Genomic DNA, 261518 nt, shown 5'->3' with positions numbered 1-261518 from the left:
CAGCAGCTTTACTTCATAGAAACCCCAGAACGTTGTGGGATTCCTCATGCCTCGCTCTTCCCATCTCCCCTCCCTCACGGCCTGTCTGAACCAGTGTGTGTGTTCCCGTCTGTTGAAACTGCAGCCATTTTCTCCAGCTGCAGCCTAACCATGCCGCTGCCCCTCCTCGTCCCTTTACAGCTGAGGTGATTCACTGACTCTAAGACAGTAAGTTCAAGGAGCCAACCCCTCCTTGAGACAAACTTTTCGTAAGTTTGAGGAGGGGCACAACAGAGAGTTGGAAATTGTTCCATAATCTGTTCTGGGGTTCACCTAGAAAAAAGATCCGTGCTTTCATGTTTCCATTATTAATCTGGATCTATGCTTATGTCTATGTAGGCACAATATGTCTCCATAGGCATCAAAGTACTCTGATGTAAAATCTAAGGTAACTATTTAAGCAATGTAGGTTAGAAACCCACATTCAGGAATGCCACGTATCCTAACTGATTATGTTCACAAAGTTAAAGAACTTTTCATGATACTGAACAATATTCTCACTGATTTAATGACAATAAATAAATGTCTATTCTTCTCTTTAAATAATATTAAACATCAAAGTATATATACATATATATTCTATAAATTTTAAAAGCATATATGCATCTTGGAAAGAGCAAGTATAGGGAGAAGAGAGAAGAAGAGGAGGAAGGAGAGGAAGGGCAAAAACATTTGTCCTTTTACACAATCAAAAAAACAAAACAAAAAAATATTCGGAATTAACTTCAGTAAAATGTCAATGAAACACAAGAATGGACCGGAATCTGGAATCCAAGGGTCTTGATTTTCATGCTATTGTTTACAGCATCACACAAATCTTGTGGAAAGTGCTATCTTAAAAGGACTGATGTTGCTGCATAATTCATTGTTTGACATAATGACAGCCTTCACTCAATCCAGCACTTTGCAGAACACATTGTTCTAAAATGTTCACACACATTGTCATCATTCCTATTTTAGGTAAGGGAAAAGCACAAAAATGAGAAATTGGTAGAACCAGAAATCAAGTCCATATCTATGAAAAAGCAAATGCTTGGGGCTGGAGAGATGGCTCAGCGGTTAAGAGCACTGACTGTTCTTCCAAAGGTCCTCAGTTCAATTCCCAGCAACCACATGGTGGCTCACACCCATCTGTAATGAGGTGTGAGGCCAGCGCCCTCTTCTGGCCTTCAGGCATACACACAGACAAAATATTGTATACATAATAAATAAATATTAAAAAAAGCAAATGCTTTTGCTCCTTGTCTCAAGTCCATAGCAGTACTTTACATAAACATAAAATTTAAGGTAAAACTAATATACAGACTGGTTATACTTCAGTTAGTGGTTATTAAAATACATCTCCATGTCTGCATAGTGAATGTTCTTAACATTAGTATTTCCCAAAGACTGTTGTACCTGTCCAAACAGTCCTGTGGAGAGAGGTCTTCAGAAGCATGGCTTTTATCTCTAGACAGGTAGAAGGGGCAAAGCAGGCAATAGCTCTCCGATTGATGGTATGGACTGATAAATGGGAGAGTCAGAAGGGCTCCACAGTGTTGAACTAGGCTGAAGAATCCCTAGGCCCCATCCTATGCCCTCTGCTATTCTAGGACACAAAGAGTCCCTGAGATCCAAGCTTCAAGTGACCACAGACGTGAAAGCATCGCCACAAATGTCTGCTTCAGCGTGTTGTTGCACAGAATGAGAATAAATGAGTCCCCAACAAGGTATGACATTGTAATTACTACACCAATTATTCTGGCAATCTTAGTTTCTGGTAGGAAACGACTGAATGACAAAATTAGAAAGCAAAGAAAGTAGCCTAGGAAGAGTAAGAGGAAGGAGAAGATAATTCTGATGGCTCTTTGGTGAGCCTCAGTACTCTGATCTCTGGAACCAATACTGGATTGCTGCATCTGCTGTGTGTGCTTCCCCAGAGAAAAGAGGAGCAGAAAGTAAGCAGCCAGGGAAACAATTAAAGGAGGAAGCTTCCACAGATTTACAAGAACATGCATCAGATCATATTCATTTGCTTTCAGTCTGTAGTATTCAGTCATATTTGATGTGCCTCTGCTTCCACTGAGGACGGAATAGATTGTAAATTCATTCATCAGAGAAATGGTACAGATACAGGATAGGAGCAATGCACCCCACAACATCCCAACAACCACCCTGGAAGCTCTCCATTTGAGCCAGAGGAATGTGGGGTGGGAGAAATTGGCTATTTTCAAGCAGTAGAAAACACCAAGACAGGAGAAGAGCCAAAGACTGAAGTGGTTTGTAAATGTCCACAAAACGTCAATAAGTTGCATCACTATCCCAGAGTCATGGGTATGGTAAGAGAACACTATGATAAGGCCATCAGTAAAGATGATCCACAGTAGAATGATTCTGAAGAGGGCCAAGCTGGTGATGATGAAGTCAGACAAAGAAATTTTCTTGCTCTTAAACCAGTGGCTGCCATTGACCAACCCAATGAAACCATTCACCAGATTTCCAAGAATAAACTCAGTGACAATCAGAACCAGGAACACCCCTTCAGTGAGTCCCAACATATCAGAACTTAGGTTTTGTTCATGTATCTCATCTCCTTGTCAATTTTAAGGTTTTTTCTGAGATCTACCTCCTCCTGTTACTTCACTGCAAGCTTTAGTCTGTCTTAGAGCTTTGTGGATCTGCTCTGGTCCTCTTCACAGATGGCACAGAATGTCATTTCTATGATCTTAACAAACCAGTTCCTTGTTAAAATGCAAATAGTGGCTGGTGTCACATGGACAAGGAAAACATCTTAGTCACAAAGAATATGGAGGACTGAGGCTCAATTTCAGAGGGAGTGTGCACTGTGATGCAAAACATCTCTGATCAGCTCTGGGTTTGAAAACAAGGCCCCCAGCTGGTGGCATTGTTTAGGAAGGTTATGGAAACTTTAGGAGGTGGAACCTAGCAAGAGGAAGTGCATTGCTGTCACTAGAGGTGATTGGGATTTGATCCTGGCACCATTTTGTGTTCTCTGATTCCCATACAATATGATGGGTTGGCCTGCTGCTCCCTCTGGAACTATAAGGCCAAATAAAGCCTTTCTCCCATAAGATATTTTTATCAGGGAATTTTATCACATTAACGAAAAAGGAACAACAGGAAAGTGGTGCTGGGAACCACCCAGAAAAGAAAGATGAATAGCAAAGGGAAGCATAGAACTACCCAAAATGTAAGAGGTCTTGTTTCACCACAAGTACTGACAGGAACAGGGAAATGCCAGGATTCTAGCACACTGGAAGGAGGTTTAAGAGCATAAAGTTCAGTGTTACTGGTCTTAAAATCAGCTCATTTATTACAAATTCCTTAACCTCAACTCGTGAAAACATTGTCGTTTTGAATTTTGCAAATAAGTCTCAATAGTCAAAAATTAATTTTGCATAAAGATTCAATTTTTCTCTCTACCCCCCAAATGAGTAACAAATTTCCTGGCATCATGTGTTGAATACCCCATGCTACACACTACTTTTATTGGATATTATCTCCACATAAGCATGATCAATTTCTGGACTCTATTATGTGTCATTATTTTGTTTTGTATCCACATCAACTCCACTTCCTCACAGTGCACACACACACACACACACACACACACACACACACACACACACACACACACACACCTTAACTAGCAGAGAGCACGGCCTCAAGCTCATTCTCCAAGATGTCATTCTTGGGCACTTGCTTGTCAAAGCATCTTCAAAATCAGCTTGTGTGTCCCCAAAGGATTTCTAAAAATTGATTTAAATTTCTTTCCAACTATACTGATAGCAATGTTTCCAATAAACATGTTCTACCAGTGTCTGTTAATGTGTTTCAATACAGCTTTATAAGGCTCCTCAGAGATCATTCTTTGAAGACTTTATATTCTGATATTCTTACACAGCATCTTTTCAAAATTAACTTTCTTTGATGTTTAGAACTTGACAGTTGGGTATTCCTTAATTTCTTGTAATTCTTATCTACATTTTTTTATTTTTATTTTCAACGTAATCACAGCATTTGTGGATTACTTTCTCTCCACGATCTTAACAGTACTTGCTAGTCTTAGTTCAAGTATGCTGGTAGAGTGCTCCTCTTTTCATCTGAAAGGAACTTTTAATGTTTAAAGACACCTTTGGTACATGGTATTTATTTATAAGCCATAACGCCGAGACTGGTGCACCATTAAAGAACCCTTTGTTCTGTGGCTGCCCATATTCTAGTTCATATTTTTAAGATGTTAGACTGAGTGGTTTTCTTTCTGCAAGCCCAGTGCTAAGGACTGAATGAGGTTCCTGTTCCCCAAATCCATGTAGTCCTTAGACTCCTTCTAACATACCACGCAGAAAAGTACTTGGAGATGATGTTTTTAAGGACACTAAGGTCACGTGAGATCAGAAAGGCAGGGCTCTGCTACTGCAAGCACACAAAATAAAGGGCAAGAGAACATGGCAAGACAGTCACCATCAAGTTAGGAAGTCTTCTCCAGAATGATCATGCTGGTCCCTGAGCGCAGCCTTCCAGCTTCCAAGGCTAAAAGGAAATGTCTGCTCCTCTCACTACCAATCTGTATTTCTTCCTGGCTGCCTGCGCAGACCAATAGATCTACCAACGTAAACCAAACTATTCTGCACTTAGGAAATCCTCCCAACTCAATTCTCTAATCTGCCATCTGCAAGGGAAATATAAAGACAATGCTTTTGTTTTTTAGAGGCAGGGTTTCTCTGTGTAGCCTTGACTGTCCTGGAACTTGTTTTGTAGACCAAGCTGGCCTCAAACCCAGAGATCCACCTGCCTCTGTCTCTCGAGGGCTGGGATTAAAGGTGTGTGCCACCTTATTCTTAACCTACCTGCTCCCTTAGGAGGGCTACAAAGGTTCCTCACTAGGGACTATAAGAAAAACTTAGCTTGACAAAAACAAGAACAACAACAAAAGCCTTGCTTAGTCTGACTGCTAAGGTTTTATGTATTTTTCATGTACCAACTCCCTCCCCAAATTTATAATGAGCTGAGTTTAAATGGGAAAGACGAGGGATCACTGAGGTCTTTCTTACTTCAACTTGTAGTGTAAGAATATATATGTATATATAGCAAAGATGTGACCATTTATGTGAATATAAGGGTAGATGTTTGTGAATTTGCAAGGGATATATTCAACTGCACACAAACACAAGAGGTTTATTTGCATCTCCCGAAGAATTAGAGGTAGGCTGTCCAGGTATGCTCTGGTGGTTGTCTATCATCATAGTCTTGGCTTCTTCCAGCTTCTACCCTGAAGACTGCTTCATGCTCTGGATGGCACCTGGAGATTCAGCCAGCATGTTCCCATTACAGAAAAGAAAGAAAAGGTCAAGCAATCAGAGTTTAGAGAAAAACAAAGGACACACTTCCAACAGTTCAACTAAGAACTCTCCTAAAAGCTTTTAGGAGACTAAATGACTTTTGCACATAGCCTTTAGGCAATCCATAACCACAAAACCAAGTATGTAGTATTTGAGTTGTGAATATTGTCATTCCAAACAAATACCAGTTCTGTGAATACAGAAATAATGGATAATGAGTAGTGTACTAATGACATTCATAGCCTTGAATTATCAGAGCCCGGAAAGGGAGCTGTCCTTCTAGGGTTACTTTCTATGTCCCTTGCCTTGCGTAACTGTAGACCTTCCAGAATACATTAACCTTCTCAAGTTGTTCCAATGCAGAAACAGTGTTACTGTCTGCTACACACCTGACAGGAGGAAGCTCATAGCATGGCTGCTTTTTCTCTTTATTGTGTCAGTACTAGATGCCAGACAGGAACTGTTCATTTTTGACTTTTTCACGTGTGCACTGTGTGGTGTACCCATGCTAGGGTACACATGCCCATGTGTACATATGGGGAAGGTCCACATTGGCTTCTTCCTCTATTGTTCCCCACCTTATCTTTTAAGATAACCTGAAGTTCATCAATTGGCCAGCAAAGTCTGAGGAGCCTCTTGTCTCTGCCTCCTGACCCTGGAATTACATGCATGTAGAACTGTACTGGGTTTTTGACATGGGTTCTGGGTATCTTAACAGCAAATATTTCACCCACGGAGCCATCTCCCCCAACCTTTTCTTGAATATTTCTAAGCTACAGCAAGCACAGGACTGGACTGAAACTAAAACATAAAATGTGTTGAATCTAGCTGAAGTACAATTGTTCCTCAAGCCCAAAGAGGGATGCATGGATTTCCCTGGGAAGGGAAAACAGAAGACACCTCCCGGGTCAACTGGGTGTGGGGGTAGGGAAGGGGACATGAGGGATTGGGTTGAGCAGGGTGGGGGGTGGGAGAGAGTAATGAAAGAGATGTCTTGATAGTGGGGGCCAAGATGCTCTGGACATTGTTTTCATGTATGATTATGTCACAAATATTATAATATATATTGTGCTCTTCGCAGCAGGCCTATGAGGTAGGTACAATCACCCATTTTACTCAATAAAAAGAAAACAACGGAAGGCAGAGGAAATCAAGTAACTCACACTCAGCTGGCAGGTGGCTCTGAACTGCTGGTCTGTAGAGCCTTGCCTCTGACAATTACTACTAAAGACCACCTTCCTTCTTTCTTTCTTCCTTTCTTTCTTTCTTTCTTTCTTTCTTTTTTTTTTCTTCTTTTTAAACAACTCATAAGACAGAGAAAGTCGACATGGACACTTGTACAGCAAAATAAGACCCGGAGGTCCAAAACAAGCAAATGACTGGAAAACTTTTAGAAATCAAAAAAAAAAAAAAGAAAGAAAATGCTTCCACAGTGTGGCCGCATGCCACTGCCAGCCACAGAAGTCACCCACTACCACAGAAAGCGGAGCTAAGAGGAGACAAAGAGAAAAACTGAGACATGAGACCCAGTTTCGATTCTATTGGTGCCACCATTTTCTAAAAAAGCGAGCCTGAAAAACTCCTGAGCATTCCTGACAATTTCAATGCCAGGTGAGTCAAGAGTGGAACCAGCGGACACCCTGAAGGTGCTCGACCTGTGAGGAGACGCCTGCCCGACACAAGGAAAGTGAGACTGTCCAGGAGAAGCCGGCGGCGGAGCTGTGACTTGTTTTCCTATCGGATCACCAAGAGAGTAAGAGCACAGATATTTCCTTCACTCCTAGGTCTCTCCCTAGCTGAAAGCTACTAATTATCCCTAGTATATGGGGAAGTACACCATACGGGGCACTGCAGTTTAGCAGCGGGAGACTGAAGCGACCTAAGGCCAGTGGAAGGTGAGCACTGAGCAGAGAGCTAGATGCACCGCTCGCATACCTAAGTTCAAGCTCCCACTGTGTGCCTTTGATTTTCACCTTTCTGTGTTTCTGAGCTCCGTCTGTAAAATGAGACTGCCGCTTTCTTCTCGGAGAGCAGTTACTCACACAGTACAGACCCATCCAGTGGGCTAGGACGTGTCCGCCATTACTGTGACTGCTGCCACTGTCTCAGAGGTTTCCCTGCGACTTACTAACCTGAGGGGCCACTGCTCCTTTGCTATGATTTGTCTCGTCACTCCCACCAGTCTTCACAGCATTTAATGCAAATCCTGAAAGAAAGGAAGTAAAATGACCCGGCTCTCATTTCCATGCTGATGAACAACCAGCGCAGCACAATGTGCTGGCCCGAGCCAGATGGGGACGAAGGGATAACTGAGCAGGGAGGAACTAGTTCTAACAACTAAATGACCTCTTTTGGGAACAAGGGGAAACTTCTTGATAACTTTCTTACTGAATTATTAAACTTAGCCTATAACCTGGTTGGCAACAATAACCAATCTCTCTAAATAGCCTCGCAAACAAATGTTTGGGGTTTGAGGTTGAATGAGTTATCCTCCATTCTGAGAACTGTAACGGAGGTAAACAGGGGTCTGACGCTGGCCAGTCTTTAAAGAGAGGTCTTCAGAGCCATGTGCATGCTGTTACAGGTGAATGAAGACAAAGGACACAGCATAAAAAGACGCTGAAGAGCAGGTGGCTGCGGGTATGGCAGCACTGGCTACAGAGTGAGCAGGGCTACCTCTCCATGGTTTGGAAGCATGCATGGAAAGTATGAAGTAAGGAACTACACACGATACCCTAGAGACAATCAGCATTTGCTGCTTATCTTTCCAGACTTTTAAAGCACAGGTATTCTCCTTACTTTTGAAAAATAACTATTTTTCAAAAATTGGATACTCCCACACATGCTATTAGACATTTTTCATCCTTTCATCTTTCCATTTAACATGGAATAAAATCCCAAATCAAACTCACTAGTAAGCTTTCTGTAAATTTATGCCCTGATACATAATCACATTAAAAAGGGAACTTACAAGACCCCAAACTTAAATTACAAGTCTCTACAGTCTTAGGACTTTTAGATTCTACAGGTTTACTCTGTGCCTGGTCCAGCCTGGGAGCAGTGGAGTTTTTCAGCAGATGGGGCTATGTGGGATTAGGTTCCAGCAAATCTGACTGGTTTGGGATTGGCCAAAATCACTAGGAAGGCAGAAGAGTCAGCCTGAGTGAGAGAGCTGCCCCACCTTACAGCCTGTCAGACTGGACAGCAGGCAGTCTCCAGCTCATGGAGCTGACCTGCAGGGTGCACTGCACTACGTCAGCATCTGAGACTCAGGAACAGCCTGGCTTTGGGTTAGCTCTTATACAAGATCAAGTTTTTTCCACTTTCACCTTGGCTGTTGTTGTTGTTTTGTTTTTTGCGACAGGGTTTCTCAGTAGCTATGGAGCCTGTCCTGGGACTGTCTGTAGACCAGGCTTGCCTCGAACTCAGAGATCCACCTGCCACTGCCTCCCAAGTGCTGAGATTAAAGGCGTGAGCCACCAACACCCAGCTGCTTTCACCTTGTTTAAATTTCCCTCAGAAATACACATAACCCCTCACCATGTTTAGAATTATAAAAACTGCTTTGCTGAGAAAGGCATGGCAGTTGCTTAAAAAAGACAACTGTGCCACCAGATTCAACGTGTGAACACAGAAAGATCTAATATGTTGACCAATGATCCCAGTAGCAGAAAAAGCAGGCAGATGGAAAGGACAGCAATCTTCTACTGTCCCTGGGTAAGGAGAGAGTAAAGCTAAGGAACAACTCCTTCCTTCAAACAAACTGCACTGTCAGTACAGAAAGGCTGTTCATGTATGCAGGAAACACTTCAGTAAGCCAAGAGTCCATAACACAGTACGTGAATTCTGAACTTTTTACTGTCTAACATAATCTAAGCTACAGTTGGCACCAACTCTCAAGGCAAGGAACAAATACACAGGCTGGGCTGGGGACCACACTGCTGGGAGCAGTGTGGAATAGAAAGAGGAATTTCCAACGCTTAAACAAAGCAACAGATTGAGCAGTAGACAATCCTGGAAAGCTGCAGGCTGACTATTGCATAAATTTTAAAAGAAAAAAAATATAAAAATTCAGTTTTCATAATCTTTATTGGCAAATTCCTAGTAAACTTAAAATAAAATTAGCTGTACATACTCTGTAGGGAGGCAAAACCAAAGGTATTAAAGAGATCCCCGAAGTAGGTGTAGCTCAGTGGGAGGGGCCTGCCTAACTTGAAACTGTAGGTTTGATTCCCAGTACCACAAAAAAGACCCAAATCTTCACCCTCAAGAAAGAGACTAAAGGAACTAGAGTGATTAGAGAGGAACTGTGTCAACTCTACTTAGACTTCACTCTGGTCCTCAGGGCTGGTAAGAGATCTGATAAACACTACAGAGAAATGCAGATGGGGGACTCCTGAAGCAGTTCAGATGCCGTATTAACTGTGGTTCCACTGAGTGGCTCTGCCAACACGATGCCAGAATGAGTACGGGTGCAGGCACAAAGAGCTAAGTCAGTACTTACCATCAAGTCTACAAAGTCAAGAACAACGGCATTTACAACTATGGGACAGACGCCTGACACACGAGGCTAAAAAGTAACCAGTGGCTGAAATACCACAGTGCAAGCGTGAGGCAGAAAAGAAGGCCTTCCAAACAAATGTGTGCCTTGGCCACAGCACACATGGTGGAGCCTGAGAGGTCACTAATTTGTACACTTGTATAAAGCAATCACTCCTAAAAAAAAAAAAAAAAAAAAAAAGCAACTAGTAAATGCCATAACTGACCAGAAATACAGAGGGTTATTTCACACACACAAAGGAAGACATGTCAGTCAGGAAAAATATTATGACTCATTTTATATAAAACTTTTTAATCTTTATGTTTAAACTATAGACTATACATGATTTGGAAAGGAGACTGTACCAAACAATGATCAAAGAAGAATCATCCGCTCTATGCCTTTTCTTTCATCTGGTCACTCAGAAATATAATGTTATCTGGAAAGAAACCAAAGCGTAAGAGTTAGTTTCACAATGCTTTCTTCACTTCATTTGATAATCCCCCTCCCATACATCCTTTAGGGGTATTATAAAATTTCAAAATATTAAGTAACTTTGGTTGTGTTCATGAGAGGGACAGAAAAGGGGCATAAAATCAATAAATAACTATAACAGGCTGAAGCTGTTTGTTCAACAATTCAGACTTCATTATAGGATGAGACCATGAAGGTCTCCCCAACACACTTTCTACAAATGAGGTGAACATCCACAGATGCAACCGAGACTAGTACGCACACCCATACACAAGAGGACCAAGAAGACATTCCACACGCTACATGCTACAAACATGCAGCAAAGAGTATGCCCATGGCCCCCTAGCAACTGCAAGTTTACTTGTTTTTAAGAAGATAAATTTATTTTAAATTCTAAAAATGAATTTCATATACTGATTTTTTTTTAGGAAAGGCTTTAAGTATTCCAAGATAAAGCATTTTTATCCAAAACCAAACTAACAAAATTAGACAATGTGCTGATTATTCCAAAGAAAATTAGCTAAAAACAAGCAAAGATAAAGAGGTTACGGTGCATTTCTTGGATAACTGCAAACATTTAGACCCTCGGTAACTGTAAAATCATGTAAGGACAGTTATTGCAACCATCACTTCATGACTGCACAGGACGGTGACTTGAAGGAATAAAATGGAAGTCACTACCAAAAGCCAAGAGTGCCATCTACTGGTGTGCTTCTGTTTTTGTTTTAAATTCAAGTATGGTTCCTAGGTGAAAAGGGGTGGTGGTGCACGCCTTTAATCCCAGTACTTGGGAGGCAGAGGCAGGTGAATCTCTGTGAGTTCGAGGCCAGCCTGGTGTATAAAGCTAGTTCCAGGACAGGCTCTAAAGCTACACAGAGAAATCCTGTCTTGAAAAACCAATAAGAAAAAAAAAAAAAAAGAATGGAAGGAGTTGATAAAACTCAAAAAATAAACAACAACAACAACAAAAACCAGCTAAAGGATAAATGAGGGTGGTTATGTCACACTTTTGAAATTTTTAGATTAACCTCTATACTTGCTAGTGTTTACAACATGAAAAACAGGACTTGTTTTTGAGATTATATTAATATACAATAAACAAAAAAGTTAAATATAATCAGAAAAAAAATCAAATAAGTACTTTCTTCCAGTATCAATGAGAGTCATCAACAGAGTCACCTGAGCAGACCAGTAACCACCATGACAAGACAGTGAAACTGAACAATGTGAGCTGTCTCCACGGCTTAGTCTGTGACAACTCAGTCACTCAAATAATACAGAGTTTATCTGTAACTCTGGCTTACAGTGGAACACAAACGGAGTTTAAAAAAATAGCTACATTGGTTTTCAAAGTCAAATATTTTCCAAAAAAGATTACAATTAGAAAAATATATTATTATTGCTTAAAAAAACTTATAATTTACCAATATGAACAGTGGTTAAGACATAAACAAGGAAAAGAGAAAGTTTTAAAAAAGAAAAGCGTTTAGATCATGAGGAAGCTGGAATAAACCAACAAAAGTTGAATATAGTGACAACTAGTCTTTAAAAAAATGCTACAAGAGGCCCAGTGGTGGTGGCTCTTTATCCCAGCACTTGAGAGGCAGAGGCAGGAGGATCTCTGTGAGTTCGAGGCCAGCCTGAACTACAGAGCAAGTTCCAGGACAGGCTCCAAAGCAGTACAGAGAAACCCCGTCTTGAAAAACCAAAAAAGAAAAAGTGGTTTCTTGGTGTTTATATCAATAAAAACAGAATAACTAAACTGAAGTTTAACTCATAATTTTAGCCACTTATTCAAGAATAAAAATATCTCATTAAAAGATTATTTTAATAACATGTTAATTTGCATTTTAACATTAAAATTTGTCAAAACAAATACTAATGAAAAACTTACATTTTTACTTAAATGGTCAGAGTCAACTGGTAAGTTATCTAGACTTCATTAATCTACATATAATTTTATACAAAAACATTTTTTCACATTAACTTACAGATATATAAACAGCTATATTGTTTCCAAAGTCCTTCTAAAACTTTCAGAAGTTTGAACTCTCCATACTGCACTTCAGTCTCAAGCTTTATCTCTATACAGTCCATGTTGTTTTATATTTTGTTTAAAGGCAACAAATGTTTTTAAATTTCAAATGAAGTTGCTGCACTTTAAGTTTCAAAGTTTTATATAAATAACAAGTTCCTAACATCACATTTCTGCAACTGCCTTGGCACATGCCTATTCTTATATAAGCCATGTGTCTTCAAAGGACACTAAGACTAAATTCTTCCAAGGCTTAGCAGCATGTACTGGAATGAGTACCTCAATTTTATACTCAAAGTTCCTCCTGAATTAAACATGTGAGTATAGAGAGAGATTCTGAGAATACATAAATGTAGACAGCCTGAGCAAACGTAAAGTGAAAATCACAAGGTCCTCTGGTGAGACCCCTGCAGCACTGACAGCGCGGGCACTCACAGCCCCAGCGAATGCAGCTGAGAGCACGCCAGCTCGCCATCCACCCCTGCTTACCAGCTATGATCGTCGTTGCCTGCCGCCTCACGTTATTTTTATCCATGTATTCACCATAGTCCACTTTCCCTTCCACAAATATGCGAGCCCTGGTACAAAAACAAACAGTCATTAGTCTAAGAGTCTAATCCAGCCTTGCAGCGGGTCAAGGACACAGGTGACAAGTACGTGATGAAGATGGCACAGTGGCTTTTCTAACACATCTCCAGTGTCACGAGTACTAACACACTTAGTACAGCGGGTCAGGGACACAGGTGACAAGTACGTGATGAAGATGGCACAGCGGCTTTTCTAACACATCTCCAGTGTCACGAGTACTAACACACACAATGCATAATGTAGTTAAGGACAATGTTGCCAGGCAGTGGTGTTGCACGCCTTTAGTCCCAGCAGAGGCAGAGGCAGGAGGATCTCAGTGAGTTCAAGGTCAGCCTGGTCTACAAGGGCTAGTTCCATTTCCAGGACAGCCAGGACTGTTAGAGAAACCCTGTCTCAAAAAAACAAAACAAAACAAACAAAAAGGATAACACTACCCAGGTATGGTAGGTAGTATTTACCTATAATCTGATATACAGGAATCTAAAACCAGAGGCCTGGGCAACTCAGTGAGATCCTGTCTCAAATTTAAAACTTTATATATGAAGTACAGAAAATACATAGCATATGCAAGGCCCTGAGTTCAATTCCTTGTAATATTCATTCTCTCTCTCTCTCTCTCTCTCTCTCTCTCTCTCTCTCTCTCTCACACACACACACACACACACACACACACACACACACACACACCATAAATGAAACTGCTGACATTTTCCTTCAAATTTCCTGTGTGTTTATGTGTATCTTCACATGTTCATGCACACATGAAGAAAAGGTGTGCAATTACTGAAAGAAATTAAAATTCTAGTCACTACTGAAATTATTTCACATGAACTATTTTAGATCCACAAGTAAGCACATTTCTAAACATAAGAAGTACATCCATACAAACATCCTTTTATCATTCTATGCTTTCAGAAATACTTCTAATACATAATCAACCCAGGCATTCCAAATGGAAATTACTAAGTCTAAAGGAAATTATCAAATATAACTACTGTGAATACCACCATAATAACTCAGTAATCAAACAGCAAATACTCCAGGTTCTCTAAAGACTTCCTGTGCTTGCTGAGAGGTCAGATGTGACCGCCATGATCCCTGGTCACAGTGGCACAGTATCCCCTAGAGCTGTGCTGTAGGTGTTTTGCAAAAGGGCATGCTGCGGTAGCATCAACTGCATTGCCATATCCAGCCTCATCTACTTCTATTTATTACAGACGCTGTTTGCCCTAACATGTCTGCAGGCTAAAAACCACAAAGACTTTCCACGAACATGATATTAAGGAATAAATACATGTTAATGTCAGTACTTAGGAACAGTCAGACAAGAGAACATTTGCTCTCAACTCTTCCGGCCATTCAATCCAAAAGGTCCTTCCTTTAACTTACCCCTTTTTCACATACTGATATGCCACATCTCTGAGGCCTGGTCGAAACACTGATATTCTATGCCACGTTGTCTTCTGACTGACGTCACCTAAACCACCAGGTATAGGAAATGGGGTTACAGATGCCAGCAGATACCACAAATGCCTCAACACAGAACATGGCTTGAGAAGACAAGCTCATAACTTTTAAAAGAAAGAACTAATAAAGACTGACTTTACCTAAAAGTAACATTTCTAGTGTTAGATAAGCAATAATAATGTCTATTTACTGTTGATAAAATAAACGACAGTCTTTTACACTCACCCATTTGGTATGCTTCACTCTCCCCTGACCGCCACATCTCATTTGTTGCCATAGAAAATATGGTGACTGGGTTTTTTCCTTCCACCTGTCTCATGACAGGGTCCTGCCCGACTCGCCCAAGTAACTGGACACGGTTCAGAGCTGAAATACGAAGCGGAGAGGAAATGAGGCCGAGACCCCGCTGGTCAGCGCACTCCCTCCCAGTGAGACAGCATCTGGAGTCGAGCCTTGTGTGGGTAATAGAGTGAGATGAAGGTATGAAGGTGAAGCCTCTATGATGGAATTAGTGTCCCTATAAGGGAAGAGAGAAACCATAGCAGCCACCACCCCATCACCGCCACATAAAAACAAGAGAGGACAACTATCCTCAAACCAGCAGGTGGGGCCTGACTGGCAACCTAACCAGGCTGAAGTCTAGTCTTGGCCTTCTAGCCTGCAGAGTTCTAAGAAATAACTCTCTACTGCTTACGTCATCTGGTCTAGTCATTAGAGTGGCCAGGATAGTCACACAGGACAAACCCGCGCCTGAAACTGACAGAAATGCCCAGAGAATGAACAACTACACTACTGCTTCAGCTTCAACCTCTGCATTAGGAGAAACGCAAACTATCGAAGATCAACAAGTTTAAGAAGAAAATACAGGAAGACGGGAGGGGGAGGAAGGGTTGACGAGATAGAAAACAGAAAGCAGCCACACAAAACAAGTCTTAAGCTCTTATCTTGAGCTAAAAGAACAAATCTGGGATTTAAGAAAATCTCTATTATAAAAGGAAGTATTTCTGCGAAAGTATCCTCCGCACCCCATGTAACAGAGCCGTGAAGGGCCGAGCAGGCAGTGGCAGCAGGAGGTCCTCACAGACAGAGGCGCAGGGGAAAATGGAGCACAGATATTACGGGGGGCACAGTGACACACACAGTCCCACAGAACCGCGAGAGCACTAGCAGTGCGGTATAAATAACGCGGTAAACTCAGAAATCTGTTACTTACATCGTTCAAGAACCAAACTGCTGGCCACTTCAGACTCGTGCCTTACAAACTGACGAAACACCTAAAGGAGAACAACAAGTAATGCGGCTTTAAAATTTTTAGTAAAGAAAAATATCAACCGAAGACCTACTCGTATTAATTCACCATTTAATCAGTAGTTCCTACAAGTTCCAGGAAAAGACAGCACAGGAGAGTGGAGGATAAAGGAGAATAGAAAGGAACCAGTGCTTTCTAATGAATGTAGTCATAAATCAATCAAGTAAACATAGAAGAAAGTATCAAACAAGTATCAGAACATTTAGAATACAATCAGTGTAGTACGTCTCACTCTCAATTGTAGACAATGAGAAATTGGTTAAATGACAATAAAACAGAACATCCCTTGCATTTTTCGTACGTCTTTCCGACACTGCAATAGGCGCTGTGGATAAAACTTAGAAGGTCTATAATAAAATTGTTTTTCCTGATTGGCTGATCAAAATTCCTAAGGATAGGACATCTCAGATGACTGGCCTAGAGTGTTTCATGAGCAAGAATGGGAACACTGATTTCTCGAGGCTGCTGCCAAAGGTCAACAGCTTCTATAGGGAGCCTGGTCCAGTGCAATACTTCATCCTTTCAGCACAGCAAAGAAAAACAAAACAAAACAAAATTTTTTTTAAAAAAAAGGAAGAAAAAGAATCAGTAAAAAAGTTCAAAGGTATGGCTGTGAAGTCAGTTACTGAAAAAGGATATTCACAATCAAAAAATAGCATCACTTAATATGCTAAGAGAATTACCTATTAGCAGTTAATCCTAAACTATCAAGTCAATGTCAAATTATCCTGCCTTAGAACCAAGGGAAATGAAGCTCAGAGAGTACACCCTGTCCAGGACACTAGGGATTCCGTGGTAATCTATGACTTAGAACTCAGGGCTGTCTGACACCACGGCTGTTTTTCCACCTTGCCCTCTGCTGCTATCTAAAACAGAGTCTAAAACAGAGTCTGCTCTACCATGAAGGTAAGGAGAGTACACATCAGCACACTCAAGAGTTCAGAGAGCTAGACGCGTTGGAAGACAGAAACATTCCCCTCGTGGATCTGCCACACAGGAGAGAAAGGGGCTGGCAGGCCAAAGAATTCTCTTCTTAGAACAAACAACAGGAAGAAAATAAACTTATTCAGAACACTGGCTAGCTAGACAGTTAACAGGACTCCCAGGCACTTCAGGCAGTGGGCAGAGAGTGATGCCGCCCGTTTTGAAGTTCTCCCCCTGTGAGGGAGCCACTCTGAAGGCAATTCTCTGGCGTATCACTGCTACCACTTAAGAAGGGTCCTCTCAACTGGTGTGCTCAGGCCTGTGAGGGCTGTTGTGTACATAATTTCGTTATGCAATCTTTCCATGCGAATAAGGGCAGAGGCCAGGCTGCAGCTCTGAGGTGTTGGGTTACCACACTATGATTTCTAGACCTAGCTTTTAAAGTATTCCCTGTTGGGGACCTGTTTCCTTCCCTGGTCTTTCAATAATGACCGTCTCGCTTCATAGCACTCAACCTCCACATCCATTCCTGGAATGATCTTGACTATGTAACACTATCAACTACTCAAGGTAGATACAAGAATAAGATGTTTCTCCAAATACAGGATCAAACTGCTAATCAGTTCCAACGTCATCATCACAGAAAATACTAATCTGAGAGATCAGCAAAGCCAGGGCTCATTGTGTGTTACAGAATAACAACATGCCTCATTTTAGGCACACACAGGAATCACAACTCAGTAGAAAAGCAGAAGTAGGAAAAGGTGCAAACTTTTACTTCATATTTGGTTTCAAGATAATAACATACGATAACTTCTTCATTTAAAAAGACTAAAAGCATGTATAGATTAAAGCAGGGACCTAAGGCTGGGTCAAGTAGAGAGTAAGATGGAGATGACAACAGGTTTTTAAAAGAATTTGACTTATTAGCCTTCATGTAGATTTTACATTAGAATTTACAACTTGGCACCCAAATGCCACAATGAGGAAGACTGGCCAGAGCAGAGGACACCCAATTAGATTGCAGAATGGTATTTGTGGCTGTTAACAGGTGGGAGTGGGAAGGAGAAGGGACAGAAGGTCAGAAAAGAGACCAGAGCCATATGGAAAAATGACAACAACAACAACAAAGCCAGTTATGGTGGTGCATGCCTGAATTACCAGCACTAGGAAAGTAGAGGCAGAGGTATATGAGATGCTATCTCAAAAAGATAAATAAATAAAAACTTTAACTAAATGCATATACTGACATAAGCACAAGTAACAAACATTTATTAAACTAATGATTCATATTACATTATGTAAATACATTTTTAAATCCTTTTTGAGTCAGTAAACATTATGAGCAATACACACACACACACACACACACACACACACACACACACACTATCCTGAACCTTTCCCACCAAATAAACACATATAAGATGATGGGTAGGCTTAAGGCTCTTTTGCTTATGTATCCGAAAGCAAAAGGAAAATCAGAGGCTACAGACGATGAAAACACAGCCAGCCAAGTACTAACTAATGTAGAATAATGTAGAAAAATGACTACCTGTAATACAGGTCTTCGAAACATGGCTTCAGTTTTTCTTACAATCTAACCTTTAGCCTTTTCCTGAAAAAAAAAAAAAAAAGAGAGAGACGATAAATCTAACGCTACAGTACTCATCAAGAACACATGTTCGCTAGTCCTAGATTCTAAGTGCATTCGATTGCATGTGCACCTAATTTGCAATCACATCTTTGCAATTTGGTTATTTCCTTTCCTTCTAAAAACAAAAACAGAACGAGACAAAAGAAACTGTGTGGTTTGGGGTCTCAACTAACTGCTCTGTCCAATAACCAGCAGGGGGAAAAAAAAGAAAATCTGTTAATCCCACTTCCAAGCCATTGTCTGTTAAATTTTCTTTAAAATATAAGTTCTCTTAGAGACGTTTTTAAAAATTCGTTCAGTTATTCTAGGTCCCTAAACCTATCTCTAGCAAACAGTAAGGGCTCAATAAACACTGCTATTAAAGGACTCAAATACAAAAGTCTTTACAGTAAAAACTCAAGCGTCTCTGCTCCCGGTAGTGCAGAGTACGCCCGCCCCCCGCTCCCATCCTCGCCACGGGGAGAAGCTGGTGCCTTTTCCCTCAATTGGCGCTCGCGGACAACACGAGCAGCAGAGGGGACACTCGGCCTCCTGCAAGGAACCGCACACCTCCTCCCGACTGCCGAAAGAGCGCGTGCTCTCTGCACACACAACTCTGCCTCTAGCTGCTCCCTGCCCTCACCTGAAACGCAACACCAGACCGCAACCATGCCCCGGGCCCACTTCCGGCGCACAGAGCCCGCAGAGCTCCGGACAAGCAAGGGAGAACAGGAAAACGATGGCGTGCGCCATTAAAATGCTGCCGGCTGATATGGAGGGAAACACGACCCCTCAACTTAGAAGTTCCTGGCAGACGGAAGTGGGTGGGTCAACAACGCTTCTGGCGCAGTTTTTTTCCCCCCTGAATGATTTCCACCCTCAGGGGTTTAGAATACTGAACGAATTAAAAGAAACTTGTGTTTTAAAGAAATTTTAGCAGGCAATGGATTGGAAGTGCGAATAACAGGTTTTCTTTCTTTTTCTGCCGTTTATTGTAACGAGCAGTGCCCTCACACCGGCTAACCAAACTCTCTGCCCCTGAACTGTATTCCCAGCCCCGAAGTGAAATTATTTGATGATGTTCCCAGCCTGAGACAGGAAGCAAGGTAGGTGAAATAAAACGTAGTTCAACCCCTGGAGGAGCTAAAACCGACCCAAGTTTCCTGATGCAGTTAGAAAGACTGGAGAATTAGGACAAGGGCGCTAAAATCGTACAATTGAAGGGCTGTTAAATACTAGGTGGTCTGGATACGTTAATATGTTAAGTCAAATTAATTCAAGAAATACGTGAGGAGCAAAATATTTAACATTTTTATTAAATGCAGGTTCCGAGGCACAAGGAAAGTGGACCTTTGAATTGCATAGTTTTATGTACTTTTCTTTTTTTTCTAAAACATTAAAAGTTGATGAAATTTCAAAACATTTTAAAGTAGTATTAAAATTCACAACATTGCTTTACTTTAAAGCAAAGTGTAATTAAGACTTTACTTTTAAGCCTTAATGGAAAGAAACTGATTGGTATTTTTGGAATGTACTTTTTGTATTTTGTGTTTCAATTCCAATTCCACAACTCTGGCAGTTATTCTAGATGGAGTGACTTTAAAAAAAAAAAACAAAAACAAAAAAAAAACAAAACCGGGACTCACCATGTAGCCCTGGCTGTCCTGAAACTCACTATGTAGCCAGTCCAAGCTGTCCTCTAACTCAGAGATCCTCCTGCCTCTGCCTCCCTAGTGCTGCCCTTAAAAGCATGTGCCACTACACCCAGCACTGAGTGACAGTCTTAAATAGTTTCAGTTAACTTAAACTTATTAATCTTGTCTTTGGAATTGTATTCACAGTAAAATTTTTACTTTTAACATTTCCAAAATAACACATAGAGACATTATTTTGATTACTGAATTTCTTCCACTCCTTTAAATCCTGCATTGTTTACCTTAATCCTGGCCTTGTAAGGTAACACACATATTGAGTCTTACAGGTTAAAGAACCCAAGGCAGCTAGATGTGGGGCTCCATAATCTATGCCTAGTTTTTGTTTTTGTTTTTGTTTTTGTTTTTTTTAATCATTGTCCAATATGAGATGGAAGAGCTCGCCAGATCATTCAAACACACACATTGCCTCCCTAGGTCCATTCTTGCTGTGGTGGTTTGAAAGAAAATGCCCCCCAAAGGGAGTGGTGTCCCGCGCTACCGTCTCGCCTGCAAGAACCACGCGGGACACATAGGATACTTCTGCAGAAATAGCTTTAATATCTCTTGGGAGCTAGAGCATAAGCCACATGGCGGAGACCCAGATAAGATGGAACCCATCCCTTATATAGGAAACAGACCCTGCTTCGGACGTGTCACTCTTGGATTGGTCAATTGCTCCCAGTCCCAGGTGATACCTTGGGAGTAGTGGAAAGTTACCAACACGTGTGAGCTTTCTAGCTCACCTGGCGGTGCAGCGCCATCTATGGTGGAGAGTGTGGTTGCGGCCTTCTACAGAGTGGTGCTATTAGGAAGTGTGACCTTGTTGAAGGAAGCACTGTGAGGGTGGGCCTTGAAGTCTCCTATGCTCAGGCTACACCCAGTGTCTCAGACCACTTCCTGTTGCCCATTGATCAAGATGTTCAGTTCAGGACACTTGGCTACTTCTCCAACACCACGTCTGCCTGCACCCTGCCATGGCACACCATGGTAATGATGGACAAAGCCTCTGACAATATAAGTCACTGCAATTACAGGATTGTCTTCTTTAAGAGTTGTTGTGGTTATGATATCTCTTCCTAGCAATAGAGACCCCAGCTAAAACAGTTGCCTTTTTTGAGACCTAAGGAAAAAAAATCTGAACTATTTAACATGATTTTCGATTTAATTTTAACCTGTTCTGAAGTCTGGCTCACTAGTGGTATGTTTATAGATGTGTCCGCCCCTGTATTTACTCCGTTGCAAAGTTAATTTCCTGACATAACAAGTTACAGTATTGGAGCCTTGAACTGCTATTTGATAACACATCCCACCTACGACATTACTTTCATGCCTTCCTTCCAATGGCTTCCTCCTTAAAATCCTGTCTCTGCTTTGTGGGCAAGGCAAAGGAAAAACTAGATTTACCTGCGCTTCCAGAGTGCAATTCCCTGCCCCTTTGCAAGCTTTGTTTTAATGGTGCCTGACTTGAATTTTGGGGTATTTGTAATTCTTTTCCCAGGTTACACACCCTTTCTTGTATGTGAAGAAAGTAGTGAACATTGTTTAAAGAAAAATGTAGGCATTTCCCTGCAAATTGAGGGCACCCCTGGGCAAACACGTAAAACTGTATAAATAGCGCCTGAATGGGCTGCCTTGGCTGAGCACCGTTTCCACACAGAAAGGAGTTGCCACATTCTCTTTGATGCTTGGCTGGAAAGGGTTGCAAGTGCTCCTTCTTCATTTATTCTTTTTTTTTTCTTTTTTGACAAAAATTGTATTAAATGTGTAGTTGTACAGTTCCTGGGAGGAACTGTAAGTGAAGCATTTCTCCTGTTAGTGGATCCTTCCCAATGCAGCATCCTTCAGCCTTGCTCAGCTGTCAGTATCCTCGGCATCTGAAATGCACCCACACACGCTTTAAAGATTGTCTCCTCAACTAGTCTCCCTCTAGTTTTGCATATTGTAATATAAATGATCATGAAGGAGCCTCGCCCCATTGATAAGTTCCTAGAATGGGAAGAACCTGCTAAGAATGTACAGCTTATGGGTTACCTTGAACAAACACAAGCTTCACAAAGGCTCAAGTCTCAGGACAGAAAAAAAAAAAAACATGAATGGAAATATTTCAGGCAAATTCAAATATACTGAAATGTTGAGGAATCTTAAAAAAAATTAACTAAACTGAAAAAAATGGCTCAAATGTTTTGTTAGAGATACAAAAATTTACACTTTGCTCCAATGTCATTATAGCGGAACCTGGAACCCTTTCCAGAGAGAGAGAGAGAGAGAGAGAGAGAGAGAGAGATAGGGAGTGTGGTGGTTTGAATGAGAATGACCTCTGTAGACTCATATGGGAGTATTTAGTTATCAGTGAGTGGAACTGTTTGGGAAGGACTAGAAGGATTGGAGGTGTGGTTTCATTGGAATAGGTGTCGTCTTGGAAGAAGTGAAAAACATGCTACTACTGACCTACATTTTCTCTTAATTATAAGAAATTCTAAAATAAAGTTCACATTCTTTGGTCCTTTCACATTACAAAGAAGAATGCTTTACCCATGTTTGTCTTTGGACGAGATAAAAGTCTTTATTTAAAAATGTTCTGTTTCTATAAATGTACAGAGGAAAAGATTTGGATTAAAATACGTTAAAAACACATAAAACAAAGAAGTTCTGGTGATGCTATTCAAAAACTCAAAAGTAATAGGAGTCAGCCACGGGAGACCAGGACATGGGGAACAGCCACAGGCGAGCTAGAACACATGGCGAGCAAGTACATCCAACTTTCCTAGACCTCTGCTGATTTTGTTTCAGAAGTCAGTAAGCAGCTCAGAAATGTCCACCTTATAGCCTTACTTCTAATTGTTTCATATAATGATAGCATTTTATTGACTGATACAAAATCAGATAAGAGACTGCTTCCATCCAGAAAATACATTAGGCAAACTCCCTGATCAAAGGGTCCGGCAGTTGGAGAAGTAGATACAACCTGGGAAGCACTCCTGAAGTCTAGGCAGCCTTCTCGTGTGAACTGGTACTCAAAGCCGTGTTTTACTTCTTTCTATGTACACGAAAGTTCCCTGGGTCTGCAGCAAAGAATAAGTTATGGCAGCTTCTTGACTGATAGGCTAAAATCATGTGTTTCTGTTCCTCTTTCAGTTATGGGACATGTTCTCATTCTTCACCGGAAGTCCTAAGGAAATGGCACTCAAGATAGAACAGTAGGGAAGATGTGATGTGGGGCCATTGCTAAGACACCCTAGAAGTTTGTGGCCTTGCCTATGAATGCTCCACCAGATGGCTTTTGAAGTCTTTGTGCATTCAAGCTGGCTCATTCTTGCATCTGATATGTTTTCTGCAGGCTTGTGGCCAAAGGCTGGCTGGTGAGAAGTGGCTGGTTATAATTCCCCACAGGTGAATCCCGAGGACTCCTCACTCACTCTCATCAGATGTCGTGTGCTTTTCGAGTCTTCGTGGACCCAGAGATCACAGGGTCCCCATGCTGGCTGTGTCTCTGAGCAGTCTGGGATTGCTGAATTTTTCTCAGTTCCCTGCAATCAAAGGAGACAGGCTGGGTAAATTCTTCCCTAGTTTGAGGCAGTGTTTATAATCACAGCTAATCTCCTTTTATTTCAGTTTTTCAAAATCAAGTCCAAGATATGTGAAGAATAGAAGAATCAGTTTTAATGATTCTTAGTATCATTAAAAAGATTGATACATGCACAGTTCCTAAATCACCTTTAAAATTAAAATTATAAGTGAACAACTTTTTAGGCAAAATATAAGAACTGTGAGGGCAACAAACCACAGATCTTATTGAAACACAGTTAATCATTTTTTATCTGATATACATATATCAGATGTATACATATATTATATATACTATAAATATATAATATATTCAGTGGCTGTTTTCACTCAACGATGACAAGATTGAATCATTACAGGAGAAATCATATGTACTAGAAACCGTGAACAATTTAATATCTAGTCCTTTATAGAACAAGTTTACCACCCTTTGGTCTAGACCAGCAGTTCTAAGCCCATGGGTCACGATGCCTTTGGGGGTCGAATGACCCTTTAATAGGGGTCGCTTAAGACTGTAGGAAAACACACATATTTAATTACAATTCATAAAGGTAGCAAAATTACAGTTATGAAGTAGCAATGAAAATAATTCTCTGGATGGGAGTCAACACCACATGAGGAATTGTATTGAAGGATCGCAAGCATTAGGAAGGTTGAGACTCATTGGTCTAGACAGTTTCAAGGTACCATCTGCCCCATCTCTGTGGTTTCTATGATCATTTATACTGAAGAATGGCAGTCACTTGTACCTCCAACTGAGCCTCAGAGAGCATTACAGACACCTTCAAGAAATTGTCATGCTTCTGGGCATCATATATGGATATTTTGTAGTTTATTATCTAAAACAATGAAACTCAAAAAGAGCAACAAGTATGAAGTGGTTTAGGAGAGGCTGTTCAAGTTTTCAAGCTAATCTTCTAAGAGGGATTTTGTAGCTAAAGAAAGTTGGACTTCTAAACAAATTTCAAGCAGGGACCATATTTCATTTTCCTCTTTTTTTTTTCAATAGTACACATATGATGCAAAAATCAACTAAGAATTCCTTCAAAATTCTACTTAAACGCCATTACATGACCTCTTCCAGCCAAACCCAAATTAATTCCCATTTGTTTGATGAGGGAATAAGTTAATAAATGGTAACAGGCCTACGTCAACCAAAGGTCAGATTGTCTTCTTTGCACAGAAAAACATATAATTCTCTAAATATGTTATCACGATTCGATGTCTGCCTTCTGTCCCTGCTGCTTGGTACTTTCTAAAGAGGTCTCTACTCACCTAACATCCTCAAACAAGCCTCTACTTAACTAAGATTTTCTTGGGTGTTCACCTAACAGTTCCTTTGATAACTGCTGTTCCTCGGAGTCCAAGAACTCCCTTATAACTGGTCTTTCCTTGCAATTCTTTTTCTTGCTTCCTTTGCATTACCTGGGATTCTCTCAAGTTGCCTAGTCACAGAGCCCCCGCCATAAAACATAGACACTGCCAGGTTTCTTGTGGGCAGAGCGTAAGTCTGATGATGTAGAATGTGCATAGACTTGGGCCCATAGACACACCTGGTCCAGTCAGATCACTGTTCCACAGACCCTTTCTTGGTTCCAACAACCAGCGTACCTTTCCAGTCTGGCTACCTTGGACTTCTCCAAGTTGAGTTGCCTCTGGAGTTCATCTGTACTTTCCGGGAAGGGCCAAAGAATTTGACTTCTGGCCAGAGCTGCTGCGGAAGGTCTCTGCTCTGGATCAGGGTGGATCATGCTCTGAAGATAGATTCAGGAGGATGGAAAGAAACAGAAGTTTCGATAGTGGCAGCCTCGCCCCATTCAAGTCAACTTCAGTTCAACACCTTACTGCTGGGTCTTGTGAAACTGCTTTTCCTCAGTGAAAACTTGTTCTGCCTTCAGCAGAACGATCACCCATGTCTAGTAACATCGTTTGTCTGTACCTAGGACTTGGATTTAATGGTTGTGTTTGAGAGCTAGCTGGTTTGCTGCTTTGATAGTCTAATATTTAATTATAAAGGGGAAAACTGCAGCTATATCCAAGTTATAGGAAAGGCCAAGACCAAGACCCAGTTCTCCCAACTCAGTTCAGTTTCCTTTCCACTACACTACTCCTTTGTCTCTTAGTGACTCTGAAAGATCACTTACCTCAAGGCAGACAGCATCTGTAGCCTAAGATGAATTGAATATTATGGCATTACCATGTGATTAATAGATCAGCATCTCTGGGTGTCACTGATAGCGTCAAAGGATGACAAACACACTGAACTTTCCATTACATTCCACTTGGGATCCAAGCTCAGAGCAAACACTGTCATTCACTCTACAACTGTCCTACAATTCATTTTTATCTGAAATCAGAATAATGCTATCCTCTTCCTGGGGATGTTGGGAGGGTTAAGTCAATTAGCATAAATTATACAGTACGTAGCACAAGGCTAACATTTTGATACCCACTAGATATGAACTAGATATAAAATTCATTTACATGCATAAGATATAAGTATATATATATATATACATACATACATACATATATAAGTGAATGATTAGAGCAAGGGAAAGGTTTTCCTCTTTCCAGGACAGAAAAATGAGAGTAGAAGGAAGAATCAGTAACTACATTTGAAATTTGCAGGTTAAAAAAAAATGTAGCTCTAATGTTTAAGGAAGCAGGTATTTCTAGAGCAATGTTGGGGACCCTAAGCAACCTTGTTTTATAACCCATGATTTTTTGAGGGGGTGACTCTAAATCTTCCTGGTAGTATAAGGTTGTTGGGGGTGTGTTTTGGGTAGTGCTTTGTTTTGTTTTTATAGCTGTCTTTGTTTCAATATAATATTCCCCTTTATTATCTTTATGCATACTTATGTAGAAAAACAAATGTCACAGGTTTTTAAACTGACATCATGCCTTTCCCCTAGTAGCTCAAGTAAGTGGTATTGTCAGTTACCAAAACAGTGCTTATAGTTTTAACGATACTCATGAAGTGATTCTTTTAGAAACTTCTGTCATAACTGATCATCGACAACAGTGCAAACCTGATGTGGGAGAGGAAAGATGAGGATTGAATTGAGAATGACCAATTATCAACTGAATGCGAGAGCCCCTCTAAGCTTGAGATTCCTCCGCTGCAGAAAGATGTGCCACCTGCCATTTTATGAGGTTACTAGAAAGAACAAATAAAAAGTAGCCACATGAGGGTATTGTAGAAGTTAAGTTTCCTTAAGAAGTGTCAATCTGTCCCGTCTTCTCTGAACCTCCTACCTCCTTCCTCCAGTTCACACATGACCCTAACTAAATTCATATTGCCCTAACCCCCTCCACACCACCACCACACTTGTCATCTCGCTTAAAATAAATGTCTCATCTTCAGTTCATCTCATGTGGTTCACCTTGAGTAGACCATAAAAGTCATCCGAGAGCTCCTGGGCAACGTCTGGAAAGTTCCCCTTGCGGATATGATGCCACTTGTCACCGTTGATGGGTAATGACTCTGCTCCTGCAGCCATTGCAATTGTTAACCCCAAGGCAAATATGTCTGCTTTGGGAAGGTGTTGATAATTCTACAAAAACAGAAGTCAGGGAGACCAGTTAGTCTGTTAAGTAGGTTGAGTCTAAAATGTGATTGGCAGAGGTCTAATTACACGTAAGCTCACAATACTATGGCACAGTGATATGTACTGAAGTTGCTAGTTTATACCTAAGAAGCTAAAGGGAACATAAACAAACCTCAGTAATATTGCTGTGCCCTGAAAGCCTAGGGTAGAATCTCAGCATCCTTTTGTTCTGTCAGATTCACTGAGGCTTAATTGGTTGATGATATTAATGATGATAACTGATCACAAGAAAATGTTTTTTCCCCGGAGTATTACACTGAAGGAAGTTATAGTCTTGCTGGGTCAGACTTCCCAGGAATTCTAGAAGATGGATAATGACTAACAGCCATTTTAGTGATCACAGCTGATGGGTTATCAAGACAGTAGCAACATGATAAAGAAAAAATGACCATGAAGGTAGGGTTTTCTTTCTCCTAGGCAACCCACTAGACTAAGAATTCTAGAAATACTAGAAATAGTGAGGGACCTTTAGAAGGAACTGTGTAACTATTGACGCATTGTTGATGAGGTAGCATTCCTGTGCTTTGGGGGAAGCTCTTTATGGTATTTGGTCTCTATTCTGGATGGAAAAGAGACTATTAAGTTTGAATTACAGAAATATACTCTTCATTCGGGACATCATGAGCCTTCAACTGAGAATCAAAAAATTGAAATGAATTATAAGATTTATTGCACATCTGTAGTCCCAGCTATCAGGGAAGCTAAGGCCAGATGGCCACAAGTTTGCAGCAGCCATATTGACAATATAGCAAGATTCCATGTCAAAAAATTAAAAAGTGGAAAAGAAAATGATTTCCACTCCCATTTTCCTAATGTGTACCTCTTGCAAGATCTCCTTAGCAAGGAAGCGAATATCTCCTTCTTCCACTTTCGGGTTGCTGATTGATGTCGCGTGGCCCAGGTCCCCTTTTAAAAAGAGAAAGAGGGTGTTTTTAAGAACATGTATTTCTTGGAGATGGAGTAAATGTAGTCATCAGCTTATGTATAAAGTACCATGCTACCAGGATAGAAGCAGACTCACCAATTTTATACATCACACTGGCAGAGAGAAACCAGTCCGTCTCACTTTCAGTCTCTTCTGGACCTACAGGAGAGTCGCTCTGCGACTTGTTACAAATGAAGATGTTACCTGAAAAAAACATAAGTAATGATTTCTGAGCTCCCACCCGACAGAGCCTTTCAAGGCCATGACCTTGCAGCTTCCCTCCTCTGGTGTGGTTGTAGAGTGATTATTCATCTTTGAACATTAAATGTAATGTGTGTGTGTGTGTGTGTGTGTGTGTGTGTGTGTGTGCGCGTGTGTGAGATATTTTCTGTCTTCCTATCTCTGTCTCATTGTATAGCTCTGGCTAGCCTGGAACTCATTATGTAGATCAGGCTGGACTTGGACACAGAGATCAGCTTACATCTACCTCCTGCGTACACATGTAATCTCTTTCATCACATCAGAACAGCCAGTGACGGATAACACCTCTCTAAGCTGAACTGACTCGTATAGTCCCCATCCTCATGGTTACATGCCATTTCAAAATAAACAAAACCTACAAAACAATAACTTCTACTTAGGTGTCACGCTGAAAAGTGACAAACACTTTCATTCTGTTCGCTCTGATCAGGGCTGACTTAGAGACAATACATACAGTACTAGTTACAAACACAATCAGAATGTAGCTGACACACTCTCAGTTTTCTAGGTGGTCAATTAAACATCTAGTTTTAAATTTTGATCTATATGAGAAAGTGTCTTTTCCCCTTGGGTCCCCTGTCTCAAGGAGAAGATGGCTGAAGATATTTGACTGAGTTTGTTATGGGAAGCGAATGGAAGAAAGTAATTCTCCTAGACAACACTGTCTTTGAGGTTGAAGGTACACAGGTGCACATTTTCACGATAGTGCATAAAAGACAAAATACAGAAGGAATACCGACAGAAAATTTAAAAAAAAAGATACTAACTGGGTTTGATGTCCAGGTGCACCATGCCAAAACTGTGGATGTACTTTAGGCCCAAGGAAACCTGTAGAAGGAGGTCTTTGAGTTTGGCCTCGTGGAAGTGGCTACCAGACTTGGCGTTCTCAGATATCACAGCTTGTAAGCTCCCACCTGGGCAGGAATTGTGGCGAACAACCGGGCAGATGGAGAAAACAGACGTGAGTCTCACAGGTGGAAATGACATAGAAAATGATCATGAGAGAGCTGAACAATCTCAGTTCCTAGTCAGTGTAAAGCTCCCTACAGCGGAGCCAGAGATGTTAGGATTTCAGTACTTTGAAAGAAGAAAATGAGATTCTAGTTTCTCAGTATGTGGTCAGACATATAATATGCAGCTCCCTGTGTCAGGTATGCGACAACTAGCATTCTAAGAGATGTACCTAAGTATTAACCATAGGACGATCAAGCCAATTTGGGTAGTTACTATTAGTGTTTATAATCAGCCCCAAGTCAATGTCAGATTAGTCATTATAGAGCATTAGTAATTTTACTGTGACCCCTATTCCATGAATAGATCATAAAATTAGAAGTTTAATGGTTATGACTCAAAATTTAAAAACTCCATGTATGCCCGAATCCTGTTCGAGCCCCAATGTTTGTACGTTGGCTGTAGACTATCTTGACTTATCTTTGTCTTCAATAAAATGTCTTCAATAAAATGTAAGTCCTGAGCTCTTGTCACCGCTGGACTTGGACACTCACCCTAAGGTGTTAGGATGTCTCTGAACACTTTGTTCAATGAATTAGAGTTCATGGACAACGTCTTCAAATTCAAGTCCTGGCTCCTACCAGCAGGTACAAAGCCTAGAGTCCTACCCAAAGGTAGGGTCTAAAAGAACAGCATTAAGGACGTCTGTACTTAAAAGAATTCCATGTAAACACTAAAGGCCAATTTGTCGTGCTAAAATAAGTACATTTAATAAGAAAAATCCACCCTTTCCAACACATACAAAGAGATGATAAAAGGTTATTTCCCTAGGAATCTTAGAAGGATTTACATAAGGAGACAAATATTTTCAATTTTGCTAAAAGTGAAGTTACTGTGAAACTTTGTAGGTGAGGTTAGTACATGTCAGCAAGGAGGGGCTGCATACAGGAGACTTGTACTAAGTGGCAAGAACCATATCTCACTCACACTCCTCTTCCTGATACGGATTCACATTTTTCTGAATTAGATGTTTACCCTGGCAATAGAGAAAGCAAGTAAGTTAAGGACCTCTGTCAGAACACAGTCCAAGAATGGAGTCCCATGAGAACTCTGAGCAATTGGGAGAGAACTTCAAGAAAGCAAGAGTCTTGGGACCTAAGTTTCTCCAAAACACAGAATTGTCCTAGCATTGTGTTTCCATGCTCCTCCCAGGTGTAGCAGATAGGAGTGAGTTCACTTCAGCTGCTGTTATTCATGTGCCTTGTGGAAAAACGTGTTTCTGCCATGTGCAGCTTGCCTTTGTGATTGTAAATCAAAAGCACTTTACCCCTTAGCAGAAGGAACATCTTTAAAAGGTACGTGTTTTTCTCTCTGCTAGCAGGGCCCATAAACATATCACAACAAATAAAGAGCACATAACTTCTAACAATAAAATGTAAAAAGCCGGTTAACAATGCAATGGAATATTTCATTCAGACGTACATATCCTCACAGTACCTTTTTATAGTGCTGTTGATAATACTGATAATGTTCTACTAACAAGGTAGTTCCTTGTTTGTTCAGTGGGAAAATACAACCATTTATGACATTCTAAGGTGAATGCTGACCCTGATGTGTCATCGTCGTGTTCTAACAAATAGGACCAACGGTTGGCTTTATGGAATTTCAATGGCAGAAGATGTCACATACACAAATACTGTCATTACAGAGAGATAAATATTCTATCCCAAAATTAGTTGAAATTCTGGGTGCTGTTGAATCCATTGGAGAACTTTTAGTTGTCTGGGCTGATCCAGGGGTGACTTTCAAGGCATCTTGACAAGGGTCAAGAAGAAGGAGAGGCCATCTGATTGGTTCAGACTTAAGAAGGAAAACTGTGCGACAGTGGGTCTCTAATAATAGTCATCTAATCTATATTTGTAAGACTAAATCACTTACGGTATCATCTAAATTAAAATCACAACCATACAGCCGGGTGGTGGTGTGGGCAGTGGTGGCTCAGGCCTTTAATCCCAGCACTCGGGAGGCAGAGGCAAGTGGATCTCTGTGAGTTTGAGGCCTGCCTGGTGTACAGAGTGAGTTCCAAAACAGGCTCCAAAGCTACACAAAGAAACCCTGTCTCAGAAACAAAACAAAACCAAAAAAAAAAAATCACAACTGTACATGCCCGAGTCTGACTCCTTTTTACAGGTTAGGAGAGGAGCAATGGGAAGGCATGGGATGAGAAGAAGAAAAAGTAGGGAGTGGAGCCTTGGAGGAGGAGGAATGAGGTCTTGGAAAGATTCCACCTATAGAATTACAAATTGCAAAACAGTTAAACATCACTGACTGAGCACTCTGTGAAGGTAGTGGGGTCAGTGTGGTGAACCCATTCCCTGCAGCCTGTAACCTACCACTTCTAACCTGAAAGCCCCCGACCAGTTTTTAAAGTCCTGGATAGGACTGCTACCTTTTGTCTTGCTGATATTATTTCCGACCACAGGAATCTCTAGATCTCTGATCTAACAGACAGGTTTCCACTGTCTGTTAGGTCAGACCCACTCTCAGTTCTTTGCCTTTAGCCTGCCTGATGTTCCAACAACTGGAACCTTCCCTCTGATTTCTGAAACTCGTTCTTCTGAAAGGTCTAACTCAAGCCTTGCCTCCTTTATGAAATTGGGAGCTGCTCTATTTTTATTATGCATCAGGTATTGACTCTCTGCTAATATTTCACATGTGCTATTGTCAATTCTCAAATTACTTCTGTAATCAATATTACCATCCATTTATGCACATTTTGAATGGCATCCCAGTATTAATTATACAGGCAGTGTCAGAGTTGGGCTGTAAACCAAGGTCTTCTCAGCTTTACTATATAGGCCCCTTCCAGTATCCTGTCGTATTTCTCTGACTGCTTCTTTACCCATGACTGTGCCAGATGGCTTTGTTCCGGATTCTCTGTTATTCTTCTAACAGAATGAGTGGAGCAAAACACCTGGAAGGATTTATCCATCCATCTCAATCTCGAGTATTTCTCTATCTAGAGTTTAGTAGAGTGTCAGACTTAGGGAAGGCATTCAAATGCCAAAATAAAGTAAAAGATGATTGTAGTAGAAGCAACCTCCCCATCTCAAGATTTCTGGAACTTTTTCATTGATTCTACGGCATATTAACATTTTGCTTTGTTAGTTCATCTTTCTTATTTCACACTCTGTGCTAATAGCAAAAAAGTTATGGAAATCAAACCAGTTTTCCCTTCTAGAAAAAGGGGAGAAGAAAAAAGCAGGGAGCTTGAGATTTTAATATGAGGGAGTTGGGAAGAAAAAGTGATTAAGAAAAGTTTTAGTCATAAGCATAAAGAAAGGTTACTCCTCTCTAAGGACTATTAGAGCCAAAAGACGGGGTGTGGTGAATTTAAAAGTGTGGGGGAGGGGGAGACCTGCAAAGACCATGGCTTAAGGCTGGAGCATCTTTTCTATAAAGGAAATGATTAAAGAAATGCCAGGTCTTTGTTTTGCAAGATGTGTGTGCCATTCCTTGGCCTTTCACAACAGGATTTGCTCACTCACTTAGTTCTCTGATAGAGAAGCTTTGTTACCCGTCACCATGCTCCAAGGCCAGGCTGGATGACTATACCTGGGGCCTTCAGGTGTGCTCTGAAAGTACCGGAAGACAGACATAGAAACACTCAAGAGTGGCTGTGGGAAGGAAGATTCTCAAATATTCTGTGGTCATAGTATGTATTGTTACCCCTAAAATTAGAATGGATTTTACTCAGCTTATGAAAAATACACCTGAAAGCACCAAATTGGGTCACAGCACCCATGCCATTGCCTGTATTGTGATGAAAACAAGTAAGCTCAAAGGTTTGGAGCAGCAACAACATGAAAGACCCCTAGACTCAGAAATCCCTAGAAAACTAGGTGAGACAGTGAAAACCTTTACCAAACCAATTATAACTAGGACCTTTATTCTAACCTTCCCCCAAATGGTATGGTTCATACCTTTCCAGTACCTGACAGATGGTAACAGAATTGTTTAAGCTAGTATGGTAACATTTTTTTCTTCCAGTATAAGATAAACTGTGAAGGGATTAATAGCATTTTTATATCAGCTATACTGGCTTTGCAGGACACAAGGCTCTCTCTCTCGCTCTCTCGCTCTCTCTCTCTCTCCAACTTTCTTATTCTGCTTTCAAGCACAAGCATCTTTGGTGTGACTACAGTATGTAACGGCTTACACTGTGAGGAGGCAGATTTATTTCCAGAATTTTAAAAAGTGCATCCCTTCCTGTGTATTAGTCCACATACTTACCATTACAGTATTCATTCTGAATGACCATGTAATCGTCCTCTGTCCACGAAGAATAGTAGCGTACCACGTGGGGGTGGTGGCCAAGCACTGCATGAGCATACACTTCATGCAAATCAAAACTCCCAAGGGAAAGAGAAGCATTTGGAAAAATTAATATCGATTCAAAGATTTTTACAATAATCTGTTTTCATTTTATATGTATTGGTATTTTGCCTACATGTATGTCTGTGTGAGGTCCCCTAGAACTGAAGCTACAGACAATTGTAAGCTGCCATGGGGGTGATGGGAATTGAACCCAGGTCCTCTGGAAGAGCAGCCAGTTCCCTTAACCATTGAGCCAACTCTCCAACCCAGATTAAAAGATTTTTTAAGGGACACATAGGAGACATTAAAAATAACAAAATATTTTTGCGGGCCTGCTGCATGCTTAGTATTTTATCTATTCAGTCTTTGTAGATTCTTGGTAAGATACACTGGAAACCATGATGAGAGTCAGTGACTGTCCATTGTGAAACTGGTAATAGTAGACCTCAGAGCAGAACTTTGGTCAACCTGTGCCAAAGTCCATGCTTTATTCATTGGACATGGCACATACAGAGGTGCCGTCTGTGCTTACTGTCCCAAGAGCAGATATGCTTTGGGTCTTAATTCCACTGTATCACAGTGCACATTGTAGCTTGTTATGCTTGTTAATAGGCACTACAAGCAGGCCATCACACACTTTGTGGACGTTCTGTTGGCTCTCTCTTCTCCATGAAGGCTAGGTAGTCTTTAGAGTCATGACCAAACCCAGCCAATCTGATGAGCTACCGGGGAAAGCTTTGGGAGAAATATGCATTGTACAAAAAAGAAAAGCAAATTCTGTCCTTGACTGAGATCAATACTAAAACAAAAGCCTGTAATATCTAGCTCAGCATGGTGAATATGGATGAAAGAAGCTCACAAAAGCATCAACTCAATCTGAAAGTAGTTTTTTCCTTATGATCATAGGAAAAATGAACAGTTCTGAGAGTTAAATGTAAGCATTGCTAATAATTTTCCTTTGCATCCAGTATTAAACTTCACTACTGAATTTATTGTTAGTATGTGTACTGGTTAGCTTATTGTCAATTGTACAAATTGGAGCCACCAAGGAAAAGGGAATGTCAATTGAGGAATTATATAAATCATATGGGCCTATAGTCATGTCTATGAGAGATTGTTTTGCTTGATATTTGGTGTAAGGGCCCAGCCCACTGTAGGAGGTACCAACTTTAGGCAAGTATAAAAAAAAGCAGGCTGAGCTAGGCCGTAGAGGCACATGCCTTTAATCCCAGCACTTGGAAGGCAGAGGAAGGTGGATCTCTATGAGTTCAAGGCCAGCCTGGTCTACAAAGTGAGTTCCAGGACATTCAAGACTATTTCACAGAGAAACCCTGTCTCTGAAATATATCTATATCTATGTATATGTATATATATATATATATATGTACACACATACACACACACACACACACACATATATATATATATATATATATATATATATAGAGAGAGAGAGAGAGAGAGAGAGAGAGAGAAACAGTGTGCCTCCATAGTTTTCATCTCTACTCTGCTCAGACAGTTTCTGCCTTCCTTCTATGGTGGATTGTGACCCAGAAGCATAAACTGAAATAAACCTTTTCCTCCTCCACAAGTTGCTTATAGTCATAGTGTTTATCAAAGCTGCAAAAGTTAAAATAGAAGAGTACAAAGTAGAGATAAATCACTGATAACACTTCCTATCTGACTGTATTTCAGAGGAACATAAGTAGGTACCAGGAAACCGTTCCAAAACTCAATTCATTAGAATGACAGTAAGACTGGTAGACAGAAAATCTAACAAATTGAAACAACAGTGGCATGCATGGGCTAGTTCATGCATTTCATCCCAGTAGAGGCAGGTAGATCTCTAAGTTCAAGGTCAGCCTGCTCTACCTAGTGGGTTCTAGGCTAGCAAGAGTGGTAAGATCTATAATTACAAACAATAATATGATCTGAAGTTATCAAGTTCTGTTTTAGGAAATGCCACTGGTGTTCTGGTCGATTCAGTAAAGCTATAAATGTAAAATGACATCCAATGGTAGGGAAAAATTTAAAATCAAGCAAATGGGGTATTTTCATTGATATTGGTGCTATTTTTGAAACTACAGAGAATCAATATAGTACGACATCCAAGTTTGTTCATCTAATACTTTTCAAAGGTACTCACTCATTTGATGATCCTGAGAATGGTTTTGAAGAACGCTTTATTGCATAAAGACATCCATCCAGCCTCTTAATGCACTTGTAGACTGTACCAAATTCCCCAACCCCAATTTTTTCTACCTCCAAAAATTCCTTTTCATAGCGGGAAGCCATATCAGTTTCTCGTAGAATACTCTACAATATTTAAAAAGAGAGAGGGGATAAGTCTTCGTATATACCGTGAGCAATGAGACAGAGCTGTGTTACATTTCCAAAACTGCTTTTTAAAACGTGAGGCAAATGCAATGGGTCTCTTTGCGCTGGTAATCATGGTAGCAAAGAGTTTTGCCAATGGCTGGTGTCCTTTGTCACCTTACATACAAGTCAGTACTTTGAGCCTAGACACATTGTTTTAAATGCCCTTTCCTCCATCCGATCAGACCATTCTGTTCAGAGACCCACAGTTTCTGAAGCCTAGAACCACTGTCCTCAGCTAAAGGACTAACAGGAAGCATGTTCAGAGCAAGCACAAACAATACCCAAAACTCCTCTTGATTGCTCTACCTTTCTCAAGGCCTCGGTACTGAATTTCCACCTCAAGTTGAATAAATTTTCTTGTTTCAATTTGTTTTCACAGAAGTCTTAGTCTGGGAAACAAAATTATCGAATGTATTAATCCATCACATGTGCCCAGCATTACCTCCCCCTAGTGGCCAGCTGGTAACATCACTCCTTTTCCAGCTAGTAAATCAGCCAGAGAAATCAGTTTTCTGTCTGGAATGTGAAGGTCATAGCAATGACTCCTCGGGGTACTTTAATATTATGTGATACTATATATACACTGTTTTATCACATGTTACTGCACATAAGTTTATATATTGTATATAATATATATTGATACAATACATATATATCAACATCAGTTATCTTAGCATAATGTCAACACATGGAAATTTTACAGTCTAGTATTATGATCAACAGCTCTACAACTACACGTGAGTCTAATTTAAGATAATTTCTCCAACATCATCTTTTTCTTAATGTCCCAATTAGCAAGAATGTTTCTCATCTAACTTTAGCAAATTAAAAAAAAAAAAAAAGAATCTCGACTTTACCCGATCATTTTTGCATCCAATTCCCATCAGTTCTTATCAGCAAGACCTGTAGTTTCCTTTGCCCTTAAGCAGCCCTAAACTCTGGTTCCTCCATGTCTGGATTTGCCTCCGTCATCAGCTCTTTCCAAATCCTCTAGTAATAGCAATTTTGCAGAAGGATTCTGCATAATTAAAAGCCTAGTTGTTTCCCAAGAGAAAGTTAAACTCTGATAATAGACCCAGAGCTCTCCTTCCAACTGACACCGAGTACTTTGGCCACTCCGCAGCTACCAAACAGGCCAGCTTGCTGTCCACCCCACTGCCAGCCACTCAACCGCCCAAGCCACCCTCTTACACAGGAGTCATTCCCTTCCTTTCAGAGAATTATGTTACTTCTTTTCTTTTCCTAGAATTATCTTTATACATATGTGTTCTACCATTTTGCTTTCCACAGAGATTTTTTTTTTACTGCTCTTGCAGACTTCAAATATATGCATGCATTCACACACCACACATAGGTTCATATATAGGCTCGTGCAGATCCAGGTATCTTTTTGCTTTATATTTATGTGTACATCATTTTGATATTTCAAACATGTTGGCTTCTCCTGGACAGGGACTTTTGTATAGATATATTTTCCCCATTTATTGAATGTATTTGGCATTCTATCAGAAGCTACTTAAAGACTTATAAAACAAATGAGGAATAAAGTTCAAAGGAAAAAGCAGTGAAGGTGTGGGTAGGAAATGCTCACATGTGAAACTGGAAGCCTAAACCCAGAGCCATCTCTGTGGCAGTTACAATAGCCAAGTGCTGACGTTTAAAAATACTACATCTGGGGCTGGAGCGATGGCTCAGAGGTTAAGAGTGCCGCCCCCTCTTCCAAAGGTCCTGAGTTCAATTCCCAGAAACCACGTGGTGGTTCCCAACCATCTGTAGTGAGATCTGGATCTGGTGCCCTCTTCTGTATACATAATAAGTAAATAAATCTTAAAAATAAAATACTACGTCTGTCAGAGTGTGGTGTCCCAAACTTGCAATCCTAGCACTGAGGAGGCAGGAGGATCATAAATTCTAGGCCAGCTTGAGCTATGAGAAACCCCATGCCAAGGAAGAGAGGTAGTCAGAGAAAGAGAGAAAGGGAAAGATGGGGAGAATATTGACTTATATGAGTAAGATTTGCTCAAGGAAAGTCTAGTAACTAGCAGTGAGGACAGCTGTGTGGTCTCTGCCATTCGGCGGCACCAAAATAACAGCTGTCACTGCAACACCCGACTGTGATTAACACGGGATGTGTGCAGCCGTCATATACATTTTTAAGTTTTGTACACTGAGTACCTGCTAAGAAGTATGTTTCCAAATGCTGCAAACACTTAAGAGCAATTTCATATCCTACTGACTTTATATTTAACCTCGCCACTCTCCTATTACTGGGCGTCCAGCGCCTTCCCCAGTTTCCAGTAACTATAATTCAGATGGGAGGAACATGTCAGAGTCAAATGGTTATAATATTAATTTGATAGGTTAGATTACCTTATGTATGCAATCACAAAAATGAACAAATAAGGATACATTTAACGCTGAAATTTTACATATAAATTTCTGGACCATATAAATGTCACTTTCTCCATTTCGATTTTTTAGTTTGACAAATAAAAGTAGCTTAATTTCTCATTCCTTCTCTACCCCAGTATGAAAAGTTCCCCCAGATTAAAAGCAGAAATAGAAACTTTTGACCCTGCTAGCTTCCCGCCAGCCATCCCAGCTTCCATCCAGAGGGCCTTCCGAGTGATCCTGCATCTGACGAAGGACGGCGATACAGTCGGTGACCCATATTGCAGCACCGGACTGAGCCCCCCGAGGTCCAAATGAGGAGCAGAAGGAGGAAGAACATGAAAAACGAAATCAGTACTGCGAGGGATGCTATCACCCACTGATACAAGGGAACGGATCTGATGAGAGTTTACCAAGGCCAGTTGGACTGGGACTGAAAGAGGACGTGATCTAACCAGACTCTCCGAATTTGGCCGGATTCTCTGACTGTGGCTGACCCGAAGTCTTTCTGAAAAGCCATTGACTATGACACTGGGACCTGTTTCCTCTACATATAATGGATTTTGGGGATCCAGTCTGTTTGGACACTCACCTTCCTGGACCTGGAGGGAGGGGGAAGGAACTGGAACTTCCCACAGGGCAGGAAACCCTGACTGCCCTGGGGGACGAAGAGGGAGGAGGAGGGGGAGTAGGGGGAGTGGGAGGGTGTTGGGAGGGGGGGTGGAAATGGAAACTTTTATAATTTAATAAAATTTACTAAAAAAAAACAAATAAAAAAAAAGAAACTTTTTAAAGAATTATCTAATAACGTAGCAATGTACATATTAGCTACTGCTTGCAAACATAACAACTGATTATCTAGAGGTAAATTATCCTGCGACATAAACTACTAAAGTCATAAAACCTGTATGTGTGACAGAGAGAGGAAGGGGAAAACAGGGAAGGGTGTAAAGAATGATGGAAGATGAAAGGAAGACTAGGAGAAAGGGAGAGAAAGAAGGTATCAGGAGAGAAAGGACAGGGTAGAGAAGACTGGGATTAAAGGGGTGGAGGGAAGAGGGAGGGGTAAGGAAAACCTTGAGGAGGAGGAAGAGTGAGGGAAACTGATGAAAAGGGAGGAAGGAGAAGAATGAGGGGAGGAAAGGGGAAAGAGAGAACGGAAGAAAAAGAGAAAACAAAAAGGATAGGCAGTGGAGGGGTAGAGACAGACCAAATAGGATGTTGTGACTGCTGGACCGAAAGGCCACACTCACCTTAGTCGGCAGCACCTGTTCTGATGTGCTTTCCCCTTCTTCAGTTTCCTCACTATAAGGAAAAGGTTAGAGCAAGAGTGATTACTCACTGAGGCTGGAGTTGGGATAAGTTCTGTGGCTGCAAGTTAATAAATTCCTTCCCTCTTCGCTTCATGTTTGGGAGTAGAGATGACCCAGAAATTTAATACTGGCGCCTAGGACAGGATAAGGACAGCACTGGGAGAGACCATGTACGGCACCAGTTACGTGAAGCTCTCCAGAAGGAAAAGGCCTTTCCCAGAAGATATGTGTAAGCTAAGCTAAGATTCCAAGAAGGAATGGGAACTGACGGAGGCAGGGAGTGGACGTTTCAGGGCTACCACATGCTAAGACAGTGGCTTTCCACCTTCCTAAGCTGCGACCCTTTAGTGCAGTTCCTCATGCCGTGGTGACCCCAACGAGAAAATTATTTTCATTGCTACTTCATAATTGTACTTTTCTACTCTTGTGAATCATAATGTAAATATCTGATATGCAGGATATCTGATATGTGACCCCTGTGAAAGAGTCATTCAACCCAAAGGGTTGAGCCCCACGGGTTGAGAATCCCAGTGCTAAGACCTGCAAGCAAGGGAGAAAACCAAACAAAGGGTAGGAACTGTTTCCCCAAAGAAGCCAGACAAACCTGAGACATTAAGCTGCTCTGTGTTCCACAATTAACAAGTGGAAGAGCTTGGATTTTAAACCAAGTCTAACCCCAAGGCGTTTTCCTTCACAGCCACACTATGCTCTCCTTCCAATACTGCCCCTCCGACCCAGCTTTCTAATTCAGTACACAGATATACATTGAGTACAGCATAAATACGATTTTGCCTAAGAGATCTTCAATTTACAACAAGTCATTTGTGAGCATCCTTCTTTGTGTGAGCTATTTTCTGGGTCTATAGTAAGATGTCAATGGACACTCCAGACAGCTTCTTTTAGAGAAATACAGGGGAGAGATTGCAAACAAATGGCACCATGTTCGTGAATCAGCTGATGAACATGTGTGATTTAAACTTAATACTACACCCTGGCAACACAGTGGATGCGGGAGAAAGCTATTCTCTCATGAACATTAAGAGATGTCACTAAAACAAACAAACAAACAAAAAAGTAAAGAGATGTTGGGCAGTGGTGGCGCACGCCTTTAATCCCAGCACTCGGGAGGCAGAGGCAGGCAGATCTCTGAGTTTGAGGCCAGCCTGGTCTACAAGAGCTAGTTTCAGGACAGGCACCAAAAACTACAGAGAAACTCTGTCTCGAAAATCAAGAGAGAGGACTGATTCCCTAAGTTGTCCTCTGACCTCCAGTCATGTGCTGGGGCATGTACATTTTCTCCAAAACATACACACACACACACACACACACACACACACACACACACACACGAACACAATGAAGAAGGATAGGGAAGGAGAGAGAAATAATTTAACAAAAATAATTATGCCCCCAAGTAACACACATGCTTCTTACTTAGGTGACTTCTATTCTGAGGCATTTGGGGGAATAGGGTGCTTTGGCTGCCATTCATTAGCATCTCTGAAAGCAGCACTATCCTTTACTCTCTTCATTCAGTTTTCTACCACCCACAGAGAAGTTCAAACAATTGCCCTGTAGCTCTCATCACCAATATCACCAGGTATCACAAGCCAAATCCAATGCTGCAATATACAGTTTGAAATATGAATGCCCTCCCAGTCATTAGCCTCATATAAACCAAAGGAAGTCCATCGAATTCAGTCCCTACCAACTCAGCTGTCTACTGTAAGTCAGATCTATTGCTTGCTCTGCCAGATTTCTGTCAAAAAGCTCCTTTCAGTACATGTCAGAATGGAAAGATGCCCGGGTTTCTGTGACCAACACTGACCTATAGGGATGCGGGACACATACACAATACTTCAGTTTCATTCAAATAGAGAGCTCTTGTTCCTAACCTTATTCTAGCACTGGCCCAAAGGAGTTCTCAGAAATTAAGAGAACTGTATACTTACTGGTAGCCTCTGGTTTTCCTCTTCTCACTTGATCGAAAGACTGATTTTCTATACGACTCTGGAGTGAATGGGTTGATATTAACCAGAGACAAAGAGGTCTTCTCATCCATGAAGGGAGAAAGTGTGAGTCTTGGACGTTTAGCGCTTTGGGCAGAGAGTTTTCCTTTTGAAGTCATCTCATGTAGATTCTGAGAATGACAAAAGGCAAACCAGAATCGGGATTTAAAAAGCAAAAGAAAATTAGTGGTAGATGCTGGATTAGATACTGATGGGTACAGAGATAAATTGTAGCTCTGGATGAATACACGGTTTGTTAATCAGTTCATCGGTGTCTTTTTAAGAGACATATTTCATAGACTTTCTAAGTAAAAAGGAGAGTTCTTAAATTCACTTAAAAACACCAAATAAAATTATAAGAACCCCATGAAATGAAATAAAGAGATTAAAAAATAATCCACATGTATACATTCCTAAATATATAAATACAACCTTCTCAGTCCTATAATGTTACTAGTATGTATATGATTTCAGGGTTGCTCACTTGGTATTTCCTAGAGAACACCACTTTTTCTATTCTCAGAATCTTTTAATTGCCTGTAGGTCTTTGTCTAGGGTAAGGAAAAAGAAGCCATATGCCATGAATTTGAGAAAGACAGAGAACATGCAAGGGGAGAGTGGTATGGGGATATGGGGAGGACAGGGAAAGGGGGAAATAATGTAACTATAATATTTTTAAAATGAAAGAAAAAAGACTATAAAAATAAAGGAAGGAAAAGGTCTTTATCTATTAAAAGAGTGGTAGCAGAAAGAATGACAACATTAACACTGTGCATTGCCCAAGCTTAGAAGGAGAAATGAAAGAACAGAAGAGTTATAAAGATTTTAAACTAAATGCTCCCTAACCAGCAGCATTTTACAGAGGTATAATTTAATATAAACGACCATGTATGTGTGTGCACTCATGAGTGGCAGACATGGTTGTAGATGTTTAAAAACATAAGGTGGTCTCTCTTCCTTTAGAGTAAATATTCTAGAGAAGTTTAGTGGTGATAGTTCAAGGTATTAGTTCTAATAATGAGTAAATATACCAGGAAATAGAAGATAACCACTCCAAATACTTAAGCAGATGATAAAGCCCTCTAGACAATGTTTTACACTTATGCTGAGCGGATTGCTATTAAACAACAGCAGCTCTAAAAATTATATATAATCTAAAATAATCTCTCAAGATTTTAGGGCTTTCCTGACACTGTTGGAGCCCCAAGACCCAGGATAGACCAGAGACCTAGGATTGAACCAAACATGACTACCAAAAAAAAAAATAAGGAGAGACAAAGAGAGAGAGAGAGAGAGAGAGAGAGAGAGAGAGAAGAGAAGAGAAGAGAAGAGAAGAGAAGAGAAGAGAAAGAAAGAAAGAAAGAAAGAAAGAAAGAAAGAAAGAAAGAAAGAAAGAAAGAAAGGATATTCTGCTATATTCATAGATTGGTGTCTAGCCCAGTTTTCATCAGAGAGGCTTCATCCAGCAACTGATAAGAAACAGATGCAGAGACCCACAGTCAAACATTCAGTGGAACTCAGGGAATCCTGCGGCAGAGTAGGAGGAATGATTTTAGGAGCCAGAGGAGTCAAAACCCATAGAATCAACTACCTGGGCTCATAGGGGCTCAGAGAGACTGAAATGACAACCAAGGAGCCTGCATGGGACTGACCTAGACCCTCTACGTATATGTTATAGTGTATAGTATGGTCTTCTTGTGAGATTCCTAACAGTGGGAACAGGACCTGTCTTTAACTCTTTTACCATCTTTTGGGACCCTATTTCTCATACTGGGTTGCCTTGTCCAGCCTTAATATGAGGGGGAGCGCCTAGGGTCATCGCAACTTGATTATGTTCTGTATGGTTGATATTCAGGAGGTGCCTGCTCTTTTCTGAATAGAAATGGGGGAGGAGAGGAGGGGGGGTCAGAGTCGGGGAAGGGACTGGGAGGAGAGGAGGGAGGAAAACATTGGAATGTAAAAGTAATAACAACAACAAAAATCACTAAAAAGATTTCAGGTCTTTGATATGGCTATAAACAGCTATCAATAAATAGAAGAATGAAGACTTGCCAATACAGCTGAACCTAGGCTTATCCTGAATTTGACCAATTTGCCAAGTTCAAAGACAAAGGATCTTGAAAGAACAGGATGTTATTAGATCTACTCGTCAGGATCTAGATAACTACCCATGCTGTAATTCTGCAAGCACACAATAGTATACATGTGATCAAGATAGAACTCTACAGTATGCTTGTTGCACTTGGGAGCTGCTATCAAAGAATCCTATTATTTTGATTCTTTGACTTTTCAGTGAAACATCAGAAGCTAAACCACCTCTGATTTGTTAAATACGAGCTTTCAACGATGGTTAGACTTAATAGATACTCAATAAAAATTGACATAGGCAGAAATGAAAGATGTTATGGAACATAATTTATATGTTCCATATAAGTATAGCATAATTTTGTAGGTGAAAATAGACCATTGGCATAGTCAAGGATTATTTTATAAGTGTCTTAATATATCTTAGAGTTCACAGAGTGAATAATCTTATGATTGTGTTCAAAACCCACACTGAAAATGTCATTGTTTTCTAGTGAGTTTATCATAAAAAGGGACTATAGTTTCAAAACTATAGTACAAAATGCTATGTCCCCATTATCAGTGTAATCTTGGAAATAACTCAGAATTATACTAGACCATTCCCCCAACAAATGTTAGTTTTATAATGCCAAGTAAAATGCATCTTTCACATGTGAAATGCAACGTGTCCAAATCTACAATGCTACCCATAATTCTTCTGCCATATTTTAAGGAAAATAAAAAGAGTCTATGAAATTTTCAGATAAAAACAAGGAAAAAAATCCTACCATGGCAGATGACACTAGGATTTCTAGTTTGGAAATATGAAGGCCAATAGAATTTGTGGTCTCCGATAAAGGGAAAGATATTAATATCCATTATTAAATAAAGCTTTGCCTGGAAGTAGAGCAGATTGCAAAGCAGAGAGAGAGGGTGTGTGCACTGCAAAGATGTGGATAGATGTCTAATGGCAACACTGGCCGACTAAGGGAGCTGCGAGGGACGGCTACTTGGCTTCTGAAGATCACGGTGAGAAGGCAGCCTCCTGGCAAGACAGCATTGGGATGTTAGAAAACGGCTAATTCAGAGGCCGAGCAAGCCTCCGAGTCTTGAATCGACGATGTTACAATGTAGTCACCATCAGCTAATGTCTAACGTCATCAGCCGCACCAGCCTTACTAATACACTTTCTTCAGTGGTTCTGCTAAGAATCCCTAAGGAGGAGGAAAGCCCACCATCTCCACCCGCACCTCTCAGGAAAAGCAGAAATATGCCTACCCTGCTTTCCTGTGCTTCAGCAGCAGTGTCTCCGGAAAGCACCACAAGTTGGTACCCTGCTCTGTCCTCATCCTGATTTAAATGTACTACAGTGAAGTGGGTATTTTCCCCATTGTATTTCCACCCACCTTTCCAGGCTCTATTCTGTACCTATTCTTCATCTTGCCATGGTCCAAGATTGGTAGCACCCGTCTTCTCATGGCAGCACTCAGGCATGTGACCTGATCCCAGCCATGGCTTCACTGGTTTCCTAAATGCCACATGTAGCCAAATAGGAATCTCTGGCTTCAGCTGTTTTCCATGTTCCACTTAGCAAATTATTGATTCCACATCTCTGTTTTATCCCTCCCCCAAACATGTATATCCTCCGTGTCTCCCATCTTGATCCCAGGCTCTACCTATTTAATCAAGCAAGAGGCCTCACCATTGTCTTCCATTCCTCTTTTCCATGCAACACCCCATCCATTTATCACTAGTTCCTGAACTTCTCTCAACTTAAGCCCTGTTCACTCCTGTACTAATTCTGGTCTTTTTCTGCTCTCAACGGAATCCATTGTGAATTGTTCCCTGTGTCAAGACTTTCTCTGGTCTAGTCTACTTTGTGGACTAGAATACCCCTACTCAAAGCCATTGCACGGTTAATTCAACCCTTTTTTAGGATAGACTGTTCATCTCTCTTACACAGAGGCTAATGTCCCACTGAATAGCAAATGATTTTCCTTCCCCTCGGATACTCATTGGATGCTTGAGGGTCTCCTTTCCCATCTTTCCTTGGCTAACTCAAGTTCATTTTCCAAGTCTGTTCTCAGACAGTACTTCCTTTAGAAAACTGCCCTCACTGTTTTGAACCTTAATTCCAAATTTCTGTTCCTCAGACTCTGCCATACTTCTACATCACATTTTCTGCATGTTTATTACTTCTTCAGTTGCTTATTAACTGGGGGAGGGGCACTTGTTAAAGAAAGTAAATGGTGTCTCTAGCAGAGGGTCTGCTAATAGAGAGCACATCGTGGGTGATGTAATGAATGAAACATGTATGCTTATCCCATTGTCCTGCCTGCGTATTCCCATAGCCCATTCCCCATCATCCGTCGAAACACCACCAACTGTCAGTGCTATTCCCTTGCTCCCTTCACCTTTTTTCTTTCCTAATCATCCTACTGAGAGTCATTCTTCACAGAGAACTCTCAAAATACCACTCTGCTCATCTCCTGATGTACTATAAGCTGGTTGAAAATAGAGATTGTGTCCTGTGTTTATTACCCACAGTGGGTTCTCAAGAAGAAGAAAACAGATCATCAGCTGGTCAGGACTGGAACATTGAAACCCCTTCGGATGGACCGCAGAACAGATTTGATTGTCTAAAGTTCAACAGGAAGCCTAGTATTTCCTGGTAGACACACTCTGGCCCTCAGCAGGCACCACAGAGGCCCGCTGGCAGTGGCTGTGCTGTGAGCAGGATCACACAGGTTATAATGATCTTAAGTACCTCCAGCTGAGCTGACAGGGAGCCGAGCTAATACTCAGCCTCAGCAATCACACCATGTCATCAGAATCTCCTAGATGTAACCATCCCCAAGCCCTGGCTTCAATAAATGAGCGATGTAATGTAGTGGAAATATGTGATCTACAAGCAACCATTACTTACTTACTGCCACTTTCAATTCTCAAACAAGTTCTGCTTTCCCCAAGTATAACAGAGGTGCCAGCACTGCACTAGGCCCAAACCAGAGGGGACGCCGTGCTGGGAAGAGCAACAGCAGCAGCAGACATGAGTATGTGTAGATGGTTAACCTGACCATTCCTGTACTAGAAAATATTGGTAAGTAATTAGCCAGAAATACAGCTAGCTGGCATAATGGGGAGGAAACTAGGCCAAACTGAAAAATGAAGTATCCAGCCTTATTTCTGACAGCAGCTAAGACAGCGCATCTCTTAGAAATTGGGCTTCTTATGTGCAAAGTACACAGGATGACTGTGGACCTCCACATCTCTTCCAGTTCCACTATTCATTAACCAAGATCTTTTCAGCTAAGATGTTTGCGTGGCCAATACCAAACAGTTACTAGTTGAGGGAAACAAGCAGCTAGACATTTCATTCTGTTTCCTAGTCACTTTAAACTTGCCTCCACTTCCACTAAGAAACAGGCAACCGAAGATACATCAGTCTGTAAGGCAGGCACTGCACACATGCAAACGGCCAAACCCTCTTCTCCCATCCATTGACCCATAGAACAGATCTCAGAGACCTGGTCCCCCCCCCCCACGGCTTACTCACTTTGGGCGTGGAGAAGTTGTCAGTGACTGGCGGCTTGCTCTTCCTGGGTGCTCTTGGCGTATCTGGACATTTGGGAAGGGCTGAAGCTGGAACCCACCGAGAGGGACCTGGTCTTTCCATGTCTGTGTTCTGAGAAGGATAACGTTCATCTCTGGGGGGAGACTTGGGATCCTCCATCTCCTCATCCTCATCCCTCTCAGACGCTGGGCTGTGGGCCTCTCCTGTGCCTTGTGCTGCCATCTGACCTCCACTCTCAAAATCTTCTTCACAGACAGAGAAGTGTAGTTCCTTATTCTGGTCAACCCCTCCGTCAGCCACCTCAACGAAGAGCCTTGCAGTGCAGGCAAGGAGGTCTCTGGGAAGAGAACATAGCTTTAGGCTGCCGTTCCCTCTACCCACCAACAGCTGAGAGACACACTGCACATGTTCTCCCTTAAGTACCACACTCCGAAGGCCTCAGCATATCCTGATTTCCATTCTGATTAAAGAACTCTCCAGCAACTCCCCAATCAACGGCATCCAACCCCTGTAAGAACTCTCCCAGTGGCCAATAGCTATGAAATACGAATAAGATGGTTTGGCATCCTTTAATTTATGAAAAACGTCTATTGTCAATTGGGGAGCAAGTTCATTATCAGAAGGAAATTATTTTCTACTCTTCACATCTGCCATGCATCAGGACCAATCTCTACTGCTTTCACGCCGCACCCATCTCCCAGCGAGCAGCAGCAGGCCATTAGGATTCAGCATCACTTACATATCTTGATGGTCCTTGCACAACCTTTAGCATGTCTTGCCTGATATTCACCTCCTCAGTGGGGTCACCCCTTATGCCTTTGCCAGACACATCTCTCCTGGTTCAAATGTCATCCCTCCCTACTGACTATGAGCAATTAAAGCTATCAGGAAATTGAACAAATTTTTGAGTTGGCAAGGTTTAGAAAGAACAGCAGTGCCTGGAAGTGAATGGTAGTAATAATTTTAAAATATAATTACTTTGAGCCAAAACTTGCCATATTTTATAGAATGCCTTTTAAAGATATTTTCAATTATTTATTTTCTTTCTCAGAAGCCTCTTTGGTGGAAAAAAATGATCCCCCAATATTCTTCAGTGAAATTACCCACTAAAGGAAATGAAAACAGCATCTCAAGGAGATTTCCACATCCCTATGTTCACTGCAGCACCAGCCACAACTAGGATGTGAAACAGTGCGTGCCCTCTGCAAATGGCTGGATTTTCCAAACTGTGGCACATATATCTAATGGAGTACTATTTGGCTACAAACAAAAGCAGTCCTGCCCTTCTGGCAATATGGGTAAACCCAGAGGACACTGTGCCACTAAATTAGTACAGCACAATGCTGTGTGAGCTCAGGGATACGTGGAGTCTAGAAAACATGGACTCCTGGAGGCAGAAAGTGGAGCGAATGTTTTCCAGAGATTGGGGACAACCAGTTTAGCTACTAGGTAAACAAGTTCTGGGGGTCTAATTCCAGAGAGGAGGGACATGTTAATTTGATTATAATAATCATTACACAGTGTGTACACAAAATTATAAAATGAAAGAAATGGGGGAAAGGAAGCCTCACTGATACTACAGGTGAAATCTATGTGAAAGGCAGTCAGTTAAAAATGGGAAACGATGGAATCTTTGAAGTGGCTCTGAAGGGGCCTAACGTGAAGAGAGCAATAGGAAGGACAAAGAGATTGAGGGACCAAGGTAGCTTAAAGAGTTGGAAACCAACTGTACTCCCCCTCACCTGACTCTTCAATTGACAGCTGCTTCCCATTCCTCTCTCCGCTGGTCCCTTCCTCTCCCACTCCTTCCCCAAGGAAGTTCTAACAAGAACTCGCAGAGAGGGCAGCCTAAGTACTAACTGGGGAATGAGATCGCATCCTCAGCTGAAGGCTTCCTCATGAGCCAGGGCTTTGGCAGGTGACCCACTGATGAGTTTTTCTTGGTCTTCCCCACCTCCTCCCACCCCCACACACTGTTTCAGGTTCTTGAACAGGCAGCGAAATAATCCTCTTAACATGTGGAAACTCAGTGCCCACCTTTGTCAGAGGTTCAGCATCCCATAGTGGCAATAAAAAGCCAACCAAGGGAAAGGAGGGTACAGGTTACCAGCAAAAAATTTATCATCAACAGAAACTCTGAGCCCGGAAGTAAGGCTCTTGGTTACAAGCCAGTGAGTGGGGCGATAAGATTCCTCTCCTCTGTGTTGGTCCGTTCTCCCTTCTTCATGTCACATAACTTGCCACTTCTTCTCCAGGCCAGCTAGTTGTTGACTTTGCTCCCAATAGAGCCTGACATAAAATACTGAGTGTGTCTTGGACCTGGAGGTGGGGCACAGCAGCTGGTCGGGTGGGCGTTTCCCAGGTTTACCACTGTGCCCCGCCTTTCCTCTCTCCCTATTAGACTTCTCAACTACAAATATAATAAATCATTTGTGACTATATTGTTTATCTGGGGAGGAACTGTGTTTAGCTCTTGTGTTGCCAAGGGCTATTCTCTAAGAATCTAGCGCCAGCCACACTCTTTTCCACCAATTGTCTGTTAGATGATATTCTGGGGTGGGAAATCAATGAGAATTGAGCAGCTGCTGGTTCTGATGACCCGGTCTTGCCTCTGGCCTAGAACCTCACCTCTTTTGCTGTCTTGTTATACTCAATTCTCCATTCCTAGCCTCTTCACACTATGGAAAATTCCGGCTCTGCTTCAGCGCATCCGTCCCAGACATCCCATAGTAACCAGGGTGATCTGGTAACCGAGGCCCCACATTATCTGTGTCAGTGGGAGCGAAAGGAGTTCCCTCCCTTAATTCCGGGCTCACAGTAGGTGCTCCATCAATTACTTCTGGATGGATTTGGGGAAATAATAGTTCTTCGTTTTGCTTAAAATAGTCCAATATTTCACTTTTTAAAAAATACTCTAACAGAAATCGCTGCCTAGACAAAACTAAAGATCACGAAAGTGAGATTGTATGAAGGAATCTAACCTTGTGTGCCCAGGGGCATTCAGATCCCCAAGCCTCCTATCTGGGGGGACTTTGTCTTTTGTAAACACACTACCAGATGATAAGGAGAATCCACTCTGGGTCTGGGGCCTTAGCAAAAGCAGAAGCTAGATCTGCCTGCTGAAACTGATCCCACAAGGCATGGAACCTGTGTTCACCTAGACCGCGGACTCTTCTAGCGGAACGATGAAGGTAGAGCCTCTGAGGTGACACATTAGAGCGGGTCTCACCCTCTGGAATGCTGCGACTCTTCAGCAGTTCCTTGTGTCATGGTGACCCTCAGCCAGAAAATTATTTTTGTTGCTACTTCACATCTGTAATTTCGCTACTATGTTGAACTGTAATGGAAATATATGCTATGCAGGATGGTCTTAGGCAACCCCTGCGAAAGGGTCTTTAGCCCCCAGAGAGGTCTCGAACCACAGGCTGAGAACCGCTGCATTAGAAGATGAGACTCTGTCACTCCAAGGAAGGTCATAGAGGCTGATGACCCCTCAGTCTGGAGAGAGAATTGTAAAAACAAACCTCAACAGGCCACTGTGAAATTCTGTCACATCATTTCAAAGTGAAGTAAGCCTGTCACTAAGATAACCCCAGTTGTGATGTTAGGTGGTTCTATATTTGGTGGGACTGACCCCACCGGAAAGCACAGGAACATTGACTTCCCAGTAATACTTTTGTTTACATTTTTCTTCTTTTAGATTCATTTTTATTTTGTATGTATGAATGTTTTGCCTGAATGCATACACACACACACACACACACACACACACACACAGTCCACATTCAAATGTATTGTGCCCAGAAAAGGGTGTGAGATCCCATGGAACTGGAGTTACAGATGGTTGTCAGCCACCATGTGAGAGCTGGGAAACAAACCTGGGTCCCCTGGAAGAGCAACAAGTGTGATCACCAGTTCTCTACCCCGTTTGGATTTTTCTTAGGAAAATGGTAAACATCGCCATATCAGGGAAGACAATATTATATTTTTATAACTGTTTGATAACCTGGCTCCAAGCTTTAAAACAGCTTTCTAACTCAGCCCCTCCACCCCCCGCCCTTGTAGCATCAAGTCTTCTGAGGGTGTGGGCTAGGGTATTTAAAAACAAATCCATGATCTCACGTCATTTCACCCATTAATGCTTTGGCGCCCATAATAAAAATCTCCAGGCTAATCCACCATTTTGCAATCTACAGAACTAATGAACGCATCAAGCAGACACTAATGCATGGCTACTCTTGTCCTAGTTTCCCCCTTAGCTAGAATGAGAAGCTATTCATTAAAATAACTGTTGGGACAGAGGCAGAGTGAGTATTCCTGAGCAGGAGCAGATTTCTAAAGTGGCGTACAATCATTGAGATATCCATGGGATGCTGCCCATACTCGGAGGAGCAGATACATAAAAGTCATTCCTTGGCGTCACTTGGTCATTTCTGTTAGCTGTGAGAATTTCCAACTTCCCTAAAATTATAGCAAGTCTTGCTACCTATACCTCAGCTGTCACTGCAGCCAGAGATGGGAGCCCTTCGCCTCCTTGTTCGCTTTATATATGGGCGTATACATCTTTGCAGATACCTGTACACACCAACACACAGGCATCCAGGTAGACTTTTTTTTTTCTAACGTGGAATAAGTTAGGAAGTATGGGAAAGTTTTGTTGTTATTTGACTTACATTTCATTTATGACCCAAGGACAGGCTGTAGAAGAAGTCTTGATCAAATACTCGAGGCCACTTCTTTGTGCTTCCGAGTCTGGTTCTTGGTGCTATTACAAAGTCACTACATGGATGTTTTATTTTTGTAAGATCTCCTACCCCCACTTTAGTTTGGACGGGTTTGCTTCTCTCTCTCTCTCTCTCTCTCTCTCTCTCTCTCTCTCTCTCTCTCTGATTTATTTATTTATTTTGCAATACAGTATTCTGCCTATATGTCTGCCTGCAGAACAGAAGAGGACACCAGATTTCATTATGGGTCCATGTAGGTACTGGGAATTGAAATCAGGACCTCTGAAAGAGCAGTCAATGCTTTTAACCACTGAACCATCTCTCCAGCCCCTGGGTTTGTTTTTCAAAAAATTATCTCATATAGAGCAGTCAGCCTGGTCTTCATCCTCTAGGTAGCTGAGGCTGGCCCTGAGCTCTTGACCTTCCTGCCCCTTTCCTAAGTGCTGAGATTGCAGGCATACACCATCACACTTAGAAAACATTTTATGACCAGTTGGAGATGGTGATAAAGAAGAATTAACACCCCTCCAACAGGGGTGCTCACCAGAAACTCTGAAAACTCCGAAATGGTCCAAAGTGGTATTCTCTAGGACAGAGTGGAAGTGGGGAGCTAGAAACGGCAATCTCTGCTCTTTGCATCTCTTGTACAGCGTGATTGTTTTGTTCATGTGTGTGTGTGTGTATGTTCTTGTGTGTGCAGGTACATGTGGGGGGGCTGTAGATGACAGAGGACACGAGTGTCATTTACCAACTATTATCTGACTTCTTTTCCTTTTCTTTTTCTTTTTCCTTTTCTTTTTCTTTTTGTTTTGGAGACAGAGTCTCTCGCTGGTTTGGGGGCGGGGGCAGAATCCACTTGTCTCTCTCCGCCTGTTCAGTGCCAGGATAACAACGGTGTGCCTCCATGCCTGGGTTTTTTAATGTGCATTCTAGGAAGCAACTCAGGTCCTCATGCTTAAAAAGCAAGCACTTTACTGTCTGAGCTGTTTCCCAGACTGATTAATTTTTTACTATGAATATCTACTTATTAAAATGTTTGAAATAATATTAGACCACCTGCAACCAAATAAATAATTACATGTGTATCTTAAAATCTGATCTATAAAGTGTTGGAATGACCTCTCTCCAGTTCTGGCTCCTGGATATGGAGTTCAGTGGGCTCAGTCCTCTAAAACTGGTCTGAACCTGTTTCCACAGAGTGTCGTTACTAGAGATGTTATCTCTCCACAGCCAACTGGCCTTGGTATTTATAGCTACATCACAGTCCTCTGTCTAGAACTTCAGATTCTCATTGATCTTATCACAGACTGTTCTGCCTGTTGAGTAGGCTCCTCTTGCTAGGTACCAAGCCTCCCTCTCAACCCCCTCCTTCTGCACTGTTTTCATGTGAGAACGACTCACTTTCTCTGAAATCCTATCTCTATTTCCCCCACCCCCATGCCCCGTGTATCATCGCTGAAGACTTCAGGCTCATAACAGTGATCCAGTGCCTGCTTCACCTACTCTATTCTGATCCAGCGGCTAATGGGCTCTCGCTAAAGAGTAAATAGAATCATAATGTTCTTATACTAAGACCTTCCAGGGCCTCCCATGGGTGTAGTTGGAGTGTAAAAATAGACAATGGCTAGAAATTCATAATCAGCAAATACAGTAATTTAGCATTGTGCTATAAAGGAATTACAACTCACAGGAATTAAAGAAATAATTCCCTAAGTATACACAAATATTAGCTATTCAGTGGGAAAAGTAAGTTTTACTTACTGCTTGATAGCCGCTTTCCCTGATGGGGTATGAGTCTGAGAAACATCTGTCTTTCTCACATCTGTCCCAGTATGTGCGCAGGGCTGAAGGTTACAGAGCTTTACCATAAGTGTGAAATTCAGTCAAAACTTGAGACACAGCAGAAGGGGGAAGAGCTTTACTCTCCAACAATGACAGATGGTAATATAAATTATCCGGCTCTCACATAACACTAGCCACCAAAATAATGCATGTAGTTTTCCTTTATAGGTTACCAAAATGTTCATGATCTGATGAAAAGGGAAAAAGAAAACAAACTCAACACATACCGTCAACAAGCAATCACAGAAAGGAAATCTCTGATAAATATCTATTTAAGGCAAGCCCTTACACTTCCATGCCCGTATGGCTGTGGAAAACAGTAAAGCAGCTTCCTACAAAGAGGGCTAGATAAAGAAACTTCTTGTTTCCCCTTCGTCCCTAGGGAGAGGAATGAAAAATCTCAACTAAGGATTTGGATTACGAGCCAATATTTGAGCTAGCCTTCACTTGGAAGTCGCCCTGCCGGCCCTATCCAAGAAACTTCAAGCAGGGCTTTGACTCAGCTTAGTCTCAGGTGGGCGGCTCCTCCCCATGGCTGGCAAAGCAACCAGAGATCTCAGTGACAACCAGACCTCAGTGACAATTGTCAAGGCACCACAGCGTGGTTAAACACAGATGCACCCTGCGTTCTAGAATTGATGAGATAGGACAATTAAAGTCCTTACGATTCCCATCTCCATTGAGGCTGTAGCTGTAAAACATTCTGTACTTTATGTAATGCAGGTATAGTTAGTTTTTGAGAAAGTAAATGATTCATTTTAAAATTTAGACATGATGTTCTAGGTGAACCCATTTTGAACTGTCATTACCTCAGGCAAGTATCTCTGGTATCATGGCCTTTCTCCCATGGTTTCTCAAATACTTGTTCCCAAGCAGAACGGCTCTAACAGCTAAACTCAATGTCTGTACATCATTATGTGACAGCTCAGTAGATACAGAGATTAATCTGGTGGTCAGGTTCAAAAACACCTTTCAGACTGTGAATGTGTACGCTAAAACAGAGTACAGGACCATCACTAACATCCTGGTGCACCTACCACTTGCAAGATACTAAATAAATTCTGGCAAGAGGGCCTGCAGCGTGGGAGCCTAAGTCTCTCTTTTCACTTCCTGAGTTGACCAATATCTGTTGAGCAATGTTATGCAAAGCACTAGGAACACACTGTTGGGTTCCATGGCCAGCAGACTAGACTATGATGAAGACAGAACATGGCTGTCAGTCTGGAAACTTCGCTCTTCCACGTCTACAGAGTGCTGGTTGTGCTGGAAGTTACATTTATGGGTGTATATATGGTCCTAGGACATTAAATTAGGGGATGCTGGGAGAGGCACACATTGCCATAAAAGACCAAGAAAGGATCTTTTTCAAGTAAGAAAGAAAAAAAAATCCATTTCCCCTAAAACTGGTGACTTTGGAAAGGTTAAGGATTATTTGCCAACCCCCATTTTGTATTTAAAAATAAAATATTGTATGTCTCAACCTCAGGAACTTTGGCTGTGGCTCAGTTTTCTCAAGTATGTATGGCTTTGAGGGTTTGTGAATAACCCAGCCTGGTGTGCCCTCAATTAAAACTGGGTTGTGCCCTGGCTCTGGCTGGGATTGTACGTCTCCGAACTCCCATTTCAGTAATGACTCCATTAATTGAGTGTGATAACCACTCAATATGTCTTTAGGGGATGGGAGTCAGGCTGAACTAACTAATGATGATGACAGCAATCCCTACTCTTTTTTGGTAAAATGTTTTCTTGTTAAATTGCAAGTCGCATATTTGGAACTAGCAGCAGCTGTGGACAGTCATTGATGACTCTCTTGAGACCAGGAGTAAGCATATTATTATTGCATCCCTGGCAGGAAGACCATGAGTTTCACAAAGGTCCCTGGAGTAACAGGTAACACAGAAACCCACCAAGTCCTTGTCCGAAACTGGGCCTTCTTGAAACATGGGGTGACTTGTGTATCTATGTAATTGTCTCTTGCCATCTTATTTTTTCTCATGATTTTAATGGCTTCTTATGCATACTTCTGAGCTAGCCACCAGGTTGACACCCCACCCCCAAGTTGGGACATTCAAAATCTTATGTGTTAATATACAAAGGGAGTTCCTAGGCAGTCCTTACTTTCCAAAGCCACAGGCTTAAGGACTGACCTTCCCCACTCCCCTGACTTCTTTTTTCTGCTCTTTTTAATATAGAACAACACCCATAACCCTCCAACTTAATATCTTCAAATTGCACATACACAAGGAAATAAATTCCCATTGCCATCCCAATCAGCCACCCTACAGTCCTTTCAGCCCTGATTTATGTGTAGATTTGAAACATCTGGGAAGTCAGCAGTCCTCTGCTTTACTTCCTGACTTGGAGGCAGCTTTCACCAAGCTCTTAGGATTATATAATATATGTGCCCCGGTCCTTAAAAATAATGGTGACGTACACAAATTCACTGTGGAATCCTAGGTGGCAAGGCGCTTCAACCCACGCGCAGGTGGACAGACTAAGGGATGTGCACCCTGCACCCCACACTCTGGGTCAAGAACACCCACATACAGAGATGCAGAACTGAAGCCCAGACCAGGCCCTGGGGCACCGATCCCGAGCGGGCCACTTTCGCGAGCTTCCGGGCTAAGCCCATCGGCTGGGACAGGGGCAGGGGCAGGTGTGACCAAGCCCGGCGGGCACCAAGAGAGTGGCCACACGGCGCAGAGCGGCGGGGCGGGCAGGCCAGGAGGGGAGTGCCCGCAGCCCGCCCCGCCCCTCGCGCCTCGGCTCCGCCTCGCCTCGCCATGGTGGAGCAGGGAGACGCGGCGCCGCTACTGCGCTGGGCCGAGGGCCCCGCGGTCTCTGTGCCGCAGGACCCCGCGCTGCAGGCGGGAGGATGGGCTCGAGGAGGCGGTGGGAGCGGCCGAGCGGCCGCGGAAGCGCCCCGAAGGCGGGAACCCGACGAGCCAGCACCCCCCGAAGTGCTGCTGCAGCCCGGGCGTCTGGAGCTGGGCGACGTGGAGGAGGACCAGGTGGTGGCTGTGTTCGTGGTCACCTTCGATCCCCGCTCGGGTGAGAGACGCTTAGGGATGGAGAGATGGTTGGGGGTGGGGAGGGCAGCCTCCCTCCGGGTTGCGGGGGAAGGACCCGTTGGGTGCGCACTCCCTGCACACACCTGCATTCCTCCGCGCCCGGGGGTCCCGGGGCACGGGGGCGCTGTGCCCCAGACGGGAGCCCAGGGATCTTGGGGGCTTTGTTCCGCCCGCTTCCCCGTCCCGCCGCTTCTCTCAGCTCCGCTCCGGTGCCTCTTCGCGGTTCTCCGGCTTGCTCCGCTTCAGTGCGGGAGGATTGGTTTGTGGCCGCGGGCACGTTGGCTTTTGTTTTCTCTCTTTTTCCTGCTCGGCTGGAAGGTTCTTTAGACGCCGAGAGGAGGGAACCCACCCCCACTCTCCACCCCCGCGTAAGTCGCCTCCCACGCGGGTCCTGAAAGACCCTGCTCTGTGCCCGCCCTTGCTCCCGGTTGCTTCCAGCGAGGTAACTTTCCTAGGCGCCAAGTTCACTTTCTCCGAAGGCTTTATTTTGAGGAATTAACGTGGGAGCATTTGGAGATGGAGCTGGAGAAGCCTTCTCTGGCAGGCTGTCTTTCTAGGAGAACTAACTGGTTATGTCACACCATCTTTACCCTAACCACCCACTGCGGGGGGTGTGCGTTGCAACAGTGGGCGGTTCCGAATTGGGGGGGGGGAGTGAAAGTGAATGCAAGGGCTGTGGGCATCGCAATCCCTAAGCCGCTGTACGTATTTGAAGGAGGAGGAACGCCCAGATGCGTCCTCCCAGCTTTACCCTTGGAGTTGCTAGAGTGAGGAGTTGGTGTTTGTGAAGGAAGGAAGTGTTTTCTTCTTTCTGGGAGTTCCTACTTCCAGAAACCAGCCTTCCTACCCTGAAGGTATGCATGGTGGAAAGATTTGGATTCTGTGAAAGGGATCCAGATGTGATGGAAACTGGTGGCTTCTAGGCAGAGCGGCTTGACTGTGCTCAAAGATTCTGAGCTCGCAAACAGGCATATATGGTCCTTAACTAAGGCGAAAGCTCCATTCCTATTGGCAGGGTTTGTGGGAAGAACTTGAGCCCCTTTGGTTCCCGTCTGCCTCGTGTTATCTCATTCCATTGACTTTCAAACTTTTTTTTTTGACTCCGACCTGCCATGTGGAATTAAACTTACATTACAACCGGCACATTCGAACCAAATGAAGCCAATTTTCCGAAGTAGCATTGATCGCCCCCCCTCGTACTTTTTTCTTACTGCTCATTACACATACTGCTTCACTCTTACAACTAGGACTCTTGTATACACATGGTTTTAAAAAATACTGAGATTTTTTTAAAAAAAAACCCAAACCCTTAATGTTAGACAAAACAATTTTTTTTTTTTTAGCTATCTGTATTACCTTCATGCGGAGGTAAATAGAGGCAAGCTTAAAAGTCACTTGAAGTGTAGGAACTGGAAAGGGGACATTGATGGTCCCTGACTGCATAATGGTAGCTGTCTGGTGATACAGTCTAGGGAAAGGAGGGGAAAAGAAAACCTCATAGTAATCACAGGCAGAGCTGAAAAGATAGATTATTGATCACTTACTATCACTGATCAGTTATTGGTAGCCATCAGTTGGTAATATTGATCAATTCATAAAACTTTGCATGGGTTTCTAGTCACAGCTGCTGACTATGGTTTTCTGGTTTATGCGCCCCGCCATGTGTGTATATGTGTATGTGTATGTACGTATGTGTGTGAGAGAGAGGGTTTTCAGACTAAGGTTAATGTGAAAAGCCAGAACTGTCACTAACTGTGCCATTTGTGCCAGCCTTTTACTATAATCCTGTTTGGTTTAATTCTGACTACTCTGTAATTTGCTGATTATTTATAATTAGTTTATTCATGAGGAAAGGCACCAAGGATGGCTCCAGATTTTGGGATGAACTAGCCAGGATCTACTTGACTCTCAACCCGATACCTTTCTAGCACACACCACTGCCTGAACCTCTGCCCCCTCACTTTGCCTCCTTACGACCCTAGGGATCTGGGGAGAGGAAGATGTGTGCACCTGGGTGAGCCTCATTAACTTGGTTTAGTGGTGGGGAGAAAACAGCTATTTCCTTTCCATCGCTTTTCCTCTAATCCGTCCCCCCCCCCCCCCCCGTAAATGACTCCTCTCATCCTGTGAAATAGGCTGGTAGTTCTTGTGTAAAATAAACTGGCGTCGCACATCCTTTAGAAGTAGCAGAGGAGTGAATGAAGGCTGCTGAGATGTCCTGGGTCACTAACCTCAGACCAGGACGACGGAAAGAGCACACTGGGCCCGCGTGTGTGGTGGTGGAGGAAGGCCAGTGTAAAGAGACGAGTGAAATCCACTCTGTCCTGCAAGCTGGAGCCATGACTGCGGTTAGAATTGTGTCTCTTGGTTTTCATCCAGGATCTTGTCCGCTCTCCGGAGCCCCATCTGCCATATGTTCCTAATTAATATTGGGCCACCCCAGGCAAGTTCCTCAGCCTGCGTTACCAGAAGTAGTCAAGTAGATTCTTCTGCTGTACCCAGCTCAGAGCGGGTCTCACTAAGTTCACAGGTGTGAAGGCTCTGTCTCAGTGTCTTGCTCTGATCTTATCACTTCCCCATGTCTCTTCCTGTCTCCGTCTTCAGGTTTCATTTTTAGGACCTAACCCACCCCAACCACTGTCCAGACAGTGGGCAGTTCATGTATCCTCTCATCCATTATGGGTTACTTTTGGCATATGTACAAGTCAGTGTGTAAAGGCAGACAGACAGACAGACAGACAGACACACACACACACACGTTGGGGTGTGCAGAGAAGGCATGGGAGGAGGAGAGACTCCGTAGCTGTGGTTTGTCTGTCTGGCGGTGGCTGTAAGGGGGGAACTGGTTACTTTTGTAGTTTCTATGACAAAATACCTAACGAGCAACTTAAGGAAGCAAGGGCTTGGCTCCACCATGATAGGAAAGACACGGAGGCACAAGTGTGCGGTGGTTTGGCGAGGAGATACAGTCCACCATGAGAGGAAAGCTGCGCAAGTCTGCGGTGGTGGGGGATAGCACATGAACAGGAAGCAGTGAAAGATGAATGCTGGCCGCTGCTTGCTTTCTCCCCTTCTTCCTTTTCCATTCAGCCCAGATCTCCCGCTCATGGGACGATGCTGCCCACATTCGGAGAGGCTCCTCTGCTCGGTCAGCACCCTGTCAGACACACCAGGGTGTGTGTCTAAGGTGATTGGGGATCTGGTGAGGTTGACAGTTAGGACTGACCATCCCGGAAAGCCTATGAGGGAGGAGTGGATCCCAGCTGGAATGGGGTGCTTGTGCCAGGACGGGGATGAGCGGTCCTCCGGTCCTCCGAGGAATGGAAGGAGGAGAGGAGAGTAAATCGTTTGTACTTTTAAACAGAAGCTTGGGAGAGCTTCTTTGGGCGTGTGTCAGAAAAATCAGAGGAAAGTGGTTTCTTTCTGGGTTCCTGGCTCATCGCTTGAAACTTAGGGTGGTTTGACCTGCAAACGGCACGAAGATCCAGGGCTTCAGGTTCAAGGTACGCCTTGCACAGAGACACACAGAGGCTTTATCTGAGGCTGAGAACTAGCTGTCGGGCGGCAGTGCTGGCCATCTGGGCCACAAAGCTGCTATTGAAACCAGTCCCAGATGATAACTTGGCATGCTGGGTAGAAGAGGTTGGCCGCCAGAATAGTGCTTTCTTCCTTGTGTCCAGTTCTGTGACTTAGGCCCTGATTTTATGTTGGTTTCTAGGGTTTCTAGTAAAATTTCCTTTTTTTCTGCTTGGTTCAGGAAAAAGCAACCCCACCCTGGGATGCCCCCTGCTGGTGGCAGGAACTGCTACCCCGGGGTAATAGCAGCCAATGCAGTTTTAACCTCTTGGCTCCTGGCTGGTATCCTATGAATCTGGCACTTTAGACCATTTCTTTACAAGATTCACTGTGCACCGCTCTTATTTTGGGGGCATTTCCAGGGCTGCGTGTGTTCGCCTTGGGGTGGTTCAGAAGGGCAGAGAGATGGTTGCAGGGCGTATCACCTGGCGAGCTTTCCCTTCCTGGTTACAGGTGAATCACCTGTTCTCTCTTAGCCTCCAGTCGCTGCCCACATTACACAAACACCTCTTCCTCTATCCAAATGGTGCAGCGCATCTGTCAAATGGCAACATTTGCAGTCAGTCACATGGACAGCCAGGTATGGTGGTGCATGACCCAAATTCACAGTTCAAGGCTACTCGGGGCTACATAACAACCTATTTTCTTTTTTTTTTAAAGAAAAGAAATCTACGTACCCTTGTTCTCATCGTAAACTTTGTCCAGCCATGGAACTACAAGCAGAGCAGGTGGAAAGGTACTATGATATTAGAGCTAGGTCTGGTGCCCAAGTCAGTCGTGACTTGGAGTGCTGCCCAGCTCACCTGACTCCTTGCAGATGTGGGAGGGGCCGGTGGAAAGCAAACTCTGGGGGTGGACAGTAGTCCTAAGAGACTCACAGGGTGGGAAGGGGAAAGTCGACTCTGATAGGCAACAGGCAAGTCGCAGAGGAGGGCTAACTCTGTCACCGTCCTTCCTCGGTGTTTCCCACCACCTGTCCGTGGTTGATTGCACTACAGTTGTGGTTATTGATTAATGCCACGTTGGCAGACTTTTTCCTCAGCTGTTGGTGATTCACCTGCTTTGTGGTTTCCAGCCTGAAAGTTGTAACCGTCTGTTGTGAATTTAGTTTCTTCTCTTGAGGATGCACAGCGAGAAAAGGAAGGAAGGTGGTTGCAATGCCCACCACTTACTGTATGCCTACTGGGGTCTCCGGGGCTGTACTGTGGGATTCAAGGAGCACGCCTTTGATCCTCCCCAAGAATCCACACAAGAGAAAAATAGACACCCGAGTGAGTGTGAGTGGCCTGTCACGAGCTTTTTTCCCCTGTGTAAAATTAGTGCATTGGAATTCAGCTGTAGGCTGACATATGGCTGCCTCGAGATTGCCAGGATTAACTTCTCCCTGATTCAGAACTCTCCATTCTGTCCCTGCCTCTTGTTTTGGTTGTGTTCTTGTCTAAGGCAGTGTAAGATTACAGCAAAAGACATAAGACCCAAAGGCAACTGATACGGACTAGACAGGAACTGGGCCAAGCACTCTTTGCAGTTTTTTCTGTCTCTAGGATTCAGTGGCTTGTTAAAAAGTGATTATAAACAAGTAATCTGTTGTTGGGACCAACAGTGTTCCTGCTTCTTGCCTTTATTATTGTCTTTTTGTTACTTTGAGGCAAGATCTGTCAGTCTAACCCGGGATGACCTTAAATTCACCATATAGTCCAGACTGGCCTCGGACTCCTAACCTGGCCTCTTGAGTGCTGGGATTACAGATATGAGCCACTCTATCTGGCTCCGTCCTGAATTTCTGAGACAGAATTCCTTTTTTACCTCCTAGCTGAAGCCAGCGCACAGAAGTAAGTCCTGATGGGAAATAGCTGAGGGAAGAGACCAAAACCAGTGTACAAGTCTCAGGGGATGTTCTATAGTACCCCTGCCCTTAGGCGTAAAGGAGATAAAAGAGGGTGCTGCTGACTGTTCAGTCCAGGGGACCTCAACAAGAAGTACTTGGCTGGAGCCCCCCAATTAGGAAGAGCCTAATTTCTAACTTATGAGAGATTGAAGTCCAGATTGTTGTTTTCCCCCCTTTAAATATTTTGAGGTGAGCTTTTCAGCTTGCCAGCCAGTTTTTAGGAGGATGTGGACTGTTCTGCGTGGACTGTGATGTCTAGTACGTAGGGGGTAAGGTTATTTCGCGTTTAAGCAGACTATTTGGGAGACAGAGGCAGCCCTATAGAGATGGGACAAGCTGTATCATGAGCTTCCTTTGTTCTGTTGTTCCTGGAATTGAACCCAGGATTTCACAAAGACTAAGTCAGTGCTCTGTCCCTAGCCTGGGGCAGCTTATGTCTTGTCTACCTCAAGAGTTTCTGAAGCCTCACACAGAACCCCTAGGCTGACCTTAGGAGCAATGGGATGGCAGAGTTCATGCCAATGTGTACATCCACAGCCCTATTAGCTTCCCGTAGGTACACAAGCTGCTAGCCCAATTGTTTGTTCGTCCTGGTTCCCTGGAATAGGAGTATGTTTGCCTTTGCGTGAGCTCAGCACCGGGCACCGTACTGCCAAGTTGGGCCCCACCAGTATTTATTGAACAGCCAGACTGGCCGAATGTCCACAATTCAGACCACCCCATTTGCTCCTTTGGTGACTGTGTGAAATCCTCCCCGTAAGCTGTCTTTGTGGGAAAGGCTAGGGAGGACCTATGGGTCCCTGTGATTTAGGCCCACAGCTGAGAGGATACAGAGCTGGAAGGAAACCAAGTTGGAAGCGAAAGGCCTGTGTCAGTGCTGACGCTCCTTTCTAAGGTCACTCTTGTTGAATTCTTCCACGCCGCCAGACTATGTTTTTGTTGATAGAGTGAGGATGTTTGGGGAAATCGAGAGCACAATATAAAATCTGAGCCTGGAATAGGTAGGGAGGACTCTGGGTAAAGCTTTTCCGGCATTAAATATTTTTCCTTAAGGATTTTCATTTTTGTAAACTCATTTTTCTTTATACTTCTACAAATTCCAGGTAGAAGTTGGTCTCTAATTCAGAATATTTTTTTTAAAGAAAAATGACCTCAAATCATAATAGTTCTCTGTTCCACATTAGGAATGATCCCTTCTCTTAATTGTGGTTTTGCAAAGTCCTTTATATATGTATAGGTAAGTAGGTAGATAGATAGATAAATGATAGATAGATAGATGATAGATCTTTTTTGTATAGATAGTCAGATATTATATGTGAATTTCTATAATGTTTCCCTGATTTGGAGTCAGATTAGTTAAGCCTCAGGAAAAAATAAGAAAGAACGTGTGCATCCTTCACATTGAGTCTCCATCTGGCGACATTTTTGTCATATTGGCTTCATCCTTATACAGTCAGTTCCACTATAACATGAACTAATGTGTTCCAGAAACCTCTGCTAGGAAATCTCATGCAGTGCAAATCAATTTCATGAGAAAAGTGAGAGGTGGGCACAGCCCCCAGAAACATCAGACACGCGGAGAAGGAGGGGAGGGAGGAGGAAGAACCTAGAGGGGACCGTCGGGGAGGGTCCAGTCTAGGAGGTGGGCAGGAAATACGGAACTACTGCATATGGGTGTGCTGCTCTCGGAGAAACCTGCGGTTTCCCTAAGGAGGCGCGTGTTGGAGGGCTGAGCAGGGGACTGTGAGACAGGACAAGGGCTCCCTGAGCTCGGGTGGAAAGTTGTAATACTAGTGGCAGTGGTGGTGGCTCCCAGCATACACCAGACGGAGGTGGGAGAAGGAAAAGCCTTGCTCATTTCTTCGTGGCTTGAGTCTTCCGCATCGCCTGGTGTTTCTCATGGCTGAAATCATGTGAAAAATAATCTGAAGATCTCGGTCAGCAAGCCCCCGAGGTAGTAGTTAACTTCTCATCACTGTTGTAAGATACCCGACAGAAACAGATAAGGAAGCTTAGCTTGCGTTCCTGGTTTCAGAGGTTCCGGTCATGCACCTTTACCCACTGGGCCATCTCACCTGCCCAGAACTTTAGAATTAATTTCTCATTGTTTATTAAATGACCAGCTGAGCCCTTTTTTTTTTTAAAAAAAAAAAAGAAATTGGGATTTCATTGACTCTGTAATAGAAAATAAGGAATTCTTTGTGTTCAAATTGTTCCCTAATCAGCACTGACCCAAATTTAGCAGGGATTGTAAATGGCATTGATTTCATATGGATTTAAACATTGCCCCCCTCCCCAGCCTGAACTATTTGAAAATAAGTTGCAGTGGTGTTTAAATCTCACTTCTAAATAATTAAGAATACGCTTCCTAAGAGTCAGGCGGTTTTCCTGTATAACCACAATGTCATTACCATTCCTAGGATAATTACCACTGTCATCAATTAGCTGTTTAAAATCCATGCTTGTTCCTAATAAAGCTCTATTGTTCCATTTGTTTTGGTTTTATTGCCCTTTCTCCCTTGTCCTAGACACTGAGCTGTGTTGGGATGTGAAAAAAAAAATCAAGCAAAAGTCCCTCCTCTTCAGCCTTTCAGAGTCTGCAGGTTACCAGGGAGACAGGCATCTAAGGCATAGTAGTCTAGAAGGGCAATAAGAGTTGTATCTTGTTTTTCTTTCCTTCAAGGAGCATGTCAGCAGAAATGAGCTCTGCCCAGAGCGGTGTCCTGAACCTCTGCTATGTCCAAGATCCACTTACCTGCTTCTGATGTACCTTGCTCCTAACCCAGAAGGGCTTGCCTTCCTCTAAAAGTAAAGGATGATGCAGGCAGGACGTCCTTCTCCCCTCCTTGGTTTGGCCAGGCACAGGGCTGCAGGGAAGAGGACCTTGGATACCAGGCTGAAGAATGGCAACATTATTCTTTAGGGCAGCTGTATTAAGTCGAACGTGGCCTTGCTCATGAATACCAGGCATCCGATAGCTATGGTCTAATCAAGATAGGATCCGTTCCTTTTTCATGTATGTCTTAGCTTGCCAAAGATTAAAGTATCGGCTCGGATCTATGGGGCCACCCAGGGACCTGGGTTCATGTCGGTTTATAGCTTTGTTGTTCCTCATCTCATGACATCACCCGCATCCTATGCTAGGCCGTGTGATAGAGGAAAGGGCAGCATGTTCCTTCCTTTCAGGCACATTTTGGAAGCTATGCGTCTCACTTCTGTCTGTATCCCACACCTACGTGCAGGGAGGGCTGAGAAACAGTCTTCATTGGGAGTCCTTGTGCTGAGCTAAAAATAGCAGGGTTTGAGAATGGATATCGAGGAGCAGCTTGCAGGACCTGCTATATCAGCATGTCTAAAAGCACTGAAGGGGCTTTCAATAAAATTAGTCCCTGAAAATGGTCCATAAGAATACAATTATTGCGAGGCATATTGATTCATGCCTGTAATTCTAGTCCTTGGACTGAGGAAGAGAATTGGGCTGCATAGTGAGTTTCTGGTCAGTTTTAGCTAAAGTGTGAGGCCCTGTATAAAAATCCCACCAAACAGACAACAGCAGTGAAGCCCAGATGTATTGTCAGCGATTTTGGAAAACATTAAACACTATCGATCTTTTTGAGATTCCTATTACAAAGCAGCATGCTAAAGGCTCAGTGAAGATCTGTTATAATAAAAAAAAAAATACATGGTGGTCTTTGTTCAACCTAAAAAATCTGGCCATAAAAGTGTTTCACACCATCCTTTATTTTTCTTTGGGAAACCGTGTTCACATTAGCTTTGGGATTCCCAAAGGTTCCTCAGTGAAACAACAGGAACGTGTGGGAATTGTGTCAGTCGAGATTCAGACAGAAAAAGAGCAGCTACATTGTGTACAGAAGGACTGCCACAAGGACTAGATCTTATGTAATGTGGGGGCTAACTTGCCATTCTGTGTAAGGCTACTGTCTTATGGAAGGCACGGAATTTAGTGTCTAATGGGTAGATGGATGTGAAGGAGGACAGTGGTCCTGGGAAGAAGGAGGCAGATGGGACTCATGGGAGAGGATGGAGACCTGGTCAGCCTGTCACTGGTCTCACTACGTAGCCCTGACTGGCCTGGAATTTAACCTCATACTCAGAGATCTGCCTGCCTCTGCCTGCCAAGTGCTGAGATGAAAGGCATGGGCCACCATGCTTGGCCAGTTGCCCCCAGTGTTGGTGATGTGGGAATCTTATAAGAGAAGTTGATGTTCAGGACTGGAGAGATGGCTCAGAGGTTAAGAGCACTGACTGCTCTTCCAAAGGACCTGGGTTCCATTCCCAGCAACCATATGGTGGTTCACAACCATCTGTAATGAAATCTGATGGTGGATTCTGGCACAAAGCATCTAATGCAGATAGACCACTCATATACAACAGATAGATAAATCTTAAAGAAATAGAAGTTGATGCTGCTTGTGGAATAGAAAACATGCCTACCTTACAAGCTCAGGTATCTGTAGCATCGGCAGGCCTGGCTGCTGTTCCCTCCTTAGGAGGTGAGGATGAGCAGCCCTGCAGGTAAATTGCCCGATGCCCCAGCACCAACCTTCCAGTGCGTCCTTCACATCCACCTTCAGCTGTCAACTGGAAACAGGTTGAATGGAAGTCTGAGCCTCGTGGTTCAGCCTGCTCAGGTAAGTGCCTTCAGAAACCAGCACAGGCACTTTCCAGATGGCAGCTATAGAACTGTTTCAGTCGTGCTAGCTGTCCTAGCTTTTAATGAGCACTAACCTACCTGGGCATCAATAGTTTAGCAGGTAAAGTGCCATGCCCAGATGATAGAAGTGATATATGGACACATCATTCTTCCATAGAGCAAAAGACATACTGGTTGCTTTTATAAAATCTATGAAGGGCCAGCCAAGCTGTAAGAGGATGGATGGGGATGGGGTGCTCTGATGTGGATGTAATGTTCTTAATGCCGCTTGACCTTCCTTTGCTGCCTGTGCAGGAATGCTCTCTTTGGGAAAACTTAATGTGTTGTGTAATTTATACTTAATACTAGGCTTCAGTACAAAGTTTAAGTAAGTTAAATTTTCTCAAATTATAAGTAGTTATGGGTTGAGGAAAGGAAACGTTTTATTAGGTGAACCCCGTAAAGACTGGGGTAGAGCCTAGGGATGTAGCTCAGCTGTGTCTGATATGCACAAGACCCTAGGTTAGGTCACTTGGATTTCAGATGGATATTCATGCATAATAAGGGAGAGACTACAGGGATGTGGGGAAGCTTGATGCTTAGGAGACTTACCTTTACTCTCAAACTTAACACTCCCTATGAACGTGTTTTCTTGTCTTTAACCCAATTAACAGAATGTCACTTTAACCTTTTTCTGTTTTATGGAATTTTAATTCCCTTCTTTTCATGCTTTTTTGTTTTCAGTGAATTCATTAGTTGGATATAATTGTGATTCTTTTCTCCAAAATAGCTTATTTGAAAGTGCCTTGGGTATTGAGTGTGGAGCTGGGTGATCCCCTGTGCTTTCTGCAGTGACTCGCAACTAATGTGTTCTCTGATGACCCAAACAATTATCTGAAAGTGGTGGTGGCTAAGATAGTTGATGGTGTTTTTAAAACCTAGAAACTTGGACTTGGAGTACTAATCAGTTTGCTCAAAAAATGAAATCTTACAAGTTACTTATTCTTTGACTTTAGGAAGTTTTGAATATGCACAAAACAGGACAGATTATTCTACAATGTTCTTTCTGCTGTAGCTTACATGGCTGACTGTGCAGTGCTCGTATTCCCTCTTTTGGACGATGCTTGTTGCTGGATTCTACCTTTCCTGCCTTCTGTCATAGCAATTGTCCAATGGAGTTGTAACTGCTGGTCCTTTTCTCTGTCACCTTTTAACCATTAGACTCTCATCTCTCTGTGGTCAGGGTTTATTCCTCCTCCTCCTCCTCCTCCTCCTCCTCCTCCTCCTCCTCCTCCCCCTCCTCCCCCTCCTCCTCCTCCTCCTCCCCTTCCTCCTTCTTCTCCTCCTCCTCCTCCTCTTCTTCTCCTCTTCCTCCCTCTCCTCCTCTTCCTCCTCCTCCTCCTTCTTCTTTTCGTCTTCTTGTTTCTAACACCTAGCTTAGTAGAAACCCAGAAATTAGTTATGAGTGACAGAGTCCCAAAATTCTTGAAGTGAAGAACTGATAGTTGATCCTTGAAGATCACATCTGGGAAGAGATGGGGAGGAGGTGGCATATGCTACACTGCTCAGAGAAGTAGGAAAAGACCCAGAATTGTATCTTATCAGGGAAATCAGGAGAAAGAGGCATTTTGAGGAATTAGCAAACATCACAAGGTGGTCAGTGAGAATTGAGGGTTTTTTTTTTCAGGTTGGGGTTCAGATATTAGTGGCTTTAGTTTGTAAGATTAAAAACAATATCTCAAGAGATCAAGGTAAGACTATAGGATGGGGAAATGGGAGCATAAAGTTAGATAAATAAAATCTCCCTATACTTAGAGAAGTGAAGCCATAAGAGGAAGGTTTGGGAGTGACCTGTATAGAGAGGCACAGCCACAGGGTGTCACTCAAAGGATACTGACTTTGAAGCAGGAGATGGGGTCCCTCCGTTGTCCCCTCCTGGCCCCCTGCTGTAATTCACTAGGAGATGGATGAGATGAGCCCCCTGGTTCTGGACCCGTCTGGTCAAACAGCGCATTTCCAAGAAGCAGTGTGTGCTCTGCTCTGCTCTGCTCTGCTCTTTCTCAGAGTGATTTTTGTTTGCTCTAACCCCCTGTTTCTGCAGGAAACATGGTAGAATGGTGCTTACCACAAGACATTGACCTTGAAGGTGTCGAGTTCAAGTCTATGGCCAGTGGGTCCCATAAAGTTCAGTCTGACTTCATGTGAGTACTTCTGAACCCATCTTGCTCGGTTTGACCCCTCCTCTCCCACGCTCTCCAGAGCATGTTATCACGCGGTGTCTTCAGGCAATGTATGTGTGTATTCTGTGTTTATCCGCTTTCCCAGCAAGTGGGGTTCCAGCTCTCAAGCTAGCAACGGGTCCTGACACTCCCAAGCCGACAGCAGCTACAGTAGAGGTTCTGCGATCACTGCACCATTATGTGGCCCTCGTGGAGGATTTTGGTTTCAGTGTAAGAGAGGAGTTTCAGGGTAGTGTGGGTTAACCTACGACATCTGTGTGATAAACTTGGAGCACTAGCTTTAAGCGGGCCAGTTTTTAGTGCTGTGCAAATGGCACATTGTGAGTTTTGCGAGAAGCCAATGGATAAGCTTTCAGGATAATTTGTATCTTTAATCTCTGCATTGGACTGGAACCACGGCTGATCCAAGTGTATAAAGGGAAGGAAGTAAAGCGTCGGCCTCATTGGCGCTGTCAAAAGCCAAGGAACTGAGAGCATCAGGGTTTGTTCTGAGGAAACAGACTGAGTTCCAAAGGAGCCTGGAGGTCAACCTTGGTCCCGGTTCTCCCATTGAAGCCGTTAGTTGTGCTAGAGAGGATACCAGTGTCTGTGACTGTGAGCATTTGAGCGGCACACCTGTAGAGACCACATGCTCTCTCTAACTCTTGACTCTGGGATAACAAGTTCCGAGTCTTAGAGCCTTGACTGCTCCCCGGGAGACTGAATGACTTCTTTTATGGCCAAACTTTGTTATTTGGAGCTCTGAACGTAGCTATTTGCGCCAAGATCGCATTACAAAGGAAGAAAAGCAAAAAGTTTGTCCTTTTCCTAAGCTGGAGCCACAGTACATATTTGGTCTATTTCAGCTATTTTCGAAAGGGGCCCTTCTTTGGCCTGGCCTGCTTTGCCAACATGCCCGTGGAGAGCGAGCTGGAGCGTGGCGCACGGATGAAGTCTGTGGGTATCCTTTCTCCATCCTACACCCTGCTGTACCGCTATATGCACTTCCTGGAGAACCAGGTTCGGTAAGTGGCTTCTATACGTGGCTTTTATATGTTGTGGGAAACAGCAGGATCAGCAAGCTGGTGCCTGTGCAGTGAGTCCCTGGACACGGAGCCTGGGGCCCAGGACCACAGGTGGCTTTCCTATGGCATCTGTGGCCCTGGGTCAAACCTCAGTTGATGCTCCTTTCTTTCTTACAGCAAATTATTATACAATAGTTCTTTATCCTATAATGAAAGCTGGGGAAGATACTTGCTTTCAGTTTTATTGATACTCTCATCAATTTTAATGACATTTATTTTAATCAGACATGAACATGATCTTTAACTCAGCTGCTATGCTTACCGTTTTCCCAGGTAGGCAGGTAGAACATAAAGTGTTTTATGTCAAATCACTTATTATTTGGGGTAGTAGGAGAATATGTAGCAGCAGAAGAAAAGTTATTAATTACTATCTATCGCATATGCAGATAACCTAATTGAACATCAAACAATGCTGGAGAATGTTATCTCTAGTCTAGTCCTGGAAGCACCATTAAGATTTTAGTCTCTTTTCTTATATGTGTATTTGTGCTTTGATAAAATATGCTTGACAAGTGGGCATAGTGGCCCAGGAAATAAAGGCTTTTGGTTTACATTAGTAGCAATATAGCAAGACCTTATGTGTCACACATACAACTGTGTGTGTGTAGTGTGTGAGTGCACTTAGTATAGATACTATATATAAACTATTTCATCCTATGCATTATTCATTCATTCATTCATTTGCTCACTTTGAGTTAGAATCTTCATTCGTAGCCCAGACTGGCCGTTTAATTTGCAATCGTGTAGGATCCAGGCTTTTTATATGGTTAACGGCTTATAAACTGCAGTCCTCATGACTGCGCAACGGTTGCTCTTATCCACTAAGCCACCTCTACAGCTCCCTGGCATGGTTTCAGTCGATGGACTCTAAGCTAGTCCATCCTTCTTTCATTTTCATGGTAACTCCCTGTATCTCACATTTTATCCTTAGAGTCTGACTCTTCCCCCGCCCCTCCCGCATCTGCCCGAGTACTTTGCAGTGAGCAAGACACTGAAGTGCTTTTCGGTACAAAGAAGTTGGTTTTCCCAGCCTCACGAGATCTAAACGGGTGGATTTTTAACAGAGCTGATCAGCTTTCCTGAACAGCAATTAAAACAAACAAACAAACAAACAAACCCCCACTCGCTTCTTCAGCTTTTAAGCCAATGTTTTTTGATTATATAGCAACTCATTTTCTGGGTACCAACTTCTGCTTTAGCTAATATAGAAGCTAAGTTACGGTAACAAAGAAGAGACCCCAATGTACATCTGTTTACACAAGTCAGAACCCCATCTTTCTAGCACAGCTGTCTCAGACCAGATGGAGAGAAGGGTTTCAGCGTGGTGATGCCTGGAGCGCGGTCCTTCCGTCTTACCTATCTTCTAGCGTGATGGTGGAAAGTGACTCATTGCTATCCCGTGACATTTCAGCCAGGAAGGAGAGAGTTTGACGCAAAAACACCACTTCTGTGCATATTCCGTAGGCTAGTTGTTGGTTGCTGGCCAAACCCAGGCGTAGGAAGTCTGGGGACATGTCATTGCGGAAAGGGTGAAGTCATCTAAAATGTGGAGGTTCTGTTTGCTTAAGGAAGAAGTCTCTACCAGTGTGATAAGCTGTAGACTTTCCTCTGTTGCCATATCCACCCAACGACCCTATTACCCCTATTCATTCTGCATGTCTTCTAAAATCGATCTGTTCGCATGTTTACAGATATAGATCCTCATTCTCCCTCTCACACAAGAGAAAGCATGTACCGTGTTTGTATTTTCCCTTCTCATTCAGCTCTCACATGGGCACACTGGCAGCTTCCCCATCGTTTTCCCTTGCTGAGTCAGGAAGACTAGAACAGAGACGAGACTTTGATAACAGGGCACAAGGAAAGAGGAGTCAGGTCTAGGTGGGACATAACCTCTGTGTAAGTTAACTGGACTTCATTTCTGCACTGCCTCATCTGCACTTACATTGACTCTGACTTCCGATGTCCCAGGCTTACTTACTAATATTTTATCTACAGTTATTACCTATCTGAGCTCAATCATCACAATCCATGGAAGAGAAAAGCCAGATATGGTACGGCATGCTTGTAATCCCAGCACTGGGGAGGTGGAGAGGTGAATCCCTAGGGCTCACTGGCCAGCTATCCTAGCCTACTAGGCAAATTCTGGGCTAGTGAGAGACCTTGGCTGAAAAAATAAATAGATAAAATAAAGATGCCTCAGAAACCATACCAAAGGTTGACCTCTGACCTCTACTCATACTATTGAACACACTGTCTGGGTAGCTTCATGGCATAGCAGAACAAGTAACTCATGATTTATTTAACCATTCCATTGCCATTGAGCTTTAAGATTGTTTATTTTTTTACACCTACAGACAGGAGCATCTTTTGGATAAATTCACATTCATGAATTTCCTAGAAATGAAGTCATTGGGTCAGAGGATAGATACAGTGTGCCGTTTGACACACGTTTGACACACCTTCAGAACGGTGGTGGTACTTTCCCCCTGAACCAGCAGTAAATGGGAATGCCTGATGGTTCTGTATCTATAGAGCCCAGTGACAGACGGGTTCAGATGGCAAAGGGAGGTCGCTGGCAGAGCATCTCTGATTCTCACAGTGGATGAATTAGTGCAGAGTATGGTAGGGGACAGCAAGGGTCCCTGTCCTGAGCATCCGCATAGCATGTGCCCCATCAGTGCAGGGGGCTGTGGGCCTAAAGAGAACCCAGCCTGGCTGCTCCTGCAGGGGAATCCTTAATCTGGTTCGCACAGTTGGCGCTCTGTATCAGCAGCATACGCCGAGTCATTTGTCCCCACCATTGACAGCAGGGCTGTCACACAGTTTCCATGGGTGGCATGGTATGTGCTTCGGTGTGGTAGGTTTTAAATTTACCTGTCCTTATTGAACATCAACGTCTCCATCTTTGAAAAACCACCTTGTCTTCTGGCACTCTGTGGCTCTAGTACCTTTGGTGCTGTGTTGATGATCTGTTACAAAACCTACAGCAGTGTTTAAACTCTGAGGCTTCCACACAACGGTTGAATAACATTCCTCTCTGGATTTCCGTTTATGCCTGGGCCTCTGTGTTCTATCCTATATTGTCTGTTACTGCCATGTTAAGGCAATGATACCTTAGGCAGTCTAGGGCAGAGTCCTGATTAGCTGTTTTCTTTTCACATCTAACATTTATCTTTGTGTGGGGGAGTGAGGTCAGGCATGATGAAAAATACTTCACCCGCCGAGCCGTCTTGATGGCCTCGCCCTTAGCTTCCTGTCTAGAAGCCTCACAGCGCTGACTTTTTCTGGAGGACCTTGGTCCAGCTACAGCGTTGACTGCGGTCAATGAGTAAAGACCAGCAACTGAGTAGCAAATCAGCAAACAAAATGAAGGTGCCTTATTTAAATTACTGTGGACAAGTTACCTCTTTTAAGACTGAATATTTAGATTTTTCGTGGGCTTTTAAGGGAAAGTGGATCTTAACTCAAACACGTTTGAACTTCACATATTTGAACACATTCGGACTGGCACCCCCGCTGCCTTCTCAGAACAGCTAGCCAGACATTAGCCACCAAGCATTTCCCGTCCAGCCCCGGAGTGTGCCTGTGGGTTACAGCAGTTGCTATGAGCGCCCTCATGTTGGTTCATCGCTGCTAGCACATGACCGCCTCCTGAAGCAAAGCTGTCCAGACCCCTAAAGTTAGAGCGAGGCACTTATTTTTAGTAATTATTTTCTAAGCTTTTCTTTGGGAGGAGGCAAGGGCCCATTGTTTAATTTAGGCTAACCTTAAAGTTATGATTCTCCTGCTCAGCCTGTTCTTGAATTATAGGTACACACTCTCACAAACAGCTCATATCACACACACACACACACACACACACACACACACACACACACACACACACACATTTTGTTTGTTTGTTTGAGACAGGGTTTCTTTGTGTAACAGCCTTGGCTGTCTGGAAATTCCCTCTGTAGACCAGGCTGGCCTGGAACTCACAGAGATCCTCCTGCCTCTGCCTCCTGAGTGCTGGAATCAGAGGCGGGCGCCACCATGCCCAGCAGCAACTTCTTTTTAAGCCCAATGATGACGCGATGTTACTGCTCTCAATACAAATTTGTGCACAAAGTCTCTGCCCTTATCTTGCCGTTGAGTGCTGGAAGTCGCTCTGGGCGGCGACGAAGGCATCTGCTACTACGTTTTCCATTGGACATCTTCCTCTGAGCAGCTTGAGATACAACATGTCACAGGGGATGGCAGGTTGGTGGGTGGGAGGAGCCGGGACTGCCTGTTTGTAATCAGTGTCCATGATGCTCCCTTTCCTTCCCGAAGCTCCTTTTTAATCGCTCGGTGGTCACTGGAAAATAAACCAGGGTTGAGAGGACTTTTTTATTCACCCTTCTGTTGATTTGCTGGGGCAGTCTAACAGCATCTGTAATGGGGCGCCTTAGAAGAAAGAGACCTCCTATCACATAGCTCTGGAGACGCAGATTAAAAACATGACATCATCAGTGTTACCACTGTTGGTTCCGCGTCTCCCCCAGCTATGTGCTCTGCTGGCGGTCTCTGGGTAGCTTGGCATCTGCACCCCCAGTGTCCGCCTTCATCTTCACATAGCTACCCCAGGCCTGGGAGTGTACGTGAATTTCCCCCTCTTAAGTCACACTGGATTGGGGTTTCCCTGAAAATGCCTTGGTTTAACCTAATTGCCTCTGCAGATCCTCCCAATAGAGCTGGTACAGGTATTGAGATAAAGGTACCAGGTGAAGGCCGAGATGCCAGCATATCTCTGCGGAGGGAACAAGAATCAGCTTCTAATATTTCCATTAAACATAATGCCTTGGTTTGGAGGCAGGATTCTGCGTTGTCCAGATGATCTAGGACCTCAATGATATTTTCTTGATCTAAGGGTCAGTTAACAAGACTTTTGGCCTGAGCACAGGATGTGTCAGAGGGGAGTGCAGGGCTCGAGTGTGTGTGTGTGTGTGTGTGTGTGTGTTTCTGATTCATTTACATTATTACTTGATGTGAAAATGTGAGCCCCCAGCGGCCTTCAGTCCTAGCGTTTCCTTTTTTTGAGACACTAAGGGCTCAGCTTCTCCCTGTTCCTTTCTACCAGCACCAAACACAAGCATACTCACATTCTACACAAAGCAGAGCAGCTGTAGGCAGGACGTGTGTGGCCTCCCAGGTTCTTTCTTCCCACAATAAACAGCGCTCAGAGAAGCACATGTGATCAGCAGCATAGCTTGCTCAAGAAAATGGACACTAGACCCTTCCTGTTCGTTCTGAACATTTTGCATGGTGCTGTCGGGGAGTTTCAGGCCCCGTGTGTGCATTTTGCACAAAGACGACTTGAAGGGAGCGTCCAGGTGCGGACCTCCAGAGTGCGTCTCTGGGTGGAGATTCGCAGTTGTTCTGGGTAGAGCTGCTCACTGTGCGTGTGTGCTCCGCAGACACCAGCTGGAGATGCCGGGACACTACTCTCATCTGGCCGCATTCTATGAAGACAAGAAAGGGGTGCTCCATGCCGGCCCCGGAAGGGGCGGCAGCTTGCCACCCGTCTACTGGCTGCCTTCCATCCACCGCTACATGTACCCCGAGATGAAGGTGAGGCTGGCCATTCTCTCACATATCTGGGAATAGTCGTGGTAGATTAGTTTTTAAATGATAAGGAAATTATGCCTCAGCCTCGTGCCGAATAGTGCTTTTGGTAGAACTGGGTTAAATATAAGCATTTGGGTTCATTTAAAACACAAGGCAAATTGCCTTAAGCAATATGCCGTCTGGAGCCTTCTATAATCATAACACAAATTCACATATGCTGGGTTACATGTGGTGAACTCCTGGGATGCAGGATGCTTTTGATTCTGTCGGTTGCTTCTGCTATATAAAGCCAAACATTCACACTAAAGATGAAGAGTTTGATGAACAGACAAGGTATTTCTTAGCTATGTTATTTTGACATTACTTTATTTGGAAATTCTGTAGCATTTGTACTAGCATGGTTGTTTAGTGTTAACAAGAAAGCCAACCGTGCAGCAGGTGTTCAGAAGATAAAAAAGGGTCTCTTCCTTCTCCTTCTCCTGTGACTGGGCACAGGATATTTCAGTAAAACTTAGGAGTCCCCTTGCAAAGAAATTAATTTATCAGTGCCTATTGCAACATTCCTTTCAAGTAAGGTTTAAAGAAAAGTGTTTTGTTTTTTGTTGTTTGTTTTGCTTTTTATCCTTGTTGTCTATTTAAAGCAATTGAATGGTTCACTGACTTGCTTTAGGCCTTTATAGCTAGGAGACTGACAAAACTGAAACACAGGACTATGTCAAAGCCCATGTTCACTCCCTATCCTCCTTCACTGCTTTTCCAGAGATGTGGACCAGAAAGCACAGACATGGTTCGTGGGCCAGGACCAAATTACTTAAATGAGATTGACTTTTTATGTCATTTGGCCATAAGGAAAAAAATGAAATAAGTAAGATTTTATCAGCAAACCAAGAAGAGTATGCTAGCTATTTAAAACTAATTCAAGACAGGAACTCAGTAGCGGAGGAGTCAGAAGACTGAAGGAGCAAACAGAGGACACAGTAGCCCCTTATATTTGTAAACTCACCACAGTGTCTGCCTAACAAATCACCCAAGATTAAAAGCTTAAAGTAGTGCATGTATATGATCCCTCAGTTTCCGTGAATAAGGACTCCAGTCCTGGCTTAGCTGAATCCCCAACTTAGAATCTGCTATGAGAGACTTCAGTTAAGGTTTCAGCCAGGGTTGGAGTCTCAGCACAAGGCCCAACTGGGCAAATACCCATTTTTCTAAGTTCATATGGGAGTTGACAGAATCAGGTTTCTTTTCTTTTTTTCTTTTAACTTCTCCATTGAATCTTTGGGGGTTTCACATCATTTACCCCAATTCTGTTCACCTCTCACCCCACCCCCATATTCCCTCCTCATCTCTGCTGTACCTTCCCCACACACATACAAGAGAAAATAAAACAAGGTAAGCAAGCAAACAAAGGAATGTTGTGAGGGGCTGCGGGCAGGCCTGCTTTTCATCCTGCCTGGCTCCCGCACAGCTAGCTTAGCCCCAGAAATAATAACACACAAGTTATATTCATTTAAACACTGCCTGGCCCATTATCTCTAGAGAGTTAGTTACTGGCTAACTCTCACATCTTGATATTAACCCATTTGTAATAATCTGTGTTGCACCACGAGGTGGTGGCTTACTGGAAAAGATTCAGCTGTCCGACCTGGTGGCTGGCTCCATGGCGTCTGCCCCATTGCCCTCTTCCCAGCATTCTGTTCTGTTTACTCCACCTACCTAATTTTCTGTCCTATCAAAGGGCCAAGGCAGTCTCTTTATTGACCAATGAAAATAACACAATAGACAGATAACCTTCCTCCATCATTTCCCCTTTTTCTGTTTAAACAAAAAAGAAAGGCTTTCATTTTAACATAGTAAAATTACATATAACAAAACAGTTATCAAGCAAGAATTACAGTCACAATATTTATAACTATATCTTTATCATAATAATGGAAAACTATAAATATGACTATCCATTCTTCAACTCCATCAAAGACTCCAGAAGGATATAATATTACCTAAGTAAACAAGAAGTAAGCAACTTCCAAAACTCTAGAAATGACAGAGACATCTCGCTGCCTGGACAGTCACCCAAAGTTCCTCTGTATCGTTGGGGCACCCATCTTCGGCCTTCAGGCCCATAATATCCAGAGACCTTTCCATGAAGCAGGAAATTTCAAAGGCAGTTCAGTCACTATCTGCTGTGTCCTGCAGGATGTCTCGCAGACTCTTTCATGAATCAGGAACCCCGAAAGATCATCTCACCTTTAGGCAAGTACAGCAGTCCTCTCTCTGCGGGTTCTCTGTGTCCAGTTTATACAACAGTCCAGGCAAGAGCAGTTTCTTGCCCCAAATGGCTATCAAACTCCATAAGGAGCCTCTTCGATGCCCATCTTCCTCTTGAAGTAGATTGGTGCTGCCAGGAGCAGACGTGTCTCATTGTCATGAAAAGTCCTAAGTTATTAAAACATTAAATGCCATGTTCTGTAGTCTTTGAAAGATATGAAGAATGCATATCTGAAATATATCTATGCACATCTAGAAAATCAAACTAACATTACTACAAGCTTGACTATTATCAATGATTATCCATTAACAACCTATATTTTTAATTATACATTACATTTTTAAATGAACTACACAATCGCATACCTCAATCAAGATCAGAAATATATATACATATAACAAAATTGACCTTAAAATCCATACCAATGAAATTATTCATATCTATATCATATCCCCCTTTAAATGTAAAAGAACATTTGTAAGCTATATTTGGGAATATGGACGTAGTTATTTCTCTCCAAACTTCTTCCTGCTGTATAGGGGCGCAGTTAATCAGGTCTTTCATGGTATAACCTGTCTGCCAGGTTCATCTCAGTCGGCAGTTGAGTGAAGAAATTTTTTGAGGGTGTTCACAGCAACCTTTCAGGAGTACGTGGTCTATCATACCATATTGGGATAGTAGCAATCCACAGGGTCTCATCCTCTGTGAAAACAAAAGAAGGACCTCCTTTCCAAAGCATCATATTCTTAGACCCAAATTCTGAAGTCAAGGTATTTTCAAAATATCTATCTTGGATTAGTTCAGCAGCATTTATAAACAAATATCTTTTAGCAGCTGTTGCTCCTTCCGGAGCATTCAAAAAATTCAAAGAGAGCATAATAGCATACAGTATCCAGATTCTGTATGTATTTTCCATCTTTATATGGCTTTACTTTAACCTCTATTTCTTTTATTTTTACTTTCACTTTTTGAGACAGGTTCTCTGTATATCTTTGTCCTGGAATAACTCTATAGACTATGCTGTGCTTGAACTCACAAAGTTCTGTCTGTCTCTGCCTCCCCAGTGCTGGGATTAAAGGCGTGTGCTACCACACCTTGAACTCAGAGATCCTTCTGTCTCTGCCTCCCAGGCATTGGGATTAAAGGTGTGTGCTACCACACCTTGAAGTCACAGAGGTCAATCTACCTCTGCCTCCCTTGTGTTGGGATTAAAGGTATATACCACCACACCCAACTACTCTCTTTCTTCCTTTTTTACCCTAAGAACTTTAACCTTTAGCCTACATATATTTTTAACTCATAGTAAACCATTTAGAGGTTTTCTTCCTCTTTGACTCTCTTTTTACTGTATATCTCTCTTTTTCTGACCACATGAGTCTAAAACCGTGGCTTTGACGGCTAGATCCAGTCCATTCCTTAGCTTTCCAGACTCATGGTAGAGGTACCAGCCAGAGCTGTGTTCACTGCCACAACTCTATGGCGTTTCAAGGTCCTTGTCAGCAAGCAAGCTGCAGCATTCTGCTCACAGACCACACTCAGTCGGACTGCCTGCCTGAAAGAGTCAGAGTTTGCCCTGGCAGGACAGCCCAGAAAACCAGCACTTTAAAACAGCGCAGCTTTTTTCCTGCTATGACTGAAAACCGAAAAGCATGCGTTCAGCTTTTCATCAATACTAGCTAAGTGTTTCGTGGCAGGACCTTTTAAAAGAGCTGCAAAGTTTTACAGCTAAAGCTGAGTCAGGAAGCCTCTCTTAGATGAGAGCACTTGCTTGCCTCTAGCAAGCAGAGCAGACCCGAGAAATTGCTGCTACCAAGGAAACATGCTTTACTCTATTTTTTCCCAAGCTTTCTCAAGCTTTCTGTGGATTCAGTTATCCATGTGGGCGCCATATGTAACATGAAGGCCGGCTTGTTGGGGTTTCTGTCAGAGGACACAGTAGCCCCTTATATTTGTAAACTCACCACAGTATCTGCCTAACAAATCACCCAAGATTAAAAGCTTAAAGTAGTGCATGTATATGATCCCTCAGTTTCCGTGAATAAGGACTCCAGTCCTGGCTTAGCTGAATCCCCAACTTAGAATCTGCTATGAGAGACTTCAGTTAAGGTTTCAGCCAGGGTTGGAGTCTCAGCACAAGGCCCAACTGGGCAAATACCCATTTTTCTAAGCTCATATGGGAGTTGACAGGATCAGGTTTCTTTTCTTTTTTTCTTTTAACTTCTCTATTGAATCTTTGGGGGTTTCACATCATTTACCCCAATTCTGTTCACCTCCCACCCCACCCCCATATTCCCTCCTCATCTCTGCTGTACCTTCCCCACACACATACAAGAGAAAATAAAACAAGGTAAGCAAGCAAACAGAGGAAGAACAAAAACCCCAATAAACCAAAACAGAACAAAACCCACACCAGGAACAGAAAAATCTCTGCTTTTTCTCTCCTGCCTCTCCATCACCTCTTCATCTGTCCTGATGGTATTGGAGGAGTCATTGTGTCATATAGTATGCCCCTTTGTCCCCTCAGCTTGACTGGCAAATGTTCGTTGTAGTAAGTCACTGGTCGGGTTTAAGGCCTCTTGTTTCTGGAGCACCATCCTCCTTGGTTCCTCACCAGAGCTCCTCTGGGGTATCCTGTAGCCATCCCGAGTCTTGGTGATCTTGTGGGTATTGTTCCACAAGGACCAGTCCCTTCATGAGCTCCAGCAGGTCCCAGGTAGGGTAGATGCTAGGGTGAGTCAACCCAAGGTCTAGTTGTAGGTGTGGGTGTTAGCCAGGCAGGTCAAATCGAGCCATGGAGGGGCCACCCACCTCGGGTGTGGGGTTGGAGTCAGCTCCCCTACATGCATGTCCTCAGGGTAGGTTCATCCTTGCTTGTGTTTGGGGGTGGGGGCCCTCCTGAGTCCAGGGGCCAGCTCTTTTGCTGTAGTGACCAGCAAGAGGCCAGCTTTCCCCGGGCAGTGAAGGGTGGGGCCAGCTCAGTATAGCACTCTGGTTTCATCTTGCATAGTTCCTAAGGCCTCCTGAGGCAACACTGGCCACAGACATCAACATAGATCCCAGCTGCTGCTGGACCACAGACCCAGACATGGTCCATGGCAGCGGCCTGGGCCCAGACAACATCCTGGTTCTGGGGTCCCACTCAAGTGGGAATGGTTCTGGCAGTCACGTAGCCACCAGACACCACCAAGGCCTCAGGTTGCAGCCCCAACTCCGGGCCACTATGTGACTGCTGGACTGTGTCCTTTAGATATGAAAACACCAGAATTTTATATATGCATGTACTTATATATACATATGACTGTGTAATTCACCACTGTTCAAGTAGTAGGCAGCTAGAATGTCCGTGTAGCAGACAGCCATATGAAGAATGAATCAGAACGCAGCTGATGGCAGGGAAGGTCTGCCAGGCCTGTTTTCTATGAAGGTAGCAAGGGCAGAGAACTGTACTACCGTGATCACACTTTGTTGAAAACTCAGTCTCGGGCAAAACCAAAATATACATATTCTGTGTATTTTCCGTGAAGACAGAAAAACCTGAATGAACATTTAATAGTGATGCCCGTGTGGCACAGAGAGTCAGGGAGGGCAGTGCTTCTGTTCATAATGCAGAAAGGGCTTGGGCAAAAGGATGGGACCGGAAGTGGTACAACCTAGCCCTGTGCCTGTGGTTCTGTCTCCAGAGCCAAGCAACACATCTGTACTGAACAGACACAGGCTTTTTTCCCTTATGATTCTGCGGATGGTGCTGCACAATAATTCCATGGTGGCTTAGTCAGGGTTGCTGCTGCTGTGAAGGGACACCGTGACCATGGCAACTCTTATAAAGGAAACCGTTTAGTGGAGGTGACTCACTTACAATGTCAGAGGTTCAGTCCATCATCATCATGGTGGGACATGGGTGGCGTGCAGGCAGACTTGATGCTGGAGAAGCTGAGAGTTCTACATCTTGTATGCAACAGTCTGTAACACTGGTGGCGGGGTATCTTGAGCATATATGAGACCTCAAAGCCCACCTCCACAGTGACACGTTTCCTCCAACAAGGCCATACCTACTTCAACAAAGCCACACCTCCTAATAGTGCCACTCCCTTTGAGGGCCATTTTCTTTCAAACCACCACATCTAGCATTTATAGGGTATTAGGGATGTCCATAATTTAGAGGTAATTTAAAGTATATGGGAAGAACTGTGTATGCTACATACTAGTATTATTTCATTTAAGAGATCAAGGATCCACAGGTTTTGATATCTGGGAGTGGGTCCTGGGAAGCAGCTCTCCGTGGATACTGACCACATATATTATAACTACATTTGCTTCTTATGGAAGATCATGTGCATGTTCAAAAGGAAACGTTTTATGTTCTGCAAAAGCCCCTGAGAAACAAGCTGAGAAATCCTAGACATTTAAATCCAAGTAAGAGAAGCACCTGTGTCATTGTGCACCTGAGCAGGGCGCAGCGAAGAAGGGACGGGATCTGCGGCTGACCTCAGAAGAGGGAGGACACCTGGGGGGGCCTGCGTATGGGACCCGAAGCACCAACATTCCCTTGGCCCCAGACCTCTATATACACTCATCCATGTGCCAGAACAGTGTCCTGCAGATTCATTTGCTGTGTTAAAGCTTAGACTCCACTTACTTCAGGAAGCCTTCTCCTTCTCCATCTCCCAGGGTGCAATCAAGCCCCTGCCCGTTTGTCCCCAACAGCCGCTGCCCTTCCCCACTGTGCTGTGACCTCAGGCTATGTTCTGGTTGCTTTTTGACTTGCTCTGCCCCATCAGGTAACTGTCAAAGTCAGGGCCTGGGTGTCTTTATTCATTGTTGAAAATTAGTGATTTGGCACAAAGTAATCACTTAGGAGATCATTCTCGAGTTAGTGGATGTGTGTATCTATGAATGATCAAATAAATGAGATGAGAATTTAGAATCATTTATTCTAGGACATACTTGCACAGTCCCCGTCAGGTCTCTGTACAGCGCAAGCTCATACATGTCAGGGGCCTAAAGATGGCAGAAGGAAGGCAGGGGAAGAAGGGTTGTGCCCTAGCTCCCTTTTGACTGGATAGAAGGCAGTGACTGGAGACGTCTGACCAGCCTTGGCCCTCTAGGGCCCCTCTCCCTGGTGTTTGAATAAAGTGCACAGGAAATAAGAGTCACAGCAGGCTTGCACAGTGGACGGTGGCCTTGCTCGCAACAAGGGGCTGGTGAATGATAGAGGTTGTAGGTTGCTTTGGAAAGGAAAATTCCCCTCCCAGGTAGCCTCATCGAAGCTCTGGAGATTGAGGACAGCCAGTGGAGGTGTAGTGCAGGGGCTGCAACAGGGCTGGCTTAGGGCTTGGGTTCCCCCCACCACCACATTCTAGCAGCTCTCAAGACTTTCAGCTCAGTTTGTACCTTGGGGAAGCTGCCCGGCCTGCCTTTCTTATGGCAGATGAGCGCGCTATGTCTACAAGGAAGCATCAGAGTGGCCTTCTGAGCTATCACGAGTCGCCGGTTTGATGCCTCTGTTCTGCTAGTGACACTGGTGTTCTCGGTGCTTTGGTGTTCCTAGCTGTAAGTCATTCATGTTTTGCCTCTGGTGGTCCTTAAGCTGGCTGAGATAACCCATGGTCTGGTCTCCCTGTTTTACGGACTAGGAAAGCAGACTAGAAACATTGGCTCCCTCTCCCAGGCTTCCCTGTTAGTAAGCAGCAAAGGCAGGAGCGCAGTTCTCAAGCTGACACTGAGCCCCTAGCGGTCCTTCCAGAAGGTAGCTCCGTGGTAGGGTGGCTCCCTGCAGTTAGCGTTCCAAGGAAGCTGGTTAGAGTTGAAGTATGCCAGAGGCAGCCATGAGACTGCTGGCCCCTCCCTGCCTGTAACTGCTGCAGGAGAGTGCTACAGGCCGTGCACAGGAGAGTTCTCGGGTCTCTGCTGTTGCAGTCTGTTTGCTTGTCACTGTATTACAGTGCTCAGTGTTTTGTGTTGAATGTTCTCATTGAGGCAGACGTATCTTCAAGGGTAGTCTCCAACAGTACATCCTTTAAAAACGCCTGCATTCGAAACCCATGTGCACATACAGGCACATGCATGCTCAGGCCAGAGGAGAGCTCGGATCCCTTGGATCTGGAGTTGCAGGTATTTGTGCGATGTCTGTTATGTGGTGCTGTGATCTGAACTCCTGTCATGACTGTATGTTAAGCGTGCTGAGCCATTGAGGGGTCTCTCCGTCTTCCAAACTGCTGAGTTTTAAATCCAGCTGTTTCCTCTGCACTTCTCTCCAGAGTAAAGTGTTTCTAGTTCTTAAATTCAGACTTTATTCTGTCGGGAGAGCTGACACATCAGAGGAATCAGGCACCAGGTAGCATTTAGTGTGGAAGCAGCTATCTCTGAACGCTTCACGGGGATTTCACGGAAGGCTGCTTCACAGTGACCACCTCTAACAAGTTCTCCACCCGCCCTTGTGTGTTTCCAGATCACACACCCTGCTGGCTGCATGTCTCAGTTTATTAAGTTCTTTGGAGAACAGATCCTCATTCTTTGGAAGTTTGCCTTACTCCGAAAGCGCATTCTGATATTTTCTCCCCCACCGGTGGGCGTCGTGTGCTACAGAGGTAACGAGAAGCCCAAGTGAGGGGGCTCTTCCTAAATGCCCAGTACATACATACGCCCTAATCCTTCAGTTACTCAGCAGGTTAGGAAGAGTTTGGGCCATATCAGTGGGGTCAAGGCTTCTGGTTAGATTTGTATTTTAGAATGTGGAGTCTAGAGGCAGTGAGGACAGATGAGGTTTTACCTTCATATCTGGGGGAGAGGTGAGGGTCTGGGCTGAAGCAGAGGTGAGGCAAACTGGATAGGGTTGACTGAAGTATGCAGGGATGTAATTGAGAAAGAGTCTAGGACCACAAGGATGATAGGGCCACCAAAATGGGGAACCAAAGTGCAGTGAGGAGTAAATTTGGGTGTGTACTTCTTGAGACATTTCCGGGGAGATGTATATCAAGCACTTGTGTGATTGGGTCAGGACCAGTGGGGAATAGCTGGCCTTGAGAAGAAGGTTTGAGAGGGACACAAGGCCTGTATCTTCAGAATGGACAGGGTGTGAGAGGCTGGCAGGTCGTAATGCAAGGACAGGTGAGAGCGGAGGACCAGAGAATGGGAGGTTCCAGAAGGCCAGGGTATTGAGGAGGGGGAAGGTCAGCAGAACCAGAGTCTAAGTCAGGTCAGTGAGAGAAATTCAGAAAGCATCCGTCTGACGATGCATTGCTGATGAGACCTTCAGGATATCCAGTTCTGCAGTGGGGCCCTCAAAGATTTTCCAAGACCGCCTGGTTACAGGATAGGTAGCTCAAACCAGGCCCTTCCCAGCTTCTGAGGCGACTTCCCATTGCCCTAGCAAAACGCAAGAGGCTGTGAATCCCTAAGAGGCTTGTTTGAGCTTTTAGTTCTGAAAGTCCAAGAGAGCAATGCTGGCAGCTAGTCATCTTTTGAGGATTCCCTGGCGGAAGAGATGGTGTAGGAAAGAGTAGCGTGGGGAAAGAAGCAGAGTGAGTCTATAACATGCTTTAGAGATAACCGACTCAGTGTCTTCAGACAGCACCAAAACTTGTATGAGCGTGGCACCGCTCTGACGTAATTCCATCTTAAAGATCCCGCATCTCTCAGTAATACTACATTGGGGGCCAAGCCTCAGTGTTGTGGGGTTTGACAAGAACAAACCACAGGATGTAGCAGTTCCCATGTAGGTCAGCTGTTTGGAGGTATTGACCTGCGCTCGGTCTTGCGTGGGGGCGATGGAGCAGAGGGGAAGATTCCTCACTTCTGTTGTCCCCACCCTTCCAGTGTACTGCTGCTGTTGTCTGGCCAATGTCTCACTGCCTGGCATTGGAGGCACCATCCCCGAGTCGAAGCCTTTCTTCTATGTGAATGTGGCTGACATTGAGAGCCTGGAAGTAGAGGTGTCCTATGTAGCCTGTGAGTATGGGGCCCTGCCCACCTCTCCCTGTGTCCAGACCCTTTCTTCTCAGAAATAGGCTCTTGGACTCCTGGCTCTGTCGTAGGATTGGGGCGGCTTTCTCTGTGCCCGCTTGGGGTTGGTTACCGCATTAACTCTGGGCTCCGCAGGCACCACGGAGAAGATATTTGAGGAAAAGCGAGAGCTGTACGACGTCTACGTGGATAACCAGAACGTAAAGACGCACCACGGCCACCTGCAGCCCCTGCTGAAGATCAGCAGCGCAGACAGGGAGAAGTACCGGCGGCTCAATGAGCAGAGGTGAGACAGCGGTCCGCCATATCCATGCCGCGAGTGCTAGTCAGTGCGGCCCAGGCCAGCGCGGTGCTAAAAGGACCAGAGGTTTGCAGGGCAGCCAGGAGCACCATCCTGTTCAGGATGGCCCTGTGAAGTCTGCGCAACGCCTACTCCGCCACCCCTTTCCTTGAGCATTTCCTAAAGGCGGGGGATGGGGAGCACAGGGTAGAAATCAAGGGGAGTTCTGTGCGTTAGGAAGCCGACCTGCTGCCCTCGCTGCAGGGCAGCAGACACTCATGGGTGGTTTCGGGTGGGCTTGAGACTCTGAAATCCCATGAAGGAACAGTTACAACACCAGCTTTCAGAAACACCCCAAAAGACCTTGTTTAGGTGTGCCCGTGTGTGTTTGGAATAGCCGTTCATGTGCATGGTATGGATGCATTAGAAAACTTGTGTGAGCACACTGTCCCACGTAACTCAATTCTGGTTATCCTAGGAGAGAAAGGGTTAACTTATATTAGCCCCATTCAGCAGACAATCAGGCAAGACAGTCACCCGACTAAGGGGGTACCAGTGGCAAAACGGGCCACAGATCCTGGGTTTGAGTCCAAGCTTTGCTCATTTTTTTTTTTCCTAGTCTTTGGCCTGGCACTAATTCTTCCTGGTGCCTTTTCTTGGGCGATACGGACAGTGTTGATGTTGGGTTGCTGCCAATCATGTGATTGGATGCAGCAGCCACTAGAGTCTGATAGTGTTCTCCCCTCTAACAGGCAGATGCTGCTGTACTCCCAGGAAGTTGAAGGCGACTACAACCCTTGTGAAGAAGACCTCTTTGTGCTGTGAGTTGGCCTTGCAGCAGCAGTGGGTCTCTGGGAATCCTTTCAGTACTAACTTCTATGGACAGACATCTTGGTTCACACTACAGTTTCGGATGCCCTTTATTCTCAGGGCTTTCAGGGCTCGGTCCTCAGTGGTAGCCCAAGTCCTGCACACCTATCAGGGTGAACCCAGAGGTGCCGAAGAGACGGGGCAGGTCCTAGAGAAAACGGGGACCCTGAACATGCATCTTATTAACCATTTGCATTCAGGATGTCACCACATAGCTGTCATCTCTCCACCCTCATTTGTTGACCCTCTGGAAAGACCATTTCCTTGTGCTGAGTGTTATGAGGTCCGCTGGAAATTCAGCCTCTCCTCTCCAGATCTGGTCGACATGGGAAGGGCTGGCTTTCAAGGAGCTGCAGGAAGTCCTGTTTCAGAATCAGAGTAGAATATGATTGAAGTAGAAATAAATGCTCTGGAGAGCCCTTAGCTTTGATGAGGGCATCTCCACTGAGCTGTGTCTTGTTTCCGAGTCTATTTCCTAATGCACACGCACGGTGTCTGGGCAGACACAGTCTTGTCAAGGTTTGACACTCAAGCCATTTTCTTATGTCTGTGGAAAGCCCCTGACTCCAAAGCAACATGGCTGAATGAACGCCTTTCTAAACACAGCTCATTTACTCATTCAGCGTGAGTGTACAGCTGTGACCCTGAAATCCTTTTTCTTACTGTATAATGCTCCCACAGACACCCTCCCAAAGGGAGCACAAACCTGAGCGCTATGAGCCTTGTCCTCAGTGAGTTCAGTGTGCCTCCTTTCCACTGCTGGCTTCAGAACCGCCCTGTGCCTGCTCCAGCCCCTCTGAGCTCTCCCTGTGTGCGTGTAGCAACCATGACCTAGGGCTGCTAGGCTAGCGCAGTGCCCTGTGCTCTCGAGTGAGACTTGTTGGCTACCAGCTACAGCGGTCCAGTCAGGGCTTTGAACGATGTGCATTTGAGTCTCTCGCTTGAAGTCTTGTCTCGGAACTGCGTTCCCAGGTTCTGTGTTTTCACTCTTCCCTGAGGGTTACGCACTGGGAGGGAAGCTGTTTATGGAGCCTCTCTGGAAGGCTATGCTTAAAACAGGAAAGTCGCAGTCAAGCCACCATCCCTAAAGATTGCTCTATCATATGGTGATTCTTGCTGACATCATCCACAGTCTAATAACCATTTCACATTTACCTCTAAAAATTGTTTAGACTTAATTTGGAAGTTTTGCACAGTTCGGGCCCTATATGTTTGAGTTATCTGGTTGACACTTTGCTGCAATTTCTCTCCCTTTCCTGTCTTGGAAATGCAGGTTTTTCCTAGAGCAAAACAACCGGATTTTTCAGACTCTGTTGGAGGTGTCCGCCAGTCAAGACAAAACTCTAACAGCAGAACATGCTCGAGGCATGGGACTGGACCCCCAGGGAGACAGGAGCTTCCTGATGGACCTGCTGGAGGCCTACGGCATCGATGTCATGCTGGTCATTGATAACCCCTGTTGTCCATAGGAGGAGAACGAGGACTTGGTGGCGAGCCGCTCGTGTGGGGTGACAGGAGCCTGGAGCGCACCCCAGGCCCTCGGCAGCTTCAGTTTAACACAGAGGACTGTTTAGACTCTCCAACCCATGTAACGTGTGCCATTTCCTTTCTCCCCTCCGCCCCGGGGCTGAGGTGAGGCCATCGGGTTTTGTAGCCTTTGGTTGGACATTGGAATCTACTGTCTTCCACTGCTGCTGCTTTGGGTTTAGGCTTAGGAGTTGCGTCAGTCAGAGGGAGTCAGACTCTGGGATGAACTGTTCAGAAGATGTGTACGTCTTCGTCCTTCGTTGCATACGAGGATATGAGACCCATGAGTGCTAGTGCGGCCTTAGATGTGCATCTGCCTGAAACCAGGAACTAATCAGATGACCTTTTAGGGTCACCAAGTTCGAGGGGTCGGGTTGGGATGACCTACTTGTCACAGGACAAGTCTGTGTCCTCTACGCTGACTAGAGTGGGGACCACAGAGAAGGAAAGCAGTGTTCGTGACAGAATGTCAGGGAAAGGTGGAAAACTAGAATGGATCTTTGAAACCCTTTCTAAAGTAAGGTAATGGTAGCTACAGTGTAACATACCCCTAGCCCCTCCTGCATCTGAATCCCCTCCGGATGGGTTGGTGAATTCTGAAGGTTGGAGCTGGCCCCGGAGCTTATATAAGCAAGTTCATTTGACATTTGAGTCTCTTTTGAGGGCTGACTTCTTGGTGTAACAGGTTCAACAGGCAAGGGAAGCCATCTCAAGGTTCTCTGAGAGCTCTCTGGAGGGATTGTTTGCAGTCCTGAAACAGATGTTTCTAGTGAATTCGGAAATGTACCCAGGGTCTGAGCTGGTTGACTCAGTTTGGGATGTGGGAACAGGTGTCTTAACTGGTTTAAAACTCCCACAAACTTATCTTTAGCAGAGAAAACATTCCTTAGCCTAAGCAATTGGATCCACAGATCCAGCAGATTTGACAGGGAAAATAAAAAGTGCCTCCCCCGCCAGGAGAACAGCTGGAAACCGCAGACGAACAACCATGCCCTCTTTCTTTGGCCTGGGATGGAACTTACAGTCACCTTGTTCTTAGCGGCAAGGTCACTCACGACTGCCAGGTTCCTAGATGAGACATTAGGTGAGAGGCAGGTGTTAACCATACTCAGAAAGCCAGTTCCACTGCTAGTCTCCTTAAAGATTTTGACTGAGAGTTTGCATTTTCAGTAATGATTTCTTCTCCTGTGCTCTTCCTGCCTGCCTCTGTTACATGTGAACGGCTAGCTAGCCATCCAACATCCATGTCTGTAGCCAAAGAGCAGTCAGGCTGATGCCCGCAGCAGAGTGAACTTCCGACCGTGGGGCTCAGCCTCTTAACTCAAGTAGGTTCTCACTTAACTCAAGTATTTTCTCTGTAGTTCCCTGATTAAAAATTCAAGGAGGAAGAGATTTGCGTGTGTGGAAATGCAAATGCACACTGCTGAGCCCTGGTGACATCTTTTCTGTAAATATATAAATAAGTTTAGGTATTGACATAACTGTTCAGCTAATAGGTTTTTCTCCTCTGCAGTGTGGGCTTAGCCGTCATCCCAGCAACATGTTTACAAAAAACAGCTGTGCTCAGTGGCTGAAGTTCCACCTGCTCCTTCCTGTGGCTGACTTCTCTTGCCCCAGGGCCGACTGAACAGGGACCATCAGATGCTGATGAAACAACACTTCCAGTAATCTCTCTAAGAGCCTCGAAGTTGGGCATAGATGCTAGTCAAAGATAGGAAGAGCCCTTTCTGAGAACCTCCCTAGAGCCTTCTGCTTGCCACTGCCGTTCCCTGTGCTGTTGCAAGCTGATCTAAAGATAGCAAGGGTGAGAAAGGCTGTCCTTTGTGAAGTTGGGCCCTGTGGACCCTTTTTAACAAAGCAGCTGTTTTCCTGGTCTCTTTGTACCCCACCCACCCTTGCAGAGGACCAGTGTATGGGTGGCCCAGAGGGATACAACCCCCAGATGATGCCATGTCTTAGGTCATAGGTTCTGGGCTCAGCTGACCCCAGAGCAGAACTTCTTGTTCAACATCTCTTTCAACCCTTTCCTACTCTGCCAGCTTCCTCCTGCAGCCAGAACCTGGCACAGACCTCTGTGTGGCCCAACAGATGTATGTTAGCACCTCTGCAGCCTTTGCCTCTATTATTAGCTTCAGAGTATGTCTTAGAAGTGAATTCCTGTCTGTGTCCCCGTGAGGTCTCACTTCGTACCAGACTGATCCCCCCCCCCCCCCCAGTGGCAGTGAGCGATGCAGGTCTGCCTCATGTGCTGCAGGTTCCCCATATAGTGAAGAAGTCTGGATAGACATACAGGACTCTCTCTATGGTGATGACACAGAACCTAGCAGCCATAGGATTTGCTTTTTTGTTACTTCTGAAATGCTTTCTGAAGACCCATCTGGTTTTATTAGGAAGAAAGAAGTGGGTTCACATCCTCCACAACTTTCTAGGTCTGATGGTCAGCAGAGTCAGGCTTTTTTTTTTTTTTTTTTTTAATTACTACTGGCCTCAGGGTTAAAAATTCTCCTGGTGGCCCCCACCAGATCCCTGCCTAAGCTAACAGGGCCCTTCTGGAGACCCCACCTGTACCATGCTGTGAACCATGTGCCAACCCGGAAGCACTTCCTGATTTGAATTGCTGGCTACTCAGTCAACTTAATTTCTTAAGTTAGAAGAAATTCCAAGTGGTCACAATCCTCAGAGGGATTGGGGTTTTAGATCTGTGGACATCCATATTAAATAGAACAAAGGCCTCTTAAAGTGGATGATGTCAATTTCATTAGCAGATGGTAGGAAACACTTGGCTAGCTGGTGCCTGGCTCAGGACTTTTTCTCCAGAAGGAGTAAAAAAAATAGCAGAGCTTATCTCCCCACACTCTTCAGAGGAAGGCCAGGTTATTGCTTGGTATTAGCTTCGGCTTTAAACATGGAGCCTTCCCTATGCTGGGCGTGGATCCAGGCCAGTGTTGGTGTCCTACCTGGGGCCCATATGGTCCTGCCAGTTAGGAGTACAGCGTGACAGGAGGTGTTGGCTTCCTACACTCCCACCCTCCCTGGCTGTGGGAGAGAAGCTGTTCCCATGGCTGTGACAGAATAGGATAGGAACTCGAGACTGTCACTTACCTTGCTGGAAACCACGGGAAAGGTGAGCGTGACACTCAGGAGACAAGAGTGCTAAATGCTTCGTCGCTGCGTGGGAAGGTTCACTTACGTACTTACCTGATGTTAGCTAGGAGATAAAGGTAAATTAAGTCTTAGCTTGTGGCTGTCTTCCTTCTGGTGGTGGTGGGTGGCGAACCTGCTCTGTCTTGAGGCACTGAAAGCGTATGAATGCAGTGAGGGGGAAGTGGGACTTTCAGGTAGACTTGCACGGGGTGGTACCCAGTTAGCCTTCTGGTGGCAAACGCTAGCCTCTAGAGACACAGGTACTCAGGAACTGTCCTTTCCCTTAAACTCACAGCGGAGAGTGCACTGAGGTGCTCTCTCCAGGTCCCATGTAGTGGACCTTGCAGTGGTAAAGAAGGGATACAGGGTGTGGATGAACAGAATTACAGGATAATGCCGAGTTTCACAGTGAACTTGCCTTACCTTGAGAAGAGTTTGAAAACTGACGAGAATCTCTGTAGGAAGACCAACAGGCCCTCCAGGGCTGCCATCTCCCCACCAGACTTGCAGGCGAGTAGGCTATGATTCGGAGAGCTGTGAGCCCTCCTCTCTCTCGCCCATAGCTCACAGTTCTACCCCATGGTGAGGATCCTGGGGGTCTGTGGGCTTACCTCAGCAGACCTAGTCTCATCCCTTCTCATCTCATGAAAATCCTTTTCTGATTTGGGTGGGGGAAGGGGAGAGGCTGAGGGCTCCTTGACACCCAGCACATGGGTTCTGACTCTCCCACTTTATTGCCAGCATTACCTCTGCTCCCAGAAGCAGCTGGAGTACTGAGTATTGTAGGAAAAAGACTGTGAATTAAGGTAATGTTTTCACTATGAGAAACGCAAGTTTATTTTTATATCAGTGTTACTGAGTACTAAATTGTTGCCATGGAAAGGAATTGCAAAGTCATAATCTAAGGAGGAATGGGCACCTTTGTAACGGGACAGCCGCCGAGGCCCTTGAGTGCCACTGTCGTGACGGTGTATTGAAGCGTGAGCACAGACTGTGACGTACTTTTCCAGTGGCACTAGTTGGCCTGGGAAGGATGAGATGGCCACCAACTTTGGCTGAAGCTCTAGGACAGAAGGGATAAATGCAGTCCTTCAGTGCCTGTTCCCTCCTGGTCAAGGGAGAGGGTGGGAATGGGAGGTGGTTTTCTAGCTGGCACTTTAATTCACTGTAGCGGCTGCAGGTTGGGTGATGATGCTGTAAATTTAGAAAAGGAATAGGAAGTTTCTGGTGCTATATAGAGAAATGATGATGGGATAAAGAAAGCTCTGCTTTCATCTTTTTAGAACTTACTCTAGAATTTCAACATGCCCCCGGCACTTAGAACCATGTTGACTTTAGGTCTGAAAGGTTTACAGCAGAGGATTTATTTACTTTTGCAGCAGGTGCCTGCTCAGTCTCACGGTGAGTTTATTTTGCTTCCTGATGATACGGGGACTTATGGGGGCAAAATAGGGTTTTATAAATTGTGTATAGATGGAACTTCAAAGTGAAATACCCAGGCAGAGCAAATATATATAATTGACATTGTATCTGGGTAAATGAAGCAAGGATATATAAAAGTGAGGAAAACTAACAATGGGGGACTCTGGCTGGGCTCCTGAACTGCCAGCATGGGTGACGTCTAGGATTTGGGGTGGAGGGAATCAAAAACAAGTTCTTTATTTGTTCAGAACTTGCTGGCTAAATTTTTATATAAGTCTGGAATATAATCCTTTCCTGAAGAAATAGTTGTCACCAAGGAAATCTGTTTTCCAATTTTTTTTTTAAACATTAAGTGTCCCTGTTGCCTTAAATGTAAAAACCTACTTTGAGTAATAACCCCAGCCTAAGAGTTATAGCAATAAGAGAACCCAAATCTATTTTTGTTTCAAGTCTTTACCTCTATAACAAAGTCAGAAAGAGAAGTGGTAAGTTTTGCTCTGGGTACTACTGCAGACCGATGTATCCTTTCTCTGTGTCTTCAACTGTGTGTTATTTACAGACCTGAAGAGAGCTGGGCTTAACCCTGAGGCTAAGTGAAAATGTTTCTTGAATTGATTCTTTGTGTGGTACAAGTAACACCTGTGTATATCGTATCTGTATATATCTGAACCAAGTTATGTGCAGAGGTTGATAATAACTATATTTACAAAAAACCCCAAATTTTTACAATTAAAGTTCCCATTTTAACATGAGCCTGTGTGCTGTGATCGCTGGCAAGGTGTCTTTGGTAGGAAGGAATGATGGCCCCGCCTGTGAGCAGAGCCCAAAGGCTGAATGCTGCTTTACCTACAGAGATGAGGACAGACACTGGGGAGCTGCAGCAGTCCTTTGAGAGACTGGGTGGATAAACATCTCCAGGTAATGGAAACTAAAGTCAGAGAACCAGGACTGTGTATCTTTAATCCCCACAGGAAACTTCTAGACTCCAGAGAAGCTATTTGTGTCAGAAACATCGTCTCAGTTTATGTGGCATTATATAGATATATGTGCACGTGTTTATCTGTACTCTAAAACTTTTATTTCAGCTTTGCCTTTGGGGAGTTATTTTAAACCAGTCTAGAGTGAATGGAAACACTGATGGCAAGGCTAGGTGTCTATTTCCTAAGTGGGATGGCCAGATCTAATAGTGTGCCTTATAAGAACCAGCATTCTTACAGTTGTTCTTATAATGTCAGTTGCTGTATAAAGGCCAGAGGTGACCCCCATGATCCCTTTGCAGAGCTGAACATCTCTATACTTGTTAAATGTGGGTATTTTATGGATGTCCAAAGAACAAAGCAGTAGACAATGAAACCCAAGTCCTTAAAGGAAACTAGGAAGTAGCCACCCCCCCCCCCCCCACTTCCCGCCAGACAGGGTTTCTCTGTGTTCCTGGCTGTCCTGGAACTCACTCTGTAGACCAGGCTGGCCTTGAACTCAAGAGATCTGCCTACCTCTGCCTCCTGAGTGCTGGGATTGAAGGTGTTTTAAGAACGAACACTGGATTCTATACTGGTCCTTCATGCTGTTACAGAAGCACAGATTCTTTTATCTCCTTACAACATCGCAGCTCCTTTCCCTCCACAGCTGGCACAGGTAAGAAGATCATGCTCATCTTCAGACTCGCCTGTTTGTTGCTGATAAAGCAGAACATTTGCCTCCACCATAAACAAACAGAAATAAACAGAGAGGGCTTTCTTGTAGGTGCTGTCTGTCTGATCCATTCATGCATTGATTTTACTGGAATGGGACATATGGGTGGGTATATCATTGTCTTTAAATTTTATCTTCCTCAAGTTCCTGTTGCTATGGCTGTCACTTTCTCTTTCATGACAACAAGGGCTCAAGCCAAGTTCATACAGTGTAGGCCTTCTAGAGTTCAAGGTCTTCTGGGCATGAGCAAAGAAATGCCCATGCTAGAATTAAAAGTAAATGGTACTAGGGCTGGAGAGATGGCTCAGTGATTAGGACCCAGGTTCAATTCCCAGCACCGACATGACAGCTAACATTTGTAACTTCAAGATCCGACATCCTCACACAAATATACATGCTGACAAAAGACCAATGCACATAAAAAAATTTAAATATTTTTTAAAAAAGTGGATGGCACTAATGATCTGGCAGGAATTCATTATAGAAAGTCAAGTGCTTTTAGTTCTCAGCTTGCAACAAGACTAGAGGAAGATCTAATCAGATTGTTAGTTAAAAAAAGATCATTATTGATATTCATGCCGTTTGCTTTTTCCTACTAATTTCAAAGCAATTAAAAATGATGTTATAATTCTAACAACTACTTTGTGGGCTCATGAATAATAAAAAATGAAAAAGGAATATAACTGATACTGGATATCCTTGTCTCACCAGAAATAATACTTAATCTATCGTATAAATGAACTAGTTAGGAACAACAGCATTCTAATAATATAATTTTTAATTACCAAAAAATTCATTACTGCTTCAAGTAACTATTTCTAATAATATATAATAATAATTGTTAAAAGTTTTTCTGTAATGAATTAGCACTTAAGTTATTTTTGCTGAGAAAAAGCAATTGATAGACAGTGGTATAGAGATGTACCTAAGGGAGAGAAAAAATAATGTAAAAATTTCATAGAGGAAGAGTTAGTTCACTAGTTTATTTATATAAATAAATGAGGGGTGCATTTAACTTACACTGGATATGTTTAAAAGAATGATGCAACACTTTATTTGTAAACAATGGTATTTACACAACACTAGAAAGTACACTGACAAGTGTTTAGCTTCCCAAGAAAAATGATAGATGTCAACATGAATACGTGATTTTTAAAAAATACATATAATACATTGGGAAAATCAGGAGTTTTGAAGTAGTTTTAAAATACATTCTCCAGGTCTGGTTGATTCAGCTGTGAAGCAGCCTTTTAAAATGAAGATTCCTGCCAGATTGAGCTACACAGTTTGGGGGTGGGTCCCAGGTCAGTCAGTTTCAACATGCGCTTCCGTTGTACACGTGCAAACTTAACAATGAAGAAGCGCAAAATAGCATTTTATAATATGTTAGCCATGGCTGAAAAGGGAACAACCTCACGTCTCCTTTCCAGATCGAGACCAACCAAAGTGGAGATCGCGGAGGAACAGCACCCGTGAGAGAGGCACCCGGAGAGGGCAGCTGATGCCCTAGGATGGCCAAAAAACTGGAACAGTAGCTTAGTCTCCATGTTCCACTCTCCACTGTGGGGCAATCACAAAATTTCAGCCCTTTCCAACTCACTGAGCGCAAGAACTTCCTTGAACTGGCCTGAGGAAAGCACTATGTAGGAAGGATCGACTACCGCAGGACTTCAGGGATGCTGGTCACCAAGTGGGTGACAGGGTATGCGCACTAGGAAGCACTACAGAGGAGGGGTCAGGACTACTTGCCATGAAAATTCCCTTGGGATCCTGTGACAACACTCTGGGGAAGATGAAGCGCACCCATTCCCTTGTGGTCCCACTGGTGGCGTGAAGCATGCTGCAGCCGGATCACTGGGATGCGCTCTGCAGCATCCGCTCCCTCTTCCGTGGGTCACAGAAGAACTGCAGTTTCCTGGGCAACAGTGTCACCTCCACAGGCATGGCTTCATACTCCTCGCTGTCAATGCTGAAGGAGCCCTCAGTTCCCTGGAGAGAGGAGGGGTTCTGAGTGCACCGCTGTGACCTCATGGATAAGGAAGCATCTCTGCTGAGGTCAGTCTAACAAAATCTCTCAGTGCTCACTGGTCCTGGAAATACCTAATTTTCTCTTCCATGAAAATGTATTTTTCTTTTTTAAAACTTCTATATCAAAAAAAAACAATTTTGTAGCTTGAATAAGGTTAAAATTTTAAAATATTTGCCAAAAGACAAGAGCCCTTTGATATTATAGATGTATGAAATTATCAAAGAACTAACATGATAAGTAAGCAAGGATATCCATTAGGAAAAAAAAAATGGTGAACCTGTAACTGAGGGCCAGGGACCATAATTCCTCTAAGCTGAAAGCAAAAAAGTCAGGCAATTTTCATGTAAGAGATGTTGTGTCCCCTGACTCGTTTTCATTATTCCCCGAGACTTGCTGGGCTCTGGACGTGGATGTATCAACACTAATATCATTAGAGACTCTTTGGGGCCGGCCCAGCCATAACTCAGTTAATTCACATTTGCTCCATGAAGTTACGGTGGCAGCACATGGGGACACCTCCCATTGGCCTAGAGCTTCAATGCAATACAGCAGCACCAGGGCCACAGCTCTTCAGAGACCTAGAGTAGAGCTTCTGTGGGGTAGCAGCAACCAAATTACCTTCAATTCATGCATCTCCACGTTTTATTCCTACTTCAACAGGTTATTACTCTAAGCATAGCACACAACAGCATACTTTAAAGGAAAAAAACTCACTGCTTACCAGCTAGAAAATTCCTAGACAATAATATGATTATAAATGTCTTTAGTATTATTGGCATGAAGAAACAAAGGGCAGGGGACATAAGGATCACTTTGAGGGAGGAGCCTGGCTTAGAGACTCAAAGTCCTCAGAGGCCTGATCCAAATCAGTAACTTAGAAGCCATTCTCCTTTACCTCAGAACTGATAATGAGTTTGCCAAACAGAAGGTGCCTAAAAGGCAGTCAGGTAATATGGAAGAAGGAGGAAGAAATGGAGGGACAGACAGACTTACCTCAGGAAGGAGGAGAGTACAGTGGCTGGCCTGGAGACACTCAGTACCAGCTGCACGCAGGTCGGGGTCTCTCACCTTCTTACTTCTGTTAGTGTAAGAAAAAGCGAGGTCAGAATCCTTGATGGCAGCTGCATTGGGCTGTAGAAAGCCCAGTTCTCCCTTATGATAGCAAGTAAGCCACTGAAGACCAGGGCTCAGTGACTAATTCCCTAGGCTTCTGGCCCAGTGTTGTCATGGCTTCCAGGGCCAGTAGACTGACTACTGACATTCTTGCTGCCCGGAGCGGCATAAAGCTGAGGCCAAATTTCTCTCAATTGTTCTACATCTATCTAGTTCTTAAACTGTTAACCTCAAGTTTCAAAATTAGGATATAACTAAATCCTTTGAGAACAGCACCACACTTCTGTGACCCTTTATTAAAGACAAAGTAGCTTTATTCTAGCTTGCGGCAGATACCTCTTTAATCTCTATAAAGTCTCAGATAGTTTCTGATAAATCTCCATATGTAACAGCCTGCTGAGCACATTTACCTTTATTAACTGGCCTTGGATTAAAGCAATCAGGCACAAATATACTTGACCCCAGTGCATATGTACCCCATTTCCATAGTTATGATAAGTACAAAAAGAGGGGAAAGAAAAGAGGCAGGTGTTTACAGCCAGTCTGAGCTACTTGGGGGAGTTAAAGGCAAGCATGGGTTTAAGAGACCCTGTCTCAAAAAAATAAATAAAAATAAAAAGTCTATTATCTATCTTTATTTGGAAACAATTCTTTCCTGTGGGTTTGTTATCAGCATTTCCCCATGTTCCATTAAGATATTCAGGACACAGGATTGAACACATTTACTTCCCTTAGAAACCAAGAGGAAACTTGCTGACAAGAATGCTGACTACAATGCCATCTAACTGAGGAGATACAGGGGAGTTTTTGTTTGGCTGTCAGTGTTATAAAGGAGATCTGAATATGGCTGCCACCACTAGCCAGAACCACTTCAGATAGAGTGTGATCTGTGCACACTGTAGAGGGACAGCCTTTTCCTTCTTCCTTTACTCCGAGAATAATCAAAGGCTGCAAGGAGCCATTCAGTATCTGAAGAATTTGTATCAAAGGCAAGAACAACACAGATTAATGAAAGCCATTCTCTGCCCACGCTGGAACAGATAATGACGCAGCCATGGAGACGCAGCTGCAATAGCAGCAATGTCCAATCCCAAAATGGGCACGAGAGGGAGCACCAGGACAATGCAAAGGCAGCTGAGCAGATTTCTGGTTGGCATGGGAACACACAGCTCCACAGATACTTGGGACATGTCTGGAGGGGTTACAGAATTCTCAGCCAATGAAGTTCCAGCTGAGGCAGGACTTAACAAATCAGGCAGAATTCTAAAGAGTCTACTGGATTACTAAAGGGAAACCTGGGAAATGTCCAGGGACGCAGTGTCCTTTCAAGTTTGTCCTTGATGTTCTGGGAACAGGGAGACGGGAATGGCATGCACAGTAAGAGATACTGGGGAGTCCTGCTCACTGTCGAAAGCCTCCTGAGACTGACAAGCAGTCCTGAGACAGTAGACATGATTTCCTCCTGTTTTACAGATGGCGAAGGATTCAGACAAGCAGATGACCCTAGAGTTCCCAGGCCAGTGAGGAGACACTCGAGCTCTTGCACTGAACCTTGACTATGCCAGAAACACGGAATTCTTTCATTTCAATTGAAAGGCAGACTGTTCCATTCTGATTTCCCAAAATGAGCAGAGGAGGCTAAAGTACACAGGCACCAGAAATGCCAGCTCCATTCTAAAAAAGAAGAGTTACAGACAGACAGACAGACAGACAGACAGACAAGGGCCTTGCCAGGTCTCCATCTTAAGTAGGCAGCCCACTCTGAACAGAAAGGTTTGACAACACAAGTTATTTCATGAAGCTCCATTTCCCACAGGCCAGGCCCTTACCCTATGGTTATGAAATCTCCTTTGCTGACAGTATCAGGCTCGATGCAAATGTTCATAAAGTCTTCTTTGCTCTACAAAGATCAAGAATATGAATGTAATGGAAATTAGGCTAATACAGCTGTCACCCACAGGTGTCTGTATTTAAAATGCTCTAAATGTAAACATGATAAGCAACCTGTTGATAGGTTTCTGTCCTGCCTGGTTCAGGTTTCTGTCCTGCCTGGTTCTGCAGCTGTTCAGTCCCAATAAAACACACAGAGGCCTACATCAATTATAAACTGGTTGGCCTATTAGCTCAGGCTTTTTATTAACTAATTCTTACATCTTACAGTAAGTAACCCATAATTCATGTCTGTGTTAGCCAAATGGCTTGGTACCTTTAACAGTGAGGCCTTCTCATCTTGCTTGCTCTGTGTCTGGGTGATGACTGCAGACTGAGATTTCCTCTTCACAGAATTCTCCTGTTCTCACCGCCCAACCTCTACTTCCTGCCTGGCTACTGGCCAATCAGTGTTTCATTAAAAATAATGCAAGTGGCAAGATAAAAGACCATTGTCCCACAGCAAGCAACCCTTCCTATTCCCCAACAATCATTGTAAAACTTTGTGGTTCTATCCATACAAAACACTAAAAGATTAATCTGTAAGGAAGCACTGTGGCGAGAATCATGATTCCATGCCCCTCCTCACTTTGCTCCTAGCTATTAGCTAAGAACATAAGCCCAGCTTTGTGAAACAACCCCAGAACTTCTGTGTGGCATCTTGGAGTTCAAAACATGTAGGCCCAGGAGAACATACACAAGCTTCTGAGAGCCCTGCCAGAGTTTCAAAGGTACCACCAAAGCACAGCTGAATCTACTAGGAATCACACACACAATATTCTGACCTAATGACTGCTCAGAGTTCACATTTCATTTTGCTACCTGTCGAATGCCAGGTGAATTTTAGCAATCCCCAAAATGTTTGGGTTACATCACTGAACAAAACAAGGAGTTTCGCCCACAAAGAACTTACCTTTCACTGTAGAGAGTGCAGGAAGTAGAACAATAAGACAGTATATTTCGGAATACAGTAGAAAATAGGTATACTAGAAGTTCATCAGAATATATTACAAAATGTCATAAATAGATGAGTCTCAGATGACACTGGTGGCAATAACTTTTAAAATATTTTTTACTTTATGTATGTTTTGCTTGCATGTATTCTCATACACTACATGTGTTCAAGATGTCCATGGAGGTCAGAAAAAGGTGTTGGATCCGGGGAACTAGAATTAACTTGTTGTGAGCTACTGTGTGGGTGCTGGGAATTGAACCCAAGTCCTCTGAAAACCTGCGTCTTCTGGAGGAGTAGAAATGTCTGTCTTCTACTGCGGAGCCATCTCTCCAGCCCCGTCTCCATTCAGTGGCCTCTGTCAAGCAGGGGGCTGGCACAGACACGAGGCACTGCTCAGCTAAGTGCCTCCTTTCCGGGACCCCTGCCCTATGCTGTTTGTTTCTTGTCAGTTCTGCCAAAAGCCATTTCATAGATTTCTCTTCAGTGTTTACGGTACAAAGGTAACGCTATTGCTTGTTCTATATCTTGGCCATCTCCATCTCTCATATCCGTTCAAAAATCAACTCATATTGGCAGGTTCAATAAGAATCTTATTGTCTTAAGGGAAGAGGAAAGGATATTTGATAGAATTTAATGTCTAAGATATTTAAAGTTAATAAAACTCTTGGCAAACCTAGCAAGTTTTCTTTATTAGAAACTTCTTCCTTACCTAATAAAAGATATCCAAAAAATTATAATGAATTCAAGAACAAAGCAATGGCTCCCATAGGGCAATGCTCCCATAAGCATTACTACTGTCCAGCATGGAAGTTAGGAAGTAAGGAAAGACAAAGGGTGGTAAAGATGAAGTGTTTAAAAGGAAGAAACAAAACTGGCACTGTTTGTTGTTTATATAGCAAATCTAAAAGAACCCATAGGCTACATAATTAATAAGAACTTAATTAGGATGCTGATTCAGCATCAACACAATCAGACAAAAATCAATTACATGTCTGTTTCTTTAGTCAGAGAATGAAGTTTTAAGAGCTATATTGATAATCGCATCAAAGGTAAGATAACCAGGAATGTATCTAGCAACAGGAAACTATAGAGAAAACCATCAAACTTGATTGAGAGAATCTGAAGACTTCAGTAAGTGAAGAGATAAATCACAATGATATCCCAGAAGGGTCAATGCTATAGAAATGCCATTTCTCCTCAAATTGATCTATAAGTACAAGGTAAACTTATGGAAACTTTTATGAGGAACCTAGTAAACACTCTAAAATATTTACAGAAATCATGGGGCTGAAGAGATGGCTCAGGAGATAAGAGTGCTCGCTGCTCTTCCAGAGGAGCTGAGTTCAGTTCCCAGCACCCGCACTGGGTGGCTCACAACCACCTGCTCAGCTCTAGGGGAAAAGATGGGCAGCCCCTCAATAAACTGCCCGAACAACTCGCTACGGAAATGAGTAAATAAAATTGGAGCCTTGCCTTCATCAATTACCTCGACAGTTCATCAGTTACCTCCACAAGATCAGTTTCAGGTGGCAGCTTTTCTCTTTTGAATAAAAATGGAACCAACCATCTCATGAAAATCATTTTAAGTTAGTTTTTCACTCAGCCATATATGGTAAGCATTTTGCCGCATTAGTAAATACAAAGATCACATATTACTTTAAATTAAAAAAAATATTCCTTTAATCAATCTAATGTGCTGCTGTTAAAGAATAAACATGCTTTTTTAAGAGACAAATTTCTGACATTTTGTACTCTTAAAGCTATTTTCATACTTGGAGATACTATTTTAATGATAAATAAACATTTCAAGCTATGACATGACAGCTACAGTATCTGAGTATTTCCTGTATTTGCTTTGCAAAGTGGTGAGGAAGAAAGAATGTGCTCCACTACTGACGAGCAGCACAGTGTCACATAGCTTTGTAATTAGCAAAAGGATGAAAGCATTCAGCATCCTGAATGTGGCTCACCTGGAGCTGCAATCACATCCTCACTAAGTTCAATGCATTATAGAGATTCACTCATCAGAGAACAATGGCAAAGGAGCACAAGCAATATCCTGGGAATACATTGTTACCAAAGACTAAGAATAAAGAAAATGTGTAATAGAGATCTTATCTTCTTTTCAAAAATCCCTCTGAACAAAGGACTTTCCAACCTCATTGATTCACGGTGGTTTCAGAATTCTGTGTCAGTACACTAAGAATTTAACTGTTCACGTCCACAAGCTAAACAACTATACCTGCCAGGACAAGGGGTATGCATGGGTTCTAGACACTTTATAGACACTACCAAAAATACAGCTACAACTTACAGTATCCTGAAGGCTAGGAGAGCTCTGTCCCCATGCACATCACCCTAGAGCTACTGTGCTGTGTAACACATGGAGATCCAGAAGTTACTATTTCAGGTGGTGTGTCTTTGGAATTGATTTTTTTTTTTAACTTTAGTATAAAATGCAGTTAACTGTTCTCACATAGACACATGTGGTATAGTCTGAGGGTAACATAACTAATTTATGTAAGATTCTGTGGACAATGATTCACTCCCATGTAATAATATCAGCAAATATGAATTCTCTTTCCTCAAAGTTTCCCTTTGTGCATTTTCTATTTTTAGCCGTTGGACCATTGTTTAATATTGTCTCTGTTCACTTCTTATTGATTTATTTGAGGAGTTTGTGATAAGGAGATCTAATAAATGCTGATCTGCCATACTCAAATATTCTCCCTAATTGTCACTCAGAAATTATTCTTTTTAAATAAGTAGATGAATGCGTCAATATAAAATTTGCCCTAGGTGTCATGCTTAGAAAAACGTTTGTACTTTCCAAGTTTATGCTGATAATCATTTAAACTTAACTAAATACTTAAGTAGTTTTATTACTTTGGATTTAGTTCTTTAGTTCAACTGGAATTATTTCAGAAGATAAAGGGAGCCGTGTTTGCAAATATTTTATAGGAGATGCAAATAATTTGTAAGAATCGTAAACAAAGCAATACTCCAAACACAAACACTGGGATTAAGCTTCCCAGTACACTGTGCTCCATCTTCCGTTTCTGATTGGCCAGGATAGCGGTGAGTACACTACTCTGCTTTTCATAAAAGCCGACTATATTTCAATCATTGGCCAACAGTTGAGAACGACTTAACTGGCAAAGTTTTCTCCATTCTAGGGTCAGTATGGTTTCCCCCAAATGGTCAAAGAGCAAACACCTAAGGACTGGGGGCTACACAGCCTCTGTCCCAGCTGCTCCTTCCCCCGCTGCACTGCACGGTTTCTATGAGGAATACATGCAAAGGAACACATCTGGGCTACTGTATTGCTTCACACTGGATTCTGAAATATGATTTTCACAAGTCTCATGTACACAAAATAGCATTCTTCTGACTTTCCATCATTTAAAAATAGAAAATCAATTCTCTGCTTGTAGGCAACATAAGATCAGCTGACATCCAGTTCACTTTATTTCACTTCTTGTGTGTTCCTGTTTCAGTGCACTGTCTATAACACCAGCCAACACAATTTTCTACAGCAATGGAAGTGTTCATGTCTGTACATTTAGTATGGCTATAAGCTACATAAGGCTATTGAACACATGAAATATGTCTACCATGACTAAGGAACTGCATGTTAAACTTTATTTTAATCCCATATACTTTACTGCCACATAAGGCTAATAACTACTGCTTTGTACAGTGCATGTCTACAGACTGCATCCAAATTAAATCATGTATGACAGCCTACACATGGCACACTGGCCTGCAATTTTACCATTTAGGAGGCTGAAGCAGGAAGATCACAATTTGAGGCTAGCCTATACTACAGGGCAAGACTCTGTCTCACCAAAACCAAAGAAAACCCCCATATGTGTATAGCTAGAGATTTGTGTGTTTCTCCTGGGGAATCTGAGTCTATTCATTTAATATATTCACAAAAATAACGCATGTTTACTCAAGTGAAAGTTCAACTTTTTCTAGCTTTTCACTTTTAAATCTTCTGTCCCGAGTCTTCCAAGGTCACCCAACCAAGAGTAAAATCCTTGTCCAGAGACCCTGGAGCTCCGGTGCCCCAGTGCACTCAGCACTCAGCTACCTCTTCCCAGTGCTATTGTCTCTAAAGACACACGGCAGCCTCCTTTACTTCATCCTTTCATCTCTGTTCCCACAGAGTAAAACATAAAAATACTGAATTAGTGCAAGGAAAGCACCTGTCCTTTTCCCCCAGACGAAATGTCTTTATAAAAAATGAGTGCACTTGCCGTCAGGTCAAGCTGGCTGTTTCGGGTTGTGATGGACAGCTCAATCGTGGACAGTTGTACATCTTTCCAGACCTGTGGGCTCACCTCTCGGGAGAAGGCTGTGGGAATGCATCAGACACCTGTCAGTGCTTCTCTTGACATTTTCTCTCTCTCTCTCTCTCTCTCTCTCTCTCTCTCTCTCTCTCTCTCTCTCTCTCTGCCTCTGTCTCTCACACACAATGTCACATACCATCAGACATGGGTCAGTGATTCTATTGACATTTCACACACAGATACAGACAGACAGACAGACACACATACACACACACACTCCAAGACTGTGCTTGGCTTCCTCAGCCCTCTGTCCAGCTCTGTATTTACTGTATCTTTCCTACACGCAGGGATAAACATTGGCTCACTAGCCTAAAGCACACTCACTGAAAGCAGGCACAATAGCACAATGTCAGTGACAAAGAGTGCACAGAACCTGCTGTGTCCATTCACAAGACTTTGATGCCTGCCCTGGAAACACCCAGAAGTCTGGATTCAACCAGAATGGCTGGAATGGCTCCTGCTCCACTTAGGTATCTAGAACCATTCTTGCTGTTTGAAGCAGAGCAGGGCTTGTAACCCACAGTCGCCATGTTGCTTACCATCCTGTGGCTGTGCCCAGAATGAGGCAAGCCTGCGTAATATTCTCCTGTACAGAGAAGGTCGGGGAGGGGTCTCTTCAGGCTCACTGGGAGGTCGCTCTGTAGGTCCCGTGTAAGAGATGGAGGCCTGATGAGTCTGAGGCCACTCCTGGTAATGAAGAAGAATTCAGTTTCATCATATCCATAAAATTCCTACCTCTGGGGGCTTTGCTTTGCAAAGGTCAGAACTCTAACAAGGTAACCATCTCTTCAATGGGTAGAGTTCTCTATGCTTTGAAATGAGAAACCTTCAAGCTTCCTTTTCCTCTTAAAACCTTGCCTTAAAAACCACGAACGCAATGACCCACGGTCTCTATTACTTCCCTACCATGCAGCAGAGAGACAGCCCAGTCGAGCTGACGACTACTGCCCATACTCACCTGTCCAAACAATAGAGATCAGTACGGATCAGCAGTGCCCCATAATAAACTTACCTTCAGTTTATCCATGGCCCACAAACACCTAAGGAAATCACGTGCATCAAACACCCACTTCACTCCTGTATCTGCATGTGGAGGACAGAGGCTGTGGCTCAGGCTCAATCAGAGGCAGCGAGTGCCTCATCACTGCCTCACAGCCTATCATTCTCACACGAGACATTTTATACATTTTATCTAATATTGTTATTATTAGTGTCAACAGGGAGGGAAGGAGAGAGGGAACCTTAAATCATGGCTCAACATTTATTTGGGTGGAGGAAGGGGGAAAACATACTCCTGCTGAGTATTGACAGACAACACAGAGGAGCCTGTTGGGGACTTCACCAACTCTCACATTCTGGGGTTATGCGACAGTACAAATTCTCTTAACTTTTATATTTAAATATTCTGTGCCACCTTTACCATCCATCACCTGCGTCATTTTCAGAAGACCAATTGTTCCAAAGAATATCACGTCCATCATGGAGGAAAGTCCTAAATCCGTCCAATGTCCCTTTCATCTGGACCTAACTGATACTTCCATCTCAGTAAAAAGGGAAGCCCTTCCCCCGTTTAAGGATAACCCTGGACTCCATCCTTCTGTCTGTGTATGAGTTTGAGCAACTCAGTCATCTCTTCTGTCTCCCTTCTTTTCCATTTCTGCTTTGGGATATATAAAGACAGATATTTGTTAATCTAAAAACCAAGGCTCTCTTGCTCTCTCGTTTCTTGTCATCTCCTCTTCAAAGTCAAGTTTCTTGAAGAAGAAACTACCCTTGCCGTCTTCATTTTCCTCCCTCCCTACGGTCCCTTCCCCCACTTTTTGAGACAGCATTTCTCTGTGTAGTCTTGGCTGTCTTGGAACTCACTTTGTAGACCAGACTGGCCTCAAACTCAGAGAAATCTGTCTGCCTCTGCCTCCCCAGAGCTAGGATTAAAGGTGTGCGTCACCACTACTGGCTGTCTCCATTTCCTTTCCTCTCACTCATTTCTTAGCTTTCTTTGTTATAATCCAACACTATCACTTTGGAGCCTGACAAAACTTTGGCAGCTAACAAGTTCAGAGAACAGTCCCCTGTTCTTATTTAAACTCCTGCTGCTGCTTCCTAGAAACTGCACTTCTTTCTCGCTCTTGAAATACCTCTTCTATTGGCTGCTGGATCAATTCCTGTCTCGGCTTTTCTCTTAGTACAGTCATTTTCCCCTTAGTTTTCTAAACATTTACAGTCCTTTGTGCCATTCCTGGCCATCTGTTCTTAATGGCACTTTTACCAAACCCATACTTTCAATGGCAGTCACATCCTTAGGGCATGGAAACAGATTTCTTTATCCTAGAATCTCTCTGCGGTTCAGACAGATTACAACTGTGTCTATAGTCCTTTGTTCCACAGATATGCTGCCCTCACTACATACAAAATAAAATTTCATCTTCCTCCATGAGCTAGCTGGGTCTTACCCTAATATCACCAACATTAATGAAAAACTAAGTTTCAGAACTCTAGCTCCTCAGACTAGAAATCTGGATCTAATATTCTTCAGCTTCTCAGCAACCTCAGTCTGCACCGCAGCACTTACTCTCTCCCTATCACTGGAGGACCTGACCAGTCTTCTATCTGCTGTCTTGGTCTATAGCTACTCATGCCCAACTCCTGGTGCATGCTGACGCCAGACAGTTTTTCCACAATGCAGATCTGTGTGCGATACCCGCCCAAGTCAACCCTATCCTTCCAGCTCCATTTGAAGACAATCTACTGCACCAACCTGAATTAATGACCATGGTTTATCACATGGACTTCACACAGCCCAGTTCCCTATCCCAAATGTCCTTTATCCAGTTCAATACAGTTCCAAATTGAGCATAAATGCCACCTCCCTCAAGAAGGCTTTGTGACCCTCGGTGAAGTTAGGAGGCCTCCTCTGTTCCTGTCTTGCCATCTACACTTCTCTCCTGCCGTCTGTCAGTCTGCTGGTCCACTGCACTTCTCTCTGGCACATGACTACGTCCTGAGGTCAGAAAGCCTGTGCAGCGTGTGCTCTGTGCACCAACCACACAGCAACAAGCACCTGCTGAGTACTGAGCAGGGAGTGTTCACAGGGTCTAGAACGCCACCATCTGAACAGATGGCACTGCGTCTTCCTAGGTGTTACCGCTTCACCAGGGAAGTTACTCTCTCTCCTTAACGACAGTACTTTTTACCAACCAGTTCGCTTTAGGAGTAGAAAGGCCTTGGCTTTTCTGTTTGATTTTTTAAAGTATGTGTATTTACTCCAAGTATTTTACTGATTTTCATTTTCGTTTTGTTCATTTAATTTTTTTTATCCCAAGTAGAATTTCTTAGAAGGTTAAGAGAACTACATTTTTCAGTGTGTGTGTGTGTGTGTGTGTGTGTGTGTGTGTGTGTGTGTATACAAATACCAGTAACTCTAAATATTAACACTGGAGCCTAGTTTCTTACACCAATTTTCAGATTAGTGAATCAAATTTGGTCTGCATGAAGAATGAAGACAGTATATAGTTCATCTATTGAGTGACTTTCCTATTTACTTTTTCATTTACATGGCATAGTTGAGTCTTTTTTCTATGCCCCCTACTCTCTCATTGGCAATCAAACCTAAGGTGTTACACATGCTAGGCAAGAGCTGTCTGCCACTGTACTGTGCTATAACATCAGACCTTATTACTTTTTACTATATTCTATATAGAGCACAGCCCAGCAGAACTTTGTGATGAGGGAAATGTTCTGTATCAGTACTGTCCAGTACAGTTCGTACCACACTTATTTAACCAACACAGTTTAAAACCTACTGATAATATATAGACTCCCATATTTATCCATAATTGACTATAAATCTTCAGGTTATTATCAAGTACTAATATAGATACACATATTAATGATCTACATATTCTATTCACTCTGTTCAAGGTTTGTCTGGCAAGGGTGTATGAATGAGTAGCAAAGGCAAGTATCCAAGACAAATAAATAGTTTTTTTTCATGAACAGAATGAGCATGGATAGATGGATGAATGGATGGACAGACGGACAGATGGATGGACGGATGTAAGGACAGACAGACATACATAAGGGGTGCTTGTCTATCGAAACAAGAATATTTTCTGTAAGTATATAAATCAAATGCCCCCATGTTAGTGTTGGAACAGGTCATATACTTAATGAATTAATACCTCAAATACACACATCACAAAGAAACATTGAATTAACATAGGTCAGGTTCTAAATTGTAAATCACCTTTACCTGTAGAGTGCTGAAAAAGTGGGCTGCTTTGGTTTTCAGTGGACCAAGATACCAGTACCTTAGGAAACCAAGATGAAAAGATGAGAACGGTTACCAATGTGTTAGATATCATCTAGGACAATCAATGCATCAGGACTGTACTTCTGCTATGATTGGCTGCTCGTGAGGATTGGCTTAAGGATGTAGCATAATATAGTCATAATTTAATATAAATTTTAATACCACACAGAACAGTATGCAATTAGATAGAAATATTCTTATAGTTAATAAGAGATGTATAGCCTAAGTCTCTTTGACCCCTAAATTTAGAAATCATTATAATACAGACTTTCACTGATATAATAGATTAGTATACAGGCAAAGGAGCCACAAGAAGAGAGCAATAAAGCCACATACAGATAATGTATTATTGATGTCGCTTGACCTAATATGTTACAGGATACAGGATAAAGTCCTGTATTCCATGGCCCCTCCCATATAAAATGTACGCATTTATATACACTAGTATAGCTCACATTACTCACATTATACAGCTTTAATATTCCAAGTGTAAAGTCTCAGAGTAAAAATTCATTGCATACTGCTAAGTGCATAAAAGCTACTCGAGAGAGGAAGATGCTGGTTGCAATCAGAAAGTGATATAAATGCTGCTCTTTACATGTAGCTGGTACCTACATGCTACTTGACTGCTCCTGACTGATTCATGTCAGAAGGCCTTTAATTAGCTCCTATTACATATATGGAGAAACATACAGAAGAACGCTGTAAAATTCCTACCTTTGGACCAATGATTTGAGAAGTTAATGACTCCCAAAAAATACTAATAAGTGACTACATATATTGTTGTATAAACTGATCACTATTTACTGGTAAGAAAAGTAAAGAAAAAAGAAAACAGAGTGAGCCAAGCTGTGGTGGCGCATACCTTTAATCCCGCCAGCACTCAGGAGGCTGAGGCAGGCGGATCTCTGTGAGTTCAAGGCCAGCCTGGTCTATAAGAGCTAGTTCCAGGACAGGCTCCAAAGCTACAAAGAAACCCTGTCTCGAAAAATCATAAAAAAGAAAAAAAAGACAAAAAAGAACACAGGGTGGTCATGCTGTGCAATAAAAGACACAGGATAAAGCACAGGTACGGAGCAGAAAGTGACTGAAGTGACCCGAATCTAGAGACCAAAGAGGGGGGAAAATAACTTCAGGTAGGAAGTGGGATTGCAGCCAGAGAAAGAGCAAGGCTTAAAAATAAAACAGAGAACTGGCCATTAGGGATGATGGCACAGTACATTGGGCCCAAATCCCAGAACAAGGAATCAGATAAAGCCAAAGTGCAGCCGTTCTAAATCATCATTCAGGTTAACACTGTGAGGGTGTCAATGAGGGCCTTGGATATTTGGTATCTTATGGTGTTTTTGAAGCTCTCTATACTCCGTTTCCCAATTAGCCAATTAGAAAGACACCCCGATTCAGGAGGTCTATTTCTAAAGTATCAGCAGTCCCTTGCACCTTTTCCAGTAGTGAACTTGACACTGTGGTTGTAGTCTTCCAGTGGCCAGCATGAATGGTTCTTATTTTACACCAGAAATGACTAAGCAGTCAGTCCTAGCTGAGGTATTATGTGACCACCTGCAGACCTTAAAACTCATTGTTCAGAAGCCCAAATATGAGCAGGGAGCTGAGCTGTTCCTGAGACAGCTGACCTGCGCTAGTGCTGAACTGTGGACCACAACACTGGGCAGCCATTTGTCCTGAGCAGACTTTCTCAGAGAAAGCTAAGCAGTTCTCTCAGTGAGCTGTGGGAATCTGAGAAGACAGATCAAACCCCAGGTAACCTGTGGCATCAGCATAACCATGGCACACTGGCAATCAGAAAGACGGGAAGCATTTAAAACTGTGGTGCAATGAGATACAGCAGTCTCTTCTCCTGACACTCCGCTCTCAGGAATGCATCACCAGGGACAACAGAGTGAAACGCATGAGAAATCTCTGTGAAGAACGTTTAGCAGTCTGGTTCAATCTTAACTCAGTGCCTCTCCTACAACTACAAGCCCTGGGCTCTAGGCTAAGGAAGGAGGAAGGACACCTCCACTAGAAATGAAATGAACCTTGGATGTTGTCTCCTTCGGTCTTGCCTCAGGAAGCTGGCCCACACTTGATGGAGGAGGGTTAACTGTCTATGTGTTACTTTCATTGGTTAATAAAGAAACTGCCTTGGCTTTTGATAGGACAGCAGCTTAGATAGGTGGAGGAAACAGAACAGAATGCTGGGAAGAAGAAGGCAATGAGGCAGTCGCCATGACTCTCCTCTCTGAGACAGCCACAGGTTAGAATCCTCCCGGTAAGCCACCACCTCGTGGTGCTATACAGATTATTAGAAATGGGTTAATCAAGATGTGAAAGTTAGCCAATAAGAGGCTGAAACTAATGGGCCAAGCAGTGTTAAAATGAATACAGTTTTCATGTAATTATTTCGGGTAAAGCTAGCCCGGCCGGCGGTGGGAAGTGGCCCACCGCTCCTTCAACACACACTTCTTTCCTAGGTGGAAGCTTCATTCCACATGAGTCTCCAAAACTCAGTCTATTCCCATGAGAGCCAGCAGTGGCCTGCCAATCGCTCCTCCTGAGCCTGTTCTTCCAGTCAGCAAAGCCAGACCTCACCTTTCTCCCTTCAGAGGAGCAGCCCATGGTGTCTCCACCCATACACGGTCTGCTGGCCAACTAGGACCTTAAGTGCTCCCTGAGGCCAAGGTGCAGGCAGCACCTTGGAGTTCATCTAGGTATGTTGCTGTGTGATAAGCAATGCCAGTTCTTTTTTCTATGTAGCCTGAACCTAAGCTACATGTGTGAAAATAGACGCCCTTCTCATTATGGCTATTCCCAGTCCTTTCAGCTTATAGGCTCCAAACTCTTACCTGGGTGCTCCTATTTCAGTATCCAAACCAAATTCAGCTACCTGGCCAAAAAGATTTACCCACAGACCATTGTTTTAAAACCTCAAAAGCAAGATTGGCATAAAACTTTTAAAGAACCATCACGTATGAACACAGGAATCCTTTACTTGCTAACTTTGACGCCAGCATCTCTGAAGGATCCCCATCGGAGGCCAGTCATTGCAAACACAGGTTGTTCCTTTTCGCCCTGGAAGTTAAACACAATTGATTTAGCTTTGTGAATATAGCAAATTCATAGTATTCAGAAAATGTTCTAGGCCTACTTCACACCAAGCCAAACATTTTATATGTAAGCTCAAAACCTTATGCCATGGTAAGAGTGCTTGAATGAGCCACAGTTGTATTAGTTCTCAGGAATCTACTGGCAAGGGAACGTATTAGTTGTAATTCTGGTAGTTAAATTCCAGTGGCTGAAAACTGATAGATACAAGGCCCCACATTCTAATAGAAGTATAACACTACACACAACTCCATAGTTTGCTGGAAGATAGAAGGACCAACTCAGATTCTCTCATACCATCAATTCTCTGCCATGGACAATATAAGCTGAGATTAAGACCTGGGCAGGGGGATTGAGGGGGGAGGATCTTTGGCACAAGAAGTTGCTGTCCCGGAGAAAGCACATTGCATCTTGTGCTCATGGGATCAAGGGCTCCTTCAATCCCAGCACCAGCATCATTTCACTGTGTCAAAGCCAAGCAAGGGAATATGTTAGAGAAACACATAGTAGAACTGTACAAGGAGACACTGACCCTCACCCCTTTGGTGTGTACCTGCTCATGCAGTAGAATGGCTTTGCCACTCTCTGTACTAAGACAAGCAATGGGAAGAATAATGGGGGGGGAAGGGGGAGAGAGAGAGAGAGAGAGAGAGGGAGGGAAGGAGGGAGAAAGAGGGAGAGCAGAGAAAACAGAGAGGTGCTGCTGAGGCATCAGCTGACAGGCACAGTAAGGGCATGTTTGTCTCTGGGTGCCAAGTAGAGTACTTCCTCTGAGAGTTGTGGGCCAGGGGCTAAGGCACTCGGGCATGAAGAAGCTATGAAGAACACTCAACCTGAGAATTAAAGGAGTCCAAATAAATGGAACTAAAACAGATTTCCAAACTCAAAATATAGTGTCATGGGGAGCTATACAAAAATTCACATACGACCCCATTAGAGACCCCGCAGCAAGGCACTGGCAGGTAAAAGAAGAGACAGCACTACCAGGTAAGCAAAAGAGTTTCTGCTAATCCTGCTCCCAGGTGTCCACAGGAGAGAAACTACAAACAGTCTGATGAGAGGACAGTGGAGCCACAATAAATACTTCAGAGATACTGCTAGGAGGATAAATGACTGGTTAATATAGGGATGAGAGAAGATGCAGTTCAAAGCATCATTTGAACAGAGACCAGAATCAGTACCATCCAGATGAGGTCAAGGGGAACCAGAGTAAAGACCTTAAAGGCTGTTATTCAGGGAGGAGACACTACCGAGGCCTCAGAGCAGAGAAGTGATGTGCCCTAACTTGTAACTGGTTATTACAACAGTACATGGGGAGGGAAAGTCATATTCAGAGAGTTCTAAAGTAAGATAAATGTCACCAGAGTGGGAATAAGAGACTGAAGAAAAGATGCCTCTAGATAGGTTTTGAAGATGGAGCCAACATGGTTTCTTGCCTCTCTCCTACCTGTGGGCTTATATAATACATCATAAGAAGAAACACATCTTGACTTCCTTATCAAATTGAAATGTTCAATGAGATGTGAGCAGACCCTAAACAGTGAACAAGCTAAATACAATTTCATTTTAGTTCGTGATTTCATGAAATTTGGAGTCTTCAGTTCGTATTAACAGGGTATGGTGCTTGTGAGAGGAAGGACTGGCATCTAGCATTGCCTAAAACGCTTATGGCATTAAGCTTTGTCTACAGGGCTTTTTCTTCACATTCTGAATGCAATTTTCAGAAAGGAGGAGAATAGGAAAAAAATTAAACTAAACTGGTTCCTCAGAAACTAGGGTAAAAGCCACTGTTCCACATTTTCTAAGAATTGATTTGATTAAAATTTTTCTGCTTCCTGGGCTGTGTCATTAATACACAGAGATTATAAAAAAAATCTGATAACAATTTGCAAAATCAGAAGGGGATTGAGATGAGACATTTAAGTACAAAAACAGCAAGAATTTCCATTTAAATTCCATTTACTTTGTAATATATCACTTCTAATACATATACAACAAATACTAAACATCTGAGTTATTTTATTAAAATAAAATTTCCTGACTCACCTTCTTTGTTAATAATCATATTTTACAACAATGTCTTTACATCCAACAATCTCTCCTAGTTATGCTTTAATCACAGTCCCTTTGCTTTGTGAAAACAACTTAGCTGTATTAAACGCTAAAGATCAATTGCAATTTAGAGTATGAATAATGAGATCACGACGGGAAGTCTAGACATGGCTGCCTCTAGAAAAATTAAAGTAGGCTTGGCTGTACACTTGTAAGTTCACTGTGGTTGAGTTGTTGTTTTGTTTTGTTTTGTTTTCTGAGACAGGGTTTCTCTGTAGCTTTGGAGTCTGTCCTGGAACTAGCTCTTATAGACCAGGCTGGCCTCGAACTCACAGAGATCTGCCTGCCTCAGCCTCCCGAGTGCTGGCGGGATTAAAGGTGTATGATACCACTGCCCAGCTGTTGTTGATTTTTTTTTTAAACTCTTTTTGGTTCAGTCACCTAGCTCGCAAACACTTACATGGAGACTTATTCGTATGAATGACAACCTTATCTTGGTTTATTTCTAGCCAGCTTTTCTAACTTAAATTATCCCATTTCTCTTTAACTATGTTTGCCTCTGAGCTTTTTACCTTTCTTTATTCTATATATCTTTCTTTCCTTCTTCCTCTGTGGCTGGCTGTGTGGCTGTGTGGCTGTCCTCTGACATCCTCCTCTCCACTTTTTCGTGTTCCTCTCCCTCCTCTCTCAAGCCTAGATTTTGCCTCCTATTTATTTTCTCTGCCTGCCAACCCCGCCTATTCCTCTCTTGCCTAGCTCTTGGCTGCCAGCTCTTTATTAGACCAATCAGGTGTTTTAGGCAGGCAAAATAACACAGCTCTACACAGTCAAACAAATGCAATATCAAAGAATGTAACACATATTTGAATTATTACATAAATATTCTACAGTATAAATTCAAGACCAGAGTTTGAGTGCCCAGCATGCTGTGAAGTGTATTGTTTCTATGCCTTTTCACATATTTCTAAATCAATTGATCCTCTACACATCTACAAATAAAAAAATGTTTCACAGCTCAATAGAAAACTGTAGTGTTCTAAGATGCAGGAAGCTACAGAAAACCTTATTCACACCCTAAGAACGAGAAAGGTTGGTCAGATAATCAACAAAATCCTAAATTTTTTGTTTTTGTTTTTTCTAGACATGGTTTCTCAGTAACTATGGAGCCTGTCCTGGAACTCGCTATGTAGACCAGACTGGCCTGGAACTCACAGAGATCTGCCTGCCTCTGCCTCCAGAGTGCTGGGATTAAAGGTGTGCAGCCACCACCGCCAAAATAAAAATCCTAAATATTCTTAAACTAAGACTTGGAGCTAAGACTCCAAAACAACCAAGTGAACTGAAAGATAGAGACTGGCTGTTCAGCAGGAGGTGAGAAAAAGTTTACCTGTCGCAGAGCATGAAAGATGCACCCAGCAGTTAAACGGGTACAGAAATCAGTCATTGTTTTAAATACTTTCTGAGTTTTTTTTTTCCTTTTAGAAGACAGGGTTTCATGTGGTACAGGTTAATCTCAACTAGCTGTGCAGGTGAATGACCATGAACCCTTCATCCTTGTGTTATCCCCAGAGAGTATACAACACAATGTCTGGCCTTGAGGGCTCTTCTAATACTCAAAACAACCATAGATGGATTTCTTGTAGTAGGTGGAGGAATTAAAAACTAGATATAATTATACTAGGAAGTTACACAGAGAGTAACAAAGAGGCAAAGAGGCAAGTTCAAAGCTAAGGTATCAAAAGGTAACTTTATACACTTAACACTACTGAAGAGCAGACTTAAAATGACTACAGTTGTCAATTTTATATCACATGATTTTTATCACAGTTACTTTTGGCGAGGTCTTAGGGATTAAACCCCATACATATAAACACATGCTAACATTTATCTATACCTTCAGCCCCATATAATGGCATTTAAAGACGAAAAATAAACACATTAACTAGTGATAACAGAATCATGAACACTGCTTTTCTCTGGAGACTAATAGTGGGGATAGAAAGAGAAAGGGACTGCCATATTCACCACAATCTCATGTGAACTGTTAAAACTTCATCTTCTTTAACATGTCCTTATTACTTTCATAGGTTTTTCAAACTCTGAAGCAAAGATTTTTACCTTGATCTGCAAGACATCAAGTGGAACCGTCTCTCCTTTCACAATGGCGAGTGTGGCGTCTGTAATGTGTCTAAACAGGGAAAAATGGAGAGGGTCCAGTTGTAAAAGGTAGACACTACCTGCTCGAGAGCACAGCACACGCATACACGCATACACACACACACACACACACACACACACACACACACACACACACGTGCATACACATCCACCCGCACACACTCAGAAGTCTAGGATGGATGTCAGGAAAAGCTAGACTTCTCAAATATTATTATTTTTTAAAATATTTTAAGAAAGCAGAAGGAAAGCATGAGGAAAGAATTAGCAATTCAGAATAGTACAATGTTCTTAGAGATTCATAGAGAAAGATTTGGAGCTTATATATGATACTGACCATTTGTTTATGTAACATTGAATCACTCCACTGTGCCTATTACTGGGAAATGTGGTACTTAAATACACAATGATAACACAGCACCTTTTAACCAGTGTAGGAAATTTAGTCATTTCCCCCTAAGAAAACAAAACAAACAAACAAAAACAAACAAACAAAAAAAATCTTTCTTCTCAAACAGTCAGATGGTAACTAAAGGGCAGGACTTAAAGTTATCTTAGCAAACTACAGTCCAGGACCCAAGATATATTTCCTTATTTTCTAGGACTACAAGGATGTTCTTCATGTTTTTACTGTTGATTTTTTTTCATTAAAAATACAAGACTATCCTTACATACATTCTGACAATCTCCTGAAAGACACACACACACACACACACACACACACACACACACACACCTCATCAAAAGTAAATACTATGTATTACACATACAGGTAACATAAAATTATGCCAGATCTGCAAACAAGTCTAGAGTTTGTACTGGAAATTCAAAGTCAGACATATATAAATACACAACAAGAGAAACATTAAGTGGCTAGACAAGAAGACATCTGCTCTCACATGAGAGGATGAGTAGAGGAATCAGAGACCTGCTCAGAATGGCCGTCAAACCTTCCCTTCCCTAGGTGCAGCCATTACAAGTCCATTCCTCCATCCCTCAAGTCTGGTAGATGATACCACCCAGAGGGCGCACTCCTTCCAGCCTAGCAGGTCGTTCACTGTGACCAGCACTGAACTGTTGCTGTCCTTTCGTAACCACAGTCTGAACCGTGTATTTATTAACATTATCATTTGCCTCCTCCTGGAGAAGGAAAGTCCCACAAAGCTAGTGACAGTTAGTGTGCTGACCATGAAAACTCTCCATCAGCACAATGCAGGTCAGCTAACAGGCAGTCAGTATTTGCTGAGTACAATACTTTATTCTCTAGAATTTCCAGCACATAAACTGTAAATAACGCCTGTATATTCCTCACTCGTATTCAACAATCATCACCTCATGACAAATCTTACTTCACAACCCTGTAAGGCTTAATCAATGAAAGAAAATCTGATACCTTAAGAGTTTATTATGTATCTGCAAAAGAGAGTTTTATGAAATATTATTATACTTAAAATGCTGGCTCACTGTGTAACAATGTATTTAGTCAGTTCTCAAATTTTAACAATTAATATATAAATATATATGTTACCTCCTTTGTTCAAATCAAGATTCAAACAAGACACATAAATGGTGATTGGCTTATGTTTTAATCTCTTTCACTCTATTAACTGTTCTTTTTTGTCTCCCTACTTAAGAATTAGGCCATTTGTCTGCTGAGTTTCTGTGGACTTGAACCTTAGCGATTATATGTGTAAGGTCCTGGTGTATGTATGTATTATTATTATTACATTATATTTATTATTATTATATCAATATATTATTAATTACATTATTATCACATTAATATATCACATTATATTAAAATTTATGTGTATATATATATAAATTTTATGTATTTTCTGAGCTAGAATACAAAATTTATATTAATTCAGCCTTGAGAAGTTGGCAACAATAATCCCAATGTGGTAGTATACACTTTTATCAGAAAATAAAGAACACCTGGTTGTCTTTTGGTGATGATGGGAACTAATGAAAATAATTACCTAGATTTACCTAGATCTGTTCCAAACTAATAAAAAACACTTGAATTTTCTCTGCAGTTTGAATTCTACCATTCTTTCTATCTACCAAAGAACCTTCCCCCATTAGCAATCTGGATACACTATAATACAGGTCATATAAGAAAGCCAAGATTAGCCAGATGTAGTGGCACACGCCTTTAATCCCAACACTCAGGAGGCAGAGGCGGATGTATCTCTGTGAGTTCAAGCCTGTTACATAGAGAAACCACGGCTTGAAAAACCAAAACGAAAACCAACCAACCAAACAAAAACAGCCAAGAAGAACATTTAACTGTTTTAAAACCATGAGACAGGGTCTCATGTATCCTAGGCTGGCACTTTGTAGCCAAAGATGGCTCAGCTTTGATATCCCTACCTCTCTCTCCCCAGTGCTGCAATTACAGATGTGCACCATCATGGCTAGTTTATTCCATGCTAGGATGGAAGACAGGGCTTCATACGTGCTTGCATTTTGCCTACTAACATTCCTTCTCCCTTTTTCCTATTTATTTCGGTGAGGTCTGACTTTGTCCCCCAGTTGACCTTGAACTGGCTACTAGATCAGGCTGACCTTGAACTCACAGTGGCCTACCTGCCTCTGCCTTTTGATTGTTTTGACTCCTGTAATAAAGGCAGTGCACCACATCCGTCCTCCCCCAACCCTGCCTGATTAAAAACAACAACTCTAAAAACCAGTTTTCTAAATAATAACCTGGTTTCCCATAACACACAGATGTGTTCAGTTTTTCAGTTTTACATGTTTTCTGATTATCACTATGAAAATGATCTGGCATGTTTCAATACACTGTAGATATTCACCTTACTGACACAAACAATAATGATGGGATACAGGATCACTATATAATTAATGGTGAGCGATAGTAGCCATAGAGGTATATGCTGATGCCAACAAAACTCAGAAAAACTAGAACGCATCTCTAATGCTTGCTTAATCAAGTTACTGAAGTTTGAAAGGATTATGCTTCTTTTTAGTCTGAAACTCGTGTGTGTGTGTGTGTGTGTGTGTGTGTGTGTGTGTGTGTGTGTTGCTAGGGATCAAATCCAGTACATTTACATAAACTTTTTTAGAGCCATCTTAGGGGCCAGGTTGGTAGGAACATTTAAAGGCAAGCACAGAACTTTCCCTAGATAACCCTTCCCTCACAAACAGCTGTTCTGTTTTCACACCCTCACCCTCCCTTCCCCAAAACTGGTCTGCTCTTTTGTCACAACTCAAGAATTTCTACTGACTTATTATTGTCATTCATAATTCAGTTTTGATCATAGCTGCAGCCTAACTGGGTTGAGACAAGGTTAATGGCATGTACCCACTACCTAGTACACACAAAGGAATTCAGTCATCACACAAATCTCTTTGCGCCACTCCAAGCCCTAAGAACCCTCCCCTTCTGACTGCCGTAATTTTCCTAGTCCAGATATCCAACAGCGGGAGTCATACAGCATAGCCTTTTCCACAGTTCTCCTTTACTTGATCATATGCATCCAAGTTTCTGTTTTTCTGTGGTTCATAGCTAATGTCTTTCTAGCACTGAATGAGATTCCACTGCTTGCATGTACCAGTTTATTAATCCACTTGCCAACTATTTCTTCTTTCATGAGTTGTGGCCAAACCGCCTTTGAAGGAGTTGGTTTGTTCCAAGGTCATCAAACTTCTGGGCCTACAGCTGTCATCCTTTTCTTTATAATCTTTTTCATGTTCGCAGGCTCAGCAGCAACATCGTCTCTTTCATCACTAAAGTTAAGCATCTGTGTCCTTTCTAGTTTTTATTTTTCCAGGCTAGAGATTTGTTGAGCTATTTATTATTTCCAAGAACCAGCTTTTCCGTTGACTTTTGTTTTCAATTTACTGAATTCCTATTATTTTCACTTGTTTACTCTGAATATAATTTTTCTTTCCTTTTGTTAATTCTAGATTTAACTTGCTTTGCTCTTCTTCCTGACTTCAGAGGCAATGTCTGACTTTGTAGCCAGGCTGATCGCAAACTCACACTCCTCCTGAGTCACCTTCCCACGTGAATGCCTCTACAATGTGACATCACACTTAATCCTGCTTTGCCTCTGTTATAATGCATATACTACATGCTTTAAATTTCCTCTAACCCACACTACACTGCCTCCCACATATTTTTGGAAGTTGTTTTTATTTAGTTCAAATAATATAAAATTCTCATTTTTTATATTTTTGTCATATGTGTTATATAGAAGCATATTGTATAATCTATACAGATTTGAAGATTGTCTAATTACCTTTCCATTTTAACCTTCAACTCTTTTCTACCCCAATAAGTTAGGGAAGGGCTTAAGAGTAGGCTGGAGTTGGGTTATTTCCCTTCTCCCATATGGAAGCCCAGAACCAACTAGAGTCCAGCAATCCCAATTGAGTTCCAATACTATTCGAGAAGCTTGGGCTCTGAATACATAGTTTCTCCTGATGCAGACCTTGCAAGGGGAAAAGACTGCTTCAGAGTATTGCAAAACTTTTCCTTTCTGCCCTTCTAGTATGTAGTGTGGGATCTCCAGCAAACTCCTGGAGGTACATCTCACAAGATTATAAGACATAACACTGGGTGCCAAGGAGATTGGAACTCTCAGAGTTGACTACATAGACCTCAGGTTTTTCTATGAAAGCACTGGTTCCCTTCCATTCACAAGTCTCTGCCTTGGTACTCAACCATGGGACAGCTGTTTGGCTGCTGTCCCCCCTCCAAATGGTTTTTCCATCTGTGGTGCTGAGGATTGGGCCAGGGCCTTGCGCAGTGTTTCTCCTGGGCGAACACTCCTATCAGCTTTGCATCTGTTCTTCCAGCAGAGCTTCTCAAACACAACCCTGGAAACTGAAAGGTCAACTTCGTTTTTAAACCAGAGCTGGAATCCACACGCAGTACAATCTGTCCTTGCAGGCATGCCTTTCCATACATTTTGTATCCATGTAAACAATACCATCACCAAAATACATAATATCTCTAGCATCCCTCCAAGTCCCTTATCAATCTTTGCAGCCAACCCACTCCCACCAACATCATTGGTTCCTGGCAATTATCAAATTCAGTTTACTCTTTAGTAGGAACTGTCATAGAATAGAATGAAAAAGCATGAGTTTGAGATTATTCATGCTACTGACTGTATCAACATGGTTCCATGGTTAAGTAGCACTCTGTGTAACTGGAGGTTTCTTTCCCGCCTGCCAGTTCCCAAATAACCATTCTGAACCTTAATATTAACTACAAATGGTTTGGCTGATGGCTCAGGCTTCTTACTGGCTAGCTCTTCATATAAACTAACCCATTTCTAATAATCTATGTATGTCGATGTGCCCTGTAGTTTACAGGCAATGCTCTGGCATCTTACTTCTCCAGCAGCTGCTGGCATCTCTCCACTCTGCCTTCTTTCTCCCTGTATTCACTTTGGCTTTCCCAACTAGCTATATTCTGCCCTGCCATAGGTCTAAGCAACTTTATTCATCTCACAGTGTAGACAGAGAAAGACCATCTCACAGCAACTCTGTTCTATGGGTGTACCACAATCTGTTCAGCTGCTGATTCAGGAATTGGCTGACACTGGCACTATTCCTGATTTTTGGCAACTAGCAACAGATTCTACAAATGAGGTTTAGGTTGTTGTCTGGATCTGTATGTTGAATGTGATAAGAGACAGCCATATTAGTTCCGATCAAGGCTGCACTACTGGGCATTTCTGCCATCGATACATGAATTTCAGTTCCTGAATATACTTAGCAGTGTGTGTGCCTTCTGGGAGGCCTTTTTCCTTTTATTTAATGTAAGCCATTGTGAGTTGGAGAGATGGCTCAGTGGTTAAGAGTCCTTGCTACTCTTATAAATAACACTGGTTCAATTCCCAGCACCCACATGGGGTGTACAGCCATCTGTATCTCCAATTCCAGGGGATTTAATGCTCACTTCTGGCCTCCTTGGGCATCAGGAATTCTATATGCAGACAAAACACCCATATTTATCTATGAACCATTATTTTCCTTTCAGTAGAGATGTTGCCTGGGGAGTGGACAGCAAACTTTTTAAAAGTGAGATTCTACTTGGAGGAAGCAAGAAGCATGCTCACAAGTCTAGCAGGTTTGTTCCGAGAGTATCTGGGTTGTAAAGAAAGCACCGTAGATGCTGTGTGCATTGTACTTAATCTGAACAGCACCTGGAACCTGCCTTTCAGAGACTGACCTAAAACAACCCAAACTACTTTTTGCATTAACTTGCTTCCCTAAATTGCTTGGCAGAAGACAACTGAAATGCAATCTCAAATCTATCACTCCCTAACAATAACTAAAGTCCTCATGAAGAAGCACTGTGCCTGGCATTTAGGATTATTTATCTGCAACAGTCCACATTCCAAGAAAAAAAGACGTTTTTCTTCTTTAATAATTATGCAACAGGAAATTCTGACAGCAGGGCAGAAGGCAAAGATTTGTTCTTTTTAAATACCCACAGGCAGCAGCCATGTTAAAAAGTCTGCAAAATTCTGAGCCCAGGGCAGAGTTACTGATTAACCTAAGAGCCCTGGGGCATGGTTATAGATTAGATTTTACTAATCTTTAAAATATAAACAGAAGCAGCAATAACAGTAGTTTAAGAACATGGAAAAAAAAACTGGCTCCTAAAAAGCAGAAGGCTCTCAGATCCTGGGGGTGTCTACATGTGAGTGCAAATTGGCTTTTGGACAGGAAGGGTTTCTGCAAGGAAACCTGTCTCTGGTCACTGATGTGCTACTGGAAATGCTGGCTGAGACATCTCTACTGATACAAGGAGAAGCAAGCTTACTAAGAGTCGAGTCTTGAAGAGCATAGGATTTACATCAGACCAGCAAAAATGCTTCAGTCATTCATCCATCATTATATATTACCACTCAGAACTTACAACCTTTGACAGATAGTATGGCCCATTAATAGGTTTCCCAATGTTTGCCACGCCTAAGGATGGTTGGAGAATAGCTGAAGGATCCTATAAAGGTGTGACACCTGAGAAATAGTAGAATGAGGGTATGATAAATATCTGCATGCATGTCTGGGCTTTCTTATATGCACCCAGGATTTTATGAACAACACAGAATTCCTAAAAGATGTAATTGTTGGCCCTCAAAATTACAATAGGGAAAGTCAATCTATAAGAACTAGCCTAACAAAGCACTCTAAAGCTGAAAAAAAAATTTAACCCAAATAAAAAAGTCACTTGAGTATCATTATTATTGACTTGGGTTATAAAAGAAAAAAAATTCTGAAAAATTTTAACTAATTCATTCAGCAAATATTTGCTTTCTGGTGTCTCCTGTCACAAACCTTACATTGCATGTGGTGTGATGATTTCTCCAACACTGTCCTTTACTTATGTCTTTTGACAACCATTTACTCAAGATTATACTATTAATTACTGTGAAAGCCAAACCTCAGATTCAAGATTACTACCTTTATGAAGGCTTTGCTCCCTAAAGCTTTCAAGAAAAAAGAACTATTAAAATGACAATTTGCCTGACTCCTAAAGACACTGTTAGACTCTCAGCAATTCAGTTTAGATGTCAGGACTTCGCTACCTTCCTTATCTGCTCCATCGCGCACTACCTACCACTCCAGGCGGTCAGAAAAGGACCTGTTTTGCTTACACCACCAGTTCAGTTACCACAAGACACTTGCTATTTGTCATCACGCATACTTAAAGGAAACAATCAGTACAAATCTGCCCTCGCCTTCACAAAAGGGAATTACAGTGCAAAAGCAGAAAATCTGTACGGGTCAGAGATGCCATCTCCGTATCAGCTCCAAGGACATTAAGTACTCACCTCCACCCTGACTTCGGGAATTCCTATTAGATTAGGAAGGCACCACAACAAAATTGGGAAACTCCCCAATTCTCCCAAAGGCTGAATGCTCCCTCCCAATAACTTGAAGTTTCAAGCTACCAAATTTGCAAAGTCGACTGTATCATGCATGTGGATCTCTGTCCTAGGCTCTATCACCTACAAAGGTTAGCGTTCCATAGTGACAACCTACTGGACTTTGTTTCCACTTGCGGCAAAGAGGGTGTGACTCAAACTACTGGTCTGTCCCAGCGGGATAAATCCAATTGGAATCTTACTGAAGGTAGCCTGGTAGAACAAAAAAAAAAGAGAAAGTTGTACTGTTACAGTCAGAAAATCTGTGTGTCCTCTATGACAAAGCATAGGCCTGTGTCTCCCTCCTCATCTCCATGCCCCATCCCTATGCCAGTGAGCAGGTGCATTTCCTGAAGCAAAGCAGTCCACAGAAACACATGACTCAGAATTTAGAGGATACCCTTGGGTGCTCAGTAGCTGCAATTATTTGTATGAAACTGGGCTACGACAGCGAGTCTTACAGCTACTGGATCAATTAACCAGTGTGAGAGTCGCTAAGCTATCACACTACAGAAGACATATACAGACAAAATTCAACTAAAATATCTACTATTTCTACAGCGACCAGTGACAGGTGGCACTGCTTCATAAGCTACACCAAATACAAATAAGGCAAAGAGAGAAAGTCAAGTAGTGTCAGTTAATGACATACTAGGTGATTTAACTAAATATCACATATATAATAGTTACTTAAAGATTCTTAAAGACTATTTTCAATAAATTTCTAACAAAACTCTATAAGCCCACAACCCAGATTTAAGAATATTTCTCATTTTGTTTCTGATGTTTTAAGAAATAAATCGGATCTCAAAATTAAAATAAATAAATAAATAAGTAAATAAACAGGCAGAGAGACAGGTGAAATCCTTTGAGATTCTGTTCTCCTGCCTGCTCTCTGAGGAAATCATTACGCTAGGTTGGTATGACTCTTTCCCGACTACATTATTTTTTCTTACTACACACTTACATCCCAAATAACACACAGTGACGGTACTGTGTCCTGCATTCTAAAACCATGTAGAAATATATACCAGAAACTTACTTTGTAGTTAACATTTCTAAGATCTTAAGATGTAGATACTTATACATCTAGATCATTCCTGCATATGCATACACATTTTTCTGTGCACAGGTGTGTGGGGTGGTGTTGAGGATGCACAAAGGGGTCAGAGGGCAACTTCCCATCCTGCTCCCTGGGCAATGTCCACATTTTTCTGAGACAAGTCTCACCCATGGCTTGAAACGTGCAAAGTCGGCTCTCCTGGCCAGCCAGAACCGGGTTACCAGCAGCACTACCGACTACAACCAACTAATTTTATATGGATCCTGGAGAACAAACTCAGGTTCCCATGCTCTCCCTTAACTAAATAAGCCTAGTCCATTCATTTCAGTGCTATCTAGTTCCTCTTAGATGAACACATCACCATTAATTTATGAAAGATTTCCTTGAAGAAAAGATTCTACAGGAAATCTTTATTCAGTACAGACTACTGTTAAAAGGTACTGGGTACTCTAGATTACCAACACAGCAAGTCCACCATGGGTTCATGAGAGTGACCTATGACAGAGGAGTCAGTATTGCATCATCTGCTCAAAAATCCAGTCCCTTCACAATTGTACTGGACCGAAACTATAACACAAGAGTTGAGCATGGGCGTCTGTGCCTGGAATCCCAGAGACTCCAGAGACTGAGGCAGGAGAATCACAAGTTCAAGGCCAGCTTGGGCAACTTATCAGGACCATGTCTCAAAATAAAAACTAAATGAATTTAGTTAGCTGGAGGTGAAGTTCAGTGGTAAAGTGCTTACCCAGCATGCACAAAACCCTGGATTCAATCCGTAATACAGCATATATTTGTATGTGTATATTGATATATACATATATACATATAAATATATATATTATTTTTATACATTATATAAATATAATGTATAAATATAAATATGAATGCATGAATCATGAGGAGCAAAAGATAAAAGAATGACAGCAAGTAAATCATAAATTTATTGTTACAAGCTTACCTCATCTGTCCTTCGAAGGACTCCAGTAACAACCTATGAGTGTAAAAAAGTTATTATAAACAACATGCATTTCCTTTATCATAACAAAATTAGATTCAAATTTCATGGACCACAAACTTACTTATTTTCTTCCAGAAACAATGTTAAATGATGTCCTAGATCTTAAAAACACATCATTTTCTCAAATATAATCAAGGCTAAATTGGATCTTATTTTTAACCTAGAAGTAATAATAAAAATTAAGATAAATTACAAAAATTCCATATTACATTAGGAAAACTGTTTCAAGGTCTACAAAACATAGCTTTACTAATGTTTATATATTGTAGGTTCAATAGAAATCTGAGCTCTTTTCAATTACACAGAAAAGTCTATGTTACCCCTTTGAGATGCATAGACAAAAAGATGCCTTATTATATTCAGAAATCTATACTCAAGTGTTTCTTCCTACGGGCTAGGAAGACAAAGGGGCTAAACAAGTAGCATTCATCACTTCTTTATTTTATTTAATCCACTTCTGAGACAGGGTCTCATTAGGCAGCCTAGACTCACAGCATTCCTCTGGCCTCAGCCTCCTGGGTAACTGGTGTGAGCAGGTGTGAGCAGGTGTGAGCGGTCATCCCAACCCAATTCATTCTATAGCCAATGTCTACTTTAATGTCTAAGAGTGCACTAAATATACAAAATACTGTCTTTCTTTAAAAACATTTTGTAAAAATAAAGGTTGACACATCTCATCCCTTTATCTTGTCCCAGCTCACTGGGTTTCAGTATTAAATGGGCTGTCAGTGATCTACTTCATTCTTTGTAGATCAGAACAGAACTCTACACATCTCATTAGGAAGCTATAAAAACAACTACAAGATCGTTAGCAGAGACTTTTAAAAAAGAAGATTACTGAGGCTCAAATGACAGCCAAGTCAAACACAGGACAGTCTTTGCTGTTCCTTTCTGATCCCTGACAATGATGATGCAACCAAAGAGAGTTCAAAGGTAACAGTAATGTAGTGTGGGTGTACAGTACAGCCTCTGGTAAAACTGATGAACCTACATTAAAATTACAATCTAAACTTTATTGTTTAGATTGATGTTCACTCCATGCCGTGCACTTTACAGGTTTCAATAAACAGGTAATAACACCTAGACATCAGTATCAGCTCCAAAGTACTTTCATTGCCCTCAAAGGCCTGTGTGCTGACTGCGTATCCTCCTCTTCTCCCGACTTCAGGAAACCTCTCCACCTTTCTACTCTCTCTACACTTGCATGGCCACAAGTCAAACAGTTGAACTGTAAACTATGGTCTTTTCATGATTTCTTTCACTTAGTAATAAACACTATGTTTCCTCCAAGACTTGTCATAACAATAATTCTTTTTTTCTATGCTAAATAATCCATTACTTGGGTATGCAATTCTACTTACTCATGAACTAATTAAAAGGCACCTTTATTGCTTCCAAGTTTTGTCAATTATAAATAAAAATACTATAAACGTCCAAGTGCAGATATTTTTTTAATGTACAATAGCTGTGAACTCCTCTGCATAACTTCCAATGAGCACAATTGCTGGAGTATGTTCAGTTTTCTGGAAACCATTCACTTTTCATTTTGGTTATCCTGGATTTTGGTTACTCTGATATGTAAAGTGACTAAACCATTCAGCATTCCCACCATAAATGAATGACAGTCCCTACTGAACCACCCTCATCAGCATTCCAGTATTGCCTGTGTTCTGACGCTGGCCATTCTAATAGGTGTGACATGTGACTAAGGAGTAGTGATAATAATATTAGAACAAAGACAGGGCTAGGGATTACGCTCAGGAGTGAGAGCTTGCCCAGCATATAAGAGGTGTGTTCTCTAGCACTGGCTGCCAAACAACCAACCCTAAAAGCGACAGAAAACTAGAGAGACTCATACATCTGAACAAGCAGCACCTCGTCCTATAAACGCAGTACTAAGAGCTCCTTTCTACACAACAGGGATGACGTGAGTGGGCAGAGAGGTGTTTCCTTGGGAGACGCTGTCATCTGAGGAGACCTTGTCCTCAGTGAACCCGTGAGGCCATCACTGAGCTGCTGTACACCAGGCTGCACAGCATAACAGGTGCTGCCCGTCCGGACCCGTTCTGCTCCTGTCTTAGTCAGCGTCTGAGATCTAATCCTGCTGTGGAGTCCAAGATTAACTGCAACTCAAGATCTCCCACTTCATCCTAAGTGCCTACATTATGGAGCCTTGTTTGTTTTCTTTAATTTTGTCAAACAAAATTTATTGCATATAAACCCTTCTTTTTGCTGGGAAGAAGGTTTACCAAAATCAAGGAAGGAAAAGAACAGGAGCAAAGCTTAGGGCTGTATTAGTTGTGAGCAACAGCCCTAAAATAATGAACTCCAAAAGTTCTCTTAATTATTGTTGCCACTGTTCTAGAAGCTAATTTCCTTTTTTTTCTCCCCTTAAAAATGTTCCTGGATGGGGAGGGGAGGAGCCTACCTCTTGCAGTGTCCCATCTCCTCCAGCAACGATGATCACATCTGTGCTTTCCATCAGTTCCAAGAGCTTTTTGGCCTGCCCCTCATAATCTGTCTGAAATGTAAAAGAACGCTTTGGTAAATCTGTCACTGTAGGAACACAAGTTCAAAGGATGAAAAGGTGAGATACGTTCTCTAAAGTTTAAATTGACTCTGTTTTCTCAAGAAAATTCTATGAAAGCAACTAGGTTTGGATTTTTATACTTTTAGACTTTCTGAGTCAGGGTTATACTTCAGAAATGATCTACTCAGCTCCTTATTTTAAAAATAAATTCAAGCCCAATAACTTGCTTCAGTGGCACAGCTGGCCAGCAGCGGGCTCATTTCCAGTCCACTGTGGCTTCTGTGACTCTGGGGACAGGAAGTCAAGTGCACAGCAAACGGGGAAGCAGATGTAATGGAGGAGCACAGGCTGCAGAGCCCAGGAGACCATAGTAAGGTGCGTTTTAAAGTTCTCACAGAAGAGCACTTCACCTTCCCATTTTTATAAGAATGTTCATCTCAGATACACACATACACGTAAATGTACATTTCAGCCACCACCAGGTGGCATTGATATGTACGGCCCTGAAGACAAATGCTAAAAGATTAAAGGGCATAAAGCAAGTGCAATAGAAATATTACCTACACACTAGACACACCAGCAGGCCAAACCTAAACACTAAACACCAGACGGGATAAAACAGCTGCAGTATAATCTGAACTATCTGGTCCTTGTTCTCTTTTCCTAGCAGAGACCTCTGAAGATCACAGATCTCAGTTACTCACAGGAAGTGCCCCGCAGGCACACCAGACTATGTGCTACAGAGGGAGCTTTGGGAGGATCCCTGGGTGGCTTGCGGATGGGAGCTGGTCACCAGAGACCAGCAGATGATTTAGGGGTTAAACTGTGAGCTCCTCATCCTGACTTCCAGGGAAGGGAGAGGAGCCCAAGGATGAGCTCATTAATCAGGGATCAATGATTTCACCTGTGGTGTATGAAAGGAAATGGCCTTCAAAAGGGGTGGCACTGCTAGGAAGTGTGGTCTTGTTGGAGGAAATGTGTCACTGTCGGGGTGGGCTTTGAGGTCTTTTTCTCAAGCCTCACTCAGTGTGATAGTCAGTCTACTTCCTGTTGCTCTGAGTCAAGATGTAGGACTCTCAGCTCCATGTCTGCCTGTGTGCCACCATAATGGACCAAACCTCTGAACTGTAAGTGAGCCACCCTCAACTAAATGTTTTCTTTATAAGACTTGACTTGGTCACTATGTCACTATGTCTCCTCACAACAAGAGTAACTAGACATCATCCATGATGATCCACATAGGAACTCCTACACGTACATTTATATAAAGAGAAATTATGCAGAAACACAGTAAAATGTTAGTACTCTGCGTGAAGTAGGTAAATATATATGTATTATTTTTGTAAATCTTTTGCATATTTGAAATTTTTACCAAATGAAATTTAATATAAAGGATAAGAACTTAATTTTTCAAAGACTAATAGTTTCAATAAGAAAAAAATATTACTATTTCTACTAAAATTTCTTTCTAATGCCTATTTTCTGAATATGTGACATGAATAACATACTAGTTTTTTTATATAATTGCTGAGTATCTTATATTGGAAAAATTACAAAATGTAAAACAAAAGGCCACAGGCCTTTGATATTAAGGAGATGTTAAATTGGTTGGGTCTGAAGATGTCATTATAGGTACGAAGGAAACTGTCCTTCCTTATTAAAACATATATAGTCAAGTGTTTAGGGGAAAAAAATGTGAAAATGTCTTATTTACTTCGGAAAACTCAGCTACCCTGTGAGGATGGTTGGTGGAGACCACATGGGCCACACAACCTAACACGTTGTGAGTCACCTCAACCTAACATGTGAGTGAGGCCATCAAAAGGATGCTCTATCCAACCCACTAAGGATTCCTGAGGAGACCAACACAGACTGTTGACCAACAAGATCCTAATCAGGAAAGCAGTATCTGAGCCGAGACGCTGGGTACTAATGCACAGCTGGCAGAGAAATGGGCTCAAACATATATGCAGCTGGGCAGGAGAGGACTCAGTCCCTAAAGGCTGAGGTTCACATGCAAAATGTACCAACATTTATATGTAAATGTTTATGGAGCAAATTATCTTTAAACTATCTGTATTTATTACTTGAGAGTTAATCATCTCAAGATATAAACATAAAAAGCATAAAAAATTGTCTATAGGAATGGGAAAATGCACAAACATGATAGGAGATTTGCAACTCCCTGACAGGATAGCTTAAAGTTGTTATTCTCAATAAAAACAAAATAAAAAAATTAAAAAAGTGGGGAAGAGAAGATTTGTAGTACACAATGAACAGATTTGGATATAGGTCATAAACAGAACACAGTGTCTATCAGTTGATATGAATTACTCTTAGGCATACACAGAACACTCATAAAAACAGACACAAACACGAATCCCAATAAGCTTTAAGATCCTGAACTTATATAGAATATGTCTTTGACAACGATGCAGTTAATTCAGAAATCACTGACAAAATGATACTCACAAAAACTTAAATCTAGAAATTAAATAACTCGCAGGTCAAATAAAAATCATGATGGAAACGAGAATATAGTCAGAAATGATAATGAAAGAACTGTGTCAAAGGTCATAGGACATGGATACACAAACGAAACAGCAGAGTTTAGAGCTTTAAATACATACGGTCAGGGAGAAATAAAATCAACCAATGAGAGTGTCACAACAGAGAACAGCAAAAATCTAAATACATACATACAAACATAACTGAAGAAAATAATTTTTAAAGAAAGACAGAAATGAACCAACCTTTTCGGTGAGATCAGCAGGCAAACTTGGATTTTTCCTGAGATTAGAAGGAACTAACTAAACTGAAAGCCGTCCTGGAGACTACTGAGGGGTGAGGGACAACAACACAACAAAGCAGGCACAGCTAAGGTGCAGGGCAAAGTGGACACCACAAAAGCTACACAAAGTTAAGAGACGACAGGAGACATTATGGACAACTGGATGCCAACAGACATGAAGACCAAGGAAGAGAACGGATGCCCTGAAGAACGTCCACTGCCCAAGAGAAACAGAACTTCCGCACTTGCTGTATTATTTAGAAAGTCTGTCTCCCCTCAGCAAAGCTCCAGGCCCAGAGTTTATCAGAGAGTTTCATTAAATGATAGGGAACTACTATTTGGTCTTACACCATCAGCCTCAGGGCTCTCATCCCTAGACTGTGGCATATTATAGATGCTCATGAAAATGTCTTCTCCTTTCTCCTAACCCGAAAGGCAAACAACGGCAAGATCAGTCTAACAAGTTAGAAAAGAGAATTCAAAATTGCATGGCCAGTTATACGACATGACCTTCTAATCTCTAAGATGGTGCGGGAGAACTATCTGTATTCTGTCAATCATATTTTAATGAAACACTCATTGGCCAGGCAGGCAGTATAGGCAGGAAAGCCAGACAGGAAGTAGAGGTGGAGCAAAGAGACTGGGAATATTCTAGGAAGCAGGAAGCTCCCTCCACCATTCCTGCCCAGACCATCAAAGACGCAACTTGTGAGCTGACAGCTGAAAAAGGTACCAAGCCATATGGCTAACATAGATGAGAATAATGGGTTAATATAAGCTATAAGAGTTGACAAGAAACATGAGCTAATGGGCCAATCAGTTTATAATCTTATAGAGTCCTGTGTGTGATTTTCTTTGGGGTTTGCCGACTTGTTGGGGTGCCGGGCGGGACAGAAACCCAAACAAGCGGCCCCTCATGTTATACTAAGAGACACTCAAAATGTAATTTAGAAATAGATTACTATCAGTCCAGTCAACATTCTAGGATGGAGAAGAAGGGGCTTAGGAGTTGCCACCACTAATTAACGAGCTAGTGCTAACTGGTGGCTTCTCAGGAAAGAAGAGATAAGCTGTCATTAAGGGGTGGTCCCTGGTAGGTCCACTACACTCCAATGGATGGCAGCAAACAATCCACTGAATTATTATTATTATTATTTTGGTTTTTTTCGAGACAGGGTTTCTCTGTAGCTTTGGAGCCTGTCCTAAAACTAGCTCTTGTAGACCAGGCTGGCTTCAAACTTATAGAGATCCGCCTGCCTCTGCATCCTGAGTGCTGGAATTAAAGACGTGCGTCACTATCAACAGGCTACTGAATTTTTTTTTTTAAAGACATGAAGAAGGAATTAGGGATTAGGGGGTACAATTGACGGGCAGATATGAGATGAGGTGGGGAAAGAGTAGGGGATGAGAATTATCAAAACACATTATCTGAAACTCTCAAAATATCAATTCTTAAAAACAGTACTTGAGCAAGGAGGCATATATGGGAGGATCTAGAGGGAGGAAATGGAAGGGGAAATGATGCAATTATATCATAATTTCAAAAATAATTTAAGAAGAAATAAACTAGGTTTACAACACTGGAGGGGCGGGGCTGACGAGATGGCTCAGCAGTAAAGAGCACTTGCTGCTCTTCCTGCAGATCTGGTTTTGAGTCCTAGCGCCCACATGGTGGCTCACAACTGTCTACAGCTCCAGTTCCAGGGAACACAACATCCTCTTCTGGCTTCTGTAGTTACTGGGCGTGTGTGCAGTGTACGTACGTACACACAATTCTCTTTAGTTAATAAAAATAAATATAGCAGAAAGCTGGTTTTGACTAAATGCTCACCCCACACGTGGATACATATGCCACCTGAAGTTCACCAAAATAACTTCTATAGATACAAGGTCTATGTACAACGCACATACACACAAACAATTCTCTTTAATAAACTAAAAATAACAGAAGGCTGGTTTTGAATAAATGCACCCCCCTACACACACACACACACACACACACACACACACACACACACACACACACACATAAGCCATTTGAAGTTCACCATAATGGAAACCTGAGACAGTGTGTAAAATTTACAATTTCTCCTAACTTATTTTGCCTTTTTTTTCTTTATACCAAAAATCTCAAAACTCTAATGATGGGGCTGGAAAGATGGCTCAGAGGTTAAGAGCATTGCCTGCTCTTCCAAAGGTCCTGAGTTCAATTCCCAGCAACCACATGATGGCTCACAACCATCTATAATGGGCTCTGGTGCCCTCTTCTGGCCTGTGGGCATACACACAGAATATTGTATACATAATAAATAATTGTTAAAAAAAAAAAACTCTAATGATTTACTTCTTAAAATTCCCAGTCACTAACAATTCTTTGCCTGCTAGTGGAACTACTGAGAAATTAAACCAGTTAAACTGTAAGGCTTTGTATTTGGGGAACAAACTCTGACAGCTAAGATATAACTCCACCTTCTGCCTCTCAGATGGACACTATAGGGTCTCCACACACCCATGGGAGTTGTATTCCACACATTCATGTGAGCCTGTGCCGAAATGAAAAGCAGACAAAGTCAGGAGAAAACAAAACTCCTTTGAGTAATTAGTAAAAGAAGACACAACATTGATTTTCTTCCTCTCTTAAATGAAAAACTGAGCTCTGTTTAGAAGGTAAGAGCAAAGGATACATGAGAAGAGGTGGTCTTGTGCAAATAAAGATTTGAGAGTCATTCTCACCTTGACAACAGTCACGTCCATGCCAGATAGGTGTAAAATCGGGGCAGCATTTTTTTCAAATAGAGTTCTGGCTTTGCTGTAGACAAAGTGGGGGGAAAAAAACCACAATTATTTTAATACACATTCTAAAGCTGAGAATAAAAAAAAAATTTAACCATGTGCTCTAGAGAACACAGACTTGATTTGTTCAAGAATTGGAAGTTCGATAGTGAGTTACCATAGGTAGAAAAATAGTTTGTTCCTTGTCTCATACAATCAGCTTGTATACATTTGGGATGTTACATTCTCTAGACAAACAATCAACAGTGAAACAACAAAGCCTGACCCCCTCAGAACTTCCAGGCCCAGCAGAGGAACAGAATGGACAGACACAGGGCTGGCCTGCAGAACTGGCTCTCAGAGCATATGCGCTCCCCTGCAATTGACTTATACTCTAATAAAGGGAATACAAGTATTTACTGCAATATTATTGATATGGCCGAGGGCAACAAAACAGATTTACTTAACCCTTTACTAATCAGCATGCTCTTCTGGGAAAAGACACACCATTCTTAAAGTATAACACTACGGGTCATCCCAAATGGAGAAAGATAAAGAGTTTTTTTTTCCATGACAGCTGAGTTTTTCTAGGAAAGGAAGCATCAAGGTATCTGTTGGGATGGATGACTAACAAGGAGCTGGTCTACATCTCCTGAGCACAGAAGCCATCTCTGTTCCTCTACACTTGATACATCTGTCCATCAACAGTGTTTTCAATGCATGATGAGGACAGTTTTCAAACTATCTTTAGCACAAGATAAGACACTTGCAAAACCAGATACCAGTCCTTAGTAATTCTTGAATCCTCCAACTTCTAGGATGGGATATTCGAAGGTATTTACTAAGTATCTGATGAATTAGTGTAACCATGAATCTGAATAAATCTCCACAGGCAGGCAGGTGAATTCTGAGGAAAGGCAAACAAGACTGTGATATCGTTCTGACTGTAATATCTTACAATTAGAGGAGTCATTACGCAGCCTTGGATGGCTTTGTGCATTTCTCATGAGCATCATTCCGTTAGTGCAATCTCGTCCAATCCAGGTTAAGATTCAGAAACACTAGAACTCATAGGCAGAAGTACCAAAACGTCTCTTTGCATGAATGGTAAAGTTGAAATCAAATAAATGTCAAAATATATCTGCTAGTTGACCTGTCTTTTACCCTGGTATTTTCAACTATCACACATCGTGTGCGCGTGCACACACACACACACACACACACACACACACACACACACTATTAAAACATCTCACTACTACCTACATATTTATTTAGCTCTTTTCGTAAAACAGTTTCCTTAAAAAGTGATGTATACTTTACCTTTCTTAAGGATATTTGTATGAGAAATACAAAGGCAGCTAAGGAGGAACACTTAAAGGCTGAACACAGAACAAATTCGCCATCTTTACTGAAAGCTAGACCCACAAACGGCACACAAAAGGAAGATTATCGGCAACCTCGATGGAAAGTGAAAAGACTGCACAAGATTCCACAGGAACCATCAAGACTCTGGGTGGGAACAAGAGCAAGTTCAATATTTGCCTCCTTTCCTGGTGCGTGAACAATTATCAGAAGGAACATGAAAAGCTACAAAGAAATGAGTCCCCTCTTTCCCCTCCACCCCTTCTGCACCATAACAAAAGAAGCTGGGGACACTGTGAGGGAAGCCTTTACTGCTGGAATGATAAGAACAGAACAGCGGGGAGTGGATCACATCATCTCCTAAAGGCAGAACTCTGATGAAGTCTCAATCTGTCAGACCCAGCATACCAAATCTGCAGTCTCTATGGGCTCCAGAAAAAGGACTCAACATCTGCTGTTCATTTACATCCTTACGTGAGGTCACAGGTTCTAAAATAAGAAAGACTTTCTTCCGATTGAAAAACACATGTTGCTAGTAAGAGATACATTATTTATTATATAATTAAGGGTGCACTAGCACCAGGCCTGAATAAAAACTTTATGTACTTACAGCAATTTGTAGACTCAGGCACCACACGAGATAATTACTCTTTAATGTATTATTTATTAACACTAAACACATAGTTGTCTTATTTCTTAAGGTTCTCCTGAAGTTTTAAACCAGTCCTACATAAATTATATGCAATAAATTATACATCATGTTAGCGCATGGACATGACGACAAAAACCGTGCCATTAAATAGTAAAGCTTTGAAACAAAAGGAGCTGGGGTGTTTCAGAACAACCGTGTCCTACATGCATATGGGGATCTACCTTGTTATAGGAAGAAATGCACTCAGGAAAGGCCATCTGTGGCAGCATCTTAACCTGCCTTTAGATAAAGTGTTATACTAGCAAACAAGAATCTGCTTTTAACTTCAAAAATGTAAATCGGGGCTGGAGTGAAGGCTCTTCCAGAGGTCCTGAGTTCAATTCCCAGCAAACACATGGTGGCTTACAACCATCTGTAATGAGATCTGATGTCCTCTTCTGGCGTAAAATCAATAGAGCTGTCATATACATAAAAATATATAAATACATCTTTAAAAAATTAACTTTGTAAATATAAAATAATGTGGCCTGGGGAAAAAAAACAAAACAGGAGAAAAAAAAAAAACAACAACAACAAAAAAAACCCACTTCTAAGAAAGCAAGAACTTACAATAGCCAAGTCTATCTTCAGGAAACTGCCAACACTGTCACCAGAAACTGAAGGTTCTAAGGACAAGCACAACAGACAGCCACCTGTAAAGGAGGTGAAGGGGCCAGGGAGGAAATCTTGGGAGAAGTGAGAGGGCGAGGTGGAGAACATTCTGAACCCAGCAGCATCCAGTCCCCAGAACTTTTTATAAACAATTAGCCCTCAGAAGCACCATCCCACTTAACACAATAAAAAAGACATCTGTGTTCTACAAAGTAGTTCTTACGGTCTGTGTTTTAGTTTTGTGTCTCTTTTGTTGTTTAGTTTTATAGCTGAGTAAACTGAGGATTTAGGAGGCTGAGTCACTCAGAATATTCTAGAAGCAGAACAAGAAACACACACACACACACAGGCACACACGCGCACACAAACACACACACACACACATTGATCTCTCTGCTGCCATCACCAGGTCACAGTGACCGATGGACTGGGTATTTCGCTTGTGCTCTTTAAGGACCTAGCAATATGGTTTATTACTGATGTGAAACCTGGTATTTATGGAGAAGGGGAGAGGCCTGAACCAAGCCTAGCAGTAGTCTATTAAGCAAGTTAATCTGCATAATCGGGCACAATTTACAGAACGGGTCAATACAAGCTTCCCCAAAAGATCATACATATCCCCCAAACTGACTTTTGGGCCCCTGCTTCTTTTTGCTCCACATTTTGCCTGGACATTTAAAACCTGACCCCAACTACTCATCACCAATGTCATGTGACTTCAATTTTATAGCATCCAACCTAATAAATATTCACAAATTACTGAAGGCTCAGAAAGCACAACTGATCAAGACACTGGGAAAATAATAGGCATCATTCTTCTCCTGTTCAATTCTTTCATTCTATTTTATAAAATGTAAAACTTAAATTGCTTTATTCCAAAATGGTCAGTGTCTTTGTATTTATCTCTCCAACCACCTAACTAACGCTGTACACCTTCTCTTTTCTGCTTTGGATTTTCCCCTCACTTATAATCACTTTGATTCCTCCGCACCCTCTCCTTGCCTTCATAGTACCCCTTCATTTCAACGAGTACATACGATCAACTGACCAAGAAAGACAGCTTTGTAAACAAAAGCCCAGCTATGCTTCACACTTAATTCCCTCCCCACAATCCCTTTATGCATCAGTTACTGGGGAACACGGTCATTCTTCTCCCTAGGTCACTGCCCTATAGGCCACATCCTCGTTTGGGAATAATGAACATGCTCCTCCAGGACCAGATGAAGAGTCCCTTCTCTGGAAAGAACACACTGTCCTCCTGAGCCCAGAGTGCTCTTGGTCCTCTCTGTACATCTTTGTCTACGGTGACAGCCTGACACAATTAGTAAGGCAGGGCAACAATCATTCACAAGAGGATCACTCCCAAGCTGATACAAAGCCTTGGTGTTTGTTGAAGATCAGTTCACCTATGGTTACTTCACAGGAACCTGTTACTTCCACTTTGAGAATAGCTCCTGTGGCTGGAGAGTATTGGTACCAGTCATTCTGGTCCTACACAGCCTAACCACCTGCCTGTGTGGGGATTCTGTCTTTTTCCTTTAGAAACAATGAGTACAGAAAGTCAGAAGCTGAAATACCCTTTGCAGGCCGCAGGATTGAGAAAGACTGTGGCTTTCTTCACTTGTGCATTGGGAGGAATGAGCTGGTTGCCAAACACCTGAAAGGAAAAAGAGGAGTTTTCAATTAAATGCCATTTATTCAGCTGAATAATTATCACATATTAATTATATGATCATCACATACATTTTTTTCACCCTGAAAGAATTTACTTCCGGACAAAGAACAAAAGCTCGTACATGATCTCCATAATAGAACCACCACAAGCAACGTAACACAGGGACACTGCTATTCAGGGACAGTAAGCCATTTTACCTTAGGGTAAAGACCTTGCTTTACTTACCAGAGGCAGTATCTTCTAGAAAATATTGCTGACTTTATTACAAGCATACAGTGTGCAAGGCCACAGGCTGTGAGAAGGGAAGTTTAACCCATGTGGCTTCAGTTTCCAGAGTACAATCCTTTCTCTTACAGTTCATTACTGAAACTTATCCTCCTCCACCCCTGTCAAAATCTATGTTACCAGTGAATTTTCACTTCTGCATACACAAAAGAAAGCCATTACTCAAGCCTTTTCTACTCCACTGGCTCTAAGGCTGAGTGGAATGAAGAAGCAGAGAAGCAAATTTGAGTATTCAAACTGGCAACAGGATGGGAGCTCCGGCTGTGCTGTCTGGAGCGGAGGGCTGGGGAGAAGAATGCTAGGAAGAGCAAAAACTTGAGCTGGGCGGTGGTGCTGCACACCTTTAATCCAGCACCTGAAAGGCAGAGGCAGGTGGATTTCTGAGTTCAAGACCAGCGTAGACTACAAATTGAGTTCCAGGACAGCTAGGCTGTTACACACAGAAACCCTGTCTCGAGGGGAAGAAGGGAGAAGAAGGAACAAATCTGGGCTATGGAAGCAGAATTCTAGAAGAGAATTAAAAAGTAATGATTAGAGAAAAAAGTTAAGCAAAGATACCATATTAAATAACTCATTCTAAATCTACCACCCTCCTGGTTGTCCATTAGGGTTTCTGTTTACATCTTGCTTCTAAATAAACGCCCTCTGTGCTGAGAGAGGACTCAGTGGGTAAACGAAGAATAAAGCACTTGTTGTGCAAGCATACACACACACACAGTAAGCATAAGGAACTGAGCTCAGACCCCCGCATCCAGGTAGAAAGTGGAGAGTGTCAATGTAGTCTAAAGCCCCAGTGCTGGGAGGTGAGCAGGCAGATCCTAGGGGCAGCAGTCTAGCTGTAACAGCAAGCTCAGAGTTCAGTAAGAAACAATGAATCAAAAAACAGGTGGGAAGGCTATTGAGGATGACATAGAAATGCTAACCTCTGACTCACAGAGACATAAGTGCACAGACATACACATGCCCATACACACACACACACACTTTCCAAATACTTCAAAAAGATATTTTCTTTACAAAAAAAACTACTTGGTCCATCATCATTTCTGTTATCTTTTTACTCTTACTCAGACCTTGAAACTTTGCTGCTAAATTCCAAATATCATTAATTTGTTCTGTTCCACTCCATTCTAGAATTCCAGCAGAAAAGAAGCAACTAACCCAGCTGTGGTCGTCTGAATGAAAATCACCCCCATAGACTCACAGGAAGAGGCATTATATAAGCCAGCCTCTATCAAATGTTTTCCTTTATAAGTGTTATCATAGTTATGATGTCTCTTTATAGGAATAGAAACCCTAAGACCAGGAGTGGGGTATTTCTGTGATCAGCCTGACAATATTTTCGACTTGAGGAATATGGAACACTTTTGGACTTTGGACTAGAAAAGTGACTGGACATTTTAAGTGGGGCTTAACGGGCCATACTAGTAGAAGAATGGAAAACAGTGGTGCTGAGGGTGATTTTAAAGGTGGGGCTGGCTGGCTCAAGGTTTCAGAGGAGAAGAATTTTAGTATGTGGCCTAGAGATTGTTTTGTGATATTTTGGTGAAGAATGTGGCTATTTTCTGCCCTTGACCAAAAACTCCACCTGAAGCTAAATTAAACAATTATGGATTAACAGTCTGGCAGAGGACATTTCCAAACAAATTAGCATTAACCGTGTTGTGTGGCTATTAGTGCCTGGTCTTCCGTAGATCTATAATGAAAAGGAGCAAGAGAAGCAAGGAAAAACACAAACTGTGAAGCTGAAGGAGAAAAGCAGCACAGGGACGTGTGAACAGAGAAAGAAGCCCGGTGGTCAATGGGATAAAGGGAGCGGCAACCTCAGAACAAGAGCCCACCTAGCTAAGCTCCGTGTGTAGGCACACACCTTTACCTAACACTGGGGAAGCAGAGGCAGGTGGGTTAAAGAGTTCAAAGCCAGCCTGGTATACACAGTAAGTTCCAGAACAGAAAACTTAGATAGTGAAGGAAACTATTGAAAACCAAAAGCTGGTGAAAATGTATTTGAACAAGGGGCCATTTTCTAGCCCCAGCAGGCAGCTGAACTCGGCGGCTTTGGTCACACAGTTCTGGTTTTAGAGTTAAGCATAGAAGAAATGGGTATGGATCTCCCTTTTCAACTAAGGAAAGGTACTGAAGCCCAGCATGCCAGAGTATCCCTATATGGAAGTCTAGAAAGGCCATTGTGGGAAGCTGTAAAGATGAAGCCCGGATTGCCTTGGAAACCCCAAGATGCTGGAGATGCCAGAGCTGTGGGATACCTGCCAAGAACGTTGCTAACAGGAAGCAGAACTAGCCCAAGAGAAAACAATGTGATAGTCAACAAGGCTGAAAAGAGCTGAAGGTCTGAAGAGCACTCTGACATCAGACATGGAAATGCAGTTTGGAGTTTACCAGCTGGTTTTCAGTCTTGCTTTGGTCCCGTATTTCCTCACTACACTCCCTTTCCTCCATTTCGGAATGGTAATGTATGTCCTGTGCCACTGCATGTTACAAGTATGTAATCTACATTTTTTTAACTTTTGATTTTACATGGGCTTATAGGTAAGAGATTGCCATGAGTATCAGAGACTTTGGACTGTGGACTTTCAAACATGGTTGAGATTGTGATAGACTACAGGACTTTTGAAGTTGAACTAAATGCCTTCTGCATTATGATGCAGCTACAAGCTTATGAAGGCTAGGGCATAGAATGCAGTGGTCTGAATGAAAACGGCCCCCATAGACTGATAGGATATGGCATTATTGAAGATGTGACCTGGTTGGAGGAGTGGACTTTGAGGTTTTAGATGCTCAATCCAGCCCGGCATGGTGATCTCTTTCTATTGTCTGATCCTCTCTTTCTTCTGACTGTCCACCCAGATGTAGAACTCAGCCACCTCTCCAGCATCATGTCTGTCTGAGTGCTGCCCTGCTTCCTGACATGATGACAATGAGCTAAACCTTTGAACTGTAAGCCAGCCCTATGAAATGTCCTCCTTTATCAGAGTTGCTGTGGTCATGGAGTCTCTGCACAGCAACAGGAACCCTAAGACACCAGCTCTCTGGCCAACCAGATTCCAGGTCCACAGCACTAAATAACCCTCCTTGTCCTCATTTCTCAGACCCTAGAGTTGCTAACCATACTTATAACTCAGTCTAGGTTCCATAACGGATTAAGTGTGAGACTAGAGTTGAATTGCATGACTTATATTTTAGCCGTTCAGTAATTTAGACTGTAAAAAGAACACAGGAAAAGCCAAGAAAGCTGTAAGGATCAACCCACGTTTAGTCCCAGGGAAGGAGCTAAACAGGTGCAGGGGAGTGGAGGACTAGGACAGTAAGGAGGTCAGTATGTGGGCAAGTACCCAACAAGACCTTATTCCTGAGAAAGTAAGAGGGAAGGGATTCAGAAGAGGGAGAGGATGCACCTTAGTAAGAGGAGGGTGTATTAGCAGAACTCAATATTAAGGTTTATTCAATAGTTACCTTAATTATTTTGTAGGATTTTTTACTGTTTTAATTGAGCTATATCTTTTTTTTCACTCCCCTTCCTTCATTTCTCCCATTCCCTTCTCCCCTCTCCAAATTACTCAGAAGATCTTGTCTTTTTCTACTTCTCATGTGGATTAGATGCACCTATGTTTCTCTTAGGGTCCTCATTGTTGTCTAATTCCTCTGGGATTGTGAATTGCAGGCTGATTTTTCTTCGCTTTATGTACAAAAGCCACTTATAAGTGAGTACATATGATATTTGTCCTTCTGGGTCTGGGTTACCTCACTCAATAAGACGTTTTTTGCTCCATCCATTTGCATGCACATTTCAAGATGTCATTACTTTTCTGGCTGTGTAGTATTCCATTGTGTGAATATACCACATTTTCCTTATCCATTCTTCAGTCAGGGAGCATTTAGGTTGTTTCCAGGTTCCGGATATGACAGACAATGCTACTATGAACATAGTTGAACACATGTTCTTGTGGTACGATTGAGCTGTACGAGTTTACACTCCCACCAGTAATAGAGGAGGGTTCCCTTTATCTCACATCCTCTCCAGCATAAGTTGTCATCAGTGTTTTTGATCTTGGTCATTCTTATAGGTGTTAAGATGGAATCTCAGAGTTGTTTTTATTTGCATTTCTATGATGGCTAAGAATGTTCAGTATTTCCTTAAGTGTCTTTTAGCCATTTTAGATTCCTCTGTTGAAAGTTCTCTGTTTAGCTCTGTACCCCATTTTTTTTTATTGGATTGTTAGTTATTTTGATGACCAATTTCTTGAGATCTTTGGAAATCAGCCCTCTATCTGATGTCAATAGGTACCCTGATTTTATCATTAAGTATTGCATGCATGTACCTATTTATGAGTACTGAGACTCATAAACAGGTATAAAATATTGTGTCAATTAAAAAAAAACCCAAAAGCTTATTTTTTGGGAGAGGGTCTCATAGTACAGTTCAGACTAGCCTGAAACTCATTTCGTAACCCAAGAGGTAAGCTCATGGCAATCATCCTGCCTCAACTTCCAAAAAAACTGGAATTATAGGTTTAAATTACCATGCTGATCTTTAAAAGAAAATTTAAAGTTTATTTAAACTGATTTTTAAACAACTCTAAGCTATACTAGATGGTCTATCTGTGCAGAAATAGAACCAAAGAAGGATTTATTAATAGTATCTATTGAAATGAAAACACTTCAGAAACAAACATGAAGTCTGCCACCCACTTCTACTAAATGTGTTCTTTGTCATTTTAACTTTCACACATCTCTTTAGACATTTCTGACGTCATAAGCTTAAATGGCATAGAACAAAAAGGAGTCACAGAACTCCATCTGCAGGGTATAAACTACACATTGGGAAGAGAGCAAACCAGGGCCTTAAGTCTGAAAGGTTTGCAATTCAACTATCATCGCCACAGTCAGAGAAATGGATGCTAAGGCAAAATCCCAGGGAACTGGATAGCAATGCGATGCCATGGATCAGCCACGTTAGGGAGACGGGCTTTAAAAGGAGGAGTAAACAAGTTTAACAAGACTTGGCTCTCAGAGGTGACATCTGCTCTGAACCGTTATCCCTGGGGGTTCAATCAGGAATGATTCAGGCTTTAGCCAGATCTTCAGGGGTAACTGCAACGGGCACCAATTCCCAGCTCTTCAGCCAGTCCAGTTATGTGTTCTTGGGGGTGATCCCGAAGTAAACAAGTCTAAAAGGGTGGGCGTCAGAACCACTCTTCACCAGAAGGCTGACTTCCCCTCATCCTACTCAGAACTGGCTGACAGCCTGATCCATCTGGAGGGGGAGGGAAGAGTCCAATTGCACTGATGCAAGACCCCACGTGAGTCCCTTGGAGGAGCTGTCTCTCCTGCACCACGGAGATAAGGGGCGACTTAATTTTATCACAGGAAATGGCATTACCTGAGCTTCTTGGCAGGCTGCTCTTCTTAGCAGGTTATCACTATCAAAGCAAACAAAAGAGACCCAGCATTAGCATTGCTAGGGATTAAGGCCCAAACTGAACTGGTAGGTTCTTAGGGGGAAAGGTACCTTTAGTGAAGATTTCTTACAGACCTGGTAAGAAATCAGGTAAATACATTCTGAGCGAAAGCTTGAGCTAGCTATTTCCATATTCTGGGGACAGAACAATGGCCTAGACCCGGAAACACCTACAGTCCAGTCTCCAGAACCTGAAGGTCTGTGACCCCGCACAGCAACAGGAAAGTGCAGGGAAATTTAGGGCTTCAGGACAGGGAGGACATCTTGCATTATCCCTCGGGTCTGTTAGGCAGAGCAGCCTTTCTGACCATGGTCAGAGCACACGTGACTCTGGGAGAATGGACACTTGCTGCTTTAAAGAGGGAAAGAGGCTATGAGCCCAGGAATGTTGTGAAGCTGGAAAAGTTAGGAAGCAGCTTCTCCCTGAGAGCCTCAGGAGGAATGGCAGGCCTATCAACCTTTGGACTTTAGCCCATAAAATAGTAAGATAAACATCGATGGTTTGTTAAATTGTAAGTTGTTAAGGTAACAATAGGAAACTAATAGACGTGTCTTGTATTTTCTTATCCAAAGGATACTACTCAGGTCATTTGCCAAAGCTAAATTTGATGTTTAGCTGCGTCTACTACTATTTTATCTAAATCCCCCATTTTTTATATCACTATCAAATACTCTATTATATCACAAATGGAAATTAGAGGCAACAGTTTGGCTTCCAAAAATAAAAACATTCTATCAGAATGCAGTCATGCGTTTAATTACAGAAAGGTCTCCAAGATGTGTGGTGAGAGCACATTAAATGGCTCTGATTGTCTGCAGAGCCAGTCTTCAACTCCTGCACTTACACACTTCGTATTGCTAAGGAAATAACTGAAGAAATGTTCACCCTCCTTAGTCATCAGGGAAATGCATCTCCATCTCACACCTGACAAGTGGCTAAGATCAATAACAGAAGCTCATGCTGGCAAGGATGTGGAACAAGGCAAATACTCCTCCATTGCTGATGGAACTGCATAGAGTCATTTTGAAAATCAAAATGGCAGTTCCACATAGAATGGGGACTCAATCTATCTCAAGGCCCAGCTATACCACTCTTGACGCTACATCCTACCACAAGGACACTTGCTCAACTATATTTACTGAGACTTTATTCATAATAGCCAGAGACTGGAAACAACCTATATATCCCTCAACAGAAGAATGGATAAGGTAGATCCAGCCGTCAAAGCCACGGGTTTTTGACTCGTGGGGTCAGAAGTAAAGAGAGATTCAAAGATGAAAAAAACCTCTAAATGGTTTACTATGTGTTAGAAATACATGCAGGTTAAAGGTTAAAGTTCTTAGGGTAAAAAGGGAAGAAAGAGTAGTTGGGTGTGGTAGAACACACCTTTAATCCCAATGCCTGGGAGGCAGAGGTACGTTGACCTCTGAGACTTTAAGGGACAGAGATAGTTGACCTCTGTGACTTCAAGGTGTGGTAGCACACACCTTTAATCCCAATGCCTGGGAGGCAGAGACAGACAGATCTCTGAGTTCAAGGTGTGGTAGCACACACCTTTAATCCTAGCACTGGGGAAGCAGAGACACGTGGATCTCTGTGAGTTCAAGGTGTGGTAGCAAACACCTTTGAGCCCAGTACTGGGGAGGCAGAGACAGAAGGATCTCTGTGAGTTCAAGGACAGCCTGGTCTATAGAGTTATTCCAGCACAAAGATATACAGAGAACCTGTCTCAAAAAAGTAAAAGTAAAAATAAAAGAAATAGAAGTTAAAATAAAGCCACATAAAGATGGAAAATACACAGAGAATCTTGATACTGTATGCTATTATGCTCTCTTTAAATTGTTTGAATGCTGAGGAAGGAGCAACAGCTGCTAAAAGACTTTTGTTTATAAATACTGCTAAACTAACCCAAGATATGTATTTTGAAAACACCTTGGCTTCAAAACTGAAGTCAAAAGGTATGTTACTTTGGAGAAGAGATTGTGCTTTTGTTTCCACAGAAAATGAGAGACTGTGGATTCATTCTGAGTTAAGAAAAATCTAGTTTGACAAAGGTCGACCACCCGAGAAATCCCCAGTAGGAACAGATGGCCCAGATGTCTGAGTTCTACATCCAGAACTGATTCAAGACTGCTGCCTGAGATGATCAGGACTCACAGGATACTCCAGTCAGGACTTGATTATAACTCTAAATTTTCTTTAGGTCTCCATAAGATCATCAGCGCCCCCAACCAGCAGAAAGTAGCCTAAAATACTACGCCCACATTCCCAACAAATGGACTATGGGTATTTTCCTTTGTTTAAAAAAAAAAAAGAGGGAAATGATGTGGGAGAATTGTCTGTATTCTGTCAATCATATTTTAATAAAACGCTGATTGGCCAGGCAGGCAGTATAGGCGGGAAAACCAGACAGTAAGTAGAGGTGATGCAATGAGAACAGGAGAATTCTGGGAAGCAGGGAGGTTCCTCTGCCATTCCTGCGCAGACCACTAAAGAGGCCACATGTAAGCTGACAGCTAAAAAAAATACCAAGCCAAATGGCTAGCATAGATAATAATAATGGGTTAATATAAGTTACAAGGGTTAACAAGATGCCTGAGCTAATGGGCCAATCAGTTTATAACCTAATGTAGACTCCGTGTTATTTTCTTTGGGAATTGCCGGCTGTGGGGTACCCGGCGGGACAGAAACCCCAACAAGTCGGCCCTCATGTTACAGTAATTGTAGAACATTTACATGGTGGCATATTACTCAGCTGTTAAAAAAATGACATGAAATTTTCAGGAATGGATGGAACTAGAAAAATATCATCCTGAGTGAGGTAACACAGGCCCAGAAAGATAAATAGGGTATGTGCTCACTCATAAGGTGATATTAGCCATTAAGTAATGATAATCAAGCTAAAATCCATAGACCCAAAGAGGTTGAGTTAAGAGGAGGGTTATGGGGGAGATGCAGGGATCTCCCTGAGAGGGGGAATTAGAATGGATTTTGCAGGCAGATTGGGATAGGAGTGGGGCAGATGCGGTGGAGGGGAAAAGTGCGGGAAAGATGGCCGGAATTAAGCGGATTTGGGAGTGGTATGGAAACCTATTGCAGTGGAAACTTCCTGGAACCTATGAAGGTGACCCTAATGAGGACTCCTAGCAATGGGAGATATGGAATCTCAACTGGTCATCTCTTGTCGACAGGCAAGGTTTCCAATAGTAGGACCACGGTGCATTCACTTGAATTGTTGACCAAGGGAGTCCCATTGAAAACTGCCCCCCAAACCCAGCCTGAATCTAAGACAAAAGGCTGCCCTCTAAAAACTAATGGCAGGGTGCCATTACTACTGGCACCCACAAAAGTCATTGAACATGAAGAAATCAAGCTTGTGCCTACATAGAGCTCTCACTTCTACATTCTAGTCTCTTTGGTGCAGGAAGATCCTCTGCACTCTACAGAAAGAAACGTGCACCAACCAGCCACAAAACCTTTGACCTACAATCTGTCCTGCCTACATAATATACTAGGGCAATGGTGGCACAGAACTTGTGGGAGTAGCCAAAAATTATCTGATTTGAGCTTAGGCCCACTCCACAACAAGGAACCTACTCCCATCACTACTTGGGTAACAAAAAATCAGCAACTAGATAGTCCAGAGACCTGGGATAAAAGCAAATATGATTGTTCAAAAAAAATCAACAAAATGATTCTTAATAATATTCTGCTATACTCATAGATCAGTGGTGCCTTATCCAGTCAGAGAGGTTTCCTCCTACAGCAGATGGGAACAGATGCGGGAACCCACAGCCAGAAATTATGGGGAAAGAGAGTCTAATCTGGAGGTTGCCATCAAATCCTCCACCCCCTCCACCCCACCCTGGAGCTAGGGAATCCTGGAGAAGAGGAGGCCAAAAGAGTAGATGGAGGGAAGAGAGGACATCAGGAGAACAGGCAGTCTGAATCAACTGAGCAAGCACATATGAACTCACAGAGACTGAAGCCACAATTACAGGGTCTACATGGGTCTGCACCAGGTCCTCTGTGTATATACTGCAGCTATTAGCTTAGTATTTTAATGGAACTCCTGAATGTGAGAACAAGAGGGTCTCTGACTATTTTGCCTACTCTTTGGACTCTTTTCCTCCCATTGGGTTACCATGTTCAATTTTAATATGATAGTTTTGCTTTGTTTTATTACATTTTATTTTGTTATGTTTTTTGTTATTATCTGTTAGAGGTCTGTTCTTTTCTAATGAGACAGAAATGGGGTAATCGAAGGGGAGGGGAGGTAGGGAGAACTGGGAGGAGTAGAGGGAGGGGAAACTACAATTGGGATATATTTATTGTATGAGGAAAGAATCTATTTTCATTAAGAGGAAGATATAAAAAAGGAAAAAAGAGAGATAAGGTAAAGGCTCTGGTGGAGAAATAATTGAGGAAAGGGGTTAAATTTTCCTTATATTGCATCATTTCCTTTGATGTTGCTTTATACTTCTTGATTTTGTGTTCAGGTCTCCTGAACAAGATTTTGGTCATTTTCTCTCTCCCCAGATTTATGGTTTAAATGTGAAATATTTCTAACAGGTCCATGTTTCAGACACTCAGTCCCCAGCGAGGGGTGCTGTTTTGAAAGTTACAGTGCTGAGGTTCACCATGGGCTCAGCCTTTTGGTTCGAGCTGCCTTCTCTTGTCTTCTGATGATGACAATTTGCTGGTATTTACTCCTGCTAAACCCACAGCACAGACTCTTGTAGACAGTGGGAACTCTATGAATAATTGTTAATAAATAAGTGGCAAATGTTTGGACAGGAAAATTGACTCACTGTGCTCGAAAGGCACACTTTATGCTTGAAGGGAAACTGAAGGTTATTCTTGTATGAGTACCTGGCAATCCTGAACCACCAGATTAACTGAGACAGCTCTGCAGTGTAGCCAAGGGCAAGGATGAAAACCCACACTCAGGTTATGCTGCCAGGTCAGAAGGACCTCAGACTGTGTGAGCACGCACATGCAGCACCTACGCACCCGGGATTCTTCAAAACCAAAGCAGGGAGTTCCGACCTGATACCGCGGAGCCCAAGAACTGTTCTAGTGTCAGAAAATTCCACATACCTCATAGATCTAGAGTATAAATGTGAGCCAGAGACCTACAGAAAACAGACTGTACATCAACTGGCAGCCCATGCTCTTTCTATACAGCAAGGTACCTCCTAGGTACTAATAGTAAATACAATTTACAAGAGGTACTCCAAAATGTAGTCATATCAGGAAGGGTCCCTGAAGACATACTCAGAAGCAAAATGAAGGCTCTTTGATAGAAATGAATTAGAAGCTTCTGGATTAGAAAACAGACTGGATGGTGGTGGTGTGGGCCTTTAATCCCAGCACTCAGGAGGCAGAAGCAGGAGAAGGCGGATCTCTGTGAGTTCAAGGCCAGCCTAATCTACAGAGTGAGCTCCAGGACAGGCTCCAAAGCTACAAAGAAACCCTAACTTGAAAAACAAAACAAGAAAGAAAGAAAGAAAGAAAGAAAGGAAGGAAGGAAGGAAGGAAGGAAGGAAGGAAGGAAGGAAGAATTAAAAAAAAAGTCTGTTCATCTTATTGACTGAGGCTTAAAAAAAATATGAACTTGCCTGCTACTATAGGTGATAGGATGCTCTCAATTTATTCCAAGCCATAACTGCTTTATTTATTACTTTAGGACCGCAAAATAAGATAAGTTGTTACTTCAATAACAGCTTTACATGGAGAGAAGAATTACATTGATCCATCTTAATTCCCCCTGAAAATATTTCCCACTACAGTTAGGGGCAAATTGTTCAGCAATTTCTATCACCAGTTTTCCCTTGGTGCATGCAAACACTGTCTTTGCTTTGCACAAAACAGATTTCAAGTTTAGATGTTTACAGCGACCATGGCGACTTACTCAGGCTTCCTAAAATAATTAGTCATCACATTGCCAGGGGCTCTGCTCACTGTTGTCAATGGAGAAGAAGGGATAGGAAAAAAATGGCAGCAAAGCTACAAGTGACTGTTGCAAAGTGACTATGGAGGGGACGCCATTTCCAACTACACATTTAGCTCCTTCCGCATGCCCAGATCCCTTCCAGACAGGTAAAGACTGCACAGGGACCTTAGCTGCATGGGCGAAAACAGTGGCCATAGCACTTCTGCCAAAGAGACAGACCTTGACCCAGCAGAGGGAAGTGCAGCCTACTGGAAAGAATGTCCAATCTTTCCTTCCTAAAGTATGTCCAATTCTTTAGGGATCAGAAAAAATGGTCAACGTGACAGGTTAGAACACCAAGGTGACAATCCAAATGTTAAAGATTCTTGAAAGGATACGGGATCCTTCACTCTAGTATTTCTGCTTTCATGGACATCAGCTTTCCTTGTTCTCTGGCCTCTCCATGATAGACACCAAGAAAATTTATATCGTCTCAATTTTCTCAAGAACAAAATGAAAAAGAAATTCCCTAAATCCTGAAAACATAAAGGAAGAAAATATTCTATGGATAATAATACTAAGTGGCAACTATCTGCATTTCAATGCCATGAAAGTATACAATGAAAGAGTGTATACACACACACACACACACACACTTATTTCTAGTCTGCAGTCATGACACAGCCACAGAAGAAGTAAGATGTGACTGCCTCGCTGAATAAGGTACTGAGCCACGTTGCTAGCATAGACAAGAATAATAGGCTAATATAAGTTATAAGAGTTAATAAGAAGCCTGAGCTAATGGGCCAATCAATTTATAACTAATGTAGACCTCTGTGTGATGTCTTTGGGACTTGACAATTGTGGGAACTGGGCAGGACAGAAACCCCAGCAACAAATGGCGTCCACGTGGACAACTGCATCCACATAAAGCCTGAGAGAGGTTGGGAAGTAATTCTAGACAGAAAAGAATGGCTTATTGGTAGTAGCAATTTCTCGGGTCTGCTCTGCTCTGCTAGAGGCAAGCACTCTCATTTAAGAGAGGCTTCCTGACTCAGCATTAGCTGCAAAACTTTGCAGCTTTTTTGAGAGGTGCAGCCAGGAAACACTTGAATGGTGTTGATGAGAAGCTGACTGCATACTTTTTGGTGGTGGCAGGGACCTTGAAATGCCAAAGCATTGTGGCAATAAACATTGCTCCAGCTGGTACCTCCACCACAAGGCTGGAATCTCAGAAAGCTAGAAAATCAGCTGGATCCAGCCGTCAAAGCCATGGCTTTAATCCTATCCATATTGCTTAGCAAATTAAAGACTCATGTGGCCAGGAAAAGAGAGATATATAGTAAACAGATTAAAAGACGAAGAATGGTTTCCAGTGTGTTAAAAATAGATACAGGCTTCAGAGAGAGAAAAAAAAGGTTAAAGACCTTAAAATAAAAAGAAAGACAGTAGTTGGGTATGGTGACACACACCTTTAATCCCAACACTTGGGAGGCAGAGGCAGACAGACCTCTGTGAGTTCAAGGGCAGCCTGGTCCACAGAGGGACTTCCAGGACAGCCAAAAATACACAGAGAACCTGTCTCAAAAAGCCAAAAATTAAAAGTAAAAATTAAAGAAACAGAGGTTAAAATAAAGTCATGTAAAAATGAAAAATACAGAGAGTCTGGATACTGTATGTTATTATGCTCTCTTTGAATTGTTTAAATGCTGAGGAAGGATCAGCAGCTGCTAAAAGATATTTGTTTATAAACGCTGATGAATTAATCCAAGATAGGTATTCTGAAAATACCTTGACTTCAAAATTGAAGTCAAAAGATATGTTACTTTGGAGAAGAGGTTTTGCTTTTGTTTCCACAGAAAATGAGAGGTTATGGATTTATTCTGAGTTAAGAAAAATCAGATTTGATCAAGGAAGACCACCTGAGAAATCTCCGGTAGGAACAGATGGCCCAAATGTCTGAGTTCTACATTCAGAACAGATTCAAAATGCTGCCTGAGATGATCAAGCCTCACCAGATATTCCAGACAGGACTTGATCATTAATTCTAAATTTTCTTTAGGTCCCCATAAAATTATCAGTGTCCCCAATCAGCAGAAAGTAGCCTAGAAAACTAGGCCCACATTCCCAAAAAATGGACTATGGATATTTTCCTTTGTTTAGAATGTTATAGCTAGTGGTCAGGAGAAAAGCTAAACAAAGTATATTGGATTTAGAGTTCTTGTTTTTTGTTTTTTAAAAAAAAGTGGGGGGAGTGGTATGGGACAATGGTCTGTATTCTGTCAATTATATTTTAAATAAACACTGATTGGCCAGTAGCCAGGCAGGAAGTATAGGTGGGACAACCAACCAAGAAGTAGAGGTGGGTCAATGAGAACAGGAGAATTCTGGGAAGAAGGAAGTCCTAGTCTGCAGTTATGACCCAGCCACAGAAGTAAGATGTGACTGCCAGGTGGCTAGCATAGACAAGAATAATGGGCTAATATAAGAGTTAATAAGAAGCCTAAGCTAATGAGCCAATCAATTTATAACTAATGTAGACATCTGTGTGATGTCTTTGGGACTTAACGATTGTGGGAACCAGGCAGGACAGAAACCCCAACAACATTATACATACATATGTGTGTGTGTGTGTGTGTGTATTTAAAAATATATAATATGTACTTAAAATATACATAAATACAAATAAAATATAATAGAAGTGTGTATATGTGGTGTAAATTTTATATATGTATATAAAAGGAAACAAGGAGCCACACCAACAATGGTTGGCATCAAATCCATCACAGTCATGTTGCTGAGCAAAAATGGGTAAAAAGCAAGAAAGTTGCAAACTACCAGAAAATGTGTGTACGACAGCCTCCTGGGCTCGTGAAAAGTGAGGCAGCTTTTTAGTTGGTGTCTTAATTAAATAATGGAAGAGACATTTCTAAATAATAATATAAAGCAAGCCAAAACCAGTTCTCCACGAATTATTATTTGCTGCTGGGCAATGGTAGTACATGCCTTTAATCCCAGCACTGAGGACGCAGAGGCAGGTGAATCGCTGTGAGTTCAAAGGCACCCTGGCTTACAGGGCAAGTTGCAGGATACACAGAGAAGAAACCCTGTCTCAATAAAAAAAAAACAAAAAACAAGCAAACAATTATTTGCTAAAACAGAATGGAGAGAAGAGATTTGGAAAAAAAGTTCATAGAATACAATGAATTTAACACAACAGCTACACACAGAGGAACAAGGAGGAAGCCAGCAGGATATTCAACAATGAACTAAACACTTCCAACAAGTCTTTGCCAAATGTGTGAACCCACTTACTGAATGAGATTTGTGATTCAGCCCAGAATTTTGAATTTGCTCACTGTCAAAGCAAGGATTCCGGAATATTGGCAGCAATGTTTATTTAGGTCTGCAATCCCTGCCTTATCATCTTTGTTTCTCTGACAAAGCACAAAAAGGCAACATAAAAATTTGCAACCACAACAAATCAGTGCTTTTGTCAAAGGTGTCCACTCAAGTCCATTTCCTAGAATTCTGCAATTTTAAGGTTGAAAGATGTTGGGAGCCACCTGGAGGCACAGGTGGTCCTGCAGTTTGGAGGTAGCCACGTGGGGCTGAGCAACCCTGCCTGCACCCTTGCCTGCACATGCTCAGACCAGCAGAATGGCATTAACCAATCAGGACAGCGTTCAAGCCGCTCCACCGTTTAAAAGCAGCTGCCTCGGGGCCCAACGCTCTCTCTCTAAGCTTTCTCTCGTCCCTGCTCTATCGTCCCTTCCCCCAATTTTCCTCAAGGGAATGCTCCAAATAAAGATGTGACCAGAGAAGGAATTCTCGTTTTTGGTGGGGTTCATTCCTGCTGGACAGGATGGCGCCCCGCAACTGGTGCTCGAAACCCCGGGACGCTGAGGGACCCTGACAACTACGCCGGGGGACCCTGAGAAAGCCCGGGAGAAAAAGCCAAGATCAGACACCAGCACAGAGAGCCTTGAATTTCAGAACTCTGAGAACATGGAGCGGTGAGTGACGTCAGTTAATCCTCCAGAAAGGGGGGGAAAAGAATTTCAAAGGATAGGCCTAAATAGAAAAAAAAATACAAAAAAAATCAAAGTTAAGGTATCTGAAAGAAGGTACAGAAAGCAACGGGGAAGAAAAATCCCTTAAGTTCAGTGCAGGAGGAATGTAAACAGCAGCAAAAAAGGCGAGGTAACTAAGGCGGGACTATGAGGACGATGGGGTACGGGAGACCGCGGCTTCCGCTCCCTCTCCGTCCACCTGCGTACTCGCTGATAAGAGACTTGGAGGCAACAGTCTCGTAGGGAGGCGAACTTGATCACTGCCTTCCCTGTTCTTAAAGAGCCACAGAGTTTCTGAGGTGATTTTCGCCTAATTTTGATAAGAGAGCTCAGTCTCTGGCTCTCACGTACAAAAAACTTTAATTTTTTGACTGAGAAAGACAAGCTGCTTGATCGTGCTGAGAGTGCTGGCGGCAGCCGGCCCGCCTTTGAGCGGTAATGCCTGATTAGAAACACGGAAATGGGCCAGGCACGGTGGTGCACACCTGTGATCCCAGCTACTCAGGAGGGAGACGCAACCAGTTGCTGGCGGGGAGTTTGCTGGAGGCCTACGAACAGCCAGGTCCGACGGGCGGGCTAAAGTCCGTGTGACATCAGAGGCTATATGTCCCGGCCTTCTGGCGGGGCTATGGTTTTTGGAGGACTTTTTCAGCACCTGAGCGGACTCGCCTGACTGAGGCGGAAGCTGTGTGGTGAGCAGCGGCGCCATAGAAGGCAGAGAGGAGCTGAATCGGCTCTGCGGAAAAACTGTGTTTCCATAGCAACATGGGCGAGCGGGGAGGTGAGTTCCCAGAGAACGGGGCTCTGCGCGCAGGCGGACCGGGCAGGAGAAGCCCCCCCACGGGTGGGCGGATGCCCCCCCTCGCCGGAGCTTGGCGGTGCGAATTCAATGCCTGAGGTGAGGCTGAGGTACAGTTCGCAGTTACGGGATAACCGGCGAGCCCGCCCACGGCCCGGGGCGGAGCCATGCCTTCGGGCCATGCGGAGCGCGCCATTATGGGCTTCAGAGGCGGAGCTGTGGCAGCCGCCGCTGTCCGCTGCTGCCGCCGCCCTCAGCCAAGGTCGCCAAGAATTTAGTCAGATAAAAACATTTGTCGCCAAAAATTCAGTCAGATAAAAACATTTATCCCCCAAACATCGCCCCTTTGTCAGCAGGAAGTAGCCAGATGATCGACGTCCATTCTCCCTCAAAGAACTGGTCCTAATTATCATAATAAAGGCGCGTCAACCTGGTTACCATTACCTATTGCCCTTGGCAACGGGTGAAATAAACAATGTTACCTAGAGGTTTTTCCATCTGAATAGGAGAGCTGGAGAGATGGCTCAGAGGTTAAGAGCACTGACTGCTCTTCCAAAGGTTATGAGTTCAATTCCCAGTGACAACTGCTTTGGTTTTTAAACAATAGAGGGGGACTACACTACCAGTGACAGCTTCCCCCAGAGAAAGGATTTCTCTTGCATTCTTTACACTTAATTTTTAATTCAAAATTTTGCTGGTACAGGCAAACAAGATTTGCTCTTTGAAACGGAGACATGCAAGTCTCAACCAGCCTACTTCCAGTACTGATTGTGCTGAATTTTTACACTGAGAGTTTTTAATACTCTTAAATGTTTATTTGGGAGGAGAGTTTTGTTTATGTTTTTCTAGGAATGCTGACATACATCTGGATGCCAGCGAGACCGACCAGAGAGATAAAGAAGACGACCCAGTGGATGCTGAGTGTCCTGCTGTGGAAGATTCATGCGGAGGCAGCAGAGATGACCTTCTGGGCGGTGCCAAGAGCAGCTGTTTCACACCATCGACTTGAGCAACACCCTGTGCAACCTCTTATCTCTGACTCTATTTTGCCTTTTCCCTCCTTGGGGATGGGTGGGAGCAGATATCCTTGGCATGCTGCGTCTAGGTGGGGACCAGATTGGAAAATAGTTTTGCCTTATTGCTCTTAAAGACAATAATTAGGGGGAGATGTTGGGAGCCACCTGGAGGCACAGGTGGTCCTGCAGTTTGGAGGTAGCCACGTGGGGCTGAGCAACCCTGCCTGCACCCTTGCCTGCACATGCTCAGACCAGCAGAATGGCATTAACCAATCAGGACAGCGTTCAAGCCGCTCCACCGTTTAAAAGCAGCTGCCTCGGGGCCCAACGCTCTCTCTCTAAGCTTTCTCTCGTCCCTGCTCTATCGTCCCTTCCCCCAATTTTCCTCAAGGGAATGCTCCAAATAAAGATGTGACCAGAGAAGGAATTCTCGTTTTTGGTGGGGTTCATTCCTGCTGGACAGGATGGCGCCCCGCAGAAAGAATGCTTAGAAAAGATCCAGCCCACGGCATTATAATCTCCCTTTCCAGAGCCCAAGCTCCATCAATCAAATGGTATGACAGCACTCCACTAGTAACAGAGTTCTACAGCAGTGATTCTCATCTTGGTAATGACATATAAAGAGAACACGTAGAGAATGAGACCCAATCTCAGTCTCCAGGCCCCACAAGATTCTGGATATGCACTTAAACCATTTTCTCAACCCCTTTGAGCTCCTAACCATGACTCACTGACCTAGTCTGAGGAAACCTCTGGGCTGGGGACATGCACACTGTTAGAAAGTGACTGGAGCCCTGGCTCTGGAACTGCAGGACCCTGCTTCTCAGCTCTCCACCTGCTCTCCGCAGACATTCTCAGAGAAATGCAGTCACGAAGCTCTGCCACGGCTTATCCGTCACCCACTTCAGCCTTTCTCACTGCACTGCTACTGGAGTGCCAGGATAGTCTTTCTTCTTGCCAGTGGGCTCAGGAAAAAGCCCCCAAATCTATCCCCACCCTTTAATAATTCAATGGTATTTATCAGGCAAAGACTCAACCTCTACCCGAGATAGAAAGGCCTCAACTCTAACAAAATCCAAAGGCTGCTCTGAACAGCGCTCAATTGGTGCCCATTCTTTCTTTCACACTCTGAAGTCAGAAATCTCCCCAAACACCTTTCCTCTGTCTTTATGTCAGACCATAGCACTTGTCTACACTTGTGCAGAACAGGCATTACTTACAAAGAGTTAAGTATCTCCTGCTTTCTAGGGTTCCTCCTCACTGCCTGTTCCCCTTCCAACTCAGAACAGGAAATTATTTAACAAAAAATGACATCCTTGAGGGGTTCTATCTTGTGACTACGCTGTCCTGTGAGCCTGCTCTGTAGAACTTTTCATTAGTCAGAAGTTGGTTCTGCAGTCTATGCCCCCACACATCCACCCATTGATCAAGAGAAAGGGAAGTGGAAAAGTCTTTATTCTGCAAGTCTTTCTTTTTCTTTAGAATAAGAAAATAGAGACTGTGACGGCACAGAGAGGACTGAGAGGTAGGTGAGTGACCAATCCTTCAGCTGGACCACTGTCTCTAGGCCCTAGACCCCGGGGCAAAACCCCCGGGCCTCTTCCCCACGAGCACTAGCCTGCTAGCAGGCAAGCCTCCTGCAGGCAGGTTCCTCCAACACCCACACTGGACCTTGTAATCTACAAGCCCCACTATGTCCCCAAACTCACCTATCTTCAGAGACCTCAGCGGCTCCCTCAGACACAGACTGCAACTGCACAGAGCTGACCATGAAGTGAGTAACCAGCCCCCCAGCTGAACAGCCCAATTTCTAGGCTCTAGGCCCCAGGGCAAAACCCCAGGTTCCTCCACCACCCACCTCAACTGCACTCGCCAGCTGGCAGGCAAACCTGCAGGTAGCCTGCTCCAACCCCCCCCCCACCCCCGCATCAGACCCTGTAACTTACCACTGGGTCCCCAAGCCCATCCATCCCCCGCAACCTCAGTGTACCTCTGAGACACAGGTTGTGACTGCACAGAGTGAACCAAGAGGTGAGTAACCAGTTCCCCAGCTGGACAGTCCAGGGCCCTAGGCCCCAGGACAAAACGCTGGACACCTCACCCACCCGCCTCAGTGGCACTAGCCAGTCAGCTGGCAAGCCTTGTGCAGGCAAGTTGTTCCAACACCTCCGATTGGACCCTGTAATCTACAAGTCCCACTCTGCCCCCAAACCCACCCATCCCGGGAGACCTCAGAGGCTCCCTAAGACACAGACACCAACTGCAAGGATTGAACCATGAGGCAAAGACACTGCCTAAACTAATTGGAGTAAGAGATGGGTAGACACCAAAGCAAGAATACATTCAACAACCTAAAGAGCAATACAGCACCACCAGAACCTAGTGATCTTACAACAGGAAGACTTGAACATCCTAACAAAAAAGAAGCAGAAGAAAATGACCTTAAATATAACTTTACGAAGATGAAAAAGACCCTTAAAGAAGAAATGAAAAATTCCCTTAAAGAAATGGAGAAAAAGACAAACAAAAACTTAGAAGAAATCAATGAATCTCTTAAAGAAACCCAAGAAAACCAAGAAAAAAAAATCAAACAGGTGAAGAAAATCGTTCAAATACTTTAAGACTTGAAAACAGAAATCGAGGCAATAGAGAAAACACAAACTGAGGGAATTCTGAAAAGGGAAAATTTGAATAACAAACAGGAACTACAGATGTAAGTATAACCAACAGAATACAAGAGATGGAAGAGAGAATCTCAGGTGTTGAAGATACAATAGAGGAAATAGACTCATCAGTCAAAGAAAATGTTAAATCAAATTCTTAACACAAAACATACAGGAAGTCTGGGATACCCTGAAGAGACGAAACCAAAGAATAATAGGAATAGAAAAAAGAGAAGAACTTCCATTCAAATGGACAGAAAATATCTTCAACAAAATCAAAGAAGAAAACTTTCCCAACCTAAATAACAATATGCCTACGAAGGTATAAGAAGCTTACAGAACACCAAATAGACTGGAATAACAATTAACAACAAAAAAGTTCCCTTGCCATATAATAATCAAAACAGTAAACATACAAAATAAAGAAAGAATACTAAGAGTTGCAAAGGGAAAAGACCAAGTAACAGATAAAATCAGACCTACTAGAATTATACCTGACTTCTCACTGGAAACAATGAAAGCCAGAAGCCTGGACTGCAGACACCCGTGGATGCAAGACCAGACTGCTAACCCAGCAAGGCTTTCAATCACCATAGATGGAGAAAACAAGAAATTCTATGACAAAACCAGATTCAAACAATACCTTGCCACAAATTCAGTCATACAGAAAGTACTAGAAGGAAAACTCCAACCTAAGGAAGTTAGCTGCACCCACAAAGACACAGGAACCAGATAACTTCATACCAGCAAAACCCAAAGAAGGAATACAAACACTACCACCAAAAAATAACATGAATTAACAAGCACTGGTCATTAATATCTCTTAATATCAATGGACTCAATTCACCTATAAAAAGACACAGGCTAACAGAATCGATATGAAAACAAGATCCATCCTTCCACCACTATAAGAAACACACTTCAAACTCAAAGAAAGACATTACCTGAGAGTAAGGGTTCAGAAAGGATTTTCCAATCAAATGGACCTAAGAAACAAGCAGGTGTAGCTATCTTAATATCTAACAAAATAGACTTCAAACTAAAATCAATCAAAAGAGATGGAGAAGGACTTCATACTGATCAGAGAAAAAATCCATCAAGATGAACCTCAATTTGGAACATCTATGCCCCAAATATGAGAGCACCCACAAGTGTAAAAGAAGCATTACTAAATCTTAAATCACACATCAAACCCCACACACTAATAATAAGAGACTTCAACACACTACTCTTACCAATGGACAGGTCAGACAGACAGAAACTTATCACAGAAATAAGAGAACTAACAAATGTCATGACTCAAATGGACTTAACAGACATCTAAAGAACATTTCACCAAAACACAAAATATATCTTCTTCTTAGCACCTAGCAGAACCGTCTCTTAAAATTGATCATATACTTGTTAACAAAACAAACCTCAACAGAAAAAAAAAAAAAACCTAGAATAACCCCCTTTATCTTATCGGATCACTATGGCTTAAAGTTAGGATTCAACAACACTAACTGCAGAAAACCTACAAACTTATGGAAACTGAATAATGTTTATTAAATTACCAATTCAATTCTTCAAAGCAGGACGAAATAAAGAAATTTAAGACTTCCTAGAATTCAACGAAAATGAATATACAAAATACTTAATCCTGTGGGACACTATGAAAGCAGTCCTAAGAGGAAAGTTCATAACACTAAGTGCCTACATAAAGAAAGTGGAGAAAGCTCACACTAGTGACTTAACAGCACACCTGAAAGCTTAGGGAAAAAAAAACTCACCCAGGAGGAGCTGACAACAGGAAATAATCAAATTATGTGCTTAAATCAATAAAATAGAAGAATGAAACAAAAAGATGGTTCTTTGAGAAAATTAAGAAGACAGACAAACTCTTTTCCAAACCAAATAAAATGCAGAGAGAGAATACCCAAATTAACAAAATCTGAAATGAAAAGGGGGACATAACAGACACTGAGGAAATCCAGAGGATAATTAGATCATACTTTGAAAACCTATACTCCACAAAACTGGTAAATGTAAAAGAAATGGACTATTTTTTGGATAGATATCACATGCCAAAATTAAATCAAGAACAGATGAACAATTTAAATAAACCTATAACCCCCTAAAGAAATAAAAGTAGTCATCAAAAGTCTCCCAAGCAAAAAAGTGTCAGGACCAAATGGTTTCAGTCCAGAATTCTACCAGAACTTCAAAGAAGCACTAATACCTATACTACTCAAATTGTTCCACACAACAGAAACATTGCCAAACGTTTTACGAGGCTACAATTACCCTGATACCCAAACCACACAAAGACTTAACTAATAAAGAGAATTAAAGACAAATCTCCCTCATGAAACTAAAATCAGGCACAAGACAAGGCTGTCCACTTTCTCTATATCTATTCAATATTGTACTTGAAGTTTTAGATAGAGTAATAAGACAACAAAAGGAGATCAAGGGGATACAAATTGGAAAGGAAGAACTCAAACTTTCACTATTTGCAGATGATATCATAGTATACTAAAGTGACTCCAAAAATTCTACCAGATAAATACCTTCAGTAATGTGGCAGGATACAGGATCAACTCAAAAACTTCAGTAGCCCTACTACATACTAATGATAAAAGGGCTGAGAAAGAAATCAGAGAAAATCACAATAACCACAAATAACATAAAATATCTTGGGGTAACACTAATCAAAGAAGGGAAAGACCTGTACAACAAGAACTTAGCCTTTGAAGAAAGAAATTGAAGAAGACATCAGAAAGTGGAAAGCTCTTCCATGCTCTTGGACAGGTAGGATTAACATAATAAAAATGACAATCCTATCAAAAAAGCAATCAACAGCTTCAATGCAATGCCTATTAAAATTCCAACACAATTCTTCACGGAACTTGAAAGAAAGATATTCAGCTTTATATGGGAAAAACAAAAAACCCAGGAAAGCCAAAACAATTCTGTACTAGAAAGGAACTTCTAGAGGCATCACCATACCTGACATCAAGCCCTATTATAGAGCTACAGTAATGAAAACAGCTTGGTATTCACATAAAACAGACAGATGGACCAATGGAATTGAATTGAAGACCCTGATATTAATCCACACACCTATGAACACCTGATTTTTGACAAAGAAGGTAAAAGTATACATTGGAAAAAAGAAAGCATATTCAACAAATGATGCTAGCATACGTGGATATCAATATGGAGAGGACTGCAAATAGATCCATATCTATTCTCATGCACAACTCAAGTTCAAATGAATCAAAGACATCAACATAAAGCACACTGAGAACAATAAATAAATGGGAACTCCTAAAACTGAGAAGCTTCTATAAGGCAAAGGACACTGTCAGTAAGACAAAACAGCAGCCTACTAAATGGGAAAATATCTTCACTAACTCTACACTGAACAGATGGCTGATCTTCAAAATATATAAAGAACTCAAGAAACTAAACATCAAAATGCCAAATAATTCAATTAAAAAGTGGGGTACAGGTCTCAACAGAGAATTCTCAACAGAAGAATCTCAAATGGCCGAAAGACAATTGAGGAAATGTTCAGCATCCTTAGCCATCAGAGAAATACAAACCAAAACAACTCAGAGATACCATCTTACACCAACCAGAATGGCTAAGATCAAAAACACCAATGATAGCTTATGCTTGAGAGGATGTGGAGTCAAGGGAACACTCCTCCATTGCTGGTGGGAGTGCAAACTTGTACAGCCACTTTGGAAATCAGTATGGTGGTTTTTCAGAAAATTGGGAATCAATCTACCTCAAAACCTAGCAATAGCACTCTTGGGCATATATTAAAGAAATGCACACTCATACCACAAGGACAAATGCTCAACTGTGTTGTGTTCAAAGCAAGGTTATTTGTAATGGCCAGAACCTGGAACAACCTAGATAACCCTCAACTGAAGAATGCATAAAGAAAATGTGGCATATTTATACAATGGAGTACTATTCAACAGTAAAACCAATGACATCTTGAAATTTGCAGGCAAATGGATGGAACTAGATAAAAACATCCTGAGTGAGGTAACCCAGACTTAGAAAGACAAACATGGTATGTACTTACTCTTAAGTGGGTACTAGACATAAAGCAAAGGATATCCAGCCTATAGTCCATGACCCAGAGAAGTTAGGTAACAAGGAGAACTCTAAAAGAGACATATATGGATCCCCCTGAGAAGGGGAAATAGACAAGAACTCCTGAAAAAATTGGGAGCATGGGGGTGGAGGAGGAGGGAGGAGAGATGGGAGAGGGAGAGGAAAAGGAGAAAGGGAGGAAAACATGAGGGAATGGTATGGCTGAGATGGTGGAAGGACCGAGAGGGAGAACTAAGAAAAGTATTTCTTGATTGAGGAAGCCATTATGGGGCTAGCAAAAAACCTGGCACTAGGGAAATTTCTAGGAATCCATAAGCTAAGACCCTAAGCAATACTGGAGAGGGTGCCTAAACTGGTCTTCCCCTATAATCAGAATGATGACTACCTTAATTGTCATCATAGAACCTTCATCTAGCAACTGATGGAAGCACATGCAGAGATCCACAGTGGAGCACTGGGCTGAGCTCCTAACGTCCAGTCAAAGAGAGGGAAGATATGAGCAAAGAGGTCAAGACCATGATAAGGATAGCCACAGAATCAGCATACCTGAACTAGTGGGAGCTCAATAACTCTGGACTTATACAGTGGGGGAATCTGCATAGGACCAAAACTAGACCTTTTGAATGTGGGTGACAGTTGTGTGGCTGGGGCAGTCTATAGGGCCACTGGCAGTGGGACTAGGACTAATCACTACTACCTAAACTGGCATTTTTCAGTCCATTCTCTTTGAAGGGATATCTTTCTCAGCCTAGATATAGCAGGAAGGCCTTGATCCTGCCTCAAAGTGATGTGGCAGACTTCCTTGACACCCAAGAGGAGTGGATGGGGGATGGAGTGAGAGGAAGATGGCAGGAGCAGGAGGAGAGGAAGTGAGAACTGCGATTGATATGTAAAATAAGAAAAGAATGTTTTAAAATAAATAAATAACTTTTAAAAAAGAATATGAAATTATTCTACTCCACTCCTCTCACTCTAGACTCAAGTCTTGGCAAGATACCAATGTTTCTTCTTACCCTACTGTTCGGCTATTCAAGAAAGCACAAGCAAGTGGACTGAGTACCCTACACTCTGGATAACAGCTCCATCTCTGCCTGGTAGCTACAAAACTGTGAGGTCTACACAGTACCACAATTAGGGGATGTGTCAGCTCCCATTGGAGAGCATCTTCTGCCCTCTAGTTTTTTTATAAAAAAGATTTCTACTTCTATGTAATTCATTTTTAATTTTACATGTATTTGTGTGAGTGGTACATATACCACAGCCTATGTGTGAAGGTCACAGGATAATTCTCAGATGTCAGTTCTCTCTTCCCACCAAGTAGCTCCCGGGAGTCAAACTCAGTTGTCAACCGTGACAGGAAACACCATCTTGGTGGCTCCTATCTAGTTCTAAGAAGACATTCTTTCATGGTTTATTCACTTCTATTTTCCCTTTATTTTTTTCATCCACTCATTTTTATTCATCTAAGCACCTTATTCCAGATTTTCCCCCATAGAAATATATCATCCACTTTACCAGCTCTCTAGAGACCAATGACCACCATTATACACCGACAGTGTCACTGAAAGTAAATACATACTAAGTCTCATTATGTGCAAGGTACTCAGGTCCAGAGAAAACGAGAAGACAAAAAGATAGAGATTATGAAGGTATTCAAGAACCAAGAGAAAACCTAACAGTTCCTCTATAAACATCCCCATGAGATGGGATTCACTGTGGGTTCACAGCTCCACAACGGATCTGGACAACTTCTAACCTGAAAACACGTTAAGTTAGTAGATGCTAATATCAGGGCTCTGCTGTTTTGAAACATGATCCATTTGAAATGCTGGTTACTACCTAGAGAAGAGCTGCTTTCAGCACAGCTAAGATTACTTTCTGTACAGGCCTGGGAACAAGCAAAACCATGAACATGAAAATCTCCCCAATTATGTGAAGCCAAAAACACAAGATATAACTTAAATATACCTCCTGTCTTCCATCTCAGATACAAGAAGATAGAAATATCGATTATTTTAAAGGAAGAAATCTGTTTTCCACATAATCTAACAAAAGGACATGGAAATAAAGGGAATATAATTAAATGTCATTGTATTTAAAAAGTTAAAAGTTGCCTTATTCCCTATCAAATATTGGCTGACAAGTGTGTTATTTAATTGCCTACAAGTGAGCTTCTTTAAATAGCACTGATTAAAACTCCAATTTCAGTATCAGCCTGTGCATAGGGGTGGGGAGCTTGATTCAGAATGAACTTCGAAATGACAAAACAATCTGCTTTATCAAAATTTCAACAACTGTGAAACAAAGAGAAGCTAGGAAGGGGAATAAACCTCCTGCCATCAGCCATCAGTAAGGCAGCTGCTGCAGGGGAGGCGGCCAGATCCTGAATACCTATCTCAGAGTCAGAGGCTGCTCTGAAGGGTATCAGGATGAAGCATCTGTGTCCAGACATCCAGAGATACCAGGAACCAAAGCACAAGATGTTCCTGAAACCATACTCTCCACCAAAAGAAAACTATCAGTCTAGTTAAGTGTGGCTCATGCATAATTTACCCCTGGGAGCTAACACATTCCCCTTGCCTCTCCTGTCAGCGTCTCAAACTCAGTGTGCCTAAAATAGAATATAGAATCTCTTCCTCAGACCAATTCTTCCTGATGACTTCCTTCTCTCTGTATCACCAATTATACCAGTCTTGAAGGCGTAAGATGATTTCTCCATGTTCCTCTGCAAGCCAAACACCCAATCAATCTCCAGGCCATAAGCACAGCTACCAAGGCAGGAGATAAACTGAAGCACAGTGTAAGGCATCTGACCCACACCTCCTCACTGTCCCTGAAACTCAGCTGCAAACACATAGAATTATGCCTCCTGTGGGGACAAGGAGCTGAGGCTCAGAGGGAAGTGGTTTAAGTTCTTGACAAGGCCATGCAGCTGACAGGGAGCAGACCTGAAACCGGAGACGCCTGCGCCTTCAAAGCTGTGTTGGCCACAGAGCTCACGCATCCCACGTTTTCCTTGCCTCACAACCCTGTTTTAGCCGTCAGTAGCTGTGCCCTGCACAGGAGAGTGAGTTAAACTTCTAGAATGTTACCTTGTTCATAATATTCTTCTCCTCTTATGATCTTTACTTGCTGCTCAAACACAGGTGTCCTATACACAAAGCCTCCTACAACCTGGCTTTCCCACGGTCTGATGAAAACATGCGACTTCACTCACATTCCTCTTCTTCCTTTTTGTTTATTCTTTGTGCCTTTCTCATCACTCATCCCCATCCCATTAACTGCCCTGGCCTTTGTGTCACTCTTCACCAGTCTCCACAAATCCACCATACTGCCATTTCCTGCCTATGCTTGAGCAACTGACTACTCCTAGAACACTGTGCCACTAAGTCCTCAAGGCCCAGCTCAAATGACATCTTTCTGAAGTTTCCCTCATGAGGAAAAAAACCAAAAGCTGTGTTGCTTCTGTTACTATTCTTTGCAGCAATGGCAGTCTAAGAAAGATTTGTGTGACAACCCACAAAGACGGGTACTATTGCTGTTTACTATCTCTAGGTTATAGGCAGAGAATACAAACCTGGAGATGTGACATTACCCAGGGCTCCACTGCTTGTGGTGGTCTGAATGAGAATGGCCCCATACGTCAGATCAAGGGTTCAGGCATATCTTACTGGTTGCAATGGTTTGTGCCCTATACTTCTGAAGTCATGCTGTGTAAACTTTCAGGTTTAGTTTACACTAATTGTATCTGTACACGTGAGTACCTGCATATATGTATGTGCACCATGTATATGCATGGTGCCCATAGAGGTCAGAGGAACGTATCAGATTCTCCTGAAGATGGAGTTACAAGGGATTGAGAGAGGCTATGTCAGTGCTGGCAAACACACACAGGTCCACTATAAGAGCAGCAAGTACTCTGAACCAGAGCCATCTCTTCAGTCCCTACATCAGACTTCAAACTAGTCTTTTTCAGACTGTCTCATCACACGTGGAAGGAGAAATGGAAAAGGTTCAGATCTTGATCGATCACCTGGCAGGTCCTTGCCTTCCTGCCCCACTGGATAGCTCTCACGTCATTCACTGTCCAGATACCATTAACATTTTGTTTTAACTCTCCCAGTACTGAGTAGTTATTACCTCGAATTACTCGGAGCATTTACCTGACCCAATGTCTAGAATACCCTCAGCTAGAGTTTTGCAGTTACCTCATTCCTCCTTCAGTGACTCACAAGACACTACTATGCCCATTCCACAGTTGAAGAGTGTCCAGCTTCAAGGGCCCAACGTCACTCTGCTAGGACGTCAGGGCTGTCTGACTCTAGTGACAACCTCCATGGTCCTACTACATTGCTCCCTTTCTTCTGCTACCTGTTAATCAGCAGGCTCTTTGCCACTAAGAAGGCTAGAAATGTATGAAAGATGATTGCAGGTAAATGGCTGACATGATGAACTACCAGCCTGAAACACAATCCTCCCCAGGGATCCCAGAAGGCTCAGCAAGAGCAGTTGGAGAGGAATGAGCAATTCTCAAACTCCCTTTACTCTCAGCACACGGGGTCATTGCCTGCTCTTCAATTGCTCTCACAGAGCTGTGCTGAGAGAGACTCGTCTGTGCTGCTCCTGCCTACTACAGCAGCCTGCAGCAGGAAAATTATACAGGAGAAATCATGAAAAAAAAAAAAACTTTCTTCTTTGAGGCTTGGGAGAAGGGAGAAAATAGAAAGAATTCTCAAAAGAGAAGAAATCTATAAATACTATAAAATGGAATAAATCCTGAAAATGTGATATCAAAAGATTAATAAGAGGAGGCAATAAAAATGAATTATAGGCAGATAAAATGAATTAAAATCTTCTCATTTCCCCGACACCTGCTGTAAATCCCCCTCCCCCTTCTACTTACCTAGAACCCAAGAGACGATGAATGTCTAAAGAAACACAATGACCCCAGAATCTATGTTTCTTACCTGAGGACAGCCATGTGGTTGGGGGGTCAAGTAAGGATGCAGTCTGGAGGATACCAGAATGAAAAAAAGCCAAAAGACATCTGGAAAGTAACTGAAATAGATCACAGACTACCGAATACAGCAGGTAAAGACTGAAAGGTGCTCACTCATTCAACTAAGAAGCTATTCATGACTTTTTCAAGAGCATGCTCAATCAAATGATGGAATATAAACCAAGTTTTACTAACCTGGTTTAAAGTGACAGAAAAGGGTAAGAGATAAACATTAAAAATTGGTATAAATAGAGAGATAGGTAAGACAGTAAACAAACAGAATTGTCACTTGAATGGAATAACTTTAAGTTTGGAATGATTTTGATCAACAAGGAAGAAATCTGAGACTAGGAATACAAAATGAAGGAGCAGATGATGAGGGGCAGGTACAAAGGAGAGGCAGAATGACTGGCATTGGGCAGTAGGATGGCTGCCTACCCAGTGAAGGAGAGAACACAAGTGTGCATGTGGAGACTGACCCGTGCTCTCTAATTTCCTCTTTAAAATGGGAGTTGGGGTTGCCTGAGTATAGAGAAGGCAGCAGAAGAAACAGAGAAATTCATGAATATTTCAAGACACATTTGTGAAAAATGGAAGAGGAGCCTGACTACAGATGGAGTGCACTTGTTTTCGGGGAATTCAACAGCCTGGGTGTGTGGGTTTAGAAGGGATGAATGCAATTGATACTTTACTCTGAATCCCATCCTTTCAACCTCTCCCATAAACAAAATGTGCACTGAGTCCCTTCTATGTGCAGGGGCTTCAGGATAATACCATGCAAGACAAAGTTGATACAGTATTATGATAAGAGAATACAGAAGCAGAAGAAAATCATCACAATAGCGATGAGTGGTTACACTTATGTTTGTGTGTATGTGGTGCACTGTGTATAGGCATGCTCACTTGTACACCTGTACTTGCAGAAGGCTGAGGCTGATGTTGGGTGTCTTCCTCTATCACTGTACACCTTCTATTTGGAGACAGGGTCTCTCCGGGACCCTGGAACTCAGCTTTGACTAGAGTAGCTAGCCAGTGAGCCCAAGGGACTGTCCTGTCTACACAACTCCAAAGATGGGGCATCTGCACATTGCCATATCTAACTTTGATGTGGGTGCTGGGGATCCCAAATCAGATCCTCAACTTTGTACAGCCACTGAGCCATCCCTTGGCCCCACAACAGCAATGAGTGTTTTACACAGGAAGAGCTCACAGCATTATGAAGAAAATGCAGGAGAATTGCCTAAGATTAGATTGGGAGAGCTCTTTGAGAAGTTAGTACCTGAGACTTGGAGAAACTTCAGAGGCCCAGAAAAGAATGCCATATGTGAAATGCCTTCTAGGAACTCTGAAACATAATAATCACATCACTTGAAAAGATCAGAAGGCCAAATGCTAAAATGTAGAGCGCAGCAAGGTCACGGATGTATTCAGGTGAGGCCAAGTTTCTGCACAGCTGGTAAGAATCTGGGATTTGAGTCTAAAGGCAATAGCAGTCTTCCCTTGCAAAACAACAGCATAGCAATGGTGTGCAAAACAGAAACAGTGAGAAAGCTCAGAAGCTAATTAGAATCCACTCATTAAAGGAGGACAGTGTGGATGAAGATGGAGACAGCGAGGGTGCACAATGGAAACAGAACACATTAGGAAACTCTAAAATCATTTAGAATCTATGCACAGGATATGAGGAACAAGGTAAAACACCAGGCCAATGCAACTTAGAGAAGACAAGTTCATTTTAACTATGATTCCAGAAATTGAGAGTCCATGACAGCAGAGCAAAGATTTGGTGGCAGGAGGAGGACACTGAGGACCCACACCCTGACCCACAAACAGGAAGCAGAGAGAGCAAACTAGAAGAGTGGGACCTTGAAAGCCACCCCTATTGAGACAGTTCCTCTAGCAGGGCCACAACAGCACCACCAACTGGGGATCGAGTGTTCAAATGCCACAGATAATGGGACTTCTCATTCAAGTCAACACAGTACTTGAATACACATTTAGGTGTGGAGCTCAGCAGATGTCTTTATAAAGACAAACAAAAACCTGGACCTGGACATCTAGAGACGGAACAGAAGACAGTATGGGCAGGTGAGATCATGCAGGAAAGGGCATGACGTGAGAAGAGAGCCTAGGGCAGAGAACTCCCCCCTCAAAGGAAGGGGTCACAGAGAACAAGGGGAGGGGCAAGGAGAGAAAGGGAGGAAGGAGAAGCAGCAGTTGGGAAGGCAGAGACAATGGGGAAATGTGTCGAAAGGTCAACATATACAATGAGAAAAAAAGACTGTGAATGATGTATTCATAAGGGGTTAATATCTAGAATATATAAGGAATTCATACAATTCAACAACAAAGTCCAACTAAGAACTGGGCAAAGAGCTTCAACAAATTTTTCTCTAAAGAAGAAATACAAGAGGCCAAAAAGTATGTGAAAAAAATTCTCTGTATTTTTAGAAAACTGAAAATCAATACAAAACCCATCACAACAAAACATAAGTTAATGCAGATGTAGAGAAACTAGAACTAGTTTGCACTGCGGTAGTACTACAAAAGCTGTTACTAAAAACACTTTGAAGGCTCCTTACAAAACTATCAATAGCACTTCTCACCATAGGACCCAGCAGCCGTTCTTCTAGGTTATGTCTCTACAGGAACTGTAAAAGAATCTAAGAGGTGTTTGCTCTTCCAAGTTCACTGCAACGTTAAACACAATGGCCAGCAGACAGAAGTAAGCCAACCTCCACTGAGAGATGAGGAAAGTATGACGGACACGTGCAGAGAACAGTAATTACTCAACCTTTAAAAGAAGCCCTGACAGCCTACAGTGTGGATGAATATTAAGGACAGTGTACAAGTGCAATAAGCCAGTCACAAAAGGCAAACACTGTATGATCCGCCTACACTGCGTGTCTCTATCAAACTTATGAAAAAACAGAAGAGCTGGTGGTTTCAAGGAATGAAGGAAGAAAACAGGGATTGCTCAATGGATAGTTTCGGTTTTGCATAAACAAAGGAGTAAAAGAAATCCTTTGCACAACAACATGAGTATACTCAACAACACTGACCTGTGCATTCGCTCATGGTGGATCAAAGCATGCAGAAGAAGCATAAGAAAGAGAAGAGGGAGACCCAAGAGCTGTATCTGCGCCTGTAACCTTGGATTTCAAGGGTGGAGAAGGAGCACGTGAGGCCTTCAGAGCACGTGAGGCTCTTTCAAACCTCCTTCAGAGTGAGGCCTCTTCACGCTGGAGAACCAAAGGGTCTTTTAAAAAGTCTGAAGACTTCATGGAGTATCAGAGGACCTCTGAAGAGACAGTGTGCTCTTCAGAGCTTCACCTGGTGGGGACGGGGGTGGGGGGCAGTGAGCCAGCATCAGCTTAGAGGCCCTGCAGAGTCTGTACAGGCTCCCCTGAGGCCCAGGAGAGAAACTGGACGAAAGGCTGCTAACTCTTTCCTTACCTTACAAATGCTAAGCTGTGCGGACACTAACTAACAGAGCTTGGTGCCTAGCTCTGGAGTACCCGCACGGAAAGAACCACTCCACTGCAGATTATCAGACCACACACTACAGTGTCCAGTTTTTTGTCAGCACTAAACTGAGAACACTCGTAAGAGTATGAAGTGTGGATCTCTTTTCCAATACAGTTCCTACCTCTTCCCTGGTCAGCAAAGCAATACGGAATATCTGGATTTCTGTGTTGGTATACATAGACGTAGCACTTGGTTACATAATTATAAGACTACAATTACATTGATTGTCTTAAGATTTTATGGTTTTTATACAAAAAAAAAACCCCTGCTTATATAAACTTAGCATACACAGCCAGAATAGAAAATCTGGCACTTTCTTCTCCTGCTACGTCTGAAGGCTGATGTAACACATGATACACTGAATTCCTCATTCATACACAAAGGGTGCCAAGCTGGGATCTCATTTAAATTAACCCAGTCTAATGAAATGAATGAAGATAATCACTGGGGATGGAGAAAGCAGAGCCAACAATTGTCCAGCAGACAGGGGGTGACAGACACGGACAGAGATCACAGTAAGAAAAACTGGACAATAATCCCAAGGAGATGGATGAGTTATAATTTCAATTTAATACTTACTTGGGAGAGGACTTTATTCTGTCCAGAATAGGTCCTGATCTCTTCAACAAAGAAAGTGAATAAAAATTGCTTTCTTTTCAACCTCACTAACCACATGCATTGATGTGTAAGTGTTACAGTTATAATTAACTATACAGTTTTGTATGCTTACTTATATAGGACAGCTTACAAGAAGCTTTTGCCTTTTTATTTGAATAACTTTGTTTAGCCACCATATTTTATAAAGACATGCAACTGAACAAAATTGCAACACAGGCCTCTGGATCATTCTGTAGTGGGATGCAGACGGGGTGGGGCTGTCAATATTTACCAGTGTTTTCCATAGAGCCAGTGACCTCCCCACGTCAGAAAGCAGAGCCCAGCCGTAGTTTTCTTCCAGTGATTTCGAAGTGTTCTAAAGAATGCAGTCATCTTCTCCTACACATTTGATAGGCAGGAAAAGGAAAAACAAATTATCCAAGATAAGCATGGAGCATCCTATTAGTCAATCTTCTATGGTCTCCCCGCCCCTTTTTCCTTTTGTTTTCTCTTCTCCACTTCTGCTGTGGTTCCTCTCCTCCTTCCCTGTCTCATAACATCATCAGCATCTTCTCATCCACTCACGATCTTCACTTCCTTCTTTATTCATGTATTTCTATCTACACTCTCCTTCTTCCTTATCCAATCACCTTTCCCTATCCATATCATAAGGAAGGAGGAGGGAGATAAGTGGAGAAGATTTCCAGGCTTCCTCTGATGCCTGTCTTCTCACTGCCCCACTACACCACTGTTGAGTATTTGTCCATTACATATGAGGAATTTAAAATACCAGCAACAGCTTATTCAAAATAGACAAAAACACTAGGTCTTCAATATGAAAATGAGCACAGAACATGCATAAAAAGCTCAATGCACGTGGCTCAGTAAAAAATGCTCATCTTACTAATCAAAGACATGTAAATTACAAAGAGCTATAATTATTACCATATAAAATTCAGTTTTAAATTACCATTCACTGATTTCACTGATGACAAAATACAAGATATTCTTGCCTACTCCTGTAAGGAAGGTAAATTAGCTCTATACGGAAAAACAAAATGGCTCAATATGCTTATTGTTTTTGTATGGCATCATTTGATGATATTTATATTTCTCAATATGTTACCTAGCTTATCAACTAATGTAAACCCTGAGAATGTAGGGCTTTGGTCACTGCTAGAACCTACACACCAAGTAAGATCTGGCACATGATAGGCATTCTAGAAACATCTATCAAGCAAGTGAGTCACATAACAATTCAACTTTTTAAATGGAGAATTTTAAGAAATGTAGAAAAAAACCTCAAAATACAAAGTAAGTAAACATAGCAGGGTAAAAGACATCTATGACCAGTGTTATCCCAATTATGTTCAAACAGGACCACCAATCAAAATCCCAATAAACAAAAGCAGAAATTTTACAAAATTTCCTCTAAATTGTAGGATGGTAAACGACATCTTAAAATTGCAATGAACATGCAATACTAAGTTTTCTAAAATAAATTATTATCTAAACAGATGGAAAATACTCCTCCCTTTAAATATTTTCTCCCTTGGTTAAAGTCCCTCCCCTAGGAAGAAACATCCACACTGCAGACATCAATAAAGCGATCTAGGCTATTGCACACAAAGTCCCAAAGGTCCATGTAATCACTGACCTCTCCCCATCAGGCCCTAAACACGTATACATTCACAAGGTCTTTAATAGACAACAACTGCTCAATGTTAAGTGCAAGGGCAGGGAAGGGTTAAGTTCCACTCTCAAATGCTCAAACTTGTTAAATCCCTAAGTGCAGTACAACCACATGAGCTAAGTTGCAACACAGTAAGATAAAGGTTGGGAGAAGAGGACAGAAGTCCACAAACATGGGCCTAAGTGGGATGGACCTGCAAAGCCAGACAGAGCCCTACGGATCAGGAGTCAGAGGGAAGGAGTTAGGAATATGCTACGTTCTGAGCATCTGTGTTTCCGAACTTCTAAGTGAATCTCCTAATTCCAAGTGAAATGGCATTAGGATGTAGAAATAATGGGACAACAAGCGTGTTGCCTTCATAACAGGATTAGCATCTAAGAAGAGACACCAGCCAGATGTCACATCCCATCCACCCACAACCCACCCTCTGAAGACACAGCCAGAAGACAGCCACCTGCAAACTAAGAAGAGTGTACCACATCAGTGCAACCATCTTGGATTCATACTTCCACTTTGTACATTGTGAGAAATAAATTTTTGTTATTTAATCCACCCCAGTTATAGCTACCTGAGCAAAAAAGTATACAAAGGCCATAAATATATATGTGTGTGGGTGTGGGTGTGTGTGTGGGGGGTAAAGGTTATATACAAAATGAATACATACATACATATATGTATCAAATTATGTTCTGAAAAACATACGAAAGTAGCAGACTAAGGAAATAATTTCTCTTCTCACCCATGACTAAGAATCCTGTAACAAAACATATTAACAAACAAACAAAAAGGATATAAGTCCATGTGATGAGTTTTACCTGACAACGAACCTTCAGAAATAAAACCCTGTGTATGTTAAATTTCACGTTGGAGATTAACATGCCTAAACACCATCAATAGAGTGTAAGTACAGGATAGCTTCTAAAACACTGGTTCTCAAATCTTTAGGGTCCTTATTAAACCTTATTAGAATGCATAAAATATGCTGGAAACGTGTATTCTTAGTTATTATCTCCCTTCCCCCAAAGCCCCTTTGTTCCAGAACTGAGTATCATCTCATATTTAGTTAGTTAGCAGTTACTATCATAATTTAATGTAGATGATAAACACACCAGACTTTGAGAAACAGTAGTTTAAAGCTAAAAAAAAAAAAAATGGGAGTGGTGGGCAGATATGAAAAGACTGAGTCCACACTAAGGGCTTTGGACATTATGCTGAAGACAATGGAAAAAAAAACTTGATATTTTTAGCAGATAAAGGACATAATCATAGTTGAGCTGCAGAATATAAAACAGACTGTGAGAACTAAAAAGTAAAGCTTAAGGTGGTGGGGTGGGGGGAGGGGCTGCCATAATGTCTGGTCAACTAAAAGGAGGAACAAGAGTCCTCTTGTCTCAAGGGAGGTCATGGTCTGGAAGCACTTGGTGACCAACTGATTACATGAGGTGAGAGATGAGAAAACAAGCCAGGGTTTGTGCTTAGGCAATGGACCGAAATGAGATTTCAAGCCTTTGATTGGTATGGCAGGTTTGTGGAAAAACAGTGTGTGGCTAAAGAGATTCTAGCCTGTTACACCTGCCGGGCACACTCAGGGGAGCCCACACAGACGTCTGGACGTGGCTGTTTGGAAATAGGAAAGATTGGACACAAGCTACAGAACTGGAACTCACGTCTGTGAAAACAAAGATGAGGGTTGCTAAGACCATCCAAGTGGAGGTAGCAAGGGAAGAAGATGTCAGTCGAGGGCACTCGGAGAGGACGGTCTTTAAAAGCCACCCCTTCCCCAGCAACTCCCTTTTTTTGTCATAAATGATTCATATATCACTGAAGGATGGGGAATACGCAGGCAGCCTAGTGTGCAAAGAGGACTACTGGTCAAGCTGCCTGAACTAAATTCCAGCTTTGTCACTCACAGGTAGTGAGACCCTGGATAAGTCAATTAACTTCTTCACTAGTAAAACGAAGAAACACCATCTGCCCTGATTACTTAATTGGCTGTGAATATAAGCTGTGATGGGCGTGTGACAAAATCTGTACATGTTTCCGTATCTAAGTTGTCTTCACAAATATGTACGACATTAACAGTGTATATTCCCTTCTCAGCAGCCAGAATTTTCATTCTCATTAACGTCAGTTAAAAAAACAAAAACAAAAACACTCAATTTCGTGTTTAAATTAGCATATATTTCCCTTTAAAGCAGGTTGTCCCCAACCCCATAAGCTCCCAAATTCTAACTGCAGCCCCTCTCCTGACCAGGAGAGTGAGGATTTTCTCACTAAAGCAGTGCTCCTTGGGGGGGTTCTAGCCATCTCCATCAGCAGAACCTTGAAAACGGAATGAATGAACAGACCCGCCCATCAAATACTACTGATTCCGTTTCTGTTCCGGGGGACCCCACTGCCCAAGGGGATGGTGACTGAGGGGTCCACAGATTAAGGACAGCTCTCGGACTCGAACCAGCACACCTGACTCGCAGGGACCAGGGACGCGCGTGCCACGCCGGCCCGGCCCAGCCCCCTGCTCCTGCCACGCCGCAACCAGCAACTGTTCGACCGATCCCCGGGCGCTAGGCAGGTTCCCGGGACGCCCCGCTCAACCCAGCTACCCGTGACTGCACCCCACACCCGGGCCACACACACCCAGCGGCCCGAACTCACCGCCGCCAACCGCTCGGCGCCTGGCCTTTCCTGTGTGCTCCCGCGAAACTCTTCCTCCCTTCAGCGGGAAACCGCTACCGCCGCCCTCGGGTTCCGACGCGGGCCTGTGCGGGCGGGTGGCCTTAAGGGGTCACTGCTCTCTCTTTCCTTTCTCCCACTTGCTCATTCTTTCAATCTCTCATCCATCTACCCTTCTATCGCCGGCCCATCGTTTCTGGAAAGTTCACAATAAATAACACGAACAGTTTTACAATTTGAAACTAAATCAGAAAGTAATTAAAGGAGTACGACAAGTGTGTTTAGACAGTGGTAAAAGAAAACCACACCGGTTGATGGGGTTGGGGATGCTGTGTTAAGTTAAACAAAGGAAGTTTGAACTCCCCAAAAGCAGGAAGAGGATCAGGTCAGAATGCATAAAAGACAGAGCAGGGCACAGGAGACTCGAACACAAAATCAGAGATGCACTAGGCCAGTGTGAGAGAAAGACCCCCGATATTGGAAGGCTCTCGCTCAAGCCTCGGGATAACACAAGATGGGAACCAGTGCACTGGGGCCGAGACTCACAACCCTCGCAGGGGAAGAGTTCGACCTCGAGTGACCGGGAGAAGTAGTTTTTATAGGAAGAAACCACACAGCCCAGTAATCCGAAAGGGGGGCAGGGAGGGTGTCACAGAAAATTCCGAAAATTCCAGTGATGATTACAAGGGGACAACTCCCTGCCTCTCAAGGTCATAATCAGCTAGTTCCTATTCTAAAAGTACCAATGATAATTACTAGGGGGTGATAATTACTAGGGGGAATCTCCCTGTTTCTCAAGATTACTCTCAAGATTACAATCTACCTTTATCTTCAGCTAGTTCCTGAAACCCTGGAACTGGCTAATCCTAGATTTCTGATTCTTCTCTTCCTGCTAGATTTTTGGCTCTATTTTCCTGCTAGGGGGAATCTGGATTTATCCAGGTCTTTCATGAGGAAGGCAGAGAGAGGTAGAGAGAAGGAGAGTGATGAGGCAGAAGAGGTCACGGAGATGCAGGGGCACCAGAAAATGTGTGTGCTCAAAATATAAAGACTTCTGAACTGAAGATGAGGGACAAATGCAGGGGAGCTTGCTGATTCCCTCGGTTTGCTTAAGACCCAGGCAGCTAGTTATAAAGACTTTGTATCTTGCCACCTCTCACTATCAGGGAGAAGTCAACAAAACAGTACAAACTTTGCTAAAAAGAGAAGTTGTGGAAGTCTATCTTGAGGGCATATCACTGGTGTCTTGAAATGGGAACAGCTGTGATGACCTGCCCACAATCGTCACAAGATCAGACACATTCACATCTAATCCCTACTGCCCCGCCTCTTAGAAGACTTACAAGCAAGGAAAGGTTGCTGGGGCCAAGAGGTCTGAGGATGTTGGGGGACAGCAACTTCTCCAGTGCTGTTGTCTTCTGTGTGTCACCCATGTTCCTGTTGGTCATCCCTCACCCTTGCGGCTCTGAGTAACCCCAATCAAATTCATTGGTTCACAAACGTAGACTTCGAGGGAATCATTTCTATGGAGTCTTTTCTTGTCACCCTATCTAAAGAAAACGGTCGTTCATTCACTGGTGTCTCCATAGGGAGAGTCAACAGGAAGAGAATTTATTCCCAACCAAATATGAATGGCCATAGTTTGGGAGACATATTCAAGTTGCCTTGAATGACGTGTTTCACTGTGGGACAGGTTAGTTGAATATTTATAATCACAGAATAAAATAAAGTCATAATTTAATTTGGCATGTCAGATTGGCAGGTTACAACAAAGTAGAGAACTCTCTTCCATGGGTTTCAGATGCCGTGTGATGACCTTCCTAGAGTTGGATGGGCAGAAGTTTTCAGTTGTATCACTTCTAATGTCTTACCTAGAAGACATAAGCATGGTCAGGAGAGGGCTTGGTGGCAAATGGCTATTAAAGGTAAGAAAGGATGCTTTGGGCTATCCATCTGCGACGCCCCATCTCTCCATTATGAAGTTCTAAGGTCTGCTGGTCTGCAGACTCTGGAACACCACATATCCTTTTTCTCAGAACTTTAGTCCACAGACAGCAAAGGCTAAACACTGAGGACAGCTTTAGGTCCTCATCAGCATTAGGGACATTACTTAATAAACCAATCTTTATCTGCCGTGTATTTACCTTCCCCTAAATTGCTGCCAATAATAAAAAAAATCAAAATCACCTCCCCATTTGGTCTCCTCTCTAAATGCTATTGTTCTTTGTTGCAAGTGCTATCTATCTAAGACAGAGTTTTAAGCCACTGTTTTGATCTTTCTGCTGGTGTTCGAATGTTAAGAATTCTGCTCATTTCTCCTTGTTCATCTGTTCTTTTTTTCTTTTTCTTCCTTTTTTTCTTACAATTTTTTTTTACAGGAGTCTCCATGCAGAGGAAAATGTTTTAGACTTGCCATCAGGAATAGGATTCAATCAGCAGAGATGTGGACTCTCCAGTCACAGTGCAGTGAGAAGATTCCAAACAGAAAGCTACATGAACACAGCTGATGCCAACTTCCAGACAGTTTAAATTCGGTACCAACAAGTCCCATATTCATGTGGGGATCATGCCAAGCAACACAACTTTCTTCTTCTTCTTCCATCTCTCTGTCAACCAGCATCAGTTAAGAGGTGTGTGATGGGCCTCATAGAAAGCTCTGAGGCTGGGCTCATGTTTAGTGCCCTGCAAAGTGCCCGCAACCTCGGGGCTTGCGATCTACTCTTCCAGGTCCTGTTTCCTTCTTCTGTAACTTAGACTCCACACGAACGCTTGAAGGACAATGAAAACATCCACATGGTATGTACAGTACAGCACATACCATGTCCTGCTTCTCCCTGGGACAGTGTGAGCTCCCTACCACTCTCTCTACTCATAAATTAGAGATGCAAGCACATCGAATTTTATATAATTCCCTTAGAACTTAAAATATTTTAATAATTTTATAATTTAAAAAGAAATAATTTAATGATTTAAATGAGTTACTTTCAGAAATTCTTTCCCAACTCGCTAAAATGTTTGTATTTGGAAATGGTTTTGTGCAACCGATTGGCTGCAGGCTGGAAAAACATGAGATTTGTGGGACAACCCATAGGTTTTAGGTATCCTGAAAATGGGAACTCTGATACATTTTCCAATCAGGAAAAAACATTTTTAAAAGTCTTTAAAATAAGTCCATGTACATGTGATGTGTGTTTGTGTGTGTGTGTGTGTGTGTGTGTGTGTGTGTGTGTGTGCGTCCTCTTTTAAGGCTGATATCTTGTTTTGGATCTTCTATGTGAAGGGAGCACTACAATCATTTTTGGATTTAGGACCTCTCAAGAGCAGAATCCAATATTTCTGCCACATGGGCATCCCTAGTGAGTATGAACTTAACCCTGTGATCACCCCATGTAAGAGTGATTTTTTTTTCCTTTTTAAAATTGTTTTTATTGAGCTATACATTTTTCTCTAATTCCCTCCTTGCCTCTCATCTCTGCTTCTACACTCTCCTGTGAACCCCCATGCTCCCAATTTACTCAGGACATCTTGTCTTTTTCTCCTTCCTGTGTAGATCCATGTATGTTTTTCTTAGGGTCCTCTTTACTGACTAGGTTCTTTGGGCTGTGAATTGTAGGTTGTTTTTTTTTTTTCTTGCTTTGCGTCTAAAAGCCATTTATGAGTGAGTATTTATTATGGTTGTATTTCTAGTTCTGGGTTGCCTCTCTCAATATGTTTTTTTTTCAGATCCACCCATTTGTCTGCAAATTTAAAGATATCATTATTTTTTACCACTTAGTAGTACTCCATTGTGTAAATGTACAACATTTTTTTTTGCCTGTACTTCAGTTAAGGAGCATCTAGGCTGTTTCCTGGTTCTGCCTATTACAAATAAAGCTGCTATGAACATAGTTGAGCACCTATCTTTGGAGTATGATTGAGAAACCTTTGAATATTTACCCAAAAGTGGTATTGTTGGGTCTTGAGATAGATTCTTTCCCAGTTTTTGGAGAAATCACCACACCAGTTTCCAAAGCGGCTATACAAGTTCACATTCCCACTAGCAATGGAGGAGTGTTCTGTTGTGGGAGTAACTTCCGCTGCCTCAACCAATAGTCGCTGAAATACGAGCCCACAGTGCAGCAGGGAGCGACTTCCGCTCCGTCAGCCAATAGCTGCTGAAATACCAGCCCACTGGGGCGTGGTATATTTCTCTTTTAAAAAGAGAAGCAGATCCGGATCAGGCCCTCTTGGTTCCGGCTCTTGGTTCCAGTGCTTGCTCCTGGCTCCTGCTCCCGGCTCCTGTGACTAGGCTCCCTTCCTGACGGTTTATGGTGTATGTAAGTTTTACCCCCCAAAATAAATAACCCCTTAAAACATAACTGGTGTGGGATTGATTCGCTGATAATTGGCGCCCAACGTTTGGTTTAAGAACCGCCCCACCCCCCCACCCCCAGCTCGGCCTCCCAGGATACACAGGCCCGGACAGTCTCTGCCGGCTTACTTTGCCCTGTTCGGCACGGATTTTTAAATTTTTCCTTGCAACGTGAGTCAAAGAGCTCACAGTGCAAGCTCCCTTTGAAGTTCCAGCAAGCTGTTTGAAACCCCTGCCATCTGCCATAACTGATTAGGAGTGCTGCAAGCAGCTTGACCCTTAATCCCAGCACAGGGACACGGGGCCCAGAGCACTAGGCCTCTTTAGCAACAGCGCAGTGGCTGTGTCACGACCCTCTGCATCCGAACAGAGCAGCAGGGCCTTGTTTATTGCCTTGTTTGTTGGCCACTAGAAGCTCTCTGACCTTTTGTGATCTGTGGATTTAACCTCTGGATTTGAGTGTATATATTCTAGAGTTTACTTCCTCAATCAACACCACTGCCACGTGGATTCAGGTGCGCCCCACCTCCTACTGGCAGGCAACGGTCATTACAGGTAAGATTTTTCTTTTTGGTTGAAAATAAATACATACATACATACATACAAGTACAATTTCCTTTGATTGAAAATGTCAGAAAATATTACTATCCAAAAGTTCAATGGTTTTTTTTAATTGCGCTATGGAGGATATTCTGAAGGATGTCTCAGATATTCCTCTTACTTTGTTATTCCTGGGATCTGTTGCTTTTCTGGTGTTTGGCTATTTTATAAGAAAGATACAGTCCTTACAGACTGAATCTACAAAGCTGAGGGCAGAGATTAAAACCTTAAGAACAATTCAGACTGATACCAACCTCCTCAAAAAAGAGTTTGGAGATTTCAAGGAAGAAACTAGATCAGAGTTTGGAGATTTCAAGGAGGAAACTAGATCAGAGTTTGGAGTTTTCAAGCAGGAGACTAGATCAGAGTTTGGAGTTTTCAAGCAGGAGACTAGATCAGAGTTTGGAGTTCTCAAGGAGGAGACTAGATCTTTGTTTGATATGACTCGATCGACTGACCAAAATATCAAGAAGGTACAGTCTGATATTGCTTCTTTAGAAGGGAGCGTCACTGCTCTGGAGGAGGGGACAACCAAAATGACTCATAACCTCCAGTCCATGACTGTAAGTGCTGAAACATTAGCTGAGAGGATTATAACCATTGAACGTGAAAATCGGACTTTATCAAAAGGGTATGATAGATTAATTGACAGGATTTCCATACAAGAAGGCACAGTACATGCCATGAGGATTATGTCCAAGGAGGATATCGTATCTCTAACAGACAAGCTCCATGCCTTGGAATTATCAATGAAGGCGATTGTGTCCAAGGAGGAAATAGTGTCTCTGACGGACAAGCTCCATGCCTTAGAATCGTTAATGAAGGCTTTGGAGCATAATACTGGACAGGAGATTCAGGACTTACAGAAGGCAATGGTGAGCAGATTTAATAAGATTGAGGAAATCATAGACTCTGATGAACAGGAGCAAAATCTACCAGCACTTGGAACTCTCCTGTGTTTGTTGTTAAGAAAAAATCTGGTAAATGGAGAATGGTGACAAATCTTAAAGCTATCAACAAGGTTATTCAACCTATGGGCCCTCTGCAATCTGGAATTCCTCTGCCCTCCCTGTTACCAAAGGGATGGCCTCTTATAGTTATTGATCTGAAAGATTGTTTCTTCACTATACCATTACAAGAAAAAGATAGAGAAAAGTTTGCCTTCACAGTGCCTACTTATAATAACTCTCAGCCTGCAAAGAGGTACCAGTGGACCTTCCTCCCACAGGGAATGTTGAACTCTCCCACCCTGTGCCAATATTTTGTAAGCCAACCATTAAAAATTATACGCAAACAATTTCCTAAGTCCATAATATACCACTATATGGATGATATCCTGATATCTGATCAAAACAAAGACACCTTAGAAAGGCTGTTTGAAGAAGTAAAACTAGTATTACCTAAATGGGGATTGCAAATTGCTCCTGAAAAAATTCAGAGAGGAGATTCTGTTAATTATTTAGGTTATAAAATAGGCTTACAAAGAATTAAGACTCAAAAGGCACAAGTCAGGAGAGACCGGTTACGAACTCTTAATGACTTTCAAAGATTATTAGGAGACATTTCCAGTCTACGACCAGCTGTTGGGATAACACCTGATCTAATAATTCTTTTAAACAAAACCTTAGATGGTGACAAAGATTTGAATAGTCCCAGAGAGTTAACAGCTGAAGCAGAAAAGGAACTGATGATGGTTGAGGAAAAATTACAGGAGGCACATTTAGATAGGGTAGATCCAAATCTTAGTTGCATTCTAGTTATATTGCCTTCCAGAATTTCTCCTACAGGAATTTTAATGCAGAGGGAAGATACTATTTTAGAATGGATCTTTTTACCACACAAACCAAGTAAAAAATTAAAAGCTTATGTGGAAAAAGTCTCTGAATTGATTATAAAAGGAAAATTGAGACTTCGTCAATTAGCAGGTATAGACCCAGCAGAAATTATAGTGCCTTTCACTGCTGATGAGATTAAAAAAGTTGTGGGAAGACAATGAACCATGGCAAAGAGCTTGTGCTAATTTTTTGGGAGAAATCAATAACAATCACCCAAAAAGCAAGAGACTTAACTTTATAAAGAGAACTTCTTGGATCCTCCCTCGAATTGTCTGTGATGCTCCAATAACCGGAGCCCATACATTTTATACCGATGCTAATAAATCAGGGAAAGCAGGTTACAAATCAGAAGAATTGAGTAAAGTGGAACAAAGTCCTTATGATTCTGTCCAGAAGGCAGAATTATATGCCATCCTTATGGTGCTTAGGGATTTTAAAGAACCTCTTAATATAATTACTGACTCACAATATGCAGAAAGAGTTATTTTGCATATTGAAACTGCTGAATTTATACCTGATGATACAGAACTGACCTCATTGTTTATCCAGGTACAAGACATGATCAGAAACAGGCTCTGCCCTATGTATATAACGCATATCCAATCCCATACAGGTCTGCCAGGTCCTCTAGCACAAGGTAATGCAGATATTGATCAATTATTGATTGGTAGTGTGCTGGAGGCATCTGAATTTCATAAAAAACATCATGTCAATAGCAAAGGCTTGAAAAAAGAGTTTTCTATTACATGGCAACAAGCTAAGGAGATTGTAAAGAAATGCCCTATTTGCTCTTTTTATAACCAAACACCATTGCCTGCAGGGACTAATCCAAAGGGTATTAAAAGGAATGAAATTTGGCAGATGGATGTGTTTCACTTTCTAGAATTTGGCAAATTAAAATATGTACATCACACCATTGACACTTATTCAGGCTTTCAGTGGGCAACTGCTTTAAGCTCAGAAAAAGCTGACTCAGTAATCACACATTTATTAGAAGTTATGGCCATTATGGGTATACCTGCACAAATAAAAGCAGATAATGGTCCAGCTTATGTATCTAGGAAAATGAAACGATTTTTTGCTTATTATAATATTAAGCATGTTACAGGTATACCATACAATCCTACAGGTCAAGCAGTTATAGAAAGATCAAATCGTACTATAAAGGATATGCTAAACAAACAGAAAGGGACGAAAGATACCCCCAGAAATAGATTGCATAATGCTTTATTAACCTTGAATTTTCTTAATGCTAATGAGAAAGAAACAACAGCAGCAGAGAGGCATTGGATAATGGAAAAAACTTCTGAACTAAACCAACCTGTTTATTTCAAAGACGTGCTGACCTCTCAATGGAGGCCAGGAGATGTGCTACGTTGGGGAAGGGGTTTTGCTCTTGTTTCCACAGGAGAAGAAAAATTGTGGATACCATCAAAATTAATAAAGGTTTGATTTGAAGAGGAGAAACCTCTTGGAAAGGAGAAATGACAGCTCATCCACAATGATGATATTCATACAATTGGTAAGAAAAACATATAGAATGGGGGCAGAGTTCTGTTCTTATCTCCACAGGAAAACACTGATTTTTGAAAAGTTCAAGGGACCCTGGATATCTGAATACTGACAGACGGAAAATAATGGCCCAAGAGGGACTATCAAGAAAACTGAATAGGTTCTGTAAGTAAAATATACTAAATCATATTTCTAAATTTAGAGAGCTGGTTTTAGAGTTGGACTCTGGCTCAGTTCCTCTCTAATTCCAAGCCTGTTGTTAAAAGAAAAACCCAGAGTTTCTGGAGTTTCTGTCTCATGTCAAGAGCCATGATATGGGACAGAAAGGAATATGAGTTTAGAAAACATCTTTACTTTTCTTCATATCTATCATACCATTCATTAAATATATCTATCATGTCTTTTATTGAATATATGTATGTCTGTATATGTCTATATATATGATTAATATATTATTATATATTATTATAATCATATAATATCTTATATTAATATATGATTAATATATATGATTAATGTTTAAGTTTTCCACAATGAACAATAAGTTTTTCCTGCAGTGACATTTGAAGTTTCCAGGAAGAAGATGGGGCCCCATAACAATTCCACCTGGTTGATATGACATCATGATACTGATAGCACTACTACAAGACCTGTTTTGGGTACCAGCTGCACAAGACGATTCCAACGTGGTTAGCTGAAATGATGCACATCTTGTACAACATTCTGGCCAGTCCTCCACAAAATACTCAGAGACTATTTGCAATTTTAAAAGACATTGATCTTGAAATTTAACCATCATTTTGCTTTCACAGGATCCCCTAGAAAGAACGTCACCCCCATGACAGCTGGAAGTAATTCTAGAGAACGACGTCCCCTCTCCCAGTAAAGTTTGTCCTTGGGTTTAGGGACATCATTTAGGGGTTGGTTATAATTAGTATAGGGTTGAGGGTTGGGGGAGGAATTTAATAAGCGCAGGAATCCTTAAAAAAAAAAGAGGGATAATTGGATTATGGGATAATAGCTTTGTACTTGTGAGTTATTGTTTTTAGACAAATATATTGGTATTGATTCTTATATATTGATACAAAGCTAAATTATGTTGACTATTTTATGCATGCATGCTTCTACCTCTGTTTAAAACATTTTTATGTATTGACATATATATATTGTATTGATATATGTATATTTTACCATATTGCATTGTACACTTCTACCTCTGATTAAGATACTTATATATTGTTTATGTATTGATATATATATTTACCATATTGCAATGTATACTTGCACATTGTTTATATTTGGAGGTCATATTGTCCCCATTTATTGCACAGTTGTTTATTATTTCAGTCTTTAAGTTAGATAGATATTGAGAATAATATAGATCAATAGTCATCTAAGTTTGTCATTTACAATTAGACTAATCAGGTTCTTTAGATACATAGAGATTATATTCAGTATAGATAGATAATCTTCAACCTCTTCAAAGAGCTGTAGAAAATGGCCTTTAATCTAACTCAGAGTTCTGTGGTAGGGAGACACAATCGCTCCTGGCAACACTGATCTATTCCCGAGAGAATGTTGAGCACCAAAGACACTCCACCTGGAGCCTTTCTTCTTGGCAGAACTGGCCTTTGGGTAAAGAAATGCCCATACCTCAACTACTGACAGAGTTACAGAGTATCCATAAATGGATAAAACAGGACTGTCATATCCTGCCAAGACAGGATAAGATAGTTTTGAAAAGTTCCTTGCCTTTGAAAATGGTATGTCAGTTACGTTAGGCCTTAGCCAAAGTTGGTTGCTTCAACGCTGCAAACGTGATTTTGGGTGTTTGCCCAGGTAGCCAGTTGTCTCTGTGATTTGTTACATGTTCTGGAAGTTTGATTGCACTTCCTAATTACTTAGGTAACATTATTTCCCTTCTCAGATCTTTGATGGGATTGAAGATTATATAAACATAGTTACTTTCCTTTCATGACGTGGCCAAGTTATTTCTTATACAAGACTTAAGCTAGTTAGAATAGGATATTTGTATTTACTGTATATAATTGTGTAGGTTTGTACTTACTGTATATAATTTCATAGTAGGCTTAGAACTCTCTTACTTAAACAAAAGGGGGAGGTGTTGTGGGAGTAACTTCCGCTGCCTCAACCAATAGTCGCTGAAATATGAGCCCACAGTGCAGCGGGGAGCGACTTCCGCTCCGTCAGCCAATAGCTGCTGAAATACCAGCCCACTGGGGCGTGGTATATTTCTCTTTTAAAAAGAGAAGCAGATCCGGATCAGGCCCTCTTGGTTCCGGCTCTTGGTTCCAGTGCTTGCTCCTGGCTCCTGCTCCCGGCTCCTGCTCCCAGCTCCTGCTCCAGCGACTAGGCTCCCTTCCTGACGGTTTATGGTGTATGTAAGATTTACCCCCAAAATAAATAACCCCTTAAAACATAACTGGTGTGGGATTGATTCGCTGATAGTGTTCCCCTTACCCCACCTCATCTCCAGGATAAGTTGTCATCAGTGTATTTGATCTTGGCTATTCTTACAGATGAAAGATGAAATCAGAGTTGTTTTGATTTACATTTCTCTGATAACTAAGGATGTTGAGCATTTCCTTAAGTGTCTTTCAGCCATTTGAGATTGATCTGTTGAGAGTTCTCTATTTAAGTCTTTACTCCATTTTTTATTGGATTATTAGTTCTTTTGGTGTCAAATTTCTTAAGTTCTTTGTATATTTTGGAGAACGGTCCTCTGTCTGATGTGGAGTTGGTGAAGAACTTTTCCAATTCTATACGCTGCCGTGTTTTCGTGTTGACCGACTTTACAGAAGCTGCTCAATTTCAGAAAGTCCCATTTATTAATTGATGTTCTCAGTGTCTGTGCTATTGGGGTTATATTTAGGAAGTGGTCTCCTGTGCCAATGAATTCCAGTGTAATTCCCACTTTCTCTTCTTTGAGGTTCAGTGTGGTTGGTTTTACATTGAGGTCTTTGATTCATTTGGACTTGAGTTTTGTGCATGGTGATAGATAAGGATCTATTTGCCTTCTTCTGCATGTTGACATCCAATTATCCAAGTACCAATTGTTGAATGTGCTTTCTTTTTTCAATTTTATATTTTTTGCTTCTTTGTCAGAAATCAGGTGTTTGTAGGTGTGTGGATTAATATCTGAGTCTTCTATTTGATTCCATTGGACCTCCTGTCTGTTTTTATGCCAATACCAGACTGTTTTCATTACTGTAGCTCTAGAGTAGAGTTTGAAGTCAAGACAGGTGATGCCTCCAGAAGTCCCTTGATTGTACAGGATTGTTTCAGCTATCCCTGATTTTTTGTTTTTCCATATGAAGTTCAGTATTGTTCTTTCAAGGTCTGTGAAGAATCTTGTTGGGATTTTGATGGGAACACCATTGAATCTGCTTTTGGTAAGATTGTCATTTTTACTATGTTAATTCTAACTACCCAAGAACAAGGGAGATCTTTCCATTTTCTGATGTCTTCTTCAATTTCTTTCTTCAAAGATTTAATGTTCCTATTATACAGGTCTTTCACTTGTTTGGTTAGAGTTACCCCCAAAATAGTTTATGTTATTTGTGACTATTGTGAAGGGTGATGTTTCTCTGATTTTTTTCTCAGCCATTTTATTATTTGTGTAAAGGAGGGTTACTGATGTTACTGATTTTTTTTTAGTTAATCTTGTATCCTCCTACTTTATTGAAGATGTTTATGAGTTGTAGGAGTTCCCTAGTAGAGTTTTTGGGGTCATTTATGTATACTATCACACCATCAGCAAACAGTGAGAGTTTGACTTCTTTTCCAATTTGTATTATCTTGATCTTCTTTTGTTGTCCTATTGCTCTAGCTAGAACCTCAAGAACTATATTGAATAGATATGGAGAGAGTGGACAACCTTGTCTTGTTTCTGATTTCAGTGGGATTGCTTTGAGTTTTCCTCCATTAAGTTTGATGTTGGCTATTGGCTTCTGACATATTGCCTTTAATATGTTTAGGTATGTTCTTTGTATCCCTGCTCTCTCCAATACTTTTATCATGAATTTTGTCGAGCACTTTATCAGCTTGTAATGATGGGTTTTTTTTCTTGCAGTTTGTTATATAGTGGATAATATTGACAGATTTTTGTATGTTGAACCATCCCTGCATCTCTGGGATGCAGCCTACTTGGTCATATGGGTGATTTTTCTGATATGTACTTAGATTTCATTTGCCAGTATTTTATTGATTATAAATGTTCATGAGTGAGATTAGTCTGTAATTTTCTTTCTTAGTAGTGTCTTTCTGTGGTTTGGGGATCAAGGTAACTGTAACCTCGTAAAAAGAGTTTGGCAATGTTCCTTCTGTTTCTATTGTGTGGAACAATTTGAGGAGTTTGGTATTAGTTCTTCTTTGAAAATATTCTAGAATTCTGCACTGAAACCATCTGGTCCTGGGCTTTTTTTTTCTTGGAACACTATTTAATTTGTCTGGTCTTGATTTAATTTTGGTAAGTGACATTTATCCAGAAAATTGTATATTTACTCTAAGTTTTTCAATTTTGTGAAGTACAGGTTTTAGAGGTATGACCTGACGATTCTCAATATTTCCTCTGTGTCTGTTGTTTTGTCCTTCTTCTCATTTTTGATTTTGTTAATTTGGGTTTTTTCTCGCTCTTCCTTTCGGTTAATTTGGATAAAGGTTTGTCTATTTTGTTGATTTTTCTCAAAGAACTAACTCTTTGTTTCATTGGTTGTTTGTATTGTTTTCTTTGTTTCTGTGTTGTGGATTTCAGCTCTCAATTTGATTATTTCCTGTCATCTAGTCATCCTGGGTGAGTTTGCTTCTCTTTGTTCTAAAGCTTTTGGGTGTTTTGTTAACTCACTACTGTGGGATTTTTCCAGCTTCTTTATGTAGGCTTTTAGTGATATGAACTTTCCTCTCAACACTGCTTTCATTGTGTCCCATAAGTTTAGGTATGTTGTGTGGTCGTTTTCATTGAATTTCTAGGAAGTATTTAATTTCTTTCTTTTTTCTTCCTTGGCCCATTGGTGATTCAGGTGAGCATTGTTTAATTTCCATGTGTTTGTGGGCTGCTGAATTCTAATTTTAAGCCATGGCGATCCGATAAGATATATGGGCTTATTCCAAATTTTTTGATATCTGTTGAGGTTTGTTTTGTTACCAAGTATGTGATCATGAAGGTTCCATGAGGTGTTTGGATGAAATGTTCTATAGAAGTCTGTTAAGTCCATTTGAGTCATAATATCTGCTAGTTCCCTTATTTCTCTGTTAAGTTTCTGTCTGGTAAATCTGTCCAGTGATGCAAGTGGGGTGTTGAAGTCTTCCACTATTAGTGTGTGGGGTTTAATGTGTGATTTAAGCTTTAGAAGTGCTTCTTTTACATATGAGCGTGCCCTTGTATTTGTGGCATAGATGTTCAGTATTGAGATTTCCTCCTGATGGATTTTTCCTGTGACTAATATGAGATGACCTTTGTCTCTTTTGATTGATTTTAGTTTGAAGTCTATTTTGTAGATATTAGGATAGCTACTCCAGCTGGTTTCTTAGGTCCATTTGATTAGATTTTTTCCCCAACCCTTTACTCTGATATGATATCTACCTTTGAGGTTGAGGTGTGTTTCTTGTATGCAGCAGAAGGATGGATTCTGTTTTTGTATCCAGTCTGTTTGCCTGTGTCTTTTTTTTTAGATGAGTTGAGTCCATTTATATTAAGGGATATTAATGATCAATTAATTCCTGTTATTTTAGTTTTTGTTGTTGGTGATGTTATTGTGTGTATTTTTCCCTTCTTTGGGATTTGTTGCTGTGAGATCATCTATAGTCTGTGTTTTTATAGGTGTAGCTGATTTCCTTGAGTTAGAGTTTTCATGCTAGTACACTATGTAGGACTGAATTTGTGGTTAGGTATTGTTGTCTGGTCTGTTGTGGAATATCTTGCTTTCTCCGTCTACAGTGATTGAAAGTTTCACTGTGTGTAGTAGTCAGGGTTGGCATCCATGATCTCTTAATGTCTGCATAATGCTTATCTAGGACCTTCTGGTTTCATTCTTTCCATTGAGAAGTCAGGTGTAATCCTGATAGCTCTGACTTTATATGTTACTTGACCTTTTTCCTTTGCATCTCTTAATATCTTCCTTTATTCTGTATGTTTAGTGTTTTGTTTATTATGTGGCAAGGGGATTATTTTTGGGGAGGGGGAATCCAGTCTTTTTAGTATTCTGTAAGCATCTTTTATTTTCATAGGCATTCTCATCTTTAGGGTGGGAAAGTTTTCTTCTATGACTTCGTTGAAAATATTTTCTGTGTCTTTGAGTTAGAATTCTTCTTCTTCTATTTATGTTATTCTTAGGTTTAGTATTTTCATGATGTCCCTTATTTCCTGGATATTTTGTGTTAAGCTTTTGTTAGATTTAACATTTTCTTTGACTAATGAATCTATTTCCTCTATCCTATCTTTTTGAGGTTCTCTATTCTGTATCTTGTAGTCTGCTGTTTATACTGGCATCTGTGGTTCCTGATCAGTTAGCCATATTTTCCATTTCCAGAATTCTCTCAGTTTGTGTTTTCTTTATTGTCTCTATTTCAATTTTCAAGTCTTGCATTGTTTTTTTTATCACCTGTTTGATTGATTTCTCTTGGTTTTCTTTAAGGGATTTGTTGATTTCTTCCTATTTTTGTATTTATTTTCCTCAACTTCGTTGAGGTAATTCTTAATTTCTTCTTTAATGGCCTCAATCAATTTCTTAAAGTTATTTTTAAGATCGTTTTCTTCTACTTCATCTGTGTTGGGATGTTCAAGTCTTGCTGTTGTAGAGCCACTAGTTTTTGGTAGTGCCAGTTTGCTTTTTTGTTGCTGAGTGTGTTCTTATCTTGTTGTTTACTCATCTTTTCCTCCAATTGGTGTAGTTGGGGCTGTGTCTCCAGTGATCACTCCTGTGCCTGTGGATTCAAAGCTCAGATGGTCACTCCTCATGGTGGAGCTGGGGCCAAGTTTCCGATCACACCAGAAGTCACTTGGCACTTCCAGAGGTAACTTGGCACTCTGGAAGGTCGCTTGGGCCTGCCTGTTCCCGGAGGTTCCTCGGGCAGGCCTGCTCCTGAGTGAGTGTGATCCTGACCACATGGTCATCCTGTGTGAGTGTGATCTTTAACAAATGGTTATTCCATGTGAGTATGAACTTCACCACATGGAATGTTTACCTGATAATTCTCTGATAAATACTCTGAAGTTTACCTATAATTCTCTCCAAGAATAAGAAGGAATGTAACTCCACAGATGCATTTTAGATTTCTGTTTTCCAAACTGCTCTTAAACTACTGAACAAGGGCAATTTGTTAAGCAGCCACAAGAGATTAGCATGCATTGTCTTAGAATATGCTTCCTAGGGCATCCAAGCTGTGCCAGACTGATATTGCACTTTCAGTAGCTAAGTATTGTAGTTAATTATTCATGTTTGGCATTTTGAACCAATGCCATCTGTGGGTTCCTGCATGCATCCCCACTAGAAAGCTAGAATGTCTCCAGCCCCTTCTCTATTCATCTCCTATGGATTTAGTGTCCTCTGCAAACTCATGTTAAGGTTAATTGTCATTTCACTACTAGGTTGGAAGGGGGAGGAGAGATGACACCTTTAATGAGGTAAGTAGAATGAGAAGTCTGTCCTCATCAATGGATTGATGCTGTTATCAAGGAGCAGGTTCCTGCTGGCCAGGTGTGAGTTAGGCCTGATTTTTCTTCTCATGAGTGTTTGCCTGTCCTACTACCCAAAGACTCTCAGCAGCTGGAATCCACAGCTTTCAGACCCATTATCTGAAGTACAGATTTATTTTTAAACATATCAGTTATAGCTGTGGTGTTCTGTCTAGTCACAGAAAATACGTTGACAGTACCATCATGCCCATACCCTTATCCAGGCTTCTCTCATTGCTATGTGGTGTTTGACTTGACCCTTTCTCAAACAATGGTGATGTTTCTAGTGTTTATCACTCACTTTAGGTATCAAATGTGCCTTTTTTTTATAAGAATGAGAGCATCCGAGATAATGTACAAATTTCTAAATATATACCTGAAGTCTATGACCATAAGACCATGAACATGCCTGATCTGTTTGAATGCTCACCTGCATGTGGGTATGAAGGTTGAGTTTGGAGACCTGTGTCGATTCTATTCTATTCCAAGTCCTGTTTCATCAAGATGCAGCTTATAAAATCATCAGTCTTAACACTAACGTGCTTTTCATGATCTTCTGCAGTCTATGAGACACTGACTTAACCCCAAGACCTTCTGTTACTTAAGGACTGAGGACTAGCATTCTTTCACAGTTATGGAAATCCTTATCAGCATGACCAACTTGCCTCCTCTGGATTACATGTGCCCAGGATAGCCATGAATGTGGCCCGACATGAATTCACAAGAAATGTGATTTTTTTCTGATATTTTTGTATCTTAACGATGTGGTTCCTAAGTATACACTTTGTAAATGACAGTGTCTTGTCACAGTATCCAAAGTAGGACACATCTGACAGAGCTTTCCCTGGAACAAAATGAGCATGTGTGTCTGACATGATTGGCATTTAGGTATCTGGGGCAGCATCTTAGGCACAAATCCCGGGTTCAAAAACATGTCTTTGCCACAGGGAAAGCCAAAAAGACATGGAGATGAAAAGACAGGCTTGGTTTATGCTCTTCCAATCCCGTGTTCTCCGACCACTGTGAAATCACTGAAAGAAGTCCTTGGAAGCTACTGGAAGTTGCCCCAACAAGCTGTGGAATAATCCTTTTTCTACACTGTGATTATTTATTACTATCATCGGTTTAATGAAGAGTTGATTGGCCAATAGCAAGGCAGAAAAGAACGTTAAACTAGGAGGACGCTGGGAAGAAGAAGGGCATCGTCAACAGGCGTTACCAGTGAGATACGGAGGAAGTAGAAGATGAACAGACCATGCAGAAAAAAAGGTACTGCCATGTGGCAGAGCATAGGTCAGAAACATGGGTTTATTTAAGAGATAAGAGCTAGTTAGTACCAAGATTAAGCTATCAGCTGAGCAATTATAATAATTAGGCTCTGTGTGGTTATTTGGAAGCCAGCTGATGGGACAAAGCTGACTGGAGGAACAGACACAGTCAGCACTTGCCTGGAATCTTTGGAAAGGAACATTTTGCACTGTCAAAGATAGGGACTAGAATCTCCTTTCATATCAGGCACTCTGGCACATAGGCACTCTCTATATAGTGGAAATAAGCTACACACTGAAAGCATGGGCATTGTTACCTATAAAATCAATCCATGTTCTCTTGAAGACATTGAAGGACTATGATATTGGTTATTGGAGATATCCTGTAGGTCCCAGAATCAGAAGAGTCTTAATCAGTCTCAGTATGTGTAGGATCCCTCCCCAATGATCTCAGACTGTTGGATTATTTTAAAGCAGCTGTAGAGAGATGGAAGGTAAAAGAGAGCTTCGGTATGACTTTAGGTGAGACTATGCTTATTCATGGTGAGGGAGCATCTTTGGAAAATGGGATGCTGTCCCTTATGGGGACAGAAAGGACATCTATAGTCAGCAAAGGAATCTGGGAAGTGTAGTCTTTCAGCAGGAAACTCTCACAGACTATCTTGAAATGCAGTAGCTTGCTGTTAGTTCAGAACAACACTGAGGTACCATTCTCTTGGCTCAGAAGATAATAGAGAGAAATGGCCTCTGTCTAAAAGTAGGATGGGAAGAAACTGGGACAAGAGTGGCACTATCATTCAATAAAGAGCATTTACATCCCAATTGTACACCCCACCCTGCCATTGTGGCTTGGCTCTGAAATGTCTCCCAAAAACATTGTCAGAATGGTAAGACTTGAAGGGACAAAACCTAGTTGGAGGAAGTAGAACATTGTGGGTATGACTGTGAAGGGCCTATTGGAACCCCAACTCTCACTCTGTCTCTTGACATCCTAGTCACAATGAGATGAGCATGCCCCCCACAACTGTAATGTTCTGCCTTGCTAGAGGCCGAGTAATGATGTCAAGTGACCATAGGTTCAAACCTTTAAAAACATGACTATAAATAAATCTTTGCTCCTTTAACTTACTTTTTCCATTTTCCATATGCATGTTTTGATGTGCATGTGTGTATGGATGGTTTTGGGGGTGCTTTACATATATGTGTGGGGGTGTATACATACATGAGGAGGCCCAAGGCCAATACTGGTGATCATCCTCCATCGTTTCTTCACCTTATTTATGATGACAGGATCTCTCAGTCAAACTCAGAATTCATCACCATGACTTCTCTTGCTAGGCAGCTCGGTCTAGAAATACCCTATCTCTGCCTTCAGAGATGGGTATTATAAAAGGACTACCATACCAAAGTAGCGTTTGTGTGGGTTTCTGGGTTTTCAGATTCTAATCCTCACATTTGGGAGGCATGTGTTTCCACCACTGAGACATTTTCCCAGCCTCTTTTTTTTTTTAAAAAAAAAATTACTCATCTTATGTGTGTCTGTTTTACCTTTGTGTGTACCATATGCTTGTCTGGTGCCTTGCAGAGGTCAGAAGAGAGTTTTGGATTCCCTGGAACTGGAATTATGGGTGGTTGGAATTATGGGTGGTTGTACACGCAGGTCCTCTGCAAGAGCAGCAAATGTTCTCTGAGTCAAATCACTGAGCCAACTCTTTAGCCTGAAACTTATTTTTGTGATATATTTTGTCACAATGGAAGAAAGGTAACACCTCCCACATCAACCTCTGTGAGGAAAGAGAATGAGGATATATGTGGCTACACCATGGGAGAAAGAACCACGATTTTAAAAAGCTCCATGTCTCAGTTTTCCCCATGAATGAGATTTTTGAAAATCAATATTGTCATACACACACCATTCCTGCCATTTCATATGTTCATCAACTACATAAAGTTATAAGCAAAGCTGTATTTCCAAACTGGTGTGTAATGATTTCCTGGGCATAGGGAAGCCCCTATACCTCAGTTACTCCCCCTGCTCCCTGGAACCCTCTGAAGTTGGTCAGCTTAGCTAAACCTGGTGATAGAACCAATTCTGGGGTGGATTTGTAGGGCCTGGTGAATTCACTGCACTAGAGTCTGAAGGTTATATGTGAAAATAAAATACGAAGATTGGTCTGTTAGAATAAATAACCCAAAATCTCAGCATCTTTCCCTGTTTCTGGTGGTTTGGATAGGAATGTCCCATAGACTCATGAGTTTCAATATTTGGCCCATAGAGAGTGGCACTATTAGGAGGTGTGACCTTGTTGGAGCAAGTGTGGCCTTGTTGGAAGAAGTGTGTCATTGTGGGGGTCAGGCTATGAAGTTTCAAGCCAGGGCTCTTCCTGCTGACTGCCAATCCAGATGTAGAACTCTCAGCTACTTGTACAGCACTATGTCTGCCTGCACACTGCTGTGCTCCCCACCATGATTCTAATAGACTGAACCTCTGAAACTGTAACTAGCTCCAATGAAATGTTTTTCTTTATAAGAGTTGCTGTAGTCACGCTGTCTCTTCACAGCAATAGAAACCCTAGACAGTGTTGATTCATAACTCCACTTGTAACCACCGTGTTGCATCCAAGTGTGGTTCCCATTTTACTTCCTTCTCTGGCATCCATTTATCTCAACCTTATTCCTTATAGAAACCTAATTTTGTTCAGGCCACCACCTTCCCCTGCCCTGCTTACCCATGACTGTGTCACAGGTGATTCTTTCACCCAGTCCCCACCGGTTTAGTCTCACTTGCGGTAACCATAGAAGTTCCTCTTTTTGGTTGTTGATTAGACTAGGAATTTGGTCATGTATCCCAATTGAGTCCAAAGAGTCCTGAGGGGAAGTCTGTTGAGAGATCTCTAAGAAAGTATTTGTTCCTACATGGAAGGATTTGACAAGATTTTAAAAACATTATTCTAGGTGAAGTAATCCAGTGGCAAGATTGCATGTTATGTGACTCTACATACATGAAACATCCAGATGTGGAAAACACATAGGAAGGGAAAAGGATTAGATGTTGGGCTGGGGAAAGGGGGGATGAGAAACGACTGTTCTGAATATGGATATAGAGGAAGATGTTCTCAATATGCATGTGGTGGTGGCTGCACAGCTCTGTGACTATATTCAAACTGGTGAATCACAAACTTAAATGGCTGAAATGTATAAAAAAGAATGAAAAAAGAAAAAGAAGAGAAGAAGAGAAGAGAAGAGAAAAGAAGAGAGAAGAGGAGAGGAGAGAAGGAAGAAAAGAGGAGAGGGGAAGGGAGAGAAGGGGAGAGGAGGAGAGGGGAGGGGAGAAGAGAAGAGAAGAGAAGAGAAGAGAAGAGAAGAGAAGAGAAGAGAAGAGAAGAGAAGAGAAGAGAAGAGAAGAGAGAAAAAAAGATGACTCTGGGTCTGGAGAGATACTTCAGTGGTTAAGCACACCTGGATTTGGTTCCCAGTACTGATATAGCAGCTCACAACCATCTGTAACTCCTGTTCTAAGGACCTCACACTTGCCTCTGGCCTCCGTGAGCGCTAGGCACACACATGATGCACTTAAGTGTAAGCAGGCAAACACTCAATAAATAAAAAAAGAATTATTAAAAAGATGTTCCCACATTATGCTCCATAGGATCATAAAGATCCGTATGCCATCGTTGCTCATCCATGAAAGGAGCCACCCTGAGGCAGAGCTGCTTCACAGACAGCGACAGAAAAAAGAGGTAGAAAGAATGAGGATCTTTAATGATGTCATGGAACCAAGTGGTCAGTCTGTGTCTGGATCGTGCCAAAATTCTATACATCCTGTTATGTAAAATAATGTATTCTGTTTAGATCAAAGGCAGGAGCCGTGAGCATCCATTGACAACTTACAAACCGCAGGCTGTTGGTGGCCAGAGTGAGGACATTGTTTCTAACAGGACAAGTGGAGGCTTTAAGGCAGGGAATACGTGACAATCAATGACAAAAATAACTGGCAGACGTCACTGCTCTGCTGAAGCTTTTACTGTTCTCGATTCCTTCTCCGGTCATCTTGATTGTTCTTGGACCCGGGCTGTGCTCATTTACTATAGATGCCTTATCAATCACGGGGAAGAGTTCCAGGAAGGAGGTGTTGGGGTGCGCATCTGCCTGTTGGTAGACTGTCCCTGTATCTCCTCAGATGAGTTCTGTGGTGGGAGCAGATGCTCCCCAGCGTAAGCGCTTCTACCATGGAAAATGTGAGCAAATTCTTTGAACATTCACTTTGGTGTATTTACTCACTTTCTGCACACAGATACTTCTTTAGACTCCGTGTTTCCTGCAAGAAAATATGAAGTGTTATTCTTATGATATTTATGCTTAAAATACTTTCCTTATTATGACCTTTAATATCCACTTAATCGACAGGTACCAGATTGGAAATATGCAAATGAGGCCTTTCAAGAAACCAATGGCTTCTTAGGAGACAGAATATTTTCATATCATTGCATGGGATTTTTAGGGAACCCTCTGTGAAGCTCCATGTCACCTGGGTCTACCAGGGCTCTTTCTTTTCTTCGAATGATTTCTTGTTTTAATGTGTCTCCTTGTCATCCTGTGCCACTGCCTCCTCACCTCGCTTGGGCCCCAGCTGGCAACTGTAGTTGTCTATTCTGTATGACAGTTTATAAGGACAAAGACCAGACCTAGGATGAAGCAGGTCTACAGTATTATTCCACAAATCCCAGGCTTCCAGATAATCCACTTTCTATGTATTCTGAAATGAGAAGGGGATCATTCTACCTGTAATGCATTTGTTTTTGTTTTAAACTTAGTGATTGTTTTTACCTTCTAGAAGTCAAACATCCATCGGTTTCTTAGTGGTTTGGTTTGGCTTCACATTGCTGTTGTTTAGTAAAACTGACATTTCTGTCAAAATAATAATTCTGTAACATCATTCTAATTAACACTCATGCAATTAAAATAGCTGCATCTTTTCACCTTCATAAAATAAGAATATCTCTTTAGATGGAGGGCACCAGAGGGCAACACCAATCTAACCTGTTCATAAGATCCACTCAGAATTTCACTTTGGACATGGTGGAATAGACCTGAAAATCTCTATACTCCAGTATCAAGAAATTCTAGGTAAAGAAGGCAAAATTACCCAAAGTGCATAACTAAGTTGGCTGGACAGAAAGAAATCCAACAGGACTGGAAACTAGGACATGATCCCAGAGTGGAAATGTGTGACAATGCCTTGCCAGGGCTGAAGGTTCCAGCTCAGACCTCTACCTCAGCACTAATGAGACCCGAGAGATAAACACATGAGTCCTGTGAAGAGGGCCAGTGAGAAGCTAGACCTACCACTAAGCCACTCTATGAAAACTTCCTTCAACAAAGAAAGCTGCATTCCTCTGCAGGAGAAAAATGTTCCCTGCCACACCTCCTCAATGATCGGGCAATCTCTAGGAGCTAGAGAGATGACTCAGTGGTTAAGAATGCTTGTGTCTTTTGTAAAGGGCCTGAGTTCATTTACCAGCACCCATGTAACCTATAATTCCACTGCCAGGAGTTCTCATTCCTTCTTGGAGCCTCTGAGAATGCCCACACCCATGTGGCATAGACTCACACAGATATGCACACATAAATATATGTAAAAATTTCAAAACCTCAAAACAGTGAAAAATAGTATGAAAAAAATGTTTCTAGACTTTAAATACATTTTGTTTCCAGCAGAAGAAAACTGAAATGTCTCAGGGGAGAAGGAGATGGTCCCATATATCAGACAACATAGGATTACACGTATTTTCTCATCTATAAATTATTTGCCAGTGTCTTTTACTTGTATTTTATATTTTCCCTTTATGTGTATATAAACTATAAAGTTCTATAAACTTACCTATGTGAGCAAAGGATCAAATTGTTTCAGAAAAAACATTTAACAATGTCTATAGGAAACCCATATTTTAATGTTTCTCCTAAAATTTGATGTACTTTCTTTCTGAAGTAAGGATGAAAGCCCTTTGACTTCCAAATATTTTCTGGTTTCTTGTGCCTTTGTGTTTGGCTACTGAAATGTTTTAGCATTAAAGAAAATCTTTAGCTTCATATTATTATGTTCTAGACATCCTCAGATAAAGTCTTCTAGTGATCAAATATTTGCCAATATCACCCATAAGTTTCTATAGCTTCATCCTTACACTAATTCTTTAAAACCCATCTATAATAATTTGCATATGTGTTTACCTGTGTATGTGTTTGCATGAATGTGTGAGGTGCATTAGGATGTGTAGAGGTTAGAGGTCGAGGGTATCATCGTCAATTGCTTTCCACTTTATTTTGTTTATTACAAAGCTTCTCACTGAACCCTAGATTGGATGGATAGCAAATCTCAAGGTCCCTTCCACGTCCTCCTTCCTGGTGCTGGTATCACAGGTATATACCACCAATATTTCACATGGGTGCTAGGATCTGAAGCCAGATCCTCATGCTTGAATGACAAGCAGTTTACTGACTAAGCCATCTCCCTAGTCCTCTATAATTATTTTTTTATATATATCAGAACATACCAAACTCTTTCTAACCTCAAGGTCTTCGCTTCATCATTCCACTTAGTTCGCAGCTAACTTTCATTCGCCCTTCTGTGTTCAGCACAGCATTTTCACCCAATAAAACTCTCTTAAGCATATGTATGATTCCACATATATATATATGGAGTATAACTCAGTGCTAAAGCAAACACAAAAGGACTCTGGAGGACAGAAATGTCTCCACACAACAGACAAGTGCAAGACCCTTGTCTTGCACAACAGACAAGTGCAATCCTCAGCACCATAAAATTAGTTAAAAAGAAAATAAATCATGAACTTATTCCTAACTCTTCCTTAGCTTTCTCTACTTAGATTGGTATCATAGTAACCTGTAATTATATATTTAATAGTTTAATTATTTATTTTATATCTGGCATCCTCTCCTTGATGACACTCCTACTTATACAAGAGAGATAGTATGGATTTTTTGTTTTCCTGCAAAATATGCATTTCTTCATGTACATACAATAAATACTTGATAAGATTGAAAAAATTAACAAGCCAGGAGCATCCTTAATTTCCTCCCACAACCCCAGAATCTACCTCACTTCAACTTTGATTTTACATGTAATTTATAGGCAGTAAAATGCACCCATAGTAAAATGGGCAACATTTGGTAAAGGTGTACACTGCCATATTGGCCACAGTGAAGCTATAGACCATGTCTATCATCACCAGGTGCTAACCCTTCCCAGTTAACCCTCGCACACAGCTCGGTCCATCCCCTGCACCACACAACCTCTGGTCTATTGCCTGTCACCACACATCCCATTTGTCTCTTGTTGAGTCGCCTATAAATGTAGCCCCATGGTATACAATGTTTTGCTTCTGACTTCTTTCTCTCAGCACAGTGCCATAGCCATGCAGTGCTATTTTTATGGATGAGTCGTCAACTGTTTGGTGGAGTTGTTACAATTTGTTCATCCATTTATTTGTTGATGGATAGTTGCATTTGATATTCTCTATCATGAATAAAGTTGGATTAAGCATTTGCATACATATCTGTGTGGATATATGTTTGTGCTTTCATTTTGAGTAAATAAAGCGATAGCTGGGGATTATAGAGTTAAGTGGATGCTTAACTTTTTAAGACATGGCCAACCTATTTCCCAAATTCTCTAAAATTTTATATTTTTAGAAATTGTGTAACACAGTTCCAGCACATACACAACTCTACATTTATGTCAGTTATTTTTATCTGAAGACATCCTGATTTGTATAATTGTCTACAGTAGATCTTCCTTGCTGAAGCAGCTAATTCAAATGTTTTATACATTTAAAAAAGGTAATCCTTTTCTCATTGAATTGTAAGAACTCGTTATGCATTTTGATTTCAAGTTCTCCTTCATATGCTTTGCAAATATTTTTAGCAGTCTATGTTTTGCCTTTTCATTTTGATAATAGTATATTTAGAAGAACAAAATCTTTAAAGTTTAGCAAAGATAACTTAGTGATTTTTTTCATTCATAGTATGCATGTTTATATGTTCTGTTTAAGAATCGTTTGCTTAACTTAAGATATTAAGATTTTCCCCATATTTCCTTTTAAAGTTTTATAATTTTCACTTTTATGTCAAGGTCTCACATCTGTTTTAAGCTAGTGTCTTGGTGTTTTTATTGCTGTGAAGAGAAACCATAATCACAGCAAGTCTTATAAAGAAAACATTTAATTGAGAAGGCTTGCTTACAGTTTCAGAGGCTCAGTCCATTATCATCATGGCAAAGAGCATGGTGGCCTGCAGCAGACACAGTGCTAGAGTAGTAGCTGAGAGCCCTACATCTTACAGGCAACAGGAATAGGAAACCTCAAAGCCCGCCCCCACAGTGACACCCTTCCTCCAACAAGGCTATACCCACTCCAATATAGCCACACCTCCTAATAGTGCCACTCCCTTTAAGATTATGGTGGTCAATAACATTCAAACTGCCACAGCTTGCTTTTGTCAGTTTTTGTTAGTTTTCTCATTTGGCCATCCAGTTGTTTATTGTTTGACAACATACCATCCCTTCTACCTCTGACTTACGTTGGGAAATTGTCAGTGAGCATATACACTGATTTACTTCTGATTCATTCTTTTATTCCATTGGTCTCTGTTTCTATCCTGATGCTATTATCATACTTGTAACAGTTGGTCTTGCTTGTCAAATGGGCAGGATTTAGAGTTAGCTGGGAGATACCCATATGGGTATGGCTATGTGGGTGTCTCCTTAGACGTTTGACTGAGGAGGGAAGACCCACCCTGAACGTGAGCAGCACTGGCACGTGGGCTAGACTCACAGACACAATTACAAAGGACAAAGGAGAAAGGTAGCTGCATTCATCTCCCTGCTTCCTGCCTGGACGCATGTGACCAGTTGCGTTATTCTTTCACCATTCACTGCCATACTCTCCCCACCACGATGACGTCCCGTCACATTTTGAAATAAAATGAACTTCTTCTTATGTTGCTTTAGTAATGCATCAAATCAATGAGAAAAATGAACAATACATTCCTACTTTGATTAATAAAATTTTTTTTGGACAGTCTTAAAATTGAGTAGTAGAAAAGTTATCAAATTTTACTCCTTTTCAAAACATTACCACCACCTATCCTAGGTTCTCCAAATTTCTATCTGAAGTTTAGAATCATTTATTTTTATATGTCTATGCGCAAACCCTTGATTTGGGTTTGAATCATATTGAATCTATTTTAAAGATACTTTTAGGCATCTGCCAGGGCAGGCCCAAGGCAACGACCTCCACAGGAGCAGGTCAAGGGAGCTACTGTCCAGCATGAGTCAGGGACATCTGTGGGAACAGGCCTGAGCCAGTGATCTCCACCAGAGCAGACCCGAGGCAGCAACCTCCACAGGAACAAGTACAAGGGAGCCACCTCTGAGGGAGCAGGTCTGAGCCAGAGACTTCTATAGGACCCGGTGTGAATCAGTGACCTCTGCTGGATCAGGCCCAAGGCAGCGACCTCATCAGTAGGAGGACCCCCCACACACCAAGCAAGCAATGTCCATGACAGCAGACCTGAACAAATCCCAGTATTGCAGAGTGACACCTGGGAGCACTGAGAAACCTCCAGGAACACATCCTGGAACCTCGAGGGTGACTGAAACCGTGGACCTGACTGAACTATGAGGAGCAACCATCTGAGCCTTGGATCTGCTGGCACCTGGAAGATTGACCACCAGAGACACAGCTCCAACTACACCAATCAGAGGAAAAGATGGGTAGACAAGGTAAGAATACGCTCAACACCACAAAGATCAACACAACACCAGTAAAAACTAGTGGCCATACAACAGTGAGACCTGAGCAACCAAATATAGATGAAACAGAAGAAAATGACTTAAAATATAACTTTAGGAGAATGTTTGAGGCCCTTAAAGAAGAAATGAAAAGGTTCCTTAAGAAAAGGCAGGAAAAGACAAAGAGTTGGAAAAATCAACAAATGCTTAAAACAAAACAAACAAACAAACAAACAAAAAACCAAAAAGAAGCTATCAAACAGATAAAAGAAACAATTCAAGACCTGAAAACCAAAGTAGAGACAATAAAGATAGCTCAAATAGAGGGAAATATAGAAACAGAAATCATGAGAAAACGAACAGGAACCACAAATGCAAACATAAACAGCAGAACACAAGAAATGGAAGAGAGAATCTCCAGCCCTGAAGATACGATAGAGAAAATAGACTCATCAGTTAAAGAAAACATTAAATCTAACAAAAGCTTAAAACAGAATACTAGGAAATAAGGGACACCATGAAAAGACCAAAGCTAAGAATAATAGTAATAGATAAAGGAGAAAAAGTCCTACTCAAAAGCACAGAAAATATATTCAACAAAATCATAGAAGAAAACTTTCCTAAACTAAAGAAAGATATGCCTATGAAGATACAAGAAGCTCACAGAACACCAAATAGACTGGATTTTAAAAAAATGTCTCCTCACCACATAATAATCAAAACACCAAACATACAGAATAAAGAAAGAATATTAAAAGCTGTGAAGGAAAAAGATCAAGTAACATACAAAGGCAGACCTATCAGAATTACACCTGATTTCTCAATGGAAACAATGAAAGCCAGAAGGTTCTAGATAAACATTGTGCAGACATTAAGAGACCACAGATGCCAGCCCAGAATACAATACAGACAGACAGACAGACAGACAGATAGATATAAACTTTCAATCAATATAGATGGACAAAACAAGATATTCCATGACAGAACAAGATTTAACCAATACCTAGCCCAAAACCCAGCCCTACACAAAGTACTAGCATGAAAAATTTAACCCAAAGAAGTCAGCTACACCCACAGAAACACAGACTATAGATGATCTCATAGCAGCAAATTCCAAAGAAGAGAAAAATACACACAATAACATCACCAACAATGAAAACTAAAATAACAGAAACTTACAATTACTGGTCATTAATATCCCTTAATATAAATGGGCTCAACTCACCTATAAAGAGACACAGGCTAACAGATTGGGTACGAAAATAGAATCCATCCTTCTGCTACATTCAAGAAACACACCTCAACTTCAAAGACAGACATCACCTCAGAGTGAAGGATTGGGAAATAATGTTCCAAACAAATGGATCTAAGAAACAAGCTGGAGTAGCTATCCTAATATCTAACAAAATATACTTCAAACTAAAATCAATCAAAAGAGACAAAGAAGGACATTTTATATTAGTCACAGGAAAAATCCACCAAGAGGGAATCTCAATAAGGGAACTAACCATCTCAATAAGGGAACTAACAGATATTATGACTCAAATGGTCTTAACAGACTTCTATAAAACACTTCATCCAAACTTAAAATAATATACCTTCTTCTCAGCACCTCATGGAACCTTCTCCAAAACTGACCACATACTCGATAACAAAGCAAACCTCAACAGATACAAAAAAATTGGAATAAGCCCATATATCTTATCTGATCGCCATGGCTTAAAATTAGAATTCAGCAGCCACACTAATTCCAGAAAGCCCACAAACACATGGAAATTAAACAATGCTCACCTGAATCACCAATGGGCCAAGGAAGAAAAAAGAAAGAAATTAAAGACTTCCTAAAAATTCAATGAAAACGACCACACAACATACTTATGGGGCACAATAAAAGCAGTGTTAAGAGAAAAGTTCATATCACTAAATGCCTACATAAAGAAGCTGGAAAAATCCCACAGTAGTAAGTTAACAGAACATCTGAAAGCTTTAGAACAAAGAGAAGCAAACTCACCCAAGAGGACTAGATGACAGGAAATAATCAAATTGAGAGCTGAAACCCACAACACAGAAACAAAGAAAACAGTACAAAGAACCAATGAGACAAAGAGTTAGTTCTTCAAGAAAATCAACAAAATAGACAAACCTCTATCCAAATTAACCAAAAGGAAGAGAGAAAAAAAAATCCAAATTAACAAAACCAGAAATGAGAAGAAGGACATAACAACAGACACAAAGGAAATGTTGAGAATCATCAGATCATACCTCAAAAACCTGTACTCCACAAAATTGGAAAATTTAAGAGGAAATGTACAATTTTCTGCACAAATATCACTTAACAAAATTAAATCAAGACCAGACAAATTAAATTGTCTTCCAAGAAAAAAAAAAGCCTAGGACCAGATGGTTTCAGTGCAGAATTCTAGAATATTTTCAAAGAAGAACTAATACCAATACTCCTCAAATTGTTCCACACAATAGAAATAGAAGGAACATCGCCAAACTCTTTTTATGAGGCTACAATTACCCTGATACCCAGACCACACAGCGACATTACTAAGAAAGAGAATTATAAATCAATCTCACTCATGAACATTTATACAAAAATACTCAATAAAATACTGGCAAATGGAATCCAAGAACAAAAGAAAAATCACCCATCATGACCAAGTAGGCTACATCCTAGAAATTCAGGGATGGTTCAACATACCAAAATCTTTCAATATAATCCACCATATAAACAAACTGAAAAAAAAATGATCATGTCATTAGAAGCTGAAAAAACCTTTGACAAAATTCAACACCCCTTCATGATAAACATCTTGGAGAGAGCAGGGATACAAGGAACATACCTAAACATAATAAAGGCAATATACAGCAAGCCACCAGCCAACATCAAACTAAAAGAGAGAAACTCAAAGTGATTTTCCGAAATCAGGAACAAGACAAGGTTGTCCACTCTCTCCATATCTATTCAATATAGTTCTTGAGGTCCTAGCTAGAGCAATAAGACAACAAAAGGAGATCAAGAGAATGCAAATCAGAAAAGAAAAAAGTCAAACTCTCACTATTTGCTGGTGATACATGGTTTACATAAGCGACCCCCAAAAATTTTACCAAGGAACTTCTCCAATTCATAAACACCTTCAGTAAGGTAGCAGGATACAAGATTCACTCAAAAAAAACAACAATAGTCTTCCTTTACACAGATATAAGTAGACTGAGAAAAAAATTAGAGAAACATCACCCTTCACAATAGCCACAAATATCATAAAATATGTTGGAGTAACTCTTTCCAAACAAGTAGAAAACCTGTATGAAAAGAACTTTAAATCTCTGAAGAAAAAAATTGAAGAAGACACCAGAAAATGGAAAGATCTCCCTTGGTCTTTGGTAGGTAGAATTAACATAGTAAAAATGGCAATCTTACCAAAAGCAATCTCCACATTTGGTGAAGTTCCCATCAAAATCCCAAGAAAATTCTTCACAGACCTTAAAAGAACAGTACTGAACTTCATACAAAAGAGCAAAAACCCAGGATAGCCAAAACAATCCTTCTAGAGGCATCACAATCCCTGACTTCAAACTCTCCTACAGAGCTACAGTACTGAATACAGCCTGGTATTGGCATAAAAACAGACAGGAGAACCAATGGAACTGAATTGAAGATCCAGATCCATACACCATACACCTATGAACACCTAATTTTTGACAAAAGAGCAAAAAATATCAAATGGAAAAAAGAAAACATATTTAACAATTGGTGCTGGCATAACTGAATATCAACATGTAGAAGAATACAAATAGATCCATGTCTATCACCATGCACAAAACTCAAGTTCGGTTGAATCAAAGACCTCAACATAAAGCCAACCACACTGAACCTCATAGAAGAGAAAGTAGGAAATACATTTGAACACATTGGCACAGGAGACAACTTCTTAAATATAACCCTAGTAGCATAGACACTGAGAGAAACAATTGATAAATGGGACTTTCTGAAACTGAGAGGCTTCTGTAAAGCAAAGGACATGGTCAACAAGACAAACAGCAGTCTGCTGAATGGTTAAAGATCTTCACCAACTCACATCAGACAGAGGGCTGATCTCCAACATACACAAAGAACTCAAGAAACTGGTCATCAAAGAACAAATAATTCTATAGAGAAATAGGGTGCAGAGAACTCTCAACAGAGGAACCTAAAATGGTTCAAAGACACTTAAGGAAATGCTCAACATACTTAGTCATCAGAGAAATGCAAATCAGAATGACTCTGAGATTCCATCTTACACTTCCAAGAATGCCCAAGATCAAAAACACTGGTGACAACTTATGCTGGAGAGGATGTGGGGTAAAGGGAACACTCTTCTACTGCTGGTGGGTGTGCAAACTAGTACAACAATTTCTCAGAAAATTAAGAAACAACCTTCCTCAAGACCCAGCAATACCACTTTTGGGTATATACCAAAAGGATGCTCAATTATATCACAAGGATATGGCTCACTTATGTTTATAGCAGCATTGTTTGTCATACCCAGAACTTGGAAGCAACCTAAATGCCCCTTGACTGAAGAATGGATAAAGAAAATATGGCACATTTACACAATGGACTACTACACAGTAGAAAAAAATGACATCTTGAAATGTGTGGGCAAACGCATGGATCTTGAAAACAGTATATTGAGTGAGGTAACCCAGACTCAGAAAGACAAATATATGTACTCACTCATAACTGGCTTTTAGACAGTAAGCAAAGAAAAACCAGCCTACAATTCACAATCCCAGAGAACTTAGAAAACAATGAGGATTCTAAGAGAGACATACATAGACCTAATTCGCATGGGAAGTAGAAAAAGGCAAGATCTCCTGGGGACTATGAGAGAGGATAGAAGGGAAGGGGAAAGGAATGGTTGGGAGCAGAGAAAAATATATAGCTCAATAAAATCAATAATAAAAAAAGATATTTTCAACCCTCAATCCTAGCACAAGGAAGGCAGAGACAAGAGAATTTCTGTGAGTTCAAGGCCAATCTGGTCTACATAGAGAGTCCTAGAACTGCTAGGGATACAAAACGAAACAGAGACAGCTTGGAGAAAAAAAAGATAATTAACCCTTCAGCAATATTGAATTTAAATGCCCAAACATGATATTAATCTCTATTTATTTAGATACCACTTAATTTATTTCAACAATGTTTAAGGGTATGTCTTATATCCTTAAGTATATTTTTAGTTTTAGAAATACTATAAATGGTATTGTTTGATTGTTTTCAATTTCAATCTCTAGTTGCTTGTTGCTAAAATATAGAAATAAATTTTTATATTTACTTGGGCCCTACAATGCTACTAAGTTAAACTAGAATTTATAATAATTTTGTTGTTGTGTGGATTCTCTGTGGATACAATTGAGTCATCTGCATAAAAATGTTATTGGTGACAGGAAAGAAGCCTGATTTTAGAGGTCCCAGAAAATCAGATTCAGGCACAGGTAGGCCTGGAGCCAGGTGTACTGCAGTGTGAAATGAACTTACTCAGTGTGGGCACACTGTGAAGGAAAGGAAGGACCAGGTTATTAAGCCCTGGCCTGGAGGGACTAGCTTCCTAAGCCCTACCCAGGAGGGATCAGCATCCTAAGCCCTGAGCTGCAGTGACCAGAATCCTAAACCCTGAGCTGGAGTGAGAAGCATCCAAAGCCCTGCCCTAGAAGAACCAGCTCCCTAAGCCCTGCCCTGGAGTCACTGAGAAGACTTTCAGGGTTCTGTAGAGGAAAGGCAATGAGGAAAACAAAGTTATACTTAGTCAAGGCTCTGTGGTCATACTGTTTCTGACTGACCATTATCTCAAGTCTGATTCTATGAAGTCCTGTTGGTGTCTTTTTCTGCAGTTGCCAGAGGGACAAATTCCATTTCATCATGAGAAATCTGTCTACAGTCTCCCTGTTCCAGGAACCTGAGATAACTGAGGAGAAATGACTCAGGCAGAGACCATGAAAGAGGGGAAAATGGAGTTAGTTTGGATAATGACTGGGTCCCCTTTTATTTCTCTTATGGGAGTCCCCGTTACAAAGGCAGTTTTACTAATAATCTGAACACATGTATCTGTTTTACTTCTATATCTCCCCACGGCAATATTAAATAGAATTGGTAAGTGTGGCTACTGTTTTCTTCTTCTTAATCTAAAAAAAAAAAGCACTAAGAATTTAAGAATTTTACCACTTGAGTGAGCATAGCAATACATTGTTCAGAGGGGCTCTTCATGTCACTAAGTCATCAATATCTTCTAATTTTTACTCAGTAATGAATTGTTCACGCCTCCCATCTGCATGTGCTTCCTACACTAGGCTTAGGACTGGAATGTAAGTTGAAGCATCATAATCTATTATATATTCATGGTGAAGCGCACCTGAGCATAATGCCTTATGCTTAGTCTGCAGCACCTCCACCAGGACACACACACACACACACACACACACACACACACACACACACCATTTATTGAGCTCATGATTCCAGGGGCACAAGGATGCAGACAACTTATAACTCACAGCAGCACGTCTCGTGACAGAGCCTCTCGGCTGCATTACAAATGGCAGAGAAGTGGGAAGAAAGAGCTGCAGGCACATTTGTGTGAGCGAGGAAGCAAGGAAGGGGAGAAATATCAGGCTCCCTTTTAAAACAGTGTGAATCCATGGGACTCACTCCTGAGAGACGGCATTACAGTATTCAAGAGGGTAGAATGCAGACGTGATTACCCTGTCTCTTAAAGGTTTCTCCACCAAACCACCACCAAGTTGTGGTATCGTGATTCAAGTTGCTTCCTTCTTCTTTCTTCTTCTTCTTCTTCTTCTTCTTCTTCTTCTTCTTCTTCTTCTTCTTCTTCTTCTTCTTCTTCTTCTTCTTTTCTTCTTCTTCTTCTTCTTCTTCTTCTTCTTCTTCTTCTTCTTCTTCTTCTGCTTCTGCTTCTGCTTCTGCTTCTGCTTCTGCTTCTGCTTCTGCTTCTGCTTCTGCTTCTGCTTCTGCTTCTGCTTCTGCTTCTTCTGCTTCTTCTTCTTCTTCTTCTTCTTCTTCTTCTTCTTCTTCTTCTTCTTCTTCTTCTTCTTCTTCTTCTTCTTCTTCTTCTTCTTCTCCTTTTCCTCCTCCTGCTTCTGCTTCTCCTCCTCCTCCTCCTTCTTCTTTTTTTTTCAAGACAAGTTTTCTCTGTGCAAGAGCCCTAGCTGTCCTGAAACTCACTCTGTAGACCAGATTGGCCTCAAACTCGTAGAGATCTGTCTGCCTCTGCCTCCCGAGAAGATTCAAATCCTATACTAATGAAAGTACTCAGCACAGGGTACTGAGTCCACTGGCATAGGCTGAATGACACAGAAAAAAAATACAGCTGACAAGTTTGAGGATAAAGAGTTTTACATTCTCTTAGATATTATTTCTTCCTAATCTTAGATACTATTTCTTCCACATCTCATTTAAACCTTCCCAGTTAGAGGCTACTTAGGCATTCTACATATCCCCACGATGCTCAAGGGACTGATAATAAAATGAATAGTGCTTTGTTCAGATTGTTTTGCTTTCATCAAACTGACAAACACTAAGAAAACTCAGAATAGGCATGAGATGGACGGATGGATGAAGACGGCTGCTAGAGTGGGAAGAAGCCCAAGAGGAGGGCAAAACAAGAAAGGAGGTTAGAGGGAGCCTAAGATGCAATGACATTGTCATTGATGATGCTGGTGACAAGCACCAAACCACTAAAATTCTGTTCTCTTATATTATTCTATCTTTAGTAAGGATGGTTACAAACAAGTACTTGGCATGAAATTATGCTTTGAATTATTTTGGCAAGTGTGTCCTAGACCTATTTCAGAAGACTAGGTGTTTGTTCCGTTCACATTCCATCTTTCTAAATCTGGACCTCTCCAGGAGGCTCTCCAGCCTATGGCCCTGCAGGTCAGCATTCTCTGAAGTATCCTTTATAGGGGACGATTGCAGAGCAACGTTAATAGACATGCACCAGTAGATTGCAGAGAAATGTTAATAGACATGCACCAGTACTGCAGCCACCAGCACCAGTAGCTCCACCCAACACCAGCAGCACCACCTCCACCACCACCAGCACTATCACCACCATCACCACCACGACGGCCACCACCACCAGCACCAGCACAATCATGACCACAACTACCACCACTACCAGCATAACCACCACCATCACTACCATCATCACCCCCAGCAGCATAAGTACCACCAATACCACCATCACCACCACTACAATCACCACCACCAGCAGCATAACCACCACCAGCAGCAGCACCACCAACACCACCATCACTACTACCACCACCATCATTTCCACCACCACCACCATCATCACCTCCACCACCATCATCATCACCACCAACAACAACCAGCACCATGACCAGCATGACCAGCATCCCCACTACCACCACCAGAACAACCACCAGCAGCAACAACAATAGCAGAGACAGCAGCGGTGATTCTGTGAGCTAATACGTGCCTTCTCTTAGAACTCAGTAGACATTTCACATGCGGATGAGCATGAGCATGATGGGTTTGCAAAAAGATGTCTGTCATAGTACAGAGCACTGTATGTAACACTGAAATGGTGTGGGAGAATTGTCTGTATTCTGTCAATCATGTTTTAAATAAAACGCTGATTGGCCAGGCAGGAGGTGTAGGTGGGAAAACCAGACAGGAAGTGGAAATGATGCAAGGAGAGCAGGAGAGTTCTGGGGAGGAGGAAGTTGATTCCTCGCACTACTAACCAGATCACCGAAGCAGCAGAATATGAGCTGCCCCACTGAAAAAGGTACTGAACCACATGGCTAACATAGATCAGAAAAATGGGTTAATCAAGATGTGAGAATTAGCCAGTAAGAAGCCTGACCTAAGGGGCCAATCAGCATTATAACTTATAGAGATTTCTGTGTGGTTTTTCTCTGGGACTAAACAGCTGGGGGGCCGGGCAGAACCAAGAAGCCCAAAGAAGCAGGCTCCCTCCATGTTACACTGAAACTGAGTATAAAACAGACTTCTGGACACTGGGGTCCATTGGAATGAAGTAGTATAATAAAAGTACCAATAGAATTCAAGACAGTATATAATTTATTTTATCTTTTTCTCTTAATTTCCAACCCTGAGGATGTTGTTTAAAATTTCCGAGTCTCTGTTATTTGATGTGGGATGTCCTTCTGTACATGTGTTGTTCTTATTGGTTAGTGAATAAGGCTGCTTTTGTCTGTGGCGGGGCAGAATAGAGCCAGGCTGGAAGAGATAGAGAGACGGAGTAGGTGAGTCAGAGAGATGCCATGTAGCTGCCAAGGGAGACAGATGCTGGACCCTTACCAGTAAACCACATCCTCATGGCGACACACAGATTAATAGAAATGGGTTAATTTCAGATGTAAGAGTAAGTTAATGAGAAGCCTGAGCTAATAGGCCAAGAAGTGTTGTGATTAATATAGTTTCTGTGTCATTGTTTAGGTCTGGACAGTCAGGAAATGAAAGCGCAGCCTCTGCTTATATATAATATGTTATTCATCACTATAAACATCATATTACGATTGAACAAATCAGTAGATATCAAATCACCTAGTCTGATATCTGTAGCCAAAAAGTACAAATTCTCCTTTTAATTCCATGATAGATGTTTGCTAAAGTGGATTTTAAATATCCTTTGTTAATAATACAATTAATATAATTATCATTCACTAGCAGGATTTAAAATATATAGGGCCTTGGAAGATGGCTCAGAGTTAGAAGCACTTATTGCTCTTGTAGAGGACCTGGGTTCAGATCCCAGCACCCACATGATAGCTCACAGCCATCTGTCACTCCGAGCTCTGAGGGCATCTGCATGCAAGCATACATATACTCAGGCACACACACGGACATGTAAAATAAAAATAAATATAGAAGGGTAGATAAATTTTTGCAGGAAATAAAGAAGACAAGAGCCACCATTATAGATATTTAATGTGTGGTTTTCTTTCTTTATTTAATTAATCTATTTAAAATTTCCACCTCCTCCCAATCTCCCATTTTCCCTCCTCCTCCTCCCACTCCCCCTCTCCCTCCCTCTCCAGTACTAAGAGAAGTCAGGGCGCCCTGCCTTGTGGGTAGTCCAAGCCCCCCCCCCATCCTAGGAAGGTGTGCTCCAAACAGACTAGGCTCCCAAAAAGCCAGTACATGCAGTAGAAACAAAATCCAGTGTCGTTACCATTGGCTTCTCAGTCCGCCCTCATTGTCAGCCACATTCAGAGAGTTCAGTTTGATTAACAAGTGTAATAAACTTCTGTTCACATTGTGAGAATTCTAGGTCCTGGGAGAGTAGTTTATAGGTTCAGACTGGACTAAAGCTGACTGACCCATCCTTAGACCATCAAAGCAATTCTGGTAAAGCGCAACAATTTCGGAAAGGGAACGGCTACTTTGAAGCAGTAATGCAAGAAGCCAAAGGCACTTCACTCAGTTGGGGTTCTCGTCTCATTTCCTGGACATTTGGCCTTGGACGTCTAATGAAGGCTTCTGCTGGGTCAGATTCTCTTTTCGACTTCTCAGCTCTTCATTGCCAGTGCACAGACTGAATGTTTGATCTTGGCCTCATTGTCCAAAATTGCTCAATTTCCAAATTTCCACCATTTGTACCCTTATAAAATCCTGCTACTAATTGTGCGTGTAATGGCTGAGATTAAGTCATGTGACTTAAAATTCTCTGACCTTAATCCTAAAGCTCTTGATTTGTTCATTACCATGTGTTCTCTTCCTTAAGAGGAAGGCTTTTTCTGGAACCCAGCCAGTTTTCCCTTTGTGAAGGAGGCAGATTGAGACGCATACCACGAGGTGGCGCTAAAGACCCAGCAGAAGCAGGTGTCTGGAAGACAAACTGCGCAGGATTTTCCTCTGTGCTGACCAGCATGCCTGGGGTCTTAGCGGAAGTTTTGGCTTGAGTCTGATGCAGTCTGGTACAACAGTCTTTCCACAGTGCTCGGCATTTAGCGAAAAGGTCTTGAGCTTTGCAGTAGCGTTTCCAGTATCTTCACAAGATTGTGAGTGACCCATTCTTCTGCCTCTCCTCCCTTTTCTTCAGTTCCCAAGTCTGGGGGCCCAGTCGATGCATCTTCACTCAGTCATGTGTGTATCTACAGCCCGGAATTATGTGTTATCCATGTAGTCAGGAGTTTGATCTCGGAAATCCAGGTCTTCAGTTATTTGTTGTTTCCTTAACCTGTTACAGGAAGGAGGCTCAGGTATCATGGAGTAAGGGTGTGCTCAGGCCTTGCACTTGGGAAACAGGATTCTGGAAGCTGACCTGTGCTCAAGAACGGGGCATAGGGAAATGCTGTGATTCTTATATTCATGGCAAGTCCACAATTTATCCTCTGCCAATACACACTAACTGCATCCACAATCCATCTTCTGCCAATACATACTATCTGCATCCTCTGCCAGTGCCCACTATCTGCATCCACAATCCATCCTCTGCCAAGATGCACTAGATGCAGGCAGGATACCTGATGTTCTGTCTATTCGTTCATTTACACTACACCTCCCTTTTATTCTTGTTTTCTCTTTGATGCAGTTCTTGGACATTCAATTTAATTCTAAGGCAAGATATTCTCTGGTCATTTTTTTCCAAGGAAAATCTTTCGGGAATGCATTTCTAAATTGGAAATGTTATCCAACAACAAATCAAAATGAATTGGGGTTGAAGAGATGGCTCAGTCAGTCAAGTGCTTGCCATGTGTCTTAGTTGGGTTTCTATTGCGGTGATAAAAAGAAAACCATGACAAAAGCGACTTGGGGAGAAAAGCCTTGTGCTTCAACATCACAGCTCCTCACTGAAGGAAGTCAGGAGGAAACTCAAGCAGGGCAGGAACCTGGAGGCAGGAGCCAGTGCACAGGCAGAGCAGAGGGCTGCTTCCTGCTTGCTCCCCATGGTTTCCTTCCTTTCTTGCTCTCTCCCCTCTTCAACATTTTTAATTATTTATTTACTCTTATTTTATATGCAGTGGTGTTTTCCTGCATCTATGTCTGTGTGAGGATGTCAGATCTCCTGAAACTGGAGTTACAGGCAGTTGTGAGCTACCATGTGGGTGCTGGGAATTGAACCCAGGTCCTCCGAAAGAGTAGCCATTGCTTTTAACTGCTACGCCATCGCTCTAGCTCCAAGCCTATGTGCTTATAGAACCCAGGACCACCAACCCAGAGAAGGCACTACTCACAATAGGCTGGACCCTCCCCGTTTAATCACTCATTAAGAGTTCCACAAGCTTGCCTGTAACATGATCTTATGGAGGCATTTTCTCAATCACGGTTCCTTCCTCTCAGGTGATGATAGCTTGTGTCAAAGTGACAAAAACAATCCAGCACACCATGTGTTTGAGTCCCCAACTATGATTTTTAAAAAAACTGACCACAGTGGTGTGTACCTGTAATTCTAGTGCTGGGGAGGGGGAGACAGGAGAATATCTGGAGTTCAATGGCCAGCTGGCCTTGCTGAGTCAGTGAGTGACTCAGAAATAAGGTGGACGGTGATGGAAGACATCTGGAATTTACCTCCTCTGACCTCCACAGGTGCATGGGCACCTACACACACACACACACACACACACACACACACACACACACGCATACATCCACGTACCACACCACACACGATGGGGTGTGTGCACTATCAAGTTTTCAATGAAGAGGCAAGGGGGAACATTAAATGGGTATTTTTAGGCAAAGGAGACAATCTGAAAGGGCAACATTTTGCAAGATTCTGACAGTGGCCCTGCTGAAGCCTTGACTTCACCTTTCTAACCCGTAGAACTTGAAAAGGCGTTCCTACTGTCTTAGCCTTACAGTCATGGTTGGACAAATACAGTTCTCATCTGACCAGATGCTCACCCTAAAGGCCCCCTCTATCCCCACGGTTAAAAACAATTTACGGATAGGCTGTAAAGTCAAGCTAAGTTAGGCAGACAGTGGTTCAATCCAACTCACGTAGCAAAGAAAACAGTTCCTACTTTTTCCATATTCACTTTTCCATGCCCATAAACCAGAATCTGTTTAACCTTGTTCTGGGGATGACAGTGTTGGAGAGGTGAATGTGTGGTATTAGTGGCCACAAAGAAAGGGGGAAAGCAAGCTAACTTCTTGTGCGTGAGCCTCTAGGAACTATGGTACAAAGTTCTGGAGATTTCTATGGGCCTTTTCTAAACGTTTGTGCTCTGGCCTTGTATGCTGACTTAGAGATTAAACCTGAGGTCAGGTGAGTTTCGCTAATAGTCCCAGGCCCGATAGCTAAGTCTTGTGTGTGTTTACTTGGACTTGGATGTAAACATCTCATACAAAGTGTCTTCTCCTCACCTGTCTCCCACGCTGGTCAAAAACAATCTCGGGGACTGCAGAAATTGCTTAGTAATTGAGAGTAGTAGTTGCCCTTCTAGAAGATCCAGGTCCAGTTCACACCATGGCACCCACATGCCTGACATGTAGGATTGTGTGGTATACCTGTAATATGCTTTATATTATAATAAGCAAAAAAAACTGTTCCATCTTCTTAGACACATATGCTGGAGCATTGTCTGTCTTTATTTGTGCAGGTATACCTGTGATGGCCATGACTTATAATAAATGCATGGTTACTGAATTGGCCTTTTTTGAGCTCAAGTCCCTTGAAAATCTGAAGAAGTGTCAAGGATGTGGTGTATATATTTTAATTTTCCAAATTCTGTAAAGTGGAACGCATCCATCTGCCAGATTTCATTCCAGTGAGTACCCTTTGGGTTACTCCCTACAAGAAGTGGTGTTTGGTTATAGAAAGAGCAAGTATGACATCTATTTATAATCTCTTTAGCTTGTTACCACCTTATAGAAAACTCTTTCTTTAAACCTTTTCTGTTGGCATGATGTTCCTTATGAAATTATGAGTCCTTCAGCACACTTCTAATCAATAATTGATCAGTTTCTGCATTACCTCTGCTAGAGAACCTGGCAGACCTGTATGAGATCATATGTGTGTTATGTATACGGGACAAAGCCAATTCCTGATTGTATCTTGCACCTGAATAATGAAGTCAATTCTGTATCATCTGGTATAAATTTAGTGGTTTCAATATGCAAGACAACTCTTTCTGCATATTGCAAATCAGTAACTATATTGAGAGTTCTTTAAAATCCCTTAGTACCATGAGAATAGCATATAATTCTGCCCTCTGGACAGAATTATAAGGGCTTTGTTCCACCTTACTTAATTCTTCTGATTTGTAACCTTCTTTCCTGATTTATTTGCATCAGGATAAAATGTTTGAGCTCCAGTTATTGGTGCATCATGTACAATTTGGGAAAGAATTCAAATAGTTCTCTTTATAAATTTAATTCTATCACTTTTGGGATAATTGCTATTAATTTTTTCCAAGGAATAAGTACAAGCTCTTTGTCATGGTTCATTGTCTTCCCATATTTTTTTTTGAATTTTATCAGCATTAAAAGGAACTATAATCTCTGCTGGTCTATACCTGCTAGTTGATGAAGTCTCATTTTTTTTATAATTAATTCAGAGACTTTTTCCACATAAGTTTTTAATATTTTGCTTGGTTTATGTAATAAAAAGATCCATTCTAAGATAATATCTTCCATCTGCATTAAAATTCCTGTAGGGGAAATTCTGGAATGCAATATGACTAGAATACAATTAAGATTTGGATTCACTCTATCTACATGTGTCTCCTGTAATTTCTCTTCAATGACCATCAATTCTTTTTATGCTTCAGCTGTTAGTTCTCTGGGACTATTTAAATCTTTGTCACCACCTAAAGTTTTGTTTAAATGAACTATTATATCAGGTATTATCCCCACAGCTGGTCATAGACTGGAAATGTCTCCTAACAACCTTTGAAAGTCATTAAGAGTTCACAGTTGGTCTCTCCTAAATTGTGCCTTTTGTGTTCTAATTTTCTGTAAAGCTATTTTATAACCTAGGTAATTGATAGTATCTCCTCTCTGTATTTTTCCAGGAGCAATTTGTAATCCTCATTTTGACAAAACTTTCTGTACTTCTTCAAACATTCTTTCGAAAGTATCTGCACTTGAGTTAGATAACAAAATGTTGTCCATGTAATGGTATAATTATAGACTCAGGAAATTGCTTACACATTATTTCCAATGGCAGATTTACAAAGCATTGGTACAGAGTGGGACTATTGAGCATTTTCTATGGGAGGATTGTACACAGGTTTCTTCTGGTAGGCTGATAATTATTATAAGTAGGCACTGTGAAAGCAAATTTTTCTCTATCCTTTTCTTGTAAAGATATAGTAAAGAAATAATCCTTTTTATCAATTATTATAAGAGGCCATCCTTTTGGGAATAGAGAAGGCAGAGAAATTCCAGACTGTAGAGGACCCACAGGTTGAATAATCTTGTTGCCATCATTCTCCATTTTCCAGATTTCTTTTTAACAGTAAATTCTAAGTGCTGGTTGATTCTTCAATATGGTGAGCATCTAGTTGCTCCTGTACCAGCTGTTCTAAAGCATGCTGTTTGTCTTTTGTTAAAGACCATTGTTTAACCCATATGGGTTTCTCAGTTAACCATTTTAAAGGGAAGGCTGTTAGTATTTCTGAAGGCTTCCTAATTGCTATGTGTTCTTGTACAGTCTGAATGGCTGGTGACCTTTGTTTATAATATCTTACAATATCTTTCCCAGAAACATGACTTTTTGAGACTACAGGAATGATAATCTGGGTATTCCATTGCTTCAATATGTCACAACCCCATAAATTCACTGCAATATTAGCTACATATGGCCTCAGCCTTCCTTTCTATACTTCTGACCCTATGCATTCAACTCACCTTATGCTTTCCTTCACTTGAGATAGGGTTCCAATTCCTAGGAATTGAATATCTGCCTCTTGAAGAGGCCAATCTGGATGCCAAAATTCTGGAGTAATGATAGTCACGTCCACACCTGTGTTAGTAATTCCTTAATTACTATGTCATTTATATGCTCTCTTAACGTTGGTATTTGATCATTTACAGAAGTACGTTTCTTATTTCCTACAGGAGTTTTTTTGATTCATCTTCCAGGTCTATTTCATCATCCAGAACAATATAGTTTTTTTTTTTTTTTAACAGTAGGTCCTGGATTGTTTTATTTTCCTGGTGAGAAATGTTCTCCACAGTAACTGGGAATGAGTGGAACTTGTTTGTCATTGAGGCCTGTGAGAGCCCCCCCCCCCCCCCCCGCAAGGAGTTTCCCAGTGGTATTGGGTTGTCTTGTCTGTCTCTGTCTTTTGTCGACCTACATTCATTAGTCCAATGTTGGCCTTTGCCATGCCTCCTACATATACCAGAAGGCTGAGTCTTCCTATTCTTGCCATTCTTAGAGGAGACATTATTCCTAGGAATTCCTTGTCTATAGTCTCTTCTTAGATGTCTTATTCTTCCACAATTAAAACATTTGGCATTTTGGTGTCTCCTTATACCATTGAAAATCACTTCTCCTATCCAACCTCAGTACTATAGTCAAATGTTTCAACATTCTTGGTATGCAAGATATATTCATCTGTGGGTGCTGATCTAACCTTTAAAGACCCAAGGATTTTTCTACATTCTATGTTGGTATTTTCAAAAGTCAAAGATTTAATAAGTACACGTCTAGCTTCATGGTCTGTCTCTACTACTTATACAGCCTTACTCAATCTTTGAAAGAAGTCACTAAAGGGGTCTCTCTGGTCCTGTTTAACCCTGGTATATGAGTCAATCATCTTTCTTGGTTCCTGAATCCTGTCTCAAGCATTTAAAGCTGCTGTGCTACATAGGGACCAGGTGCCTTTGTCATAGAGAGCCTGATCCTGAGGATCAGAGTAATGACCCTCACTAAGGATTTGATCTTGGGAAGTCTCAAATGCTTTCCTTTTAACCTGTTGTTCTAAATTTTTTTCTTCTTCTCTCCAATAATACTTCCAAAGCAACTGAGGTCCATCTTCTAGGACTGCTGAGATTAACTGAATCTCAAAAAAGGGGATAGCTTTAGTGCTTGAAGTCCACGTTTTCACTATTTCCCTGACAAATGGTGAACGTAACCCAAAAGGAACTATTGCTGGTTTTATTTCTTTTAGATCACTCATATATATTGGTTCCCATGCATATTCTTTGACTACCTTAGGGTACTTTGTGCCAGATAGTCTTTCGAAGAAATTACTGGATATGCAGTTGAAACTCTGTGTAAGTCATCTCATGGTCTGGCACATACTGATGAGGCTAAATCCTGTCCTTGTACCTTCTGTCCCTGCTCATCAATTTCAATAAATTCCTCAATCTTTTCAATTCTTTTCACTACTGCCTTTTGTAAAGTCTGAATCTCCTGTCCAGTGTTCTGTCCTAATGCCCTCACTGAGGATTCCAAGGTATAGAACTTGTCCAGTAAAGATAACCTCTCATCCTTGGACATAATTTTGACTGTGTGCATATTACCTTTCTGGAGAGATATCTTATCCATTAATCTATTATAACTTTTCAACAGATTCTGATAGTTAAATTCAATAGCACAAATCCTGCCAGATAATTTTGTCAAACTGATGCCGTCCCTCTCCAAAGTACTGAACCATTTTTTTAAATGAGATAATATTGAAAACAAAATTAATTCCTAGAATCAAATAAAGGGATGTAGAAGGAAAATCAGATAAGCCTTGCAGAATACCTTTTATAGTATAAGTAAAATAATTATTGAACTCCTGGTTGTTAGTCATTTTGTAGCTTTTCAGATCTTACCTTTCATAAGGCAATTATAATGAATTGGAGTAGGTGTAATAATTGTTATCAGCCAGCAGATGTCACAGTTGTAGCCCTGTGGCCCAGAGACACTAGCAGCAGGGAACAGCATGTGTTGCTTACTTAGGTCTTGAAAAATATGCTTTGTTTATCAAATTAAGAACAGTTATTAAGGTGATCAAATGATTCTGAGAGTTGGAGCTCAGGATAAAGACAAAACTCAAAGTTTTCCATCAGTGCAAGTGGCGGACTGTGTGTACCACAGTCAGCAGTGTGTGAGCTGGCTTGTGGGTTGTGAGAGCCGGGAGCCCTAAGCAGCATCCTGCTGTGTCTGAGGGCTGACTAGAACCACTGGCAGGAGAGTCAGTGTCCAACGCGCCACGCAGCTGGTAGGCCGATCCCCCCCAAAAAAAGTGTGGACTAGGCCCCATGTTGGGCACCAGATGATGATGGAAGTTGCAAAATAGTCCTACACTACTTCAGCATTGCATCTAATCAAGGGTTATTTGTTTAGCGGAAACTCACAGATCACTGTCCTAGATCACAGTGCTCTGCACGAATGGGGAACAGGAACAGAGTCTAGCAGCGGGAAACCTGCTTTGTAGCTGCTCTTATAGTGTAAGAGACCATGCCCAGTGGCTGGTATCGTAAAGGCTGTTGGCCTAAGGAGCTCTTGCAGCACTTCCCCTGTGGTTTCTGGATGGGGAGAGAGTGAGGGTTTAAACATCCATGGACCTGTTTTTTCTTGGGTGTGGGCAGGTGCTCAGTGAGCCAAAGTATGACAAAGCACACGGGCAAATTCTTTTCAGCAAGAAGAAAATATTAGTGAGATTGGTTGTCTAAATAACATATCCTGTAGACTGACATCTGATGCCTGTGGAGTTGTTACCAGTTCTCTTAGTCTATGGTTAAACTTTCTTCTGAGTGCTGAAGACCATGCAGATAGCCAAAATTAACTTTTCTTTTTGTGCTGTCAAAGTCAGTTGAGCAACCAACTAGTCCTCAGGGGTCACTTGGGCTTGAGAGGAACCTCAGACTCTTCTGGCCTCTCACTAGTTGTCCATCAATGTGAGGATAAGCTCAAGGCTTTGCTTGATGTACTGCAACTCCTTTTGAAACCTTGAGGAAATCTTTCCTACATTGACCCTCCTTTCTAGACTGGACAATGTTTCTGATTCCAATGAGTGGGGTTTCCATGGCCTCCATGAACAAGACAAATGATCAATGGCCTTAGGCCCCAGTGACTTAGACCCCATTGACCTCATAGCGAAAATGGAGAAATAGTCTTCCGTTTTGCTTCTTCTAACCACATTAGGACAATCTCCACGAATGATTATTAATTATCCAGACAATCAGTTTTACATGAGTTAGTACTTTTTAACTACTGCATAATATTTTAATAGCCAAACATTACTCAGTAAACTTTTGTTTAACATTTTAACCAGTCCTTGAAATAGTTGATATCTGACCTTGCCAACTTTAATACAATATCTCATCTCTAAATCTCATTTTTTATATATCTTAAACAACTTACTCAGACCTTCATAACTTGCAAAACATTTCCAGTCTTCATTATTCTGGAGTCATTCAGTCATCATCCTCTGCATGTATCCAAGTCCTTAATTACTAATTATCTAAGATCCTTCAAATGGTTCTTACACCAAACTCTCAAATTAAGGCTATTCCCATATTTATATTCTTCTAACATTTCTTTTACGTGCTGTTTTCTTTTTCTAATACCATGAGACACAGGAACATAAACAAATATACGTATGATCAGTTGTGAAACTTTTTACCCTGATGGAGGGGGACAAAACAATGTCTACTCCATTCCCATAAGTCCCAATGACGATGCAAAGTAATATTTCACCAAAGTCACCTTTGCTGAGCTGACTTACTGAATATAACTGAGGAGACACTTACAGGAGTTTGGATACCGTGGTGGATTGATTAAAAATGGCCCCCATAGTCCCATAGGGAGTGGCACTGTCGGGAGATTTGGCCTTGTTGGAGGAAGTGTGTCACGGTCCCTTTCTGCTGCCAGCTGATCTGGATGTAGAACTCTCAGCTATTTTTCCAATATCATGTCTGTCTGGACACCACCATGCCACCCGCCTTGACAATAATGGACTAAACCCTCTGAAAGTTGAATAGAAATTGTATGAGAAAAATAATATTTCCTGGGTGTAATGTGCTAAATTAAACCTTAGAGAAAACACAAGTCAGTCTTCATATAAATATATGGCATCACTACTATAATCAGGCTTTGGGTTTTAGTGGGTGTATGTAGGCAAGAGAAAAAAACAGCAAATAGATAACAAAACATCGAATTGATGTGTACAGTATCTAGTGCAACACAACTAGAAATCCCTCTTACAGCTGTGATGCTGCAGATGACTATAGAGAGATCTATAAACAGAGGGTCTCCCCATTCTCTCTGTGTATGAGCATCCCATTAGCTGTTTTAACCACAGATATGTATACCAATAATGGTATACATAAAAGGTGAATAATCATTATATCCTAGCATCCTAAGCTCTAACAGGCCTGGTTAACATACGACTTATCTTTGGGGTATTTTAGTGACAGCCCTCTGTTAGCTAAATTCTCCATTATGTGATTCACTATCTTCTATGCATTGGTAAATCCTTTATGTCACCAGTTTTACTCTTGTACAGTAAAGCTTCAAAGTAGAGTGCTACCCAGTACCTGGGATGCCTTTTACAGCGTCCACAAAATTGACTCCCAATGGATCTTACACCAAACTCTCAAATTTGAAGTGCAGAACTTACAGAAGATACTTGAGTTTGGCCAACTGTCTAGACCTCAGGAACTTTCCTTACTGGCCTAATGCAAAGAGCAAAAAAAGGGCTCCTTCTCTAAAACTAGAAATATGCTTGGGAGAGCTGGTAAAGGGCTGGGCCAGGGCCTTTGGAAATGGGGTGGCTTCAGATCCCGAGAACCCAACTCTTTTCACACATGGGTCTGTCTGTGGTTATCAGCCCCAACACCATTGTGGACTTATTAGATAGATAGATAGATAGATAGATAGATAGATAGATAGATAGATAGATAGATAGATAGATAGATAGATAGATAGATAGATAGATAGATAGATAGATAGTCTTTGAGATAACCTTTTTCTTCTTGTGTGATACTGTCTTATTAGCCTCCTTCTGAATTTGCATACTTCCCCATTAGCGGGGGGGGGGGGTGGCGGGGGCAGTGGTGGTGCATGCCTTTAATTCCAGCACTCGGAAGGTAGAGGCAGGCAGATATCTGTGAGTTCGAGGCCAACCTGATCTACAGAGCAAGTTCCAGGACAGGCTCCAAAGCAACACAGAGTCACCCTGTTTAGAAAATAAAAAATAAAAAAAAGAAACCCCCAAACCCCTGAAACTATTGGTTTAAATTAGCCAGAGATTTGCTGTTCAATTTGGCAGGAATCTCCAGCCAGTGTGGGTGTTGCAGTGGAGCCAGGGTTGGGTAGCGCGGCGTTGTGTCCTTTCAACTCAACCAGTCCTGTCACTCAGGCCTCACAAGCCAATCAGAGCCTCCATCGGACCCGCCAGTCAGATGGGAGGGTTCTTCCGGACGCCAGGCTCAGCTCCTCTGCTCAGAGAGTCGGAAGTTGGCCTGTTTGCTGTCTGTGTGTGGGCTTCCCTATGGGGAGTGTGCGAGCGAGCTTGTCAGCAGCACCATGGTGAGTGAGGGGCTGTCCCCAGGCAGGGAGGTGTGGCCGACCGTGGTGAGCAAGGGGCTGCTGTCCCCAGACTGGGGGGAGTGGCCGGCTGAGCCGCGGGAGTCGGTGTGGTGGGTCCTTCCCTGGCTGGGTAGGAGCCAGCGGCCAGACGCAGTGTTCCTAGTGCTCCTGCCTGGTCCTGCGTGGTTCTGCGTGTCCCGTGCATTCCTGTGTGTCCCGTGTGGTCCTCTGTGTTCCGTGTAGTCCTGCGTGGTCCTGCGATGTCGTTGCAACTCCGTGGGCCAGGACGGCAACCTCTGAGTAACTTCACTCCGTGGGCTGCATCTGGGCAGGGCACTGGGAACTGGACTGTCCTTAGGAATAGCCTTTTTGTGTAGGTCACTCTGATATGCAGGCGCCTGTAATGCTTGTATGGCCACTATGGCAGAGTTGGCAAACTCCGAGAACCCTTGTCTCTCTAGAATCTTCCAGAAGTTCTGCACTTGTAACATTTAATATTTAGATTTAGGATCCTTCTGGAGTTAATTTTGTGGAACTTGTAAAGGGTATCTCCTGTGTAGAATAGCGCTCCACTGCTAAACTGTGAGGTGGAAGAGTGGAATTGATGGTATGTATAATGGTTTATCAATTCTTAGGAGACATTAAATCACAAAGTAGAGAGATGGCTGTCTCTCAGGTACCCCAAAGATAAGTACTATGATGATCAAGCCTTTTAGAGATTAGTATAAGATGTAAATGTTTGTTCACTGGGATTAACCAGCCAATAAACTACAATTCCCATAACAAAGGAGACAATCCCGATTTACTACCAGCCAAGAGTCTCATCCCCCATCAAAGAACAGACCTTTAACATGGTGCTCAAGGGACCATTACAATGTCACAACCAACATTAAGCCCTGGTGTGCCATGAAGATTATATACACACACATACATATATTAGTTTTGTTTGGTTGGTTGGATTTTCAAGACAGAGTTTCTCTGTGACAGCCCTAGCTGTCTTGGAACTAGCTCTTGTAGACCAGGCTGACCTCAAACTCACAGAGATCCACCTGCCTCTGCCTCCTTACTGCTGGGGTTAAAAGCGTACACCACCACTGCCCAGTTCAACACAATGAAGATATATTAATTCTAGAACAGCTGCATCTCCAGTCTTTTTGAAAAGCAGGTTTGAGTCAAGATCTCCTATGCTGATTAAGGTGGACTTGAACCCTGTCTGTATCCATATGGGGGCATTGCCCTGGCTATATCCTCCTGGCTACCACCCTAAATTCTTGGGTTACAGGTCTGCAGCACCACAGAGTTCTAAAATCACCAGTCTGAGTCACGTAGTGGACTGTCCGCTGCAGTATCCGGGAAAGGATCTATGTATGTGCATGACTTGTCCCTTCAGACCAGAAGAGGAGGAACAGTGTCCTGTGTACACTGCCAGGGGAAACAGAGTGGACAATAGCTAGATCAGAGACTGAAGTTGAAGGCAGTGAGCTGCAGGTCCTCCATTGTAAAGAAGGGCCTGATGGGGCAGGTTGGGTGACTGTGTCATTTCCAAGCCTGTATTAATTCCTTCCATGGAATAAAGACAGAATTAGTCGTATACAGTTTAGGGGGGGGGAGTAACTTGAAGCACTGGAGTATTCAATTTCCAGTTAGGGAACTCTCCTGTGCAGATATATGCAGTCCTGTGGTTGACACAGTTAACTCAGCTGAGAGGTTTGAGACACAGGCCATTGGCTTTAACTCTGGGCCAATTTACAGCACTCTGCAGCTTACATTTTACGTGGGACAAAGTCATACAATGTCTTAATAATGGCATTCTCTCTAGTGGGGACGTGCCTACTCTGTTTCAGAGTCAGTGTAGCTGAGACAGTGTTCTTTTGATTAGGTTTATCATTTTAAAGTCAGTTATTGGTTTCATTTTTAAAATTTCATTTTCTCTTTTCTTTCCTTTCCTTTCCTTTCCTTTTCTTTTCTTTTCTTTTCTTTTCTTTTCTTTTCTTTTCTTTTCTTTTCTTTTTCTTTTTTCCAAGACAGGGTTTCTCTGTAGCTTTGGAGCCTGTCCTGGAACTAGCTCTCGTAGACCAGGCTGGCCTCAAACTCACAGAGATCCACCTGCCTCTGCCTCTGAGTGCTGGGATTAAAGGCGTGCGCCACCACTGCCCGGCCTTAAAATTTCATTTTCTTTAAATTCATTACTGCTCTAATCTCTATATGTTTATATTTTCCAGTGTTTCCTTGTCATTAAGAATTTCATTCCATTTTTTCTTAAGCACTATTTATTTATTTGTTCATTGGTTTATATCAGTTTAGAACAGTGGTTCTCAACCTGATGGAGTGTCTAGTCTCTCTTTGGGGGATCAAAGGACCCTATCACAGACGTAACCTAAGATCACTAGAAAACACAGATATTTACATTATAGTTCATAACAGTAGCAAAACTGTAGTTATGAAGCAGCAGTGAAAATAATTTTACAGTTGGGGGAGTCACCACAGCATGAGGAACTGTATTCAAGCTTCACAGCATTGAGAATGTTGAGAACGACTGGTTTAGATCAATGTCTCCCATAGCTCAGGTTTGCCTCACGCTGTCTAGCTGAGAATTCCTTTGAACATTGAGTCCTTCCTCTCCTGGGCACTGGGAAGACACAGTCCTGCAACTCCTTCCAGGCTGGGCCTTTACTGGTCTGGGAGAAGGAAAAATAGATCAGTGAAAGGGTGTGGTTCAACTTCTCTGACTTGTATTGGGAACTTAACAAATGAAGAGGGACCTGTGCAATAACTGAGCTCACTGACCAACTGTAAAGCAGGGGTAGTCACAGCACAAAAGGAGAGGGGCAAGAAGGAGGACAAGAGCCTCCCTGCTTTGACCGTAGTAGACATTAGCCATGAGTAGTGAGGTAATCAATTTTAGATGATCAATAAATGTCCTGACTGGCCATTTCTCAGGTTCACAGACCAGGCCATCAAGAATCTTGACTGAAGAACGAAACTTTCACGAAACCAAATTATTGTTGTCACACTGGTTCAATCAAAATAGGTGAACTGGATAGGAGGGTGCCTAGTGTGGCTGTGTTTTCCAGGTTTAAGATGAACAACCCGCGAGAAATGGCGTGAGTAGTATTTGGTGAGCTCTGATACAAACCCTAAGCTCTGGAGCACATGGTTATAAAGCCTGCTTCAACTTCTTAACATGATTTTTGGGATTATAATAACATCATTTCCACTCTTTCCTTCCTGCCTCCAAGCCCTCCCAGCAACCCTTCATGGTGTAATCGATAGCGTCCTGTTGTTTTAACAACAGGTACAGTTTGAATGTGGTGTGGGTTTGGCTGCTGGACGTCCCGGCTGGGAAGCAAAGGGTTGACTGCACTGCACATTAAGTGTGTACTGGAATGTGCTCAGAGAGAACCCTATGCCCTGGAAGAGGAACAGGACGTGCTCTGGGAGAATGGAAGATTCCACTAAACTTCAAATTCCCCAGACTAGGGTCCTGACTGTCCATAGTGTGGAGGGGCTAGAGCTGGGAGGACTTGTGGAGTCTGAGTCATTTGATCTCTGCTCACCCAGTAGGGTAACTGCTAATGTCCTGAGACTCAGTTCCCAGTCCAAGCTAATGAGGGACTCTGGAAGGCTTAGTAGTCAGGAGCCGCGGGCAGTGGCTTACAGGTACTTTCCAGGATTCTCCTTTGGTTCTGCTGTAGGGAGCTGTAAGGAAGACCACAAGCCATGCCATGGTGACTGTGGGGCTGAAAAGGAAAAAGAAAAATATACCACCCTTGATGCTGGAATGCAGGACCTTAGAAATAAACAATTCAGGCCCCTTGCTGTAAGGGAGGGGAAGGGAGCCTTTTGTCCTGTGACAGGATGTGAGTCAGGATATTTACAGTCTGCCATCAGGTCTCCAGCTAGGAAGGCAGGAAGAGAAAAGAAAAACAGGTAGCACAACCCCCTCCTTGGTATCCAGATGGGTCTCCAGCCAGGACAGGAAGCCCCTGGACAACCCCCCTCCTTGGTATTTAGATGAAAGGTCAAGAATGTGCCACTCAGCTTAGCCTTATTTGAATTAACCAATGAAATGAATCCCCATAACCACGCTTTTTTGCTTCTGTACCCGCGCTTTTGCTCTCCTATAAGAACCCCTCACCCCCAACCTGGGGGCGCGCAAGTCTTCCGAGAGACCTTGTCGCCCCAGGTACCTGTGTATTCGAATAAACCTCTTGCAGTTTGCATCCGTAAGTGTGGCTTCGTCGGGTTTGTGGGTTCGGGGCCTCTCTCGCTAGGAAGACATCCCTCGGGGGGTCTTTCATTGCCACTGTCCACAGGCCAGGAAGAGCAGATTGGCTGAGCTGTCGGAGTCCTAGCTGTTGGAACTAGGATGGACCATGAGTCAGAATATGGTTCTGTTTTTCCCCATGGTGACCTGGGCAGTGGATATTGGCCTCTAATCCTTGCTGAGTGTGGATTCCCTGGGGAGGGGGTGGCTCTGCTACCCTGGCATGGGATGCTTGTAATATCACTGTCCAGTGTGCAAACACAGGCACTGTTTTTGTTGTGCAGTGGAAGGCAGATTGGAAAACCGAAGGCCTGGTTTCTAGAAGTTCTGAATGTTGCTTTCCACTTTCAGGTTTGTCTGATAAATATTTCAGATAGTTTATAAATTGATAGGAAGGAGGTGATGGGGTTTATTCTTCAGCAATACATGATTAGAATGCTTCTAACTTCTGCTATTGTCAGCCACTATGGTGTGATTCTGTGAAGTTCAGTTCCAGGGGAGCAAAGGAATTTCTGAGCTCCAAAGGTATCTCAGGTTTATATAGTATTAGGCAGGTAGATAGGGCATATTCCATATTTGTGCCATAATCCATGTGGCAGGAAACAGGTATTAAATTATTCTTCTACTTTTTTTTTCTTTTCTTTTTTTTGTGATTGGGCATCGTTGGGGCTGAGTTTGCCTGAAGTCACAGTCAGCTCTGGAGGAGATGACCTCCATTCATAGGGAAGGCTCTAAAGCATGGATTCTCCCTGGAAGAATTATCAGTAGCTGGAGAGTCAGAAACATAGCAATTCAAGGGTCACTTTGAATTAATTTTGTGGGAGTCGTGAAGTCTGTTTATTTAATCTCTATATACACAGAACCATTGGTTGGGGGGGGTAACATTGGTCAAAATCACATTTTTATTGAATGAGCTCATCCTTTGGTCTTTTGATTAAAAGTTGACTATAGTTTTGTGCTTTTGTTCTTTCCTTTCCTCTCCATCCCCTTTCTTCTTTCACAAGTATTGTACACACTCTTGGTTATTAGACCTTTTGTGGTAAGCATAGGAGTCACATTGTGTCAATGTGTGCACTGTTTTTTTTTTCATAATCATTGAGCATTCTGAGTGTTTCTACTTTGCATGTAGCTTTGTAGTTTTCTTATTATAAATTGTTGGTCATTGTCTTTGGATTGTATTCAGTTTATGGTGCAAATTGACCATATACAATACTTTAATACATCATAAGGTATATGATGTATTATGTTAATACACATAACATCAGTGTTATGTTCCCAAGGATCTTTTATTTGCTTCCTTATTTATTTAGGTTTTGTTGTTGTTGTTAATCTGTGAAAGACTTTTAGATTATTGGGTAAAAAGTTTTATGGGGCTTGTAGGTCGTTCGGCACATATTCTTCTTGGGGATGACCTGAGTTCAGATCTCAGCATCCAAGTTGGGATGCTCATAACCACCTGCTACTCCAGGCCCAGGGGATCTGACACCCTCTTTTCTGGTTTATCACCTGGACACACATGGAAGACATTCTCTTGAACACACAAATATACACATAAAATTGGAGATATATTTGTTTTCAAAAGTGCTTGTGAGTCATTAAGCAATTAAAGCAAAGCAAGTTGCTTTAGGTGTATTATACAAATCAAACAATGTTGTTTTTTTTTTTAAAATCTGTTATCTGTATTTGGTTTGCAAAAGTTTTTCTTTCTTCACTCTGATGCAGACTGATATCCAGTCATTAATCATAAGACAAGTGACCCTAACTTTCATGAGCAAGAAGGTAAATATACGCATAGTTAATATAACAAAAGTTATGTTTTATTATGCTGAGAGTCATCACACAAGGTTCACACTCTTAATTCCTAACTAAGATCCTAAGCCTTCTTGCCAAGACTGCTCACCTGTGTGATGTATATTAACTTCAGGTCATGTCCAGTCTCTAACAGAAGTCTCTGATTCAGGGGTCAGAATATGGGGGAGATGATGCAACTTCAGGACTGTTCAAGGTGATGTCTCTCCACAGTGCAGAGCAAAGCATTGCTCTTGGTCTCTGTTTATATACTGTCCAGTGGGCATCATGGGTTCTAGAACTGTGATTGTCTTGAGTGAGTGATGTCTCTCTGGGTTCGGGTTTTGGTTGTCAGGTATAGCCTTGGGTAGAGTGGAATTCTTGACTAAGCTATTTTTATATACCTAAAAGACTTATTACAAATATGCTATGCTTATTGCATTCTGTTCCCTGGTCCCTGAGGCGTACAGAGTGCCGATGGAAACCACAGAATTATTAACAATTTGGGTTGAAGAGATAGCTCAGAGATTAAAAGCACTGACTGCTCTTCCAGAAGTCCTGAGTTCAATTCCCAGCAACCACATGGGGTGGCTCACAACCATCTAATGAGATCTGGTGCCCTCTTCCGGCCTGCAGGCAGAACACTGTACACATAATAAATCTTTAAAAAAAAAAGACATTACAGGGGGAAAAAAAGAATTATTAACAGTTTCACAGCAGTTTGCCTGTCCATCTGACAAGGCGTTGTTAGCCAGTGTTTGTTCAGTAAGATTCCTGATGTCTGCTATATCTGCACTGATGTCAGAAAGGAGATGCTGTGCTTAGCTACAAGTGAGGAGCCAACCAACACGGCTCCGGCAACCATCAATTGTAAAGGTTTTCTTGCAGCAAACCTGTTTCCTGAGGAGTAGGAGAAGGACTGATGTTCTCCTAAATTCAGGCTTAGAGCAGAGTTTTTTAGGTGGGAGCCATGAGATTGAAGGTAAGTGAGATCTTCTGGATCCTAGGTGTCTTGCAGGTAGACTGAGGTCAAGCATCACTATGGGCTCTGGTAAACCACTGGTGTGGAAGTAAGAGGGTTGACAAATGCCATCTTCTGGTGGGCTGTGAAGGATTTGTTGCTTGCTACATGCCACAATATTATACAGTAATTGCTCAGCCATCTTTTAACAAGCGGCTTATCAGAGCCAGTGGCCTGGTAAAGCTTAAACCAAAAGGCAAGGCTTTTTGGTGTTATTGCTTTTTTGGTGTGAATAAAGTGACTGTCCTTTGCTGTGGATTTTTCTCTGTAGCTGACTTCCCCTTCTGTTACATATTTGGGAATTAATTTCCTAGTTCAGAACAATTTCCCACACCCAGACCTTGTTCCTCTCTCCTGTGTAAATGCAGAGATCTGCCTCCATGCAGTTATCTTTATCAGGAGGCATTTGGTCAGAGTTTAGAGTCCAGGCAAAGAGCATCCATCTAAGATATTCCTAGACCTCCAAGGACATAGAATTACTACCTGCCCAAGCTGCTGCTCTGGTTTTACCCTACAGCCAGAATGACTGATAACAGCTTAGCCCAGAGCTGACTATTAGAGCAGTAAGTCTGACTCCAGACCTAGGCCTGTAGATACTGCAGTGTTTGGTGGATGTGCTGTCTGCGACAGAGCCATGGCTTCTCCCTGGCTGTTGACATGGGTTGCTTGGTTACCTGAATCTGTGCATGCTGGGAGAGGAAAAAGCAGTGCACTAGAAATAAACTCGTTAGCCCTTTACTAACCACCTAAAAATTTAGTGTAACAGATTAACCTTCCCCTCTAGAATTCCCTGATGATTTAATTCTCTCTTAACTAACTTTCTCCATTACAGAGTTTACCAGACATGTACTAGCTACTCCCATAGATCAGTGTGAGTGTGTGTGTGTGTGTGTGTGTGTGTGTGTGTGTGTGAAAACCCTTATTTGATTTTTCTACGGGGCAAAAGAATTCAGGCCGTGGGACCTGCTAGGGCTGAGGTATTGCTGGTTTTAAGGTTATATATGAGTGGAAACTTTTGTAATGGGGAGGACAGGGAACAATGATGTAGAATTAAAAACAATGTAGAACAAGGGAGAACAGGAAGGAACAATGAGAAATGATGTATTAAAGAGAGAAGAATAAAGAATTATGATAGATGGAACCTGTTGTGAGTAGACTTCTTTACCCTCAGATCTTTAGTTGTTCGTGGCGTCTTTAATTGAACTCTGTTAGTTGTTCACATCCCATCCTCCTCTATCAGTAATACATGACTTCAGGCTGGAATTCAAAGGATTTCCACCTTATGGGGAAGACATATCCCTTATCAAATTGGGGTCCTTTGTGCAGAGTTCCTGAATTTGATATAATAAGCTTGGTCTTATGAGCCACAAAGTCTCCAGTGCCCCATTCCATGAACAGTGGTATTTGAGCAATCATGTAAAATTAATAGGGAAGCCCTGGGTTTATATGCTTTCATGATTCCAGTTTGCAAAGATCCATACGCAGTCTTCCACCAATGTAAGTTTCTGTGTCTGCTTTTTGATGTGATTCCTTGGCACAGGGAACCATAGAATCTAGGGCATCCTTTGGTTGCAAATTGTTTCATGTCTGCTCTTGGTTTGATGTAATCAGTTCGGTAGCCAGTCTAAACCAGGTTGGAATTTCTGCAGACTGGGAAGTAATGTTCTGTGTTTGTGAGGAAAGAAGTGTGTGATGTCCCTGGTATGCACATTCAGAGGAATTCGGAAGTCTGTTGTTTCATTTTCATGTAGTGTATGCATGGAGTCACAGCTTAAAATTCTTCCTCATTTAGCAAGCTTATTATTTATTTATTTATTTATTTTTGGTTATAAAGGTTGGTTCCAGTATAGCATTGATAATTAATTAGTGGATTCCACTGTTCCTTTGTGTCAGTAACGGTAGTTGTCTTCTGAGAGTGGTGTATGAAAAAGACTGGTAGGTCAGTTAGGTTGCTTCCTTCTTTATTCCACCATTTAGATGTGTTTTTTTTTGGCGGGGGTGTATTAAATCTTATATAGTGGTGGTCCAGTTGAAGTTGGAGCCCTTGATGAACTACAAGGAAATTTGTACATTGAGCATATGGAACACAGAATGCATTCCTGGTATATGTGAGGTTTAGGATGAAGTCTTCATGGTCCCAGTGTTCTGCTAAGAACCTCCTCCAAGGGATAGTAGAGTAAGTCACCAACATCATACTTTACTCTTTGTTGTGGTGGTTGTTGGTATAGTGATGGCTTCATTCATTGTTCCTTTTGCTATAGGTATTTTTGTGGATGAAGGTGATGACGTCTCTAACTTTGACCATCTCAGTGCTGTTGGTGATGGTGAAGCTAACAATGGTGCTGTCGATGAGCCTGAGCGTGACTCATTGGGTAATGTTAGACTTTCAGAACTCAACAGGAGGAGACCCAGGAACAGTGTCTTGGGTGCCTTAGCCCAGCAGATTTCTACCATGGCATTGTTCCATCTTGTGTTCTCTTTTATTTTCTTTGTAAACTTTCTGTTAGGCATAGGCTGTCCTTTGTTATGGCCCTGCCTTGCCATATTCTGTTTCCCTCTCTTTCTGGGGTGAAGGTATAATGGCCTGTTAGCACCAGTGCTTAGTAAAGTAATCCTAAGACTATTACTATCCTTATGAAAGTGAAAAATCCAATACATTGGTTTAGCTACATTATGCTTGTAGATCATCTAATTTTGTAAGGTACTGATTTCTCTTCTTGTTTGTGGTCCAGATGGTATTGCCGGTTTTGGCTACTGCGACTTCTGTTTGCTTTAATTCTTGAGTATTTTTGTCCCTATAAACACATTTATGGGGAATTATTCTGCATGGTCAGGAAGTATCTGGTTGTTCTATCTCTAAGTCTGACTTAATAGCATCTTCTAAGGGAAAAACTCTATTCAGTCTTTGTCTAGTATTGAACTCATAGCATGCAATTTCAATAGCCTTTGTCAAGGGGTATCTTTGAGTTGTAGTAAGTTGGTTTTAAGGAATCCAGTCCATCTTTCAATATTGCCAGCTGCAGTTGGGATATATGCTAAGTGGAAGACCCCCTGTATGTCCATAGTCTGGGACCTCCTCTGGACTTTTGAACCTGTAAAGCGTGGCCCTTGACCTGACTCAGTAGTTACTGGGCAGCTGGTTGGTGACTATCCAACACCAGAGTGTGTGTTTTGTTGCTAACTGGTCTGGCCTATGAGTTTCCTTAGCTAATCCAAGCCCTGCACTTAGAACTGTAAGTGCGCTGGCATGTGGCCCTGGGAGCCTTCAAGGGTCCAATGAAATCTATTTGTAGTTTATAGTTAAATTGTTCTAGAGCCCATGCTACAGCTGTTACCTGATGTCTGAATCTACCTTAAAGTGCTGGACAAAGTTGGCAGTCTCTAGTGGCTTCTCTACAGACCTGCCTGGATACCTTAAAATTCCTTTTATCAACCTGTGTGTGCCTATATATTCCAATATTTTATGTAATCTTAGGATATTTTCTTTACTAATTATGCTAACATTCTCAGGTTTTTTAATTTTTCAGTCTGGGTTTCCTTTAATGGTATCCTCAGAGGGTTGTCCTGATCTAATTTGATTGTCCATTTCTCCTCAGTTTTCAGTGTTAGGGGTGAACTTCCAAGTTTACCAACTGTCGTCCTTGATAGTTTATTCTGAACTCGTTCCCTAGCAAGTCTTAATATTCCAGTCTTTATTAAACATAATGCCAATTTGACTGCTTTTTCATTATTTTTATATGTCTGTCTTGCCTTTGTGTGCATTTACATGGATAAACTAATTTTTATGTTTTTGGTGGTAATGTTTTCCCATTACCACCTATGCCTCCCTTGGCTAAATGTCTTTGTCATTTATTTGCTGGTTAGTGTTTTTTATTTTGGTGGCTATACCACTTCACACACACCATTGTGTGTGATTGGATTGGAGAAGATACAGACTTTTCCTTTTGCCTTCCTCAGCGGTCTGTCTCGTAACCGGCAGTGCTGCTATTACGTCAGCATGTTGTGCTACTTTGGTGGTTCCTTTTCAGGAACAGCCACTTGATTCTCTGGGCTATTGGCTCCTGCTTCATGAGCCATCAGAAAACAGTTTGTTAGCCAAACGCTGCGCCCATTCTGTTGGTTCCCATAGTCCAACAGATCCGTCTTTTGGGTGAGGGGTGAGAGGTTTAGGAATGGGGACTATAGGCAACCGAGCTATCTCCTTAGTGCGGGAAGGCACAAAGACGGAATGCAGACAGGTACCGTTTCCACTGTGATACCTTTTATTCCCTGGATAAGCCTGCAAAGCACGCTGCCTGTGAGCAGAACCAGTCCATCATTGAGCACGTATCTAAATGCCTGTTCTCAAAGGTTCAGTAACTCTGCCAAATGCCTTCTCACATTGGTGGAAGGTCCACAGGTTCTTCCTGCTAAGAGAATGAATGCTTTTAGCCAGCAGGAAATGTCCTTAAGCTCCTGAGGAAATGGAGGTATTTATCCAAATACTTGACTGTGCGAAAAGGACTTCCTTGGGGAACAGACATTCTGCTACAGTTGGAGAATGATGGAGTGTAAACCCTGAGCTGTTCCCTAAGTGTGTTCCCTTGAGTCTTAGTCTTACTGTATGGGCCTGTTCGCCTCATAAGCTCCTCAAAGGGAATTTCCTGATATCTTACCCCTTTGCCATTATACCATATTCTGATTTCTCTATACTTCCTAACTGGATCTTGCCTTTAATGGGCTCAGGCTCTCGATCTGCACTGTGTGTGGTTCACCCTTGGGGTCAGGTGCATCCAGTTAGTAAACCTCTAACTTACCTGCAGGGCTCAGCGGGGATTCCTGTGTGCGGAGTCATCACATCCTGTGGTTCCACGGTGACACGAATAGCTTCCAAAGAATTATTTTGTGTAAGGAGACTGCCATTGTATATATTTTCATTCTTTGAAGCCAGCACAAAATCTCCCAAAGGAAAAGGCAGAAGGGCACTTCCGTAACACATAGTGAGAATCACTAAGATGAAAGCGAAAAGGTGTTGGAGAATTGTGGTCTGCAGTGGTGAAATGCTGGAACTTGGTCAAGCAGCAGTGGTCGCCACGTGGTCCTTGCCACTCATTACCATTCTACCTTAATGTTCACGCAAGACAACATCTGAAAATTATGTCATCAGTTGATAGTGAGGCAGTGAGTTCCTTTAGAGCTGAAGTTATTCCTCACCGAATTCTGTTGCTTTGTCATTCAACAAATGTTGGAGATGTGCCAAGAGTCACGTGATGCTCTTGCAAGCCAAGCTACAATGTCATCTTTTGCTTGGAAGTTTTGTTAGAATTTTGACCTGGACGTGGGCCTAGTAGTAGTTTACTTGCTTGCATTTTTGTATTTTTTCTTAATTTTTAATTTCCCTTCCTAAATGAGCTTCTAAATATGTGTTGGCTTTGGTTTCCTGTTATGTGTATCCTTGTTGACTAGTTCCATTCGCTAGCAGTTTGTTCGATATTTTTCTCTCTTTGTAAGTCACTTCCACTGTGTATGTCTCTTCTCCTGGAATGAGACAGATACCGTATCCCCATTCTCTCATAGTCCTTATAATCTAAATGAAATATACCATATACTAATCTTTTTTTTTAAATTCAGGTTTTGGTTCTTACTATAGAACTGACTGGAATGAATCTTGATATTGTAGACAAGTTGGCCCAAACTGGTCTGCCATAAAATTACCCTTTATTCTTGAATTCAGAGTCCACCTTTTAAAGCTCATTATACATGTTTATGTACTGTATAATTTTTTCTTTGTCTTTTTTGAAACAAGGCCTTACCCCACAGCCTCATCTTCCTGAGCTATAGGATTAGAGGAATGATCCACAATTTCTGGATCCACAGGTTTATTTTCATTGTGTTCAAAAACAAAAGAAAGTCTTGAGATAATCCTTAAAATAAACCTCAAATTTAAGAATGGTACAAATAGGGGCTGGAGAGATGGCTCAGAGGGAATCTAATTGGTCAGGCTGAAGCCTTAGAGAGGGAATGAGATTAAGAAGAACCATTTAAGGTAACAGAGTTAGTAGCAGTGAATTGTAATGAGTGTGAATTAGTGGAGCAGACCTAGTTAAGAACAATGTCTATCAGGGACCAGAAAGTGTCCTTATCATTGGGGTATTGAAAGAACATAAACACACTATTTGTCTTGTCAGTGTAAACACATGTGCCTGATAGTCTACTCTTTTCACACACAGAGATGCCACAGTGCTTTTGTGGAGGCCTGAGGACAACTATAGGGTTTCCTTCTAACATGTGGATTCTGTGGATCAGACCAGGTCTTTAGCCATGGTAGCACCTGCCTTTACTGGCTGAAGCAACTCCTTAGACCTCATTTTTAAAAATTATTTGTTGAGCCTAAGGACCTGTCTGTTCCTAGGCCTCAATGTTGTGCCTAAGGATCCAACTCAGGTGGTCTTGCCTACCTATTCCTAGGCCTCAATGTTGTGCCTAAGGATCTAACTCAGGTGGTCTTGCCTGTCTATTCCTAGGCCTCAAGCATATGCTGATTTGCTTTGCCTACTGTCCTAGGACTTCATACTGTCAAATACGACTTTCATTCAGTTCCACAGTACTTGACCATGTACTGCGTTTTATTATTTGCATACTCATGTATAGGTTTCTTGGTGATCATATGCACATACATGCAAAATATCCTCAAATAATCCTCAATGTTATCAGGATCAAACTTTTATAATTATTACTTATGACACAATTTTGCTGTTATTGTCCTCTTTAATTACATTGTTCTATATGTCATTATGCAGATACTTAAAGAGTTCAATTTCTGTGTGTTAATTAAAAGCAGAAATATTTATTTCTGGTATGGAGTAATATTAACTGTACCATATCTGCTTCTCATTTTGTGCATAAAGTCTGAGCATCCCTTCTTGGATAGTGTGTATTTTAATGCTTGGTCATTACATACTTAGAACAGTTATAGTATTATAGTATACTAATAGGAATTTTTATTTTTAATTATAAAGTTCTTGAATTACTGTTTTCAAATATATATTTTGTTGCTTCTCTGTATATTTTTTGTCATAAAATATAAGCAAAGTATAAAAATTAGTGATAATTTAGTCTGGTATTTATAGCAAAGTACATATGTAGACCATCATTGTGAAAAGATTCTCAGAACTAATAATAAAATACAATTCTGGATTTTAGTGTTCCTTTGAGGATATTTAGGAGACTTGAAAATATGATAGCATATTTTGATAGATATCAAAATGGCTATCCCAGCATGCTTCATAAGTCCATTTGCTTGGAATATCTTTTCCCAACCCTTTACCTGAAGTAATGTCTATCCTTGATGTTGAGGTGTGTTTATTGTATGCAGCAGAAGGATGGATTCTGTTTTCACATCCAGTCTGATAGTTTGTCTTCTTACTGGGTAATGGAGACCATTTATATTGAGAGATAAAAATTTTGTTATATTGTTGTTGTTCTTTTTTGTGCATTTGTGTGTGTGTGTGTGTGTGTGTGAGAGAGAGAGAGAGAGGGAGAGAGAAAGAGAGAGAGAGAGAGAGAGAAAACAAATGAGTGAGTTTCCCTTCTTTTGGCTTTGCTGCTGTGAGATTATTTATTTCCTGTGGTTTCATGGTTGTAGTTACCCTCTGTGGATTGGAGTTTTCCTTTAAAGACACACCTTCTGTAGGGCTGGATTCATAGAGAGATACTATTTATATTGGATTCATCATAGAATATCTTATTTTCTCCATCTATGATAATTTCTAGGTATAGTATTCTGGGCTTGCATCTGTGGTCTCTCAGAGTCTGCAGCACATGTGTCCAGGCCTCTCTGGCTTTTAGAGTCTCCATTGAGAAGTTGTGTATAATTCTTATAGGACTCCTTTATGTGTTACTGGGTGTTTTCTCTTGCAGCTTTTAATATTCTTTGTTTTGTGTGTTTAGTGCTTTGATTACATGTGGTGAGGGGACTTTTTCTGGTCCAATCTGGTTGGTATTCTGTGTGCTGCTTTTACTTGTATAGGCCTCTCCTTTAGGTTTATAATATAGAGATATTTTCTTCTATAATTTATTGAAAACATTTTCTGTGCTCTGACCTGGATTTCTTTTTCCTCTATTGTTTATTATTCTTATATTTGTTCTCTTGGACTATCCTAGATTTCCTGGATTTTTTTGGTCAGGAATTTTTTTAGATTTAATATTTTCTTTGACCAATATTTCCATTTCTTTTATCATATCTTCAGTGCCTGAGATTCTTTCTTCCATCTCTTCTATTCTTTTGGTGAAGCTTGTATCTGTAGTTCCTGTTTGTATTCCTCAGCCCTTTTTTCCAGAATTCTTTCAGTTTCTATCTTCTTTATTGCTTCTATTTCCATTTTCAGCTCTTTAATAGCTTTAGTCATTTCCTTCAACTGTTTGTTTCCTTTTTCTTGGTTTTATTTAAAGGATTAATTTATTTCCTCCTTTTTTGTTTATGTTTTCCTGTCTTTCTTTAAGGGATTTATTCATTTCCACTTTAAAGACCTGCATGACCTTCATATAATTTGTGTTAAGGTTTTTTTTTCTCTCATGCTTGAGCTATGCTGTTAGAGTATTCAGGGCCTGCTATGGTAGAATAACTGGGGTCTGGTTGAGACATAGCACCTTGGTTGTTACTGGTTATGTTCTTATACTGGCATCTAAGTTTGGGATGGTTAGATATAGATCTAGGTGTTGATTAAAAGGTTTGTCTTAGTTGGGTGGGTATTATGTTCTTTGGTTTTAGGTTCCTTTCTGGATTTTTCTAAAGTGTGATGGCTGCGCATTGTCTGATTTATTGGCCTGCTCAGCTGGTGTGTTCAGTGAATGCCTGCTGGTATTGGTGACTGGAATACAGCAAAGAGTGTGGGGAGGGAGGTCTGTGGGATCCCATGGGATGTGGGCAGTGGGAAGGGAGGCTTCAGCTGCTGATCCCTTGCAGCACTAGGGAAAAGCCTGAGGGGACTGGGACTGGCAGGACAGAGCACATCTCTGCATTTTATGCTCTTCCTGCCACATCTTCCCCAACGATCCCTGAGACTTAGGAGGGGGTTGTATTATATAGGCTGCTTCAAGACTGAGCATTCCCCAATCACTTATTCTCTGCATCTTGGTCACCTAGGTACCACCATGCCAATCACAGTCTGCTTCACTTAGAAGCATCTGAGTTGAGGAATGGGAGATCTGTTGTTCTATGGATATAATGGTAAGTTATTTTAAGTCAGATTAATTGTGTGTCCACTTAGCAGCATAATAGTAATACATCCTTCCCTAAAGCCAATGACCTGCCAATCCTTAAGTTCTAAGTCTGCTAATGGTGCCAGATATGTGTTTCATCCTGTGGAGAGGGACTTGTATACAGTCAGGAAGTGGTTGTTTACTCCCATGATATTTGTGGTGCTCTTATACCAGTGGGCAGGCCTTGTCAGATCAGTCATCATTACAACTTGAACTGTTTGCAGGTGTGCATGACTTATGATTACTTGTCTCCTCCAGTAACTTGCATAGCACCTCCCAGCAGTGTGAAGACCAGTCAGTACGGATGAAGCTTCTGCTTTTTTACCCCTTTGATTTTGCCATGCTCTATGACTCAAGCATATGGTGTCTTCAGCAATAGGTCTCATGGTCAAGTTCTTGATCACCAAGAACAACAGCAGTACAATGTTGTAAACAGAGACTACTCTTTTGTTCCCAGCCACCCAGACCTGAATAATCACACAGGAACTATATCATTTATAATCCTGCTTGGCCAATAGCTTAGGCATTTTCCTACCTAGCTCTTACATCTTAAAATAATCCATTTCTATTCATCTGTGTATCACCACAAGGCTGTGGCCTAACGGTAAGAGTTTCGGCATCTTTCTCCTTTGGCAGCTTCTGGCATCTCCCTGACTCTGCTTCCCCCCCCCCCATTTGGATTTCCCACTTGACTTTGCTTTGATAAGCCATTGGCCCAAACGATTTTATTCATCAACCAATAAAAGCAACACATATAAACATGGGCATCCCCACATCACAATGTACTGTTTGAAGGGTCTTTGGGACCTAATTGGCAAGAACTTCAAAAGAAGTAACTTAAACATGGCACAGAGTTTTTATTTGTTACCCTTTGGTGTCAGTAGGGGCAATGCTGCTCTGTTTCAGAGTAACTCTGAATTTGTAATTTTAATTAACAATTTGTGAGAATTTGGAAATCAAGTTTACTAAGTTTGGCCATTGATTTATATTGAGGCCAAGCTGTTAAAATCTGTGTCCATGGAAAAAGAGAGAGGGTATTGACAGAGGTTTCTGTCCCGCCCGGTCCCACAGTCATTCAGTCCCGAAGAAACATACAGAAGCCTACAATAATTTTAAACTGGTTGGCCTATTAGCTCAGGCTTTCTTATTAGCTAACTCTTACATCGTACATTAACCCATAATTCTTGTCTGTGTTAGACATGTGGCTTGGTACCTTTCATCAGCAAGGCATTTTCATTTTGCTTCCTCTGTCTGCAGACTGAACCTTTCTTCTTCCCAGAATTCTCCTTTTGTAGTCGCCCCTCCTATACTTCTTGCCTGGTTACTGGCTAATCAGCATTTTATTAAACCAGTACAAGTGACAAATCTTTACAGAGTACAAGACCATTGTCCTACAGCAAGAGGGTATCATAGTAGAATACTGTGGGAGTCATCAGACTGCAAGGCAAGAGAATACCGGGAGGAAGAGAGAAGGAAGGTGTCCACATGGGTCAGCAGGCAAAAAGAGTCCAAGCCATGTGGTGAAGGGTTGTTTCAGATCCTGAGAACCCAACCCTTCCTACCACATGGAGCTGTGGTTATTAGTCCAAACTTCATTGGACTTAGTCCTTGAGATCCCCTATGTTTCCCTTTTGCTCCATTGTTTGATTAGTCTTCTCCTGAGTCAATCCATTGTATCTGCTGACTTCAAAGATGTCTCCAATTTGCTTACATCCCCCCCCCCCCCACCCAGAAGTTGTATGTAAGATGTTAACCCTTCCCCAGAGTTCCTGGTCCCAGTCATTACTAGTTCTTCCAAGCATTATTCTAGTTTTATAGATTTGGTTTTTGTTTGTTTTGTTTTGTTTTTTCTCTATGCCTAAGGCACTTAGAGAAAACTCCCGAGGCCTAGGCCCCAGGCTGTTACTGGTTCTTCCAAGCAAGTTTCTTCTCCCTGCATGGGGCCATAAAAGGACAGTCTTGCTTGACCAGGCAAATCCTCAACACAAAGAGTTGTCATGTAGTGTCATATTGTCCATCGTTTGGAACTATGCTATTTTTAAAAAGAAAACTGGGCACATCAGTCTTAGTCAATCTCTCTCTCTCTCTCTCTCTCTCTCTCTCTCTCTCTCTCTCTTTCTCTCTCTCTCTTTCTTTTCTCCCTTCCTTCCTTCCTTCTTTTAATAACATATATGTGTATGTATGTATGTATGTATGTATGTCTATAGAATTACATATATCTCACTTGGCATAACACATAACTTCTGCAGAGCCCCCAAATCCACCTTTCAGCTTTTATACTTTCTACTTTCCTGTCTTTATCACTCCCTGGCTCTTGTCCTCTAGGAACTTGTCATTGAAGGATGAACTGCTATTTCAGGTCACTGGTGTACTTAAGAAATAATTCTGGTAATATCTTTGCTCTGTAAGTCTCCCATCTGCCTAAGTGGCTAGAATTACAGTCTATTTAAAATTTTCAGTGTAACCTGTACCCTGAACCTAAGAGACACGTAAGGATAATAACATATGTATATGAAGTGTTGCTCAGCTGTTAAAAAAGATAACATCATGAAATTTGCAGGCAATAGATAGACGAAGAAAAAATCATTTGGAGAGAGGCAACCCTGATCCATAAAGGGAAACATACGTACTCATTAATAAGTAAATACTAGCTGTTAAATCAAGAATAATCACACTACAATTCACAAACAGAGAGTGTAACAAGGGGACTCTAGGGAGACACATGAAAAAATGTTTTTTCCTTATCGTCTGACATAGTGACTTGGGGCAGAAGATGTAATTGACTGAACAAAAATCTCCCGTATAGGATGATATATACTAACCCTTGTCTCTCATTCATGACTCTCTTTGTGGTTCTTACGGCATTTTTAGTAGGGGGTGCTTTCTAGAGGACGCTCCTTTGGGGATGTGATTTGAGAGTCTGTAGCCTCATCCCATTTCCTCTTCCTTGCGTCTACTTTTCTTGTGGTTGAAATTGATCAGCCGGCTTCCATCTCATGCTGTTATGGATTCACCACCATGGTAAATCTGTCCCTACATAACATAAGGTGCAGTACCAGCTTTTGTTTTTAATACTAAGCCTTTTTGATCACCTGTTTTTATTTATTTCTTTATTTTGTTGTTTTGTTTTTGTAGACAAGGTTTCTCAGTATAGCACTGACTATCCTGAAAATAGCTCTGGAGACCAGGCTGGCCTCAAATTCAGAGACCTGGTTAACTTTGCCATTGAAGTGCTGGTGTTAAATGTGTAGGCTAGTACACCCATGTTTTTATATTATTGGCTGGTGAACCTGGAATATAGATTTTTGTACGTTCCAAGCATATGTTGATGTGCTGAGCTTCACCAACATCTTGACTTTGGCAGAGGGTGTCATTTTTTCTCCTTGGATGGCATATATTCATGACATTAATAATGTCTGAGGGTCATGTGTCATTAGATTGCAAGTGTGTGACATTCTTCCTACTTGTGTATGTTTTGAAATTTTTTTATAAATACGAGTATTTTGTCAGTATACAGGGATATGCACCATATGTGTGCCTAGTGTTCCTAGTAGGCAGAAGATGGTCTCAGAATCTCTGAACTTGGAGTTATGGATAGTTGTGAGCTATGTAAGTGCTTCCAATTGAACCTGTCTCCTCTACAAGATCAGCAAGTGCTGTTAACTGCTGAGTTATCTCTCCTGAGATATCTTCTTATTTGCATTTACAATGCTCACATTTTATCTGTACATCTCTTAGTGGGTCAAACATGTATTCCCTTTCAATAAGCTCTTATTAATGTTACAGTTTTAACTATGACACTTCATGTTTCTATAGAATGGATGCCTGTCTCTTTGTAGGAATATCAGTGAGAACCTGATTGGTTAGGTTTTTTGGTGGGGAGCAGACTCCAAATATGTACCCCTGGCTACGCTGAACTCATTTCATAGACCAGGTTGGTTTCCAACTGAATGAGATTCATCAGCCTCTAAGTCTTGTGTGCTCGGGTTAAAGATATGAGATGGTACACCAGCTTGCCCTTCTTTTTTTTACAGCTAGTTATTGTTCATACAATTTCTCTGACATGTACTTAGTACTATTGACTTTTTTGTTTGTCTCTCTGTATGTCTGTTAATAGTCATTTCTCTTGGAAGGGTAAATCCCATTCAAAGGGCCAAGAAATGTCATGTGCGAGCCTTCTTTTCAATTTCCTTCTAAAGTAATTTGGGATTACATTATAAGTTCTCTGTCATCGAGTAAGTGTGGGAAGCTCCAAAATTATTCAGATATATTGACAAAGAAATATACATTTACATTGCGATCAATATTACTCTTTCTGTTGTACACATGTATGGGATATTTTAGAATTCAGTGACCTATGATGATGTGCATGTCGACTTTACTTGGGAAGAGTGGGCTTTGCTGGATCCTTCCCAGAAGAGTCTCTACAAAAATGTGATGCTGGAGACCTACAGGAACCTTACTGCTATAGGTAAGACTGAATTTTCCTTCAACTTTTAAAATAAGGGGACAGATGTTTCTTGGTTTTTGATGCCTTTATGTAACCTGGATTGATAAAGGGGAAGAATGTGGTAAATAAATCAAGTACAGTATTTAGGTTCACTGGATATATTAACTTAAAATTTGCATAATTTTCAATAATATAGCATACATTTTCTGTTACTATATTGTAGGCTACAAATGGGAAGACCACAATATTAAAGAACTTTGTCAAAGATCTAGAAGAAATGGAAGGTAAGTTTTATATGCAAGCTAATACAAATGTCCCACAGAAAATTTTTTTCCTCGTCTTTCAAGACAGGGTTTCTCTGTGTAACAGTCCAGCTGTCCTGGAACTCTCATTGTAGACCAGACTGGCATCGAACTCCACAGAAGAATTTTAATGTGCCCTAAAAGTTTTAAGGAGAAGCAACAGTGTAAATAAGCACAGTTTTAAGTGTATTGATCATTACTAAATTCTCACAACACTATGTACCTCAATATCAGGCAGCTTATCTGTGTTTTTAAGGTATTCCTCTAATAAAACAATGCTCCATTTTCGTCATAGCCTCGTGAGAGCTAGGCTGTATGTTGAACTGTCACACCAGTTAGGTCCATACCGTTCAGGCATAGCAAAGGCACACCTGTTGATTGGCTGATAAGGATATGTCCAAAATCTTCAAATCAGCAAGGACTTCATGGTAAAGCTAGTGTTACTGATATACTTGTGAGTTACCAAAGTTTAGTTAGGGGGCAGTTTATGAGAGTTAAGAAAGCTGTTATGGAGAAAACTGAATACCTATACCATATGTCTGTGAGGAACAAAAAATAAACTGTGTGACTATAATATGGGACCCTTTTATTTGTTATTCTGTCTTTAATGTTGTATCATATGTAACTTAGGAAATAGGCCAAGAGCTCAAACGATATGGAAGGAAGCAGTGTTCCATGCTCTTTCCCAGAACAATTAGAAGACACGCAGTAGTCCCCACTTAGTCTTTCTGACGTTGATGTAAGTTTACAAGTCATCGCTTTGTAACTCATTGGAAATGCATCAACACACCACAGAAAAGCCCTTTAAGTACAAAGTATGTAAATTCTTTGGTTTGTCCTAGTTCACTTTGCAAATGCATGATTCACGGTGTAGGAAAATGTTACGAATGTCATCAGTGAGGTCAAGCTCTGAGTTCTTCCAGTTCTCTTTAACTATATGAAAAACTCATGAAAACGGATGTTATAGAAGTAAGCCATGTATTAAAGGCTCTCACCATCACAGGTGTCTTCAGATAACCAAAAGAACACATATAAGAGGAACTCTATGAATGAAAAGAATGTGATAAAACCTTATTATTAGACTTCTCTGTGCCATTAGACCACACCATAAAATTAAGTCATACAGACAAAAACATTCATCTGAGTAGTGAATTTGTTAAAGCATTTACATGTGTCAACTATCTTTACAGGCATGAAAGCCATCATACTGGAGAGAAACTCCATGAATGTAATCAATGTGGTAAAGCCTTCTCACAGCAGAGTAATCTCCAAACACATAGAAGAACTCATACTCGAGAGAAACCCTATGAATGTGATTATTGTGGGAAAGCCTTTATACGTTACACTCATCTTGAAAGTCATAAAAGAATTCATACTGGAGAGAAACCCTATGTATGTAATCAGTGTGGGAAAGCCTTCTCACAACAGAGCCATCTCCAAGTTCATACAACCACACATACTGGAGTGAAACCCTATGAATGCAGTCAGTGTGGAAAAGCCTTTGCATGTTACAGTTATCTCCAAAGTCACAAAAGAATTCACACTGCAGAGAAACTCTATGGATGTAATCAGTGTGGGAAAGCTTTTACACGTCACAGTAATCTTCAAAGGCACAAAATAACTCATACAGGGCTAAAACCCTATGAATGTAATCACTGCGGGAAAGGCTTCTCTCGACAGAGTTATCTCCAGATACATATACGAACCCATACTGGAGAGAAGCCCTATGAGTGTAATCAGTGTGGGAAAGCCTTTGCACGACAGAGTTATCTCCAGATACATAAAAGAACACATACTGGAGAGAAACCCTATGGATGTAAGCAATGTGGTAAGTTTTTTGCAGATTACACTTATATTAGACTACATGAAAAAATTCACACTGGCGTGAAACTGTATGAATGTAACCAATGCGGGAAAGCCTTTTCACAGCCGAGTTATCTCCAAGTTCATAAAAGAATTCACACGGGAGAGAAACCCTATGGATGTAATCAGTGTGGAAAAACTTTTACTCGTCACAGAAATCTTCAAAGGCACAAAAGAATTCATACTGGACAGAACCGCCATGAATGTAACGAATGTGGGAAAACCTTTTCACAAGAGCGTCATCTCCAAGTTCATAAAAGAACTCATCTGGGAGGGAAGCCCTATGAATGTAAGCAATGTGGTAAAGCCTTTGCATGCCACAGTAATCTTCAAAGGCATGAAAGAATTCATATTGGAGAGTAACCCTATGAATGTAATCACTGTCACAAAGTTTGCACTTCACCATAGTCTTTGAAACCATGGAAGTGTTCATCCAAGAGGAAAGCCTGTAGTGTTTAATCAGTCTATCTATTAAAGTCTTCATACCTTACAGTAGTCCTTAAGGACACAAAAGAACTTACACTAAAGGAAAGTCTGTGAGAATAAAGAATTTAGCCAGCAGACTTACAGTTAGTTACACAAAATTATTTATTGTGGAGATAAAATCCAACAGGTGTCAACAATCTATTCAAGCATTGTGATGTCTCTATTTTGTTTTCACCTTCAAATTCATATGGACAAAGCCCTGTGGATTTAATTAGTAAGGCAGACATTTTAGATATCACACTTCTCTTCAATTACACGAAATAGTTTATCCCGGAGTAGAATTTATGGATGTGTACTACTCTTGTCTTCCTGTGATAAAGCATCATGTCTAAGACAACTTTAAAAAGAGCTTAATTTTGGCTTATGGTTCCAAAGCAAAACAAGATCATGAGAGAAGCGTGGCAACCAGTTTCAGACCTGACAGCTAAAGCAGGAAGCTTGGGGCTCACATCCTCAACATGAAGCATGGAGCAGACAGTGGAAACTGGGAGTGGTATGAGAATTTTAATATCTCAGAATCTACCCCCAGTGACATTTTTCCTCTCAAGGGCAGCATTTTCTAAGCTTTTCCAAATGGTACCAACAACTGAAAAGTATTGCTTTGATTTTGAAGCCTACATGATTGCTTTCTGTTATATGAACCAATTCATGATGAAGAAAAAACTCTGTAGGGAAGCCTTTAGAAGCATCAGCATCTGGGTTACAGGCAAGAATGCTTACACAAGAATAATATTCATGAGGGAAAATGATTGTTTAATGATTTATTTTAATTTTTATTTTGTTATGTCAGTGTGTCTTTGGAGATATGCATTGTTTGATGGTTCCAAAGAAGGATAGACCCTGTAGTCTTCTGGATTTCTAGCTGGAATTACAGGAAGCTGTCAAAAATCTCACCTGGTTTCTGTGCATAAACTTTTCTTAACTGCTTGGCCCTGTCTCTAGCCCTGTAAATATTTTAAAGCTCTTATATATAATTGTGACATTAGGAAATAGGGAAAAACTCATACAAATGAGAAACCCTGGGCATGTAAACAATATGGTAAAGTCTTTAGATATCAGAGCTATCTTCAGTTTCAAGAGAAAAAAAAAAACCTTGTTTCTTCTCTTTGTTATTAGAGCCTTGAAGCAAGAAAATTGTTTGCCATGTTCACTAAGGTCTGATTTTGGAGATCACAGTATTGTAGTTTGAAACTTTTGGAGTAGGTATTGAATTATATATGGCAAATTCACTTACCGAAATTTATTTGGTGGCTCATATAGTCCTTCTTTGAATTCTGTTCATTTTCTGTTGTGATCTGACTTGGCGGTAGGTATTTTTCTGCTGAAATGTATAGAAAGAGATGCCCATCATCTAAGTGGTCCATTGTTTATTTAAATATCTGGCAAAAAGTAAAGGTGTCTGAAAGGGCAGTGGGTTGTTGTTTTTTCAGACTGGTTTGGTTTTTTCAGACTTTCACAAACCCCCTTTAGATGTTGTTTGTTATCTAGCCTGGCTCGGATGCCAGTAATTCATTGGAGCTACATCTGAACTCATGATTCTCCTGTGTCAGCCTCCTCAGTACAAGTCCAGGTGTAGAAGATAGATCTCTAATGTGTTCTGTTTGACAGTGCATTTTAACAATGTTAATATGCTTAACAGAAGCGAATATAAGAAACATTAAATACCTCATGTGTGTCTCCAAAGCAGTATTTTCATCTATCTGATAAAGATAAAATAAATTAGAATAATCAGCAATCAACTGCATATCTCACAGCATAGTTTGATGTGCTATGGGTAGCTATAGATTATTTTGACATTTCTGCCTCTTCATGATCCAATGATCCAATTTTTATTCGTTTGGCACTCCATCTTGAAGTATTGCCTCCTAAAGGAATTTTCTAGAGAGGCCAGATAATGTAAGGGCAATGAGATTTATTTTCAAAAACATTTTTGTTGTGTCTGTGGGTGATTACAGGTTTGAATGGGTGACATATATGTTGGGACCAGAAGAAAACTTTGTGGGGTTTCTTTTGGCCCTCTTCACACGGATCAAAGTCACGTTGCCAGCCTTGCACACCAGGGACATTTTTTTCCTAATGAGGCATCTCACTAGTGCTCAAATAAGATTAGTAGAAACATTATATAGTAAAACACCTATTCAAATTGTGAACATATTGTCATTTAAGGATAAAGGAACAGTATAATTTGAATAATGAATCCTATTTGCAAATAAATATATTTATACTGCTAACTTTTTGATTGTGTTATTTTATTCTGAGGACTAAACACTTGTTGATAAAACTTTGTCAGAACCACAAATGAATGCCAGAGAATTGCCTCAGTGGATAAAGTTGTTGCTACTAAGCTTGGTGACCTGACTAAGCCTGATGACCGGAGTGTTCAATCTCTACTACTAATCCTTACCAGTAGTAGTTCATACTACTTGAAATGTTTTTATCTTATTTCTACACTTGGACTCTTGCATGTTTTTCCTCTTATTTCTATTCTTGGGCTCTGGCATGTGCACAACACCAACACATAGAAAAATAATTTTTAAACCCAGATAAGGTCAGTGAGGTCTCTTGCAACCGAACTTGACTACCTGCATTTGACCCCAAGAACTCACATAGACAAAATAGTAATTGACAGCTGTAACTGGTCCTGTAAATGTTACATGCACACCAAGGCACAAGTGTACACACACAGTTAAACAGTTTAAGACGTTGAAGTTAACAAAGAAAACAAAATATTGTGATCATATGAAATGATTTACCAGTTGAAATTAATACATTGTAGAATTTTAAGAACGTTACTGTTCATCAAAACAATGATGATTCCTGCTTAAATTTATATTATCATTTCATTTTCATTCAGAGATAGGTCATTTAAACAATATATCCAAACTGGGTGTAGTAGTGTATGCCTGTGACCACAGCACTTGGGAGACAGGGTCAAGAGGATCTCTGACTTTGAGGCCAGCATGGTTTATATTATTATGAGTTCCAGAACAGCCATTGCTGTGTAGAGAGATTCTATTCAAATCTGTCCCCTAGGGGGAAAAAAGAGAAAATACCCATAACTCAAATTACAGAAATGTTTTAAATATACGCCACGTTGGGCGCCAATTGTCGGCGAATCAATCCCACACCAGTTATGTTTTAAGGGGTTATTTATTTTGGGGGGTAAAACTTACATACACCATAAACCGTCAGGAAGGGAGCCTAGTCGCAGGAGCCGGGAGCAGGAGCCAGGAGCAAGCACTGGAACCAAGAGCCGGAACCAAGAGGGCCTGATCCGGATCTGCTTCTATTTTTAAAAGAGAAAATATACCAGGCCCCAGTGGGCTGGTATTTCAGCAGCTATTGGCTGACGGAGCAGAAGTCGCTCCCTGCTGCACTGTGGGCTCGTATTTCAGCGACTATTGGTTGAGGCAGCGGAAGTTACTCCCACAACACTTTCTAGATTGGTATTTTTCAGGAATTTTGTCATTGGTCCACTAGCCAATTGAGGATCAACTTGGTCCAAAGGGCAGAGTTTTCATTAGCGGGTACATAACCTGAATACCTGAGTAAAAGGCCAGGGTGGGGCAACAGTGCGTCTCGGACAGTGGATGCACTGGCAGTGAACCACAGGAGCACACATGGCTGCTGGCTTGGTTCTTACCCCTTTAGCCCCTTTTGGAACAATGAGCAACAGTACTGGCTGAACCCACAGTGGCAACAGCTTTGTTCTGTCCTCTGAGTATAGTGGATTGATTTCCTGATTTATGTTAATAAACCGTACATAACCCCATTTGGAATCCTTCACTAGATCTCTACTCAACAAAGCATTTTGCTGTCCTTATTCACTTCAAGAAAAGTGTGTTAACCATGACAATAAGAATCAATATGGAGAGTCCACTAACAGTGCTAGCAATCTATTGCATCCTTCCGTGTATCATGAACATGGAAGGTTCGTTACCTTCAAGTGAAAGTGACAGGAGTAATGGGGCATCTTCATCTTCTGCATTATAATGACATATTTGGGAGCTGGAGAGTTGGTCAGTAGTATAGATCATGTTAGAAACCCAGATTCGGTTCCTAGCACCCACATCAGAAGTCTCTCTCAGGCGATATATAATGCCAGGGGCAGTAGATAGGAGGCACTGTTTGTCTGCTTGGGCACCAAGGTCTGCAAATGGGGTAAAGAGAGATACATATGTGACTCCATATTCTAAAGAAAGGTTTTCTTCATGTGGGTGTTATTTTCTAAATAAAATTAATTTAGGTGCATAAATTTGATAATGTGCATACTAATTGCATTCCGGGTACTAATGGTGACCTGAAGATGGTGTTAGATCCACCGTGACTGGTTCTCTGCAAATTGTGGGGCTCCCCCACTTTTCAAAACTTAGTTATGTAGCCTAGGCTGACTTTGAATTCACTCTGTAGTCAGGGCTAACCTTAAACTTGCACTTCTCTTGCTTCAGCCTGCATCCTGAAAGCTGGAATTAGAAGGGTGTAGTGGCCTCTCCAACCACAGATGTGATTTTTCTCTCTACAGACAATTCTGATCTATCTTATGGATGCTGGGAATCAGAGCCAGGTCCTCTGGACAAATAAATAAATAAACAAATAAAATAAAAAAATAAAAAAATTTTTAAAAATCCAGTGTTCTTAGCTGCTGAGTCATCTATTCAGCCCTATATACATGTCATTAATAGCAGTAAGATGTAAATGACGTTTTTTTTTTTGCAGTTCATCCTTACCTCAGCCCCAATGACCCAGGAGGAATATAAGATTAATAATATCAGAAGACTTGATGCTTAGACTTGGTGCTTCAAGAAATTGCTGAGCCCAGATCTCCACGAAATGAGGGAAGCATGCAAAGAATGCTGGAGAGAATATGACAGTAGAAGCCCCAGTTGTTCTGCCCACTTGACCGAAGCCACGAGATTGAGTTCATTCCAAATGTGATAAATAGGCAGCGATTGGAACCCACAAGGGTAGGTCAGGTGTGCCTCAGCTGGAGTTTGTGCCTCTTTCATGGAGAAAAGGGAATTTGCAGGCATACAGGGTGACTTATTTGAAAGGGATTGTAGTTTGCTTCCCTGGTGCCTGTGAATAGACTGGGAAATGCAAACAAAAACATTGTTTTAAAGCATGGTTGGGCAAAAGTGGACAGCAAACATGTACCAAATGGTACCTTAAAGAAAAATTCTTGGAAATTTCAGGTGAGAGGCTGGGGCTAGGCATTAAGGGCCAGCACAGATTCCATTTCATGAGATTCCATTTCAGCCCACAGCTATAAAACCTGCCTGCTGGCAACGGCTTCTTTTTAGCACCCGATGTTCATTTTTTTGGTTCTGGTGTGGCCTGAGATTTTGTCAAGAATGGTTCTAAGCTGATGGAAATTGGACACGAGCCTTCCAGGCCTAACCATTTAAAAGTGTTAAATGATGCCTTGCTAGTTTTGGAAGGTACATGACTAAGAAATTTGCCTCTTGAAGCCATTAAATATATCAGGTCATTAAATATTAAATATATCAGCCATTAAATAGATCAGTGTGTCAAAATCAAAGCTAACACACACTGTAGTAGTCTGGTGTCACCTCTTCAGTATAAATGTGGTAGTCACTGACAGAAGTTTCTGTCCCACCAGGTCCCACAGCCCAAATAAACACACAGAGGTCCACATTAATCATAAACTGGTTGGCCTAGTAGCTCAGGCTTCTTATTAACTCTTATAATTTATATTAGCCCGTAATTCTTGTCTGTTAGCCATGTGGCTTGGTTCCTTTTTCAGTGAAGCATTCTAATTTTGCTTTCTAATCTTGCTTCCTCTGTGTCTGGGTGACGGCTGCAGACTGACTCTTCCCCCCCTCCCTCATGAAGCAAACAACATGGTTCCTTTTTGCTCAAGGTTAGCTCAGCCCCATGAGAAGGTGAACCTATCCCCCATTAGACAAAATTTCTGCAGAATCCAAACATATCACAGGTTAAATGTGTATTGTCTCTCCCTAGACATAATCCTAATGAACAATTCATAGCTTTTCTGCTTTTCATATAGCTTTAGAAACAACCTTTCTTTAACAAATAGTTGAGAGTTTTCTTTGAGTGTGTTGAATTTATACTGCAAATTGAACATGTCTGATATCTTAATATTGAGTCATTCATGTACACAAGGATTATCAAACGACTCACCATTTATTTAGTTCTTTCGTTTTGTGAAAATGTGAAAGACTTAGTTTATTGCATAAAATGTACTTCGGGGCTGGATAGGTGGCTCAGCATGTACTCTTCTTGGGAATGACCTATATTCATATAATAGTACCCATGTTGGGAGGCTCATACGTATGTATCTGCAACTCCAGATCCAAACTATCTGACAAACTTATTTCCTCGACTGTTTCCTGTATATACACGAAAGATTCTCTCACACAAGCATACATAAAATGCAGTTCAACCTTTTTCCAAAAGTGTTCATGGCTCATAAAGCAATTGGAACACAAGTTGCGTTCAGTGTATAAAACAAGTCATACAAATTTTCTTTTAAAATCTGTTATTTTGCTTTTGTTTTTACCTCACTATGATAGAGAAATGCATCCAGTCACTAATCATGGGAAACATAAACTATTTTCTAAGTGATCACAAAAGGCATCATTTCCTTTATCATAAGAGAATGAAATAGATTTTATTAGTTAAAAGTATACAACGTTGAAACATCAGAGATATTGAGTAAGTCTTGGAAGAAGAGCTCCACAAACGCATCCCTTCTATGCCTGGCAGAGCAGGTACCAGAGTGCACAAGGGTGAGTCCTGGCCTGTGGTTTGTTCTTGTTTTATTAGACTCTTGTGCTTCTTTGTTTAAAGGATTATGATATATTTATAAGTTTGTGTCTTTCATCAATAGTATTTTTTATGTTGCATTTAAAAAATTAATTATACATCTAATTATTCATTATTTTTCCAGAAAAAGATGGACTTCCATGTATTTTTATATTCTGAAAATTGACTAAAGTAATTTAGTAGTCCCTTGAAATTTGTAGAATTGGAGGGATTTCTTTTTTTTTTTTCCTCTTTTTTTTTTTAAGATTTATTTGACACGTGTATATATACCTGCAGGCCAGAAGAGAACACCAGATCTTATTACAGATGGCTATGAGCCACCACGTGGTTGCTGGGAATTGAACTCAGGACTTCGGGAAGAGCAACCAGTGCTCTTAATCTCTGAGCCATCTCCCCAGCCCTTTTTTTTTTCTTTTTTCTTTTTTTAAAATTGGAGGGTTTTCTGTAGAGAAAGTTGTATTTTCCTCTTTTCAACTCCAGTGGCTTCCCATTCCCCATTTCCTGGCATATCTAGGTATATGCCAAGATTTATATTTTATTTGTGTTTGAATAAACAAAGATTTCCTGAGTGCAAAGCTAGCCACACTAGTCATCCATACAGGCCAGCAACCACACACACTAGTTAGCCATAGAGGCTGGGGTGGTGGTGCAGGCCTTTAATACCAGCACTAGAGAGGAATAAAAGGCAGGATGAAACAGGAACTTACTCTCTTTTCAGTCTTAAGATTTCATAGAGGCAAGAGCTCTCTAGAGGTTGGCTGCTTTGCTTCTCTGATCTTTTATCTTGAACTCCAATATCTGTATCCAATGCTACATCTGGCACCCAACTTTTGGGGTACAAATGCATGAAAAGCCTTTTGCCTGTGACTTTGCAGCTACCGGCATAGACTGGAGCTACATGTATCCTGAGTTATCGCCATACCAGAAATTTTCCTTCCTTCTCTCCTGGGGGGCTTTCCCTGAACCATATTCTCAGGCAGCTGCCAAGCTATGTAGCCGCCTTGAAAGCAAATCAGGCTTTTACTGATGCAGCAGCAATCAGCCTCATGTCATCATTGGTGGCAGGCGGTAGATCTGGTGAGAAAATTGGGAATTCTTTAAGGAAGGAATTAGTTAAAAGGCAGAAGTTTTTTCCCATGTAAGAAAAAATGGGAAGCACAATTACAACAAAGTTAGGTCTCTGCATGGTTATATAATGCATGATTTAAAAATGGAACAGCTAAATGAAGGAATAATCAACCGGGATTGATGTACTGTTAATTATCATTTTGATAATCATTGTTTGACAATTCTTAGTTTATCTCTTGAAAAGTTGTTTGGTTTAACTGCCAAGATACAGGCCTTAGAAAAACTTAATAAAAGAGATCATAGAGATATTTAGGTCCAGACAGAGGAATTTTAAGCTAGAGAAGAACAGTTTAAGGTTTTCAAACAACCAACCTTAATATATCCAGTAACCTTATAGGAATTGCCAAGTGATAGAGGCTCTGTAAGAGCTAATTGGACTCCTATGCCAGTGTTAAATTTAAGGAAATTCAAGGAAGCAGTAGTTTCAGATGGCATACATTCACCTTTTGTGAAGCAAATGTTCAACTTGTGGTCATTTTATAATAGAGTTATCCCTAAAGACTGGATGGACTTGGTTAAAACTGTTTTAGAGCCTGGTCCACAACTACTAGTATTTGGTTCAGGAAAGAGGCTAAGACTATTGAGCAGCAGAGTAAAGCTAGAGGTATAGAAATCCCCCAAGATCAACTTCTTGTCGATTATACTAATATAGAAAGAAAACCTTTATATGATGACCACACCCTGACTTTATGCCACACAGCAATTTTGAATGCTTGGGATAGAATTGGAAAATAGGAAAGAAAATTGAGTTATTTACTAAAGTTACACAGGACCCAAAGGAAGCCTTCATGGATTTCTTACAAAGATTGACTTCAGCATTGAATAGAATGATACCAAATTTAGAAACTAGACAAATAATAATTGAATCTCTGGCTTTTGAAAATGCTAATTCTCAATGCAAAATGATAATTAGGCCTTTAAAGGCATGGTCAGCACCCTTAAAGGAATGGTACCCAAATATAATCAATATTGAATCTCATGACCAAGATGATGCTTGGATAGCAGTGGTGTTTTCCAGAGTTTTGAGAAGAAACTGAAATGTCAAATGTGGCAAACAAGATCACCTTAAAAGGGATAGTAAACAGGGTATTCCTAGAAACAATTTTTTTTTCTAAACAAAATTCAAGCCCCTCCCTTCTGGATTATGCAGAAGATGTGGCAAATGCAGGCATTGGGCTAATGATTGTATATCAACAAGAGATGTTCAAGGTAACTCCTGTTGGGAAATTCCTTGAGGGGCCTCTCACAGGCCCCTATGCCAAATCAGGTTCATTCATTTCCTGTCATTGTAGAGGAAATTCCTCCCCAGGTCATTTAAAGAAACTAATGCCTATTTTAAGAAATCATACTACTCTGGATAATAGTACAGCTGTAGAAGAGAGAACAAAAATTTCAGGAAAAACCATGAAGCTAGTATTTTGGCAAACTTCTATTAATGAACAAACACCAAATTAGAAAAATGAATAAGTGACATCATTGAACACCTGGTAGACACAGGTGTGGATGTAACAATAATTTCACCAGAATCTTGTCATCCAAATTGGCTTCTTCAGGAGGCAAATGTTCATGCTTAGGGATTGGAATTTTGTCTCAGGTAAAACAGAGCACAAAATGGGTTGGATGTATAGGCCCAGAAGAACAGAGAGGAAAATTAAAGTTGTATGTGTCTAGCATAGCAATGAATTTGTGGGGGCATGATTTGTTCCTGCAATGGAATACTCAGATTAACATTCACCCCATCTTAGAAATAAACCATAAATTAATGTATGTTTCTGGAGAAAATATTAGAAGGTATTATAAAGAATAATCACTGACCATTCAGGTTTTTCAAGAACGGCACAATAGTTGCTAATCTTCCAAGGCATCAATGGCTCTGCCTTTAAAATGGATGACAGACAAATCTATTTGCACAATGCCCTTTAACAACAGAGAAACTGTAGGCTTTAGGACAACTGGTAAAGGAACAACTAAATGCTCAGCATATGGAAGAATCAACCAGCCCTTGGAATTCTCCTGTATTTGACAAAGTTACAGGTATTTCGGTATTCCCCGCATCCCCAGAAAGAGAATATTAATGAGTTTTCACCTTGGTTTACCTGGGGTATAAAAGGATAATAAACACTGGTAGATCTTCAGGGATGAATAAAGCCTGAGATGCCTTTCCCATATTGCTGTGTGAACTGTGTCTTATTATTTCCCGTGCTTCCGTACCAGTTGAGTTAGGGAAAAGTCGTTTTTATGTTGGGGCTTTGGACATCAACAGAACCTTCATTCAGTAACTAATGGAAGCAGACACAAAGATCTACAGCCAAGCACTGGGCCGAGCTCCCAGGGTCTGGTAGAAGAGAAGCTGGAGGAAGTATATGAACAAAGGGAGTCAAGATCATGATAGAGAAATCAGAGACGGTTGACCTGTGCTTCTGGGAGCTTTAATTAAATACTGTTTAGGTGGATGAATCCTGGTCAGGTCCATACCTGGGTTCCCAGGAATGGCCCCATGTTATGTTTTTGCAGGGCTTAAAAAAGCAAAACTCATAATTCACCACACTTCCCTTGAAGAGCAAGCAGGGGCAAGCATATATCCTAATGTACTTCCTGCCACATGTGATCAAGGAACTTGTTTAGGGGAGTAAAAACACCTGGCTTGTTATCTCCCTAAACAACAGCCTCCAGCATTTGTAAACAGAGACTGTGCTTTGGTTTCCTGGCCACCCAGACCTGAGTAATCACACAGAAACTACATGAATTACAACACTGTTTGGTCAATGGTTCAGGCATATTTCTAACTAGTTTTTACATCTTAAATTAATAGATTTATATTATTTTCTATTTTACCATGAGGTTCATGGTTTATTACCTTCTATCTTGCTTCTTGGGGGGCTACATGTTGTCTCTCTCCTTTGGCAGCTACATGGTGTCTGCCTGACTCTGCCTTCTTTCTCCCAGATTTCAGTTTAGTTTTACCTCCTACATGTATTCTGCCCTGCCATAGGCCAAAGCAGCTTCTTTATTAACCAATGGCAATAAAACATTCATGGCATACAGAAGGGAATCCCGCATTAAGCATTTCAGGAATTACCTCTCTTTGGATAAGAGGCTTGCAGATCGGAGACATTTGTGTTTCATGGATCTCTCAGGCATAGTAATTAAAATTAAAATGTAACTTTGGATCTCATACTAAGCATTGGCAAATCCTTTACATCACCAATTCTACTCTACTACATCACAGCTTAGTGATGGAGCGTTACCCAACACATGACATGTCTTTGATATCCTCCACAAAATTAACTCCAAATGCACCTTAGGCCTGAATATTTAATGCAAAGTGCAGAACTTCTAGAAGATATTAGAGGAACTAGACCTCTCTGAACTTGGCAGCCTGTTTTCCATAGATATACCAAGGGAATGTTGACCTTGACTACAGAGATGTTTCTACACACTCCCAATGCTCTACACAGATGCAGCCCACAGAACAAAGTTACTCAGCCATGGAGAACTGGGTCCACAGACTTTAAAAGACCTCGTGGAACTTAACAGGACAGGGCATCAGGCTGTGGGTTCTTACCCAGCCTTGTGGAGGACCTGCCACACTGGTGTCTGTACCTCACAGTCCACTCCTCCCCATCTGGGGATAGCAGCTCCTTGCTCACCAGGTCATGGCTTCCCAGTTCACCCATGCTCCGCTCACAGCTCCCTGAAGCAGAATTCACAGCATAGCACATAAACCCACCGGTGCCTCCTCCAGGACAAAACCAAGCCTGTAGCCTGGCTCCCAGAAGAGTCCTGCATCACTTTTGACTTGCAGGTCAGACTAGAGATTCTGACTGGCTAGTGATGTCTAAGTGGCAGGAGTAACCTCCCTAGGGTTACGGTGTGCTTAAAGGCACAGCACAATGGTTCCTGGTCCTGCCTTTCACTCCAGACCCAGACCTTTTCCAGTTCTGCAGAGATATGCATTTCCATAGCACTTGCCCCTGGTTCCAGTAGCTGTTATCTTTGGGCACTCCATATGCACTTCCCCTTCTTCCTGGACACAGTG

The 261518-nt window shown here is 41.8% G+C and overlaps 6 protein-coding genes across 14 annotated transcripts; 2 read left to right on the top strand and 4 right to left on the bottom strand.

Moving 5' to 3' along the window:
• Positions 1-1386: 1386 nt before the first annotated feature.
• Tas2r3 (taste 2 receptor member 3) lies at positions 1387-2576 on the bottom strand. Its single transcript, XM_085683738.2, is given in 2 exon segments — positions 1387-1676; positions 1678-2576. Coding segments are annotated over 2 exon segments (948 nt in total). The 3' UTR covers positions 1387-1627.
• Positions 2577-5191: 2615 nt separating this feature from the next.
• On the bottom strand, positions 5192-19135 carry Ssbp1 (single stranded DNA binding protein 1). Of its 4 annotated transcripts, XR_014999993.2 has the most exons (9): positions 18998-19135; positions 18274-18336; positions 15699-15759; positions 14711-14851; positions 14408-14495; positions 12920-13008; positions 10287-10360; positions 7514-7587; positions 5192-5341 (listed from the first exon to the last, which is right to left on the bottom strand). XR_014999993.2 is itself a non-coding variant. In XM_085683951.2 (8 exons), the coding sequence occupies exons 2-7, from the start codon at positions 18295-18297 to the stop codon at positions 10317-10319; spliced, it is 447 nt and encodes a 148-aa protein (XP_085540077.1). In that variant the 5' UTR covers positions 18298-18336; positions 18998-19135; the 3' UTR covers positions 5192-5341; positions 10287-10316. The 4 variants fall into 4 exon arrangements, 3 of the variants coding, with proteins under 3 accessions (XP_085540077.1, XP_085540078.1, XP_087757760.1); XM_085683951.2 differs by lacking the exon at positions 7514-7587; XM_085683952.2 differs by lacking the exons at positions 5192-5341; positions 7514-7587 and adding an exon at positions 9452-10097.
• Positions 19136-25174: 6039 nt separating this feature from the next.
• Wee2 (WEE2 oocyte meiosis inhibiting kinase) lies at positions 25175-56818 on the bottom strand. The gene is made up of 11 exons (XM_087901747.1): positions 56621-56818; positions 47450-47854; positions 41773-41960; positions 39761-39812; positions 35884-36053; positions 33654-33772; positions 29177-29323; positions 28245-28352; positions 28044-28129; positions 26999-27169; positions 25175-25366 (listed from the first exon to the last, which is right to left on the bottom strand). Exons 1-11 carry the CDS (start codon positions 56816-56818, stop codon positions 25175-25177), a joined length of 1836 nt encoding a protein of 611 aa, XP_087757873.1.
• Dennd11 (DENN domain containing 11) lies at positions 56811-94338 on the top strand. Of its 2 annotated transcripts, XM_085683611.2 has the most exons (10): positions 56811-57084; positions 69324-69423; positions 70308-70466; positions 75965-76118; positions 84830-84968; positions 86197-86328; positions 86479-86629; positions 87376-87444; positions 88767-88983; positions 90534-94338. In XM_085683611.2, the coding sequence occupies exons 1-9, from the start codon at positions 56817-56819 to the stop codon at positions 88960-88962; spliced, it is 1368 nt and encodes a 455-aa protein (XP_085539737.2). In that variant the 5' UTR covers positions 56811-56816; the 3' UTR covers positions 88963-88983; positions 90534-94338. The 2 variants fall into 2 exon arrangements, with proteins under 2 accessions (XP_085539737.2, XP_085539736.2); XM_085683610.2 differs by having other exon boundaries at positions 88767-94338.
• A 1966-nt stretch (positions 94339-96304) lies between these two features.
• On the bottom strand, positions 96305-177673 carry LOC146889591 (acylglycerol kinase, mitochondrial). 2 transcript variants are annotated; one of them, XM_087901693.1, is made up of 16 exons: positions 177570-177673; positions 173514-173620; positions 145417-145456; positions 139636-139715; positions 135352-135427; positions 129726-129818; positions 127238-127270; positions 125335-125429; positions 117247-117316; positions 112964-113043; positions 109912-109969; positions 106199-106346; positions 105567-105664; positions 100250-100320; positions 98301-98385; positions 96305-97267 (listed from the first exon to the last, which is right to left on the bottom strand). In XM_087901693.1, the coding sequence occupies exons 2-16, from the start codon at positions 173612-173614 to the stop codon at positions 97130-97132; spliced, it is 1266 nt and encodes a 421-aa protein (XP_087757819.1). In that variant the 5' UTR covers positions 173615-173620; positions 177570-177673; the 3' UTR covers positions 96305-97129. The 2 variants fall into 2 exon arrangements, with proteins under 2 accessions (XP_087757819.1, XP_087757820.1); XM_087901694.1 differs by lacking the exons at positions 145417-145456; positions 177570-177673.
• A 48334-nt stretch (positions 177674-226007) lies between these two features.
• LOC146889590 (uncharacterized) lies at positions 226008-251775 on the top strand. 4 transcript variants are annotated; one of them, XM_085683867.2, is made up of 6 exons: positions 226021-226127; positions 235465-235575; positions 242328-242411; positions 246788-246914; positions 247117-247177; positions 248386-251775. In XM_085683867.2, exons 3-6 carry the CDS (start codon positions 242400-242402, stop codon positions 249419-249421), a joined length of 1236 nt encoding a protein of 411 aa, XP_085539993.1. In that variant the 5' UTR covers positions 226021-226127; positions 235465-235575; positions 242328-242399; the 3' UTR covers positions 249422-251775. The 4 variants fall into 4 exon arrangements, with proteins under 4 accessions (XP_085539992.1, XP_085539993.1, XP_085539994.1 ...); XM_085683868.2 differs by having other exon boundaries at positions 242328-242414; positions 246775-246914; XM_085683866.2 differs by lacking the exon at positions 235465-235575 and having other exon boundaries at positions 226008-226127.
• The last annotated feature ends 9743 nt before the right edge of the window (positions 251776-261518 follow it).

The sequence above is a fragment of the Myodes glareolus genome, chromosome 25 (assembly GCF_982192425.1).
Source record: "Myodes glareolus chromosome 25, mMyoGla1.1, whole genome shotgun sequence".
Lineage (NCBI taxonomy): Eukaryota > Metazoa > Chordata > Mammalia > Rodentia > Cricetidae > Myodes > Myodes glareolus.
Note: the sequence above shows the minus strand (reverse complement) of the source record. Positions and strands in the feature narration are given on the sequence as shown.

Coding starts and splice junctions, on each gene's coding strand:
- LOC146889590 (XM_085683866.2), top strand. Junction 246,915..247,116: donor CAGGAACCTTACTGCTATAG/GTAAGACTGAAT, acceptor ACTATATTGTAG/GCTACAAATGGGAAGACCAC. Junction 247,178..248,385: donor AGATCTAGAAGAAATGGAAG/GTAAGTTTTATA, acceptor CTATCTTTACAG/GCATGAAAGCCATCATACTG.
- Wee2 (XM_087901747.1), bottom strand. CDS start 56,818: ATGGCGAGGCGAGGCGGAGCCGAGGCGCGAGGGGCGGGGCGGGCTGCG. Junction 29,324..33,653: donor TCAGAATGAATACTGTAATG/GTAAGTATGTGG, acceptor ATTCCTGCCCAG/GTGGGAGCTTACAAGCTGTG. Junction 25,367..26,998: donor ACTTTTATGGTCTACTCAAG/GTGAACCACATG, acceptor ATCTATCTTCAG/AGCATGATCCACCCTGATCC.
- Ssbp1 (XM_085683951.2), bottom strand. CDS start 18,297: ATGTTTCGAAGACCTGTATTACAG. Junction 14,852..15,698: donor CAGTTTGGTTCTTGAACGAT/GTAAGTAACAGA, acceptor TTCGTATTTCAG/CTCTGAACCGTGTCCAGTTA. Junction 13,009..14,407: donor TATCAGTATGTGAAAAAGGG/GTAAGTTAAAGG, acceptor TTTTTGTACCAG/GGCTCGCATATTTGTGGAAG.
- LOC146889591 (XM_087901693.1), bottom strand. CDS start 173,614: ATGACTGCATTCTTTAGAACACTTCGAAATCACTGGAAGAAAACTACG. Junction 135,428..139,635: donor AATCCTGCGGCCTGCAAAGG/GTATTTCAGCTT, acceptor CTTTGTCTACAG/CAAAGCCAGAACTCTATTTG. Junction 113,044..117,246: donor TTGATGTCTTGCAGATCAAG/GTAAAAATCTTT, acceptor TTTAACTTCCAG/GGCGAAAAGGAACAACCTGT.
- Dennd11 (XM_085683611.2), top strand. CDS start 56,817: ATGGTGGAGCAGGGAGACGCGGCGCCGCTACTGCGCTGGGCCGAGGGC. Junction 86,329..86,478: donor AGAGGTGTCCTATGTAGCCT/GTGAGTATGGGG, acceptor TGGGCTCCGCAG/GCACCACGGAGAAGATATTT. Junction 87,445..88,766: donor GAAGAAGACCTCTTTGTGCT/GTGAGTTGGCCT, acceptor TTGGAAATGCAG/GTTTTTCCTAGAGCAAAACA.